General features: G+C 47.6%; 3 protein-coding genes across 3 annotated transcripts; all 3 read right to left on the bottom strand.

Annotated features, from left to right (window-relative positions):
• Window positions 1-87,791: 87,791 nt before the first annotated feature.
• Window positions 87,792-88,202, bottom strand: LOC141059335 (histone H3-like). The gene has a single exon (XM_073555662.1). It carries the CDS (start codon window positions 88,200-88,202, stop codon window positions 87,792-87,794), a length of 411 nt encoding a protein of 136 aa, XP_073411763.1.
• Window positions 88,203-103,567: 15,365 nt separating this feature from the next.
• LOC141059314 (uncharacterized) lies at window positions 103,568-254,447 on the bottom strand. Its single transcript, XM_073555641.1, has 9 exons — window positions 254,336-254,447; window positions 216,361-216,510; window positions 216,056-216,235; window positions 215,848-215,971; window positions 215,669-215,766; window positions 215,383-215,473; window positions 180,297-181,184; window positions 142,169-142,175; window positions 103,568-104,166 (listed from the first exon to the last, which is right to left on the bottom strand). The coding sequence occupies exons 1-9, from the start codon at window positions 254,360-254,362 to the stop codon at window positions 103,722-103,724; spliced, it is 2,010 nt and encodes a 669-aa protein (XP_073411742.1). The 5' UTR covers window positions 254,363-254,447; the 3' UTR covers window positions 103,568-103,721.
• Window positions 104,525-151,518, bottom strand: LOC141059311 (oocyte zinc finger protein XlCOF29-like). The gene is made up of 4 exons (XM_073555638.1): window positions 151,395-151,518; window positions 111,147-111,296; window positions 110,838-111,017; window positions 104,525-104,638 (listed from the first exon to the last, which is right to left on the bottom strand). Exons 2-4 carry the CDS (start codon window positions 111,222-111,224, stop codon window positions 104,606-104,608), a joined length of 291 nt encoding a protein of 96 aa, XP_073411739.1. The 5' UTR covers window positions 111,225-111,296; window positions 151,395-151,518; the 3' UTR covers window positions 104,525-104,605.
• Window positions 254,448-288,358: the final 33,911 nt, after the last annotated feature.

Genomic DNA, 288,358 nt, shown 5'->3' with positions numbered 1-288,358 from the left:
TGTACAGTGAGGCCTCATTATACCCCTGTATAAGGATCTAGTGACTCAGCGTAGACTGTTATTCAGCATTGCTGTTTCCTCAGATTGTCAGCTCTTTTGATCAGGTCCCTACTCCTCGCTCCGGTCTCTCCTGTACAGTGAGGCCTCATTATACCCCTGTATAAGGATCTAGTGACGCAGTGTAGACTGTTATTCAGCATTGCTGTTTCCTCAGATTGTCAGCTCTTGTGCTCAGGCCCCGGCTCCTCGCTCCGGTCTCTCCTGTACAGTGAGGCCTCATTATACCCCTGTATAAGGATCTAGTGACGCAGTGTAGACTGTTATTCAGCATTGCTGTTTCCTCAGATTGTCAGCTCTTGTGATCAGGCCCCTGCTCCTCGCTCCGTTCTCTCCTGTACAGTGAGGCCTCATTATACTCTTGTATAAGGATCTAGTGACGCAGTGTAGACTGTTATTCAGCATTGCTGTTTCCTCAGATTGTCAGCTCTTGTGATCAGGCCCCTGCTCCTCGCTCCGGTCTCTCCTGTACAGTGAGGCCTCATTATACCCCTGTATAAGGATCTAGTGACGCAGTGTAGACTGTTATTCAGCATTGCTGTTTCCTCAGATTGTCAGCTCTTGTGATCAGGCCCCGGCTCCTCGCTCCGGTCTCTCCTGTACAGTGAGGCCTCATTATACCCCTGTATAAGGATCTAGTGACTCAGCGTAGACTGTTATTCAGCATTGCTGTTTCCTCAGATTGTCAGCTCTTGTGATCAGTCCCCTACTCCTCGCTCCGGTCTCTCCTGTACAGTGAGGCCTCATTATACCCCTGTATAAGGATCTAGTGACGCAGTGTAGACTGTTATTCAGCATTGCTGTTTCCTCAGATTGTCAGCTCTTGTGATCAGGCCCCTGCTCCTCGCTCCAGTCTCTCCTGTACAGTGAGGCCTCATTATACCCCTGTATAAGGATCTAGTGACGCAGTGTAGACTGTTATTCAGCATTGCTGTTTCCTCAGATTGTCAGCTCTTGTGATCAGGCCCCGGCTCCTCGCTCCGGTCTCTCCTGTACAGTGCGGCCTCATTATACCCCTGTATAAGGATCTAGTGACGCAGTGTAGACTGTTATTCAGCATTGCTGTTTCCTCAGATTGTCAGCTCTTGTGATCAGGCCCCTGCTCCTCGCTCCGGTCTCTCCTGTACAGTGAGGCCTCATTATACTCCTGTATAAGGATCTAGTGACGCAGTGTAGACTGTTATTCAGCATTGCTGTTTCCTCAGATTGTCAGCTCTTGTGATCAGGCCACTGCTCCTCGCTCCGGTCTCTCCTGTACAGTGAGGCCTCATTATACCCCTGTATAAGGATCTAGTGACGCAGTGTAGACTGTTATTCAGCATTGCTGTTTCCTCAGATTGTCAGCTCTTGTGATCAGGCCCCGGCTCCTCGCTCCGGTCTCTCCTGTACAGTGAGGCCTCATTATACCCCTGTATAAGGATCTAGTGACTCAGCGTAGACTGTTATTCAGCATTGCTGTTTCCTCATATTGTCAGCTCTTGTGATCAGGCCCCTACTCCTCGCTCCGGTCTCTCCTGTACAGTGAGGCCTCATTATACCCCTGTATAAGGATCTAGTGACGCAGTGTAGACTGTTATTCAGCATTGCTGTTTCCTCAGATTGTCAGCTCTTGAGATCAGGCCCCTGCTCCTCGCTCCGGTCTCTCCTGTACAGTGAGGCCTCATTATACCCCTGTATAAGGATCTAGTGACGCAGTGTAGACTGTTATTCAGCATTGCTGTTTCCTCAGATTGTCAGCTCTTGTGATCAGGCCCCGGCTCCTCGCTCCGGTCTCTCCTGTACAGTGAGGCCTCATTATACCCCTGTATAAGGATCTAGTGACTCAGCGTAGACTGTTATTCAGCATTGCTGTTTCCTCAGATTGTCAGCTCTTGTGATCAGGCCCCTACTCCTCGCTCCGGTCTCTCCTGTACAGTGAGGCCTCATTATACCCCTGTATAAGGATCTAGTGACGCAGTGTAGACTGTTATTCAGCATTACTGTTTCCTCAGATTGTCAGCTCTTGTGATCAGGCCCCTGCTCCTCGCTCCGGTCTCTCCTGTACAGTGAGGCCTCATTATACCCCTGTATAAGGATCTAGTGACGCAGTGTAGACTGTTATTCAGCATTGCTGTTTCCTCAGATTGTCAGCTCTTGTGATCAGGCCCCTGCTCCTCGCTCCGGTCTCTCCTGTACAGTGAGGCCTCATTATACTCCTGTATAAGGATCTAGTGACGCAGTGTAGACTGTTATTCAGCATTGCTGTGTCCTCAGATTGTCAGCTCTTGTGATCAGGCCCCTGCTCCTCGCTCCGGTCTCTCCTGTACAGTGAGGCCTCATTATACCCCTGTATAAGGATCTAGTGACGCAGTGTAGACTGTTATTCAGCATTGCTGTTTCCTCAGATTGTCAGCTCTTGTGATCAGGCCCCTGCTCCTCGCTCCGGTCTCTCCTGTACAGTGAGGCCTCATTATACTCCTGTATAAGGATCTAGTGACGCAGTGTAGACTGTTATTCAGCATTGCTGTTTCCTCAGATTGTCAGCTCTTGTGATCAGGCCCCTGCTCCTCGCTCCGGTCTCTCCTGTACAGTGAGGCCTCATTATACTCCTGTATAAGGATCTAGTGACGCAGTGTAGACTGTTATTCAGCATTGCTGTTTCCTCAGATTGTCAGCTCTTGTGATCAGGCCCCTGCTCCTCGCTCCGGTCTATCCTGTACAGTGAGGCCTCATTATACTCCTGTATAAGGATCTAGTGACGCAGTGTAGACTGTTATTCTGCATTACTGTTTCCTCAGATTGTCAGCTCTTGTGATCAGGCCCCTGGTCCTCGCTCCGGTCTCTCCTGTACAGTGAGGCCTCATTATACTCCTGTATAAGGATCTAGTGACGCAGTGTAGACTGTTATTCAGCATTGCTGTTTCCTCAGATTGTCAGCTCTTGTGATCAGGCCCCTGCTCCTCGCTCCGGTCTCTCCTGTACAGTGAGGCCTCATTATACCCCTGTATAAGGATCTAGTGACGCAGTGTAGACTGTTATTCAGCATTGCTGTTTCCTCAGATTGTCAGCTCTTGTGATCAGGCCCCGGCTCCTCGCTCCGGTCTCTCCTGTACAGTGAGGCCTCATTATACCCCTGTATAAGGATCTAGTGACTCAGCGTAGACTGTTATTCAGCATTGCTGTTTCCTCAGATTGTCAGCTCTTGTGATCAGGCCCCTACTCCTCGCTCCGGTCTCTCCTGTACAGTGAGGCCTCATTATACCCCTGTATAAGGATCTAGTGACGCAGTGTAGACTGTTATTCAGCATTGCTGTTTCCTCAGATTGTCAGCTCTTGTGATCAGGCCCCGGCTCCTCGCTCCGGTCTCTCCTGTACAGTGAGGCCTCATTATACTCCTGTATAAGGATCTAGTGACGCAGTGTAGACTGTTATTCAGCATTGCTGTTTCCTCAGATTGTCAGCTCTTGTGATCAGGCCCCTGCTCCTCGCTCCGGTCTCTCCTGTACAGTGAGGCCTCATTATACTCCTGTATAAGGATCTAGTGACGCAGTGTAGACTGTTATTCAGCATTGCTGTTTCCTCAGATTGTCAGCTCTTGTGATCAGGCCCCTGCTCCTCGCTCCGGTCTCTCCTGTACAGTGAGGCCTCATTATACTCCTGTATAAGGATCTAGTGACGCAGTGTAGACTGTTATTCAGCATTGCTGTTTCCTCAGATTGTCAGCTCTTGTGATCAGGCCCCTGCTCCTCGCTCCGGTCTCTCCTGTACAGTGAGGCCTCATTATACCCCTGTATAAGGATCTAGTGACGCAGTGTAGACTGTTATTCAGCATTGCTGTTTCCTCAGATTGTCAGCTCTTGTGATCAGGCCCCGCCTCCACGCTCCGGTCTCTCCTGTACAGTGAGGCCTCATTATACCCCTGTATAAGGATCTAGTGACTCAGCGTAGACTGTTATTCAGCATTGCTGTTTCCTCAGATTGTCAGCTCTTGTGATCAGGCCCCTACTCCTCGCTCCGGTCTCTCCTGTACAGTGAGGCCTCATTATACCCCTGTATAAGGATCTAGTGACGCAGTGTAGACTGTTATTCAGCATTGCTGTTTCCTCAGATTGTCAGCTCTTGTGATCAGGCCCCTGCTCCTCGCTCCGGTCTCTCCTGTACAGTGAGGCCTCATTATACCCCTGTATAAGGATCTAGTGACGCAGTGTAGACTGTTATTCAGCATTGCTGTTTCCTCAGATTGTCAGCTCTTGTGATCAGGCCCCGGCTCCTCGCTCCGGTCTCTCCTGTACAGTGAGGCCTCATTATACTCCTGTATAAGGATCTAGTGACGCAGTGTAGACTGTTATTCAGCATTGCTGTTTCCTCAGATTGTCAGCTCTTGTGATCAGGCCCCTGCTCCTCGCTCCGGTCTCTCCTGTACAGTGAGGCCTCATTATACTCCTGTATAAGGATCTAGTGACGCAGTGTAGACTGTTATTCAGCATTGCTGTTTCCTCAGATTGTCAGCTCTTGTGATCAGGCCCCTGCTCCTCGCTCCGGTCTCTCCTGTACAGTGAGGCCTCATTATACTCCTGTATAAGGATCTAGTGACGCAGTGTAGACTGTTATTCAGCATTGCTGTTTCCTCAGATTGTCAGCTCTTGTGATCAGGCCCCTGCTCCTCGCTCCGGTCTCTCCTGTACAGTGAGGCCTCATTATACCCCTGTATAAGGATCTAGTGACGCAGTGTAGACTGTTATTCAGCATTGCTGTTTCCTCAGATTGTCAGCTCTTGTGATCAGGCCCCGGCTCCTTGCTCCGGTCTCTCCTGTACAGTGAGGCCTCATTATACCCCTGTATAAGGATCTAGTGACTCAGCGTAGACTGTTATTCAGCATTGCTGTTTCCACAGATTGTCAGCTCTTGTGATCAGGCCCCTACTCCTCGCTCCGGTCTCTCCTGTACAGTGAGGCCTCATTATACCCCTGTATAAGGATCTAGTGACGCAGTGTAGACTGTTATTCAGCATTGCTTTTTCCTCAGATTGTCAGCTCTTGTGATCAGGCCCCTGCTCCTCGCTCCGGTCTCTCCTGTACAGTGAGGCCTCATTATACCCCTATATAAGGATCTAGTGACGCAGTGTAGACTGTTATTCAGCATTGCTGTTTCCTCAGATTGTCAGCTCTTGTGATCAGGCCCCGGCTCCTCGCTCCGGTCTCTCCTGTACAGTGCGGCCTCATTATACCCCTGTATAAGGATCTAGTGACGCAGTGTAGACTGTTATTCAGCATTGCTGTTTCCTCAGATTGTCAGCTCTTGTGATCAGGCCCCTGCTCCTCGCTCCGGTCTCTCCTGTACAGTGAGGCCTCATTATACTCCTGTATAAGGATCTAGTGACGCAGTGTAGACTGTTATTCAGCATTGCTGTTTCCTCAGATTGTCAGCTCTTGTGATCAGGCCCCTGCTCCTCGCTCCGGTCTCTCCTGTACAGTGAGGCCTCATTATACCCCTGTATAAGGATCTAGTGACGCAGTGTAGACTGTTATTCAGCATTGCTGTTTCCTCAGATTGTCAGCTCTTGTGATCAGGCCCCGGCTCCTCGCTCCGGTCTCTCCTGTACAGTGAGGCCTCATTATACCCCTGTATAAGGATCTAGTGACTCAGCGTAGACTGTTATTCAGCATTGCTGTTTCCTCAGATTGTCAGCTCTTTTGATCAGGTCCCTACTCCTCGCTCCGGTCTCTCCTGTACAGTGACGCCTCATTATACCCCTGTATAAGGATCTAGTGACGCAGTGTAGACTGTTATTCAGCATTGCTGTTTCCTCAGATTGTCAGCTCTTGTGATCAGTCCCCTGCTCCTCGCTCCGGTCTCTCCTGTACAGTGAGCCCTCATTATACTCCTGTATAAGGATCTAGTGACGCAGTGTAGACTGTTATTCAGCATTGCTGTTTCCTCAGATTGTCAGCTCTTGTGATCAGGCCCCTGCTCCTCGCTCCGGTCTCTCCTGTACAGTGAGGCCTCATTATACCCCTGTATAAGGATCTAGTGACGCAGTGTAGACTGTTATTCAGCATTGCTGTTTCCTCAGATTGTCAGCTCTTGTGATCAGGCCCCTGCTCCTCGCTCCGGTCTCTCCTGTACAGTGAGGCCTCATTATACTCCTGTATAAGGATCTAGTGATGCAGTGTAGACTGTTATTCAGCATTGCTGTTTCCTCAGATTGTCAGCTCTTGTGATCAGGCCCCTGCTCCTCGCTCCGGTCTCTCCTGTACAGTGAGGCCTCATTATACTCCTGTATAAGGATCTAGTGACGCAGTGTAGACTGTTATTCAGCATTGCTGTTTCCTCAGATTGTCAGCTCTTGTGATCAGGCCCCTGCTCCTCGCTCCGGTCTCTCCTGTACAGTGAGGCCTCATTATACCCCTGTATAAGGATCTAGTGATGCAGTGTAGACTGTTTTTCAGCATTGCTGTTTCCTCAGATTGTCAGCTCTTGTGATCAGGCCCCGGCTCCTCGCTCCGGTCTCTCCTGTACAGTGAGGCCTCATTATACCCCTGTATAAGGATCTAGTGACTCAGCGTAGACTGTTATTCAGCATTGCTGTTTCCTCAGATTGTCAGCTCTTGTGATCAGGCCCCTACTCCTCGCTCCGGTCTCTCCTGTACAGTGCTGCCTCATTATACCCCTGTATAAGGATCTAGTGACGCAGTGTAGACTGTTATTCAGCATTGCTGTTTCCTCAGATTGTCAGCTCTTGTGATCAGACCCCTGCTCCTCGCTCCGGTCTCTCCTGTACAGTGAGGCCTCATTATACTCCTGTATAAGGATCTAGTGACGCAGTGTAGACTGTTATTCAGCATTGCTGTTTCCTCAGATTGTCAGCTCTTGTGATCAGGCCCCTGCTCCTCGCTCCGGTCTCTCCTGTACAGTGAGGCCTCATTATACCCCTGTATAAGGATCTAGTGACGCAGTGTAGACTGTTATTCAGCATTGCTGTTTCCTCAGATTGTCAGCTCTTGTGATCAGGCCCCTGCTCCTCGCTCCGGTCTCTCCTGTACAGTGAGGCCTCATTATACCCCTGTATAAGGATCTAGTGACGCAGCGTAGACTGTTATTCAGCATTGCTGTTTCCTCAGATTGTCAGCTCTTGTGATCAGGCCCCGGCTCCTCGCTCCGGTCTCTCCTGTTCAGTGAGGCCTCATTATACCCCTGTATAAGGATCTAGTGACTCAGCGTAGACTGTTATTCAGCATTGCTGTTTCCTCAGATTGTCAGCTCTTTTGATCAGTTCCCTACTCCTCGCTCCGGTCTCTCCTGTACAGTGAGGCCTCATTATACCCCTGTATAAGGATCTAGTGACGCAGTGTAGACTGTTATTCAGCATTGCTGTTTCCTCAGATTGTCAGCTCTTGTGATCAGGCCCCGGCTCCTCGCTCCGGTCTCTCCTGTACAGTGCGGCCTCATTATACCCCTGTATAAGGATCTAGTGACGCAGTGTAGACTGTTATTCAGCATTGCTGTTTCCTCAGATTGTCAGCTCTTGTGATCAGGCCCCTGCTCCTCGCTCCGGTCTCTCCTGTACAGTGAGGCCTCATTATACTCCTGTATAAGGATCTAGTGACGCAGTGTAGACTGTTATTCAGCATTGCTGTTTCCTCAGATTGTCAGCTCTTGTGATCAGGCCCCTGCTCCTCGCTCCGGTCTCTCCTGTACAGTGAGGCCTCATTATACCCCTGTATAAGGATCTAGTGACGCAGTGTAGACTGTTATTCAGCATTGCTGTTTCCTCAGATTGTCAGCTCTTGTGATCAGGCCCCGGCTCCTCGCTCCGGTCTCTCCTGTACAGTGAGGCCTCATTATACCCCTGTATAAGGATCTAGTGACTCAGCGTAGACTGTTATTCAGCATTGCTGTTTCCTCATATTGTCAGCTCTTGTGATCAGGCCCCTACTCCTCGCTCCGGTCTCTCCTGTACAGTGAGGCCTCATTATACCCCTGTATAAGGATCTAGTGACGCAGTGTAGACTGTTATTCAGCATTGCTATTTCCTCAGATTGTCAGCTCTTGAGATCAGGCCCCTGCTCCTCGCTCTGGTCTCTCCTGTACAGTGAGGCCTCATTATACCCCTGTATAAGGATCTAGTGACGCAGTGTAGACTGTTATTCAGCATTGCTGTTTCCTCAGATTGTCAGCTCTTGTGATCAGGCCCCGGCTCCTCGCTCCGGTCTCTCCTGTAAAGTGAGGCCTCATTTTACCCCTGTATAAGGATCTAGTGACTCAGCGTAGACAGTTATTCAGCATTGCTGTTTCCTCAGATTGCCAGCTCTTGTGATCAGGCCCCTACTCCTCGCTCCGGTCTCTCCTGTACAGTGAGGCCTCATTATACCCCTGTATAAGGATCTAGTGACGCAGTGTAGACTGTTATTCAGCATTGCTGTTTCCTCAGATTGTCAGCTCTTGTGATCAGGCCCCTGCTCCTCGCTCCGGTCTCTCCTGTACAGTGAGGCCTCATTATACCCCTGTATAAGGATCTAGTGACGCAGTGTAGACTGTTATTCAGCACTGCTGTTTCCTCAGATTGTCAGCTCTTGTGATCAGGCCCCGGCTCCTCGCTCCGGTCTCGCCTGTACAGTGAGGCCTCATTATACCCCTGTATAAGGATCTAGTGACTCAGCGTAGACTGTTATTCAGCATTGCTGTTTCCTCAGATTGTCAGCTCTTGTGATCAGGCCCCTACTCCTCGCTCCGGTCTCTCCTGTACAGTGAGGCCTCATTATAACCCTGTATAAGGATCTAGTGACGCAGTGTAGACTGTTATTCAGCATTGCTGTTTCCTCAGATTGTCAGCTCTTGTGATCAGGCCCCTGCTCCTCGCTCCGGTCTCTCCTGTACAGTGAGGCATCATTATACTCCTGTATAAGGATCTAGTGACGCAGTGTAGACTGTTATTCAGCATTGCTGTGTCCTCAGATTGTCAGCTCTTGTGATCAGGCCCCTGCTCCTCGGTCCGGTCTCTCCTGTACAGTGAGGCCTCATTATACCCCTGTATAAGGATCTAGTGACGCAGTGTAGACTGTTATTCAGCATTGCTGTTTCCTCAGATTGTCAGCTCTTGTGATCAGGCCCCTGCTCCTCGCTCTGGTCTCTCCTGTACAGTGAGGCCTCATTATACTCCTGTATAAGGATCTAGTGACGCAGCGTAGACTGTTATTCAGCATTGCTGTGTCCTCAGATTGTCAGCTCTTGTGATCAGGCCCCTGCTCCTCAGTCCGGTCTCTCCTGTACAGTGAGGCCTCATTATACCCCTGTATAAGGATCTAGTGACGCAGTGTAGACTGTTATTCAGCATTGCTGTTTCCTCAGATTGTCTCCTCCTGTGATCAGGCCCCTGCTCCTCACACCGGTCTCTCCTGTACAGTGAGGCCTCATTATACCCCTGTATAAGGATCTAGTGACGCAGAGTAGACTGTTATTCAGCATTGCTGTGTCCTCAGATTGTCAGCTCTTGTGATCAGGCCCCTGCTCCTCGCTCCGGTCTCTCCTGTACAGTGAGGCCTCATTATACCCCTGTATAAGGATCTAGTGACGGAGTGTAGACTGTTACTCAGCATTGCTGTTTCCTCAGATTGTCAGCTCTTGTGATCAGTCCCCGGCTCCTCGCTCCGGTCTCTCCTGTACAGTGAGGCCTCATTATACCCCTGTATAAGGATCTAGTAACGCAGTGTAGACTGTAATTCAGCATTGCTGTTTCCTCAGATTGTCAGCTCTTGTGATCAGGCCCCGGCTCCTCGCTCCGGTCTCTCCTGTACAGTGAGGCCTCATTATACTCCTGTATAAGGATCTAGTGACGCAGTGTAGACTGTTATTCAGCATTGGTGTTTCCTCAGATTGTCAGCTCTTGTGATCAGGCCCCTGCTCCTCGCTCCGGTCTCTCCTGTACAGTGAGGCCTCATTATACTCCTGTATAAGGATCTAGTGACGCAGTGTAGACTGTTATTCAGCATTGCTGTTTCCTCAGATTGTCAGCTCTTGTGATCAGGCCCCTGCTCCTCGCTCCGGTCTCTCCTGTACAGTGAGGCCTCATTATACTCCTGTATAAGGATCTAGTGACGCACTGTAGACTGTTATTCAGCATTGCTGTTTCCTCAGATTGTCAGCTCTTGTGATCAGGCCCCTGCTCCTCGCTCCGGTCTCTCCTGTACAGTGAGGCCTCATTATACCCCTGTATAAGGATCTAGTGACGCAGTGTAGACTGTTATTCAGCATTGCTGTTTCCTCAGATTGTCAGCTCTTGTGATCAGGCCCCGGCTCCTCGCTCCGGTCTCTCCTGTACAGTGAGGCCTCATTATACCCCTGTATAAGGATCTAGTGACTCAGCGTAGACTGTTATTCAGCATTGCTGTTTCCTCAGATTGTCAGCTCTTGTGATCAGGCCCCTACTCCTCGCTCCGGTCTCTCCTGTACAGTGAGGCCTCATTATACCCCTGTATAAGGATCTAGTGACGCAGTGTAGACTGTTATTCAGCATTGCTGTTTCCTCAGATTGTCAGCTCTTGTGATCAGGCCCCTGCTCCTCGCTCCGGTCTCTCCTGTACAGTGAGGCCTCATTATACCCCTGTATAAGGATCTAGTGACGCAGTGTAGACTGTTATTCAGCATTGCTGTTTCCTCAGATTGTCAGCTCTTGTGATCAGGCCCCGGCTCCTCGCTCCGGTCTCTCCTGTACAGTGCGGCCTCATTATACCCCTGTATAAGGATCTAGTGACGCAGTGTAGACTGTTATTCAGCATTGCTGTTTCCTCAGATTGTCAGCTCTTGTGATCAGGCCCCTGCTCCTCGCTCCGGTCTCTCCTGTACAGTGAGGCCTCATTATACGCCTGTATAAGGATCTAGTGACGCAGTGTAGACTGTTATTCAGCATTGCTGTTTCCTCAGATTGTCAGCTCTTGTGATCAGGCCCCTGCTCCTCGCTCCGGTCTCTCCTGTACAGTGAGGCCTCATTATATCCCTGTATAAGGATCTAGTGACGCAGTGTAGACTGTTATTCAGCATTGCTGTTTCCTCAGATTGTCAGCTCTTGTGATCAGGCCCCGGCTCCTCGCTCCGGTCTCTCCTGTACAGTGAGGCCTCATTATACCCCTGTATAAGGATCTAGTGACTCAGCGTAGACGGTTATTCAGCATTGCTGTTTCCTCAGATTGTCAGCTCTTGTGATCAGGCCCCTATTCCTCGCTCCGGTCTCTCCTGTACAGTGAGGCCTCATTATACCCCTGTATAAGGATCTAGTGACGCAGTGTAGACTGTTATTCAGCATTGCTGTTTCCTCAGATTGTCAGCTCTTGTGATCAGTCCCCTGCTCCTCGCTCCGCTCTCTCCTGTACAGTGAGGCCTCATTATACTCCTGTATAAGGATCTAGTGATGCAGTGTAGACTGTTATTCAGCATTGCTGTTTCCTCAGATTGTCAGCTCTTGTGATCAGGCCCCTGCTCCTCGCTCCGGTCTCTCCTGTACAGTGAGGCCTAATTATACCCCTGTATAAGGATCTAGTGACGCAGTGTAGACTGTTATTCAGCATTGCTGTGTCCTCAGATTGTCAGCTCTTGTGATCAGGCCCCCGCTCCGGTCTCTCCTGTAAAGTGAGGCCTCATTATACCCCTGTATAAGGATCTAGTGACGCAGTGTAGACTGTTATTCAGCACTGCTGTGTCCTCAGATTGTCAGCTCTTGTGATCAGACCCCGGATCCTCGCTCCGGTCTCTCCTGTATAGTGAGGCCTCATTATACCCCTGTATAAGGATCTAGTGACGCAGTGTAGACTGTTATTCAGCATTGCTGTTTCCTGAGATTGTCAGCTCTTGTGATCAGTCCCCTGCTCCTCGCTCCGGTCTCTCCTGTACAGTGAGGCCTCATTATACTCCTGTATAAGGATCTAGTGACGCAGTGTAGACTGTTATTCAGCATTGCTGTTTCCTCAGATTGTCAGCTCTTGTGATCAGGCCCCTGCTCCTCGGTCCGGTCTCTCCTGTACAGTGAGGCCTCATTATACCCCTGTATAAGGATCTAGTGACGCAGTGTAGACTGTTATTCAGCATTGCTGTTTCCTCAGATTGTCAGCTCTTGTGATCAGGCCCCTGCTCCTCGCTCCGGTCTCTCCTGTACTGTGAGGCCTCATTATACCCCTGTATAAGGATCTAGTGACGCAGTGTAGACTGTTATTCAGCATTGCTGTTTCCTCAGATTGTCAGCTCTTGTGATCAGGCCCCTGCTCCTCGCTCCGGTCTCTCCTGTACAGTGAGGCCTCATTATACCCCTGTATAAGGATCTAGTGACGCAGTGTAGACTGTTATTCAGCATTGCTGTTTCCTCAGATTGTCAGCTCTTGTGATCAGGCCTCTGCTCCTCGCTCCACTCTCTACTGTACAGTGAGGCCTCATTATACCCCTGTATAAGGATGTAGTGACGCAGTGTAGACTGTTATTCAGCATTGCTGTGTCCTCAGATTGTCAGCTCTTGTGATCAGGCCCCTGCTCCTCGCTCCGGTCTCTCCTGTACAGTGAGGCCTCATTATACCCCTGTATAAGGATCTAGTGACGCAGTGTAGACTGTTATTCAGCATTGCTGTGTCCTCAGATTGTCAGCTCTTGTGATCAGGCCCCTGCTCCTCGGTCCGGTCTCTCCTGTACAGTGAGGCCTCATTATACCCCTGTATAAGGATCTAGTGACGCAGTGTAGACTGTTATTCAGCATTGCTGTTTCCTCAGATTGTCAGCTCCTGTGATCAGGCCCCTGCTCCTCACTCCGGTCTCTCCTGTACAGTGAGGCCTCATTATACCCCTGTATAAGGATCTAGTGACGCAGAGTAGACTGTTATTCAGCATTGCTGTGTCCTCAGATTGTCAGCTCTTGTGATCAGGCCCCTGCTCCTCTCTCCGGTCTCTCCTGTACAGTGAGGCCTCATTATACCCCTGTATAAGGATCTAGTGACCCAGTGTAGACTGTTACTCAGCATTGCTGTTTCCTCAGATTGTCAGCTCTTGTGATCAGTCCCCGGCTCCTCGCTCCGGTCTCTCCTGTACAGTGAGGCCTCATTATACCCCTGTATAAGGATCTAGTAACGCAGTGTAGACTGTTATTCAGCATTGCTGTTTCCTCAGATTGTCAGCTCTTGTGGTCAGGCCCCTGCTCCTCGCTCCGGTCTCTCCTGTACAGTGAGGCCTCATTATACCCCTGTATAAGGATCTAGTGACGCAGTGTAGACTGTTATTCAGCATTGCTGTGTCCTCAGATTGTCAGCTCTTGTGATCAGGCCCCCGCTCCGGTCTCTCCTGTAAAGTGAGGCCTCATTATACCCCTGTATAAGGATCTAGTGACGCAGTGTAGACTGTTATTCAGCACTGCTGTGTCCTCAGATTGTCAGCTCTTGTGATCAGGCCCCTGCTTCTCGCTCCGGTCTCTCCTGTACAGTGAGGCCTCATTATACCCCTGTATAAGGATCTAGTGACGCAGTGTAGACTGTTACTCAGCATTGCTGTTTCCTCAGATTGTCAGCTCTTGTGATCAGGCCCCTGCTCCTCGCTCCGGTCTCTCCTGTACAGTGAGGCCTCATTATACCCCTGTATAAGGATCTAGTGACGCAGTGTAGACTGTTATTCAGCACTGCTGTGTCCTCAGATTGTCAGCTCTTGTGATCAGTCCCCGGCTCCTCGCTCCTGTCTCTCCTGTACAGTGAGGCCTCATTATACCCCTGTATAAGGATCTAGTAACGCAGTTTAGACTGTTATTCAGCATTGCTGTGTCCTCAGATTGTCAGCTCTTGTGATCAGGCCCCCGCTCCGGTCTCTTTTGTAAAGTGAGGCCTCATTATACTCCTGTATAAGGATCTAGTGACGCAGTGTAGACTGTTATTCAGCACTGCTGTGTCCTCAGATTGTCAGCTCTTGTGATCAGACCCCGGATCCTCGCTCCGGTCTCTCCTGTACAGTGAGGCCTCATTATACCCCTGTATAAGGATCTAGTGACGCAGTGTAGACTGTTACTCAGCATTGCTGTCTCCTCAGATTGTCAGCTCTTGTGATCAGACCCCTGCTCCTCGCTCCGGTCTCTCCTGTACAGTGAGGCCTCATTATACTCCTGTATAAGGATCTAGTAACGCAGTGTAGACTGTTATTCAGCATTGCTGTTTCCTCAGATTGTCAGCTCTTGTGATCAGTCCCCGGCTCCTCGCTCCGGTCTCTCCTGTACAGTGAGGCCTCATTATACCCCTGTATAAGGATCTAGTAACGCAGTGTAGACTGTTATTCAGCATTGCTGTTTCCTCAGATTGTCAGCTCTTGTGATCAGGCCCCTGCTCCTCGCTCCGGTCTCTCCTGTACAGTGAGGCCTCATTATACCCCTGTATAAGGATCTAGTGACGCAGTGTAGACTGTTATTCAGCATTTCTGTGTCCTCAGATTGTCAGCTCTTGTGATCAGGCCTCGGCTCCTCGCTCCGGTCTCTTCTGTACAGTGAGGCCTCATTATACCCCTGTATAAGGATCTAGTAACTCAGTGTAGACTGTTATTCAGCATTGCTGTTTCCTCAGATTGTCAGCTCTTGTGATCAGGCCCCTGCTCTTCGCTCCGGTCTCTCCTGTACAGTGAGTCCCCATTATACCCCTGTATAAGGATCTAGTAACGCAGTGTAGACTGTTATTCAGCATTGCTGTTTCCTCAGATTGTCAGCTCTTCTGATCAGGCCCCTGCTCCTCGCTTCGGTCTCTCCTGTACAGTGAGGCCTCATTATACCCCTGTATAAGGATCTAGTGATGCAGTGTAGACTGTTATTCAGCATTGCTGTTTCCTCAGATTGTCAGCTCTTGTGATCAGGCCTCTGCTCCTCGCTTCGGTCTCTCCTGTACAGTGAGGCCTCATTATACCCCTGTATAAGGATCTAGTGACGCAGTGTAGACTGTTATTCAGCATTGCTGTCTCCTCAGATTGTCAGCTCTTGTGATCAGGCCCCTGCTCCTCGCTCCGGTCTCCTGTACAGTGAGGCCTCATTATACCCCTGTATAAGGATCTAGTGATGCAGTGTAGACTGTTATTCAGCATTTCTGTGTCCTCAGATTGTCAGCTCTTGTGATCAGGCCCCAGCTCCTCGCTCCAGTCTCTTCTGTACAGTGAGGCCTCATTATACCCCTGTATAAGGATCTAGTGACTCAGCGTAGACTGTTATTCAGCATTGCTGTTTCCTCAGATTGTCAGCTCTTGTGATCAGGCCCCTGCTCCTCGCTCCGGTCCCTCCTGTAAAGTGAGGCCTCATTATACCCCTGTATAAGGATCTAGTGACGCAGTGTAGACTGTTATTCAGCATTGCTGTCTCCTCAGATTGTCAGCTCTTGTGATCAGACCCCTGCTCCTCGCTCCGGTCTCTCCTGTACAGTGAGGCCTCATTATACTCCTGTATAAGGATCTAGTGACGCAGTGTAGACTGTTATTCAGCATTGCTGTGTCCTCAGATTGTCAGCTCTTGTGATCAGACCCCTGCTCCTCGCTCCGCTCTCTCCTGTACAGTGAGGCCTCATTATACCCCTGTATAAGGATGTAGTGACGCAGTGTAGACTGTTATTCAGCATTGCTGTTTCCTCAGATTGTCAGCTCTTGTGATCAGGCCCCTGCTCCTCGCTCCGGTCTCTCCTGTACAGTGAGGCCTCATTATACCCCTGTATAAGGATCTAGTGATGCAGTGTAGACTGTTATTCAGCATTGCTGTTTCCTCAGATTGTCAGCTCTTGTGATCAGGCCCCTGCTCCTCGCTCCGGTCTCTCCTGTACAGTGAGGCCTCATTATACCCCTGTATAAGGATCTAGTGACGCAGTGTAGACTGTTATTCAGCATTGCTGTTTCCTCAGATTGTCAGCTCTTGTGATCAGGCCCCTGCTCCTCGCTCCGGTCTCTCCTGTACAGTGAGGCCTCATTATACCCCTGTATAAGGATCTAGTGATGCAGTGTAGACTGTTATTCAGCATTGCTTTTTCCTCAGATTGTCAGCTCTTGTGATCAGGCCTCTGCTCCTCGCTCCGGTCTCTCCTGTACAGTGAGGCCTCATTATACCCCTGTATAAGGATCTAGTGACGCAGTGTAGACTGTTATTCAGCATTGCTGTCTCCTCAGATTGTCAGCTCTTGTGATCAGGCCCCTGCTCTTCGCTCCGGTCTCTCCTGTACAGTGAGTCCCCATTATACCCCTGTATAAGGATCTAGTAACGCAGTGTAGACTGTTTTTCAGCATTGCTGTTTCCTCAGATTGTCAGCTCTTGTGATCAGGCCCCTGCTCCTCGCTCCGGTCTCTCCTGTACAGTGAGGCCTCATTATACTCCTGTATAAGGATCTAGTGACGCAGTGTAGACTGTTATTCAGCATTGCTGTTTCCTCAGATTGTCAGCTCTTGTGATCAGGCCCCTGCTCCTCGGTCCGGTCTCTCCTGTACAGTGAGGCCTCATTATACCCCTGTATAAGGATCTAGTGACGCAGTGTAGACTGTTATTCAGCATTGCTGTTTCCTCAGATTGTCAGCTCTTGTGATCAGGCCCCTGCTCCTCGCTCCGGTCTCTCCTGTACTGTGAGGCCTCATTATACCCCTGTATAAGGATCTAGTGACGCAGTGTAGACTGTTATTCAGCATTGCTGTTTCCTCAGATTGTCAGCTCTTGTGATCAGGCCCCTGCTCCTCGCTCCGGTCTCTCCTGTACAGTGAGGCCTCATTATACCCCTGTATAAGGATCTAGTGACGCAGTGTAGACTGTTATTCAGCATTGCTGTTTCCTCAGATTGTCAGCTCTTGTGATCAGGCCTCTGCTCCTCGCTCCACTCTCTACTGTACAGTGAGGCCTCATTATACCCCTGTATAAGGATGTAGTGACGCAGTGTAGACTGTTATTCAGCATTGCTGTGTCCTCAGATTGTCAGCTCTTGTGATCAGGCCCCTGCTCCTCGCTCCGGTCTCTCCTGTACAGTGAGGCCTCATTATACCCCTGTATAAGGATCTAGTGACGCAGTGTAGACTGTTATTCAGCATTGCTGTGTCCTCAGATTGTCAGCTCTTGTGATCAGGCCCCTGCTCCTCGGTCCGGTCTCTCCTGTACAGTGAGGCCTCATTATACCCCTGTATAAGGATCTAGTGACGCAGTGTAGACTGTTATTCAGCATTGCTGTTTCCTCAGATTGTCTGCTCCTGTGATCAGGCCCCTGCTCCTCACTCCGGTCTCTCCTGTACAGTGAGGCCTCATTATACCCCTGTATAAGGATCTAGTGACGCAGAGTAGACTGTTATTCAGCATTGCTGTGTCCTCAGATTGTCAGCTCTTGTGATCAGGCCCCTGCTCCTCGCTCCGGTCTCTCCTGTACAGTGAGGCCTCATTATACCCCTGTATAAGGATCTAGTGACCCAGTGTAGACTGTTACTCAGCATTGCTGTTTCCTCAGATTGTCAGCTCTTGTGATCAGTCCCCGGCTCCTCGCTCCGGTCTCTCCTGTACAGTGAGGCCTCATTATACCCCTGTATAAGGATCTAGTAACGCAGTGTAGACTGTTATTCAGCATTGCTGTTTCCTCAGATTGTCAGCTCTTGTGATCAGGCCCCTGCTCCTCGCTCCGGTCTCTCCTGTACAGTGAGGCCTCATTATACCCCTGTATAAGGATCTAGTGACGCAGTGTAGACTGTTATTCAGCACTGCTGTGTCCTCAGATTGTCAGCTCTTGTGATCAGTCCCCGGCTCCTCGCTCCTGTCTCTCCTGTACAGTGAGGCCTCATTATACCCCTGTATAAGGATCTAGTAACGCAGTTTAGACTGTTATTCAGCATTGCTGTGTCCTCAGATTGTCAGCTCTTGTGATCAGGCCCCCGCTCCGGTCTCTTTTGTAAAGTGAGGCCTCATTATACTCCTGTATAAGGATCTAGTGACGCAGTGTAGACTGTTATTCAGCACTGCTGTGTCCTCAGATTGTCAGCTCTTGTGATCAGACCCCGGATCCTCGCTCCGGTCTCTCCTGTACAGTGAGGCCTCATTATACCCCTGTATAAGGATCTAGTGACGCAGTGTAGACTGTTACTCAGCATTGCTGTCTCCTCAGATTGTCAGCTCTTGTGATCAGACCCCTGCTCCTCGCTCCAGTCTCTACTGTACAGTGAGGCCTCATTATACTCCTGTATAAGGATCTAGTAACGCAGTGTAGACTGTTATTCAGCATTGCTGTTTCCTCAGATTGTCAGCTCTTGTGATCAGTCCCCGGCTCCTCGCTCCGGTCTCTCCTGTACAGTGAGGCCTCATTATACCCCTGTATAAGGATCTAGTAACGCAGTGTAGACTGTTATTCAGCATTGCTGTTTCCTCAGATTGTCAGCTCTTGTGATCAGGCCCCTGCTCCTCGCTCCGGTCTCTCCTGTACAGTGAGGCCTCATTATACCCCTGTATAAGGATCTAGTGACGCAGTGTAGACTGTTATTCAGCATTTCTGTGTCCTCAGATTGTCAGCTCTTGTGATCAGGCCTCGGCTCCTCGCTCCGGTCTCTTCTGTACAGTGAGGCCTCATTATACCCCTGTATAAGGATCTAGTAACTCAGTGTAGACTGTTATTCAGCATTGCTGTTTCCTCAGATTGTCAGCTCTTGTGATCAGGCCCCTGCTCTTCGCTCCGGTCTCTCCTGTACAGTGAGTCCCCATTATACCCCTGTATAAGGATCTAGTAACGCAGTGTAGACTGTTATTCAGCATTGCTGTTTCCTCAGATTGTCAGCTCTTCTGATCAGGCCCCTGCTCCTCGCTTCGGTCTCTCCTGTACAGTGAGGCCTCATTATACCCCTGTATAAGGATCTAGTGATGCAGTGTAGACTGTTATTCAGCATTGCTGTTTCCTCAGATTGTCAGCTCTTGTGATCAGGCCTCTGCTCCTCGCTCCGGTCTCTCCTGTACAGTGAGGCCTCATTATACCCCTGTATAAGGATCTAGTGACGCAGTGTAGACTGTTATTCAGCATTGCTGTCTCCTCAGATTGTCAGCTCTTGTGATCAGGCCCCTGCTCCTCGCTCCGGTCTCCTGTACAGTGAGGCCTCATTATACCCCTGTATAAGGATCTAGTGATGCAGTGTAGACTGTTATTCAGCATTTCTGTGTCCTCAGATTGTCAGCTCTTGTGATCAGGCCCCAGCTCCTCGCTCCAGTCTCTTCTGTACAGTGAGGCCTCATTATACCCCTGTATAAGGATCTAGTGACTCAGCGTAGACTGTTATTCAGCATTGCTGTTTCCTCAGATTGTCAGCTCTTGTGATCAGGCCCCTGCTCCTCGCTCCGGTCCCTCCTGTAAAGTGAGGCCTCATTATACCCCTGTATAAGGATCTAGTGACGCAGTGTAGACTGTTATTCAGCATTGCTGTCTCCTCAGATTGTCAGCTCTTGTGATCAGACCCCTGCTCCTCGCTCCGGTCTCTCCTGTACAGTGAGGCCTCATTATACTCCTGTATAAGGATCTAGTGACGCAGTGTAGACTGTTATTCAGCATTGCTGTGTCCTCAGATTGTCAGCTCTTGTGATCAGACCCCTGCTCCTCGCTCCGCTCTCTCCTGTACAGTGAGGCCTCATTATACCCCTGTATAAGGATGTAGTGACGCAGTGTAGACTGTTATTCAGCATTGCTGTTTCCTCAGATTGTCAGCTCTTGTGATCAGGCCCCTGCTCCTCGCTCCGGTCTCTCCTGTACAGTGAGGCCTCATTATACCCCTGTATAAGGATCTAGTGATGCAGTGTAGACTGTTATTCAGCATTGCTGTTTCCTCAGATTGTCAGCTCTTGTGATCAGGCCCCTGCTCCTCGCTCCGGTCTCTCCTGTACAGTGAGGCCTCATTATACCCCTGTATAAGGATCTAGTGACGCAGTGTAGACTGTTATTCAGCATTGCTGTTTCCTCAGATTGTCAGCTCTTGTGATCAGGCCCCTGCTCCTCGCTCCGGTCTCTCCTGTACAGTGAGGCCTCATTATACCCCTGTATAAGGATCTAGTGATGCAGTGTAGACTGTTATTCAGCATTGCTTTTTCCTCAGATTGTCAGCTCTTGTGATCAGGCCTCTGCTCCTCGCTCCGGTCTCTCCTGTACAGTGAGGCCTCATTATACCCCTGTATAAGGATCTAGTGACGCAGTGTAGACTGTTATTCAGCATTGCTGTCTCCTCAGATTGTCAGCTCTTGTGATCAGGCCCCTGCTCTTCGCTCCGGTCTCTCCTGTACAGTGAGTCCCCATTATACCCCTGTATAAGGATCTAGTAACGCAGTGTAGACTGTTATTCAGCATTGCTGTTTCCTCAGATTGTCAGCTCTTGTGATCAGGCCCCTGCTCCTCGCTCCGGTCTCTCCTGTACAGTGAGGCCTCATTATACCCCTGTATAAGGATCTAGTAACGCAGTGTAGACTGTTATTCAGCATTGCTGTTTCCTCAGATTGTCAGCTCTTGTGATCAGGCCTCTGCTCCTCGCTCCGGTCTCTCCTGTACAGTGAGGCCTCATTATACCCCTGTATAAGGATCTAGTGACGCAGTGTAGACTGTTATTCAGCATTGCTGTCTCCTCAGCTTGTCAGCTCTTGTGATCAGGCCCCTGCTCCTCGCTCCGGTCTCCTGTACAGTGAGGCCTCATTATACCCCTGTATAAGGATCTAGTGACGCAGTGTAGACTGTTATTCAGCATTTCTGTGTCCTCAGATTGTCAGCTCTTGTGATCAGGCCCCGGCTCCTCGCTCCGGTCTCTTCTGTACAGTGAGGCCTCATTATACCCCTGTATAAGGATCTAGTGACTCAGCGTAGACTGTTATTCAGCATTGCTGTTTCCTCAGATTGTCAGCTCTTGTGATCAGGCCCCTGCTCCTCGCTCCGGTCTCTCCTGTACAGTGAGGCCTCATTATACTCCTGTATAAGGATCTAGTGACGCAGTGTAGACTGTTATTCAGCATTTCTGTGTCCTCAGATTGTCAGCTCTTGTGATCAGACCCCTGCTCCTCGCTCCGGTCTCTCCTGTACAGTGAGGCCTCATTATACCCCTGTATAAGGATCGAGTAACGCAGTGTAGACTGTTATTCAGCATTGCTGTTTCCTCAGATTGTCAGCTCTTGTGATCAGGCCCCTGCTCCTCGCTCCGGTCTCTCCTGTACAGTGAGGCCTCATTATACCCCTGTATAAGGATCTAGTGACGCAGTGTAGACTGTTATTCAGCATTGCTGTTTCCTCAGATTGTCAGCTCTTGTGATCAGACCCCTGCTCCTCGCTCCGGTCTCTCCTGTACAGTGAGGCCTCATTATACTCCTGTATAAGGATCTAGTGACGCAGTGTAGACTGTTATTCAGCATTTCTGTGTCCTCAGATTGTCAGCTCTTGTGATCAGGCCCCGGCTCCTCGCTCCGGTCTCTCCTGTACAGTGAGGCCTCATTCTCCCCCTGTATAAGGATCTAGTGACTCAGCGTAGACTGTTATTCAGCATTGCTGTTTCCTCAGATTGTCAGCTCTTGTGATCAGGCCCCTGCTCCTCGCTCCGGTCTCTCCTGTACAGTTAGGCCTCATTATACTCCTGTATAAGGATGTAGTGACGCAGTGTAGACTGTAATTCAGCATTTCTGTGTCCTCAGATTGTCAGCTCTTGTGATCAGGCCCCGGCTCCTCGCTCCGGTCTCTCCTGTACAGTGAGGCCTCATTATACCCCTGTATAAGGATCTAGTGACGCAGTGTAGACTGTTATTCAGCATTGCTGTTTCCTCAGATTGTCAGCTCTTGTGATCAGACCCCTGCTCCTCGCTCCGGTCTCTCCTGTACAGTGCGGCCTCATTATACCCCTGTATAAGGATCTAGTGACGCAGTGTAGACTGTTATTCAGCATTGCTGTTTCCTCAGATTGTCAGCTCTTGTGATCAGGCCCCGGCTCCTCGCTCCGGTCTCTCCTGCACAGTGAGGCCTCATTATACCCCTGTATAAGGATCTAGTGACGCAGTGTAGACTGTTATTCAGCATTGCTGTTTCCTCAGATTGTCAGCTCTTGTGATCAGGCCACAGCTCCTCGCTCCGGTCTCTCCTGTACAGTGAGGCCTCATTATACACCTGTATAAGGATCTAGTAACGCAGTGTAGACTGTTATTCAGCATTGCTCTTTCCTCAGATTGTCAGCTCTTGTGATCAGGCCACAGCTCCTCGCTCCGGTCTCTCCTGTACAGTGAGGCCTCATTATACACCTGTATAAGGATCTAGTAACGCAGTGTAGACTGTTATTCAGCATTGCTGTTTCCTCAGATTGTCAGCTCCTGTGATCAGGCCCCTGCTCCTCGCTCCGGTCTCTCCTGTACAGTGAGGCCTCATTATACCCCTGTATAAGGATCTAGTGATACAGTGTAGACTGTTGTTCAGCATTGCTGTTTCCTCAGATTGTCAGCTCTTGTGATCAGGCCCCTGCTCCTCGCTCCGGTCTCTCCTGTACAGTGAGGCCTCATTATACCCCTGTATAAGGATCTAGTGACGCAGTGTAGACTGTTATTCAGCATTGCTGTTTCCTCAGATTGTCAGCTCTTGTGATCAGGCCCCTGCTCCTCGCTCCGGTCTCTCCTGTACAGTGAGGCCTCATTATACCCCTGTATAAGGATGTAGTGATGCAGTGTAGACTGTTATTCAGCATTGCTGTTTCCTCAGTTTGTGAGCTCTTGTGATCAGGCCTCTGCTCCTCGCTCCGGTCTCTCCTGTACAGTGAGGCCTCATTATACCCCTGTATAAGGATCTAGTGACGCAGTGTAGACTGTTATTCAGCATTGCTGTCTCCTCAGATTGTCAGCTCTTGTGATCAGGCCCCTGCTCCTCGCTCCGGTCTCCTGTACAGTGAGACCTCATTATACCCCTGTATAAGGATCTAGTGACGCAGTGTAGACTGTTATTCAGCATTTCTGTGTTCTCAGATTGTCAGCTCTTGTGATCAGGCCCCGGCTCCTCGCTCCGGTCTCTTCTGTACAGTGAGGCCTCATTATACCCCTGTATAAGGATCTAGTGACTCAGCGTAGACTGTTATTCAGCATTGCTGTTTCCTCAGATTGTCAGCTCTTGTGATCAGGCCCCTGCTCCTCGCTCCGGTCTCTCCTGTAAAGTGAGGCCTCATTATACCCCTGTATAAGGATCTAGTAACGCAGTGTAGACTGTTATTCAGCATTGCTGTTTCCTCAGATTGTCAGCTCTTGTGATCAGGCCTCTGCTCCTCGCTCCGGTCTCTCCTGTACAGTGAGGCCTCATTATACCCCTGTATAAGGATCTAGTGACGCAGTGTAGACTGTTATTCAGCATTGCTGTCTCCTCAGATTGTCAGCTCTTGTGATCAGGCCCCTGCTCCTCGCTCCGGTCTCCTGTACAGTGAGGCCTCATTATACCCCTGTATAAGGATCTAGTGACGCAGTGTAGACTGTTATTCAGCATTTCTGTGTCCTCAGATTGTCAGCTCTTGTGATCAGGCCCCGGCTCCTCGCTCCGGTCTCTTCTGTACAGTGAGTCCTCATTATACCCCTGTATAAGGATCTAGTGACTCAGCATAGACTGTTATTCAGCATTGCTGTTTCCTCAGATTGTCAGCTCTTGTGATCAGGCCCCTGCTCCTCGCTCCGGTCTCTCCTGTACAGTGAGGCCTCATTATACTCCTGTATAAGGATCTAGTGACGCAGTGTAGACTGTTATTCAGCATTTCTGTGTCCTCAGATTGTCAGCTCTTGTGATCAGGCCCCGGCTCCTCGCTCCGGTCTCTCCTGTACAGTGAGTCCCCATTAAACCCCTGTATAAGGATCTAGCGATGCAGTGTAGACTGTTATTCAGCATTGCTGTTTCCTCAGATTGTCAGCTCTTGTGATCAGGCCCCTGCTCCTCGCTCCGGTCTCTCCTGTACAGTGAGGCCTCATTATACTCCTGTATAAGGATCTAATGACGCTGTGTAGACTGTTATTCAGCATTGCTGTTTCCTCAGATTGACAGCTCTTGTGATCAGGCCCCTGCTCCTCGCTCCGGTCTCTCCTGTACAGTGAGGCCTCATTATACCCCTGTATAAGGATCTAGTGACGCAGTGTAGACTGTTATTCAGCATTTCTGTGTCCTCAGATTGTCAGCTCTTGTGATCAGGCTCCTGCTCCTCGCTCTGGTCTCTCCTGTACAGTGAGGCCTCATTATACCCCTGTATAAGGATCTAGTGACGCAGTGTAGACTGTTATTCAGCATTGCTGTTTCCTCAGATTGTCAGCTCTTGTGATCAGGCCCCTGCTCTTCGCTCCGGTCTCTCCTGTACAGTGAGTCCCCATTATACCCCTGTATAAGGATCTAGTAACGCAGTGTAGACTGTTATTCAGCATTGCTGTTTCCTCAGATTGTCAGCTCTTGTGATCAGGCCCCTGCTCCTCGCTCCGGTCTCTCCTGTACAGTGAGGCCTCATTATACCCCTGTATAAGGATCTAGTGATGCAGTGTAGACTGTTATTCAGCATTGCTGTTTCCTCAGATTGTCAGCTCTTGTGATCAGGCCTCTGCTCCTCGCTCCGGTTTCTCCTGTACAGTGAGGCCTCATTATACCCCTGTATAAGGATCTAGTGACGCAGTGTAGACTGTTATTCAGCATTGCTGTTTCCTCAGATTGTTAGCTCTTGTGATCAGACCCCTGCTCCTCGCTCCGGTCTCTCCTGTACAGTGAGGCCTCATTATACCCCTGTATAAGGATCTAGTAACGCAGTGTAGACTGTTATTCAGCATTGCTGTTTCCTCAGATTGTCAGCACTTGTGATCAGGCCCCGGCTCCTCGCTCCGGTCTCTCCTGTACAGTGCGGCCTCATTATACCCCTGTATAAGGATCTAGTGACGCAGTGTAGACTGTTATTCAGCATTGCTGTTTCCTCAGATTGTCAGCTCTTGTGATCAGGCCCCGGCTCCTCGCTCCGGTCTCTCCTGTACAGTGAGGCCTCATTATACCCCTGTATAAGGATCTAGTAACGCAGTGTAGACTGTTATTCAGCATTGCTGTTTCCTCAGATTGTCAGCTCTTGTGATCAGGCCCCTGCTCCTCGCTCCGGTCTCTCCTGTACAGTGAGTCCTCATTATACCCCTGTATAAGGATCTAGTGACGCAGTGTAGACTGTTATTCAGCATTGCTGTTTCCTCAGATTGTCAGCTCTTGTGATCAGGCCCCTGCTCCTCGCTCCGGTCTCTCCTGTACAGTGAGGCCTCATTCTACACCTGTATCAGCATCTAGTGACGCAGTGTAGACTGTTATTCAGCATTGCTGTCTCCTCAGATTGTCAGCTCTTGTGATCAGGCCCCTGCTCCTCGCTCCGGTCTCCTGTACAGTGAGGCCTCATTATACCCCTGTATAAGGATCTAGTGACGCACTGTAGACTGTTATTCAGCATTTCTGTATCCTCAGATTGTCAGCTCTTGTGATCAGGCCCCGGCTCCTCGCTCCGGTCTCTTCTGTACAGTGCGGCCTCATTATACCCCTGTATAAGGATCTAGTGACTCAGCGTAGACTGTTATTCAGCATTGCTGTTTCCTCAGATTGTCAGCTCTTGTGATCAGGCCCCTGCTCCTCGCTCCGGTCTCTCCTGTACAGTGAGGCCTCATTATACCCCTGTATAAGGATGTAGTGATGCAGTGTAGACTGTTATTCAGCATTGCTGTTTCCTCAGTTTGTGAGCTCTTGTGATCAGGCCTCTGCTCCTCGCTCCGGTCTCTCCTGTACAGTGAGTCCCCATTATACCCCTGTATAAGGATCTAGTAACGCAGTGTAGACTGTTATTCAGCATTGCTGTTTCCTCAGATTGTCAGCTCTTGTGATCAGGCCCCTGCTCCTCGCTCCGGTCTCTCCTGTACAGTGAGGCCTCATTATACCCCTGTATAAGGATCTAGTAACGCAGTGTAGACTGTTATTCAGCATTGCTGTTTCCTCAGATTGTCAGCTCTTGTGATCAGGCCTCTGCTCCTCGCTCCGGTCTCTCCTGTACAGTGAGGCCTCATTATACCCCTGTATAAGGATCTAGTGACGCAGTGTAGACTGTTATTCAGCATTGCTGTCTCCTCAGATTGTCAGCTCTTGTGATCAGGCCCCTGCTCCTCGCTCCGGTCTCCTGTACAGTGAGGCCTCATTATACCCCTGTATAAGGATCTAGTGACGCACTGTAGACTGTTATTCAGCATTTCTGTATCCTCAGATTGTCAGCTCTTGTGATCAGGCCCCGGCTCCTCGCTCCGGTCTCTTCTGTACAGTGCGGCCTCATTATACCCCTGTATAAGGATCTAGTGACTCAGCATAGACTGCTATTCAGCATTGCTGTTTCCTCAGATTGTCAGCTCTTGTGATCAGGCCCCTGCTCCTCTCTCCGGTCTCTCCTGTAAAGTGAGGCCTCATTATACCCCTGTATAAGGATCTAGTAACGCAGTGTAGACTGTTATTCAGCATTGCTGTTTCCTCAGATTGTCAGCTCTTGTGATCAGGCCCCTGCTCCTCGCTCCGGTCTCTCCTGTACAGTGAGGCCTCATTATACCCCTGTATAAGGATCTAGTGACGCAGTGTAGACTGTTATTCAGCATTGCTGTCTCCTCAGATTGTCAGCTCTTGTGATCAGGCCCCTGCTCCTCGCTCCGGTCTCTCCTGTACAGTGAGGCCTCATTATACCCCTGTATAAGGATCTAGTGACTCAGCGTAGACTGTTATTCAGCATTGCTGTTTCCTCAGATTGTCAGCTCTTGTGATCAGGCCCCTGCTCTTCGCTCCGGTCTCTCCTGTACAGTGAGTCCCCATTATACCCCTGTATAAGGATCTAGTAACGCAGTGTAGACTGTTATTCAGCATTGCTGTTTCCTCAGATTGTCAGCTCTTGTGATCAGGCCCCTGCTCCTCGCTCCGGTCTCTCCTGTACAGTGAGGCCTCATTATACCCCTGTATAAGGATCTAGTAACGCAGTGTAGACTGTTATTCAGCATTGCTGTTTCCTCAGATTGTCAGCTCTTGTGATCAGGCCTCTGCTCCTCGCTCCGGTCTCTCCTGTACAGTGAGGCCTCATTATACCCCTGTATAAGGATCTAGTGACGCAGTGTAGACTGTTATTCTGCATTGCTGTCTCCTCAGATTGTCAGCTCTTGTGATCAGGCCCCTGCTCCTCGCTCCGGTCTCCTGTACAGTGAGGCCTCATTATACCCCTGTATAAGGATCTAGTGACGCAGTGTAGACTGTTATTCAGCATTTCTGTGTCCTCAGATTGTCAGCTCTTGTGATCAGGCCCCGGCTCCTCGCTCCGGTCTCTTCTGTACAGTGAGGCCTCATTATACCCCTGTATAAGGATCTAGTGACTCAGCGTAGACTGTTATTCAGCATTGCTGTTTCCTCAGATTGTCAGCTCTTGTGATCAGGCCCCTGCTCCTCGCTCCGGTCTCTCCTGTACAGTGAGGCCTCATTATACTCCTGTATAAGGATCTAGTGACGCAGTGTAGACTGTTATTCAGCATTTCTGTGTCCTCAGATTGTCAGCTCTCGTGATCAGACCCCTGCTCCTCGCTCCGGTCTCTCCTGTACAGTGAGGCCTCATTATACCCCTGTATAAGGATCGAGTAACGCAGTGTAGACTGTTATTCAGCATTGCTGTTTCCTCAGATTGTCAGCTCTTGTGATCAGGCCCCTGCTCCTCGCTCCGGTCTCTCCTGTACAGTGAGGCCTCATTATACCCCTGTATAAGGATCTAATGTCGCAGTGTAGACTGTTATTCAGGATTGCTGTTTCCTCAGATTGTCAGCTCTTGTGATCAGACCCCTGCTCCTCGCTCCGGTCTCTCCTGTACAGTGAGGCCTCATTATACTCCTGTATAAGGATTTAGTGACGCAGTGTAGACTGTTATTCAGCATTTCTGTGTCCTCAGATTGTCAGCTCTTGTGATCAGGCCCCGGCTCCTCGCTCCGGTCTCTCCTGTACAGTGAGGCCTCATTCTCCCCCTGTATAAGGATCTAGTGACTCAGCGTAGACTGTTATTCAGCATTGCTGTTTCCTCAGATTGTCAGCTCTTGTGATCAGGCCCCTGCTCCTCGCTCCGGTCTCTCCTGTACAGTTAGGCCTCATTATACTCCTGTATAAGGATGTAGTGACGCAGTGTAGACTGTTATTCAGCATTTCTGTGTCCTCAGATTGTCAGCTCTTGTGATCAGGCCCCGGCTCCTCGCTCCGGTCTCTCCTGTACAGTGAGGCCTCATTATACCCCTGTATAAGGATCTAGTGACGCAGTGTAGACTGTTATTCAGCATTGCTGTTTCCTCAGATTGTCAGCTCTTGGGTTCAGACCCCTGCTCCTCGCTCCGGTCTCTCCTGTACAGTGCGGCCTCATTATACCCCTGTATAAGGATCTAGTGACGCAGTGTAGACTGTTATTCAGCATTGCTGTTTCCTCAGATTGTCAGCTCTTGTGATCAGGCCACAGCTCCTCGCTCCGGTCTCTCCTGTACAGTGAGGCCTCATTATACACCTGTATAAGGATCTAGTAACGCAGTGTAGACTGTTATTCAGCATTGCTGCTTCCTCAGATTGTCAGCTCTTGTGATCAGGCCACAGCTCCTCGCTCCGGTCTCTCCTGTACAGTGAGGCCTCATTATACACCTGTATAAGGATCTAGTAACGCAGTGTAGACTGTTATTCAGCATTGCTGTTTCCTCAGATTGTCAGCTCCTGTGATCAGGCCCCTGCTCCTCGCTCCGGTCTCTCCTGTACAGTGAGGCCTCATTATACCCCTGTATAAGGATCTAGTGATACAGTGTAGACTGTTGTTCAGCATTGCTGTTTCCTGAGATTGTCAGCTCTTGTGATCAGGCCCCTGCTCCTCGCTCCGGTCTCTCCTGTACAGTGAGGCCTCATTATACCCCTGTATAAGGATCTAGTGACGCAGTGTAGACTGTTATTCAGCATTGCTGTTTCCTCAGATTGTCAGCTCTTGTGATCAGGCCCCTGCTCCTCGCTCCGGTCTCTCCTGTACAGTGAGGCCTCATTATACCCCTGTATAAGGATGTAGTGATGCAGTGTAGACTGTTATTCAGCATTGCTGTTTCCTCAGTTTGTGAGCTCTTGTGATCAGGCCTCTGCTCCTCGCTCCGGTCTCTCCTGTACAGTGAGGCCTCATTATACCCCTGTATAAGGATCTAGTGACGCAGTGTAGACTGTTATTCAGCATTGCTGTCTCCTCAGATTGTCAGCTCTTGTGATCAGGCCCCTGCTCCTCGCTCCGGTCTCCTGTACAGTGAGGCCTCATTATACCCCTGTATAAGGATCTAGTGACGCAGTGTAGACTGTTATTCAGCATTTCTGTGTTCTCAGATTGTCAGCTCTTGTGATCAGGCCCCGGCTCCTCGCTCCGGTCTCTTCTGTACAGTGAGGCCTCATTATACCCCTGTATAAGGATCTAGTGACTCAGCGTAGACTGTTATTCAGCATTGCTGTTTCCTCAGATTGTCAGCTCTTGTGATCAGGCCCCTGCTCCTCGCTCCGGTCTCTCCTGTAAAGTGAGGCCTCATTATACCCCTGTATAAGGATCTAGTAACGCAGTGTAGACTGTTATTCAGCATTGCTGTTTCCTCAGATTGTCAGCTCTTGTGATCAGGCCTCTGCTCCTCGCTCCGGTCTCTCCTGTACAGTGAGGCCTCATTATACCCCTGTATAAGGATCTAGTGACGCAGTGTAGACTGTTATTCAGCATTGCTGTCTCCTCAGATTGTCAGCTCTTGTGATCAGGCCCCTGCTCCTCGCTCCGGTCTCCTGTACAGTGAGGCCTCATTATACCCCTGTATAAGGATCTAGTGACGCAGTGTAGACTGTTATTCAGCATTTCTGTGTCCTCAGATTGTCAGCTCTTGTGATCAGGCCCCGGCTCCTCGCTCCGGTCTCTTCTGTACAGTGAGGCCTCATTATACCCCTGTATAAGGATCTAGTGACTCAGCGTAGACTGTTATTCAGCATTGCTGTTTCTTCAGATTGTCAGCTCTTGTGATCAGGCCCCTGCTCCTCGCTCCGGTCTCTCCTGTACAGTGAGCCCTCATTATACTCCTGTATAAGGATCTAGTGACGCAGTGTAGACTGTTATTCAGCATTTCTGTGTCCTCAGATTGTCAGCTCTTGTGATCAGGCCCCCGCTCCTCGCTCCGGTCTCTCCTGTACAGTGAGGCCTCATTCTCCCCCTGTATAAGGATCTAGTGACTCAGCGTAGACTGTTCTTCAGCATTGCTGTGTCCTCAGATTGTCAGCTCTTGTGATCAGGCCCCTGCTCCTCGCCCCGGTCTCTCCTGTACAGTGAGTCCCCATTAAACCCCTGTATAAGGATCTAGCGATGCAGTGTAGACTGTTATTCAGCATTGCTGTTTCCTCAGATTGTCAGCTCTTGTGATCAGGCCCCTGCTCCTCGCTCCGGTCTCTCCTGTACAGTGAGGCCTCATTATACTCCTGTATAAGGATCTAATGACGCTGTGTAGACTGTTATTCAGCATTGCTGTTTCCTCAGATTGACAGCTCTTGTGATCAGGCCCCTGCTCCTCGCTCCGGTCTCTCCTGTACAGTGAGGCCTCATTATACCCCTGTATAAGGATCTAGTGACGCAGTGTAGACTGTTATTCAGCATTTCTGTGTCCTCAGATTGTCAGCTCTTGTGATCAGGCTCCTGCTCCTCGCTCTGGTCTCTCCTGTACAGTGAGGCCTCATTATACCCCTGTATAAGGATCTAGTGACGCAGTGTAGACTGTTATTCAGCATTGCTGTTTCCTCAGATTGTCAGCTCTTGTGATCAGGCCCCTGCTCTTCGCTCCGGTCTCTCCTGTACAGTGAGTCCCCATTATACCCCTGTATAAGGATCTAGTGACGCAGTGTAGACTGTTATTCAGCATTGCTGTTTCCTCAGATTGTCAGCTCTTGTGATCAGGCCCCTGCTCCTCGCTCCGGTCTCTCCTGTACAGTGAGGCCTCATTATACCCCTGTATAAGGATCTAATGTCGCAGTGTAGACTGTTATTCAGCATTGCTGTTTCCTCAGATTGTCAGCTCTTGTGATCAGACCCCTGCTCCTCGCTCCGGTCTCTCCTGTACAGTGAGGCCTCATTATACTCCTGTATAAGGATTTAGTGACGCAGTGTAGACTGTTATTCAGCATTTCTGTGTCCTCAGATTGTCAGCTCTTGTGATCAGGCCCCGGCTCCTCGCTCCGGTCTCTCCTGTACAGTGAGGCCTCATTCTCCCCCTGTATAAGGATCTAGTGACTCAGCGTAGACTGTTATTCAGCATTGCTGTTTCCTCAGATTGTCAGCTCTTGTGATCAGGCCCCTGCTCCTCGCTCCGGTCTCTCCTGTACAGTTAGGCCTCATTATACTCCTGTATAAGGATGTAGTGACGCAGTGTAGACTGTTATTCAGCATTTCTGTGTCCTCAGATTGTCAGCTCTTGTGATCAGGCCCCGGCTCCTCGCTCCGGTCTCTCCTGTACAGTGAGGCCTCATTATACCCCTGTATAAGGATCTAGTGACGCAGTGTAGACTGTTATTCAGCATTGCTGTTTCCTCAGATTGTCAGCTCTTGGGTTCAGACCCCTGCTCCTCGCTCCGGTCTCTCCTGTACAGTGCGGCCTCATTATACCCCTGTATAAGGATCTAGTGACGCAGTGTAGACTGTTATTCAGCATTGCTGTTTCCTCAGATTGTCAGCTCTTGTGATCAGGCCACAGCTCCTCGCTCCGGTCTCTCCTGTACAGTGAGGCCTCATTATACACCTGTATAAGGATCTAGTAACGCAGTGTAGACTGTTATTCAGCATTGCTGTTTCCTCAGATTGTCAGCTCTTGTGATCAGGCCACAGCTCCTCGCTCCGGTCTCTCCTGTACAGTGAGGCCTCATTATACACCTGTATAAGGATCTAGTAACGCAGTGTAGACTGTTATTCAGCATTGCTGTTTCCTCAGATTGTCAGCTCCTGTGATCAGGCCCCTGCTCCTCGCTCCGGTCTCCTGTACAGTGAGGCCTCATTATACCCCTGTATAAGGATCTAGTGACGCAGTGTAGACTGTTATTCAGCATTTCTGTGTTCTCAGATTGTCAGCTCTTGTGATCAGGCCCCGGCTCCTCGCTCCGGTCTCTTCTGTACAGTGAGGCCTCATTATACCCCTGTATAAGGATCTAGTGACTCAGCGTAGACTGTTATTCAGCATTGCTGTTTCCTCAGATTGTCAGCTCTTGTGATCAGGCCCCTGCTCCTCGCTCCGGTCTCTCCTGTAAAGTGAGGCCTCATTATACCCCTGTATAAGGATCTAGTAACGCAGTGTAGACTGTTATTCAGCATTGCTGTTTCCTCAGATTGTCAGCTCTTGTGATCAGGCCTCTGCTCCTCGCTCCGGTCTCTCCTGTACAGTGAGGCCTCATTATACCCCTGTATAAGGATCTAGTGACGCAGTGTAGACTGTTATTCAGCATTGCTGTCTCCTCAGATTGTCAGCTCTTGTGATCAGGCCCCTGCTCCTCGCTCCGGTCTCCTGTACAGTGAGGCCTCATTATACCCCTGTATAAGGATCTAGTGACGCAGTGTAGACTGTTATTCAGCATTTCTGTGTCCTCAGATTGTCAGCTCTTGTGATCAGGCCCCGGCTCCTCGCTCCGGTCTCTTCTGTACAGTGAGGCCTCATTATACCCCTGTATAAGGATCTAGTGACTCAGCGTAGACTGTTATTCAGCATTGCTGTTTCTTCAGATTGTCAGCTCTTGTGATCAGGCCCCTGCTCCTCGCTCCGGTCTCTCCTGTACAGTGAGCCCTCATTATACTCCTGTATAAGGATCTAGTGACGCAGTGTAGACTGTTATTCAGCATTTCTGTGTCCTCAGATTGTCAGCTCTTGTGATCAGGCCCCCGCTCCTCGCTCCGGTCTCTCCTGTACAGTGAGGCCTCATTCTCCCCCTGTATAAGGATCTAGTGACTCAGCGTAGACTGTTCTTCAGCATTGCTGTGTCCTCAGATTGTCAGCTCTTGTGATCAGGCCCCTGCTCCTCGCCCCGGTCTCTCCTGTACAGTGAGTCCCCATTAAACCCCTGTATAAGGATCTAGCGATGCAGTGTAGACTGTTATTCAGCATTGCTGTTTCCTCAGATTGTCAGCTCTTGTGATCAGGCCCCTGCTCCTCGCTCCGGTCTCTCCTGTACAGTGAGGCCTCATTATACTCCTGTATAAGGATCTAATGACGCTGTGTAGACTGTTATTCAGCATTGCTGTTTCCTCAGATTGACAGCTCTTGTGATCAGGCCCCTGCTCCTCGCTCCGGTCTCTCCTGTACAGTGAGGCCTCATTATACCCCTGTATAAGGATCTAGTGACGCAGTGTAGACTGTTATTCAGCATTTCTGTGTCCTCAGATTGTCAGCTCTTGTGATCAGGCTCCTGCTCCTCGCTCTGGTCTCTCCTGTACAGTGAGGCCTCATTATACCCCTGTATAAGGATCTAGTGACGCAGTGTAGACTGTTATTCAGCATTGCTGTTTCCTCAGATTGTCAGCTCTTGTGATCAGGCCCCTGCTCTTCGCTCCGGTCTCTCCTGTACAGTGAGTCCCCATTATACCCCTGTATAAGGATCTAGTGACGCAGTGTAGACTGTTATTCAGCATTGCTGTTTCCTCAGATTGTCAGCTCTTGTGATCAGGCCCCTGCTCCTCGCTCCGGTCTCTCCTGTACAGTGAGGCCTCATTATACCCCTGTATAAGGATCTAATGTCGCAGTGTAGACTGTTATTCAGCATTGCTGTTTCCTCAGATTGTCAGCTCTTGTGATCAGACCCCTGCTCCTCGCTCCGGTCTCTCCTGTACAGTGAGGCCTCATTATACTCCTGTATAAGGATTTAGTGACGCAGTGTAGACTGTTATTCAGCATTTCTGTGTCCTCAGATTGTCAGCTCTTGTGATCAGGCCCCGGCTCCTCGCTCCGGTCTCTCCTGTACAGTGAGGCCTCATTCTCCCCCTGTATAAGGATCTAGTGACTCAGCGTAGACTGTTATTCAGCATTGCTGTTTCCTCAGATTGTCAGCTCTTGTGATCAGGCCCCTGCTCCTCGCTCCGGTCTCTCCTGTACAGTTAGGCCTCATTATACTCCTGTATAAGGATGTAGTGACGCAGTGTAGACTGTTATTCAGCATTTCTGTGTCCTCAGATTGTCAGCTCTTGTGATCAGGCCCCGGCTCCTCGCTCCGGTCTCTCCTGTACAGTGAGGCCTCATTATACCCCTGTATAAGGATCTAGTGACGCAGTGTAGACTGTTATTCAGCCTTGCTGTTTCCTCAGATTGTCAGCTCTTGGGTTCAGACCCCTGCTCCTCGCTCCGGTCTCTCCTGTACAGTGCGGCCTCATTATACCCCTGTATAAGGATCTAGTGACGCAGTGTAGACTGTTATTCAGCATTGCTGTTTCCTCAGATTGTCAGCTCTTGTGATCAGGCCACAGCTCCTCGCTCCGGTCTCTCCTGTACAGTGAGGCCTCATTATACACCTGTATAAGGATCTAGTAACGCAGTGTAGACTGTTATTCAGCATTGCTGTTTCCTCAGATTGTCAGCTCTTGTGATCAGGCCACAGCTCCTCGCTCCGGTCTCTCCTGTACAGTGAGGCCTCATTATACACCTGTATAAGGATCTAGTAACGCAGTGTAGACTGTTATTCAGCATTGCTGTTTCCTCAGATTGTCAGCTCCTGTGATCAGGCCCCTGCTCCTCGCTCCGGTCTCTCCTGTACAGTGAGGCCTCATTATACCCCTGTATAAGGATCTAGTGATACAGTGTAGACTGTTGTTCAGCATTGCTGTTTCCTGAGATTGTCAGCTCTTGTGATCAGGCCCCTGCTCCTCGCTCCGGTCTCTCCTGTACAGTGAGGCCTCATTATACCCCTGTATAAGGATCTAGTGACGCAGTGTAGACTGTTATTCAGCATTGCTGTTTCCTCAGATTGTCAGCTCTTGTGATCAGGCCCCTGCTCCTCGCTCCGGTCTCTCCTGTACAGTGAGGCCTCATTATACCCCTGTATAAGGATGTAGTGATGCAGTGTAGACTGTTATTCAGCATTGCTGTTTCCTCAGTTTGTGAGCTCTTGTGATCAGGCCTCTGCTCCTCGCTCCGGTCTCTCCTGTACAGTGAGGCCTCATTATACCCCTGTATAAGGATCTAGTGACGCAGTGTAGACTGTTATTCAGCATTGCTGTCTCCTCAGATTGTCAGCTCTTGTGATCAGGCCCCTGCTCCTCGCTCCGGTCTCCTGTACAGTGAGGCCTCATTATACCCCTGTATAAGGATCTAGTGACGCAGTGTAGACTGTTATTCAGCATTTCTGTGTTCTCAGATTGTCAGCTCTTGTGATCAGGCCCCGGCTCCTCGCTCCGGTCTCTTCTGTACAGTGAGGCCTCATTATACCCCTGTATAAGGATCTAGTGACTCAGCGTAGACTGTTATTCAGCATTGCTGTTTCCTCAGATTGTCAGCTCTTGTGATCAGGCCCCTGCTCCTCGCTCCGGTCTCTCCTGTAAAGTGAGGCCTCATTATACCCCTGTATAAGGATCTAGTAACGCAGTGTAGACTGTTATTCAGCATTGCTGTTTCCTCAGATTGTCAGCTCTTGTGGTCAGGCCTCTGCTCCTCGCTCCGGTCTCTCCTGTACAGTGAGGCCTCATTATACCCCTGTATAAGGATCTAGTGACGCAGTGTAGACTGTTATTCAGCATTGCTGTCTCCTCAGATTGTCAGCTCTTGTGATCAGGCCCCTGCTCCTCGCTCCGGTCTCCTGTACAGTGAGGCCTCATTATACCCCTGTATAAGGATCTAGTGACGCAGTGTAGACTGTTATTCAGCATTTCTGTGTCCTCAGATTGTCAGCTCTTGTGATCAGGCCCCGGCTCCTCGCTCCGGTCTCTTCTGTACAGTGAGGCCTCATTATACCACTGTATAAGGATCTAGTGACTCAGCGTAGACTGTTATTCAGCATTGCTGTTTCTTCAGATTGTCAGCTCTTGTGATCAGGCCCCTGCTCCTCGCTCCGGTCTCTCCTGTACAGTGAGGCCTCATTATACTCCTGTATAAGGATCTAGTGACGCAGTGTAGACTGTTATTCAGCATTTCTGTGTCCTCAGATTGTCAGCTCTTGTGATCAGGCCCCCGCTCCTCGCTCCGGTCTCTCCTGTACAGTGAGGCCTCATTCTCCCCCTGTATAAGGATCTAGTGACTCAGCGTAGACTGTTCTTCAGCATTGCTGTGTCCTCAGATTGTCAGCTCTTGTGATCAGGCCCCTGCTCCTCGCCCCGGTCTCTCCTGTACAGTGAGTCCCCATTAAACCCCTGTATAAGGATCTAGCGATGCAGTGTAGACTGTTATTCAGCATTGCTGTTTCCTCAGATTGTCAGCTCTTGTGATCAGGCCCCTGCTCCTCGCTCCGGTCTCTCCTGTACAGTGAGGCCTCATTATACTCCTGTATAAGGATCTAATGACGCTGTGTAGACTGTTATTCAGCATTGCTGTTTCCTCAGATTGACAGCTCTTGTGATCAGGCCCCTGCTCCTCGCTCCGGTCTCTCCTGTACAGTGAGGCCTCATTATACCCCTGTATAAGGATCTAGTGACGCAGTGTAGACTGTTATTCAGCATTTCTGTGTCCTCAGATTGTCAGCTCTTGTGATCAGGCTCCTGCTCCTCGCTCTGGTCTCTCCTGTACAGTGAGGCCTCATTATACCCCTGTATAAGGATCTAGTGACGCAGTGTAGACTGTTATTCAGCATTGCTGTTTCCTCAGATTGTCAGCTCTTGTGATCAGGCCCCTGCTCTTCGCTCCGGTCTCTCCTGTACAGTGAGTCCCCATTATACCCCTGTATAAGGATCTAGTGACGCAGTGTAGACTGTTATTCAGCATTGCTGTTTCCTCAGATTGTCAGCTCTTGTGATCAGGCCCCTGGTCCTCGCTCCGGTCTCTCCTGTACAGTGAGGCCTCATTATACCCCTGTATAAGGATCTAGTGATGCAGTGTAGACTGTTATTCAGCATTGCTGTTTCCTCAGATTGTCAGCTCTTGTGATCAGGCCTCTGCTCCTCGCTCCGGTTTCTCCTGTACAGTGAGGCCTCATTATACCCCTTTATAAGGATCTAGTGACGCAGTGTAGACTGTTATTCAGCATTGCTGTCTCCTCAGATTGTCAGCTCTTGTGATCAGGCCCCTGCTCCTCGCTCCGGTCTCCTGTACAGTGAGGCCTCATTATACCCCTGTATAAGGATCTAGTGACGCAGTGTAGACTGTTATTCAGCATTTCTGTGTCCTCAGATTGTCAGCTCTTGTGATCAGGCCCCTGCTCCTCGCTCCGGTCTCTCCTGTACAGTGAGGCCTCATTATACACCTGTATAAGGATCTAGTAACGCAGTGTAGACTGTTATTCAGCATTGCTGTTTCCTCAGATTGTCAGCTCTTGTGATCAGGCCCCTGCTCCTCGCTCCGGTCTCTCCTGTACAGTGAGGCCTCATTATACACCTGTATAAGGATCTAGTAACGCAATGTAGACTGTTATTCAGCATTGCTGTTTCCTCAGATTGTCAGCTCTTGTGATCAGGCCTCTGCTCCTCGCTCCGGTCTCTCCTGTACAGTGAGGCCTCATTATACCCCTGTATAAGGATCTAGTAACGCAGTGTAGACTGTTATTCATCATTGCTGTTTCCTCAGATTGTCAGCACTTGTGATCAGGCCCCGGCTCCTCGCTCCGGTCTCTCCTGTACAGTGCGGCCTCATTATACCCCTGTATAAGGATCTAGTGACGCAGTGTAGACTGTTATTCAGCATTGCTGTTTCCTCAGATTGTCAGCTCTTGTGATCAGGCCCCGGCTCCTCGCTCCGGTCTCTCCTGTACAGTGAGGCCTCATTATACCCCTGTATAAGGATCTAGTAACGCAGTGTAGACTGTTATTCAGCATTGCTGTTTCCTCAGATTGTCAGCTCTTGTGATCAGGCCCCTGCTCCTCGCTCCGGTCTCTCCTGTACAGTGAGGCCTCATTATACCCCTGTATAAGGATCTAGTGACGCAGTGTAGACTGTTATTCAGCATTGCTGTTTCCTCAGATTGTCAGCTCTTGTGATCAGGCCCCTGCTCCTCGCTCCGGTCTCTCCTGTACAGTGAGGCCTCATTCTACACCTGTATCAGCATCTAATGACGCAGTGTAGACTGTTATTCAGCATTGCTGTCTCCTCAGATTTTCAGCTCTTGTGATCAGGCCCCTGCTCCTCGCTCCGGTCTCCTGTACAGTGAGGCCTCATTATACCCCTGTATAAGGATCTAGTGACGCACTGTAGACTGTTATTCAGCATTTCTGTATCCTCAGATTGTCAGCTCTTGTGATCAGGCCCCGGCTCCTCGCTCCGGTCTCTTCTCTACAGTGCGGCCTCATTATACCCCTGTATAAGGATCTAGTGACTCAGCGTAGACTGTTATTCAGCATTGCTGTTTCCTCAGATTGTCAGCTCTTGTGATCAGGCCCCTGCTCCTCTCTCCGGTCTCTCCTGTAAAGTGAGGCCTCATTATACCCCTGTATAAGGATCTAGTAACGCAGTGTAGACTGTTATTCAGCATTGCTGTTTCCTCAGATTGTCAGCTCTTGTGATCAGGCCCCTGCTCCTCGCTCCGGTCTCTCCTGTACAGTGAGGCCTCATTATACCCCTGTATAAGGATCTAGTGACGCAGTGTAGACTGTTATTCAGCATTGCTGTCTCCTCAGATTGTCAGCTCTTGTGATCAGGCCCCTGCTCCTCGCTCCGGTCTCCTGTACAGTGAGGCCTCATTATACCCCTGTATAAGGATCTAGTGACGCAGTGTAGACTGTTATTCAGCATTTCTGTGTCCTCAGATTGTCAGCTCTTGTGATCAGGCCCCGACTCCTCGCTCCGGTCTCTTCTGTACAGTGAGGCCTCATTATACCCCTGTATAAGGATCTAGTGACTCAGCGTAGACTGTTATTCAGCATTGCTGTTTCCTCAGATTGTCAGCTCTTGTGATCAGGCCCCTGCTCCTCGCTCCGGTCTCTCCTGTACAGTGAGGCCTCATTATACCCCTGTATAAGGATCTAGTGACGCAGTGTAGACTGTTATTCAGCATTTCTGTGTCCTCAGATTGTCAGCTCTTGTGATCAGGCCTCTGTTCCTCGCTCCGGTCTCTCCTGTACAGTGAGGCCTCATTATACCCCTGTATAAGGATCTAGTGACGCAGTGTAGACTGTTATTCAGCATTGCTGTCTCCTCAGATTGTCAGCTCTTGTGATCAGGCCCCTGCTCCTCGCTCCTGTCTCCTGTACAGTGAGGCCTCATTATACCCCTGTATAAGGATCTAGTGACGCAGTGTAGACTGTTATTCAGCATTTCTGTGTCCTCAGATTGTCAGCTCTTGTGATCACGCCCCGGCTCCTCGCTCCGGTCTCTTCTGTACAGTGAGGCCTCATTATACCCCTGTATAAGGATCTAGTGACTCAGCGTAGACTGTTATTCAGCATTGCTGTTTCCTCAGATTGTCAGCTCTTGTGATCAGGCCCCTGCTCCTCGCTCCGGGCTCTCCTGTAAAGTGAGGCCTCATTATACCCCTGTATAAGGATCTAGTAACGCAGTGTAGACTGTTATTCAGCATTGCTGTTTACTCAGATTGTCAGCTCTTTTGTTCAGGCCCCTGCTCTTCGCTCCGGTCTCTCCTGTACAGTGAGTCCCCATTATACCCCTGTATAAGGATCTAGTAACGCAGTGTAGACTGTTATTCAGCATTGCTGTTTCCTCAGATTGTCAGCTCTTGTGATCAGGCCCCGTCTCCTCGCTCCGGTCTCTCCTGTACAGTGAGGCCTCATTCTCCCCCTGTATAAGGATCTAGTGACTCAGCGTAGACTGTTATTCAGCATTGCTGTTTCCTCAGATTGTCAGCTCTTGTGATCAGGCCCCTGCTCCTCGCTCCGGTCTCTCCTGTACAGTGAGGCCTCATTATACTCCTGTATAAGGATCTTGTGACGCAGTGTAGACTGTTATTCAGCATTGCTGTTTCCTCAGATTGTCAGCTCTTGTGATCAGGCCCCTGCTCCTCGCTCCGGTCTCTCCTGTACAGTGAGGCCTCATTATACCCCTGTATAAGGATCTAGTGACGCAGTGTAGACTGTTATTCAGCATTTCTGTGTCCTCAGATTGTCAGCTCTTGTGATCAGGCCCCTGCTCCTCGCTCCGGTCTCTCCTGTACAGTGAGGCCTCATTATACCCCTGTATAAGGATCTAGTGACGCAGTGTAGACTGTTATTCAGCATTTCTGTGTCCTCAGATTGTCAGCTCTTGTGATCAGGCCCCTGCTCCTCGCTCCGGTCTCTCCTGTACAGTGAGGCCTCATTATACCCCTGTATAAGGATCTAGTGACGCAGTGTAGACTGTTATTCAGCATTGCTGTTTCCTCAGATTGTCAGCTCTTGTGATCAGGCCCCGTCTCCTCGCTCCGGTCTCTCCTGTACAGTGAGGCCTCATTCTCCCCCTGTATAAGGATCTAGTGACTCAGCGTAGACTGTTATTCAGCATTGCTGTTTCCTCAGATTGTCAGCTCTTGTGATCAGGCCCCTGCTCCTCGCTCCGGTCTCTCCTGTACAGTGAGGCCTCATTATACTCCTGTATAAGGATCTAGTGACGCAGTGTAGACTGTTATTCAGCATTGCTGTTTCCTCAGATTGTCAGCTCTTGTGATCAGGCCCCTGCTCCTCGCTCCGGTCTCTCCTGTACAGTGAGGCCTCATTATACCCCTGTATAAGGATCTAGTGACGCAGTGTAGACTGTTATTCAGCATTTCTGTGTCCTCAGATTGTCAGCTCTTGTGATCAGGCCCCTGCTCCTCGCTCCGGTCTCTCCTGTACAGTGAGGCCTCATTATACCCCTGTATAAGGATCTAGTGACGCAGTGTAGACTGTTATTCAGCATTGCTGTTTCCTCAGATTGACAGCTCTTGTGATCAGGCCCCGGCTCCTCGCTCCGGTCTCTCCTGTACAGTGAGGCCTCATTATACCCCTGTATAAGGATCTAGTGACGCAGTGTAGACTGTTATTCAGCATTTCTGTGTCCTCAGATTGTCAGCTCTTGTGATCAGTCCCCTACTCCTCGCTCTGGTCTCTCCTGTACAGTGAGGCCTCATTATACCCCTGTATAAGGATCTAGTGACGCAGTGTAGACTGTTATTCAGCATTGCTGTTTCCTCAGATTGTCAGCTCTTGTGATCAGGCCCCTGCTCTTCCCTCCGGTCTCTCCTGTACAGTGAGGCCTCATTATACCCCTGTATAAGGATCTAGTAACGCAGTGTAGACTGTTATTCAGCATTGCTGTTTCCTCAGATTGTCAGCTCTTGTGATCAGGCCCCTGCTCCTCGCTCCGGTCTCTCCTGTACAGTGAGGCCTCATTATACCCCTGTATAAGGATCTAGTGATGTAGTGTAGACTGATATTCAGCATTGCTGTTTCCTCAGATTGTCAGCTCTTGTGATCAGGCCTCTGATCCTCGCTCCGGTCTCTCCTGTACAGTGAGGCCTCATTATACCCCTGTATAAGGATCTAGTGACGCAGTGTAGACTGTTATTCAGCATTGCTGTCTCCTCAGATTGTCAGCTCTTGTGATCAGGCCCCTGCTCCTCGCTCCGGTCTCCTGTACAGTGATGCCTCATTATACCCCTGTATAAGGATCTAGTGATGCAGTGTAGACTGTTATTCAGCATTGCTGTTTCCTCAGATTGTCAGCTCTTGTGATCAGGCCCCTGCTCCTCGCTCCGGTCTCTCCTGTACAGTGAGGCCTCATTATACCCCTGTATAAGGATCTAGTGACGCAGTGTAGACTGTTATTCAGCATTGCTGTTTCCTCAGATTGTCAGCTCTTGTGATCAGGCCCCTGCTCCTCGCTCCGGTCTCTCCTGTACAGTGAGGCCTCATTATACCCCTGTATAAGGATCTAGTGATGCAGTGTAGACTGTTATTCAGCATTGCTGTTTCCTCAGATTGTGAGCTCTTGTGATCAGGCCTCTGCTCCTCGCTCCGGTCTCTTCTGTACAGTGAGGCCTCATTATACCCCTGTATAAGGATCTAGTGACGCAGTGTAGACTGTTATTCAGCATTGCTGTCTCCTCAGATTGTCAGCTCTTGTGATCAGGCCCCTGCTCCTCGCTCCGGTCTCCTGTACAGTGAGGCCTCATTATACCCCTGTATAAGGATCTAGTGACGCAGTGTAGACTGTTATTCAGCATTTCTGTGTTCTCAGATTGTCAGCTCTTGTGATCAGGCCCCGGCTCCTCGCTCCGGTCTCTTCTGTACAGTGAGGCCTCATTATACCCCTGTATAAGGATCTAGTGACTCAGCGTAGACTGTTATTCAGCATTGCTGTTTCCTCAGATTGTCAGCTCTTGTGATCAGGCCCCTGCTCCTCGCTCCGGTCTCTCCTGTAAAGTGAGGCCTCATTATACCCCTGTATAAGGATCTAGTAACGCAGTGTAGACTGTTATTCAGCATTGCTGTTTCCTCAGATTGTCAGCTCTTGTGATCAGGCCTCTGCTCCTCGCTCCGGTCTCTCCTGTACAGTGAGGCCTCATTATACCCCTGTATAAGGATCTAGTGACGCAGTGTAGACTGTTATTCAGCATTTCTGTGTCCTCAGATTGTCAGCTCTTGTGATCAGGCCCCGGCTCCTCGCTCCGGTCTCTTCTGTACAGTGAGGCCTCATTATACCCCTGTATAAGGATCTAGTGACGCAGTGTAGACTGTTATTCAGCATTTCTGTGTCCTCAGATTGTCAGCTCTTGTGATCAGGCCCCGGCTCCTCGCTCCGGTCTCTCCTGTACAGTGAGGCCTCATTCTCCCCCTGTATAAGGATCTAGTGACTCAGCGTAGACTGTTATTCAGCATTGCTGTTTCCTCAGATTGTCAGCTCTTGTGATCAGGCCCCGGCTCCTCGCTCCGGTCTCTCCTGTACAGTGAGGCCTCATTATACTCCTGTATAAGGATCTAGTGACGCAGTGTAGACTGTTATTCAGCATTTCTGTGTCCTCAGATTGTCAGCTCTTGTGATCAGGCCCCTGCTCCTCGCTCCGGTCTCCTGTACAGTGAGGCCTCATTATACCCCTGTATAAGGATCTAGTGACGCAGTGTAGACTGTTATTCAGCATTTCTGTGTTCTCAGATTGTCAGCTCTTGTGATCAGGCCCCGGCTCCTCGCTCCGGTCTCTTCTGTACAGTGAGGCCTCATTATACCCCTGCATAAGGATCTAGTGACTCAGCGTAGACTGTTATTCAGCATTGCTGTTTCCTCAGATTGTCAGCTCTTGTGATCAGGCCCCTGCTCCTCGCTCCGGTCTCTCCTGTAAAGTGAGGCCTCATTATACCCCTGTATAAGGATCTAGTAACGCAGTGTAGACTGTTATTCAGCATTGCTGTTTCCTCAGATTGTCAGCTCTTGTGATCAGGCCTCTGCTCCTCGCTCCGGTCTCTCCTGTACAGTGAGGCCTCATTATACCCCTGTATAAGGATCTAGTGACGCAGTGTAGACTGTTATTCAGCATTGCTGTCTCCTCAGATTGTCAGCTCTTGTGATCAGGCCCCTGCTCCTCGCTCCGGTCTCCTGTACAGTGAGGCCTCATTATACCCCTGTATAAGGATCTAGTGACGCAGTGTAGACTGTTATTCAGCATTTCTGTGTCCTCAGATTGTCAGCTCTTGTGATCAGGCCCCGGCTCCTCGCTCCGGTCTCTTCTGTACAGTGATGCCTCATTATACCCCTGTATAAGGATCTAGTGACTCAGCGTAGACTGTTATTCAGCATTGCTGTTTCCTCAGATTGTCAGCTCTTGTGATCAGGCCCCTGCTCCTCGCTCCGGTCTCTCCTGTACAGTGAGGCCTCATTATACTCCTGTATAAGGATCTAGTGACGCAGTGTAGACTGTTATTCAGCATTTCTGTGTCCTCAGATTGTCAGCTCTTGTGATCAGGCCCCGGCTCCTCGCTCCGGTCTCTCCTGTACAGTGAGGCCTCATTCTCCCCCTGTATAAGGATCTAGTGACTCAGCGTAGACTGTTATTCAGCATTGCTGTGTCCTCAGATTGTCAGCTCTTGTGATCAGGCCCCTGCTCCTCGCCCCGGTCTCTCCTGTACAGTGAGTCCCCATTAAACCCCTGTATAAGGATCTAGCGATGCAGTGTAGACTGTTATTCAGCATTGCTGTTTCCTCAGATTGTCAGCTCTTGTGATCAGGCCCCTGCTCCTCGCTCCGGTCTCTCCTGTACAGTGAGGCCTCATTATACTCCTGTATAAGGATCTAATGACGCAGTGTAGACTGTTATTCAGCATTGCTGTTTCCTCAGATTGACAGCTCTTGTGATCAGGCCACTGCTCCTCGCTCCGGTCTCTCCTGTACAGTGAGGCCTCATTATACCCCTGTATAAGGATCTAGTGACGCAGTGTAGACTGTTATTCAGCATTTCTGTGTCCTCAGATTGTCAGCTCTTGTGATCAGGCTCCTGCTCCTCGCTCTGGTCTCTCCTGTACAGTGAGGCCTCATTATACCCCTGTATAAGGATCTAGTGACGCAGTGTAGACTGTTATTCAGCATTGCTGTTTCCTCAGATTGTCAGCTCTTGTGATCAGGCCCCTGCTCTTCGCTCCGGTCTCTCCTGTACAGTGAGTCCCCATTATACCCCTGTATAAGGATCTAGTAACGCAGTGTAGACTGTTATTCAGCATTGCTGTTTCCTCAGATTGTCAGCTCTTGTGATCAGGCCCCTGCTCCTCGCTCCGGTCTCTCCTGTACAGTGAGGCCTCATTATACCCCTGTATAAGGATCTAGTGATGCAGTGTAGACTGTTATTCAGCATTGCTGTTTCCTCAGATTGTCAGCTCTTGTGATCAGGCCTCTGCTCCTCGCTCCGGTCTCTCCTGTACAGTGAGGCCTCATTATACCCCTTTATAAGGATCTAGTGATGCAGTGTAGACTGTTATTCAGCATTGCTGTCTCCTCAGATTGTCAGCTCTTGTGATCAGGCCCCTGCTCCTCGCTCCGGTCTCCTGTACAGTGAGGCCTCATTATACCCCTGTATAAGGATCTAGTAACGCAATGTAGACTGTTATTCAGCATTGCTGTTTCCTCAGATTGTCAACTCTTGTGATCAGGCCTCTGCTCCTCGCTCCGGTCTCTCCTGTACAGTGAGGCCTCATTATACCCCTGTATAAGCATCTAGTGACGCAGTGTAGACTGTTATTCAGCATTGCTGTTTCCTCAGATTGTCAGCTCTTGTGATCAGACCCCTGCTCCTCGCTCCGGTCTCTCCTGTACAGTGAGGCCTCATTATACCCCTGTATAAGGATCTAGTAACGCAGTGTAGACTGTTATTCGGCATTGCTGTTTCCTCAGATTGTCAGCACTTGTGATCAGGCCCCGGCTCCTCGCTCCGGTCTCTCCTGTACAGTGCGGCCTCATTATACCCCTGTATAAGGATCTAGTAACGCAGTGTAGACTGTTATTCAGCATTGCTGTTTCCTCAGATTGTCAGCTCTTGTGATCAGGCCCCTGCTCCTCGCTCCAGTCTCTCCTGTACAGTGAGGCCTCATTATACCCCTGTATAAGGATCTAGTGACGCAGTGTAGACTGTTATTCAGCATTGCTGTTTCCTCAGATTGTCAGCTCTTGTGATCAGGCCCCTGCTCCTCGCTCCGGTCTCTCCTGTACAGTGAGGCCTCATTCTACACCTGTATCAGCATCTAGTGACGCAGTGTAGACTGTTATTCAGCATTGCTGTCTCCTCAGATTGTCAGCTCTTGTGATCAGGCCCCTGCTCCTCGCTCCGGTCTCCTGTACAGTGAGGCCTCATTATACCCCTGTATAAGGATCTAGTGACGCACTGTAGACTGTTATTCAGCATTTCTGTGTCCTCAGATTGTCAGCTCTTGTGATCAGGCCCCGGCTCCTCGCTCCGGTCTCTTCTGTACAGTGAGGCCTCATTATACCCCTGTATAAGGATCTAGTGACTCAGCGTAGACTGTTATTCAGCATTGCTGTTTCCTCAGATTGTCAGCTCTTGTGATCAGGCCCCTGCTCCTCTCTCCGGTCTCTCCTGTACAGTGAGGCCTCATTATACCCCTGTATAAGGATCTAGTGACGCAGTGTAGACTGTTATTCAGCATTGCTGTCTCCTCAGATTGTCAGCTCTTGTGATCAGGCCCCTGCTCCTCGCTCCGGTCTCCTGTACAGTGAGACCTCATTATACCCCTGTATAAGGATCTAGTGACGCAGTGTAGACTGTTATTCAGCATTTCTGTGTCCTCAGATTGTCAGCTCTTGTGATCAGGCCCCGACTCCTCGCTCCGGTCTCTTCTGTACAGTGAGGCCTCATTATACCCCTGTATAAGGATCTAGTGACTCAGCGTAGACTGTTATTCAGCATTGCTGTTTCCTCAGATTGTCAGCTCTTGTGATCAGGCCCCTGCTCCTCGCTCCGGTCTCTCCTGTACAGTGAGGCCTCATTATACTCCTGTATAAGGATCTAGTGACGCAGTGTAGACTGTTATTCAGCATTTCTGTGTCCTCAGATTGTCAGCTCTTGTGATCAGGCCTCTGTTCCTCGCTCCGGTCTCTCCTGTACAGTGAGGCCTCATTATACCCCTGTATAAGGATCTAGTGACGCAGTGTAGACTGTTATTCAGCATTGCTGTCTCCTCAGATTGTCAGCTCTTGTGATCAGGCCCCTGCTCCTCGCTCCGGTCTCTCCTGTACAGTGCGGCCTCATTATACCCCTGTATAAGGATCTAGTGACGCAGTGTAGACTGTTATTCAGCATTGCTGTCTCCTCAGATTGTCAGCTCTTGTGATCAGGCCCCTGCTCCTCGCTCCGGTCTCCTGTACAGTGAGGCCTCATTATACCCCTGTATAAGGATCTAGTGACGCAGTGTAGACTGTTATTCAGCATTTCTGTGTCCTCAGATTGTCAGCTCTTGTGATCAGGCCCCGACTCCTCGCTCCGGTCTCTTCTGTACAGTGAGGCCTCATTATACCCCTGTATAAGGATCTAGTGACGCAGTGTAGACTGTTATTCAGCATTTCTGTGTCCTCAGATTGTCAGCTCTTGTGATCAGGCCCCGGCTCCTCGCTCCGGTCTCTCCTGTACAGTGAGGCCTCATTCTCCCCCTGTATAAGGATCTAGTGACTCAGCGTAGACTGTTATTCAGCATTGCTGTTTCCTCAGATTGTCAGCTCTTGTGATCAGGCCCCGGCTCCTCGCTCCGGTCTCTCCTGTACAGTGAGGCCTCATTATACTCCTGTATAAGGATCTAGTGACGCAGTGTAGACTGTTATTCAGCATTTCTGTGTCCTCAGATTGTCAGCTCTTGTGATCAGGCCCCTGCTCCTCGCTCCGGTCTCCTGTACAGTGAGGCCTCATTATACCCCTGTATAAGGATCTAGTGACGCAGTGTAGACTGTTATTCAGCATTTCTGTGTTCTCAGATTGTCAGCTCTTGTGATCAGGCCCCGGCTCCTCGCTCCGGTCTCTTCTGTACAGTGAGGCCTCATTATACCCCTGCATAAGGATCTAGTGACTCAGCGTAGACTGTTATTCAGCATTGCTGTTTCCTCAGATTGTCAGCTCTTGTGATCAGGCCCCTGCTCCTCGCTCCGGTCTCTCCTGTAAAGTGAGGCCTCATTATACCCCTGTATAAGGATCTAGTGACGCAGTGTAGACTGTTATTCAGCATTTCTGTGTCCTCAGATTGTCAGCTCTTGTGATCAGGCCCCGGCTCCTCGCTCCGGTCTCTTCTGTACAGTGAGGCCTCATTATACCCCTGTATAAGGATCTAGTGACTCAGCGTAGACTGTTATTCAGCATTGCTGTTTCCTCAGATTGTCAGCTCTTGTGATCAGGCCCCTGCTCCTCGCTCCGGTCTCTCCTGTACAGTGAGGCCTCATTATACTCCTGTATAAGGATCTAGTGACGCAGTGTAGACTGTTATTCAGCATTTCTGTGTCCTCAGATTGTCAGCTCTTGTGATCAGGCCCCGGCTCCTCGCTCCGGTCTCTCCTGTACAGTGAGGCCTCATTCTCCCCCTGTATAAGGATCTAGTGACTCAGCGTAGACTGTTATTCAGCATTGCTGTGTCCTCAGATTGTCAGCTCTTGTGATCAGGCCCCTGCTCCTCGCCCCGGTCTCTCCTGTACAGTGAGTCCCCATTAAACCCCTGTATAAGGATCTAGCGATGCAGTGTAGACTGTTATTCAGCATTGCTGTTTCCTCAGATTGTCAGCTCTTGTGATCAGGCCCCTGCTCCTCGCTCCGGTCTCTCCTGTACAGTGAGGCCTCATTATACTCCTGTATAAGGATCTAATGACGCAGTGTAGACTGTTATTCAGCATTGCTGTTTCCTCAGATTGACAGCTCTTGTGATCAGGCCACTGCTCCTCGCTCCGGTCTCTCCTGTACAGTGAGGCCTCATTATACCCCTGTATAAGGATCTAGTGACGCAGTGTAGACTGTTATTCAGCATTTCTGTGTCCTCAGATTGTCAGCTCTTGTGATCAGGCCCCTGCTCCTCGCTCTGGTCTCTCCTGTACAGTGAGGCCTCATTATACCCCTGTATAAGGATCTAGTGACGCAGTGTAGACTGTTATTCAGCATTGCTGTTTCCTCAGATTGTCAGCTCTTGTGATCAGGCCCCTGCTCTTCGCTCCGGTCTCTCCTGTACAGTGAGTCCCCATTATACCCCTGTATAAGGATCTAGTAACGCAGTGTAGACTGTTATTCAGCATTGCTGTTTCCTCAGATTGTCAGCTCTTGTGATCAGGCCCCTGCTCCTCGCTCCGGTCTCTCCTGTACAGTGAGGCCTCATTATACCCCTGTATAAGGATCTAGTGATGCAGTGTAGACTGTTATTCAGCATTGCTGTTTCCTCAGATTGTCAGCTCTTGTGATCAGGCCTCTGCTCCTCGCTCCGGTCTCTCCTGTACAGTGAGGCCTCATTATACCCCTTTATAAGGATCTAGTGACGCAGTGTAGACTGTTATTCAGCATTGCTGTCTCCTCAGATTGTCAGCTCTTGTGATCAGGCCCCTGCTCCTCGCTCCGGTCTCCTGTACAGTGAGGCCTCATTATACCCCTGTATAAGGATCTAGTAACGCAATGTAGACTGTTATTCAGCATTGCTGTTTCCTCAGATTGTCAACTCTTGTGATCAGGCCTCTGCTCCTCGCTCCGGTCTCTCCTGTACAGTGAGGCCTCATTATACCCCTGTATAAGCATCTAGTGACGCAGTGTAGACTGTTATTCAGCATTGCTGTTTCCTCAGATTGTCAGCTCTTGTGATCAGACCCCTGCTCCTCGCTCCGGTCTCTCCTGTACAGTGAGGCCTCATTATACCCCTGTATAAGGATCTAGTAACGCAGTGTAGACTGTTATTCAGCATTGCTGTTTCCTCAGATTGTCAGCACTTGTGATCAGGCCCCGGCTCCTCGCTCCGGTCTCTCCTGTACAGTGCGGCCTCATTATACCCCTGTATAAGGATCTAGTAACGCAGTGTAGACTGTTATTCAGCATTGCTGTTTCCTCAGATTGTCAGCTCTTGTGATCAGGCCCCTGCTCCTCGCTCCAGTCTCTCCTGTACAGTGAGGCCTCATTATACCCCTGTATAAGGATCTAGTGACGCAGTGTAGACTGTTATTCAGCATTGCTGTTTCCTCAGATTGTCAGCTCTTGTGATCAGGCCCCTGCTCCTCGCTCCGGTCTCTCCTGTACAGTGAGGCCTCATTCTACACCTGTATCAGCATCTAGTGACGCAGTGTAGACTGTTATTCAGCATTGCTGTCTCCTCAGATTGTCAGCTCTTGTGATCAGGCCCCTGCTCCTCGCTCCGGTCTCCTGTACAGTGAGGCCTCATTATACCCCTGTATAAGGATCTAGTGACGCACTGTAGACTGTTATTCGGCATTTCTGTGTCCTCAGATTGTCAGCTCTTGTGATCAGGCCCCGGCTCCTCGCTCCGGTCTCTTCTGTACAGTGAGGCCTCATTATACCCCTGTATAAGGATCTAGTGACTCAGCGTAGACTGTTATTCAGCATTGCTGTTTCCTCAGATTGTCAGCTCTTGTGATCAGGCCCCTGCTCCTCTCTCCGGTCTCTCCTGTAAAGTGAGGCCTCATTATACCCCTGTATAAGGATCTAGTAACGCAGTGTAGACTGTTATTCAGCATTGCTGTTTCCTCAGATTGTCAGCTCTTGTGATCAGGCCCCTGCTCCTCGCTCCGGTCTCTCCTGTACAGTGAGGCCTCATTATACCCCTGTATAAGGATCTAGTGACGCAGTGTAGACTGTTATTCAGCATTGCTGTCTCCTCAGATTGTCAGCTCTTGTGATCAGGCCCCTGTTCCTCGCTCCGGTCTCCTGTACAGTGAGGCCTCATTATACCCCTGTATAAGGATCTAGTGACGCAGTGTAGACTGTTATTCAGCATTTCTGTGTCCTCAGATTGTCAGCTCATGTGATCAGGCCCCGACTCCTCGCTCCGGTCTCTTCTGTACAGTGAGGCCTCATTATACCCCTGTATAAGGATCTAGTGACTCAGCGTAGACTGTTATTCAGCATTGCTGTTTCCTCAGATTGTCAGCTCTTGTGATCAGGCCCCTGCTCCTCGCTCCGGTCTCTCCTGTACAGTGAGGCCTCATTATACTCCTGTATAAGGATCTAGTGACGCAGTGTAGACTGTTATTCAGCATTTCTGTGTCCTCAGATTGTCAGCTCTTGTGATCAGGCCTCTGTTCCTCGCTCCGGTCTCTCCTGTACAGTGAGGCCTCATTATACCCCTGTATAAGGATCTAGTGACGCAGTGTAGACTGTAATTCAGCATTGCTGTCTCCTCAGATTGTCAGCTCTTGTGATCAGGCCCCTGCTCCTCGCTCCGGTCTCCTGTACAGTGAGGCCTCATTATACCCCTGTATAAGGATCTAGTGACGCAGTGTAGACTGTTATTCAGCATTTCTGTGTCCTCAGATTGTCAGCTCTTGTGATCAGGCCCCGGCTCCTCGCTCCGGTCTCTTCTGTACAGTGAGGCCTCATTATACCCCTGTATAAGGATCTAGTGACTCAGCGTAGACTGTTATTCAGCATTGCTGTTTCCTCAGATTGTCAGCTCTTGTGATCAGGCCCCTGCTCCTCGCTCCGGTCTCTCCTGTAAAGTGAGGCCTCATTATACCCCTGTATAAGGATCTAGTAACGCAGTGTAGACTGTTATTCAGCATTGCTGTTTCCTCAGATTGTCAGCTCTTGTGTTCAGGCCCCTGCTCCTCGCTCCGGTCTCTCCTGTACAGTGAGTCCCCATTATACCCCTGTATAAGGATCTAGTAACGCAGTGTAGACTGTTATTCAGCATTGCTGTTTCCTCAGATTGTCAGCTCTTGTGATCAGGCCCCGTCTCCTCGCTCCGGTCTCTCCTGTACAGTGAGGCCTCATTCTCCGCCTGTATAAGGATCTAGTGACTCAGCGTAGACTGTTATTCAGCATTGCTGTTTCCTCAGATTGTCAGCTCTTGTGATCAGGCCCCTGCTCCTCGCTCCGGTCTCTCCTGTACAGTGAGGCCTCATTATACTCCTGTATAAGGATCTAGTGACGCAGTGTAGACTGTTATTCAGCATTGCTGTTTCCTCAGATTGTCAGCTCTTTTGATCAGGCCCCTGCTCCTCGCTCCGGTCTCTCCTGTACAGTGAGGCCTCATTATACCCCTGTATAAGGATCTAGTGACGCAGTGTAGACTGTTATTCAGCATTTCTGTGTCCTCAGATTGTCAGCTCTTGTGATCAGGCCCCTGCTCCTCGCTCCGGTCTCTCCTGTACAGTGAGGCCTCATTATACCCCTGTATAAGGATCTAGTGACGCAGTGTAGACTGTTATTCAGCATTGCGGTTTCCTCAGATTGACAGCTCTTGTGATCAGGCCCCTGCTCCTCGCTCCGGTCTCTCCTGTACAGTGAGGCCTCATTATACCCCTGTATAAGGATCTAGTGACGCAGTGTAGACTGTTATTCAGCATTTCTGTGTCCTCAGATTGTCAGCTCTTGTGATCAGGCCCCTACTCCTCGCTCTGGTCTCTCCTGTACAGTGAGGCCTCATTATACCCCTGTATAAGGATCTAGTGATGCAGTGTAGACTGTTATTCAGCATTGCTGTTTCCTCAGATTGTCAGCTCTTGTGATCAGGCCTGTGATCCTCGCTCCGGTCTCTCCTGTACAGTGAGGCCTCATTATACCCCTGTATAAGGATCTAGTGACGCAGTGTAGACTGTTATTCAGCATTGCTGTCTCCTCAGATTGTCAGCTCTTGTGATCAGGCCCCTGCTCCTCGCTCCGGTCTCTCCTGTACAGTGAGGCCTCATTATACCCCTGTATAAGGATCTAGTGACGCAGTGTAGACTGTTATTCAGCATTGCGGTTTCCTCAGATTGACAGCTCTTGTGATCAGGCCCCGGCTCCTCGCTCCGGTCTCTCCTGTACAGTGAGGCCTCATTATACCCCTGTATAAGGATCTAGTGACGCAGTGTAGACTGTTATTCAGCATTTCTGTGTCCTCAGATTGTCAGCTCTTGTGATCAGGCCCCTACTCCTCGCTCTGGTCTCTCCTGTACAGTGAGGCCTCATTATACCCCTGTATAAGGATCTAGTGATGCAGTGTAGACTGTTATTCAGCATTGCTGTTTCCTCAGATTGTCAGCTCTTGTGATCAGGCCTCTGATCCTCGCTCCGGTCTCTCCTGTACAGTGAGGCCTCATTATACCCCTGTATAAGGATCTAGTGACGCAGTGTAGACTGTTATTCAGCATTGCTGTCTCCTCAGATTGTCAGCTCTTGTGATCAGGCCCCTGCTCCTCGCTCCGGTCTCCTGTACAGTGAGGCCTCATTATACCCCTGTATAAGGATCTAGTGACGCAATGTAGACTGTTATTCAGCATTTCTGTGTCCTCAGATTGTCAGCTCTTGTAATCAGGCCCCGGCTCCTCGCTCCGGTCTCTTCTGTACAGTGAGGCCTCATTATACCCCTGTATAAGGATCTAGTGACTCAGCGTAGACTGTTATTCAGCTTTGCTGTTTCCTCATATTGTCAGCTCTTGTGATCAGGCCCCTGCTCCTCGCTCCGGTCTCTCCTGTAAAGTGAGACCTTATTATACCCCTGTATAAGGATCTAGTAACGCAGTGTAGACTGTTATTCAGCATTGCTGTTTCCTCAGATTGTCAGCTCTTGTGATCAGGCCCCTGCTCTTCGCTCCGGTCTCTCCTGTACAGTGCGGCCTCATTATACCCCTGTATAAGGATCTAGTGACGCAGTGTAGACTGTTATTCAGCATTGCTGTTTCCTCAGATTGTCAGCTCTTGTGATCAGGCCCCTGCTCCTCGCTCCGGTCTCTCCTGTACAGTGAGGCCTCATTATACCCCTGTATAAGGATCTAGTGATGAAGTGTAGACTGTTATTCAGCATTGCTGTTTCCTCAGATTGTCAGCTCTTGTGATCAGGCCTCTGCTCCTCGCTCCGGTCTCTCCTGTACAGTGAGGCCTCATTATACCCCTGTATAAGGATCTAGTGACGCAGTGTAGACTGTTATTCAGCATTGCTGTGTCCTCAGATTGTCAGCTCTTGTGATCAGGCCCCTGCTCCTCGCTCCGGTCTCTCCTGTACAATGAGGCCTCATTATACTCCTGTATAAGGATCTAGTGACGCAGTGTAGACTGTTATTCAGCATTTCTGTGTCCTCAGATTGTCAGCTCTTGTGATCAGGCCCCGGCTCCTCGCTCCGGTCTCTCCTGTACAGTGAGGCCTCATTCTTCCCCTGTATAAGGATCTAGTGACTCAGCGTAGACTGTTATTCAGCATTGCTGTTTCCTCAGATTGTCAGCTCTTGTGATCAGGCCCCTGCTCCTCGCTCCGGTCTCTCCTGTACAGTGAGGCCTCATTATACTCCTGTATAAGGATCTAGTGACGCAGTGTAGACTGTTATTCAGCATTTCTGTGTCCTCAGATTGTCAGCTCTTGTGATCAGGCCCCGGCTCCTCGCTCCGGTCTCTCCTGTACAGTGAGGCCTCATTCTCCCCCTGTATAAGGATCTAGTGACTCAGCGTAGACTGTTATTCAGCATTGCTGTTTCCTCAGATTGTCAGCTCTTGTGATCAGGCCCCTGCTCCTCGCTCCGGTCTCTCCTGTACAGTGAGGCCTCATTATACTCCTGTATAAGGATCTAGTGACGCAGTGTAGACTGTTATTCAGCATTGCTGTTTCCTCAGATTGTCAGCTCTTGTGATCAGGCCCCTGCTCTTCGCTCCGGTCTCTCCTGTACAGTGAGTCCCCATTATACCCCTGTATAAGGATCTAGTAACGCAGTGTAGACTGTTATTCAGCATTGCTGTTTCCTCAGATTGTCAGCTCTTGTGATCAGGCCCCTGCTCCTCGCTCCGGTCTCTCCTATACAGTGAGGCCTCATTATACCCCTGTATAAGGATCTAGTGACGCAGTGTAGTCTGTTATTCAGCATTGCTGCTTCCTCAGATTGTCAGCTCTTGTGATCAGGCCCCTGCTCTTCGCTCCGGTCTCTCCTGTACAGTGAGTCCCCATTATACCCCTGTATAAGGATCTAGTAACGCAGTGTAGACTGTTATTCAGCATTGCTGTTTCCTCAGATTGTCAGCTCTTGTGATCAGGCCTCTGCTCCTCGCTCCGGTCTCTCCTGTACAGTGAGGCCTCATTATACCCCTGTATAAGGATCTAGTGACGCAGTGTAGACTGTTATTCAGCATTGCTGTCTCCTCAGATTGTCAGCTCTTGTGATCAGGCCCCTGCTCCTCGCTCCGGTCTCCTGTACAGTGAGGCCTCATTATACCCCTGTATAAGGATCTAGTGACGCAGTGTAGACTGTTATTCAGCATTTCTGTGTCCTCAGATTGTCAGCTCTTGTGATCAGGCCCCGGCTCCTCGCTCCGGTCTCTTCTGTACAGTGAGGCCTCATTATACCCCTGTATAAGGATCTAGTGACGCAGTGTAGACTGTTATTCAGCATTTCTGTGTCCTCAGATTGTCAGCTCTTGTGATCAGGCCCCTGCTCCTCGCTCCGGTCTCTCCTGTACAGTGAGGCCTCATTATACCCCTGTATAAGGATCTAGTGACGCAGTGTAGACTGTTATTCAGCATTGCTGTATCCTCAGATTGACAGCTCTTGTGATCAGGCCCCTGCTCCTCGCTCCGGTCTCTCCTGTACAGTGAGGCCTCATTATACCCCTGTATAAGGATCTAGTGACGCAGTGTAGACTGTTATTCAGCATTGCTGTTTTTTCAGATTGTCAGCTCTTGTGATCAGGCCCCTGCTCCTCGCTCTGGTTTTTCCTGTAAAGTGAGGCCTCATTATACCCCTGTATAAGGATCTAGTAACGCAGTGTAGACTGTTATTCAGCATTGCTGTTTCTTCAGATTGTCAGCTCTTGTGATCAGGCCCCGGCTCCTCGCTCCGGTCTCTCCTGTACAGTGAGGCCTCATTCTCCCCCTGTATAAGGATCTAGTGACTCAGCGTAGACTGTTATTCAGCATTGCTGTTTCCTCAGATTGTCAGCTCTTGTGATCAGGCCACTGCTCCTCGCTCTGGTCTCTCCTGTACAGTGAGGCCTCATTATACCCCTGTATAAGGATCTAGTAACGCAGTGTAGACTGTTATTCAGCATTGCGGTATCCTCAGATTGTCAGCTCTTGTGATCAGGCCCCTGCTCCTCGCTCCGGTCTCTCCTGTACAGTGAGGCCTCATTATACCCCTGTATAAGGATCTAGTGATGCAGTGTAGACTGTTATTCAGCATTGCTGTTTCCTCAGATTGTCAGCTCTTGTGATCAGGCCTCTGCTCCTCGCTCCGGTCTCTCCTGTACAGTGAGGCCTCATTATACCCCTGTATAAGGATCTAGTGACGCAGTGTAGACTTATTCAGCATTGCTGTCTCCTCTGATTGTCAGCTCTTGTGATCAGGCCCCTGTTCCTCGCTCCTGTCTCCTGTACAGTGAGGCCTCATTATACCCCTGTATAAGGATCTAGTGACGCAGTGTAGACTGTTATTCAGCATTTCTGTGTCCTCAGATTGTGAGCTCTTGTGATCAGGCCCCTGCTCCTCGCTCCGGTCTCTCCTGTACAGTGAGGCCTCATTATACCCCTGTATAAGGATCTAGTGACGCAGTGTAGACTGTTATTCAGCATTGCTGTTTCCTCAGATTGTCAGCTCTTGTGATCAGGCTCCGGCTCCTCGCTCCGGTCTCTTCTGTACAGTGAGGCCTCATTATACCCCTGTATAAGGATCTAGTGACTCAGCGTAGACTGTTATTCAGCATTGCTGTTTCCTCAGATTGTCAGCTCTTGTGATCAGGCCCCTGCTCCTCGCTCCGGTCTCTCCTGTACAGTGAGGCCTCATTATACTCCTGTATAAGGATCTAGTGACGCAGTGTAGACTGTTATTCAGCATTTCTGTGTCCTCAGATTGTCAGCTCTTGTGATCAGGCCCCGGCTCCTCGCTCCGGTCTCTCCTGTACAGTGAGGCCTCATTCTCCCCCTGTATAAGGATCTAGTGACTCAGCGTAGACTGTTATTCAGCATTTCTGTGTCCTCAGATTGTGAGCTCTTGTGATCAGGCCCCTGCTCCTCGCTCCGGTCTCTCCTGTACAGTGAGGCCTCATTATACCCCTGTATAAGGATCTAGTGACGCAGTGTAGACTGTTATTCAGCATTGCTGTTTTTTCAGATTGTCAGCTCTTGTGATCAGGCCCCTGCTCCTCGCTCTGGTTTTTCCTGTAAAGTGAGGCCTCATTATACCCCTGTATAAGGATCTAGTAACGCAGTGTAGACTGTTATTCAGCATTGCTGTTTCTTCAGATTGTCAGCTCTTGTGATCAGGCCCCGGCTCCTCGCTCCGGTCTCTCCTGTACAGTGAGGCCTCATTCTCCCCCTGTATAAGGATCTAGTGACTCAGCGTAGACTGTTATTCAGCATTGCTGTTTCCTCAGATTGTCAGCTCTTGTGATCAGGCCTCTGCTCCTCGCTCCGGTCTCTCCTGTACAGTGAGGCCTCATTATACCCCTGTATAAGGATCTAGTAACGCAGTGTAGACTGTTATTCAGCATTGCGGTATCCTCAGATTGTCAGCTCTTGTGATCAGGCCCCTGCTCCTCGCTCCGGTCTCTCCTGTACAGTGAGGCCTCATTATACCCCTGTATAAGGATCTAGTGATGCAGTGTAGACTGTTATTCAGCATTGCTGTTTCCTCAGATTGTCAGCTCTTGTGATCAGGCCTCTGCTCCTCGCTCCGGTCTCTCCTGTACAGTGAGGCCTCATTATACCCCTGTATAAGGATCTAGTGACGCAGTGTAGACTTATTCAGCATTGCTGTCTCCTCTGATTGTCAGCTCTTGTGATCAGGCCCCTGTTCCTCGCTCCTGTCTCCTGTACAGTGAGGCCTCATTATACCCCTGTATAAGGATCTAGTGACGCAGTGTAGACTGTTATTCAGCATTTCTGTGTCCTCAGATTGTGAGCTCTTGTGATCAGGCCCCTGCTCCTCGCTCCGGTCTCTCCTGTACAGTGAGGCCTCATTATACCCCTGTATAAGGATCTAGTGACGCAGTGTAGACTGTTATTCAGCATTGCTGTTTCCTCAGATTGTCAGCTCTTGTGATCAGGCTCCGGCTCCTCGCTCCGGTCTCTTCTGTACAGTGAGGCCTCATTATACCCCTGTATAAGGATCTAGTGACTCAGCGTAGACTGTTATTCAGCATTGCTGTTTCCTCAGATTGTCAGCTCTTGTGATCAGGCCCCTGCTCCTCGCTCCGGTCTCTCCTGTACAGTGAGGCCTCATTATACTCCTGTATAAGGATCTAGTGACGCAGTGTAGACTGTTATTCAGCATTTCTGTGTCCTCAGATTGTCAGCTCTTGTGATCAGGCCCCGGCTCCTCGCTCCGGTCTCTCCTGTACAGTGAGGCCTCATTCTCCCCCTGTATAAGGATCTAGTGACTCAGCGTAGACTGTTATTCAGCATTTCTGTGTCCTCAGATTGTGAGCTCTTGTGATCAGGCCCCTGCTCCTCGCTCCGGTCTCTCCTGTACAGTGAGGCCTCATTATACCCCTGTATAAGGATCTAGTGACGCAGTGTAGACTGTTATTCAGCATTGCTGTTTCCTCAGATTGACAGCTCTTGTGATCAGGCCCCTGCTCCTCACTCCGGTCTCTCCTGTACAGTGAGGCCTCATTATACCCCTGTATAAGGATCTAGTGACGCAGTGTAGACTGTTATTCAGCATTGCTGTGTCCTCAGATTGTCAGCTCTTGTGATCAGGCCCCTGCTCCTCGCTCCGGTCTCTCCTGTACAGTGAGGCCTCATTATACCCCTGTATAAGGATCTAGTGACGCAGTGTAGACTGTTATTCAGCATTGCTGTGTCCTCAGATTGTCAGCTCTTGTGATCAGGCCCCTGCTCCTCGCTCTGGTCTCTCCTGTACAGTGAGGGCCTCATTATACCCCTGTATAAGGATCTAGTGACGCAGTGTAGACTGTTATTCAGCATTGCTGTTTCCTCAGATTGTCAGCTCATGTGATCAGGCCCCTGCTTTTCGCTCCGGTCTCTCCTGTACAGTGAGTCCCCATTATACCCCTGTATAAGGATCTAGTAACGCAGTGTAGACTGTTATTCAGCATTGCTGTTTCCTCAGATTGTCAGCTCTTGTGATCAGGCCCCTGCTCCTCGCTCCGGTCTCTCCTGTACAGTGAGGCCTCATTATACCCCTGTATAAGGATCTAGTGACGCAGTGTAGACTGTTATTCAGCATTTCTGTGTCCTCAGATTGTCAGCTCTTGTGATCAGGCCCCGGCTCCTTGCTCCGGTCTCTTCTGTACAGTGAGGCCTCATTATACCCCTGTATAAGGATCTAGTGACTCAGCGTAGACTGTTATTCAGCATTGCTGTTTTTTCAGATTGTCAGCTCTTGTGATCAGGCCCCTGCTCCTCGCTCTGGTTTTTCCTGTAAAGTGAGGCCTCATTATACCCCTGTATAAGGATCTAGTAACGCAGTGTAGACTGTTATTCAGCATTGCTGTTTCTTCAGATTGTCAGCTCTTGTGATCAGGCCCCTGCTCCTCGCTCCGGTCTCTCCTGTACAGTGAGGCCTCATTATACCCCTGTATAAGGATCTAGTGATGCAGTGTAGACTGTTATTCAGCATTGCTGTTTCCTCAGATTGTCAGCTCTTGTGATCAGGCCTCTGCTCCTCGCTCCGGTCTCTCCTGTACAGTGAGGCCTCATTATACCCCTGTATAAGGATCTAGTGACGCAGTGTAGACTGTTATTCAGCATTGCTGTCTCCTCAGATTGTCAGCTCTTGTGATCAGGCCCCTGCTCCTCGCTCCGGTCTCCTGTACAGTGAGGCCTCATTATACCCCTGTATAAGGATCTAGTGACGCAGTGTAGACTGTTATTCAGCATTTCTGTGTCCTCAGATTGTCAGCTCTTGTGATCAGGCCCCTGCTCCTCGCTCCGGTCTCTCCTGTACAGTGAGGCCTCATTATACCCCTGTATAAGGATCTAGTGACGCAGTGTAGACTGTTATTCAGCATTGCTGTTTCCTCAGATTATCAGCTCTTGTGATCAGGCCCCTGCTCTTCGCTCCGGTCTCTCCTGTACAGTGAGTCCCCATTATACCCCTGTATAAGGATCTAGTAACGCATTGTAGACTGTTATTCAGCATTGCTGTTTCCTCAGATTGTCAGCTCTTGTGATCAGGCCCCTGCTCCTCGCTCCGGTCTCTCCTGTACAGTGAGGCCTCATTATACCCCTGTATAAGGATCTAGTGACGCAGTGTAGACTGTTATTCAGCATTTCTGTGTCCTCAGATTGTCAGCTCTTGTGATCAGGCCCCTGCTCCTCGCTCCGGTCTCTCCTGTACAGTGAGGCCTCATTATACCCCTGTATAAGGATCTAGTGATGCAGTGTAGACTGTTATTCAGCATTGCTGTTTCCTCAGATTGTCAGCTCTTGTGATCAGGCCTCTGCTCCTCGCTCCGGTCTCTCCTGTACAGTGAGGCCTCATTATACCCCTGTATAAGGATCTAGTGACGCAGTGTAGACTGTTATTCAGCATTGCTGTCTCCTCAGATTGTCAGCTCTTGTGATCAGGCCCCTGCTCCTCGCTCCGGTCTCCTGTACAGTGAGGCCTCATTATACCCCTGTATAAGGATCTAGTGACGCAGTGTAGACTGTTATTCAGCATTTCTGTGTCCTCAGATTGTCAGCTCTTGTGATCAGGCCCCTGCTCCTCGCTCCGGTCTCTCCTGTACAGTGAGGCCTCATTATACCCCTGTATAAGGATCTAGTGACGCAGTGTAGACTGTTATTCAGCATTGCTGTTTCCTCAGATTATCAGCTCTTGTGATCAGGCCCCTGCTCTTCGCTCCGGTCTCTCCTGTACAGTGAGTCCCCATTATACCCCTGTATAAGGATCTAGTAACGCAGTGTAGACTGTTATTCAGCATTGCTGTTTCCTCAGATTGTCAGCTCTTGTGATCAGGCCCCTGCTCCTCGCTCCGGTCTCTCCTGTACAGTGAGGCCTCATTATACCCCTGTATAAGGATCTAGTGACGCAGTGTAGACTGTTATTCAGCATTTCTGTGTCCTCAGATTGTCAGCTCTTGTGATCAGGCCCCGGCTCCTCGCTCCGGTCTCTTCTGTACAGTGAGGCCTCATTATACCCCTGTATAAGGATCTAGTGATGCAGTGTAGACTGTTATTCAGCATTGCTGTTTCCTCAGATTGTCAGCTCTTGTGATCAGGCCCCTGCTCCTCGCTCCGGTCTCTCCTGTACAGTGAGGCCTCATTATACCCCTGTATAAGGATCTAGTGATGCAGTGTAGACTGTTATTCAGCATTTCTGTGTCCTCAGATTGTCAGCTCTTGTGATCAGGCCCCGGCTCCTCGCTCCGGTCTCTTCTGTACAGTGAGGCCTCATTATACCCCTGTATAAGCATCTAGTGATGCAGTGTAGACTGTTATTCAGCATTGCTGTTTCCTCAGATTGACAGCTCTTGTGATCAGGCCCCTGCTCCTCGCTCCGGTCTCTCCTGTACAGTGAGGCCTCATTATACCCCTGTATAAGGATCTAGTGACGCAGTGTAGACTGTTATTCAGCATTGCTGTTTCCTCAGATTGTCAACTCTTGTGATCAAGCCCCGGCTCCTCGCTCCGTCCTCTCCTGTACAGTTAGGCCTCATTATACCCCTGTATAAGGATCTTGTGACGCAGCATAGACTGTTATTCAGCATTGCTGTTTCCTCAGATTGTCAGCTCTTGTGATCAGGCCCCGGCTCCTCGCTCCGCTCTTTCCTGTACAGTGAGGCCTCATTCTCCCCCTGTATAAGGATCTAGTGACGCAGTGTAGACTGTTATTCAGCATTGCTGTGTCCTCAGATTGTCAGCTCTTGTGATCAGGCCCCCGCTCCTCGCTCCGGTCTCTCCTGTACAGTGAGGTCTCATTATACCCCTGTATAAGGATCTAGTGACGCAGTGTAGACTGTTATTCAGCATTGCTGTTTCCTCTGATTGTCAGCTCTTGTGATCAGGCCCCTGCTCCTCACTCCGGTCTCTCCTGTACAGTGAGGCCTCATTATACCCCTGTATAAGGATCTAGTGACGCAGTGTAGACTGTTATTCAGCATTGCTGTTTCCTCAGATTGTCAACTCTTGTGATCAGGCCCCGGCTCCTCGCTCCGTCCTCTCCTGTACAGTTAGGCCTCATTATACCCCTGTATAAGGATCTTGTGACGCAGCGTAGACTGTTATTCAGCATTGCTGTTTCCTCAGATTGTCAGCTCTTGTGATCAGGCCCCGGCTCCTCGCTCCGCTCTTTCCTGTACAGTGAGGCCTCATTCTCCCCCTGTATAAGGATCTAGTGACGCAGTGTAGACTGTTATTCAGCATTGCTGTGTCCTCAGATTGTCAGCTCTTGTGATCAGGCCCCTGCTCCTCGCTCCAGTCTCTCCTGTACAGTGAGGTCTCATTATACCCCTGTATAAGGATCTAGTGACGCAGTGTAGACTGTTATTCAGCATTGCTGTTTCCTCAGATTGTCAGCTCTTGTGATCAGGCCCCTGCTCCTCACTCCGGTCTCTCCTGTACAGTGAGGCCTCATTATACCCCTGTATAAGGATCTAGTGACGCAGTGTAGACTGTTATTCAGCATTGCTGTTTCCTCAGATTGTCAGCTCTTGTGATCAGGCCCCTGCTCCTCAGTTGTAGCCTTATCATGTATCGTGGTATTTTTTGTTCATGTCCTTTGTGAATTAGTAAAGGCTGTGATATGTGTCGGTGCACATGATGCATCCTGATGCAAACGCAGGTCCTTGCGTCCTTATGTTAAGTATAGGGATGTAATCTGGATCAGGATGCATCAGGATTGCTACGCATCACAACGCACCGTACTACAACGCTAGTATGAACGCAGCCCCTAATACATTTTATTATCATTACCACACTATAACACAGGGCACAAGCCCTTCTAGTGAGGCAGGAAATATCACTGTATGACAGAGCAGCATGCGGACATAGTCTACATTATGTCTGCATACTGGTCCCATACAGCACATCCCTCGCTTCCGAGCATGCTCAGTGCCACAAAACGGATTCCTGCACATGGATCCGTATTGTCCTGGATCCGTGCTCCAGACCTGTAGCCGCGGATCCGTGCGTCTCCCTGTGCCTGTGTGTTTTTCAGATGACACAAAACTGCAACAAGTTGCGTTTTTGTGCATCTGATAAAATATGCAGACATGCGGATCTGTGGGAAAACGGTGACAACCGGATGCACACGCAAGTCCCATCCGTGACCACTGAAAGTCAATGGAGACGAAAACGGATCCGTGTGCATCCAAAATATGCAAGTGTGAGACCAGCTTAACCCTATATAATGATTGGAGCTGGACCTAGATCTCTCCACAGGTTTTGCCTAAAATCACTTTACATTATATTACTTACGCTACCCTTAGGGCTCATACTCACTAGCGAGAGAGTCGGACGATTCTTGTGCGAGTCTCACGCATGAAAGCCTGGCACTGCCGCCGGCATCGGACCGGAGGGGGTGACTGCATAGAAGTACATGTAACCGCACGCTCCGGTCCGAGTGCCGGCGGCAGTGCCAGGTTTCCATGCGTGAGACTCGCACAAGAATCGTCCGACTCTCTTGCTAGTGAGTGTGAGCCCTTAGCAGCAACAAGTGATGTCATCTATCCTCTTCCCTGTAGTGCTGTCCTGAGTCTTCCTGGCCCTGCGTTCAACGGGATCCGTTACAGAGCGGCACTAACGCCATGTAGCAGATGCGTTAACGCACCCTTTGGCTGCAATGATACTAACACATCCAAAATCGGCATGATGCGTTACTTCATGACGTACCCTTGAACGCGGTCTGCAGCAGTCGGGGGTGCATCATGAAGTAACACATCATGCCGATTTTGGCATCCGTTTGGCCACAATGCTACTAATGCATCCAATGGGTGCTTTAATGCGTCCGTTACATAGCAAGCGGCACTACCGCATAACGTTGAACGCAGGGCCATTAACACAATGTGAACCTGGCCTAACACTATGAGAAGATGATATACCAAACAATGTGCTGAGTCTCTCCTCCTACACATACTATATACTGTATGTATACGCCATGGATGAGGGGACAGTGAAGTAGATCTTTATTCGGGACTAAAGGTAACGCACAGATCATTGCAGATGATGATGACAATGTGCTGAGTCCCTCCATGCCATATATGCCATGGAGGAACTGGCAGTGTATATTGGACTGAAGGGTTAACTCTCCTGCATTTATTCACAGTCCTCTCCTGACTGCTCCTCCCCCAGATGAGTCACAGTCAGGCTTCACTAAGCTGGGTCTGATAAGCTGCTGAGGCGCCAGGGAAAACAAAAACTGCTCGTTCACCCTGCAGAGCTGGCTCATTTCGTTCACCGAGGAGGATGGCAGGAACAGGCTAAGCCACCAGAAAACCAGAGAGGTTGGTAACTAAGCGGATTGCAGACCCCTGATCCTATCCACACAACTAGCAGTAGCCGTGGAGCGTACCTACGATGCCCTAGATGCCTCGGCACAGCCGGAGAGCTAACTAAGCCTAAAGCAAGAAAGGTGAAATCTAAACTGCCCCGGAGCAGACCCCAAAAGAAATAGATAGCCCCCAAGCATATATTGTCGGTGAGACAAGATGAAACACAAACGCAGGCAGAAAAATAGACTGAGCAAATGATGGGGCCCAAACTGACTAGATAGGATAGGAAAGGGAAGACACTGTCTGCAATCACACAAACAACCCTGAAAAATCCAACACGTCTGATGTACAAAAACACTGAAGTCACACGACTTCGTCCCTACTATATCAGCACTCCGGTATGAACTGGGAGCAAAAGAGACCAATATAACAGGGGACTGAACAAACTGACACAGGCTGTAACATATGGAGCGATGGTCGGTCCAGCACAGCCCCCAGAGGAGCAAGCTGAACCCGCACAACAAGCAGAGATTGACAAAAACAGATCAGATGCAAAGGATTAGCAAATAACCACTTAGCTGAACAATACAGGGCAGGAGACATCAGACCCCAGAATGCACAGGAAAGCAATCACCAGCAGGGATTGAAGGAAGTTTGCAGACTTAAATACTCAAATCAGTAACCCCAGATCTCCAAATGTCATCATCATCATCATCATCATCAGGTGGCAGACCTCTGTCAATCTGGCCAGCTCCACTACCTCCAGTAACCACTGGAGGGAGCAAGGGGAGCTTTGGCTCAGAAGTCTGAGCCAGGGAATTCACAACAGTACCCCCCCTTGAGGAGGGGGTCACTGAACCCTCATCCATGCCACCAGGCCGATCAGGATGAGCCCGGTGAAAGGCACGAATCAATCTCTTGGCATGGATGTCAGCAGCAGAGACCCAAGAATTATCCTCCTGGCCATAACCCTTCCACTTGACCAAGTACTGAAGTCTCCATCTAGCCAGACGTGAATCCAATATCTTCTCTACCTCATACTCCAAATTACCCTCAACCAGTACAGGATCACGGGGCGCCGCCATGGGAACTACTGGCTCCACAAACCTTTTCAACAAAGATTTATGAAAAACGTTATGAATCTTAAACGTAACTGGAAGAGCCAAACGGAAAGAAATGGGGTTAAGGATTTCCAAAATCTTATAAGGTCCAATAAACCTTTGCTTGAATTTTGGAGTGGCAACCTTCACGGAAATATTTTTTGAGGACAACCAAACCATATCACCCACTTTAAACCGGGAACCAATGGTCCTATGCCGGTTGAAAAACCGTTGGGCCTTTTCCTGAGAGTGGGACAACTTATCCACTACTTGGTCCCAAATCTGCTGCATTCTCCCTACCACAGAATCCACACGTGGGCAGGCAGAAGCTTCCACCTGCTACAAAGAAAATCGAGGATGAAACCCAAAGTTACAAAAGAAAGGAGACATCAAAGTGGCAGAACTAGCCCTATTGTTTAGTGTGAATTCGGCCAATGGCAAAAATGAGACCCAATCATCCTGATCAGCAGATATGAAACATCTCAAATAGGACTCCAAAGTCTGGTTTGTTCTCTCAGTCTGCCCATTGGTCTGAGGATGAAATGCAGAGGCGAAATACAACTGAATTCCCAGTTTGGAACAAAAAGCTCTCCAAAATCTAGAAACAAACTGGACTCCTCTGTCTGACACAATGTTCTCAGGAATCCCATGCAAACGAACCACTTGTTGTAAAAACACGGGCACCAACTCAGAAGAAGATGGCAACTTTGGGAGTGGTACAAGATGGACCATCTTAGAAAATCTATCACAGATCACCCAAATAACAGTCATTCTCTGAGAGACAGGGAGATCAGAGATAAAATCCATTGAGATATGGGTCCACGGCCTCTTGGGCACTGGCAGGGGCATCAACAAACCACTAGCACGAGAACAGGGCTTGGACCGAGAACAAGTCCCACAGGACTGCACAAAATTCCTGACATCACGAGATAAGGCAGGCCACCAAAAAGACCGACTCACCAAATCTATGGTACCAAAGATACCTGGATGACCAGCCAATGCTGATCAATGAATTTCAGACATTACTCTTTTCCTCCACTGGTTAGGGACATAAAATTTTCCCATAGGGCATCGTTCAGGTTTATCCTCCCGAAATTCTTACAGGGTACGTCTCAAGTCAGGAGAGATGGCGGAAAGAACTACACCCTCATTTAGAATGGTAGTAGGCTCGGTCACATCAAGAAAATCCACAAAGAAACTCCTGGAAAGGGCGTCCGCCTTAATATTCTTAGTGCCCGGAAGAAAGGAGACCACAAAATTAAAACGCGTGTAAAACAAGGCCCACCTAGCCTGTCTAGGATTCAAGCGTTTAGCTGATTCAAGATAAATCAAATTCTTGTGGTCGGTGAGGACCACAACTTGATGTCTAGCTCCCTCCAACCAATGTCTCCACTCTTCAAATGCCCATTTCATGGCCAACAACTCCCGATTCCCTACGTCATTGTTACGTTCAGATGGAGAAAATTTTCGAGAAAAGGCACAGGGATTCATCTTAGAAGTTACTGGATCTCTTTGGGACAAAATGGCTCCTTTACCAATCTGAGAAGCATCTATCTGAAGAAGAAACGGAGAGTGGTGGTCATGGGGGATTCCCTGCTGAGAGGAACAGAGGCCGCTATCTGCAGACCGGATATAACTACAAGAGAAATGTGCTGTCTTCCAGGTGCAAAAATTAAAGATGTGTCTGACAGGATATCAGGACTCTTCAGACCTACAGATGACTACCCATTCCTGCTACTACATGTGGGGACAAATGACACCGCAAGAAACGACCTGGAAATCATCTGCAGAGACTTTGAAGACTTAGGCAAGAAAGTGAAAGAACTGGGAGCGCAGGTGGTCTTCTCTTCCATCCTCCCAGTGGATGGCCATGGAACAAGGAGGTGGAATAAGATTCTGCAGGTGAACAACTGGCTACGTCGATGGTGCCGTCAGCAACGATTTGGATTTCTGGATCACGGAGTGAACTACTTATACGATGGACTACTTGCTAGAGATGGGGTGCACCTTACGAAGACTGGAAAGCATGTATTTGGAAGTCGCCTTGCTACACTTGTAAGGAGAGCTTTAAACTAGAACAACATGGGAAGGGAAGCAAAAGACCAGAAAAAGCCATACACCTGACAAATGCTATTGAGAACTCTGCTATTAGAAGTGGAAAGGAAGAACAAAGACGAAAGAATCTAATTAATAAAAATATTGGAGAAAGAGAAACCAATCACAAACTAAAATGTTTCTATACTAATGCACAAAGCATGGGCAACAAACAAGGAGAATTGGAACTACTAACACAGGAACAGAAATATGATGTAATTGGAATCACTGAAACTTGGTGGGACAATACACATGATTGGAATACAAGACTAGAAGGATACAACTTATTTGCAAGAAACAGACTTGATAAACGAGGAGGGGGTGTCGCATTGTATGTTCGAAACGCGTATATCTGCACAGAGATTGAAGCTTCAGAGACTGGGAGTTCTGTGGAAACTGTTTGGGTAAGAATACAAGGACAGAACAATGGAAAGGACACCATTGTAGGCATTTACTACAGGCCGCCTGTGCAAGCCGAAGATATAGATGAACTCTTTATGCATCAGATGGCCAAGTTCTCCAAAAAATATGACATAGTTGTCATGGGAGATTTCAACTATCCAGACATTTGTTGGGAATCTCTCTCAGGCAAAACTAACAGGTCAAGGAAATTCTTATCCTCTCTTGCTGACAACTTTATCTTCCAAAAGGTAAGGGAGAAAACAAGGGGAACTGCTACCTTGGATCTAATCCTTATAAACAGGGAGGAAATGGTTGAGGAGGTAAAAGTGGCTGGGACCCTAGGAGGTAGCGACCATGCTATTTTAGAATTTTGGATTACTAGAGGTGGAAGACCTGTGAAGACTCAGACGTCAAGGTTAGATTTCAGAAAGGCAGATTTTAAGGGATTCAGAAAGAGAATTGGAGGGATCCAATGGCTGGATATCCTTAAAGACAAAAATGTCCAGGAAGGATGGGAAATCTTGAAAAATGAAATTCTCAAAGCACAGTTGTTAACAATTCCGAAAAGAGGGAAGAATAGGAAGCATTTAAGGAAACCAGGATGGATGAACACAGAACTTAAGCACATGCTAAAAAGGAAGAAAAAAATGTTTATAAAATGGAAAGAGGGAGCCATATCTAAAGAAGAATATAATGCTGTCTGCAGAACCTGCAGGGCACAAATCAGATTATCTAAAGCTGAAAATGAACTGAGGCTTGCAAGAGATGTCAAAAGCAATAATAAAGGATTTTGGGGATATGTCAAAAGTAAAAGAAAAGTCAAAGATGCTATAGGATTTTTACAGGATGAAAATGATGAAATGGTAAGACAGGATGTTGAGAAGGCTGAACTTTTAAATTCCTATTTTGCATCTGTTTTCTCTCAGAAAGGAAATGCAACATCAACTGTTATTCACTGTCCTATTAAGGGAATAGAAGAATCCAGGATATCTATAAACAGAAAGATAGTGAGGAAACACTTAGCTAACCTAAATGAATTCAAGTCTCCAGGTCCAGATGAATTACACCCCAGAGTACTGAAGGAGATAGCAGAAGAAATTTTTGAACCCCTCTCCATAATCTTTGAAAATTCTTGGAGAACAGGAGAAGTGCCAGAAGACTGGAGAAGAGCAAATGTTGTTCCTATCTTCAAAAAGGGGAAGAAGGTGGACCCAGGCAACTATAGGCCGGTGAGTCTGACTTCTATACCAGGAAAGATCTTTGAACAAATTATTAAACAACATGTATGTCAATACCTGGATAAGAATGAAGTGATTAAACAGAGTCAGCATGGGTTTCTAACTAATAAGTCATGTCAGACTAACTTAATTTCCTTCTATGACGGTATCACTGATTGGGTGGATCAAGGAAATGCTGTAGATATAGTATATCTTGACTTCAGCAAAGCATTTGACAAAGTCTCTCATACAATCCTTATTGAAAAAATGACTAAGTATGGAATGGACAAGGCAACTGTTAGGTGGATTCATAACTGGCTTAGTGATCGGACCCAAAGAGTGGTCGTAAATGGCTGCACATCCAGTTGGAAGAATGTCTCAAGTGGGGTACCACAGGGCTCTGTCCTGGGCCCTGTATTGTTCAACATCTTTATCAACGATTTAGATGAAGGAATTGAGGGTAAACTGATTAAATTTGCTGATGACACAAAGCTAGGAGGGATAGCTAATACTAGAGAAGAGAGAGAGAGGATTCAAAAAGATTTAAATAAACTGGAGAAGTGGGCAGCAACTAACAGAATGGTTTTTAACAGGGAGAAATGCAAAGTACTACATCTGGGCAATAAAAATGAAAAAAGCATATATAGAATGGGAGGAATAGGGCTAAGTGACAGCACATGTGAAAAAGACTTGGGTATACTAATAGATCACAGATTGAATATGAGTCAACAGTGTGATGCAGCAGCAAAAAAGGCAAATGCAATTCTAGGATGTATTAACAGAAGCATACAGTCTAGATCACGTGAAGTCATTATTTCCCTCTACTCCTCTTTGGTCAGACCTCATCTGGAATATTGTGTCCAGTTTTGGGCACCACATTTTAAAAAAGACATCAACAAACTGGAGCAAGTTCAGAAAAGAGCGACCAGAATGGTGACCGGTCTGCAAACCCTGTCTTATGAGGAAAGGTTGCAGGATTTGGGAATGTTTAGTTTGCAAAAGAGAAGACTGAGAGGAGACTTAATAGCTGTCTACAAATATCTAAAGGGCTGTCACATTGTAGAAGGATCAACTTTATTCTCATTTGCACAAGGAAAGACTAGAAGCAATGGGATGAAACTGAATGGGAAGAGACACAGATTAGATATTAGAAAAAACTTTTTGACAGTTAGAGTGATCAATGAGTGGAACAGGCTGCCACGAGAAGTGGTGAGTTCTCCTTCAATGGAAGTCTTCAAACAGAGGCTGGACAGACATCTGACTGGGATGATTTAGCGAATCCTGCTTTGAGCAGGGGGTTGGACCAGATGGCCCAGGAGGTCCCTTCCAACTCTACGATTCTATGATTCTATCTCCACTTGAAATGAGAGTGAGACATCAGGTTGCCATAGTACCAGAGCAGAAGTGAATCTCCGCTTAAGCTCCTGAAATGCCGAGACTGCCTCTGGAGACCAATTCACCACATCGGCGCCTTTTTTGGTCAAATCAGTCAGTGGTTTAACAATACCAGAAAAATTACTTATAAATTTACAGTAGAAATTAGCAAAACCTAAAAACTTCTGGAGAGCCTTCAAAGAAGTGGGCTGAACCCAATTATAAATGGCCTGTACCTTGGCCGGGTCCATTTCGATAGCAGAGGGAGACAAAATGAATCCCAAAAACGAAATCCTCTGTACACCAAAGAGACACTTCAATCCCTTAACATACAGAGTATTTTCCCTCAAAATCCGGAACACAGTCCAGACATGTTCCACATGAGAATACCAATCACTGGAAAAGGTCAAAATATCATCCAGATAAATGATGAAAAACTTATCCACAAAGTCCTGGAAAATATAGTTCATAAAAGATTGGAAGACGGAAGAGGCATTAGAGAGCCCAAAAGGCATCACCAGGTACTCAAAATGTCTCTCCGGGGTATTAAACGCTGTCTTCCATTCTTCCCCGTGCTTGATGCGAATAAGATTATATGCCCCCCTGAGATCAAGTTTGGTAAACCAATAGGCACTTTTAACTCTGGAAAATAAATCAGAAATCATGGGTAACAGGTACTGATATTTAACAGTGACTTTGTTAAGGGAACGATATTCAATACATGGCCTTAATGAGCCATCTTTCTTGGCCACAAAAAAAACCAACACATAAAGGTGAAGAGGATGGTCGGATATGACCCTTCTCCAATGACTCCTTGATATAAGATGGCATAGCATCATGTTCAGGTACCGATAAGTTGAAAAGCTGACCCTTGGGAAATTTACACCCGGGCATTAACTCAATTGGACAGTCATAACTCCTATGAGGAGGCAAAGATGCAGACTTACTCTCACTAACTACATCAGAAAAATCAGCCAAATAGTCAGGAATATCATGAGACTGGGGAAAGGTGGAGAAAACAGGAGTGTCACTAAGAACACATTGACAACCCCAACTCACCACAGACACAGATTCCCAATCCAAAACAGGATTATGGGATTGCAATCAAGGAAAACCCAGAACAATAGTATCATGCAAATTGTGCAACACCAAAAATTTACAATTCTCTTGGTGGTCCGGGGCGACCCGCATTATCACCTGGGTCCAAAACTGGGGTTTATTCTCCGCCAAAGGAGTAGCATCAACACCCCTCAAAGGGATAGGATTCCGCAGGGGTATCATGGGAAAACCACAACGTTTGGCAAAGTCAAAATCTATCACATTCAAAGCTGCTCCTGAATCAACAAAAGCCTTAGCGGAAAATGTAGACAAGGAGCAGATCAAGGTAATCGCCAAAAGGAACTTAGGCTGTACACTGCCCACCGCAAATGTGTGAGCAAAACGCTTTTCTCATTTAGAGCAGACAGAAATAGCATGAGAGGCGTCCCCACAAAAAAAATTCAACTTATTACGCCTTCTAAACTCCGGACGTTGTTCCCTAGACAAAACCCTATCACATTGCATAGGTTCAGAAGTTCGTTCAAAAGGCGGCACTGCCTCTCATGTAGTTTTACGTTCACGTAAACGCCGATCAATTTGAATGGCCAATGACATAGAAACATCAAGACCAGAGGGGACAGGAAATCCCACCATAACATCTTTTACAGTTTCTGCCAGACCCTTCCAAAAGAGAACTGCTAGGGCATCATCATTCCATTTAGTAAGGACCGCACACTTTCTGAATTTTTGACAATATAACTCTGCAGAATCCTGACCCTGGTTCTATGCCAATAAGGTTTTCTCAGCTTGATCAATAGCATTAGGTTCATCATACAACAACCCCAGGGCTTGAAAAAACGCATCCACATTAGCCAGAATCGGATCTCCGGGTGTTAAAGAAAAAGCCCAATCCTGGGGATCGCCGCACAGAAGGGAGATGACAATTTTAACCTGCTGAACAGAGCTCCCCGATGAGTTAGGTTTACAATCATTCTTAAAATTCAAAAATTTAGACCGATCCCCAGAAAACACATCAGGAGTAGGGATTTTTGGTTCAACAGCAGATGATTGAGTGAGATAGGCAGAAATTCCCCGCACTTCAGCAGAGAGCTGCTCAACATGATCGGACAATTGCTTAGTCTCCATTTAGACAAAAAAATCCTCCTACAGCCCCAGAGAAAAAGAGGAAAAAATATAAAAAAAAAAAATTCTGACACTTTTTTTCTTACAATTCTTTCCTTCTTTGAGTACCCCAGAGTCTACAGTAAGGCTGGTGATTCTGTTATGAATGGGTCACCAAGGAGGATGGCAGGAACAGGCTAAGTCACCAGAAAACCAGAGAGGTTGGTAACTAAGCGGATTGCAAACCCCTGATCTTATCCACACAACTAGCAGTAGCCGTGGAGCGTACCTACAATGCTCTAGATGCCTCGGCACAGCCGGAGAGCTAACTTAGCCTAAAGCAAGAAAGGTGAAATCTAAACTGCCCCGGAGCAAACCCCAAAAGGAATAGATAGCCCCCAAACATATATTGACGGTGAGACAAGATGAAACACAAACACAGGCAGAAAAATAGACTGAGCAAATGATGGGGCAAAAACTGACTAGATAGGATAGGAAAGGAAAGGAAAGATACGATACTATCTGCAATCATGCAAAAAACCCTGAAGAATCCAACACGTCTGAAGTACAAAAACACTGAAGTCACACAACTTTGCCCCCACTATATCAGAACTCCGGTTTGAACTGGGAGCAAAGCAAAAGAGACCAATATAACAGGGGACTGAACAAACTGACACAGGCTGTAACATATGGAGCGATGGTCCAGCACAGCCCCCAGAGGAGCAAGCTGAACCCGCACAACAAGCAGAGAGAGACAAAAACAGATCAGATGCAAAGGATTAGCAAATAACCACTTAGCTGAACAATACAGGATCAGGGCAGGAGACATCAGACCTCAGAATGCACAGGAAAGCAATCACCAGCAGGGATTGAAGGAAGTCTGCAGACTTAAATACTCCAATCAGTAACCCCAGATCTCCAATAGTCATGTTCAACATCAGGTGGCAGACCTCTGTCAATATGGCCAGCTCCACTATCTCCAGTAACCACCGGAGGGAGCAAGGGGAGCTTCGGCTCAGAAGTCAGAGCCAGGGAATTCACAACAGTACTCCCCCTTGAGGAGGGTTCACCGAACCCTCATCCACGCCACCAGGCCGATCAGGATGGGCCTGGTGAAAGGCACAAATCAATCTCTTGGCATGGTTGTCAGCAGCAGAGACCTGTTGTTTGTGAGAGTATTATTTGTGAGTGGAATTTTCTTTTACCCTTGTCTCATTCCCCTGTCTTTTGGGTTGGTGTACTTCGGTACACAGTAGCGCCTCTTATCCCCAGGTGGGGGAAGGGGGCAGATGCAGGGCTAAAGCTAGGAGACAGGGCTAGGTCGGAGGCCCCAGCATCCTCGCCATCTGAGGTATCCTGGGGAACAGGGCGAGTTAGGGTGCTCCCTAGTGTCAGGGCCAGAAAAGCTGCCCCTGGTCCTAGTTTACTCACCAGTCAACCGTAACATTAACTCAGACCGAAAACCTTTTTCTGATCCATGATGGATCCTATCACAGCACTGACAGTTGCAGCAGCTCAGTTTGGAGGTGGCGGATTTACACACGGTGGTTTCACAGCACCCTGTTACATCTGGTGTGGGGATTGCGTCATCCAGTCAAATCATTGTTGAGCCCAAGGTCGCGCTGCCATACAGGTTCTCTGGTGGGCGGGACAAGTTTGTTGTGTTCCGTGAGGCCTATAAACTATATTTCCGGCTGCGTCCGGTATCCTCCGGTACGGAGTATCAACTGGTGGGGATTGTTATCTCGCTTCTGCAGGGGGACCACAAGCATGGGCATTTTCTCTCCCATCTGACTCACACTCCAGACAGTAGAGGGTTTCTTTCAGGCTTTGGGCTTGGTGTATGACGACCTTGATCGCGTATCCTTGGCTGAGTCATCTCTGCACCAACTTCAGCAAGGAGACCAACCAGTGGAGGAATACTGCTCAGAGTTCCGGCGGTGGGCCACTGACACTTGGTGGAATGACCCGGCCCTCCGTAGTCTGCTCTGTGAGGGTCTTTTGGAGAGGGTAAAAGATGCGTTAGCTCTCTATGAGACTCCTGACTCCCTTGAGGCGACCATGTCTCTGGCAATCTGGGATGATCGCCATTTTCGCCAGAGAAAAAAAGGAGTCACCTCTGGGGATGGGAGGTCCAAGTTTGAGCATGGTCTGTAGAGATCCCACTGTGGAACCCATGCAGGTGGGTGCGGCATCCCAACCTAGCAAGCGTACATTAGTTCGGCATAAGGGGGGAGTGTGTTTCTGTTGGGGCTAAAAGGGTCATTTTGTGAACACATGTCCTACCCATCATTTGTTTAGACAACTGCCGGAAAACTAGAGGGCCTGGGTTGCGGGGAGGTTGGCAACTCAGGTGTACTTGTAACCTCAGTGGGAAAGACTCAGTTTTTCCTTCCAGCTATTTTTTTATATGGGTGAAAATAAGGTAAGATGTCTGTCAATCCAAATATTTAAATTTTAAAGTATAATTTCTTTATGTTAAATTCTGAATTCTATTTTTAAGTAACTGGAGCCCCGATGGGATTGCGATTCTCATCATCCCTTGCAATTTTGTTTGTTGCTTGGTGGGAGGAGTTTTTTATTTTTTCTGAATCAAATGTTTTTGCAGGCTGCATTGAGTGGTACGGCCGCTATGTGGATGATCTCCTACTCATATGGAGGGGTGATGAGGCGACCATACCCCTCTTTGTGCAATATCTTATTAAAAACTCCATCAATTTGCGGTTCACCTTTTCATTTTCAAACAATAAAATGGAATTTTTTGATCTCACCCTTTTAGGTGATTGTGATAGGAAGTGCATACATAGCACTATTTTCCGTAAACCAGTTAGTGGTAACAATTTATTAAGAGCTGATAGTTGCCACCCTGTTCACACCACCAAAGCGATCCCATATGGGGAATTTATAAGAGCAAGGAGATCTTGCTCTGATGAAAAGTTTTTTTCACAGGAGTGTACTACTATTAGAAATAGACTTCATGTTAGGGGTTATAAGAAAAATAACCGACAGTTCGCTTGAAAAAGCCATGAGTGTCACAAGAGAAAAAACTTTGAAACAAAAAAAGCCGCGTGCTAAATCCACAAATAACACAGTAACATTTAGTACTTCCTTCAGCCCCCAGTTTAAAAAGATGAAAAACATTATCAAAAATCGTATTCCTATTTTATATCAGGATGACATGCTAAATCAGATTCTTGCAGGGGGTTTCAGGTGTGTTTCTAAAAGACGAAAATCCTTGGGAGATGTTCTGACACAAAGTGACTTCCAACAAGACTCTCATTGCAGTAATACAACATGGTTATCCACTAAGGGTTTTTTCAAATGCGCAAACACTAAATGTGAGGCTACTTTCACACTTGCTTTTTTTTGAAGCGCGTTTTTCACGCAAAAAAACTCATGGAAAAAAACATACAAATGCATGCAAACGCAGCGTTTTTATGCGTTTGTATGCGTTTTTACCGCGTTTGCGTTTTTTTCCAACATTGGTTGGCCTCACCAAAAAAATCAAGATAGGGTTAGGATTAACACTAACCCAAACCATGACTTTACTAACCCTAACCCTTAACCAAACCATACTAACCCTAACCCTTAACCAAACCCTACTAACCCTAACCCCTAACTAACCCTAAACCCTAACCCTTAACCAAACCATACTAACCCTAACCCTTAACCAAACCCTACTAACCCTAACCCCTAACCAAACCCTACTAACCCTAACCCTTAACCAAACCATACTAACCCAAACCCCCTTAACTAACCCTAACTCTAACCCAAACCCCTAATTTCCATTGTCTAACCAATGGTCAACAAAAAAACGCATGCGCAAAAAAACGCATACATGAGCATGCCAATGCGCACGTATGTGCACCCATAGACTTACAATGGGTGTCTTGCTGTAAAAAAACGCATTGCACGCGCATGCGTTTTTTTGAGGCAAGTCGGACGCCCAAAAAATGCAACAGGATGCATTTTGTGCACCCGAGCGCACACCACAAAAAAACGCATGCGCGTAAAAACGCATACAAAAGCATGTGTATGTGCACATAAGCGCATCCCATGCAAAATATAGGGGAAAAAAGCGCATGGGTTTTTTAGCGCTAAAATACAGCGCAAAAAAACGCAAGTGTGAAACCAGCCTAACATGTGTAAATACGCATTCAAAACGCATATGATTAATGAAAGGTTTTCCATTCAGTCTTTCATTAATTGCAACACACAACAAGTTATTTATTGCATTCATTGTGAATTTTATAATCTGAATTACATTGGCTGCGCAAAAAGAAAACTAAAAAAAGAGAATATCGGAACCTATTCCGAATATTAATAACAAAAATGCATCCTATTCAGGAGCTACCAAACATTTTGTTGAAACGCATGATGGAAATCTTGATAGTTTTCATTTTTTTGGTATTGAAAAAGTTTTTCATCCTAAAAGAGGAGGAAATATACAAAAAAAAATTGCTCTTTGGATTATTCAATTAGATACAAAGCAACCAAAGGGATTACATTATCGCAGAGACACCATGTATATTTATTAAGCATAAAAGGTGAATGAAGAGAAAGGAAGGGAAGGAAGGAAAAAAGAAAAAGAAAAAAAAGGGAAATTTTTTGAAGTTTTTTTTTATATTTGTAATTTTTTTGGAACAGCATATACCTCATTATATGAATGCAATAATTGTAATAGTGATTCACTTCATGCATACATTTATATATATGAAGGATAATAATAAATATACTGTCTGTTAATAAAAGAATATGTGCTATGGGATATGATATTGCATGAATATATAAACTATGTTTGTTTTTTTATGTGAAATTTATTCATGTTGAATTAGTTTCTGCAATGCGAGCTCTGTTGCGTGCATTCTGTTAGGTGTGACAAGATATAAAATAAACGGGCACCAACCACAATATCAATTTAGGTGGGATCACCTAGTGCATATAAATGGATTGATATGAAAACACATGAAAAGAAGAAAGTATATGCACACAAATAGGGATCACCACAAAGATATGAAAAAAGTATCAATTTTATTAATGGACACAACAAACAGACACTTTGTGGTTAAAAACAATTAAAAAGTCTGAGCAACCAGACATTAATAACAAAACAAAGACAATGGGTCATTTTGATAAATAGTTAAATGCTATGGGTCCCAAGACCAACCATACAGTATAATGCCAGGTATCTGCTAGTTACCATAACCTAGGGTCTATCAAATCAATTGTTATGACAATCATGACCTTAAATCAAAAAATACCATATTATCAATAACTACTATGGTTACATAGAAATTCTACATATACCATGGACAGAAAATTGAATGCTTATCATGTTGCCAACACAAATAAACATACATTAATAAGTCCCTTTCCCTAGCGTGATATCACCTGGTTTCTGAGGATGAACAAGCTACCGGGTAGGTTACATGGGACCCCCAAACCCACGCATATCAACACAGTGATGTGTCTTTCTCAAGGTCAGTGTGATGTTCTGTTGAAGTCCTTTATATACCTATCCAATTAGTAATCACTCTTACCAGCTGAGTTTCAGAGTGGGGGAGAAAGGTAGATCGGATCTGAGTTTAATGAAACAGCGTCCTGCTCCCATCCGTGTGCAGGAGCTTATATTAAGATCATATATCACATCAATACATTCAAGCACAAGCACCAAAACATAAGGTGACGCATAGTGTGAACAAGGCCACAATTTGATGTGTCAAAAAACAATCTGGACACTGGCACAACATAACAGTAATAATAAACTTAATCTGTGCACTTAATATAATGCGCTAAAAGCGCTACCATAAGATGACGCATAGTGTGCAAAAAATAATCTGGACACTGGCACAACTTAACAGTAATAATAAACTTAATCTGTGCACTTAATATAATGCGCTAGAAGCGCTACCATAAGATGACGCATAGTGTGAATAAGGCCACAATTTAATGTGTCAAAAAAATATAGTCTGGACACTGGCACAACATAACAGTAATAATAAACTTAATCTGTGCACTTAATATAATGCGCTAAAAGCGCTACCATAAGATGACGCATAGTGTGCAAAAAATAATCTGGACACTGGCACAACTTAACAGTAATAATAAACTTTATCTGTGCACTCAATATAATGCGCTAGAAGCGCTACCATAAGATGACGTATAGTGTGAATAAGGCCACAATTTAATGTGTCAAAAAAATATAGTCTGGACACTGGCACAACATAACAGTAATAATAAACTTTATCTGTGCACTCAATATCACGGCGCCCAGATTGAATCCTTGCTGGAAGCATCTTGGGGATATAGCAAAAATCATGTATCACATCAGTACATTCAAGCACGGGCACCAAAGCTTAATGCGCTAAAAGCGCTACCATAAGATGATGCATAGTGTGAATACAGCCACAATTTAATGTGTCAAAAAGTGGTCTAAATATTGGCACAGAATGACAGTAAAAATATATCTGTTCACTCAATATTACGACACCCAGATTTAATAGCACTTGCTAGCACCACGGCTTAATGCGCTAAAAGCGCTGCCATAAGATGACGCATAATAATAATCTTTATTTTTATATAGCGCTAACATATTCCGCAGCGCTTTACAGTTTGCACACATTTTCATCACTGTCCCCGATGGGGCTCACAATCTAAATTCCCTATCAGTATGTCTTTAGAATGTGGGAGGAAACCGGAGTGCCCGGAGGAAACCCACGCAAACACGGGGAGAACATACAAACTCCTTGCAGATGTTGTCCTTGGTGGGATTCGAACCCAGGACTCCAGCGCTGCAAGGCTGCAGCGCTAACCACTGAGCCACCGTGCTGCCCTAGTGTGAATGCAGCCGCAATATAATGTGTCAAGAAGTGGTCTATACACTGGCACAGCATGGCAGTAAAAATATATCTGTTCACTCAATATAACGATATCCAGATTTAGTAACCCTTGCTAGCACCACAGCTTAATGCGCAAAAAGCGCTACCATAAGATGACGCATAGTGTGAATACAGCCACAGTGTAATGTGTTCAAGAATGGTCTAGACACTGGCACAGCATGGCAGTAAAAATATATCTGTTCACTCATTATAATGACACCCAGATTTAATAGCCCTTGCTAGCACCACGGCTTAATGCGCTGAAAGCGCTACCATAAGATGACGCATAGTGTGAATACAACCATAATGTAATGTGTCAAAAAGTGGTCTAGACACTGGCACAACATGACAGTAAAAATATATCTGTTCACACAACATAACACCCAGACCCAGTAGCCCTTGCTAGAAGCTCCATGGAAATATAGGGAAAATCATATATAGTCACCAGGTTATTCAAATCAGATATAATTGTGAAGTCTACGTGTTTATATGTTCATAATTTATCTTGATGAAATCAAGCACCCTCCTATATTTTAAATCACTCAGAAACCAGGCTCTGATATCACCCCATATAGATATAGACTTAACAGGGTTACTTAGCTAATCCTGAAGAAGCTAACCATCTGCACGAAATTCTCCTGTAGATGTTGATGACCAACATATTAAGACACAGAGCATTTGAGTCAGACATGAACATGAGTTATTTTAGTATCAAAGGTACATCCATATGAAGTTCCAATATAATACAAGGACTAGACCACAACTTGTGTACCATCAATAAGAAACATAATCATCACAAGATAATTAGTCTTAAATGTCCAAATATTATCCAAGATGTAACGAATTGGTGGTTGTTCTATCCCAATCAACTTCATCATCACGTATCTTTCAGAAGGTATTCTCCCAGATTTGGATCCCAGTCCTAGAGCCCTACGGACAAAACAAAAGAAAAGAAAACGTCATGGGGCTGGGGGTTCACGGGAGGAATCAGTGTATCTAGATCAACTGTAAACTGGTCATCAAAGGAGATAAGAAGATAGTAAGTTAACTCTCTTTGTAGAACCCTGTATACAGCAGCTCTTCATTTAAACCCCCTGGAGCCAAGCTTTTGAGTTCAAAGATCCATCTGGCTTCACGCCTCAATAGCTCATTTGTAATTTTACCTCCCCTAATGTTTGTCTGAACTCCTTCCAGCCCCATGACTCGAAGGGACTTTGGATTACCACCATGACAGTCCAAAAAATGAGCTGCCACAGACGTGATCTGTTTTTCTTTAGTTTTATCAACTCTAGCCGTGGCTATATTAGAGAGATGTTGTTGAACTCTCCTGCGCAACTCTTGTGTGGTTTGACCCACATACACCTTATTACAACCACACACCAGTGCATAGACCAAATTGCGCGAACGACAATTGAAATATGCCCTAGACTGGACCTGTATAGGTATACCTGGTATTGAAAGCCCCCTAGTCGCAATCATCAGTGGGCATACTGTACAATTACCACAAGGGAATGATCCCTTGTTGGAATTACCGCATCTGATTTTAGTTTTGGAACGTCTGAAATGGCTATTCGTAAGGTAGTCCTTAAGGTTTGTTGCTCTCCTTGCTATCATCCTAGGCCTCTCAGAGATAAAATTCTTTAGTTTATTCTCACTACAAAGAATATCCCAATTGTTGTTCAAAATTCTATAAATATCACCCCATTGATTATTAAATTTGGTTATTAAATTTATTGTGCTTAGATTAGTTCTCACCCTAGGCCTCAGGGTGTCTTCTCTCGTGCAGTTCCTTGAATATTCATACGCTCTAGACACCGTATTTCGTGGATAACCACGTTCCAGGAAACGCTCCGTTAGAGCACGAGATTCTTTTTGGAAATCCTCCAGCCGACTACAGTTCCTCCTTAATCGTAAGAACTGTCCCTTCGGGATCCCATTACGCAAGTGGGCTGGGTGAAAACTCTTGTAATGAAGAAAGTTATTCGTCGCTGTACTCTTCCGATGAAGTGTTGTGTTTATCTTATTATCTTGAATCATAACTTTCAAGTCAAGGAAATTCACCGAGCTGTTGGAAACACAGGAGGTTAAAAGTATATTCCAGCTGTTATTAAGTTCCTCAACAAAAGAATCAAATTCTACCCTCGAGCCTGTCCATAGGATGAGGATATCGTCAATAAAGCGGTACCATCCACGCACATGGCACTGGAAGGCTGATTTTGTCCGCACTTGAGTATTTTCCCACCATCCCATGTACAGATTCGCATACGATGGTGCACATCTGGCACCCATAGCGGTACCCGAGACTTGCCTATAAAAAACTCTATCAAAAATGAAATAGTTTTTTTCAAGTACTTCCCTCAATAGATCCAAAACAAAGGTATCATGTCCCCTGTGCCCTGTTGAGAACAAATCCAAAATATACTCTACAGCCGAAATACCTATGTCATGCTTTATGCTTGTGTATAATGCCTCGACATCTAAAGTTGCCAGAAGGATGTGGTCCGGAAGTTCCAAGGGTTCCAGGCACTGGATAAGATGTGCCGAGTCACGAATATATGAGTCCAGTCCCTGTACTATAGGCTGCAAGAAAAAGTCAACATATACACATGACCTTTCGTATAATCCTCCTATACCCGACACAATTGGTCTCCCAGGTGGTTTTTGCAGGGATTTGTGAACTTTGGGCACCATGTAAAATGTTGGTACTACTGGATGTTTTACTGTTAGAAAGTCCTTCTCTTTTTTATCTATTATCCCATATTGATATGCCCTACAGAGTAGTCTATCTAGATGAGATTTGAAAATCTCTGTGGGATCAGAGGGAAGGGCTTGATAATGTTGAATATTAGTCAATTGTCGACTGGCCTCATCCATATACATATCCTTAGGCCATAGGACCAAATTTCCCCCTTTGTCAGCCTGCTTGATCTCAAATGTATGATTATTCCTTAAAGCAGATAGCGCCCTCCTCTCTCCCTTTGAAAAGTTATTATGACCATGTTTATTTAGTTTTAATTTTTGAATGTCTCTACTAGTCTTCTCAAAGAAGATTTGTATGGCTGGGAAGAGTGCAAATGAGGGAGTTGCCTGAGAAGGCAACCTACCTGTAAATTTTCGCCTCCCATCATTAGGTTCATTTTCTTCCAAGAGATCAAGGAGGTCCCGAAGTACTTGCCTATCATTATCGGATACATCATTAATTTTTGACGGATTTTGATATAGCATTTTAAAAGTCAGCTGCCTACAAAAGAGGAAAAGATCTTTAGTCAGTTCAAACTTATCCAGCATGTTCATGGGTGAAAATGAAAGACCCTTTAACAGTACTGACCTCTCCATGGTTGACAACACATATGAAGTAAGATTAATGATCCTCAACTCACCCAGTGCCATGTCTTGTTCTGGCCCCTGCTGATTATGCTCTCCCATCACCGTCGGTTGTTGTGTCGAGTCACTCGCTTGAAGCTCGGTGACCATTCTCTGTATCGTCCCATATTCTTCTTGCGTCTTGGTGTGTTTCCTTCTGCCCCGTCTGTGCCGCTTTCGCGGTCGCTCGTGTCTGAGGATAAAAAATCACTAGAGGCGTAGTTGGACTTGTCTACCAGTTCTCTTGGTCTGTTGTTTATAGCCACTTCTATTGCGTTTATTTCCATGATGTGTCCATCTATACGCCTTCTGATCCTCATAGTCCATTTTATCCCTATGGAATTTGGACTTTTTACCTCGTATGATGTCTTTTTCAAATTTATCTATGTTCACTTTTAATCGCTCCTTAAATGGATCAACCTTCTCTCTTTTATCATAGGTAGTAAGAGTATTTTCTTTAGTCCTAATTTCATCCTTTAACTGAGAAAGGAGAACCCGGTCATGCTCTATTAACATGTCCATTATTAAAAAAGAGCATTTTTGAAGGCCTTGCTCCCATGTTGTCCTAAAGTCTGGGGCTACTTCCCAAGCAGGGAAGATCTGCACCCTCAATCCTCGAGGTACTAAATTTAATTTCTTGTACTCCTCTAGCGTTTTGGCATTCCAAAATGTCTTAGTAAGATTTTTATGCAAATTGGTAATGTCCGAAGTTAAACCCAAAAAACCGTCATCATTTTTTGCACCAATCCCAGAAACAGTATCCACTGAATCAAATATATCCGTCACTTGCTTCCCCCAAGCTAACTCTCTGGTATTTAAATCCATAATCAATAATAATCCAAAATGTGCCTCCGTTTAAGAAAGACTAACCACTGCAGAAAGCCACAAAAACCAATGTCTGACAAGATATAAAATAAACGGGCACCAACCACAATATCAATTTAGGTGGGATCACCTAGTGCATATAAATGGATTGATATGAAAACACATGAAAAGAAGAAAGTATATGCACACAAATAGGGATCACCACAAAGATATGAAAAAAGTATCAATTTTATTAATGGACACAACAAACAGACACTTTGTGGTTAAAAACAATTAAAAAGTCTGAGCAACCAGACATTAATAACAAAACAAAGACAATGGGTCATTTTGATAAATAGTTAAATGCTATGGGTCCCAAGACCAACCATACAGTATAATGCCAGGTATCTGCTAGTTACCATAACCTAGGGTCTATCAAATCAATTGTTATGACAATCATGACCTTAAATCAAAAAATACCATATTATCAATAACTACTATGGTTACATAGAAATTCTACATATACCATGGACAGAAAATTGAATGCTTATCATGTTGCCAACACAAATAAACATACATTAACAAGTCCCTTTCCCTAGCATGATATCACCTGGTTTCTGAGGATGAACAAGCTACCGGGTAGGTTACATGGGACCCCCAAACCCACGCGTATCGACACAGTGATGTGTCTTTCTCAAGGTCAGTGTGATGTTCTGTTGAAGTCCTTTATATACCTATCCAATTAGTAATCACTCTTACCAGCTGAGTTTCAGAGTGGGGGAGAAAGGTAGATCGGATCTGAGTTTAATGAAACAGCGTCCTGCTCCCATCAGTGTGCAGGAGCTTATATTAAGATCATATATCACATCAATACATTCAAGCACAAGCACCAAAACATAAGGTGACGCATAGTGTGAACAAGGCCACAATTTGATGTGTCAAAAAACAATCTGGACACTGGCACAACATAACAGTAACAATAGACTTTATCTGTGCACTCTGTTAGGTGTGGCTGCTAATTAACTGTGAGGTCATAGAAACTCACACCTGTATAAATTACTTTTCTAGTTGTTATTTTGATCCATTCTATGACTATGGGCTGATAGCCAGAAACGCGTAAGAATGTGACTCTGTTTTTATCTATTTGTGGATATATCTACACGTTTTTATGATGGTGTGAAATAAAGAATTGTTTTTTACTACTCAGCTGTGTGATCCTGCAACCTTTTTTTTTTTCCTCTGATACCCATTATAGTCATCGATTCCGGCCCTCTAAGGCAGGGGCATTTCACGCACGTTGCCCATGACTTGCGACTACAGGTGGGAGACATACACTCTGAGGTGTTAAGCTGTTACGTGCTTGAGGGCCTGCCATCACCTGTAGTACTGGGACTTCCTTGGCTCGCCGAGCACAATCCGGTAATTGATTGGCAGACACGGGAAGTGGTAAAATGGAGTGCATACTGTCAAGGACACTGCTTGGGTATCCGGTTGGCAAGGGTGGATACTCAGTCAGTGCCCCATTACCTGTCAGACTTCGAGGATGTGTTTTCAGAGCAGGGGAGCCAAGAGCTTCCTCCTCATTGTCCTTGTGACTGTGCCATTAATCTGGTTCCTGGTGCCAAGCTGCCTAAGAGCAGACTTTATAGCATCTCAGGTCCAGAAAGGCAGGCCATGAAGGACTATATTAAGGAAAGTCTGGCTAAGGGTGATATCAGACCATCCTCTTCTCCCCTTGCTGTGAGGTTCTTTTTTGTCAAGAAGGATGGGGGGTTACGTCCTTGCCTGGATTTCCGAGAACTGAATGCTATCACTATCTGTGATCCATATCCGCTACCCCTGATCCATGACCTCTTTATTCAAATTGTGGGGGGCAAAATGGTTCTCTAAGATGGACCTCAGGGGGCATACAACCTTATCTGCGTTAAGGATGGGGATGAGTGGAAGACTGCGTTCAATACGCCAGAGGGTCACTACGAGTGTCTAGTGATGCCCTTTGGATTGACGAACGCGCCCGCCGTATTTCAGCACTTTATTAATGACATCTTCAGCCACCTAGTAGGCAGGTTTGTTGTTATTTACCTGGATGATATCCTTGTTTATTCACCTGACCTTGACACCAGCAACAAGTCAGGAAAGTCCTACACATTCTACGTGACAATAAGTTGTATGTCAAACCGGAGAAGTGTATGTTCTCAGTTGAAGAGATCCCTTTTCTTGGATATGTATTATCCTCCACCGGTTTTTGCATGGATCCAGCGAAGGTCCAGGAGGTATTGGAAAGGGATCGTCCTGAGGACTTGAAGACCTTACAAAGGTTTTTAGGTTTCGCCATCTACTACCAAAGATTCATAAAAATCTTTTCGGTAGTAGCCAAACTGCTCACTAATATGACCAAAAAGGGGACAGACTTCTCCAAGTGGTCCAGTCCTGCCAGGGAGGTGTTTGACACACTGAAGGTTGTGACGGAGTCAGCTTACGCTGAGTTGTTTTCTTTAGAGTGGACCCTCTGGGTCGTGGCACCCACCCACCTAGGGCGAGCTGACCTTGTGAGGAAATACCCCCTATACAGGGAGTGTCAGGGGCAAGACCAAGGGGGTGAGCCACCACGACAGCTGGGACCAGACGGCTGGCTCAGGTAGGCACTAAGTACGAGTGTCTGACGACAAAGGACGTGCAGGAAACAAGACAAGACATGAATTCAAGGTATCTTCATTAAGGCAAACTCAGGGTAACATCAGATGCAAAACGTGATAACAGGCAAAACACAGCAAGGTGCGTGCGTGGCATGCCAAGGTCCATGGCATGGTACATGCCAGGTGGCACGCCTGGGTACAGGCAAGGACTCAATGGCATTGGACGCCGGACAGCTGGCAACGATCGACATGATCAGGGCATCAGGCTGCGTACATCAGCTCCGGACATCAGGCCGCAGTCATCAGGCTTACGATCTCTGGCGATTGGCAGGTTCCGGGCATCCGGCAGGCAAACCAAGGTTCAGGCAAGGAGGCACGATAGATCTCCAGACATGGTGCGTGTTAGGGAACACGCCAAGGTCCAAGGCAAGGTTCCAGGCAGGATGCATGCTATGGGCACACCAGGGTCCAGGGCAAGGTGCGTGTGTAGGGGACACGCCAGGTTCAAAGTACAAAACACGGTGCGTGTGTAGGGGACACGCCAGGGTTCAAAGTTCAAAGTACAAGACATGGTGCGTGTGCAGGGACACGCCAGGGTTCAAGGTCCAAGGCAAGGTCCTGAGCGTGTCTCCATGGCGATGAGTCTTTCCCCCTCGCCGTACAATCAGAGGTGCTCAGAGGCGGAGTTACCTGGGATGGTGCGTGACGCTGTTTCCTGGATCTCACACGTGACACACCACCCGGGAGCGTCACAGATGAACTTACCCACGTGGGGTATACTCACTCCCTCTGAACTCTGATTGGCATTTGCCCCAGGCCATTCGGTTTACACCAATAAGCCATCAGGCGTATGTCCCAACCACTATTAGGTGTCACACCAATAACATGAACCTGGATAGGAAAGGGGTGGCCAGAGCCGGTTTTAGGCAAAGTGGCACCATAGGCAAATGTTTAAAATGGGGCCCCTATTGCACCATCACACAGAAGCATTTTGGTTGTATTTACATGCGCTGAGTTCAGGCTGCTAAACAAGTGTGATCGACAATATTGAGGTCGTTTAACACTTGTTTCCTGTCCTCTTTCCACTGGATCAGGAATAATGATGGGACAGAACAATCACTCTTAGATCAATCTGTCCTCATACAGCATCATGTTATCAGCAGCACATCAGCAGCTTATACCGGTTTAACAAGCCAGATTAACCCCCCGCCCAGAATATACCCAGAGTTAAAGTGGCCTAGGCCTGAGTATACCCCGGGTGTACTCTGGCCTAGGCCAAACTATACCCCGGGGAATAATGCAAGAGGGAGCGTCATCTGACATTCTCTCCTCCATCATTGCTTTCAACTGTATCGGCGTAATGATGCCGATATAGTTGAATGTGGCATGTGGGAGGAAATCGGTGCTGGTGCCGGGAAGGCCCCCCTGACTTACGGGCCCCATAGCGGCTGTGTGGTGTGCCACTATTAGCGGCACGCCACCTGCTGGAGGCCCCTGAGGGAGCGGGGGCCATGGGCAGCTGCCTAGTCTGCCTGCCACTAATGCCGGCCCTGGGGGTGGTATAAACAGTAGCCACCAGTATGATTGGTTTACATTGGCAGATTCAATCATGTGTTCCATAGATATGACCGGGGAAAATCTAAGCTCTCTCCCCACGGATCCGGCGGGCCAGCTGGATATCTTTGGGCATGATGGTGACCCTCTTAGCGTGGATCGCGCACAGATTTGTGTCCTCAAACAGCCCCACCAGATAAGCCTCGCTGGCCTCCTGTAGGGCCATGACGGCCGAGCTCTGGAAGCGGAGATCGGTCTTGAAGTCCTGGGCGATTTCTCTCACCAGGCGCTGGAAGGGAAGCTTATGGATCAGCAGCTCGGTGGACTTCTGGTAGCGGCGGATCTCACAGAGAGCGACTGTCCCTGGCCGGTATCTGTGCGGCTTCTTCACTCCCCCAGTGGCGGGAGCGCTTTTCCTGGCGGCTTTAGTGGCCAACTGCTTGCGGGGCGCTTTCCCTCCGGTGGATTTCCGAGCGGTCTGCTTAGTTCTAGCCATAGCTTTGTATAGAAGAGAACAGAAGAAGAAGAAGAATACATCCATGACGAAGTGGTTCCCTGCGTCAGCTGAAAAGATATGGTTTGTCTAAGAATCTGCTGATCTTATTCTTTAATGCGGTCATCAGATCTGTGATTTGTTCCTCTCTGATAGTCTGGTATGGGGGAGCCACTGCGCATGACAACCTCCGCTTACAAAGGACTTTCAGAACAGCAGAGAGAATTATAGGTTCCCCCTGCCTAAAATCCAGGATCTTTATGATAAGAGTATTCGATCCCACGCATTGAAAATTTCATCTGATCCCTCTCACCCGGGACACTCCTCATTCCAACTACTCCCTTCAGGACGTCGCTTCAGAGTCCCCAAATGCAGCACCAACCGCCATATGAACAGCTTCTATCCACTCTCTGTTCAACAATCAAATCGTCATGTGTAGACTATATACTGTATCTGTCTTGTTAGATGTTACTTCTTGTATCTGTTGTTATATATTATGTTGCCTCTTTGCCACAAAGAATTCCTTGTATATATGTAATATGTACTTGGCGATAATAAATTTGATTGATTGAATTCCTTTAGAAACACTCCCACTCTATCCCAGAGTTACTCTCCTTGCCTGGATTAGTGCAGGACCTTGGTTAGTTGGAAACCCATATAAATACACCTTTGGAAACACTGATCCATACCCTTTCTGAGGAAGCTGAGTGGCGAAACGTGTGTAAGAGGGAATAGTGGTAAATATGTCATCTCTATCTGTACACTACTGGCATGTCGTCTATAGGATGTGTAATCTCCATCTCTTGTTAGGAGGTTTCCTCCTATACACTATATGGGCTGTAATATGTTCCTGGAATATTCCATATGGCACTTGCTGCACTTTATATCTCCTGTTTGTATTCCAGGGATGTAATGCGCTGTTAGCTCTTTATTCTCTTACTATTTATACCCTTTGCTCTGTGTCCTCTCATTATATGAGCTATTCATTTATAAGTGCACAGTATCTATTCACCTTATAAACCAATATCAGGTGATATATCTACAATCCGTTTATATATTTATATATAGATTTATCTCATACTCAATGAATACGTTGCACTTAATCTCATTTCCACCTTGATAGTGACACTCTCTTAGGATACATGTTACTCTATGATGGCACTTTTGCACATAGCCACTAGATGGAGCTACAACATGTGACATTTGCCTGAATTTTTCATATCTACACAGGGTTTGCACAAATTATATTTTCTTGTCTTAACTCTATACTATTTCACATTATAAGCTGTGTATATTTGTAATTATTTGTATGTATACAGGATTACCACTTCTGTGTCTGTAAAAACAATCCCCTCAAAGCCCTTTCTGACATCGGGTGTAAATGTACGCTGATCTCGGACTCTCTCCCTTTGATTTGGGCTGCGGCGCTGAGCCCACATATTTTCCAGCACATGATGGGCCAGAAATCCCGCCTATTGGTGACCCTGTCACGTGATCGTGGGTCACCGATGGGTTGGCATAACAACCAGAGTTCTCCAGCAGACCTGTATGGTTGTCACTGCTGGATCCTATGGGCACTGCCCGGTGGTCGGCACTCATAGCAAGTGAGCAACTCTGCTACATACAGGTGATCTGATCATTGCCTGTATGTAGCAGAGTCGATCAGGTTATGGCAGCTACTAGTCTCCCATGGAGACTATTGAAGCGTGTCTGTGGAGACATGGGGGGGTCAGCAGGCGCCCCGGTCCGCTAGCCAAAACTGCATGGACCAGGGATCGTCCTGCCGAACTCCTGCTCTTCTTTTTACATGGGAAAAACGCTAGTCAGTCAACACAGGTTGAGGGAAAAACAGTGTGGCAATGCTTTATTGAACCAGAAAACAGGCAGATAACACATAGAACAGTCCCAGAAAAATACACAAGATGGTGCACATTAGAGTTTCACCCTTCCACTGACTTACCGGAATAGTAGCAGCTATGACTTCAGAGCTCTGAGGGTCGCTACCCCACCTGTGATACGCACATAGAGAAGAGGTAACGACAAGCATAGGAAGATGACAGTCCATTCAAGGTGCAAGGCCAATTGATCCGAGGATCACAACCTGGCTTCTCCAAATGTATCCATGGTTCAGCAATGATCAATGAGCAGATCTGTATTCTTCCAACCGAGGCTGAAAACCCCTAGGTTGTTTCCTATAGAATGATAGATCCGTGTCCCTCCTGATGGAGCCATGATGTAAAATTGCTGCTGTCCTGTCTCTGGTCCTTTGGATGTATGGATGTCTTGGCAGAATCTCTCTGGCTGTTTCTCTCTCTCAGTCTCTTTATACAGAGGCATGTAACCTATTTTTAGACTTAACAAGTATCTTTCAATCAGTAACTACATAAAGAGTACAACTCCCCACCTCTTCTTGCTGTCTGTCATCTGCTGCTTTACCATGTTGCAACATATTTTAACCCCTTTCTGACATCTGATGTACTATCCTGTCCACGGTATCTGGGCCCATATGACCGGGGATGGGATAGTACGTCATTGTGATCAGCAGTGCTCAAGGGGGGAGTGCCGCTGATCACTGCCAGGTGTCAGCTGATTATCACAGCTGACACCCAGCACTATGTGCCAGGGGTGGTCACGGACCTCCCCCGGCACATTAACCCCTAGCACACTGCGATCAAACATGATCACTGTGTACCGGGGCATAGGGAACAGTTAAACAGGGAGGGGGCTCCCTGCGTGTTTTCCTGAGACCCTCGGAGCGACGCGATGTGCTGCGTCGCTCCTAGGGTCTCCACCCTGCAGGCCCCCGGATCCAAGATGGCCACGGGGGCCTTCAGGGTCCTGCAGGGAGGCGGCTTCCTCAGTGCCTGCTAAGAGCGGGCACTGAGAAAGACTCTGCAGCGCCTGTCAGATGGCTGATCTGACACAGTGCTGTGCAAAGTATCAGATCAGCGATCTGACACTTTATAGTAACGTCCCACACTGGAACATTACTATAAAGTAAAAAAAAAAAAAATCATATGTAAAAATAATTTTTTTTAAAATTCCAGAAATAAATAAAAAAAAAAAAATATTCCCTAATAAATTATTTTTTTGTAAATAAAAAAACAATAAAAGTACACATATTTAGTATTGCCGCGTCCGTAATGACCCGCCCTATAAAACTGTCTCACTAGTTAACCCCTTTAGTGAACCCCTTTAAAAAAAAAAGCACAAAACAATGCTTTATCATCATACCGCCGAACAAAAAGTGTAATAACACACGATCAAAAAGACGTATATAAATAAACTTGGTACCGCTGAAAACGACATCTTGTCCCGCAAAAAACGAGCCATCATACAGCGTCATCATTGAAAAAATAAAAAATTTATAGCTCGTAGAATAAAGCGATGCAAAAATAATTATTTTTTATATAAAATTGTTTTTATTGTATAAAAGCGCCAAAACATAAAAAATGATATAAATGAGGCACTGCTGTAATCGTACTGACTCAAAGAATAAAACCGCTTTATCAATTTTACCACATGCGGAACGGTGTAAACCAGGGGTCCCCAACCGCCAGTCCGCGGCCCAGCACCGGGCCGTTGCAGTGCCCTTGCCGGTCCGCGGACACAAGGGGAGCCGGCGGCGGTGCAGCAGCTGATACTCACCCTGCATCCCGCGGCGGCTTCATCCAGCGGCTGCTTCATCCAGCGCTGAGCGGTCACGTGCTACCGCTCATTTAAGGTCATGAATATGGACGCCACTCATCTCCCATAGGCGTGGCGTCCATATTCATAGACCTTAATGAGCGGTAGCACGTGACCGCTCCGCACAGGAAGAAGCTGAAGCGCCGCGAGATGCAGGGACGTGCAGCGACGGGAAGGAAGTTCAGCGACGTGAGGGTAAGTATGAGGGGGAGGATGGGGGAGCCGAGCGGAGCCATAAATATAAGGGAGAGTGGGAGCGGAGCCATATATACTAGGGAGGGAGAGTGGGAGCGGAGCCATATACACAGGGGAGGGAGAATGGGAGCGGAGCCATATATACAAGGGAGGGAGAATGGGAGCGGAGCCATAAATATAAGGGAGAGTGGGAGCGGAGCCATAAATATAAGGGAGAGAGAGTGGGAGCGGAGCCATATATACAAGGGAGGGAGAGTGGGAGCGGAGCCATAAATATAAGGGAGAGAGAGTGGGAGCGGAGCCATATATACTAGGGAGGGAGAGTGGGAGCAGAGCCATATATACAGGGGAGGGAGACTGGGAGCAGAGCCATATATACAAGGGAGGCCGGGAGAGTGGAAGCAGAGCCATATATACAAGGGAGGGAGAGTGGGAGCGGAGCCATATATACAAGGGAGGGAGAGTGGAAGCAGAGCCATATATACAAGGGAGGGAGAGTGGGAGCGGAGCCATATATACAAGGGAGGCCGGGAGAGTGGGAGCGGAGCCATGTATACAAGGGAGGGAGAGTGGGAGCGGAGCCATGCATACAGGATGGGACAGGGGAGCCATGTATACAGGATAGAAGAGTGGGAGGAGAGCCATGCATACAGGATGGGAGGATGGGAGCGGAGCCATGTATACAGGATGGGAGAGTGGGAGCAGAGCCATGTATACAGGATGGGACAGGGGAGCCATGCATACAACAGGGGGAGCCACACAGAGCTGGACGGGGGGGACCACACATACATTTTCTGATGATTAGAAAATAATCAGCATGTACAGTACTCCAGTACAATTGTTCTTAAGTGTTCAATGCTCTATTTCCTTGTAGGTTCCAATAATCATTAGCAGTGACGGTCATCAGTAGAAGTAGCCCAGTGCTCCCACTGAAACAGAAACAAGCCAGGTGCTCCCACTCATTCAAAACCTATGGTGAGTTGAGTCACATTAAAAATGTTATAATTAAATGATAAATATGCACTGCTAAACTACAACCGCGTCCATAGCCCCGCCCCCTTATGACCAAAGCCCCGCCCCTGTCACACCTCCATCCCCGCCCTGCCGGGCCATGGAAGAATGGTCTTGTTTCAAGCCGGTCCCTGGTGCAAAAAAGGTTGGGGACCACTGGTGTAAACGACCCCCCAAAAAGAAATTCATGAAACGCTGGTTTTTGCTCATTCTGCGTCCCAAAAATTGGAATAAAAAGCGATCAAAAAATGTCACGTGCCCGAAAATGGTACCAATAAAAATGTCAACTCGTCTCGCAATAAATAAGACCTCACATGTCTCTGCTGGTCAAAATATGGAAAAATTATAGCTCTCAAAATGTGGTGATGCAAAAACTATTTTTACAATAAAAAGCGTCTTTTAGCGTGTGACAGCTGCCAAACATAAAAACCGCCATAAATAGTAAAACAAAATTGGCTGGAATTGAGATCGGATGCCATGTCTCCTTTGGAGAGCCGCTGATGTGCCTAAACTGTGGAAACCCCTCACAAATGACACCATTTTGGAAACTAGACCCCCCAAGGAAATTATCTAGATGTGTGGTGAGAAATTTGAAACCCCAAGGGCTTCACAGAAGTTTTTAACGTACAGCCGTAAAATTAAAAAAATCATATTTGTTCCACAAAAATTATCTTTTCACACCAAATTTTTATTTTTCCAAGGGTAACAGGACCCCAAAAGTTATTGTGCAATTTGTCCTAAGTACGCGGATACCCCATATGTGGGGATAAACAACTATTTGGGCGCAGGGCAGAGCTCGGAAGGGAAGGAGTGCCGTTTGACTTTTTCAACGAAAAATTGGAAATGATATCGGATGCCATCTCGCATTTGGAGAGCTCCTGATGTGCCTGAACAGTGAAAACCCCCTACAAGTGACCCAATTTTAGAAACTAGACCCTCCAAGGAACTTATCTAGATGTGTGGTGAGCACTTTGAACCCCCAAGTGCTTTGCAGAAGTTTATAATGCTTGAAAATGAAAAAATCGTATTTTTTCCTCAAACATGATCTTTTAGTCCCCAATTTTTTTATTTTCCCAAGGGTAACAGGAGATATTGGACCCCAAAAGTTGTCCAATTTGTCCTGAGTACGCTGATTCCCGATATGTGGGAGAAAACTACTGTATGGGCTCACGTCGGGGCTCGTAAGGGAAGTAGTGACATTTTGGAATGCAGACTTTGATGGAATGGTCTGCGGGTGACAGGTTGCCTTTGGAGAGCCCCTGATGTGCCTAAACTGTGGAAACCCCCACATGTGACCCCATTTTGGAAAATAGACCCCCCCTAGATGTTTGGTGAGCACTTTGAACCCTAAAGTGCTTCACATAAGTTTATAACGCCCGGGCGTGAAAATAAAAAAATCATATTTTTTCCACAAACATGATCTTTAGTCCCCAATTTTTTATTTTCCCAAGGGTAGCAGTAGAAATTGGACAACAAAAGTTGTTGTGCAATTTGTCCTGAGTAGGCTGATACCTCATATGTGGGGGTAAACCACTGATTGGGCGCATGGCAGAGCTTGGAAGGGAAGGAGCACCATTTGACTTTTTCAACGCAGAATTGGCTGGAATTGAGATCAGATGCCATGTTGCATTTGGAGAGCCTCTGATGTGCCCAAACAGTGGAAACCCCCCAATTCTAACTCCAACACACCCCTAACCCTAATCTCAGCCCTAACCCTAGCCCTAACCCTAATGGGAAAATGGAAATAAATAAACTTCTTTAATGTGGTTTGAGCACCTTGAGGGGTGCACTTTTTAGAATGGTGTCACTTTTGGGTATTTTCTATCATATAGTCCCCTCAAAGTGACTTCAAATGTGATGTGGTCTCTAAAAAAATGGTATTGTAAAAATGAGAAATCGCTGGTCAACTTTTAACCCTTATAACTTCCTTACAAAAAAAAAAATTTCTTCCAAAATTGTGCTGATGTAAAGTAAACATGTGGGAAATGTTACTTAAGTTTTTTGTGTGCCATATGTCTGTGATTTAAGGGCATAAAAATTCATAGTTAGAAAATTGTGACATTTTCAACATTTTTGCCAGATTTCTGATACAGGAAAGATGTATATGTTTGTACCGTGTTAGCCAGTAGATAGAAAAATATTCAGGATTGAGAGTCCTCAGTAGTTGATACCTTTTAATGGCTAACTGAAAAGATGGTAACACTTTGCAAGCTTTCGAGACTACTCAGGTCTCTTCATCAGGCTAGACTAATACAAAATCTGAAGTCACATATTTATGCACAATACAGCCTAGAAAAAATGCAATAGATGAGACAAGTGACGTGAAGCAGAACTATCAATATGGGAGAGGGAGAAACATAAATATAAACATTGGACCAGTTCAGTCCTTATCTATGAACTGGTCCAATGTTTATATTTATGTTTATATTTATGTTTCTCCCTCTCCCAATAGGCTGTATTGTGCATAAATATGTGACTTCAGATTTTATATTAGTCAAGCCTGATGAAGAGACCTGAGTAGTTTTGAAAGCTTGCAATGTGTTACCATCTTTTCAGTTAGCCATTAAAAGGTATCAACTACTGAGGACTCTATCCTGAATATTTTTCTGCCAGATTTCTGTTTTTTTCACAAATAAATGCAAGATATATGAATGAAATTTTATGACTAACATGAAGTACAATATGTCATGAGAAAAACACCGGGATCCATGGAAGCGTCCAGAGTTATGACCTCATAAAGGGACAGTGGTCAGAATTATAAAAATTGGCCCGGTCATTAACGTGCAAACCACCCTTATGGGTAAAGGGGTTTATGTGCCTGCTAAATCTTTAGTATAATTCATTTGTTGCATTGTATTTAATACTTACTGCTTTATATTCATGACTGGGATCACTAGATGATGTTACCTGGTGGAAGGTGCTAAAGCATATAGATGTAGCCAGGCCCAACGTCTTTGATCATCTAACCAACCCCTGGTGTGCTGGCTCCAGCTGCCAAATTATCCCAAACCAGCTCCCACAATCCCTTTCTCCTGACCTGTAGTGTGGCCTATATATTTAGTTACATTCTAAGGGGTGAGGTGCTTGAACGCGCATCCCCGTTACATGCACATCAGCCCCTCTATGAAAAATCTCAGCCCATCTTGCCCAAACGCATTGCACAAAAAAACTTCTTACAATTCCAATAGCTACTTGCCCTTTATCTTCCTCCCCCAACCTGGTCCACCATCCCTCAACCCCTACTCTACCTCATATCGAAACCTTACTAACCTTATTACTATTACTTGCACTCCCTCATCTCCTTTTAATTGTGTACTCTGGAATCCGTGGTCTCTATGTAACAAGCTTCCTTTCCTGCACAACTACTTTCTGAACAACTCCCTTAATCTGTTGGCCCTCACTGAAACCTGGATTCAGGATTCTGACACTGTCTCCCCTACTGCCATTTCCCATGGGGGCTTACAATTCTCCCATTCCCCGAGACCCACAAACAGACTTGGTGGTGGAGTCGGCATACTCCTGTCCCCACAATGCACTTTCCATGTCATCCTCCCAGTTCCATCACTCTCATTCCCTTCTTTTGAGGTCCATACCATCAGGCTCTTCCGTCCCTCTCCCTCAGAGTAGCGGTCATATACCAGCCCCCAGGCTCACCCTCCCAATTCTTTGACTTCTCAGCCTGGCTGCCGCACTTCATGTCCTCAGAACTCCCAACCCTTATCCTGGGAGACTTCAACATCCCCATTAACCCCTTCATGACCCAGCCTATTTTGACCTTAATGACCTGGCAATTTTTTGCAATTCTGACCAGTGTCCGTTTGAGGTAATAACTCAGGAACGCTTCAACGGATCCTAGCGATTCTGAGACTGTTTTTTCGTGACATATTGGGCTTCATGTTACTGGTAAATTTAGGTCGATAATTTTTGTGTTTAATTGTGAGAAAAATGGAAATTTGTTGAAAATTTTGAAAATTTCCCAATTTACACATTTTGAATTTTTATTCTGTTAAACCAGAGTTATGTGACACAAAGTAGTTAATAAATAACATTTCTCACATGTCTACTTTACATCACCACAATTTTGGAAACATTTCTCATTTTTACAACAAAATTTAAAAACCAATTTTTTAGGGACCACCTCACATTTGAAGTCACTTTGAGGGGCCTATATGGCAGAAAATACCCAAAAGTGACACCATTCTAAAAACTGCACCCCTCAAGCTACTCAAAACTACATTCAAGAAGATTATAAACCCTTCAGGTGCTTCACAGGAACTAAAGCAACGTGGGAAGGAAAAAATGGATATTTTAATTTTTCCAACAAAAATTTTTTTTACCATCAATTTTTTTCATTTTCACATGGGCAACAGGATAATATGGACCCTACAATTTGTTGGGCAATTTCTCCTGAGTACACCGATACCTCATATGTGGTCATAAACCACTGTTTGAGAGCACGGCAGGGCTCAGAAGGGAAGGAGTGCCATTTGACTTTTTGAATGGAAAATATGCTGGAATATGTAGCGGACACCATGTCGCGTTTGGAGAGCCCCTGTGTGCCTTAACATTGGAGCTCCCCCACAAGTGAACCCATTTTGGAAACTATACCCCCCAAGGAACTTATCTAGATGCATAGTGAGTACTCTGAACCTCCAAATGCTTCACAGAAGTTTATAACACAGCCGTGAAAATAAAAAATAATTTTTTTTCCTCAAAAAGATTTTTTAACCCGCAATTTTTTATTTTCACAAGGGCAACATGAGAAATTGGACCCCAAAAGTTGCTGTCCAGTTTGTCATGAGTACACTGGTACCCCATATATGGAGGGAACCACTGTCTGGGTACACCTCGGGGCTCGGAATGGAAGTGATGTTTTGAAATGCAGACTTTGATGGAATGGTCTGCGGGCATCATGTTACGTTCGCAGAGCCCCTGATGTGCCTAAAAACAGTAGAAGTCCCCCAAAAGTGACCCCATTTTGAAAACTAGACCCCCCAAGGAACTTATCTAGATGTGTGGTGAGCACTTTGAACCACCAAGTGCTTCACAGAAGTTTATAACGCAGAGCGGTGAAAATAAAAAATCATTTTTTCCACAAAAATAATTTTTTAGCCCCCAATTTCTTATTTTTCCAAGGGTAATAGGTGAAATTAGACCACCAAAGTTGTTGTGCAATTTTTCCTGAGTACGCTGATACCCCATATGTTGGGGTAAACCACTGTTTGGGCACGTGTCGGGGCTTGGAAGGGAGGGATCACTGTTTGACTTTTTGAAAGCAAAATTGGCTGGAATCAATGGTGGTGCCATGTCGCGTTTGGAGACCCCCTGATGTGCCTAAACAGTGGAAACCCCTGAATTCTAACTCCAACCCTAACCTCAACACACCCCTAAACCACAACCCTAACCCCAACACACCCCTAACCCTAATCCCAACCTTAACCATAACCCTAACCACAAGCCTAACTCTAATCTAATAATACATTTTTTTATTTTATTATTTGTCCCTACATATGGGGGTGATAAAGAGTGGGGTATTTACTACTTTTTTTATTTTGATCACTATGATAAGGTATATCACAGTGATCAAAAAGTCCCTGAATGAAAGAATGAATATGCACTGCGCTTGCGCCCGCCACTATGGAAGATGGCGGTGCCCATGATTGATGACGAAGGGACACCAGGACTCGGAAGGTACTGGAGGGGAGGGGGATTGGAAGGCGGCGGGAAGGGGAGGGGTGGTGATGCTGATGGAGGAGGCATATCGCTGCCATCAGTCGGTGGCAGATCACCCCCATCAGTCGTGGGGGGTCAGTTTACTGTCTCCAGCCATGGACGATGATATTTCAGCATCGGCCATGCTGTATTGTAATATTTCACCAAGTTTCATTGGTGAAATATTACTATCGCTCTGATTGGCTGTTTCACTTTCAACAGCCAATCAGAGCAATCGTAGCCATGGGGGGGCAAAACCACCCCCCCTGTGGAGAAGCACAACTCTTCCTGTGGGTCAGGTGACCTTTCAGTGCCCCCCGTCACATGACCCGTAGGAACGCAATTTATACCATGACGCCTACGTAGGCGTCATGGGTTGTAATGGCACAGGTTTTCATGACGCCTACGTAGGTGTCATGGGTCGGGAAGGGGTTAACAGCCCCACTTCCACAGCTGCATCCCAGCTTCTATCACTAACCACTTCTCTCGGCCTCTCACAGCTCTCAACCTCCGAGACACACAAAGACGGTAACACCCTTGACCTGATCTTTGTCTGGCTCTGTTCAATCTCCTACCTAGATAACTCACCACTTCCCCTCTCTGACTACAACATTCTTTCCTTCACAATCACAAATCCTCACCCACCCCAGCACACTCCTACCTACCACACATTCTGAAATCTACAAGCCATTAACCCTCATAAACTTGCAGACTCCCTACACTCATCATTGTCCCCAATCTCCTCTTTTTTATTCCTGATCTGGCTGTACATCACTACAATGACACTCTTAGAAGCACCCTTGACCAAGTAGCTCCCCTCACCCGCAAAACCTCCAAGCACAGAGTAAAACAGCCCTGGCTCACATCGCAAACTCAACTTCTCCATTGATGCTCTAGGAGTGCTGAACACTTATGAAGAAAAACTCGCACACCAGATAACTTCATCCACTTCAAATTCATGTTAAGAACCTTTAATTCTCCCCTTCACCTTGCAAAACAGACCTATTTCACGACCCTGATCTCCTCATTATCCAACAACCCCAAGAAACTTTTTGATACCTCTCACTCACTCCTCAGGCTGAAAGCACAAGTCCCTATCACAAACATTTGCGCCGATGACCTGGCCTCCCACTTTAGAGAGAAAATAGATAATATCCACCAGGAAATCTGCTCCCAGCCACCAAGTGAAATGACTCTCATCCCTCCCTGCATTTCCCCGGCTCACTCTCCACATTTGATCCCATCACAGAAGAAGTCTCCAAGCTCCTCTCTTCTTCTCGTCCAACTACATGCACTACTGACCCCATTCCCTCACATCTCCTCCAGTCTCTGTCTCCAGTTATCACAACTCGCCTAACTACAATCTTTAATCTCTCCTCGGGCATTTTCCCCTCCTCCTTCAAACACTATCATTACTCCATTATTAAAGAAACCCGCTCTAGACCCATCCTGCACAAACAACTACAGACCAGTCTCCAATCTCCCCTTCATCTCTTAACTCTTGGAGCGACTGGTTTACTCTTACCTTACCCATTACCTCTCCACTCACTCCCTCCTAGACCCATCATAGTCCGGTTTCCACCTCCTACATTCGACAGCAAAATGTAACGGTGACCACTCTCTGCTCATTCTCCTCAACCTTTCTGCAGCCTTCGACACTGTTGACCACCATCTTCTACTCTCTAGGCTCCAGTCACTAGGCATTAAGTACACTGCTCTCTCCTGGTTCTCTTCCTATCTTTCTGACCGCTCCTTCAGTGTTTTGTTCGCTGGCTCCACTTCATCTCCTCCTCCTCTCACTGTTGGGGTACCTCAGGGCTCAGTCCTTGGCCCCCTTCTCTTCTCTCTATATAGCCCCAATTGGACAGATCATCAGCAGATTTGGCTTTCGGTACCATCTTTATGCTGATGACACACAGCTATACACATCATCCCTTGACCTTACCCCTGCTGTACTACAGAATGCCAGTGACTGTCAGTCCGCAGTCTCCAACATCATGTCTGCTCTCTATCTGAAACTAAACCTTTCAAAAACCGAACTTCTACTCCCACAGTGTACCAACCTCCCTAAATCTGACATTTCCCTCTCTGTGGGTGGCACCCTAATAACACTCCGGCAGCAGGCATGCTGTCTGGGTGTTATGTTTGACCTCAGTATTGCCTTCATCTCCCATATACAATGTCTTGCCCGCTCTTGCCGCTTACAACTAAAGAACATCTCTAGAATCCGCCCTTTTCGCACCGTGGAAACAAAACCCCTCACTGTTGCCCTGATCCACTCCCACCGGGACTACTCTAATGCTCTATTAATTGGCTTCCCCATCACTCGACTTTCCCATCTCCAGTCCATCCTTAATGCTGCAGCCAGGGTCATCCATCTGGCTAATTGGTACTCTGACGCGTCCGCTCTTTGCCAGTCATTACATTGGCTGCCCATTCATTATAGGATCCAATTCAAAGTACTTGTTCTCACCCACATAGCTCTCCACGGTGCAGCACCCCATTACATCTCCTCCCTCATTTCTGTCTATTAATCTAACAGACTGCTGCGCTCTGCAAACGACTTTCGACTAACCTCTGCACTAAACCGTACCTCCCACTCCTGACTCCAAGACTTCTACCGTGCTGTGCCAATCCTCTGGAATGCTCTACCCCAAGAAATTAGGACCAGCCACAACTTGCACAGTTTTAGGCGCTCCCTCAAAATACATTTGTTCAGAGCAGCCTATCACATTCCCTAGTCAGTCATTTTATGTGTAAGTGGCATATGTAGCCCATTGACTATTCTCATCTATCCCCCACTCCCTCAAGATGGCTGGACCATCATTGTAAATACATCAATGTAAATACACACCTGTACTTTGTATCTCCCTCACTTCATTGTAGATTGTAAGCTCTCACGAGCAGGGTCGTCTTATTTTGCTGTAATCATTGAATTATTGCTAAAGTTGTTATTTTTGACTGTTCTGTTTGAAACTGTTAAATTGTAAAGCGCTGCGGAATATGTTGGTGCTATACAAATAAAGATTATTATTGTTATTATTAAGGGTAAGAATGGAGATGAGATCAAGCAGCCTTACTTGATTGTTTGAACTATTTGCATAGTTTTTCCATCTCTGCTTTTGAAGTCAACAAACTGGCTCTATACCACAATGCATAATTAGCATATCAGCAAACATCACAAGTGATAAAGGATAAGCACACAATAAAAGTTAATATTACCGGCTTACACAAACAAAAGTCTGTTTTATTGACCAACCAGAAATCAACACTTAAATTTGAAAGCCAACATACAGATAACATTCTATTATTCTCCGTCTGCTAAAAAATAGCCATCTGGTTAAATTAAGATACAATGCTGTATGTCTTCACTATGCCAAAAGTAAAAAAAAATGCTTTAAAGATGTTAAAAAATTTAAAAAAATATAAAAAGCTCAAATTACCCGCCTTTCGCCCCATTCAAAATAAAACAATAAAAAAATCAAACAAACACATATTTGGTATCACCGCATTCAGAATTGTTCGATCTATCAATATAAAAAAAGAATTAACCCGATCGCTAAACTTAGTAATGAGAAAAAAAAGTCAAAACAGCAGAATTATATTTTTTTGGTCGCCGCAACATTGCAATAAAATGCAATAATGGTCAATCAAAAGATGGTATCTGCAGCAAAATGGTATTCATTAAAGGGAACCTGTCACTTATTTTGGCTGCTATAAGCTGTGGCCACTGCCTTTCAGGGCTCATCTACAGCATTCTATAATGCTTTAGATAAGCCCCCAATCCGACCTGAAAGGTAAGAAAAATAAGTTTTATTATACTCACCCGGGGAGCGGTCATATATAATATTCCATAATTGCCTGCCCCTCGCATCACGTATTTGTACAATTTATCAATAAAAAAAAAAAAATATATATATATATATATATATATATATATATATATATATATATATATATATATATGTTCTCCGCGTCTGAGTTATTTTTGATGGTCAACATACTTTCCTGTAATTAATTTCTCACTCTACGTATGATAATTTCTTTTCTCTGTTGGATTTTTGATGTTTAAAAAGGTTGTCCACTAGTTGGACAACCCCTTCTCATTCCTCATGTTTGGTCCTGTTAAAATAAAAAAACACTTATATATGCCTCCCATGCTGACACCGCTTCAGTGGTGTTGGCACTTATGTTCTTGGGTCTCTTTTGAGGTTTTTACGTCATGTGAGCCCTGTGCCCAATCAGCGCTGGTGTCACTGTGCTCACCTTCGAACAAGTCGAACATCATGAAGCAGTCAGAGAGCAGCCGCGGCCCTGGCTTCCTGTTGATGTTCAATACTGTCCAAAGGTGGGGACAATGAAGCTGCCGCTGATTGGGCACACGGCTCGACAAACTAACATAATCCCAGGGACAGTGAGTTTCGACACCACTGAAGTGGAGCCGACATGCCAGCGGAGTATGAGTGTTTTTTTAATGAGGCTAAACATGAGGAATGAGTTCACTGAGAAAAAAAAAATATATAATTATCCCTTGATTAGAAGATTCACTGACAAAAGGATAAAACTAAACTTTATTAATTCCAAATGTAAAACTATACCCACAATTCACTGAGTTGGCTATAGTTTTACATTTGGAATTAAAAATGTTTAGTTTTATCCTGTTGTCACCAAACATGAGGAATGACAAGAGACAACCCCTTTAAGAAGATCCAGTTTTGGTTAAAAGGATTCCAACATTGTGAACATAAAAAAGGCTTCTCCCCTATGTGACATCTGATGTTTATTAACAGTTGATTTCCAAGTAAAATATTTCCCACATTAAGAAAATTAAAAAGATTTCTCCTCTGTGTGACTGCTCTGATGTCTAACAAGAAGCGATGTCTGGTTAAAATGTTTCCCACATTCTGAAACAGGCTTCTACCCTGTGTGAGTTCTTTGGTGCCGAACACAATCTGATTTCTGTGTAAAAAATTTCCCACATTCTGAACAGGAAAAAGGCTTCTCCCCTGTGTGAGTTCTCTGGTGTCTAACAAGCTGTGATTTCTGGTAAAAACATTTCCCACACTCTGAACAAGAAAAAGGCTTCTCCCCTGTGTGAGTTCTATGGTGATCAACAAATTGTGATTTATGTGCAAAACATTTCCCACATTCTGAACATAAAAAAGGCTTCTCCCCTGTATGAGCTCTGTGGTGTCTATAAAGACACTCTTTCCGGTTAAAACATTTCCCACATTCTGAACAGGAAAAAGGCTTATCCCCTGTGTGAGTTTTCTGGTGACTAACAAGATGTGATTTATGATAAAAACATTTCTCACATTCTGAACATGAAAAAGGCTTCTCCCCTGTGTGGATTCTCTGGTGCCTAACACAAGCTGATTTACTGTTAAAACATTTCCCACATTCTGAACAGAAAAAAGGTTTCTCTCCTGTGTGTGTTATTTTGTGTGCAACAAGATTCACTTTCTGAGTAAAACATTTCCCACATTCTGAACAGGAAAAAGGCTTCTCCCCTGTGTGAGTTCTTTGGTGGTTAACACAAGCTGATTTACTGTTAAAACGTTTCCCACATTCTGAACAGGGAAAAGGCTTCTTTGCTTTAGGAGCAGTTTGTTTTTTAATGCCTCTTTTGTGACTTTGATTTTCCTTAGTAGTCAGTAATGAATCAGAAGATGGGACCTGTGTCATAGGATCAAATGACAGATCTTTGCTGTGAATGTATGATGATAAATCAGGAGTAATAGCAATCACTTTAGTTGTGTCTTGTAGGATCTCAAGATCATCAGATTTAAAAATTGATGATGTCAGCTGTCCCTCTGATCTCCTGGTACAGTCATCTGCTAAGATAAAAAAACAATTACTTTTTAATAAAATATCCTTGAGTTTCATATTTTTGAACATTTCTACTTAAACTGTCCATAAAAATGGCAAGTTATGTAAAAAACTTTAATTATTTACCAAGACAATAACAGTTCACAGTCTAACAGAAAACCTTACTGGATGAACCAGTAGTGCTTGATGTTCAACTGTTTTTTCATTCTGCCTCCCAAATATCGAATAAAAAGAAACCAATCAATGTTATGTAGCTGAAAATACCAATGCCAATTCTCATCTCACAAAAAAAAGGCCCCACTAAGGTCCATCATCTGTCAATGGAAAAACAGAGGTTCCCACACTATTAGTGGTTCAAAGGCTGTTGAAAAGCAACAAGATTTTTTTTTTTACATTCAACACATTATCCGGATGATGGGACTACTACTGCCCCATCATTGGCTAATGTGTCACTCACTGTCAGTATAGCAGGCATAGCCCGATGGGACTTGTAGTCCCATTGGATGATGCCTGCATACAGACACACACACAGCCTCGCACAGACCGCGACCGAGGGCCCCCCGCACAGACCCGCAGCCCTCCCTAAACAGACCTGGAGCATCCCCACAGACCGCTGCCCCCCGCACACACACGCAGACAGCACACACAGACCCGTCACTCGGGATGGGAGAGGAGACATGCCGCAGAGCGACGGGGCTGTGTAGTGCTGTGCAGCACCGCCTACAGACTGCTGTCACTATTGATGAGTGACAGCAGTGTGCAGAGGCTGGGGTACGCCTGCTGATGACGTCACGTCAATTTTCAGAGTCAGGAAATTGACGTGACATCAGCGGATGCTAGCGGCTGCTGCAGCCTGGGGCTCACGTGACCTGGACTCAGCACCGCTCAGAGGCAGATTTGGCAGCCCACGGTAATTACAAACTTCATAAGGGGCCCCAGGGAGAAACATTGGGGGGGTTAATAAATGTAGTGGACAACCCCTTTAATTTCCGGAAAGTGGCCGTAGAGTCAAAATATTCACTCCTCCTATGGATTATAACCTTCAGTGAATTAATTTATAAAATGGAATCCCTTTATGGGGATTTTGACTATTCTGGTTTTCTATTATTTAGTTATATTAGGGCTTCTGCATATGGTATGTCCAATCTCATCTGGGATCTGTTCCTGCTGTCCAGCTGGAGTAATCTGCTCCCTACTTCAGCCAATTGGAAAGTACCACACCATGTTCTCTTCTTGTTCAGTCCTCTGTGCTCAGCTCACGGCTTGTTTATTTGTTTCCTGTTGTGACCGTGGCCCATTTACTGACTACTCTTGTGTCTTCTGATTCTGTACTTCTAGTTCTAACCCAGCTAACCGACTATTCTTCTTGCCATCTAACATAACAGAATAGCAGGTTACACCATGGTCCAAGCCTAGGGGTCCCAGTGTAGGTCCAGATCCATGTAAGGGTCTTAAAGGGCAATGTGCAAGGCAATCCTTGGGATATGGAAAGCAGAGAAGATAGTGTCAAGCATATTCATGGTGGACATCTTATGAGCTGCCAGGTGACCCAATACATTGTGTCTGCAAACTATTCCAGCTAGAGCTGCATTCAAATAGCTTAATGGCGTTCATACCCTTCTGAACACCGCCATGTGCTCAGAATTGGAGGAATCCTTAAGGACAAAAATGTCCAGGAAGGATGGGAAATCTTGAAAAATGAAATTCTCAAAGCACAATTGTTAACAATTCTGAAAAGAGGGAAGACTAGGAAACATTTAAGGAAACCAGGATGCATAAACACAGAACTTAAGCACATGCTAAAAAGGAAGAAAGAAATGTTTATAAAATGGAAAGAGGGAGGCATATCTAAAGAAGAATATAATGCTGTCTGCAGAACTTGCAGGGCACAAATCAGATTATTAAAGCTGACAATGAATTGAGGCTGGCAAGAGACGTCAAAAAGAATAATATAGGATTTTGGGAATATGTCAAAAGTAAAAGAAAAGTCAAAGATGCTATAGGATTTTTACAGGATGAAAATGATGAAATGGTAAGACAGGATGTTGAGAAGGCCGAACTTTTAAATTCCTATTTTGCATCTGTTTTCTCTCATAAAGAAAATGTAACATCAACTGTTCTTCACTGTCCTATTAAGGAAATAGAAGAATCCAGGATATCTATAAACAGAAAGATAGTGAGAAAACACTTAGCCAGAATGGTGACCGGTCTGCAAACCCTGTCTTATGAGGAAAGGTCGCAGGATTTGGGAATGTTTAGCTTGCAGAAGAGAAGACTGAGAGGAGACTTAATAGCTGTCTACAAATATCTCAAGGGCTGTCACATTGTAGAAGGATCATCTTTATTCTCATTTGCACAAGGACAGACCTCTGTCTGGGATGATTTAGCGAATCCTGCTTTGAGCAGGGGGTTGGACCAGATGGCCCAGGAGGTCCCTTCCAACTCTACGATTCTATGATTCTACAGTAGTGTACAACCATATATAGAGTACTGTGCGAAGTTGAAAAATAATTTGTAAGATCCATTTGTTTTCTATTATCCTTTGTGAATAATAAAAATAAAAGTTATCACCACATAAAGTGACACACGTCAGATTTAAAAAATAGGGCCTGATTAGGAACACAAAATTGGCTGTAGGAAGAATTTAAGTCAGAGTATTTTGGACACTACTGTAATCAAAAAACTGTGAGTATACTGTAGACTAGGGGTCCCCAACCTGTAGCTCGGGAGCCACATGTGGCTCGCGGTCCCATGATTTGTGGCTCGCGACTGTCTGCCAGCTTGGTGCATTAGCTCCAGGTCTAGCAAACAGGTATGAGGAGCACATCTCAAAATGGGCATCATGATTAAGAGTGCTTAGCCACTCGAAACGCGTAGATCGATCGCATGCCTTGTAACTCATGCTGGCTTTTAAACCTCATTTCTATTGAGTGAATAAAGAATATTTTTCACTACATCGTGGAGCTGGACAAAGTTTTTTCTCATTGCCTTGTATTGTGGGAACCCCTGGTTCTCAGTGTACTACTTTGGAGTGATTTCTGTGGAAAAGCTTCAGCTATCATTATACCCATAATGGGGGCTTTGATTGACACTACTTTAAGGGGGACAGGAGAAGGATGTTGCTTGTGACCCCCTATCAGAGCTGAATGTGGCTCACGACCCTCTCTCTAAGCTGAATGTAGCTCTCAAGGTCAAAAAAGTTGGGGACCGCTGCTGTAGACAATAACACATCTACTGAAATGATCAAACTCAACAGTCTTCATCAGTAATAAATGAGTAACTAGTGGTGAAACCTCTCTGGGGTAATTAGAGTATGGGGCTCGGTGACTTCACAATCTAAACTATCGTAAGGGCCAATATTTTCTGTCAGATGAGTTTCAAGAAGAAATATTACACATTTAAAGAGAACTGTTATACACTGATCCAGGCTCATTGTAACATCACAAGGGGATAGCCTACCATGTGGCAGCGCCAAAAGAATTCCCCTAGTCACTGCACTCACTTGCACATAATATAGAAAAGTAGGAGAAAAATGAAGTACCGAGTGCTTCTTCATATATAAATATATCCCAATTTTATAAATACATAATTAAATACACACATCACAAGAAAAATACATAAAAGAGAGGTGCCAGATGGTCGCTCTATGGGAACAGGGGTAAATTCTCCATAGTAACAGCATTAGAGAAGCCCCAAATGCAAGTAAAAGAGTCAACAGGTGTCGTCCAGTTACTACTATAAATCCACTTATGCGCCAGGCATATAGGTCTTCTAAGGGGTTTTCCTCCTTCTCTGTCTTCCTGGTAAGCCTGATTGATCTTATCCTTTACCTATATGCCTGGCACATAAGTGGATCTATGGTAGTAACCGGGCGACACCTGTTGACTCTTTTACCTGTATTTACCTGTAAGCCGCTGTTCCTCGGCGGCAGGTACTGAACGCGTCTGTCATTATTCTCCCCTGCTCTGCCAGCGAGCAGGGGAGAATGAATGAGTGAAAAACCAGATGTGGGGTCCCCCTTTTTATAATAATCCAACCAGACAAAACTTACAGGTGCGGGCTGCTATTCTCAGGCTGGTAAGGGGCCAAGGATTTTGGCCTCCCCAGCCTAAAACAGCAGCCCGCAGCTGTCCAGAAAAGGTGCATCTATTAGAAGCACCAATTCTGGAGCTTTGCCCAGTTCTTCCCACTTGCCCTTTAGCAGTGGCAAGTGGGGTAATGGGGGGTTAATGTCAACTTCCTATTGTAAGGGGACATTAAGCCCGGCTTAGTAATGGAGAGGTGTCAATAAGACACCTATTCATTAATAATCCTATAGTACTGAAAGAGTAAAATAAACACACACACCTAGAAAAAAAGTATTTTTTATATTTTTGAAATAATACCAAAAACACAGTTTCCCATCTTTATTATACTCCTAATCCAGGTGACACCCTCGATCTCCTGAAAGAATATTAAAAATAATAAAGCAACAATATACCATACCTGTCCAGCATTCAGTCCCTCGCCGTAATCTATATCTGGGGGGTTAATAAGTTTACAACCGGAGCTGTGCTAATGCGATCGCCCCGGCTGCAAACTATAAGGGAATGAATGAGAAGCAGCGGGTGCAGGCTCAGTAACTAGCGGTGACGTCACTGAGCCTGCTCTGGCTGCCGGCTTTAACTCCTTTGACCTCAGTACCGTGGGAAAATGCAAGTGATGAGGTCACGGCAGTACAAACTATGTCCCAGTGACCTCATCACTTCCATTCTCCCATGGTACAAAGGTCACAGAAGTTCAGTTTCAAATTCATTCATTCTCCTCTGCTCACGCAGATCGCAGTAGAGGAAGGAAAGCCGGCTTCAGAACCAGCAGCCGGGGAACAGTGCTTACTGTAGTGCTCTTCCCCAGCGGCCGTCCGTGTGGTCCTGATGCGGCACAAGGGTGGCACACGGATGCCGCACATACTACACATACGGACACTGCTATCTCCGGTACTGTCTTTTCCGGTACCGTAAATATCAGGACGTGTGAAACCATCCTAATGTTGTTGATCATAAAAGCAAAGTTTGGCCAGAAAGACTGGACCTGGTCTTGTAGGGACCATATGAGCACATTCAGCAGCACAGATGGGAGAGAAGGTAGATTCATCCAATAAGATATCGGGGATCTAGGAAGCCAAAAGCATCATTACCCTCCGCTTTCTCTTACAGACCAATCATAATACTTTTTTTCAAGTCATTTTCTAACTTTTCAGCACATTCTACATACGCTGTCTTCTGGCTTTGTAGTTTACACATCTGGGCAGGTAACCGTCAGAGTCTTCTAATCCCAGAGGGTAGGTGGATCTTCCAGGTGGTAAGTTTTATAGAAAAGGGGCTTTCAATACACAAAGTCATTTGAACAGTTTTGGGTGGAAGAGAATGTTGTAGTTAGGAGGCAAAATGGTGAACATGGTAATACAGCCGGCTACACCACCGATAAAGCAGTCACAGCTGGTGAGTGAGAAGAATCTTTGAATTTGCTTTTAGTGATTACTACTCACCTGGGTAGCCATATGTAGGAATCTCCTCTTTACACCACTCATCACCCCTCACATATGTCTCTGTAGTATTAATATGGGTCAGATCTTCACCCTGAAACAAATATTGGAAAAGTCACAGACAGATGGAGAAGTCACATCTATGATCAGCTCTAATCCTGCCATCTCCACAGCTCTCATTATACAAGTACAAAACATATAATACTGGTGGATAAAACAAGACTGAACACAAGACTTTCACAGCCGTCTACACATCATAGGGGAGAACTCATGACACCTTCTCTCCATCTACCTGATGATCCTGAGGAACATTGGGATCTTCTTGTTTATAATCCTGTGGAAGAAGAGGACGGGGACATCTCTCTGGTGTTGTCATCTTACTGGATAGATCTGAAGAAAACACATACAGGGACTGAATTCATTCTTTACATACAGATAATTATAGACCGTGTGTATTTAGTCCTGTCTATTACCTGCTGATGTGAGGGGCTGGGGAACCTCCATCATGACGTCCTTGTAGAGATCTTTATGTCCTTCTAAATACTCCCACTCCTCCATGGAGAAATAGACAGCAACATCCTGACACCTGATAGGAACCTGACACATACAATGATACAGTCATCCCCCCAATCCCCTCATAGTGTTACTGTATAATGTCCCAGCATTCCCAGCAGTGTCACCTCTCCAGTCAGCAGCTCAATCATCTTGTAGATGAGGTCTAGGATCTTCTGGTCATTGATGTCGTCATGTATCAGGGGGTGAAGTGGAGGCCCCGTGATTGGGCTCAGGGGTCTTCCACATCCCTCAGACACAGAGTCCTGACAGCGCTCACTAGAGGTCTTCTTCACCACTGTGTAATCCTGGTTATGGAGAGACACATTAATAAATCTCACTACAGACATTTCCAGAGTCCTCACCTCTCCAGTTCTGACCATCTGTTATTCCCATAGATAAGAATGATGTAATGTGACGTCATCAGAATCTCTCACCTCTCCAGTAAGCCGGAAGAGGATCTCTAGGGTGAGTTGTAATATTGTCTCTGCCATCTTGTCTCTGTCCATATCCATCCTTCAGGGGTAAATCAGGAAAATTTTCTTATGTTAAAGATCTTCACTGAGAGGATCCGATATTGTAGAAATCTGAATGAAAAGATGAGCTGATGTCACATCATAAAAATCCTGTGTAATAATACAGTTACTGGAGATAATAAGGAAAACATATGAGATTTATTATTTTACAGTATTTAGTTTCCTTCTTTACATCTACTAATAAAACCTATATATTTAGGCCACAGACAACAAGCAGTTTCCTCCTCGGAGTCGGCAGCTGAATACGTTTCTCATAGACTCATCTTCCATAACGCTAATTCTCGTCTCATTTACCGACACTGGAATCGGCATTAGCAATACTGCAGGAGATATTCATTACACGTGACAGGAGAAATAACTACTTCATGGTGAGGACGACATCTTCATCTTCTACTACGGCTCTAGAAACAGATTTGCCCAGAGTCCGTCACTGACTCCACCACCACCGGCCATCTATATGAATGCTTCCCGTCAGAGGCGTAGCTAGGGTTTTGGTTTGGGGGCGAAACTTCTGAGTGGGCCCCTAACCAGGTAACCTTGATTACAACTCAGTGACGCACCCTAATAGTGGATGTAGGAGAACCTCAGCAGATGACTGCGCTGTTACTGAAAATAATCTCCACAAGCCCATATACTAGGAGGCGCCTGTCTGTATCCTGTTCATTTAGACACTGTTCACATGTTCAGGTTTTAAATACATTAGATAGGGACTGCTTCGTGAAGGGTTACCGTGACGTGGTGAAGCGGCTTGGTATACATTTTTTGCAAAAAACGTATCGACTAAATACCCTGTGTTTGTTATACAGCACTTGCTGATTACTGTTATGTTTTTTACTGCAGAGTATTTTTGCAAATTTGTCATTTTGTGCTTTCTTGTTGTGTTTCAGCCATTGGGTGGTGTGAGCATTGTCTTACCGACTTGTTCACACTTGTGCATGTCACATATGTTTTTAACCATGTCGCGTTTGGAGAACCCCTGTGTGCCTAATCATTGGAGCTAGACCCTCCAAGGAACCTATCTAGATGCATAGTGAGCACTTTGAACCCCCAGGTGCTTCACAAATTGACCCGTAAAAAAAGTACTTTTTTTTCACAAAAATTTTATTTAGCCTCAGTTTTTTCATTTTCACATGGGCAACAGGATAAAATGGATCCTAAAACTTGTTAGGCAATTTCTCCTGAGTACACCGATACCTCATATGTGGTCATAAACCAGTTTGGGCGCAAGGCAGGGCCCGGAAGGGAAGGAGCGCCATTTGACTTTTTGATTGGAAAATTAGCTCCAATCGTCAGCGGACACCATGTCGCGTTTGGAGAACCCCTGTGTACCTAAACATTGGAGCTCCCCCACAAGTGACCCCATTTTGGAAACTAGATCCCCGAAGAAACTTATCTAGATGTATGGTGAGCACTTTGAACCCCAAAGTGCTTCACAGAAGTATATAACGCAGAGCCGTGAAAATAAAAAATATTTTTTTTTCCTCAAAAATGATTTTTTAGCCCGCTATTTTTTATTTTCACAAGGCTAACAGGATAAATTTGACCCCAAAAGTTGTTGTCCAGTTTGTCCTGAGTACGCTGGTACCCCATATGTGGGGGGGAACCACTGTTTGGGTGCATGGCAGGTCTCAGAAGGAAAGGAGCGTCATTTGACTTTTTGAATGGAAAATTAGCTCCAATCGTTAGCGGACACCATGTCGTGTTCGGAGAGCCCCTGTGTGCCTAAACTTTGGAGCTCCCCCACAAATAACCACATTTTGGAAACTAGACCTCTTAAGGAACTTATCTAGGTGCTTAGTGAGCACTTTGAATCCCCAGGTGCTTCACAGAAGTTTATAACGCAGAGCCGTGAAAATAAAAATATTTTTTTTCCCTCAAAAAATGATTTTTTAGCCCGCTATTTTTTATTTTAACAAGGCTAACAGGAGAAATTGGACCACAAAAGATGTTGTGCAATTTGTCCTGAGTACACTGATACCCCATATGTGGGGGGGAACCACTGTTTGGGAGCATGAGAGAGCTCAGAAGGGAAGGAGCGCTATTTTGAAATGCCGACTTGATGGAATGGCTGTGGGCGTCATGTTACGTTTGCAGGGACCTTGATGTACCTAAACAGTGGAAACCCCCCACAAATGACCCCATTTTGGAAACTAGACCATCCAAGGAACTAATCTAGATGGGAGGTGAGCACTTTGAACCCCCAAGTGCTTCACAGAAGTTTATAACGCAGATTCGTGAAAATGATAAATATTTTTTTTCCCTCAAAAAATTATTTTTAGCCCGCTATTTTTTATTTTCACAAGGGTAACAGGATAAATTGGACCCCAAAAGTGGTTGTCCAGTTTGTTCTGAGTACGCTGATACCCCATATGTGGGGGTAGACCACTGTTTGGGCACACGTCGGGGCTTGGAATGCAGGGAGCACTGTTTGACTTTTTGAACGCAAAATTGGCTGGAATAAATGGTGGTGCCATGTCGCATTTGGAGACCCTGTGATGTGCCTAAACAGTGGAAACCCCTCAATTCTATCTCCAATCCTAACCCCAGCACACCCCTAACCCTAATCCCAACCCTAATCATATACCTAACCATAACCCTAACCCCAACACACCCCTAACCCTAATCCCAACTCTAACCCTAAGACCAACCCACCCCTAACACTAATCCCAATCCTAATTACAACCCTAACCCTAATCCCAACCCTAACCCTAATTCCAACCCTAATTCCAACCGTAACCCTAATTCTAACCCTAACCCTATTTTTAACCATAACTCTAACCCTAATGGAAAAATAAAAATATTTTCTTTATCTTATTATTTGTCCCTACCTATGGGGGTGATTAGGGGGGCGATTTACTTTTTTTTTATTTTGATCACTGTGAGAGTTTATCACAGTCATCAAAATAAATGAATGAATCTGCAGCGTTGCCGATTCCGGCGGGCGCACTGAGCATGCGCCCGCCATTTTCCAAGATGGCAGCACCCATGATCTGGGACGACGGGACACCAGGACAGTCAGAGGGACTTGGGAGGCACATGCAGGGTGAGGGGGTGATCAGAAGGCGAGGGGAGCGGAGGGAAGGCAGGGGGAGCAGATCATGACAGCGGCGGCCGATCGGCGCTGTCAGTTGGTGGCAGCGGCCGATCAGCGCTGTCAGTCGTGGGGGGTGTCGCTTCGGTGTCTCCAGCCATGTTCGATGCTATTTATATTTTTTTATGATTCGCTTTCTAATGATAATTGTTCACAATGATGGAAATGAGAACAGGAATTATAATAATGGTTTAGTTACCTAAGAAAACCTCTAAAAAAATGTGTCGCTGCATATACTGAGATGTTCTATGGCTAGTGTTTGGTATTATTAATACCTGGCCATATTTAGACACTAAAGAGGATAATAATCCGCTCATATTTGGACAATAGGAGGCGTCTCATTATAATTTGTTTTTATGGGCACGTTTGCACAGGCACAATCACTATATGTTTTTTGGCACCTTAATTTGCAATATACAGTTTTTAATTTAAGATTAAAAGTTAAGTTTTAATACAAATATACAATTATTTCCATACCAATTTGCTATATACATTTTTGATCGGTATTGGTAAAGTAGACCCCCCGCTTATATTATTTGAATATTGGATATGGCAGGTTTCCTATCCACAGGGATAGACACAAATCAATGGATGAATGAGGCCAAGGACGTTTTTTCGGATGGTGTTTTCACGCAGAGAAAATATATTCCATCATTCAGTGCAGCTTTTAAGGAACTCACCAAAATTTATAAAGAGCAAATTACGTCTTGGTGGGAGGTACAAAGTTTGGAAAATTATATAAAAGCAGGCATAGTACCTAGACACCTTAGAATATCTATTAATTTTGGTTATAGATACAAAAGCGCAACGTTGTCAGCTAAGCTTGAAAAGGAAGCTACAGATAGCTCACTAAGATTAATGAGAATACTCCTAGATGAGGAAAAATCTATGCTAATTTCCATTAATGAACGTCTTAAAGAACAAATAGAGGTTACAAAAAAATTTTCAGCAGAAACGGAATTCTCTGTAAAAGAAAATAGTTTACAGAATACTATTGAAAAATTTCAATACCATCTTAAAGAATGAAAGCATAAGTATTTTATTAGAGACCTACAGGAGTTTCGGGATAATAAGGCATATACGGTTGCTAATATTAAACCAAATAGACAACCAGAAACGGATATTTCATCCTCTGAGGCCGAATATTCCGACTCCGAGGGTAGGTTCAAAAACAATAGGGGGAGAACTAGAGGCAGAGGGGGTATACGAGGAGGTAGAGGGGCAGGTCGGGGGTCACCACAGAGGGAACATTTTTTAGACTCAAATTACCCACTGAGAAGTCTATTCAATACCCGGAACCCCATTTGAATAACCAAATCGTTAATATCTCATCAAAACCCCTAAATAAGGAACAGATGGCGGTGTTAAGTAAGGGCATGTCATTTGTCCCAACCTCTGATTTTGTATGCTTTGAAGCTATTAAAGACCTTAATTTGTTCATACGTAAACTTAAATGGAAGAAATACTTTATAAACGCAGATAAAAAAAGCTGCACTGAATTAGGTATTGATGAGGATCTATTGGGTGATGTCAGGTTTCTGTATCATCTGGGGGATGTGGACCCCAATGAATATGGTGAAGGTCCTTTTACGGACTTTAAGAACAAAAGCAAACGTATGCCACCAATCAATAATGATATAAGTGCCATAGATGTTTTCTCTAATCTGGTATCTAGGGACCTGATAGATTTAGAAAAATCTCAAAAACGAAGACCCCGTAATCTTACCAAAATTGAGATGGATGGTCTGCTTGAATTAGAGAGGGATACCACCAGGATAATTAAACCATCGGATAAAGGTGGTAACACAGTAGTGATGGATGTTGCCCAATATAGAACTCTGTGTTACTTTCTATTGCAGAAATCCATGGGGTACGAGATACTTGAACGTAACCCTACAGAAATATATTTAAAGGAACTAAAAATTTTGGTTGATGGGGCCTTTCAATCAAAATTGATTGATAAAAATGAACGAGATTTTCTTATCCCTACACATCCGGTAGTGGCGACTTTTTATGCCCTGCCAAAGGTTCATAAGGGCCTGGTACCATTAAAAGGAAGACCTATAGTTTCTGGAATTGGGAGTCTAACCCAAAATTTAGGGTTATATGTTGATAAAATATTGAGACCGTTTGTGGTCTCTCTGAGTTCATACACACGGGACACCACTGATCTTTTATTGAAATTGGATAACATCGAGTTGGACACCAATATGATATTGGGTTCAATCGATGTGGAGGCTTTGTACTCATCGATTCCCCATGAGAAGGGATTAATGGCTACGGACTACTATCTAAGAACGAGAGGTTTACAATATATGGAACACAATTCATTTGTGATGAGGGCCCTTGAATTCTGTTTAACAAAGAACTTTTTTCTATTTGATGGCAAGTACTTCCACCAGCTCAGGGGCACCGCGATGGGTAGCCCTTGTGCACCATCTTATGCAAATTTGCTCCTGGGCTGGTGGGAGGAAAATGCCATCTTTGGAGAGCACTCAGAAGTGGCGGAGGAAAACATTGTCCTGTGGCTTCGCTACATGGACGATGTTTTTGTAATCTGGAAGGGGGATGAGAATGGTTTTTGTAACTTTGTAAAAGGCCTTAATAAGAATGATCTGGGCCTTAGCTTTACTTGTGAAGTCAATGCTTGTAGTTTACCGTTTTTGGATGTTCTGATTGAACGGGGTGAAAATGGACGCCTTTTTACTAAGACATATAGAAAACCTACATCTTCTAATTCACTTCTGAGATGGGAATCTAACCATCCAGTTCCCTTGAAAAAAAGGCATCCCTAAGGGGCAGTACCTTCGAATGAGAAGGAACTGTTCGGATCAGGTTACCTATAAGACGCAAGCCGATGATTTGAGATCCCGTTTCTTAGAACGGGGATACCCAGATGGGATCCTAAGGAATGCTTATTGGACATCCCTGGCTAGGGATAGGAAGGACCTACTCACTCCTGGGCAGAAATCTGAGGAGGATGGAACTATAAGATTCATCACAAAATATTGTAACGGAGCCAAGGATATTAAAGAAATAATAGACAGACATTGGCCGATTCTGTGTATGGATCAGGACCTCACAAGAGTTATTTCTAGTCACCCACAGATTACATACAAGAAGGGCCGTTCCTTAAAGGATAGGCTAGTCCGTAGCCATTTTACCCCAAAAAGTGCTGACAGCGCCACATGGCTGGGCACCCAACCAAAAGGATGCTTTAAATGTGGTTGCTGCAAATATTGCACTTCAATTGAAAAAAACAACGAATTCTGCAGTAACAATACAAGAAAAATATACCCCATACACCAATTTATTAACTGCAGATCCGTAGGGGTTATTTATAAGATGACGTGCAGATGCGGTTTAGAATATGTTGGCAAAACAAAGAGAGAGCTTAGGGTAAGGGTAGGAGAGCATCATAGGGATACTATCAATAAACGTGATACCCCGGTAGCCAATCATATTAATCAGTTTCATAAGGGAGATCTCAAGATGGCTAGCTTTATAGGTATTGAAAAGGTACCCAGAAATCAGAGAGGAGGTGATTGGGATAAATACATCCTCCAAAGAGAAACTTTCTGGATATTTACCCTACAGACAGTGCACCCTAAAGGATTAAACGATATACTCTCCTTTTCTTCCTTCTTGTAGGGAGGGAGTAATAGGGTGAGGTATATTAGGGAGAGCCGCCGTTGAGTGGGGGCGCCACTTGCACAGGATATTAGGGTGCCAACCTCCGCGTGAGGTAGGGAATAGGTAGAGAGGGTTTATCAGGGAGAGCCCTAGTGAGCACCCTCTCTATACTTCTAATAACAAGAAGATCCGTGGTGTCCCATGTTTAGCATTCAACATTTATCAGACTACTAATTGACCCCCATATTATGTAACAATATATCATTTGAATATATGACTCCCCGTATTTGATTTCCTCATATTATATTATTTGTCTCTGGGTTAGGGATACTGTAGATACGTCCTGTTTTTTCCCTTATCTATTTTAAATGTGAATGAAAAGATGGTTATGGAATCCATGCAAAGTGTCCATTAATAGGGTATTCAGCAAATTGAAAAAGTCTGAATAAATTATTATATATAATCTGGATGTAGCCACTTCTAATATGATTGATCAACAAGCTTATTAATACAATTGGGAGATAGCGGTAGAGAGCGCGACCAGATGAAGGATATGCAGCGTCGGGTTACCATGGACACTATGGGTCATGTGAACGGTGCTGTGATGACGCTGTACCTCCAAGACCGGATGTGATGTAAATGGCTGTAAGCCGAGCCCAGGAAGTGGGGCATGTAGATGGAGATGGGCCATTACATATGGTGGGACCGGAAATGAGGTACCCGGCGTCCGGAAATGGATAGGATACAATGTGGTGCTCAGTTATATAAAAGAAAGGCGATATTTGCACGCCATGTGTCTAATTGAACTCCATAAACTCCCCTGATGAGTCCTGATTAGATGAAATGCGTTGGGAGAACGGTGTTGGACTAAGGCTGTCCAGATAAATGCAGACATGAAGTTCTTTTAAGACTGGGGGCCTTTCTCACAAGAGCGCATATACAGGCATCAGTGTATAGGACTAATACACATGAGATGAGTATAAGGACATATTAATAACGCATCATGAGAGTATTTAATATTCAGTATTTTTGTGGAATATAGGCACTACACTATACTGGACTCCATAGGTGCTATATATTGTTCATTTTGACCTGTAAAATATGCCAATGTAATGGATATCTGATTTTGGAGAAATAGATATTTTTTTATGATTCGCTTTCTAATGATAATTGTTCACAATGATGGAAATGAGAACAGGAATTATAATAATGGTTTAGTTACCTAAGAAAACCTCTAAAAAAATGTGTCGCTGCATATACTGAGATGTTCTATGGCTAGTGTTTGGTATTATTAATACCTGGCCATATTTAGACACTAAAGAGGATAATAATCCGCTCATATTTGGACAATAGGAGGCGTCTCATTATAATTTGTTTTTATGGGCACGTTTGCACAGGCACAATCACTATATGTTTTTTGGCACCTTAATTTGCAATATACAGTTTTTAATTTAAGATTAAAAGTTAAGTTTTAATACAAATATACAATTATTTCCATACCAATTTGCTATATACATTTTTGATCGGTATTGGTAAAGTAGACCCCCGCTTATATTATTCGATGCTATTTCAGCATCGGCCATAGCTGGATTGTAATATTTCACCAAATTTCATTGGTGAAATATTACAATCGCTCTGATTGGCTGTTTCACTTTTAACAGCCAATCAGAGCGATCGTAGGCACGTGGGGGCTAAGCCACGCCCCCTGGGGTTAACTATGAAGTGTCCTCTGTGTGTGGGTCAGGTGACCTTTCAGTGCCCCCGGTCACCTGACCCGCAGGGGGGCAATCAATTCATGACACCATATATGCATTATGGGTCGTATTGGCACGACTTTTCATTATGCCTATGTGGCGTCATAGGTCAGGAAGGGGTTAAATTCTAAAGCATTCCTCTACAATATAGTGATGCTGGGTGCAAGTTCCCTAGAAAACAGTGCCCACATTGTGCCCCCTAGAAAGTAATAATGCCCTGTGTATGCCCCTTTGACAGTCACAGTTACCCGAGTTCCCCTATACAATAAGTGCTCACTTTACATTTAATAATGTCCAGAGTCCCCTCCTGTACAGCTCCCCTATACACAGTATGATGCTCTCTTATACACAGTATAATGCCCACTCTCTGTATATATACTGACCCCTTACTATCCCCCAAAATTTTGATGGCTCCAACACTGTAATCTCCACACTGCATGATGGCACCCTGGATAGCGTCAATATAGCATTATACACCAGATAGTCCTCAATATAGTATAATGCACTCCCCATAGGCAGACTCTATAGTATAATGCAGCCCCCCATAAGCAGACTGTAATGTAAGGCAGTACCCTCCCATAGGCAGACTGGAACATAAGGCAGCACCCCCCATAGGCAGACTGATAGGTAAGGCAGCACCCCTCATATAGGCAAACTGTAAGGTAAGGCAGCACCCCCCATATAGGCAGACTGTAAGGTAAGGCAGCATCCCGCCATAGTCAGACTGATAAGTAAGGCAGCACCCCCCATATAGGCAGACTATAGGCAGATAGGTAAGTGTCATGCCCGTCATGCCGGCCATGCTGCTTGCGCTGCATGATCTCCATTGTCATGCCTGTCATGCTTCATTGTCCCCAGGTCCGGGTCCCTGCGGGCGCCCCGCGGGTCTCGCTTGTGTGTACAGGCGCACCTCATGACTGTTATGCCGTAAGATCCCTGGAGCAGTGTGCACATGCACCTCATGACTGTTATGCTGCAAGATGCCTGGAGCAGTGTGCACACGCACCTCATGACTGTTATGCTGCACGATCCCTGGAACAGTGTGCACACGCACCTCATGACTGTTATGCCGCAAGAACCCTGAAGCAGTGTGCACACGCACCTCGTGACTGTTGTGCTGCAAGATGCCTGGAGCAGTGTGCACGCGCGCCTCATCTCATGGCTGCCTGCCACTTCCAGTGCGCATGTGCGTTTTACCTTATGGCTACACGCCGTTGCTCCTTTCCTGTGTTCCAGCACTGTCTGATCCAGCTATCCTCTCTGTGATCCTGGAGCCCTTGATCATGTGACCTTTGCTATGTTCCATCACTGTCTGATCCAGCAACCCTCTCTATGGTCTTGGAGGACTCGACCATGTGACCCCCTCTATGATCCTGGAGGATCTGAACCGGAAGTCCTCTCGTGGTCCTGACCCGGAAGTGCAGGTGCTAATGCCCTATATCAGTCTGCCCCTTCCTATGGTCGGGGCCTGAGTATCGTGTTGCTTCCTTGCATGGCTGCTTGGTCGCTCCCTGTATTCTGTGCCCCTGCACTCTGCCCTGTTGTGCCTCTCTGCACACACTCTGTGCTTGTATTCTTCCTCTTGTCTCATGCCATGTCTTGTGTTGTCTTTTGTGCCATGTGTTGTCTTGTTATTCTTAGACTTGTAGTCCTTCCTCTGTTCTTTGTCTTAGCCTGTTTCGCTATGTCTTGCCTAAGCTCCTCTTTGCCTTGTTGTTCGTCCTATGTTCCGCGTCTAGTCTCAAGGTTCTGCCTTGACCCGGCTCTGGGCTTCGGCCTACGCTCCGCTGCTAGACTCTGTCCTATGGTGCTCTCTAGCACATTTCCTGGCTAGTCTCAAGGCTCTGCCTTGACCCGGCTCTGGGCTTCAGCCTACACTCGGCTGCTAGCTCTGTACTCTGCTCTATGTCTCTGCTATGGTGCTCTCTATCACACTCCCTGGCTAGTCTCAAGGTACTCCCTTGACCCGGCTCTGGGCTTCGGCCTACGCTACCCTGCTAGCTCTGTACTCTACTCTATGTCTCTGCTGACTAGTCTCAAGGCACTGCCTTGACCCGGCTCTGGGCTTCGGCCTACGCTCCGCTGCTAGTTCTGTGTCTCTGTACCCTGCTCTGGGCTCTAGCATACGCTCCGCTTTTCTTATCTTGTACACGGCTCTGTGCTACTGCCTACGTTCCGCTCTCTGTCCTGAACCCTGACCCTGGCGTGCCCTCTGCACGCGCAGGAACTTGTCTTGAACTCTGCCCCTGGCATGCCCTCTGCATGCGCAGGACCATGTCTTGAACTCTGTGTCTAGTCTGTTTTTCGTGCGCTCTTGCACCTCTCTTGCCGTGCTGTAGCGCACGCGTCTCTGTCCTGTACCTTTGCCTAGCCCTGCCTTGTGGCTGCGTGCCCTCTTGCACACGCCTGGTCGTCCCGTGCCCGCCTGTTGTGCCTCAGCCATGCCGCCTCTAGTCGTGCCCGCCTGCCTGTGCCTCAACCGTGCTCGCTGGCCAGTGCTATTGTAGTTTCCACCTGTCTGTGCCTCAGCCATGCTGCCTCTAGTCATGCCCGCCTGCCTGTGCCTCCAGCCGGTACCGCCTGCCGGTGCCCCAGTCATGATTTCCGTGCTCTCTTGCACCCACGCTGTTTCTCGCACTGTGCATTTTTGTGCTACTCTTGCACAAGTCTTTCTCTTTCGCTGCTCTGAACCTTGTCTCTCTGTCGTGTTCTGAGTTCTATGACCTGTCTTGAATCTTTGTCTTGCTTGTACCTTGCTCTGTGCTCTTTTGTCTTGAACCCTGACCCTGGTGTGCACCTCTGCACGCGCAGGATATCTGTCCTGAACTTCAGAGCCCAACGTGTTCTCTAGCACGTGTGGGACCTGCCGCTAACCATGTACCCTGGCGTGCCTCCTAGCACGGCCAGGACCATTCTTTGTACCGTGTCCCTGGCGTGCCTCGAGCACGCGCAGGACCTTGAATCTTGAATCCTGGCGGCTTCTCTAAGCGTGCCTAGGACCTTAGACCTTGAACCCTGGCGTGTCCCCTCTACACGCACCATGCCTAGTGTGTTGAACCCTGCCTTGCACCTTGCCTTGGACCCTGGTGTGCTCCTAGCACGCACCCTGCCTTGAACTTTGCCTTGGACCCTGGCGTGTTCCCTAACACGCACCATGTTTTGAACACTTTCGTGCCTCCTCGCCTAAAGCCTGGTTTGCCTGCCGGATGCCCGGAACCTGCCGATCGCTGTCAGAGCTCCGGAACCTGATGACCTTGTTGATCGCTGCCTGCTGTCCGGAGTCCGACGTCATCGTGCCCTTGCCTGTACCCAGGCATGCCATCTAGCACGTACCATGCCATGGACCTTGGTGTGCCCTCGCACGCACCTTGCTGTGTTTTCCCTGTGTTATCACGTCTTGCACCTGATGTTACCCTGAGTTTGCCTTAATAAAGATACCTTGAACTCACGTCTTGTCTTGCTTCCTGCACGTCCCTTGTCGTCAGACACTCACATTGTGTCTTCCTTGAGCCAGCCGTCTGGTTCCAGCAGTCGTGGTGGCTCACCCCCTTGGTCTTGCCCCTGACGCTCCCTGTATAGGGGATGGTTCCTCACAAGGTCAGCTCACCCTCGGTGGGTGGGTGCCACGACCCAGAGGGTCCACTCTAAAGAAAAAATCGACTCAGCTGAAGCTGACTCGTCACAGTAAGACAGCACCCCCATAGGCAGACTGATAGGTAAGGCAGCACCCCCCATATAGCCAGACTTATAGGTAAGGCAGCACCCCCCCATAGGCAGACATAGGTAAGGCAGCACCCCCCCATCAGCATACTTATAGGTAAGGTAGCACCCCCCCATAGGCAGACTGATAGTAAAGCAGCACACCCCCATAGGCAGACTTATAGGTAAAGTAGCACCCCCCCATAAGCAGACTGATAGTAAGGCAGACCACACACACACATCCCCACAGGCAGACTGATAGTAAGACAGCACCCCCCCAATATGCAGACTTATAGGTAAGGTAGCACCTCCCATAGGCAGACTGATGGGTAAGGCAGCACCCCCCATCGGCAGACTTATAGGTAAGGCAGCACCCCCCCATAGGCAGACTGATAGTAAGGCAGCACCCCCCCCATAAGCAGACTGATAGTAAGGCAGCACCCCCCATAAGCAGACTGATAGTAAGGTAGTACACCCACCCTCATAGGCAGACAGATAGTAAGGCAGCACCCCCCCATAGCCAGACTTATAGATAAGGCAGCACCCTCCCCATAGGCAGACTTATAGTAAGGCAGCACCCCTCCATAGGCAGACTGATAGTAAGGCAGCACCCCCCATAGGCAGACTGATAGGTAAGGCAGCACCCTCCATATAGGCAGGCTGATAAGTAAGGCAGCACCCCCCATATAGGCAGACTTATAGGTAAGGCAGCACCCCCATAGGCAGACTGATTGGTAAGGCAGCATCCCCCATAGGCAGACTTATAGGTAAGGCAGCACCTCCCCCCCATAGTCAGACTGATTGGTAAGGCAGCACCCCCCATATAGGCAGACTTATAGGTAAGATAGCACCCCCCCATAGGCAGACTGATAGTAAGGCAGCACCCCCCATAGTCAGACTTATAGGTAAGTCAGCACCCCCCATAGGCAGACTTATAGATAAGGCAGCGCCCTCCCCATAGGCAGACTGATAGTAAGGCAGCACCCCTCCATAGGCAGACTGATAGTAAGGCAGCACACCCCCATAGGCAGACTTATAGGTAAGGTAGTACGCCCCATAGGCAGACTGATAGTAAGGCAGCACCCCCCCATAGTCAGACTGATTGGTAAGGCAGCACCCCCCATATAGGCAGACTTATAGATAAGATAGCACCCCCCATAGGCAAACTGATAGTAAGGCAGCACCCCCCATAGGCAGACTGATAGTAAGGCAACACCCCACCCAGGCAGACTGAAAGTAAGGCAGCACCCCACATAGGCAGACTCATAGTAAGGCAGCACCCCGCACAGGCAGACTGACAGTAAGGCAGCATCCCCCCATAGGCAGACTGATAGTAAGGCAACACTACCCCATAGGCAGACTTATAGGTAAAGTAGCACCCCCCTATAAGCAGACTGATAGTAAGGCAGACCACACACACCCCCCATAGGCAGACTGATAGTAAGGAAGCCCCCCCATATGCAGACTTATAGGTAATGTAGCACCCCCCATAGGCAGACTGAAAGGTAAGGCAGCATCCCCCCATAAGCAGACTGATAGTAAGGCAGCACCCCCCATAGGCAGACTGATAACAAGGCAGCACACCCCCCCATAGGCAGACTGATAGTAAGGAAGCACCCCCTATATGCAGACTTATAGGTAAGGTAGCACACCCCCATAGGCAGACTGATAGTAAGGCAGCACACCCCCATAGGCAGACTTATAGGTAAAGTAGCACGCCCCCATAGGCAGACTGATGGTAAGGCAGACCACCCCCCCATAGGCAAACTGATAGTAAGGCAGCACCCCCCCATATGCAGACATAGGTAAGGTAGCACCCCCCCATAGGCAGACTAATAGTAAGGCAGCACCCCCATAAGCAGACTGATAGTAAGGCAGCACCCTCCCATAGGCAGACTGATAGTAAGGTAGCACCCCCCCGCATAGGCAGACTGATAGTAAGGCAGCACCCCCCATAGGCAGACTGATGGTAAGGCAGCACACCCCCCATGTGCAGACTTATAGGTAAGGTAGCACCCCCAATAGGCAGACTTATAGGTAAGGCAGCATCCCCCCATCGGCAGACTTATAGATAAGGCAGTATCCCCCCATAGGCAGACTTATAGATAAGGCATCACCCCTCCCATAGGCAGACTTATAGTAAGGCAGCACCCCCCATAGGCAGACTGATAGTAAGGCAGCACGCCCCCACAGGCAGACTTATAGTAAGGTAGCACCCCCCCATAGACAGACTTAGTAATGCAGCACCCCCCCCATAGGCAGACTGATAGTAAGGCAGCATCCCCCCATAGGCAGACTGATAGTAAGGCAGCATCCCCCCCATAGGCAGACAGAGTAAGGCAGCACCCCTCCATAGGCAGACTTAGTAAGGCAGCACCCCACCCCCCCATAGGCAGACTGATAGTAAGGCAGCATCCCCCCCATAGGCAGACTGATAGTAAGGCAGCACCCCCCCAAAGACAGACTTAGTAAGGCAGCACCCCCCCCCATAGGCAGACTGATAGTAAGGCAGCATCCCCCCCATAGGCAGACTGATAGTAAGGCAGCATCCCCCCCATAGGCAGACTGAGAGTAAGGCAGCATCCCGCCCATAGGCAGACTTTGTAAGGCAGCACCCCACCCCCCCATAGGCAGACTGATAGTAAGGCAGCACCCCCATAGGCAGATTTAGTAAGGCAGCACCCCCCCATAGGCAGACTTAGTAAGGCAGCACCCCACCCCCCATAGGCAGGCTGATAGTAAGGCAGCACCCCTCCCCATAGGCAGACTGTAAAATAATGCACCCCATAAAAAATACTCACCTCTCTTCCTCCCGGCTTCTGCGCTGCTCCCTGCTCTCCCGCTGATCTCCTGACAGCAGGCACCGGGCAGTGACGTTAGCGCGCACGCTGTCAGAAGCTGAAAGGGGGATGATGAGAGAAGGCGCGCTCGCTCCTTCTCTCATCATTGTGGTCAGCTGTATAGCTGACCCTGCGATGACAGGCGGAGGGCTCACTGCTGGCACCGGGCCCTCCACCGCCTGCTCTGGGGCCCCGTAGCGGCCGGGCGGCAGAGCAGGGAGATCGATTCTCCCTGCTCTGACGTAGAAGGTAACTGTACAGTTACAGTAGCGTAGCTCTGGGTGGTCCCCCTCAGAGCGCGGGTCATCGCCCCCTCTGCCCCCCGGTAGCTACACTACTGCCAGGAGCAACAATCGAGCTCTCTGTCCAGAAAAGTGCAAAGCTGGGAACAACTAGGATCTTTCGCAGAGAGCTTGAGTAAGGTCAGAACCCTCAAACTTCCAGGCCTCTGGTAGAGAACCCGAGAATGAGAAGGGACAACAAAAAAGAACACCCCCATTGGGGATGAGAAGGAAGTTTTTTTTATACACTATTACATTAAATAGAACCAGATATATCTCAAGATATATAAAGAAAGGGTATGGCACCCATCACTGAATCTTTCAACAATTCGCCTTGACCCGTTTCCCCAACAGCTTCATCAGGTTTGATACAGGCATGTTAATTCATGTTAATTCATGATGTTCAGCATATTGTGCCCAATAATCATCTGCAAGGAGTTTGTATGTTCTCCCCGTGTTTGTGTGGGTTTCCTCCCACATTCCAAAGACATACTGATAGGGAATTTAGATTGTGAGCCCCATCAGGGACAGTGATGATAATGTGTGCAAACTGTAAAGCGCTGCAGAATATGTTAGCGCTATATAAAAATAAAGATTATTATTACTTTATCACTTCATAAAATATGGGATGATGGCCCACAGTATGTTCCTAAATGGTCAAATGTGACCCCTATTGCATAATTAGAGCTACACAAGGATCACCACACTTAATAATTACTAAATAGTATATGTGGGATATAACTGATAAGAAATAATTCTGATAAAGAGGCTCAAATATCTCCATGAAGTACAACAAAATGTGAACCCAATTCACAGGGAACTGAATAGTAATGAGTAGAGAATAAAATCCAAAAATGTAATCCAGGATGGGGCTGTATTCACACAAAACAGGCATAGGAAATTTGCTCATTGAGTCCCTTATGGGCTCGTGAATCCAGTCTAAAAATCCTCTCACTTTCCTTTTTGAGGACACATCTATTGTGATCACCTCCTCCCACATTGGGTTTAACCACCTCAATGATACAAAAGGAGGCGTGTACTGTTTCACCTAAGTGTACACACATGGTCAAAATTGTTGGTACCCCTCGTTTAATGACAGAAAAACTCACAATGGTCTCAGAAATAACTTGAATTTGACAAAAGTAATAATAAATAAAAAATCTATGAAAATGAACAAATGAAAGTCAGATATTGCTTTTCAACCATGCTTCCACAGAATTTTAAAAAAAATAAAATTCATGAAATAGGCCTGGACAGAAATGATGGTACCCTTAATATTTTGTTGCACAACCTTTTGTGGCAATCACTGCAATCAAACGATTCCTGTAACTGTCAATGAGAGTTCTGCACCTCTCGACAGGTATTTTGGCCCACTCCTCATGAGCAAACTGCTCCAGATGTCTTGTGTTTGAAGGACTTGAAGAAATCTGAGACCACAGTCTCAAACATTACCATTAGTAATACACCATACCATCATGGATTAAAATCCTGCATGGCACACAAGGTTCCCCTTTTCACGCCAGCAGACCACGTCCAGGCACATTTGAAGGACACCTATGACCATCTGGATGAACCAGAAGAGGCATGGGAGAAGGTCATGTGGTCAGATGAGACCAAAAGACAACTTTTTCTTATCAACTCCATACACTATGTGTGGAGGAACAAGAAGGATGAGTATAACCCCAAAAACACGATCCCAACTATGGAGCATAGTAGGTTAAACATTATACTTTGAGGGTGCTTTTCTGCAAAGGGGACAGGATGACCGCACCGTATTGAATAAAGGATGGATGAAGTTATGTATCTGGAGATTTTGGCCAACAGCCTCCTTCCCTCAGTAAGAGCATTAAAGATGAGTCGAGGCTGGGTCTTCGAGCAGAACAATGACCCGAAACACACAGACGTGGGAACTAAGGAGTGGCTACTTAAGAAGAATTTCAAGATCCTGGAGTGGCCTAGCCAGTGTCCAGACCTGAACCCAACAGAAAATCTTTGGATTGAGCTGAAACTCAATGTTGCCAAGCGACCACTCCAAAAACTGAAATATCTGGAGATCTGTATGAAGGAGTGGGCCAAAAATCCTGTTTTTCTATTGTATCAAATACTTATTTCATGCAATAAAATTCAATTTACCGTATATACTCGGGTATACGCAGACCCGAGTATAAGCCGACCCGCCCTAATTTTGCCGCAAAAAACTGGGAAAACTTATTGACTCGAGTATAAGCCTAGGGTGGAAAATGCAGCAGCTACTGGTGAACTTAAAAAATAAAAATAGATACCAATAAAAGTAAAATTAATTGAGACATCAGTAGGTTAAATGTTTTTGAATATCCATTTTCAATCAGGAGCCCCATATAATGCTCCATACAGTTCATGATAGCCCCATAAGATGCTCCATACAAAATACACCCCATATAATGCTGCACAAAGGTTAATAATGGCCCCATAAGATGCTCCACAGAATAATATGCCCCATATGCTGCTCCATAAAGGTTATGGCCCCATAAGGTGTTCCATAGATTATGCCCCCATATGCTGCCCCATAAGATGCTCCATAGATTATTCCCCCATATGCTGCCCCCATAAGATGCTCCATAGAGTATGCCCCTATATGCTGCCCCCATATGCTGCTCCTAAGATTATGCCCCATATGCTGCCCCATAAGATGCCCCATAGATTATGCCCCTATAAGCTGCCCCCATATGCTGCTCCTTAGATTATGCCCATATGCTGCCCCATAAGATGCCCCATAGATTATGCTTCATATGCTGTCCATAAAGGTTATGGCCCCATAAGATGTTCCATAGATTATGTCCCCATATGCTGCCCCCATAAGATGCTCCATAGATTATGCCCCCATATGCTGCCCCATAAGATGCTCCATAGATTATTCCCCCATATGCTGCCCCCATAAGATGCTCCATAGATTATTCCCCCATATTCTGCCCCCATATGATGATCCATAGATTATTCCCCCATATGCTGCCCCCATATGATGCTCCATATATTATTCCCCCATATGCTGCCCCCATAAGATGCTCCATAGATTATGCCCCTATATGCTGCCCCCATATGCTGCTCCTTAGATTATGCCGCATATGCTGCCCCATAAGATGCCCCATTGATTATGCCACTATATGCTGCCCCATAAGATGCCCCATAGATTATGCCCCATATGCTGCTCCATAAAGGTTATGGCCGCATAAGATGTTCCATAGATTATGCCCCCATAAGATTCTCCATAGATTATTCCCCCATATGCTGCCCCCATAGGATGCTCCATAGATTATGCCCCTATATGCTGCCCCCATAAGATGCTCCATAGATTATTCCCCAATATGCTGCCCCCATAAAATGCTCCATAGATTATGCCCCCATATGCTGCCCCCATATGATGCTCCATATATTATTCCCCCATATGCTGCCCCCATAACATGCTCCATAGATTATGCCCCTATATGCTGCCCCATATGCTGCTCCTTAGATTATGCCGCATATGCTGCCCCATAAGATGCCCCATAGATTATGCCACTATATGCTGCCCCCATATGCTGCCCAATAAGATGCCCCATAGATTATGCCCCATATGCTGCTCCATAAAGGTTATGGCCCCATAAGATGTTCCATAGATTATGCCCCCATATGCTGCCCCCATAAGATGCTCCATAGATTATTCCCCCATATGCTGCTCCATAGATTATGCCCCTATATGCTGCCCCCATAAAATGCTCCATAGATTATGGCCCCATATGCTGCCCCCATAAGATGCTCCATAGATTATTCCCCAATATGCTGCCCCCATAAAATGCTCCATAGATTATGCCCCCATATGCTGCCCCATATGATGCTCCATATATTATTCCCCCATATGCTGCCCTCATAACATGCTCCATAGATTATGCCCCTATATGCTGCCCCATATGCTGCTCCTTAGATTATGCCGCATATGCTGCCCCATAAGATGCCCCATAGATTATGCCACTATATGCTGCCCCCATATGCTGCCCAATAAGATGCCCCATAGATTATGCCCCATATGCTGCTCCATAAAGGTTATGGCCCCATAAGATGTTCCATAGATTATGCCCCCATATGCTGCCCCCATAAGATGCTCCATAGATTATTCCCCCATATGCTGCTCCATAGATTATGCCCCTATATGCTGCCCCCATAAGATGCTCCATAGATTATGGCCCCATATGCTGCCCCCATAAGATGCGCCATAGATTATTCCCCCATATGCTGCCCCCATAAGATGCTCCATAGATTATTCCCCAATATGCTGCCCCCATAAGATGCTCCATAGATTATGCCCCCATATGCTGCCCCCATAAGATGCTCCATAGATTATGCCCCTATACGCTGCCCCCATAAGATGCTCCATAGATTATGGCCCCATATGCTGCCCTCATAAGATGCTCCATAGATTATGGCCCCATATGCTGCCCCCATAAGATGTGCCATAGATTATGCCCCCATATGCTGCCCCCATGAGATGCTCCATAGATTATTCCCCCATAACATACCATAGATTATGGCCCCATGTGCTGCCGCTGCTGCATTTAAAAATAAAAAAAAGACATACTCACCTCTCCGTCGCTGGGGGCCAGGTGCCGGTGTCAATGCTGGCACCTGAGATATTCACCTGTCCCCCGGTCCATCGCTGCTTGCTGCTGTCTGGCACGTCATCTGTCAGTGGCATTCAGACTGCAGGGGGCGCGGAGCGCACTGACCACGTCACCGTGCCCTCTGCTGTCTGAACATCACTGACAGATGACGTGCCAGACAGTACAAGCAGCCATGGACGCCGGACAGGTGAGTATCGCAATACTTACCCGTCCTGGCGCTGTCTCTTCAGCCCCAAGATTCTCTGTGATCTCCCTTCCTGCCTTCAGCGGTCACGTGGTACCGCTCATTAAAACTCATGAATATGCACATATTCATGAGTTTAATGAGCGGTACCATGTGACCGCTGAAGGAAGGGAGATCGCGGAGAAGCTGGGGGCTGAAGAGACAGCGCCAGGATGGGGAAGTATGACCTAACACCCCCTGGTGTATATGACTCGAATATAAGCCGAGAGGGGGACTTTCAGCCCAAAAAAGATGGGCTGAAAATCTCGGCTTATATTCGAGTATATATGGAAATTATTTAAAAATCATACAATGTGATTTACTGTTTTTCATTGTTAGATTCTGTCTCACAGTTCAAGTATTCCTACAATAAAAATTACAGACCTCTCCATTCTTTGTAGGTGGGAAAACTTGCAAAATCTGCAGTGTGTCACATACTTATTTTCCCTACTGTAACCTAAGAAAATTTGGTCTCCAAGAATCAAATAGCGCTCTTTCCCTCCCAAGTGTCGCAGTGTGGGTATGAAGTACTGTACAGTCACATATGAGGCATTACCACTAGAGTTGAGCAAAACAGGTCGGTCAGATTCAAAAATCGCCTATTTTCGCCAAAGTCGGGTTTCGCCGATCGAAACCCGACCCTAGTGTGAGGTCAGTCATGAGGTCGCCGATCAGCGCGCCAAAGTCGCGTTTCAAATGATGCTTTCAGCGCCTTTTCTCACCCAATGATGGAGGACACACACTGTGGGCAATGTGATGACATGCGCAGCGTCCAGCACCATCTTAGAGAAGGGCATTGAAGTGATTGGCTGGCTTTGTGTGGCGTCACAGTGGGTATAAAAGGCTGTGAACGCCGACCGCCATCTTACTTCGGCCGATCTTACAATAGGGAGAGGTGCTGCTGCCGATTCTGAACAGGGAGAGTGTTAGGCAGGGAAGAAAAAAAAACCTGCTTCTGCTGTTAGCGCTTTTCACTGTACAGTTAGTGTGCAGTGAAAGGGGAGTATTTTTGTTGGGCAGCAGCACTGGTGGTGATTAGGCTGCCTTTTAAGGCAACCTGCTAGCTGCATTGCTGTGTGCACACTGCTTTTCAAACTGATTTTTCAAAGCACTCCAAATTTTATTATTTTGTCCTGGTGAGTTACTGAGCATTCATTTTTTCACACACCGTCTAGCGGTGTACGCTCCTAACACACACCCGTGTACCGGCTGGTATCACGGACAAATAGAAGCTATCTGGGTGTGACTCTGGAAGAAAAAGCCGAGGAGTTTGTCCATTTTTCCAGACCTACACTTTAGAGTTGTGTCCGTTTTTCAAACAGTTTCGTATATCTGTTGTTTGATTACGGTGAAAACTAGACAGAGAAAGCGTGTCAGTCCGTATACAAATACACGGAGCTTGACAATTTTACATACACACACCATACAGCATTGTACGCTCCTCACACACTACCGTGTACCAGCTGCTAGCACGGACAAATAGAAGCTACCTGTGTGTGACTCTGGAAAAAAAAACGAGGAGTTTTTCCAGACCTACACGTTAGAGTCGTGTCCGTTTTTCAGTTTCGTAGATCTGTTGTTTGATTACGGTCTAAACTAGACAGAGACAGCATGTGTCAGTCCGTATACAAATACACGGAGCTTGATAATTTCACATACATACACCGTCTAGCGGTGTACACTCCTCACACACTACCGTGTACCACCTTCTGTTGTGAGTTCATTTTCCCCTTCACTACTGAGGCCCGAGGAACTCCCTCTTCTGGTGAAGAAAGGTAGTGAGCCTGATTGTCAAACACCTGGGGCTGATGATGATGACTGGCTGAGTGGAGTTAGTGACTGGATCTAAGGCTGCCGACGCCCTTCTGGCCTGCGGGTGATTTCTCTGTGGACTTCTAGGAAACCAGTCTGATTCCTGCTCATCTAAAGCTAAGATTTCTGCTTTGCCTTTTTGAATTGTGTTTTGTTTTCCTTGCTTTTCTGGATTCTTCCATTCCCTGCTGGGGTGAGCTGAATCTCCTTTTGCCTGTTGCTCTGTCTTCAGAATATTCCTGAGTACTGACATAGCCTTTTTTGAAGCCTAGCGTCTTCAGGGCCTTTTTTACTGTCAGTTTGTTGGCTCTTATTTTCATAGGGTTTTGCACGGATTGCAGACAGCAGCCTTCCTGTCCTTTCCTATCTAAGCTAGCTTGGGCCCCATCTTTGCTCAGTCTATCTTTCTGTCTGTGTTTTGTTCTTTCTTCTTGCTTCACCGTCATTATATGTGGGGGGGCTGCCTTTTGCTTTGGGGTCTGCTCTGGGGCAGTTTAGATTTCCCTTTCTGTCTTTAGGCTATGTAGTCCTCCGGCTGTGATCGAGGGACCTAGGGCATCGTAGGAGCCCCCCACGGCTACTGCTAGTTGTGTTGATAGGTTCAGGGGTCTGCAATCCGATAGCTGCCAACTTCTCTGGTTTTCTGGACTTAGCTAGCATTTCTATTTTTGCCTCCTACTGTGACTCAATCATAACAGAATCACCCGCCATACCGCAGATCCTAGGGTACTCAATTGCAGGAAAGAATTGTATAAAAAAAAAAAAAAAAAAAGGTGTGTATATTTTTTCCTCTATATCTCTGAGGCCGTAGGGGGAATTTTTTTTTTCTCTCAATGGAGATAAAGCAATTGTCTGATCGTGTGGAGCAGCTCGCTGCGGAAGTGCGGGGAATTTCCGACTACCTTGCTCATTCACATGCTGCTGAACCAAAGATTCCTACACCTGATGTATTTTTTGGGGATCGGTCTAAATTTTTGAATTTCAAAAATAATTGTAAATTATTTTTTGCCTTGAAGCCTAACTCGTCAGGGAGCTCCACGCAGCAGGTTAAAATTGTCATCTCTTTGCTGCGTGGCGATCCCCAGGATTGGGCGTTTTCTTTGAAACCAGATGATCCTATTCTGACTAATGTGAATGCATTTTTTCAGGCCTTGGGGTTGTTGTATGACGAACCTAATGCCATTGATCAGGCTGAAAAGACCCTGCTGACATTGAACCAGGGTCGTGATTCTGCAGAATTGTACTGTCAAAAATTCCGAAAGTGGGCAGTACTTACTACCTGGAATGATAATGCCTTGGCTGCTCTCTTTCGGAAGGGGTTGTCAGAAGCCGTAAAAGATACTATGGTGGGATTTCCTGTTCCCTCTGGTCTTGACGATTCTATGTCTTTAGCCATTCAGGTTGATCGGCGTTTGCGCGAACGCAGAGCTGCACGAGAGGTGTTGCCACCTGTTGAACAGATGTCTGAACCTATGCAATGTGATAGAGTTTTTTCCAGAGAGCAGCGTCAGGAGTTCAGAAGGCGTAATAAGTTGTGTTTTTTCTGTGGAGATGCCTCGCATATTATTTCTGTCTGTCCTAAATGCGAGAAACACTTTGCACACACGTTTTCTGTTGGTGGTGTTCAACCTAAGTTTCTTCTGGCTATTACTCTGATCTGCTCCCTGTCCACATTTTCCGCCAAGGCTTTTGTGGATTCGGGAGCAGCTCTAAACCTAATGGACTTGGATTTTGCTAAACGTTGTGGATTTCCGATGACACCTCTGCAGACGCCTATCCCTTTGAGGGGGATTGATGCTACTCCTTTGGCTAAAAATAAACCTCAGTTTTGGACCCAGGTGGTAATGCGGGTCGCCCCAGACCATCAAGAAAATTGCAGGTTTTTGGTGTTACATAATCTGCATGATACTATTGTTCTGGGGTTTCCCTGGTTACAAATTCATAATCCAGTTTTGGATTGGAAATCTGTGTCTGTGGTGAGTTGGGGTTGTCGGTGTGCCTTTAGTGAGGCGCCGGTGTTTTCCACCTCTCCTCAGTCGCATGATGTTCCTGATTATTTGGCGGACTTTTATGATGTATTTAGTGAGAATGAGTCTGCGTCTCTGCCTCCTCATCGGAGTTATGACTGTGCAATTGAACTGAGCCCGGGGTGTAAATTTCCCAAGGGTCGGCTCTTCAATTTATCTGTACCCGAGCACGAGGCTATGCGATCCTTTAAGGAGGCGTTGGAGAAGGGTCATATTAGACCATCCTCGTCACCCTTAGGTGCCGTTTTTTTTTTTGTAGCCAAAAAGGATGGATCATTAAGACCTTGTATTGATTATCGTGCTCTCAACAAAATTACTGTTAAATATCAGTATCCGTTACCCCTGATTTCTGATCTATTCTCCAGAGTTAAAGGTGCTTGCTGGTTTACCAAGCTTGACCTCAGGGGGCGTATAATCTTATTCGCATTAAGCATGGGGATGAATGGAAGATGGCGTTTAATACTCCGGAGGGACATTTTGAGTACCTGGTGATGCCTTTTGGGCTCACTAATGCCCCTTCTGTCTTCCAGTGCTTCATGAACGATATTTTCCGAGATTTTGTCGATACATTTTTGATTATCTATCTGGATGATATTTTGATCTTCTCCAAGGATTGGGATTCTCATGTGGAATATATTCGGACTGTGTTCCGGATCTTGAGGGAGAATTCCCTGTATGTCAAAGGATCTAAATGCCTTTTTGGAGTACAGAGGATTTCTTTTTTGGGATTTATTTTGTCCCCGTCAACTATTGAAATGGACCCGGCCACGGTACAGGCCATTTACGATTGGGTTCAGCCCACTTCTTTGAAGGCCCTCCAGAAGTTTTTGGGTTTTGCTAATTTTTATCGGACATTTATAGCAAAATTTTCTAGTATTGCCAAGCCATTGACTGATTTGACTAAGAAGGGTGCTGATGTGTTAAATTGGTCTCCGGAGGCTGTTTCTTCCTTTCAGGAGCTGAAGCGAAGATTCACCTCCGCCCCGGTTTTGCGGCAACCTGATGTCTCACTTCCGTTCCAGGTAGAGGTGGATGCTTCTGAGATTGGTGCAGGAGCTGTTTTGTCCCAAAAGGATCCTGTAACATCTAAAATGAATCCCTGTGCTTTCTTTTCCCGATAGTTCTCTCCATCTGAACGTAACTATGATGTGGGGAATCGGGAACTGTTAGCCATGAAATGGGCATTTGAGGAGTGGAGACATTGGTTGGAGGGAGCTAAGCATCAAGTCGTGGTCCTCACTGACCACAAGAATTTGATTTACCTAGAGTCGGCTAAGCGCTTGAACCCTAGACAGGCTAGGTGGGCCTTGTTTTTTACACGTTTTGATTTTGTGGTTTCTTTTCTTCCTGGAACTAAGAATGTCAAGGCTGACGCCCTCTCTAGGAGCTTCTTTGCTGATTCTCCTGTGGTGACCAAGCCTGCTACCATCTTAGGCGAAGGGGTAGTTCTTTCTGCCATCTCGCCCGATTTGAGACGTGCTCTGGAAGAGTTCCAGGAGGACAAACCTGAGCGTTGTCCCAGTGGAAAGTTGTATGTTCCTGACCAGTGGAAGAAGAGAGTGATGTCTGAAGTTCATTGCTCTGCTTTGGCTGGTCATCCAGGTATTTTTGGTACTAGAGATCTGGTGAGTCGGTCTTTTTGGTGGCCCTCCTTGTCTCGTGATGTCAGGAATTTTGTGCAGTCCTGTGGGACGTGCTCCCGGTCTAAATCGTGTTCTCGCTCTAGTGGGTTGTTGATGCCTTTGCCTGTCCCCAAGAGGCCATGGACCCATATTTCAATGGATTTCATCTCTGATATGCCTGTCTCTCAAAGGATGACTGTTATTTGGGTGATTTGTGATAGGTTCTCTAAGATGGTTCATCTTGTACCACTCCCTAAGTTGCCGTCTTCCTCTGAATTGGTGCCCCTGTTTTTAGAACAGGTGGTTCGCTTGCACGGGATTCCTGAGAACATTGTATCTGACAGAGGCGTCCAGTTTGTGTCTAGATTTTGGAGAACTTTCTGTTCCAAGCTGGGAATTCAGTTGTCCTCCTCTGCTTTTCACCCTCAGACCAATGGGCAGACAGAGAGAACAAACCAGACCTTGGAGTCGTATTTGAGATGTTTTATTTCCGCTGATCAGGATGATTGGGTTTCATTTTTGCCCTTGGCCGAATTTGCTTTAAATAATAGAGCTAGTTCTGCCACTTTGATGTCACCTTTTTTTTGTAACTTTGGGTTTCATCCTCGATTTTCTTCAGGGCAGGTGGAGCCCTCTGCCTGCCCAGTGTCATGATCTCAGTGCGGGTTTGACTCGCACACGTGGGGTTAATGTTTGGAACCAGTGCTGATGACTGGCATTTCTGGGGTTAAAGGTTGTGATCCCGATCCAGGCTTTCCTGCACACCTGGGGCTATGATTGTAGCCTCTCCCTGGTTCTGGGGGAGGCTTCTTATAGCCTCAGGACGCTCCCATCCCTGTCAGTTATACTCTTGCCCTTGGCATTGTGTGGTGACCCCTGAGTGTGTTTGTGCTGTGTTTGGTTACTTGATTCTCTGTGTATGACTCGGTCTGTTCCCTGGATATTGCTTTGGATTCTGCCTGGTACCTCCTATGTCTGTTTGGTTTTGATCTCTGCTTGGCCCTGATTATCCGCTCTGTCTCCTCCCTGGTACTGTACTGTGATCCTGTGTATGACCTTTGGCTTTGTCTGACCTCCCGTCTGTTTGTCCCTCCTGTACTTCGTTTGCCCGTACTGTTGTGACCTCCGTTTTGCCTGACTCTGAGTTGTTGTATGGTGTCCTGTCATATCTGAAAGCAGGACGCGAAGCCCCGCCCCCTTGCAGTCACATGACCATAGGTCCCGTGCAAGCTTTTTTTTTCTCTAAGGCCCCGCTCCTCCGGGGATGAGTTCCAGAGGGTGGGGGTCATTATTTCCCTACTTCGGAGGGCTCCGCAAGCATGGGCTTTCTCACTGTCTTCCTCTGCTCCTGAACGTATGTCTGTGAACGCATTCTTTGAGGCCCTCGGGCACATTTATGATGAACCTGACCGAGTGCGATTGGCAGAGGACATGGTGATGAGTGTCTGTCAGGGGAAACACTCAGCTGAGTGGTTTTGTTCTGAGTTCCGCCGCTGGGCGGCAGAGGTCTCTTGGAGCGACGCCGCACTCCGAAGACTCTTTCGCAGAGGCTTGTCCGAGCGGCTGCAGGATGCCTTGGCGTTACATCCCCCACCTAACTCTCTCGAGAACACCATAACCCAGTTATTAACTGGAAAACGGGGGAGATTGTACAATGGGGGTTTAATGATTTTGAGTTATATGATAAATCCGCACTGCTGGTTGAACCTGTTAAATCTGTGTCTGTATCATCTGTCGAGCTGGAAGGTATTCCGGAATGCCTGAAGGACTTCGACGATGTATTCTCCGAAAGCGAGGCCGAGACGTTACCGCCACATAGACCCTTTGACTGCGCTATTGAGCTGGTCCCGGGGGCTAAATTACCCAAAGCCCGTCTGTTTAATTTGTCCGGTCCTGAGCGCTTGGCTATGAAGGAGTACATTACTGAAAGTCTGCGCAAAGGACACATACGTCCTTCAGTCTCACCTGTGGCGGCAGGTTTCTTTTTTGTAAAGAAAAAAGATGGCGGGTTACATCCCTGTCTCGACTTCCGGGAGCTTAATCAAATTACTGTACGGAATACGTACCCCCTTCCGTTGATTCCCGATTTATGTAACCAACTATCAGGGGCAAAGTGGTTTTCTAAATTGGACCTTCGGGGGGCATATAATTTGATAAGGGTCCGAGAGGGGGATGAATGGAAAACCGCGTTCCTCTCGACCGAGGGACTATTTGAAAATTTAGTCATGCCGTTTGGTCTTACCAGCGCCCCTGCCATATTTCAGAATTTCATCAACGTGGTATTCTCGGATCTCATTGGTCGTTTTGTCGTTATCTACTTAGATGATATTTTGATATATTCCCCCGACAAGTATTCTCATTTGGAACATGTACGAACTGTGCTCCAAAGGCTGAGAGAAAATCATTTGTATGCCAAATTGGAAAAATGTGTATTCTGTGTACAAGAGTTGTCCTTTTTGGGGTTAATTGTATCCGGTGAGGGTTTTCGCATGGACCCCAAGAAGGTGCAGGCCATTGCGGATTGGGTGCAACCCCGAGATCTTAAGGGTCTTCAGCGCTTCTTGGGGTTCGCCAATTGTTACCGCAAATTTATCCGGGGGTTTTCGCAAGTGGTCAAACCTCTCACGGATCTAACATGCAAAGGTGCGGATGTGAGAAATTGGTCCTCGCTCGCAAAAGAGGCCTTTGCGACGCTGAAAAAATGTTTTATGTCTGCTCCTGTGTTAGTGCAGCCAGATCCGTCCAAACCATTCGTCGTGGAAGTGGACGCCTCTGAGGTGGGGGTGGGGGCGGTGTTGTCCCAAGGGCCTGCCACTCTAACCAACCTCAGGCCATGTGCTTTCTTTTCCAAGAAGTTCTCTGCTGCGGAAAGAAATTACGACGTAGGCAATAGAGAGCTTCTTGCGGTCAAATTAGCGTTTGAAGAATGGAGGCACTTTTTGGAGGGGGCCAGTCACCCGGTTGCGGTGATCACGGATCACAAAAATTTGTCGTACATTGAGTCTGCTAAAAGACTAACGCCCAGACAAGCCCGTTGGTCACTTTTTTTTTTCCCGTTTTCAGTTTACAATTACATTTCATCCAGGGTCTAAGAATGTCAAGGCTGACGCCTTGTCACGCAGTTTTCAGCCGGTGTCGCCCCCTGAGCCACCGTCCTCCATTCTTCACCCTGGGGTTGTGATAGCAGAGGTCTCATCTGAATTGGAACGGGAGATTCAGGGGGCCCAGTCGCAGGCCTCGGCGGCCAAGCCGGAGGGGAAGTTGTTTGTCCCAGAGCAACTTCACCTGAAACTCTTGCAGGAGTTCCATGAATCCAAGCTGAGTGCTCACTCTGGTATTTCAGCCACACGTCTGGCGGTGGCTAGGATCTTTTGGTGGCCTACCCTTGGTTCGGACATAAAAAAATTCATTGCTGGTTGTGGGGTCTGCGCTCGTTCTAAAAGCTCTCATAGCCGGCCGGCAGGGGAGCTGATACCCTTGGCAGTGCCTGAAAGGCCATGGACTCACTTATCCATGGATTTTGTTACCAATCTCCCTCCATCTAAGGGTAATATAGTGGTATGGGTAGTGGTGGACAGGTTTTCTAAGCAGGCTCATTTTGTACCCCTGTCTGCACTACCGTCAGCTGAGACGTTGTCCAGGTTGTTTGTGCAGCATGTGATCCGGTTCCATGGGGTACCCCTGAATGTGGTGTCTGATCGTGGTGTGCAGTTTGTGGCTAAGTTTTGGCGTGCTTTCTACAAAAAATTAAGTATGTCTCTGTCCTTTTCGTCTGCATACCATCCTGAGAGCAATGGGCAGACGGAGCGCACTAACCAGTCCCTGGAACAGATCCTCAGGTGTCTAACCTCTGCTAGACAGAGTGACTGGTGCGATGCACTGCCGTTGGCTGAATTTGCCTTCAATAGTCGGGTGAGTCAATCCACTGGTAGGTCCCCTTTCTTGATTAACTATGGGTTCAGTCCTCATTTTGGTGAGTTTTCTCATCTGGATTCGGGGTGCCCCGGGGCTGAGGACTCTGTTCAGCGGTTAAAAGATACATGGGCAGAAGTCCAGCGGCGTATATCCAGGTCTCAAGGCAGGTATAAGTTTTTCGCGGACAGGAAACGAACACCTGGTCCCATGTTTTGGGTGGGAGAGAAAGTTTGGCTCTCCACGCGAAACATTAAGTTAAAGATTCCGTCAGCCAAGTTAGGACCCAAATTCATTGGCCCGTACAAGATTGTGGAAAAAATCAATCCAGTGGCGTATAGGCTGTGCCTTCCACCCTCTTTCAAGATCCCTAACGTCTTCCACAAATCTCTACTGAAACCTTTTGAAGCAGTCCGGGGAGACTCCGAGTCTGCTGCTTCTCCTGTTTTGGTCAAGGGGCAGGTGGAGTACGAGGTTGGTCATATCGTAGATTCCAGGTTGGTACGGCGGTCGGTACAGTACCTGGTTCATTGGAAGGGGTATGGACCGGAGGACAGGTCCTGGGTACCGGCCCGGTTGATGCATGCTGATCGCCTGGTACAGGCCTTCCATGCTAAGTACCCGGGCAAGCCTGGGGGTCCAGAGGCCCCCCGTTGAGAGGGGGGTACTGTCATGATCTCAGTGCGGGTTTGACTCGCACACGTGGGGTTAATGTTTGGAACCAGTGCTGATGACTGGCATTTCTGGGGTTAAAGGTTGTGATCCCGATGCAGGCTTACCTGCACACCTGGGGCTATGATTGTAGCCTCTCCCTGGTTCTGGGGGAGGCTTCTTATAGCCTCAGGACGCTCCCATCCCTGTCAGTTATACTCTTGCCCTTGGCATTGTGTGGTGACCCCTGAGTGTGTTTGTGCTGTGTTTGGTTACTTGATTCTCTGTGTATGACTCGGTCTGTTCCCTGGATATTGCTTTGGATTCTGCCTGGTACCTCCTATGTCTGTTTGGTTTTGATCTCTGCTTGGCCCTGATTATCCGCTCTGTCTCCTCCCTGGTACTGTACTGTGATCCTGTGTATGACCTTTGGCTTTGTCTGACCTCCCGTCTGTTTGTCCCTCCTGTACTTCGTTTGCCCGTACTGTTGTGACCTCCGTTTTGCCTGACTCTGAGTTGTTGTATGGTGTCCTGTCATATCTGAAAGCAGGACGCTAAGCCCCGCCCCCTTGCAGTCACATGACCATAGGTCCCGTGCAAGCTTGTTCATTTTTAGTGTCCGCAGGTCCCGTGCCTCTTTACTTTCCAGCGCTGACTGGACCCTGACACTAATAGTTGAAGCACGCCTGGTCACCTCTGCTGCCCTGCTCCCCAGGTAACTCTTAGCACTGCTTCTGTACTCAGGACACGCGCACTGGCTCTATGAGCAAGTGTAGTGCGGTGTCTCTGACACCCAGGTGTTGACACTATGGTGGAGAGAATGCACCAGATCTGGGACCAAGTGGTGGATAAGTTATCTCTCTCCCAGGAAAAGGCCCAGCGGTTTTCCAACCGACATAGGAACATTGGTCCCCAGTTTAAGGTTGGTGATATGGTGTGGTTATCATCAAAAAATATTGCTATGAAGGTGGCTTCTCCTAAGTTTAAGCCTAGATTTATTGGACCTTACAAGATTTTGGAGATTATTAATCCGGTCTCTTTTCGTTTGGCTCTTCCTGTCACATTTAAAATCCATAATGTGTTCCATAAATCTTTGTTGAAGAGGTTTGTTGAACCTGTTGTTCCAGGGGTTGCACCTCCAGACCCTGTATTGATTGAAGGTAACATGGAATATGAGGTAGAGAAAGTACTGGATTCCCATCTGGCTAGACGGAGACTCCAGTATTTGGTTAAGTGGAAGGGCTATGGTCAGGAGGATAATTCCTGGGTCTCTGCCTGATATTCATGCCAAAAGATTGGTGCGTGCCTTTCATCGGGCTCACCCTGATCGCCCTGGTGGCGTGGTTGAGGGTTCGGTGACCCCTCCTCAAGGGGGAGGTACTGTTGTGAGTTAATTTTCCCCTTCACTACTGAGGCCCGAGGAACTCCCTCTTCTGGTGAAGAAAGGTAGTGAGCCTGATTGTCAAACACCTGGGGCTGATGATGATGACTGGCTGAGTGGAGTTAGTGACTGGATATAAGGCTGCCGACGCCCTTCTGGCCTGCGGGTGATTTCTCTGTGGACTTCTAGGAAACCAGTCTGATTCCTGCTCATCTAAAGCTAAGATTTCTGCTTTGCCTTTTTGAATTGTGTTTTGTTTTCCTTGCTTTTCTGGATTCTGCCATTCCCTGCTGGGGTGAGCTGAATCTCCTTTTGCCTGTTGCTCTGTCTTCAGAATATTCCTGAGTACTGACATAGCCTTTTTTGAAGCCTAGCGTCTTCAGGGCCTTTTTTACTGTCAGTTTGTTGGCTCTTATTTTCATAGGGTTTTGCACGGATTGCAGACAGCAGCCTTCCTGTCCTTTCCTATCTAAGCTAGCTTGGGCCCCATCTTTGCTCAGTCTATCTTTCTGTCTGTGTTTTGTTCTTTCTTCTTGCTTCACCGTCATTATATGTGGGGGGCTGCCTTTTGCTTTGGGGTCTGCTCTGGGGCAGTTTAGATTTCCCTTTCTGTCTTTAGGCTATGTAGTCCTCCGGCTGTGATCGAGGGGCCTAGGGCATCGTAGGAGCCCCCCACGGCTACTGCTAGTTGTGTTGATAGGTTAAGTCGTCTGCAATCCGATAGCTGCCAACTTCTCTGGTTTTCTGGACTTAGCTAGCATTTCTATTTTTGCCTCCTACGGTGACTCAATCATAACAGCCTTCTAGCACGGACAAATAGAAGCTACCTGTGTGTGACTCTGGAAAAAAAAAGCCGAGGACTTCTTCAGTTTTTCCAGACCTACACCTTAGAGTCGTGTCCATCTTTCAAACAGTTTTGTATATCTGCTGTTTGATTACGGTCTAAACTAGACAGAGACAGCCCGTATACAAATACACAGAGCTTGACAATTTTACATACACACACCGTACAGCGGTGTACGCTCCTCACACACTACCGTGTACCGCCTTCTAGCACGGACAAATAGAAGCTACCTGTGTGTGACTCTGGAAAAAAAAAACGAGGATTTTTTCCAACCTACACCTTAGAGTCGTGTCCGTTTTTCAAACAGTTTCGTATATCTGCTGTTTGATTACCGTCAAAACTAGACAGAGACAGCGTGTGTCAGTCTGTATACAAATACACGGAGCTTGACAATTTTCCTTACACACATCGTATAGAGCTGTCTGATTCTCCAACAGTATTGTATATCTGCCGTTTGCATTACAGTCACTTTTATACCTAGTCAGCGTGTGTGTGTGACACTCCGTAAATACTGTGGTGTAGTTACCACTATGTCAGCTAGGGGGCGCTGTGTGGGTGTCCCAGGACGGGTGTACAGGCACATTCAGTGTGGTAACAGGAGCAGGGTCCTAAATGACCATTATGGGTCTCAAGGTGGGTGGCCTTGGGATGCAGGCTCCAGGGTGTATTGATCAGCAGAGGTACTGCTGATCTTTCTGTTACACTGTGTCAGGGAAGCCTGTGTGTGTCTATACAACCTTTAGTGATGTCATAGCCATGTGATCCCCTTTGGGTGTGGTTACAGGGCTATGTAATTGAGGTGTTTGGCACATGTGAGAGACTGTGAGGGAGTCTGTCTGAGTGTGGACAGACTTCCATGTGTCCAGGTGGGACACTACAGAGGTTGTATATGGGGAGGACTACACCTCCCAGCATGTGCTGAGACTCTCAGTCCGAGTCTGAAGCCACGGACGTTTATGTTCTTTTGTGCCTGAAGTGAAGGTTACATTTCAGTGTTATGCTGTCTATGGTTTATAGAGTAATAAACCTGGTGAAATTTTAAAGGAACGTGCCTCATGTTTGTCTCCCGCTGCACCTAAGCGAGTCGATTCCCTACAATACATATACGGAGATTGTTAGTCGCACAAAAATCGTATACAGCTGTACACTTCTGATACAGTTCCGTATATCTGCTTGTTGGATTACGGTCCAATACATACTGTGAGAGCGTCTGTGACTAGCATAATATATACATTGATTTAATTTGTTTAATACGCCTTACACAGCTGGACGCTCCTCATACGGTACCATCTCTTGGCGTTCCAAGGTCAGGGACAGTGTTTGTGCGTGACTGTAGGGATGTGGATTTGCCAGAAACTGCTCCTCCACCCACCACGGGCAGTGCATCATTGACACCTGGAACACTGGCCCACATGTGCGATTATGTCTTGCGGATCCTAAAAAGGGACCCCCGCATTGCCAAAATTATGAGGGATGATGACTACTGGCTGGCCAGCATCCTCGATTCACGCTACAAAGGCAAATTACACATCATGCCACAGGAGAACCTAGAGATAATATTGGCAAACAAACAAGCAACTCTGGTAAACCGTTTGCTTGAGGCTTTCCCAGCACACAGCAGCGGTGCTAGTGCTCACACGAGCCGTAGTGGGCACAATGGAAGAGGTGTTCGTGATGCACACAGAAGTGGCGTTGGAGACAGGGGTTTAATGACACGACTGCTAATACTGCATCGATTAAAAGTGACAGGAGGCAGCAGTTGTCAACTATGGTTACAAACTACTTTTCCTCCCATATCGATGTTCTCCCTCACCGGTCATTCCCCTTTGACTATTGGGCCTCTAAACTGGACGCCTGGCCTGAATTGGCACAATATGCCTTACAGGAGCTCGCTTGCCCTGCTGCTAGTGTGTTATCTGAAAAAGTCTTCAGTGCTGCAGGATCAATCCCGACAGAAAAAAGGACCCGTCTGTTGATGTTGATGATCTAACCTTCATTAAAATGAACCATGCATGGGTTTCAAAGGATTTTGTCCCACCTTCCCCTGATGACACATAGGTTACCAGAAAAGTGCCTCGGTTTTTTCCTCCTCTTCCTCGGACTTGCCCAATTACACCCTTTGCAGCAGCTGAATGTCCAGCCAACACATCTACATATGCCAATTTTTAAACCTCCCTAACTGGGCTGCCCACCCCTCCCCCAACGGCTGGGTTCAAGACCTGGCGCACCCGGGCAAGTGCCGTTGCTCTGAACAGGTGGATGGGTCCACTGATGACTGACGGCAATGTCACAGGGCCTCTCACAGTACAATACAGTGTCTCAGATGGTGGGAGGGCCCACTCGCCGTCAGACACACCAGCGTACTATGAGGGGCCCTGTGCCAGTACCATCGACCACGATTGTGCCCCCCCTGCTTGGTCATGGCCACAGCACTTGCAAGTTGCAATACTTACCTCTCCCTGCTCCACCGCTGTGTAGTCTGGGCAGTTAAATCCTTCACAGGGACGGCCACTAGAAATTTGGTGTATTGATCAATGATGGTTAAGATGTAGCTATGGCCTGTCCTGCTGGCCTCTACCTTAAGATAATCAATGGCTACCATTTGAAATGGATGTCAACTTACAAGCGGATGCAGTGGTGGTTTATGATCACCTTTCACAGTTGTTATAGTCACAGACGTGTGACATTCCTGCCACCATTTTTCAATGTCTCCTCTCATGCCAATCCAATAGAATCGCCTACGGCCTGAGGCTTCTGTCTTTTGCACTCCAAAATGACCAGACACATCATGGTAGGCAGTCAGGACCATGGGTACATCTCTCCCTGTGATCACAATTTGATGGAGACGAGTAACGGTGATGTGATAAATGCTACTGCGATAAAGCAATCCTTTCTTCACAAAGAACCTTTTTCGCTTTCTCCACAGACACAGTAATTGAGGGTCTGCTTCGCCTCTGCAACATCTACCGGGAGGTTTTCCCGCAATGAGTAATTCCAAAATTTCTGCTAACACTCGACTTTGCGTCTATACTTGTATCCATGTAGTTTCCAGTAGCGGAGATTCTTGACTTGCTTACTGAGATTGAAATATATGCGAAGATTTAAAACTACCACAACATTGTATACTGATGTACGCTATGAATACCTTTCCCTTTTTCTACTTTTGTAATTCTGGTGTAATACATAGTGAGCCTGTGAGTGTCTGTGTCTGACTCCGGAAATATAGACGGAAATTTAACTTTAGACTGGACACACCTGGTATGTGCTGATACAGTACCTTGTTTCAAAAATTTGTATTAAAGTATCATCTGTAGGATAACCAACTGTGGGGGGGGGACCCTCTTCTTGCCGCAGACAAAAACGAGACTAAGACAGAGTTTGTATTGAACAGGTCCGTTTTTAGTGCCCATCCTTCTGTCGACAACAGCAATTCACCACAGCCGTTTCACATTTCTCTGTACACAGGCCCCGGTACCTTCACTTCCTTTGTAACTATAATCATGGCGTCCTCTGTGGTTCTTCCACTGTGGCTGGCCTAGGTCCAACCACCACAGCGCTGCACCAGTCTGAGCACACCGTCCGTATGATAGCCCCAGGCCGTCTGCGGCTACCGTCCTCTGGGCCACCCCCCTGTCACTGCCTCAACTGTCAGTCCTCTCTGGAGCCTTTCCACTGTCTCTATTTCCTCAGCAGAACTTCCTCTTTACTGTGCTCCCTTTGCTGACTGACTCTTCCAGAACCTTCCCTCAGCCTTTTATATTTCCAGTTCTGGTAACTCCACCCACCATCACCTAACTGTTTCTCTGACCAATGGCAGTTATTCAGTCCCACTCCTACACTCTCCACTGCCCTCGAATGGGCAAGCTAAAAGACTGCACCCTTTCTCTTTATCTTAGCGGTTTCACACCTACACTGCGCTACACCTCTGCTTCTCACTACAGGCTGGTTTGTCTGTCAGTCCACCTTCCCTACATCATCCATAGTGAGTGAGCGTGTGTGGGTTACGCCTTCTATATAAACGGTGAATCAGAGAAACAAATTTTTACACTATACTCGATACAGCTTGTATCTTGTTACACAGTACCTTTGTTCGACATTTAGCATTACGGTCAAATCCATACTGAGTGAGCGCCTGAGAGTGACTACGGGACTATTTATCCGGAGATTTCAATTGTACCCTAAAATATATATACTTGCTATCTTGTTATCCAGGACCTTTTTTACAACATTTTTTATTATGGTCAAAACCAAACTGAGTGAGCGTCTGAGGGTGACTACGGAAATATATACCGATATTTTCAATTTGGCCAACACTGTGTACAGCAGAACGCTTCTGATACAGTAACCTTTTTAGCTATTTAGATTCTGGTGTAATCCATAATGAGCCTGTAAATGTCTGTCTGTTACTCCGGCAATATATTTGGAACTTTAAGATTACCCCAACACTGTATACAGCTGTACGCTTGTGTTACATAACCCATTTACAGCTTTTCCTATTCTTGTGTAATCCATACAGGGCCTGAGAGCGTTTGTGTCTGCCTCCTGAAATGTATACGGAGAATCAGAATGTTTACACTATACTATATATACCTTGTATCTGGTGATACTCTACCTTTTTTCAACTTGTTATTTTATTGGGTAATCCATACTGAGCCTGTGAGCGTCTGTGTATGCCTCATGCAATATACACGGAGATTTACTGTTATCCATAGACTGTATAGAGCTGTACGCTTCTGATACAGTACCATATATCTGCTGGTATTTTGGGTCCATTTTCAAAAACATGAGGAAGTATGGTGGAAGAGGACGCGGATGTGGGCGTGGAGGGCCACCTTTTAGTGATGGTGGTGGTGGTGCATCTGCTGGTAGTGCCAAAAACACAATAGCAGCTAAAGCAGGACGTGTTGAGCCAGCGTCATGGTGTAGCTCTGGAAGGCCTGTAAGGCTCCCTTTTCTGGGAGTAGGTAGACTGCTTTTAAAGCCGGAGTATCAGGAACTGTTTGTGGCTTACATTGCTGAAACAGCCTCCAGCTCTATTGCCTCCTCTTCTGAAGTTGTAAAAAATGCATGCACTGAGTCCTAACTGCAGGCTTCTGGTCAGGAGCAACCCCTTTCCTTATGTCTTTCACCCACACCAAAAGTGAAGGATGTGGAAGCACACACCTCAGATTACTCCATGGAGCTCTTTTCACATACCATGCCTGGGTTAATTAAAAATAGGGCCCATCATGTACTGGAGCAATGTAAATGGGGCAGATCAGACACTGGAGCAGCATCTAAGGGGCACATTATACACTGGAGCATTACAAATGGGGCCCATTATATATGGAGCATTATTAGAGCCCATCATACACTGGAGCATCATCCATGAGGCCCATCATGTACTGGAGCATTGTAAATGGGTCAGATCAGACACTGGAGCAGCATCTAAGGGGCACATTATACACTGGGGCATTACAAATGGGGCCCATTATATATGGAGCATTATTGGAGCCCATCATACACTGGTGCATCATCCATGAGGCCCATCATGTACTGGAGCATTGTAAATGGGGCAGATCAGACACTGGGGCAGCATCTAAGGGGCACATTATACACTGGAGCATTACAAATGGGGCCCATTATATATGGAGCATTATTGGAGCCCATCATACACTGGAGCATCATCCATGAGGCCCATCATGTACTGGAGCATTGTAAATGGGGCAGATCAGACACTGGAGCAGCATCTAAGAGGCCCATTATACACTGGAGCATTACAAATGGGGCCCATTATATATGGAGCATTATTAGGGCCCTTGATACACTGGAGCATCATCCATGAGGCCCATCATGTACTGGAGCATTGCAAATGGGACAGATCAGACACCGGAGCAGCATCTAAGGGGGCCCATTATACACTGGAGCATTACAAATGGGGCCCATTATATATGAAGCATTATTAGGGCCCATGATACACTGGAGCATCATCCATGAGGCCCATCATGTACTGGAGCATTGTAAATGGGACAGATCAGACACTGGAGCAGCATCTAAGGGGGCCCATTATACACTGGAGCATTACAAATGGGGCCCATTATATATGGAGCATTATTAGGGCCCATGATACACTGGAGCATCATCCATGAGGCCCATCATGTACTGGAGCATTGTAAATGGGACAGATCAGACACTGGAGCAGCATCTAAGGGGTACATTATATACTGGAGCATTACAAATGGGGCCCATTATATATGGAGCATTATGTGGCGCTCATCAGATACTGTATGGAACATTATATGTGACTAATTATTTGGTATGGAGAAATATATGGGGGTCATTATTCTGTATGGCGCACAATGTGGTGGCCATAACACTGTATGGAGTAATATACTGTCCTGTTTTTGAGCTATTATACAATTTAAAATAGATCAGTCATGTCATGTCATGTAAGCAGTGAAGTGTTTGTCATTGTACTACACCTATATTTCTGTGCCGTATCGGAGCATCATGAGTTGTGGTATATGTTAAAGGGGAGCACTGACACTCTTTGGCCCAGGGCACACGAAAACCTGGAGCCAGCCCTACCCCCCCCCACAACTTTAGCCAAATAACCCCCAGTTTTCAATGTGTAACTATTATTATGAAGTAAATTAAGGTTGACAAGCTTCAGTAATAAGAATTGATGTTTTTGGCATTGAAATGGGCACTGTAGGTGTGTTTACTGTCCTCCACTCCCTGCCGACTTTGCTTCCCCATTGACTTGCATTGGGTTTCGTGTTTCAGTCGGCCTTCGACTTTTCCCTATAGTCGATCGATTTCGTTCGACCCGACTTTTGAGAAAGTCGGGTTTCATGAAACCCGACTCGACCCGAAAAATGGCAAAGTCGCTCATCTCTAATTACCACATTCATCTGAAATTGTCTGACAAATTTTGGTGCCATTTTTACCTATTTCCCCTTGTAAAAAGGTAAAAATGGGGCTAAAACAATATTTTTGTGGTAAAATGTAATTATCATTTCTTCATCGCCCAGTGGTATAAAATTCTGGGACAAAGATGAACTAATTGTGAGGTGGAGTTTGTAGAATGGGGTCTCTTATTGGGGGATCCTGCTGTTCTGGGACTCTGATAATGTGACATGGCCCCCTCGGACCGTCGCTCCTTCTCTTCTGAGCCTTGCACTGAGCCTGTAAAGTAGTTTTCGCCCACTTATGGGGTATCGGCGCACTCAGGAGAAATTGTGGAACAAATTGTTTCTGTTTTCTCCTATTTTCCCTTTGATAATTCCAGACTTGGGGACAGAGCAACAATTTAGTGGAAACAATGGTCGTATCTCATGTACTCCGCTCAGTGTTATACCATTCTGTGACTCCCTGAGGGTTAGGAATCCTCACTGCCCCCGAGATGAGTCCCCCAGAGGTGGAGGGGGTAACATGGGGTCACTTGTGGGGTCTCTGCTGTTGGCTTGTCAGGGGCTCTTCACATGTGACATGGCGTCCGCAATCTATTCCAGCCACAATGGCGTCCCTTCCCTTCCGAGCCTATGGGGCAGCAGCGCACTCAGGAGACATTGCACAGCACAGTGTATGGGGTCATTGCTCCTCTTACCTTTATGGAAATGCAAAATTTGGGTCTAAAAGAACATTTATGTGAGGAAAAAAGTAAAATTGTCATTTTTCCTTCCACATTGCTTAAATTCCTGTCACACTATCCATATTGTCCTGTCAGGAAGGAGAATACAGGGAGCGAAAGGGTTAATAGGACTCACAGAAGGAACCGGCCCAGAAAGGAGAAGATCCAGCGAGTGTCTGCCACATATATGGCTGCTCTGTGCGCACAGGACCTGTGATGAGGTCACAGGAGGGGAGGAGTCAGTGGTCACATGATCAGGAGCCTCAGTGTGTGCAGGACTCTGCTGTGCTGGTTGTCATGGTGCTGGATGAGGGGAAGTCTATGGCCGGAGTCACACTGGCGAGGAATACGGCCGAGTGAGAGGCGCTAAAAGCACGCATTAGACACGGACCAATGATTCTTTATGGGGTCCCTCGCACCAGCCGTATATTTCTCCTCCGTATCCTATGCTCCGTGCCACTCGCAGCATGCTGCGATTGTCAGCGTACTACGGCTGTAATACGCCCATGCAAGTCTATGGGTGCGCAAACAATACGGATTACACACGGAGCACACGTGACCTGCGAGAAATACGCACCAGGTGTCTTTTACAAAAGCCGGCAATTCAGTGCTCTATACAGTAAAATCACATTGACAGGTTTAATAAAGAAACGAAAGAATAGATATAGACACATAGAATACATTGTGTGTGTATATATATATATATATATATATGCATTCTATGTGTCTATATCTATTCTTTGGTTTCTGTTATAAACCCTGTCATAGGGCTCCATTATATGTCCATTTTGCAAGCCTGCGAGAAAATCTCGCCATACGGATGCCATACGGATTCTGACATGCGCAAAATACGCGACCACACCTTGATTACGGATGACATACGGAGCACTGTTTAGGGGCCATTCATCCGTATTACTCATGTAAAATGCTGACCGTATTTTGCGCAGGTTAGTGTGACCCCAGCCTATGTGTGGGATCAGGAGGGGTTTACAGTGTGGATGTAGCAGAGCAGCGTGTGTACGAGGTGTACGGAGCGGAGCCGCGTGTGTACGAGGTGTACGGAGCGGAGCCGCGTGTGTACGAGGTGTACGGAGCGGAGCCGCGTGTGTACGAGGTGTACGGAGCAGAGCCGTGTGTACGAGGTGTACGGAGCGGAGCCCTGTGTGTACGAGGTGTACGGAGCGGAGCCCTGTGTGTACGAGGTGTACGGAGCGGAGCCGCGTGTGTACGAGGTGTACGGAGCGGAGCCGCGTGTGTACGAGGTGTACGGAGCGGAGCCGCGTGTGTACGAGGTGTACGGAGCAGAGCCGTGTGTACGAGGTGTACGGAGCGGAGCCCTGTGTGTACGAGGTGTACGGAGCGGAGCCGTGTGTGTACGAGGTGTACGGAGCGGAGCCCTGTGTGTACGAGGTGTACGGAGCGGAGCCGTGTGTGTACGAGGTGTACGGAGCGGAGCTGTGTGTGTACGAGGTGTACGGAGCGGAGCCGCGTTTGTACAAAGTGTATTGAGCAGAGCCCTGTGTGTAGAAAGTGTACAGAGCAGAGCCTTGTACGAGGTGTATTGAGCAGAGCCGCATGTGTACAAAGTGAGCGGACCCATATGTGTACAAGTGTGCGGAGCCGCGTGTGTACAAGGAGTACGGAGCTGAGTCATGTGTATACAAGGTGTACGGAGTGGAGCCGCCTGTGTATGAGGTGTGCGGAGCAGAGCCGCCTGTGTATGAGGTGTACGGAGCAGAGCCGCCTGTGTATGAGGTGTACGGAGCGGAGCCGCCTGTGTATGAGGTGTACGGAGCGGAGCCACTTGTGTATGAGGTGTACGGAGCGGAGCCGCCTGTATATGAGGTGTACAGAGCGGAGCCGCCTGTGTATGAGGTGTATGGAGCGGAGCCGCTTGTGTATGAGGTGTACAGAGCGGAGCGGCCTGTGTATGAGGTGTACGGAGCAGAGCCGCCTGTGTATGAGGTGTACAGGACCTGTGATGAGGTCACAGGAGGGGAGCAGAGGTGTGATGTGATGAGGTGTACGGAGCAGAGCCGCGTTTGTACGAAGTGTATTGAGCGGAGCCCTGTGTGTAGAAAGTGTACGGAGCTGAGCCGTGTGTGTACGGGGTGTACAGAGTGGAGCCGCGTGTGTACGGAGCGGAGCCGCGTGTGTACAGGGTGTACGGAGCAGAGCCGCGTGTGTACATGGCATACTGAACGGAGCCCTGCGTGTACGGAGCTGAGCCGTGTGTGTGCGGAGCGGAGCAGAGCCATGTGTGTATGGGGTGGAGCCACGTGTGTATGGAGCGGAGCCGCCTGTGTACGAGGTGTATGGAACAAAGCCGCATGTGTCCAAGGTTTACGGAGAGGAGCCATGTGTGTACAAAGTGTACAGAGCGTGGCCGCGTGTTTACAAGGTGTACGGAGCTGAGCCGCATGTCTATGAGGTTTATGGAGTGAAGCCATGTGTGTACTGAGTGGAGCCGTGTATGTGCGAGGTGTATGGAGCGGAGCCGTTTGTACAAGGCATAGAAAGCGGAACCATGTGTGTATGAGGTGTGCGGAGCCATGCGTGTACAAGGTGTGTGGTGGGGAGCATTTATACCTCCCATCCGTCCCGGATCCAGAGGGACAGTCCCGATTTTGAGAGAGAGTCTGCCCTGGCTGGGGCTTTTCCCACGGACACAGGAGTACACAGCGGAGCCCCGAGGAGCTCTTTAAAATTTGCACGTGACGTTCTACTGGAAATGAAGTGCTAGAAGCTGACCAGAAATGAGGTAATTTCTGGAGGAGATTGTGACGGATCCATGGAGGCACTTCAGGGAATGCTTCAGATCCATTACTGTGTCCTCCGACGACAGCGCGGATAGCGGGATCGCCTTGGACTCGGGGATGTCGGCCATGATATGTCCTGCAGTGAGAGGCTCAGGTGGGCATTACAATGGGAGCCGGGCTGCTATAGTATCCTTATAGAATCTTTCTTTTTCTCTCTGTTTCTTTCACTCTCTCTGTTCTTTCTTTCTTTCTTTCTCTCTCTGTTCTTTCTTTCTCCTCTTCCTTTCTCTCTCTCTGTTCTTTCCCCTCTTTCTCTTTTTCTAATCTTTCTCGCTCTAATCTTTTTCTCTCTCTCTGTTTCTTTCTTTCTCTCTCTCTAATCTTTCTTTATTCTTTCTCTCTCTGTTCTTTTTTTCTCTCTCTAATCTTTCTTTTTCTTTCTCTATCTCTGTTCTTTCTCTCTCTGTTCTATCTTTCTTTCTCCTCTTCCTTTCTCTCTCTCTCTGTTCTTTTTTTCACTCTGTTCTTTCTTTCTTTCCCCTCTTTCTTTCTCTCTAATCTTTCTTTCTCTCTCTCTGTTCTTTCTTTCCCCTCTTTTTTATTTCTCTCTGTTCTTTCTTTCTTTCCTCTCCTTCTCTGTTCTTTCTTTCTCTCTGTTCTTTCTCTCTCCACATTTTAGAGGGCAACATCCCCATTAGAGGGTCACATCCCCATTACACAGGGTCACATCCACATTTTAGAGGGTCATATCCACATTGTAGAGAGTCACATCCACATTTTAGAGGGTCACATCATGTGACCCTCTAAAATGTGGATGTGACTCTCTACAATGTGGATGTGACTCTCTATAATGTGGATGTGACCGTCTATGTTTGTGACTCTATATTGTGGATGTGACCCTCTATATTGTGGATGTGACCCTCTATAATGTGGCTGTGACCCTCTATAACAGGGGTGGGCAATTAATTTTCCTGAGTGGCCACATGAGAGACCTTGATTGTCGTGGAGGGCCGAACCCATAGGCCAAAATTAATTCTTCTCAATATTAATATTGATATTTTATAATTATTATATTATTGATAATTTTATTAATATTAATTTTATAAGAATTGTATATTGAGCAGAATTATTAATGCTGACATCCCCCTATATATCGTTTGAACCCGAGCACAGCCCCTTCAGTATATTGTATGAGCCCCCCTAACAGCCCCTTATATGCGGCATGAGACCCACACAGGCTCCCTATATATACAGCATGAGCCCCACACAGCCTCCCTATATACAGCATGAGCCCCACACAGCCTCCATATATACAGCATGAGCCTCACACAGCCTCCCTATATACTGCATGAGACCCACACAGCCTCCATATATACAGCATGAGCCCCACACAGCCTCCCTATATACTGCATGAGTCCCACACAGCCTCCCCATATACACTGCATAAGCCCCACACAGCCTCCCCATATAATAATAATTATAATATTTTTTATTTATATAGTGCCAACATATTCCGCAGCACTTTACAATTAAGCGGGGACATGTACAGACAATAAATTACAATCTACAAGGAAATGGGGGGACACAGTAGGTGAAAAGTGCTTGTTAATTCAGGCATACTGCATCAGCCCCACACAGCCTTCCTATATTCACTGCATGAGCCCCACACAGCCTCCCTATGTACAGCATGAGCCTCACACAGCCTCCCTATGTACAGCATGAGCTCCACACAGCCTCCCTATATACTGAATGAGCCCCACACAGCCTATCCAATATGCGGCATGAGCCCCACACAGCCTCCCTATATACAGTGCATGAGCCCCACACAGCCTCACTATATATACGGCATGAACCCCACAGCCTCCCTATATGCACCATGTGCAGCTGCAGCACCCCCCTCATGTCACCCCAGGTGTGCAGCACCATGTTGTCACCCACCCCAGGTGTGCAGCACCATGTCGTCACCCACCCCAGGTGTGCAGCACCATGTCGTCACCCACCACAGGTGTGCAGCACCTTGTCGTCACCCACCTCAGGTGTGCAGCACCTTGTCATCACCCACCCCAGGTGTGCAGCACCATGTTGTCACCCACCCCAGGTGTGCAGCACCATGTTGTCACCCACCCCATGTGTGCAGCGCCATGTCGTCACCCACCCCAGGCGTGCAGCGCCATGTCGTCACCCACCCCAGGTGTGCAGCACCATGTCGTCACCCACCCCAGCTGTGCAGGACCATGTCGTCACCCTCTATCCTCCCCATGCCCACCCAAATGGCCCATACACATAAGGAAATAAAACACCACATACTCGTCCCATTCCCTGTTGCTGTGCTTCTCTCCCTGCCTCCGGTGCGTGGACTCTCCAGAGTAAACAGCTGACGTGATGATGTCATTTCATCATGTCAACTGTTTCACACACTGGTGGAGGAAGTGGGCAGAGGCCCCTCCTCCACCAAAGGAGTCAGCAGCGCCGCGGCGCACATGGAAACAGCGAGAGGCCAGGCGGGCATCGTGCGGCCCGTGGACCTCTGATTTCCAGCCTCACAGCTGTCTCGTTCCAGATGTGACCTCCGGGTCGCACTTTGCCCAGGTCTGCTCTATAATGTGGATGTGATCCTCTATAATGTGGATGTGACCCTCTGTAATGTGGATGTGACCCTCTGTAATGTGGATTTCAACTTCTGTAATATGAATGTGACCCTCTATAATGTGGATGTGACCCTCTAGGTTACAGTGTGCCACAGCCCAACGGCCAATCTGAGTCCCACTCCTACTCCAGTCCCTGCTGCCCAGTGCCTGCGCCCTGCGGTAAGTGGTGTCCACGTCCAATATTATCCCTATTTGACAAATGGGTGCTATCCCTGAGGGTGTTTCAATACTGTAGCGCATAGCACACTAGTCAGTTGTGGCCAAAAGTACGACACCATGCAATTCTGTCAGATAATACTCAGTTTCTTCCAGAAAATTATTGCAAACACAAATTTTTTGGTAATATTATCCTCATTTAATTTGTCTTAAATGGAAAAACACAAAAAGAATTGTCCTAAAGCCAAATTGGATATAATTCCACACCAAACATAAAAAGGGTGGACAAAAGTATTGGCACTGTTCGAAAAATCATGTGATGCTTCTCTAATTTGTGTAATTAACAGCACCTGTAACTTACCTGTGGCACCTAACAGGTGTTGGCAATAACTAAATCACACTTGCAGCCAGTTGACATGGATTAAAGTTGACTCAACCTCTGTCCTGTGTCCTTGTGTGTACCAGATTGAGCATGGAGAAAAGAAAGAAGACCAAAGAACTGTCTGAGGACTTGAGAAACCAAATTGTGAGGAAGCATGAGCAATCTCAAGGCTACAAGTCCATCTCCGAAGACCTGAATGTTCCTGTGTCTACTGTGCGCAGTGTCATCAAGAAGTTTATAGCCCATGGCACTGTGGCTAACCTCCCTAGATGTGGACAGAAAAGAAAAATTGACAAGAGATTTCAACGCAAGACTGTGCGGATGTTGGATAAAGAACCTCGACTAACATCCAAACAAGTTCAAGCTGCCCTGCAGTCCGAGGGTACAACAGTGTCAACCCGTACTATCCGTCGGCGTCTGAATGAAAAGGGACTGTATAGTAGGAGACCCAGGAAGACCCCACTTCTTACCCCGAGACATAAAAAGCCAGGCTGGAGTTTGCCAAAACTTACCTGAAAAAGCCTAAAACGTTTTGGAAGAATGTTCTCTGGTCAGATGAGACAAAAGTAGAGCTTTTTGGGGAAAGGCATCAACATAGTTTACAGGAGAAAAAAAGAGGCATTCAAAGTAAAGAGCACGGTCCCTACAGTCAACCATGGCGGAGGTTCCCTGATGTTTTGGGGTTGCTTTGCTGCCTCTGGCACTCGACTGCTTGACCGTGTGCATGGCATTATGAAGTCAGAAGACTACCAACAAATTTTGCAGCATAATGTAGGGCCCAGTGTGAGAAAGCTGGGTCTCCCTCAGTGGTCATGGGTCTTCCAGCAGGACAATGACCCAAAACACACTTCAAAAAGCACTAGAAAATGGTTTGAGAGAAAGCACTGGAGTCTTCTAAGGTGGCCAGCAATGAGTCCAGGCCTGAATCCCATAGAACACCTGTGGAGAGATCTAAAAATAGCAGTTTGGAGAAGGCACCCTTCTAATATCAGGGACCTGGAGCAGTTTGCCAAAGAAGAATGGTCTAAAATTCCAGCAGAGCATTGTAAGAAACTCATTGATGGTTACCGGTTGGTCGCAGTTATTTTGGGTAAAGGTTGTGCAACCGAGTATTAGGCTGAGGGTGCCAATACTTTTGTCTGGCCCATTTTTGGAGTTTTGTGTGAAATGGTCAATGTTTTGCTTTTTGCTTCATTCTCTTTTGTGTTTTTTCATTTAAGACAAATTAAATGAAGACAATAATACCAAAGAATTTGTGATTGCAATCATTTTCAGGAAGAAACTGAGCATTATCTGTCAGAATTGCAGGGGTGTCAATACTTTTGGCCACAACTGTAGCTGATTGTAAAGAATATATATACAGTATATACAGCTCTGGCAAAAATCAAGAGACCACTTTCAAATTTTCAGTTTGTCTGATTTTTCTCTTTATATTTTGGAGTAAAATGTAAATTGCTCTTTTATTCTATAAACTACTGAAAACATGTCTCTGAATTTCCAAGCACTAAATTTTGTATTTTTTTTCTGAAAATGAGAAATGGTCAAAATTAGAAAAAAAATGCAGTGCTTGCAGACCTCGAATAATGCTAATAAACAAAGTTCATAATCATTTAGAAACAACAATACTAATATTTTAACTCAGAAATCAATATTTTGTGGAATGACCATGATTGTTAATCACAGCTTTCATGCGTCTTGGCTGCTTTCCACCAGTCTTTCACACTGCTTTTGGGTGACCTTATGCCACTCCTGGGACACATATGTAAGCAGTTCTTCTTTGTTTGATGGCTTGTGACTATCCATCTTCCTCTTGATTACTTTCCAGAGGTTTTCAATGGGGTTCAGGTCTGGAGATTGGGCTGGCCATGACAAGGATTTGATGTGGTGGTCTCTTAATTTAATTTTTTTAGAAATATATATATATATATATCACTGCGCTGAAAATATGGGGCTGAATTATTGGCTGGTTGTATAGGCACTACTACAACCACTACCAATAATTTAGTAAAATTACGGTAGTATTACCATGTACTGACGGTGATGGTATAGCGTGCCGAGGGTTCAGAGAGCTGGACCTGCAGCAAGGCAGGATTTGTGCTGATATCAATTTATGGTATGCTGTGGACCCCTGGCTGACACGCTTAACTGAGCACTTATGTTTTCGGTGGTGATGCACTAACAGAGCCTTTTTTCTATTGATAAGTATTTAGGGTGTGTGCACACGTTGTGGATTCTGCTGCATTGTACAGTACCATTTTAGTCTACGTAAAAAGAAAAATGCAGTGCGCACGTTGCAGATTTTTCTGCGTGGATTTGCTGTGGTTTCAAAACCGCAGCATGTCAGTCCTTTGTGCGGATTCCATGACAGGTGTCAAACCGCAGGCTAAACCGCACTAAATCCGCAGATAAACCTCAGGTCTTTTGACCTGCGGATTTGGAAAAATCTGCGCAGAAAAATCCGCAGCAGAATCCGCAACGTGTGCACACACCCTTATTGTTCCTCAACCATTTTTATGAAGTGGGTTGTTAGGAGGTGTACCTCTGTCGCACATGTGCTATACTCAAGTGCTACTACAGGAGACCAAACCTTAAGATGGGCCGCGACCCACGTCACAGTGGGCCACTGCATTGTGCTTGCCCCCCAGGCTAAAATTTGCCAGCCAGCCCCTGTATACAGCTGTGATGTCTGTGGAAAAGCTTTGGTTATCATTATACCCGTAATGGTAATGGGGGCTATGGTTGCCACTACTGTGAGGGGCTGGGAGCTCGATATGGCTTGTGACCCTCTCTGAGTTGAAGGTGGCTCTCTAGGTCAGAAAGGTTAGGGGCCACTGTCATAAAGGGCAGTGGTCAGAATAGTAATAATCGGCCTGGTCATTAACATGCAAACCACCCTTGGGGTAAAGGGGTTAAGCTGCTTTTATCTTTATAACTTTATCATATCACTTGTTATTCTGCATTTCTCAAATGTTGCACATTTGCGCTTTCACTGGTCACTTGGTGGTGTCACATTTGGCTCTTTTCACATGCATTGTTTTGTTTCCTGACCCCCCTCACTATCACTTTACCTGACTGATCACTACCAGATCGCTCTATGCAGCATTATTCATCTTGGTCTTACCTATAGGTTTTCATCCTGAACCTCCTGCTTCACTGGGGATGCTGAATGCTCGCGTTGTGTGGGCCCGTCTGGTCTCCATGGCGACGAGTCACTTCCCCTCGCCATCCAATCAGACGTGCCCAGATGTGGAGTTACCCGGGATGGCGTGTGACGCCGTTTCCTGGATCCCGCATGTTACACACCACCCGGGAACGTCACAGATGCATTTACCCACATGGGGTATACTCACTCCCTGTGAGGTCTGATCAGCATTTGACCCAGGTCGCTCGGTTTACACCAATAATCCATCAGGGGTATGTCCCAACCACTATTAGGCGTCACCAATAACATGAACCTGGATAGGAAAGGGGTGGTCAGGGCCGGTTTTAGGCACAGTGGGGCCATACGCAAAAGTTTAAAATGGGGCCCCTATTGCACCATCACACAGAAGCATTTCGGTTGTATTTACATGCGCTGAATTCAGGATGCTAAACAAGTGTGATTGACAATATTGAGGTCGTTTAACACTTGTTTCCCGGCCTCTTTCCACCGGCTCAGGAATAATGATGGGACAGAACAATCACTATTAGATCAATCTGTCCTCATACAGTATCATGGTGTCAGCAGCACATCTGCAACTTATGCCGGCGATGTGCTGCTTAGAACAGTGATTTTTGTTCCAGCATAAAGAATCCACTCACTTGATGAATATGCAGCATTTTGCTTGTTTAGGATAATGTGCGCCACAGTCCTCCGTATTGTATAATGCACACCCCATAGTCCTCCATATAATGTAATGTGCCCCATAGTTCTCCATAAAGTGTAATACACTCCCTATAGTCCTCCATATAGTAAAATACACTGCTCAGTCCTCCATATAGTATAATAAACTCCTCAGTCCAGTTCTTCATATAGTATTATATACTCCCCATAGTCCTCCAGATAGTATAATAGACCCCTCATAGTCCTCCATATATTAAAATACACTCAGTCCTCCATATAGTATAATAGACTACTCAGTCCTCCACATAGTATAATACACTCCTCATAGTGCTCCATATAGTATAATGCACCGCCATAGTCATATGTGTAGTACAATTCACTTCCCATAGTATAATGCACCCCATAGTTCTTCATATAGCATGTGTTCCCCATAGTCCTCGATACAGTATAGTGCAGCCCCCATATAGTATAATGCAGCCACCCCACAGAATATTATGTAGTTAATGTAGCCCCCTCAGAGTATAATGCAGCCCCCTAATATAGTATAATGCAACCCTTCCATAGATTATAATGCAGCCCCTCCTTAGAATATAATGCAGCCCCCTTTTATAGTGCAATGTAGACCCGCCATAGAATATAATGCAGTCTCCCCATATAGTATAATGCAGCCCCCCCATAGAATATAATGTAGCCATAAATGCAGCCCCCCTCATATAGTATGATGCAGCCCCCCATAGAATACAATGTAGCCCCCTCATTTAATATACTGTAGCCCCTCATAGAGTATAGTGAAGCCACACCTTACATTATAATGTAGCCCAATAGAATATAATGCTGCCCCCATAGAATACAATGTAGCTCTCTCATAGAATATCATACAACCCCCCCATAGAATATAATACAGCCCCCCACATAATATAATGTAGCCCCCATTGAATATAATACAGCCCATCTCACCATAAAAATAATGTAGCCCATTCACAGTGTATGATGCAACCCCCTCAGAATATAATACAGCCCCCATAGAATATAATGTAACACCCCATAGAATATAATGTAGCCCCCCACCCCAGAGAATATAATTCAGTCCCACAGTTCAGTTCTCACTCACTGATATATTTTAAAATTTACACAATCCTCATATCTCCTCATTCCCAGTGCTGCTCCCGGCTCGGCTCTGGTCTCAGCAGATGCACTGCTCGGCACACAGTGGGTGCACGATGAAGTTACATCATCGTTCACTCAAAGTGTCAAAGGCCGAGGGGAATGATGGGAGAGGGAGCGTCATCTGAAGCTCTCTCCTCCATCATTGCTTTCAACTGTATCGGCGTAATGATGCTGATATAGTTGAATGTGGAGCTTGGGGGGGTGAAATCTGCACTGGCGTCAGGCGGGCTCCCCTGACTTACGGGCCCCATAGCGGCTGCGTGGTTTGCCACTATTAGCGGCACACCACCTGCTGGAGGCCCCTGGGGCCTTAGGCAGCTGCCTAGCCTGCCTGCCACTAATGCTGGCCCTGGGGGTGGTATAAACAATAACAACCAGTATGATCGGTTTACATTGGCAGAATCAATCATGTATTCCATAGATATGACGGGGGAGCAGCCCCAATTCCTTTAGAAACACTCCCACTCTATCCCAGAGTTCCTCTCCTTGCCTGGATTAGTGCAGGACCTCGGTTTGTTGGAAGCCCATATAAATACACCTTTTGGAAACCCTTATCCATACTCTCTCTGAGGAAGCTGAGTGGTGAAACGCGTGTAAGAGGGAATAGTGGTGAATCTGCCATCTTTATCTGTACACTACTGGCATGTCGTCTATAGGATGTGTAATCTCCATCTCTTGTTAGGAGGTTTCCTCCTATACACTATATGGGCTGTAATATGTTCCTGGAATATTCCATATGGCACTTGCTGCACTTTATATCTCCTATTTGTATTCCAGGGATGTAATGCGCTGTTAGCTCTTTATTTTCTTACTATTTATACCCTTTGCTCTGTGTCCTCTCATTATATAAGCTATTCATTTATAAGTGCACAGTATCTATTCACCTTATAATCTGGTATCAAGTGATATATCTACAATTCCTTTATATATCTATGTATGTATGTATCTTATACTCAATGAATACGTTGCACTTAATCTCATTTCCACCTTGATAGTGGCACTCTCTTAGGGTACATTTTACTCTATGATGGCACTTTAACCCCTTTCTGACATTGGGTGTAAATGTACATGTACGCTGATGTCGGACTCTCTCCCTTTGATATGGGCTCTGGCGCTGAGCTCACATCTTTTCCGGCACGTGATGGGCCAGAAATCCCACCCATCGGTGACCCTGTCACATGATCGTGGGTCACCAATGGGTTGGCATGACAACCATAGGTCTCCAGCAGACCTGTATGGTTGTCACTGCTGGATCCTATGAGCGCTGCCCGGTGGACGGTGCTCAAAGCAAGTGAGCAACTCTTCGACATACAGGCGATTTGATCATTGCCTATGGAGACATGGGGGGGTCAGTAGGGCGCCCGATCTGCTAGCCGAAACTGCATGGACCAGGGATCGTCCCGCCGAACTCCCACTCACCTCCTTTTAACAACGCTACTCAGACAACACAGGGTGAGGGAAAACAGTGTGGGCAACGCTTTATTAAACCACAAAACAGCCAGATAACACATAGAACAGTCCCAGCAAAATACTCAAGATGATGCTCATTACAGAGTCTCACCCTTCCGCTGACTTGCCAGAATAGTAGCAGCTATGATTTCAGAGCTCCCAGGGTCGCTGCCCCACCTGTGGCACGCACATAGAGAAGAGGTAACAACAAGCGTAGGAAGATGACAGTCCATTCAGTCCACAAAAGGTACAAGGCCAGTTGATCCGAGGATCACAACCTGGCTTCTCCAAATGTATCCATGGTTCAGCGATGATCAATGAGCAGATCTGTATTCTTCAAAAGGAGGCTGAAAACCCCTAGAGATTGTTTCCTATAGAAAGATAGATCCGTGTCCTTCGTGATGGAGCCATGATGTAAAATTGCTGCTGTATTGTCTCTGGTCCTTTTGATGTATGGATGTCTTGGCAGAATCTCTCTGGCTGTTTCTCTCTCTCAGTCTCTTTATAGAGATGCATGTAACCTATTTTTAGACTTAACAAGTGTCCCTCATTCAATATTTACATAAAGGGTAAGAATGGAGATGAGATCAAGCAGCATTACTTGATTATTTAAACTATTTGCATAGTTTTTCCCTCTCTGCTTTTGAAGTCAACAAACTGGCTCAGTAACACAATGCATAATTAGCATATCAGCAAACATCACAAGTGATCAAGGATAAGTGCACAATAAAAGTCAATATTACCGGCTTAGGCTGGTTTCACATTCGCGCTTTTTAAGCGCACGCATGGCCGGGGGTAGCTCCGCCCCCGAGCCGGCTCTCTGCCCGGCGTGCCCGCCCCTTCCTTGTAGCGCCGCCTCCTAGCGCACAGCGGCGCCTGCGATCGGCGCACCCTATCTTTAGCATAGGGTGCGCAGATCGTGCGCAGGCCGTGCGCTAGTTGCGCTTTGACCTGCGCTGCGCACTTGTGACGGTGCGCCGTGCGCGCCAAAATCAAACTTTTCGGATTTTGGCGCGCACGGCGCACCGTCAAAAGTGCGCAGCGCAGGTCAAAGCGCAACTAGCGCACGGCCTGCGCACGATCTGCGCACCCTATGCTAAAGATAGGGTGCGCCGATCGCAGGCGCCGCTGTGCGCTAGGAGGCGGCGCTACAAGGAAGGGGCGGGCATGCCGGGCAGAGAGCCGGCTCGGGGGCGGAGCTACCCCCGGCCGTGCGTGCGCTTAAAAAGCGCGAATGTGAAACCAGCCTAACACAAACAAAAGTCTGTTTTCTTGTCCAACCAGAAATCAACACTTAAATTTGAAAGCCAACATACAGATAACATTTTATTATTCTTTGTTTGCTAAAATTAGTCATCTGGTTAATTAACCCCTTAACAACCGCCGATACGCCTTTTAACGGCGGTAATTAAGGGTACTAAAACCACAGCGCCGTTAATTCACGGCGCTGTGATTTAAGTGAATAGCGCCCCCCAGTGTCGGATTTTCTCCGGGGTCTCGGCTGCCAGGGGTAGCCGAGACCCCAGAGAACATGAATCGGTCAGTTTTTACCGACCCCCGCTTTTGCGATCGCCGTTATTAACCCTATAACGGCGACCACAAAGAAAAAAAAAAAGCCGCGATTTTACATTTAATTTCTCTCTCCTCTGATGTGATCACACATCAGAGGAGAGGGAAATAGGGTCCCCGATCCCCCCCGGTACCTCTCCGTGGCCCTCCGTCCCCTCCCGGTGGTCCCACGTCCCGCCGGCATCCTCCGATGGGCGCCGCCATCTTGAAAATGGTGGGCGCATGCGCAGTGCGCCCACCGGGAATCTGCCGGCTCCGGCTGGCAGATTCCATTCATTATTTTGATCACTATGATAAATGATCATAGTGATCAAAATAAAAAAAATAGTACATAACCCCCCCGTTTATCACTCCCTTATATAGGCCAATATAATGAAATAAAGAAAATATTTTTTTTTTCAGTTTTCCATTAGGGTTAGGGCTAGGGTTAGGGTAGGGTTAGGGCTAGGGTTAGGGTTGGGCTAGGGTTAGGGTTGGGCTAGGGTTAGGGTTGGGCTAGGGTTAGGGTTGGGTTAGGGTTGGGCTAGGGTTAGGGTTGGGCTAGGGTTAGGGCTAGGGTTAGGGTTAGGCTTGTGCTAGGGCTAGGGTTGGGCTAGGGTTAGGGCTCGGGTCACGACTAGGGTTAGAATTAGGGTTAGGGCGAACTAGAATTAGGGTTAGAATTAGGATTAGGGATTAGGGTTGGGATTAGGGTTAGGGTTGGGATTAGGGTTAGGGGTGTGTTGGGGTTAGGGTTGGAGCAAGAATTGAGGGGTTTCCACTATTTGCCAACTTTGGGGGTCTAAAAATTGGGGTCTAAAAAATCACTTTTGTGGAAATAAAAAAATACTTTTTATTTTCACGGCTCTGCGTTTATAAACTTTTGTGAAGCGCTTGGGGGTTCAAAGTGCTCACCACACATCTAGATAAGTTCCTTAGGGGGTCTAATTTCCAAAATGGGGTCACTTGTGGGGGGTTTCCACTGTTTAGGCCCATCAGGGGCTCTGCAAGCGCAACATGATGCCCGCAGACCATTCCATCAAAGTCTGCATTCCAAAATGGCACTCCTTCCCTTCCGACCTCTCCCATGAGCCCAAACAGTGGTTCCCCCCATATATAGGGTATCGGCGTACTCAGGACAAATCGCATAACAACTGTGCGCGTATGATTTCTCCTGTTACCCTTGTAAAAATAAAAATTTTGGGGCGAAAAGATCATTTTTGTGGAAAAAAAATGGATTTTTTATTTTCACGGCTCTACGTTATAAACTTCTGTGAAGCACTTGAAGGTTCAAAGTGCTCACCACACATCTAGATAAGTTCCTTAATGGGTCTAGTTTCCAATATGGGGTCACTTGTGGGGGGTTTCCACTGTTTAGGCCCATCAGGGGCTCTGCAAGCGCAACATGATGCCCGCAGACCATTCCATCAAAGTCTGCATTCCAAAATGGCACTCCTTCCATTCCGAGCTCTCCCATGCGCCCAAACAGTGGTTCCCCCCCACATATGGGGTATCGGCGTACTCAGGACAAATCGCATAACAACTGTGCGGGTATGATTTCTCCTGTTACCCTTGTAAAAATAAAAATTTGTGGGCGAAAAGATCATTTTTGTGGAAAAAAAATGGATTTTTTATTTTCACGGCTCTACGTTATAAACTTCTGTGAAGCACTTGAAGGTTCAAAGTGCTCACCACACATCTAGATAAGTTCCTTAATGGGTCTAGTTTCCAAAATGGGGTCACTTGTGGGGGGTTTCCACTGTTTAGGCCCATCAGGGGCTCTGCAAGCGCAACATGATGCCCGCAGACATTCCATCAAAGTCTGCATTCCAAAATGGCACTCCTTCCCTTCCGAGCTCTCCCATGCGCCCAAACAGTGGTTCCCCCCACATATGGGGTATCGGCGTACTCAGGACAAATTGCATAACAACTGTGCGGGTATGATTTCTCCTGTTACCCTTGTAAAAAATAAAAATTTGGGAGCGAAAAGATCATTTTTGTGGAAAAAAATAGATTTCTTATTTTCACAGCTCTACGTTATAAACTTCTGTGAAGCCCTTGGGGGTTCAAAGTGCTCACCACACATCTAGATAAGTTCCTTAATGGGTCTAGTTTCCAAAATGGGGTCACTTGTTGGAGGTTTCAACTGTTTAGGCACATTAAGGGCTCTCCGAACGCAACATGGCATCCGATCTCAATTCCAGCCAATTCTGCGTTGAAAAAGTCAAACGGCGCTCCATCCCTTGCGAGCTCTGCCGTGTGCTGAAAAAGTGGTTTACCCCCACATATAGGGTATCGGCGTATTCAGGAGAAATTGTACAACAAATTTTGTGGTTGATTTTCTCTTTTAACACTTGTGAAAATAAAAAAAATTGGTTCTGAAGTAAATTTTTTTCAAAAAAAAGTTAAATGTTAATTTTTTCCTTCCACATTGCTTTAGTTCCTGTGAAGCACTTAAAGGGTTAATAAACTTCTTGAATGTGGTTTTGAGCACCTTGAGGGGTCTAGTGTTTAGAATGGTGCCACTTTTGGGTATTTTCTGTCATGTACACCCCTCAAAATGACTTTAAATATGATGTGGTCCCTAAAAAAATGGTTTTGTAAATTTTGTTGTAAAAATGAGAAATCGCTGGTCAACTTTTAACCCTTATAACTTCCTAACAAAAAAAAATTTTGCTTCCAAAATTGTGCTGATGTAAAGTAGACATGTGGGAAATGTTATTTATTAAGAAATTTGTGTGACACATCTCTCTGATTTGAGGGCATAAAAATTTATGTCATGATCCAGGACGGGATTTCGCTTTGACCCGTCCTGGTTAGACTAGGGGTTAATTGTGCTGCCTCTCTCTGGCAGCAGGAGGCTATTTAGTGCTCACTGGACCTGGGTCCGGTGTCAGTTATACTCCTGCCCTCGGCTGAGTTAAGTGACCTCTTGTATACGTGTGCCTGATATCTTGCTTGCTTGTTCGGTTGTGATCTGGTTCTGTCCCTGTTACGAGTTCTGCCTGACCCTCTTGTACTGCGCTACCTCTCGTGTATGACTCTCTGCTTGTGACCCGACTTCTCTCTGCTCATCCCCTTGGTACTACGTCGCCCTCTTGTGTATGACCTTTGGCTCTGTCTGACTACCCATCTGTTTGTCCCTCCTGTACCTCGTTTGCCCGTACTGCTGTGACCTCTGTTTTGCCTGACTGAGTTGTTGTATGGTGCCCTGTCCTATCTGAATACAGGATGCTAAGCCCCGCCCCCTTGCAGTCACATGACCAGAGGTCCCGTGCACATTATTCAGTTTCAGTGTCCGCAGGTCCTATGCCTCTTTACTTTCCAGCGCTGACTGGAACCTGACACTATTAGCCTGAAGCACGCATGGTCACCTCTGCTGTCCTGCTCCACAGGTATCTTTTAGCACTGCTTCTGTACTCAGGACATGCGCACTGGCTCTATAAGCAAGTGCAGTGCGGTGTCTCTGACATTATAACTGACCCATACCATTTTTTTTTCTCTGCTCCCATTCACCTGTGTGTGTGATGGATCCTGTGCACGCTCTTTCTGAGCAGGTTAAGCATCTGACGCAGATGTCTCAGAAACTCTTTGGAGAACAAAGAGTCCTGCCTCAGTCTCAGCAGCTGATCGCTGACACTGTGCAGGGGGTTCTTTCATGGGGGGCTCGGGATGTTACATTAATTTCCCCTGAGTCTCCAGTGAAGTTACCCGATACCTTTTCTGGAGATAAAAATGACTTCAGAGTTTTCAAGGAGGGCTGTAAGCTTTTTTTTCCTTAAGACCACACTCTTCTGGGGATGAAAGTCAGAGAGTGGGGGTCATTATGTCTCTGTTAAGGGGAGCCCCCCAAGCTTGGGCTTTCTCCCTTCCTACCACGGCCCCTGAGCGCATGACTGTGGATGCATTTTTTGAGGCCCTGGGGCATATTTATGATGAGCCTGATCGGGTGCGTATGGCTGAGGACAGGCTGATGAATGTTTGCCAGGGGAAACACTCAGCCGAGTGGTTTTGCTCAGAGTTCAGACGCTGGGCTGCTGAGGTCTGCTGGAACGACGCCGCTCTCCGGGGGTTGTTCCGTAGAGGCCTGTCTGAGCATCTGAAAGACGCCTTGGCTCTCCACCCCCCACCTGATGCCCTGGAGGAAGCTATGACACAGGCCGTCCGAATGGATCGCAGGTTACGGGCAAGGGGAGTGATACAAACCGAGACATCATTATTCTCCCAAGGAAGGGGACCAGTTCTTCATTGAAAATCACGGAGATGGGAACCATCAACCTTAAGGAGGAAGAAAGGAGACAACGGCACTTGAGAAAATGCTGTGTTCACAGTGGCGAGTCTGGACATGGGAAAAAGGATTGCCCCTCCCGGCCACTAACCAACAAGCGACTGAGCCCGGGTGATTATCGTGGAGGTCACCCAGGCTCTCAGGTACCCTTTTCTGCATTTTCTAAAATGTCATTTCAAGTGGAACTTTGTTGTGGGGGTGTCTCCACATCCACTTCTGCCTTCGTGGATTGCGGTTCATCATTGAACTTTATTGACTCTGACTTGGTGGCCAGGTGTAAGTTAGGGACAGTTAGGTTGGAGACTCCGATTCACCTTGTTGCTATTGACAAAACACCACTGGTTAAGAATGACATTGTGTTTTGTACTGAAGAGTTTCTCCTTAAAGTGAGTTCCTTACACCAGGAACGTATTTCATGTTTTGTAATGAACAACCTGCCTGCGGGACTGGTGTTGGGGTTCCCCTGGTTACAGCTGCATAATCCTGTGATTAATTGGGAATCTCGGGATATTGTTAAATGGGGTCCCTATTGCTCTGAGAAATGTCTTGTTTCTGTGTCTGTGTCGTCCGTGGGTCTAGAAGGCATTCCGGAGTGCCTGATAGATTATACTGACGTTTTCTCTGAAAAAGAGGCTGAGGTTTTACCACCACACCGCCCATTTGATTGTGCCATTGACCTGGTTCCAGGTGCTAAATTGCCCAAAGCCCGCCTGTATAACCTCTCGGGTCCGGAACGGGCTGCGATGAAGGAATATATTTCCGAGAGCCTCCGTAAGGGACATATTCGTCCTTCTGTTTCTCCTGTGGTGGCAGGGTTCTTTTTTGTAAAAAAAAAAGACGGTGGTTTGCGCCCATGCCTCGATTTTCGTGAGTTAAATAAAATAACTGTGAGGAATACTTATCCCCTTCCACTTATTCCTGATTTATACAATCAGTTGTCCGGAGCTAAGTGGTTTTCGAAATTAGATCTACGGGGAGCGTATAACCTTATCCGAGTCTGGGATGGAGATGAATGGAAGACCGCTTTTCTCACTACTGAAGGGTTGTTTGAAAATTTGGTCATGCCCTTCGGCCTGACCAACGCTCCAGCGGTCTTCCAAAATTTCATAAATCATGTGTTCTCCGATTTGATTGGACGTTTTATGGTGGTGTATTTGGATGACATTTTAATCTACTCGCCTGATAAACAGACTCACATTGGTCATGTTCGGGCAGTTCTCCAAAGGCTCAGGGAGAACTGTCTGTTTGCTAAACTTGAAAAATGTTTATTTTTTGTTCAGGAACTGTCCTTTCTGGGGTTCATCGTGTCTGCTGAAGGGTATCGCATGGATCCTAATAAGGTGCAGGCCATTCTGGAGTGGGTTCAACCGTGTGATTTGAAGGGTCTGCAACGTTTCCTAGGGTTCGCTAATTATTATCGGAAATTTATAAGGGGGTTCTCACAGGTGGTTAAACCCCTGACAGACATGACTCAAAAGGGGGCCGATATCAAGAATTGGTCAACCGCAGCGGTAGCGGCATTTCAGTTTTTGAAAAAATGTTTCATGTCGGCCCCGGTTCTTATCCAACCGGACCCTCTGAACCATTTATTGTTGAGGTAGACGCCTCAGAGGTGGGGGTGGGGGCGGTATTGTCCCAGGGACCCGCCACTTTGACCAATTTAAGACCTTGCGCCTTTTTCTCAAAGAAGTTCTCCCCTGCGGAGAGAAACTATGATGTGGGGAATCGGGAACTTCTGGCCGTAAAATTGGCTTTTGCAGAATGGAGGCATTTTTTGGAGGGGGCTGTTCATCCTATAACGGTAATCACGGACCACAAAAACCTAGCTTACATTGAGTCAGCTAAAAGGTTGACTCCCAGACAGGCTAGATGGTCACTTTTTTTTTCCCGATTCAACTTCTCGATCACTTTTCGACCAGGATCCAAGAATATCAGAGCGGATGCGTTGTCACGCAGTCTTGATCCGGTGTCCCCCCCGGAACCTCCATCCTTCAGCCTGGGGTGGTGGTGGCAGAGGTTTCTAATGTGTTGGAATGGGAGATTCGAGAAGCCCAGGCTCTTGCACCTCCAGCTAAGCCGTTGGATAAACTTTTTGTGCCAGCTCAGTTTCGTCTCAAGGTCCTCCAGGAGTTCCATGACTCAGTTCTGGGTGGACATCCAGGGATCTCAGCGACCCGGAAGGCCATTGCTAGAATATTCTGGTGGTCTTCTTTAGCCTCTGATGTTGAGGAGTATGTGTCTGCGTGTGAGGTTTGTGCCTGTGCGAAAACTCCCCATAACCGGCCGGCCGGGGAATTGGTACCACTGCCAATTCCTGAGAGACCATGGACTCATCTGTCCATGGATTTCATCACCAACCTTCCCCCTTCCAAGGGTAATACCGTGGTCTGGGTCGTAGTGGACAGGTTTAGTAAGCAGGCACATTTTGTACCTTTGGCAGCTCTACCTAATGCGGAAACATTGTCCAGATTGTTTGTGGAGCATGTGGTGCGGTTGCATGGGGTACCCCTGAATGTGGTGTCTGATAGGGGAGTGCAATTTGTGTCCAGATTTTGGAGAGCTTTTTGTAGGAGGTTTGGTATTGGTCTGTCCTTTTCATCCGCCTACCATCCAGAGACTAATGGGCAGACTGAGCGGACCAATCAGTCTCTGGAGCAAATTTGACCTCAGCCCGACAGGATGATTGGTGTTCTGTGTTACCATTGGCTGAGTTTGCATTTAAAAACCGCACTAACCAGTCTACGGGTACATCTCCTTTTTTTTGCAATTATGGGTTTCATCCTCATTTTGGAGAATTTTCCCGCTTGAATTCTGGGTGTCCTGGGGCGGACGAGACGATCCAGCGGTTGGGGGAGGTATGGCGGGAGGTCCAGAATAACATTACGAAGGCCCAGGACAAATTTAAATTTTTTGCGGACAAAAAACGATCCGTGGGTCCAGTGTTTCAGGTCGGAGATAAGGTATGGTTATCCACCAAAAATATAAGGCTCAAGGTCCCCTCTGCGAAGCTTGGACCCAAGTTTATAGGTCCCTATGTAATTACCGAAGCAGTTAACCCGGTGGCTTTTCGGTTGAGTCTTCCGCCATCTCTAAGGATCCCTAATGTTTTCCATAAGGCCCTTTTGAAACCTGTGAGGTCCAGTGGGGAAGGATCATCATCTTCCCCGACACCGGTTCTGGTAGATGGGCAGGCTGAGTACGAGGTGGAACGAATTGTCGACTCCAGGTTGGTCCGTCGCGCCCTTCAGTATCTGATACATTGGAAGGGCTACGGTCCTGAGGAACGCTCGTGGGTTCCTGCTCGATCAGTTCATGCGGATCTGTTGATCCGAGCCTTTCACGCCAAGTACCCTGAGAGACCTGGGGGTCCGGTGGCCCCCCATTGAGAGAAGGGTACTGTCATGATCCAGGACGGGATTTCGCTTTGACCCGTCCTGGTTAGACTATGGGTTAATTGTGCTGCCTCTCTCTGGCAGCAGGAGGCTATTTAGTGCTCACTGGACCTGGGTCCGGTGTCAGTTATACTCCTGCCCTCGGCTGAGTTAAGTGACCTCTTGTATACGTGTGCCTGATATCTTGCTTGCTTGTTCGGTTGTGATCTGGTTCTGTCCCTGTTACGAGTTCTGCCTGACCCTCTTGTACTGCGCTACCTCTCGTGTATGACTCTCTGCTTGTGACCCGACTTCTCTCTGCTCGTCCCCTTGGTACCACGTCGCCCTCTTGTGTATGACCTTTGGCTCTGACTACCCATCTGTTTGTCCCTCCTGTACCTCGTTTGCCCGTACTGCTGTGACCTCTGTTTTGCCTGACTCTGAGTTGTTGTATGGTGCCCTGTCCTATCTGAATACAGGACGCTAAGCCCCGCCCCCTTGCAGTCACATGACCAGAGGTCCCGTGCACATTATTCAGTTTCAGTGTCCGCAGGTCCTATGCCTCTTTACTTTCCAGCGCTGACTGGACCCTGACACTATTAGCCTGAAGCATGCATGGTCACCTCTGCTGCCCTGCTCCACAGGTATCTTTTAGCACTGCTTCTGTACTCAGGACATGCGCACTGGCTCTATGAGCAAGTGCAGTGCGGTGTCTCTGACAATTTAAAGTTTTAAAATTGCAAAATTTTTGCCATATTTCCGTTTTTTTCATAAATAAACACAAGACTTATCGAAGAAATTTTACCACTAACATGAAGTACAATATGTCACGAAAAAACAATCTTAGAATCACCGGGATCCATTAAAGCGTTCCAGAGTTATAACCTCATAAAGGGACAGTGGTCAGAATTGTAAAAATTGGCCTGGTCATTAAGCTGCAAACTGGCTCTGTCGCTAAGGGGTTAAGATACAATGCTGTATGTCTTCACAATGCCAAAAGTAAAAAAAAAAGTTTTAAAAATGTTAAAAAAAATGTAAAAAAATTTAAAAGTTCAAATTACCCCCTCTCGCCCCATTCAAAATAAAACAATAAAAAAATCAAACAAACACATATTTGGTATCGCCGCATTCATAATCACCTGATCTATCAATATAAATAAAGAATTAACTCGATCGCTAAACAGCGTAACAAGAAAAAAGTCAAAACGCCAGAATTATGTTTTTTTTGGTCGCAGCAACAGTGCAATAAATTGCAATAATGGGCAATCAAAAGATGGTATCTGCACCAAAATGGTATCATTAAAGGGAACCTACAAACATTTGGCGGGAACCACTATACAATTAGATTAGAGAGGAAAGGGGGTTCCCAAAAGGCATGCTAAGAAAGGGCTGTAGAAAATGTAAAGAAAAAGCAACATGCCTACAGATTGGGAACACCACACTATATATATCAAAAATGACAAAATGTATTAGTGACACAGAGACACATACAAGAAAAACACAATGACCATAAAAACATTTAAAAACATGCAGTTGAAAATCTAGTCATGCCATGAAATAATGGAATAATGACTCTCCCCTTACTGAGAAGATCTTCTGTCATTATCTACCTGATGGGACGACTCCTTGCAGGATTTGAATCCTGTTTCTTTTGGATTGTTATTGCTATGGACTCTATTTGATTTGTCTACACATATATAGCACAAGAAGTGTTATGATTGGGTATATATATCTTTCTGCTATTTGCAGCACCAAATGCCATCATCATAGGACATTAATTTGCCCTTTGGTGCAGTTTGAGATTAGAACTTTCTCGGACACAATGCTTTTGATTGGCTTTTGGCATGTATTGTGAGGGTAGTTGCAGCACCATATTTCTTGTACCTCAACATATCTATGCCTGTTATGGGCTACTGATGAAATTCTGTGAAGAGACCGTTTACACGGTTTATGCCTCTCTGACAAGTTTATAGGGAATTCCGGAATGGTTTTTCATTTCCACTAGTCAATCGAACTGGGGTTTATTGGCCAATTTTGGCCTCCTTCAAATGCCCATGGCCAACATCCTCTGCACTATTGGTGCATACTTTACTCCTTCTGGAGTCTATATAACCATATCTATTGATGCTGGAATATACTATTGCTCCTGTGTTGTTTGGAAATCTTCGGAATGGGAGTGTGACTAATTTACTAATAACAATAATGAAAATAATAAAAAAAAATTTTGCCACCCCTGTTTGTCTTTTTGAAGAAAGAGATTGGTCTCCTGGTGATGTTTTCCCTCCCTTTTTTTACCATTTCTCACCATCTGTTTGGCTAAATACATTGGGTCATATAGATAATCACCACAACCCTTTTTTCCATAATGGACATTTATGGTCTGATACTATGAGTAAGTCATGAGACTACTAAGGCCATGTGCACACGATGCAGCGGATTTTACCGCGCAGAAACGTTGCATATCCGCATTGTGATGTACAGTACCTTTAAAATGAATGGAAAAAAAAAACGCTGTGCAGACGCTGCGAATTTTTCCGCGCGGTTTTCCTGCGGTACAAAATCCGCAGCATGTTACTTCTTTTGTGCGGTTTTCTATCTCCCCTGTCACCAAATCCGCAGGGGGAAAGCCGCAATGGAAAACCGCACAAAAACCGCGTGAAAAATGGAAGAAATCCGCAGGAAAAATGCAGGTCATTTGACCTGCGGTTTTCTTCCATTCTGCACGGAAAAATCCGCAGGGCTCAAAACTCCGTCTGCACTCAGCCTTAATGATTACAAGATATTGCTTGAGTAGTCTTTGATCTGTATATTATTTATGGTAAAAGAATTTCTCCCAGTGTTCCATTTCACGTGGTGTATTACTTTATGCAAACCCCCTTTTTTCCCGTCCCCCTCCCCTTTACCCTCCCTCTGTCATGTCCGCCATGTCTGTCATGCCGCAAGATGCCTGGAGCAGTGTGCACGCATGCCTTACCTCATGGCTGTACGCTGTTGCTGGGTAACCATCCGTCTCTGTCTGACTCTACAATCTGCTGTATTCTGGAACCCCTGATCATGTGACCTTTCCTATGTTCCAGCCCTGCTCTGGTTCTGCAATCCGCTGTATTCCTGGAACCCCTGATCATGTGACCTTTCCTATGTTCCAGCCCTGCTCTGGTTCTGCAGTCCGCTGTATTCCTGGAACCCCTGATCATGTGACCTTTCCTATGTTCCAGCCCTGCTCTGGTTCTGCAATCTGCTGTATTCCTGGAACCCCTGATCATGTGACCTTCTCTATGGTTCTACCCAGGCTGTTCTAGCAATGCTTGCTATGATCCTGGAGGATCTGAACCCAAAGTCCCTCCCTGGTCCTGACCCGGAAGTACTGGTGCTATGGTGCTATATCAGACCGCCCCTCCCTATGGTCAGTGCCTGAGTATTGTGTTGCTTCCCTGCATGGCTGCTTGGTCTGCTGGGTCGCTCCCTGTATTCTGTGCCCCTGCACTCTGCCCTGTCGTGCATCTCTGCACACGCTCCGTGCTTGTACTCCGTCTCTTGTCCCGTGCCTTGTCTTATATTTGTCCGTTGTGCCATGTTTCGTCCTTGTCCTGCTTGGACTTGTTGTCCTTCCAGTGTTCTCTGCCTTGCCTGTTTCTGCCATGTCTTGCCTTCGCTATGCTCTGCCTTGTGTTCCTTCCTATGTTCTCTGTCTTTGCTTGTTCTGCCTCGCTCTCTTCCTATGGTGCTCTGTAGTGCCTCCTGGCACACGCACCATTCCTCCTCTCTTACCTTTTGTGTTCTCGTCTGTAAAAGTACGTGCAGGTCTTGCCATGTACCCTGTCGTGCTCTCTTGCACGCACAGGCCCTAACCCTGTTCTCGATCCCTGACCCTGGCGTGCCCTCTGCACGTGCAGGACTCTGCCTTGAACTCTGACCCTGGCGTATTCCTCTGCACGCGCAGGACTCTGCCCTGAACCTGACCCTGGCATGTCCCTCGACATGCGCAGGACACTGCCTTGAACTCTGACCTTGGCGTGTCTGTATTCACGAACCTTGTTTGTATGTTGTACCTGTCCCTGGCGTGCCCTCTGCACGCGCAGGCCTCCGTCCTTGTACCTGTCCCTGGCGTGCCCACTGCACGCGCAGGCTTCCGTCCTTGAACCTGACCCTGGCGTGTCTCCTAGCACGCACCCTGCCTTGAACCCTGGCTTGCCTGCCGAATTCCCAAAACCTGCCGACCGCTGCCAGAGGTCCGGAACCAGATGACTGCGGCCTGATGTCCGGAGCTGATTTCCGCAGCCTGATGCTTGGATCCTGTCGGTCGTTGCCAGTAGTCCAGAGTCCGATGCCATTGCACCCTGCCTTGGACCCTGGCGTGTCTTCTAGCACGCACCCTGCCTTGGACTCTGGCGTGTCTCCTAGCATGCACCCTGTCTGGGACTCTGGCGTATCTCCAAGCATGCATCCTTCCTTGAAACCCTGTTGTGACTCCTAACACGTACCCTGCCCTGGACCCCGGTATGTTTTTTAGCACGTGTTATGTTTGGAACATTTGGCGTGCCCTTGCAAGCACCTTGCCGTGTTTCACTGTTTGTGCCCTGCACCTGATTCTCTGTTTATGCCTTGCACCTGATTAAATTGTGAAACCACGTTTGTTGAAGAGACCCTGTGACCTCGCTTTATGTTTCATATCCTGTTCGTCCTGTTGCCAGACACTCAATAGTGTCTCCATGAGTCGGCCGTCTGGTCCAGCTGCAGTGGTGGCTCACCCCCTTGGTCTTGCCCCTGACACTCCCTGTACAGGGGGTGGGTTCTCACTAGGTCAGCTCGCTCTAGGTGGGTGGGTGCCGCAGCCCAGAGGGTCCACTCTAAGAAGAAAAACGACTCAGCGTAAGCTGACGCTCATCACTCCCTCCTTTTCGTTTGTGGCATGCATAATTTATTTGTGCGATCAGTGTATGTTGTTGGTGTTCCACACATACTCTTTAACCTTTTTTATTTATTATGTTTTTGGTGGAAATATTTGTTAATTGTTTATACATTCACATTACTTAAATTATGCGTTTGGGGTGATATAACATCATCATAGATCTCATACACATCCTATCTTTTGATCATTGTCCATATGGCCTCATATCCTCTTGAATGCTCGCTGAATGTTTGTGCAACTTGTCCATCGCGCCTGGCGATAATATGTTGCGCACTATGCAAGCCCAAGCTAGATGCTCCTCTGGGCTCTCAAGCTCTTTTGCGCATGCGCTTACATCCATCTCTGAGTTAAACATTTGATGCAAATGCTGCGAGTCTGTCTAACGGTATACTATAAGTTGTTCAGTCTGATTAATTGGTCCACACTATGCATTAATGCTCTGCATTTTCAATTTGGGCCTACTGATTGATTTAGTGACATTGGCACTGATTACTATTATCTGCGCGTGCGCCGTATGCCTGGTCTCTGTGGCGCGTGCGCAATTTGACTGTGTGACTACTCTCACTGAAACTGGCAGATTTAATAACGTAGGCGTGGACTATTGCTCTGTTCGTGCCTCTTTGACGCGTGCGCACTTCAACTATATGATCAACTTTATTGAGATCACACATGCATTGACACTGACAAGATGACCGCGGCCATGTGCGTTCCTCCCTGGTCCCAATGGTGAGTTAATTTCTCTTGTGATTTATTGATCATCTCTCATATGTGAACTATATATAAATAGGCACCCAGCACATACACAGTTCAGCACTTTTTCTTCCCTTGAAGAAGCCACATTGGTTGTGGCGATACGCGTGGGGTTTGCACCCCTCCTCCATCTCCCCGCAGCCTCTATGATCTTTTAAGTATATCCCCCTGCATGAGCGCATATGTTTAGGACTGTACCTGTGGTTTCATTATATGCATACATTTGGTTTCCCACCTTAGTTTATTTGTAACCTCTCCACCTTTGTGTTTGTTGGGCTTTTTCTTCATATTTGGGTCCATTTTGTCTGCTCCTATCATTTATTTATGGTGCTGTAAAAAGCTACATATATTCTATGTCTTGGATTCCCCTGTATATGTCATGAACTTTATTGTTTAAACCACAAGACATATGTATTGCATTTGGGGGGTTGTCCTATATATTCTTGGCTGTGTGGGATTAGGTAGGGGAGAGTCATTGTTCCATTGTTTCATGGCACGACTAGATTTTCTACTGCATGTTTTTAAATGTTTTATGGTCATTGTGTTTTTCTTGTATGTGTCTGTGTCACTAATAAATGTCATTTTTGAGAGAGATATATATATATAGTGCTGTTCCCATTCTCTAGGCATGTTGCTTTTTCTTTACATTAAATGAAACCTGTCACCTCTGTTGGCCGCTATAAGCTGCGGCCACTGCCTTTCAGGGCTCATCTACAGCATTCTATAATTCTGTAGATAAGCCCCTGGTCCGACCTGAAAGATAAGAAAAATAAGTTTTCTTATACTCACCCAGCGAGCGGTCATATATAATATTACATCTTTGAATGCTGCCACTCGCATTTCATTTTTGTACAATTCGTCAATAATATATATATATATGTTCTCCCCGTCTGAGTTATTTTTGATGGTCAATATATGATATTCCTGTAATTACTCACTCTAGCTATGATAATTTCTTTTCTCTGTGTCCGATTTTTGACGTTTAAAAAGGTTGTCCATTAGTTGGACAACCCCTTCTCATTCCTCATGTTTGGTCCTGTTAAAATAAAAACACTTATATAAACTTCCCATGCTGGCGCCGTTTCAGCGGTGTTGGCACTTACCTTCTTCGGTCTCTTTTGACGTTTTTACATCATGTGAGCCCTGTGCCCAATCAGCGCTGGCATCACTGTTCTCACCTTCAGACAAATCGAGCATCATGAGGAAGTCAGAGAGCAGTCGCGGCCCTGGCTTCCTGTTGATGTTCAGTACAACTGAAGGCGGGGACAGTGAAGCTGCCGCTGATTGGGCGCAGGGCTCGTGTGATGTGACAAATTCACATAAGCCCCGAGACAGTGAGTCTCGACACCACTGAAGTGGAGCCCGTATGCCAGCGGAATAAGAGTTTATTTTAACGGAGGTCAAACATGAGGAATGAGTTCACTGAGAAAAAAAAATAGTTATCCCTTGATTAGAAGATTCACTGACAAAAAGGATAAACTAAACTTTATTAATTCCAAATGTAAAACTATACCCATAATTCACTGGGTTGGGTATAGTTTTACATTTGGAATTAAAAAAGTTTAGTTTTATCTTTTTGTCACCAAACATGAGGAATGACAAGAGACAACCCCTTTAAGAAGATCCAATTTTGGTTAAAACGATTCCAACATTGTGAACATAAAAAAGGCATCTCCCCTATGTGACATCTCTGATGTTTATTAACAGTTTATTTCCAAGTAAAATATTTCCCACATTAAGAAAATTAAAAAGGCTTCTCCCCTGCGTGAGTTCTCTGGTGCTTAACACAATCTGATTTCCATGTAAAACATTTCCCACATTCTGAACAGGAAAAAGGCTTCTCCCCTGTGTGAGTTCTGTGGTGCCTAACAAGATGTGATTTCTGGTAAAAACATTTCCCACATACTGAACAGGAAAAAGGCTTCTCCCCTGTGTGAGTTCTGTGGTGATCAACAAATTGTGATTTATGTGCAAAACATTTCCCACATTCTGAACATGAAAAAGGCTTCTCCCCTGTATGAGTTCTGTGGTGTCTAATAAGATACTCTTTCCGGTTAAAACATTTCCCACATTCTGAACAGGAAAAAGGCCTCTCCCCTGAGTGAGTTTTCTGGTGACTAACAAGATGTGATTTAAGGTAAAAACGTTTTTCACAATCTGAACAGGAAAAAGGCTTCTCCCCTGTGTGGATTCTCTGGTGCCTAACACAAGCTGATTTACTGTTAAAACATTTCCCACATTCTGAACAGAAAAAAGGTTTCTCTCCTGTGTGAGTTATTTGGTGTGTAACAAGATTCCCTTTCTGGTTAAAACATTTCCCACATTCTGTACAAGAAAAAGGCTTCTCCCCTGTGTGAGTTCTCTGGTGGATAACAATATGTGATTTCAGTGTAAAACATTTCCCACATTCTGAACAGGAAAAATGCTTCTTTGCTTTAGGAGCAGTTTGTTTTTTAATGCCTCTTTTGTGACTTTTGTTTTCCTTAGTAGTCGGTAATGAATCAGAAGATGCAACCTGTTTCATAGGATCAGATGATAGATCTTTGCTGTGAATGGATGATGGTATATTTTGAGTAACAGCAATCGCTTCAGTTGTAACGTGTAGGATCTCAAGATCATCAGATTTAAAAATTGAAGATGTCAGCTGTCCCTCTGATCTCCTGGTACAGTCGTCTGCTAAGATATAAAACAATTATTTTTTAATAAAATATCCTTGAGTTTTATATTTTTGAACATTTCTACTGAAACAGTCCATAAAAATGGCAAGCTATGTAAAACACTTTCATTATTTACCAAGGCAATGATAGTCTAATAGAAAAACTTACTGGATGAACCAGTAGTGTGTGGTGTTCAACCGTTTGTTCATTCTGCCTCCCAAATATCGAATAAAAAGAAACCAATCAATGTTATGTAGGTGAAAATACCAATACCAATTCTCATCTCACAAAAAACAAGTCCCCATTCAGGTGCATCATCTGTCAATTGGAAAACAGAGGTTCCCACACTATTAGTGGGTCAAAGCCTGTTGAAAAGAAACAAGGTTTCTATGAAGCAATCCAGCAAAATCCACTCTCACTTCTGAGTCTTGCAGTGTGCTCAAACATTTAGGATCCCTGTATTTAGCAATATTATAGTGAGAAGAATCCACTTAATTTACAATGTGTGTCTTCTGGAGAACAATCTTGGCACTATGTGTTGGGTAATAAAATGGCAAAATGTGTAATTTTCACTCTCCAACATCCACTGCTTGTTAATTTCCAGAAAGTGGCTGTAGAGTCAAAATATTCACTTCTATGGATTATAACCTTCAGTGAATTAATTTCTAAAATGGAATCACTTTATGGGGATTTTGACTAATCTGTTTTTCTGTCATTTAGTTATATTAGGGCTTCTGCATATCGTGTGTCCAATCTCATCTGGGATCTGTTCCTGCTGTCCAGCTGGAGTAATTTGTCCGTACTTCAGCCAATTGGAAAGTACCACACCCTACTAAAGCTCAACGCATATTGCCGGAATCTGCCAGATACACTGTTGTTCTCCTCTGGTTCAGCTCGCGACTTGTGTATTTGTTTTCTGTTGTGATCGTGGCCCGTTTACTGACTACTCTTGTGTGTTCTCATTCTGTATTCTGTCCTTCTGGTTCTGACCCAGCTACCCGATTATTCTTCTTGCCCTCTAACACCACAGAATAGTAGGTAACACTATGGTCCAAGCTTAGGGGTCCCAGTTTACGTCCAGATCCATGTAAGGGTGTTAAATGGCGATGAGCAAGGCAATCCTTGTGATATGGAAAGCAGAGAAGATAGTGCCAAGCATGTTCATGGTAGACATCTTTTGAGCTGCCAGGTGTTAGGGTTGTGGATTGCACTAAAGATAAAATATAAGAGAGTGCGATCGCAACCCGGGGTCCACCGTGCAGAGATGGTATACTGCTGCTAGGTAATGGTGGAGTTCTATCTGAACACCGGCGGGTAACCACTGACCCGGTGTGTATAGAAGCGAAATCTGTTACTTCACAGAGCGGCTGGAAGTAAAGCCAGAGACTGTTAACCTCACAGGACTCAGCTGGGGGAACTGTTGTGAGCTCATTTTCGGGTTTGCCTCTGGCTTCTGATGAGGGTTATGGAGCTGGCTGTGCTGACAGAGGAGTAGTGAGTTCTCTATCTGGACTTCCTCTGTTGGTGAAGGGAGGTAATGAAGCTGATCTAAATGGCAGAGACCGGCCACCTGAGGAAGAGGACTGCGATAGGACATCAGGAGTTTCTGATTGGTTTTAAGGCAGCCGACTCCCTAGTTTCTTGCTGGTGATTTTTCCTGACTGTGGCTTCTGGTCTCCAGTTTGGTTCCTGCCTTCCTAAAGCTAAGTTTTCTCTGCTATTGTTCATATGAGTTTTTGTCTGGTTTACTTAGTTTTTGTGTTCAGCCAGCCCTGGCTGGGACTGGGCTGAATCCCCATTTTGTCTCTGATCAGTTGATCTCTTTTGCTCTGACTTCAGAATATACCTGAGTGCTGATATAGTGATTTGAAGTCTAGCGACTTCAGGGCCTTTTTCTATCAGACGTGTTGGACATTCTTTTTGGCAGGGTTTTTTGCGTGATTGCAGACAGCAGCTTTTCTTTCTTGTCCTTTCTAGTTAGCGAGGGCCCCATCGTTTTCTCAGCCTTTCTACCTGTGTCTGTGTTTCACCGACAATACATGTTGGGGGCTGTCTATTGCTTTGGGGTCTGCTCTGGGGCAGTTTAGATTTTCCCTTTCTTTCTTTAGGCTTATTTAGTTCTCCGGCCGTGACGAGGCGTCTAGGACCACCGTAGGCACGCTCCACGGCTACTGCTAGTTGTTGTGGATAGGATCAGGGGTCTGCAATCCGCTAGTTACCAACCTCTCCGGTTTTCTGGGCTTAGCTTGCTTTTTGTTTTTTCCTCCTCAGTGACTCATACATATCAGGGAACGCTGCTATACGGTCACAAGACCCTGCCCCAGAGACAAGGGAAAGGGTCCGTCTAGACCAGCAATTGTGGTGAGAGAGAGACATGCAAGTGTGCACGGTGCCTCACTGACTTGCACTGCTAATCTCCCAAGGTTGGGCTAAACAGCGCACAACTTGCGCATGGCGCTGCACTGGTGGGTGCTGACTTGGCGCGATACGGTAGTGCCTTACACAGGATGACACCACCGGATGATAATGCTAGGAGCACAGTGGCGGAAACATAGCCACCCGTTGGCGCTGATTCAGATACCCCAACACATGCATATCAAAGGAGGGGGTAATGAGTCATTCACCAGTTTCATGCATCCATCATCACACATACCAATAACATAATGAGTCTATACTAGCGCATGGCCATGCGACCCTTTTATAGCAGCGTCCTTCCGGGACCTTCCTAATGGTTCAATCCGAGCATGTGACTTCCGACCTCCAATGAGAGGTCATCCCACGGGCATGCTCAGTGGGATGCAAAAGGGACTTAGACTCTGGAGCTGCTCGCTGCTGACTAGTGCAGGCTGCTATAGCTGAACCAGGGAAGGCAGCAGCAACCAACCCAACAGCACTAGCTTGAGCAAGACGCCAGGATCGCCGCCTTTGCTGAGCAGGCTCCACTGCAGCTGGGACTGAATGGGAGACCGCAGAAGGCAAGGCTTGAGATTCCTCCTGTGCAGAGGCAGGAATCCCATTCCTAACATTACCCCCGCTCCTAAGGCCCCCTCCCTCCTGCGCATCGCTATGCTCAAAGGCGGCAATGAGCAGGGGAGCACGAATATTCTCCAAAGGCTCCCAGGTCCTATCCTCTGGGCCATGACCCTTCCAGTCCACCAGGTAATACCTTTTGCCATGAACCATCTTACACCCCACGATGGCGTTCACCTCGTCCGAGGACAAGCCTGATGTCCCGGTAGATGACTCAGAAAATCGGGACAAGTGAACGGGCTTAAGGAGAGACACATGGAAGGTGTCCGTGATACCCAGGTGTGGAGGAAGGGCCAGACTGTAGACTACAGGGTTAACTTGCTCAAGGACCTTGAAGGGACCTATAAAGTGGGGCGCGAACTTAGTGGACTCAACTCACAGCCTGATGTTACGAGCGGAGAGCCACACCAAGTCGCCGTGAGCAAAGGTGGGAGGGGGAACCGGTGTGCTTCAGCGGAAGACCTCATTCTCTCGGAGGCCCGTATGGCATCCTGAGTGCAGTCCCAAATGTCACGTGCCTTCACCACCTAGTCTGCCACCCTAGAGTCGGTGAACGACACGGGCATGTGAACAGGAATGATCGGATGCTGGCCGTAATTAAGGAGGAATGAGGTCTGACTGGTGGAATTGGCCACAGCATTGTTCAAAGCGAACTCCGCTCACGGCAGCAAGGATGCCCAGTCATCCTGTCTGGCTGAGACAAAATGTCAAGGATATGTGATCAGGGTCTGGTTGGCCCTCTCTACCAACCCGTTCTTCTCAGGGTGATAGGCCAAGAGGACCTCCGGTCACAGACAGGCAGGGGCAAATGTCTTGCCCGGAGGTACAGACTCAAAAGCGACCGGAGCCACGGTCCTCAGGCTCTCGGAAGGGACAATCAGCCGAGACTCCTCCGATGACATCACAGAGCGGGAGAGAGCATCGGCTCGGATGTTCTTCTCCCCGGAGAGAAAATGTAGGGTAAAGTGGAACTGGGAGAACAGGGACCATTTGGCCTGGCGAGAGTTCAGCTGCTGGGCTGTCTGCAAATATACCAAGTTCTTATGGTCGGTGAACACCTGGAAAGGGTGGCGAGCCCCCTCCTGGAGGTGTCTCCACTCCAAAAAGGCCAACTTCATCGCTAACAACTCCCTGTCCCCGATGTAATAATTCCTCTCCGCCGGTGTGAAGGTCTTGGAGAAAAAGAAGCATGGGTGCTTCCGACCTTGCGTGTCCTTCTGGGAAAGGACCGTTCCAGCACTGACAGAAGAGGCATCCACCTCCAGAATGAAGGGTTTATCTACATCGGGGCGATGCAGAGTGGGAGCGCTAGCGAAATGGGACTTAATGGAGGAGAATGTCTTGGCACAGCTTCTGACCATAACTTGAGATTCGCTCCCTTCTTGGTGAGGGCCACCAAGGAAGCTACCAAAGTCGAGAAGTGGGGGATAAATTGTCAATATTAATTTAAGAACCCCATAAAGTGCTGCACCGCTTTAAGAGAATGGGGATCCTGCCAATCCATCACTGCCTGTAGTTTGGCAGGATCCATGGCCAATCCCTGGGCGGACATGATATAACCCAGGAGAGGCAAGGACTCCTGCTCAAACACACACTTCTCTAACTTTGCATAGAGGAAGTTTGCCTGCAGGAGATCAAAAACTTTGCAAACATCTCTCCGGTGGGAGTCAATATCTGGAGAGTAGATGAGTATATCATCCAGATAGACTACTACTGAGGTGGTAAGCATATCCTGGAAGATGTCATTCACAAAGTCTTGGAAGATGGCCTGAGCATTACAGAGCCCGAAGGGCATCACCAGGTATTCATAGTGCCCATCCCTGGTGTTAAATGCAGTCTTCCATTCGTCCCCCTCTCGGATGCGAATCAGGTTTTAAGCCCCCCGCAGATCAAGCTTGGTAAACATTCTCGCTCCAAGTAGTCTATCAAACAGCTCCGATATCAGGGGCAGAGGGTACATATTCTTAACGGTGATGGCGTTAAGACCCCTGTAATCGATGCAGGGATGTAGTTCTCCGTTCTTCTTCTGGATGAAGAAGAATCTCGCCCCTGCTGGTAATACCGACTTCCTAATGAATTCCATTGCCAGATTCTCCCTGATATACTGAGACATGGCCTCTGTCTCTGGGAGAGAAAGGGGATAGACTCGACCCCGAGGAAGCTCAGCACCAGGCAGGCGGTCAATAGGACAGTCGTAGGGGCGAAGAGGCGGAACAGTCTCCGCCGCCCACTTGGAGAATACATCTGCATACTGATGATAGTGTGTGGGGAGAGAGGAAAGATCTGCAGGGACTTTGGTGGAAGCAACCTGAACACACTCCCCCTGGCACCTACCCTCACAGGCTTTACCCCTATCCAAGAATCCTCCCCGAGGACCACTCTATATGGGGAAAGTGGAACCGCAACCAGGGAACCCCTGAAAGGACCTGATCGACACCCTTGGGCATGACAAGTAGATATCTTCTCCTGATGGGATGGAGACACAGAGTATCAAGGGGGCGGTCTGATGAATAATCTGTGAGGGTAGAGTTGCGTTGTTCACCACTCTCACGGTGACTGGTTTGGCCATCATAACCAGGGGTATTGCGTGCCGTTGAGCGAAGGCAGAGGACATGAAATTGCCCTCCGCTCCGGAGTCCACGCAAACCTCCACCGCCATAGTGGAAGAACCAACTTCAAGTGTTCCCTTAAAGGTCAGCTTGGAGGAAAATGACGCTGATTCTAGTGAGCCCCCTCCTATGACCACTAGGGGCGATTGTTTTCCCGGCCGTTGTGGGCACTGGTTGGCACGGTGACCAGACTGCCACAGAAGGTCGAGCCCGATCGGGAGATCCCAGAGGTTCTGCAAAACTGGGTGCCAACCTAAACCTCTGCCTACGCTGGGACCGCTCCAACCCTCGCTCGGTGAAGCGGAGGTCTATACGGGTGGAGACGGTGATAAGTTCCTCCAGTGTGACGGGAACCTCCATGTAGCCAGGGCGTCCTTCACGTGGTCAGCCAGCCCCCTCCAGAACACTGGGACGAGGACCTTGTCTGACCACTCCAGTTCAGAGGCCAGTGTCCGAAACTGGATGGCATAATGACTAACCAAAGAGGAGCCCTGTGTCAATGCCAGCAGCTGGAGCGCGGAGTCATGGGTGACCCGTGGTCCCAGAAAGACCTGCTTCAGAGTGACCAGGAACTGCATGGCACTCTGAACCATGGGATCTCCGCGTTCCCGGTGTGGCCCACTCCAAAGCCCTACTTGACAGGAGGGAGATAACAAATCCCACCTTAGCCCTCTCGGAGGGGAATGGTGCAGCCAGCAACTCTAGGTTTATAGTACACTGGCTCACGAAACCCTTACAAGACGCACTATCGCCCGAGAACTTCTCGGGCAGCGGGAGTCGGGATAAAGTCGGGGCAGGGATGGCAGTGGACACACGAGAGACAGCTTCCGTGGCTGCCTGAACAGCGACCGTGGTAAGATCCAAAGCTGAGGCTGAGCACTCGAGAACTGGCAACCTGCCCTCCAGCTGCTGGATATACTGTACCTGTGGAGTCGCTGCTCGTCCGCCATTACTAGTCAGATCATGGCGATAGTATAATGTTAGGGTTGCAGATCGCACTAAAGATAAAGTATGAGAGTGCGTTCGCAACCCGGGGTCCACCGTGCAGAGATCATATAGTGCTGCTAGGTAATGGTGGAGTTCTATCTGAACACCGGCGGGTAACCACTGACCTTGTGCATAGAAGCGAACTCTGTTACTTCATAGAGCCGCTAGAAGTAAAGCCAGAGCCTGTTAACCTCACAGGACTCGGCTGGGGGAGTGCTGCTATACGGTCACAAGACCCTGCCCCAGAGACAAAGGAAAGGGTCCCTCTAGACCAGCAGCGCTCGGCACCGCAATTGTGGTGAGAGACGCGCAAGTGTGCACGGCGCCTCACTGGCATGCGCCACCAATCACCCAAGGTTGGGCTAAACAGCGCACAACTTGCACATGGCGCTGCACTGGCAGGTGCTGACTTGGCGCGATACGGTAGTGCCTTACACAGCATGACACCACCGGACGCTAGTGTGTGATAATGCTAGGAGCACAGTGGCGGAAACATAGCCACCCGTTGGCGCTGATTCAGATACCCCAACACATGCATATCAAAGGAGGGGGTAATGAGTCATTCACCAGTTTCATGCATCCATCATCACACATACCAATAACATAATGAGTCTAAACTAGCGCATGGCCATGCGACCCTTTTATAGCAGCGTCCTTCCGGGACCTTCCTGATGGTCTAATCCGAGCTGCTTGAGGACCTGAGCACGTGACCGCCGACCTCCAATGAGGTCGTTCCACGGGCATGCTCAGTGGGCAGCAAAAGGGGCTTAGACTCTGGAGCTGCTTGCCGCTGAACCAGGGAGACAGCAATAGCTTGAGCAAGATGCTGGGATCAATGCCTTTGCTAAGCAGGCTCCACTGTGGCTGGGACTGAATGAGAGAACGCAGAAGGCAAGGCTCAAGATTCCTCCTGTGCAGAGGCAGGAACCTGACACCTAATACCAGGTGACCATGAACAGTGCTCCCAATACATTATGTCCAGAAACTACTCCAGCAAGATCTACAGATAAATGGCGCTCCTTCCCTTCTGAACACTGCCATGTGCCAGACAGTAGTGTACAATCGTGTGTAGGGTATTGTGCGAAGTTGGAAGATAATTTGTAAGATCCATTTGTTTACTATTGTCTTTTGTGAATAATTCCAAAAAGTTATCACTAGTGATAGGCGAGCACTAAAATGCTTGGGTGCTCATTGCTCGGGAGGAGGATTTATGTATGACGGGGGGGGGGGGGGGGTCTGTAATACCAAGACAGGTTATTACACTTGGGGTTATTTAGTTTGGAAAATCGAAGACTTAGGGGTGATCTTATTACAATGTATAAATATATGCAGGGACAGTACAATGATCTTTTTACTTTTAGACCTGTGACAGGGACAAGGGGGCATCCTCTACGTCTGGAGGAAAGGAGGTTTAAGCATACTCACAGATGCGGATTCTTTACTATAAGAGCAGTGAGACTATGGAACTCTCTGCCATATGATGTTGTAATGAGTGATTCCCTACTAAAATTTAAGAAGGGACTGGATGCCTTTCTTGAAAAGTATAATATTACAGGGTATATACACTAGTTTCCTTAATATTGCGTTGATCCAGGGAGCTAGTCTGATTGCTGTATGTGGAGTCGGGAAGGAATTTTTTTCCCCCAATGTGAAGCTTACTGTTTGCCACATGGGTTTTTTTGCCTTCCTCCGGATCAACATGTTAGGGCAAGTTAGGATAGGATATGGGTTGAACTAGATGGACTTAAAGTCTTCTTTCAACCTTAATAACTATGTTACTATGTAATACTCGGGTACTCGGACAGAACAACGAGCCCAATGTAAGTCTATGGGAGACCCGAGCATTTTTACCACAACCCCCCCCGGGGGTCCTTTTAAGGTCTAAAAACATCAGAAAATGATGGAAACACTGCTCAAATGACACAGGAACATCATGGGGATCGCCCCTGGAAGCATTTCTGACTCCTAGGTCACAGCTGTAAGCAATGTTGCCAGAGTTTCACGCCATTTTTATAGGGCACCAAAAAACATACAAAATCGAAACCAAAATGGATTTTGCTGGGAAATATGTTAAGGTACATCCTTTCCAGGTTAATGACTTGTAAATAAGGCAAAATAATTAACCCCAGACCAAAATGTTCCTCCACTACTTTTGCTATGTTCACACACAGCGTTTTTGATGCTTTTTCAACTTTAACATTGATTTCAACCAATACTAATGCGTTCACTGGGAAATGTCATTGTAACATTTAACAACCCTAGCTGGCCATGTGGTGTGTGACACATAAGCAGACACATCTTGTTTCATTTCTAAAGGAGGGACTCAAAGTCACAAAGCCTATTTTTAGAGGGGCATCAGACAGCATTAATATTCTTAAAGGACCATTATTAAACAGTGGGACTCCTATGTTGTTATTGCCTATGCATTGAGTGGATGGGCTGCCAAGAATTACAACGCACCCCAATACCCCTTTCATGAGAGGTATTAGAGGGACTCCTGAAAAACTGTTGTATTGAATGCAAGGCCTGAACCTGATACTGGAAGGCCACATGAAAACCCACTTCACAGTCTTCAGTTGGTCCTGTCATACAGTTTCCTTATGCATTGAATGCAAGGGTCACCTTGACCCAAATGTTTAGAAGCGAAAGACATAGCCCAATTTGAACTGCCAAGAGAAATTAAGTCAGTAATGTGTTCTGAAATTCTCACTTTCAATTTGCACGTAGTGCAGCCTACATAATTTAATTTACATTCTGTGCATATAATTAAATACACAACATTTTTAGTGTTGCAGTTAATAAAATGATGAATTTTAAATTGTTGCGCATTTTCACTATCCACAATCGAATGCGTTACTTTAGAATGTATGCAAGTTCTGCATCTGGCGCCACCGCAATGGTAAAAACCTGAGTGGTGTAACCAGGTGCGCTTTTCACTCTGAAAATCCAAAAAACTGGGAGAAATCATATTACCCCATGTAGCTGCTATTTTGGCAACAATATGACAACCTTCTGAAAGAACAGCTGACAGCGTGTCATTGTCATGTAAAATGTCAATATTCCTCCAAATTATTTGTTTAATGGCACTAAATTGAGGACTATAATTAATAGAACAAACTAATTTTTTGCTTTTCATACTATTGGTGTTATTGACAGTATAATTAGTTTTTGATGTCAATAAATTCTCTCGCTTTTTATTACGAACTATTTTTTTTAGCTTGTTCAAGTGACCAATGAGGATAGCCTCTCGTCCTAAGTCTTTCACAACATGAGTGAACTTCTTGCGCTAATATACCTTCATCACTGCAATTCCTAGTTATCGTAGCATGTAAAATATTGTTTCCAGCCAGAGGCTTACAATGGGTAGAGGTGACAATACAAGAACCTGCAAATCCTTGTAGCTTTAAATCCAAGAATGAAATACAGGTTGGATCAGTTTGATAGGTGAAACGCAAATTAAAATTATTATTATTCAAATACCCGACAACTTCTGGTATGGCAGATACATCCCCACTCCAAATAATGAGTGCGGCGTCATCAATGTATCTGCCATACCAGAAGATGTCAGGTATGAATCGGTTCTCAATAGTATACAAAAATTGTTCCTCCTAGGTATGCCATAACTAAATTGGCAATTGACGGGGAATGTTTTCCCCCATTGATACTCCTTTACACTGGAGGAAATATTGTTGATTGAACAAAAAATAATTGCGCTTCATGATGAAACAAAATTGCAAGAATTATATATTCACACAAATCCTTAGCGGAATCACTATATTTTATTAATTGCAACACTAAAAATGTTGTGTATTTAAGTATATGCACAGAATGTAAATTAAATTATGTAGACTGCACTACGTGCAAATTGAAAGTGAGAATTTCAGAACACATTACTCACATAATTTCTCTTGGCAGTTCAAATCGGGCTATGTCTTTCGCTTCTAAACATTTTATTTCCCAACACCAAAGGAATGTTTCTTCATTGCAAGTTGTGGGAATTGAGAAAGTTGGTATTTCGTCAAGAGGTGGAGATCTGAAAAGACGTCTGATGACCAAAGAAGCATATTGGATGTTTCGTCTGAAAACGTGTTCCCAATGGACTCAATGCATGCAAAGAAATTATGTTTCAATATTAAAGTGCATATTTTTACATTGGAATTAATTTGTAATTATCTGTTTCTGGATTAGATTGTTACATGTATATGTTGATTTTCTGTTTTTAATTTGTATTCTTTTGTATTTTGCTGGTTTCACAGTCATTATGCACCATATGTGCTCAGGTCTGTGATTGGTAGGAGGGGGTATATATCTTGCATGGTGTTCATTTGTAAGCAGCTTGGAAAAAGAACAAATTGTTCGAAACACGTTGCTACTGCTGCTTCGCACTGATGCGGCTTGTCCGTTGATCTCTGTTTTTATGCCCTAATAAACTTTTAGTACATTTGGAAGCTGGATTTTTTCTGTTCTTAGCATTGTCAGTTGACAGGCTGACGCGCTTATCTGTTATAATGCCACCAGCGGCACTAAAAACCCGCTCTGACAGAACGCTAGCAGCAGGGCAGGCCAGGACCCCCAAGTCGTAGAGAAGCCAGTTCATGCCTCATGTCCAGCTTGGATACCCAATAATTAAAAGGCAAAGAGGAATCCTGGAGGACTTTGTACGATCTGCATGGTAGTCCCTCAGCATTTTCCCAAACGTTGCACTTCTTGTGCCAGCACTGCTTGCCTCTGTGCCGGCACGATGGGAGGGTCTGAGAAAACTGTCCCAGAACTTTGCCATCGTTCCCCTACCTGAGCTGGATTGTACTTCTGTCTCTCTCGCTTGGACTCCTTGGTTGCAAACAAACTCTGACGTCTGCTGCCAGCATTCTCACATGGGAATTTTTTCAGTAATTCTGCTACAAGGGCCCTCTGGTACAGCAACATTTTTGTACACCTCTCTGCCTCTGGAAGAAGAGATTGAAAGTTCTCCTTGTAGCGTTGGTCTAGAAGTGTCACCAACCAGTAATGAGTGTCACTGAAAATTTTTATAATGCGAAGGTCACAGGAAATGCAGCGCAACATAAAGTCAGCCATGCGTGCCAGACTGCTAACAGGCAAGACTTCCGTGTCCTCACCAACAGGATGACTGACCATGCTGTCCTCATCCTCATGCTCCCTGTCCTCAGGCCATCCCTGCTGAACAGACAATATGACAGCTGTGCTTGTTGTGCCATCTATAGTACATGAAAGTAGCTCCTGTTCTTCCTCCTCCTCCTCATTGTCTACCAGTCCAAGTTGCGACGACATGAGGCTCGGCTGAGTGTAATCACCCTGTATGGTTCCTTGCTCCATGTCCTTGTGCTCTGCCTGCAATGCATCCTCTTTAATTGTGAGCAGAGAGGTTTTCAGAATGCTGAGAGGCGAGATGGTGATGCTAATTATGGCGTCATTGCCGCTCACCATCTTGGTGCAGTCCTCAAAGTTCTGGAGGATGGTACATATGTCTGACATCCATGTCCACTCCTGAGGTCTTATGTGTGGAGTCTGAACTGAATATCAACGGACTTGTTGATACTGGTAGTCAACAACTGCCCTCTTCTGCTCACAGATCCTTTCCAACATATGCAGTGTAGAGTTCCAACACGTGGGGACATCACACACTAGTCAGTGAGTTGGAAGCTGCAAACGCTGCTGAAGCATGGCAACGGCGGCTAAAGCTGCAGCTGACTCTATAAATGGGTGTACTTTCACTAGCACATCCGGCAGCTCCGGGTAGCTTTTGAGAAAACGTTGAACCAGAAGTTTAAGTACATGGGCCAGGCAAGGTACGTGTGTGATCTCACTTTGCCTCAGAGCCGCCACCAGGTTCCGGCCATTGTCACACACAACCACGCCTGGCTGTAGGTTCAGTGGTGTCATCCAAATATCTGACTGCTCTTTCAGCGCTGTCCACAACTCTTCTGCATTGTGCGGTTTGTCACCTATGCAGATTAGCTTCAGAACAGCCTGTTGTGTTGTGAGTTCATTTTCCCCTTCACCATTGAGGTCTGATGAACTCCCTCTTCTGGTGAAGGAAGGTAGTAAGGCTGATTACCAAGCACCTGGGCAGGATGATGATGACTGAGTGACGGGAATTACTGACTGGATATAAGTCAGCCGACGCCCTTCTGCCTTGCTGGTGATCTCTCTGAGGGATTCTAGGAGACCATTCTGATTCCTGCTCCTCAAAAGCTAAGTTTTCTGCTCTACTTTTTGCATTTGTGTTTTGGTTTTGTTTTCATAGAATCATAGAATCGTAGAGTTGGAAGGGACCTCCTGGGCCATCTGGTCCAACCCCCTGCTCAAAGCAGGATTCGCTAAATCATCCCAGTCAGATGTCTGCCCAGCCTCTGTTTGAAGACTTCCATTGAAGGAGAACTCACCACTTCTCGTGGCAGCCTGTTCCACTCATTGATCACTCTAACTGTCAAAAAGTTTTTTATAATATCTAATCTGTGTCTCCTCCCATTCAGTTTCATCCCATTGCTTCTAGTCTTTCCTTGTGCAAATGAGAATAAAGTTGATCCTTCTACAATGTGACAGCCCTTTAGATATTTGTAGACAGCTATTAAGTCTCCTCTCAGTCTTCTCTTTTGCAAACTAAACATTCCCAAATCCTGCAACCTTTCCTCATAAGACAGGGTTTGCAGACCGGTCACCATTCTGGTCGCTCTTCTCTGAACTTGCTCCAGTTTGTTGATGTCTTTTTTAAAATGTGGTGCCCAAAACTGGACACAATATTCCAGATGAGGTCTGACCAAAGAGGAGTAGAGGGCAATAATGACTTCACGTGATCTAGACTGTATGCTTCTGTTAATACATCCTAGAATTGCATTTGCCTTTTTTGCTGCTGCATCACACTGTTGACTCAGATTCAGTCTGTGATCTATTAGTATACCCAAGTCTTTTTCACATGTGCTGTCACTTAGCCCTATTCCTCCCATTCTATATATGATTTTTTCATTTTTATTGCCCAGATGTAGTACTTTGCATTTCTCCCTGTTAAAAACCATTCTGTTAGTTGCTGCCCACTTCTTCAGTTTATTTAAATCTTTTTGAATCCTCTCTCTCTCTTCTCTAGTATTAGCTATCCCTCCTAGCTTTGTGTCATCAGCAAATTTAATCAGTTTACCCTCAATTCCTTCATCTAAATCGTTAATAAAGATGTTGAACAATACAGGGCCCAGGACAGAGCCCTGTGGTACCCCACTTGAGACATTCTTCCAACTGGATGTGCAGCCATTTACGACCACTCTTTGGGTCCGATCACTAAGCCAGTTATGAATCCACCTAACAGTTGCCTTGTCCATTCCATACTTAGTCATTTTTTCAATAAGGATTGTATGAGAGACTTTGTCAAATGCTTTGCTGAAGTCAAGATATACTATATCTACAGCATTTCCTTGATCCACCCAATCAGTGATACCGTCATAGAAGGAAATTAAGTTAGTCTGACATGACTTATTAGTTACAAACCCATGATGACTCTGTTTAATCACTTCATTCTTATCCAGGTATTGACATACATGTTGTTTAATAATTTGTTCAAAGATCTTTCCTGGTATAGAAGTCAGACTCACCGGCCTATAGTTGCCTGGGTCCACCTTCTTCCCCTTTTTGAAGATAGGAACAACATTTGCTCTTCTCCAGTCTTCTGGCACTTCTCCTGTTCTCCAAGAATTTTCAAAGATTATGGAGAGGGGTTCAAAAATTTCTTCTGCTATCTCCTTCAGTACTCTGGGGTGTAATTCATCTGGACCTGGAGACTTGAATTCATTTAGGTTAGCTAAGTGTTTCCTCACTATCTTTCTGTTTATAGATATCCTGGATTCTTCTATTCCCTTAATAGGACAGTGGATAACAGTTGATGTTGCATTTCCTTTCTGAGAGAAAACAGATGCAAAATAGGAATTTAAAAGTTCAGCCTTCTCAACATCCTGTCTTACCATTTCATCATTTTCATCCTGTAAAAATCCTATAGCATCTTTGACTTTTCTTTTACTTTTGACATATCCCCAAAATCCTTTATTATTGCTTTTGACATCTCTTGCAAGCCTCAATTCATTTTCAGCTTTCGCTAATCTGATTTGTGCCCTGCAGGTTCTGCAGACAGCATTATATTCTTCTTTAGATATGCCTCCCTCTTTCCATTTTATAAACATTTTTTTCTTCCTTTTTAGCATGTGCTTAAGTTCTGTGTTCATCCATCCTGGTTTCCTTAAATGCTTCCTATTCTTCCCTCTTTTCGGAATTGTTAACAACTGTGCTTTGAGAATTTCATTTTTCAAGATTTCCCATCCTTCCTGGACATTTTTGTCTTTAAGGATATCAAGCCATTGGATCCCTCCAATTCTCTTTCTGAATCCCTTAAAATCTGCCTTTCTGAAATCTAACCTTGACGTCTGAGTCTTCACAGGTCTTCCGCCTCTAGTTATCCAAAATTCTAAAATAGCATGGTCGCTACCTCCTAGAGTCCCAGCCACTTTTACCTCCTCAACCATTTCCTCCCTGTTTATAAGGATTAGATCCAAGGTAGCAGTTCCCCTTGTTTTCTCCCTTACCTTTTGGAAGATAAAGTTGTCAGCAAGAGAGGATAAGAATTTCCTTGACCTGTTAGTTTTGCCTGAGAGAGATTCCCAACAAATGTCTGGATAGTTGAAATCTCCCATGACAACTATGTCATATTTTTTGGAGAACTTGGCCATTTGATGCATAAAGAGTTCATCCATATCTTCAGCTTGCATAGGCGGCCTGTAGTAAATGCCTACAATGGTGTCCTTTCCATTGTTCTGTCCTTGTATTCTTACCCAAACAGTTTCCACAGAACTCCCAGTCTCTGAAGCTTCAATCTCTGTGCAGATATATGCGTTTCTAACATACAATGCGACACCCCCTCCTCGTTTATCAAGTCTGTTTCTTGCAAATAAGTTGTATCCTTCTAGTCTTGTATTCCAATCATGTGTATTGTCCCACCAAGTTTCAGTGATTCCAATGACATCATATTTCTTTTCCTGTGTTAGTAGTTCCAATTCTCCTTGTTTGTTGCCCATGCTTTGTGCATTAGTATAGAAACATTTTAGTTTGTGATTGGTTTCTCTTTCTCCAATATTTTTATTAATTAGATTCTTTCGTCTTTGTTCTTCCTTTCCACTTCTAATAGCAGAGTTCTCAATAGCATTTGTCAGGTGTATGGCTTTTTCTGGTCTTTTGCTTCCCTTCCCATGTTGTTCTAGTTTAAAGCTCTCCTTACAAGTGTAGCAAGGCGACTTCCAAATACATGCTTTCCAGTCTTCGTAAGGTGCACCCCATCTCTAGCAAGTAGTCCATCGTATAAGTAGTTCACTCCGTGATCCAGAAATCCAAATCGTTGCTGACGGCACCATCGACGTAGCCAGTTGTTCACCTGCAGAATCTTATTCCACCTCTTTGTTCCATGGCCATCCACTGGGAGGATGGAAGAGAAGACCACCTGCGCTCCCAGTTCTTTCACTTTCTTGCCTAAGTCTTCAAAGTCTCTGCAGATGGTTTCCAGGTCGTTCCTTGCGGTGTCATTTGTCCCCACATGTAGTAGCAGGAATGGGTAGTCATCTGTAGGTCTGAAGAGTCCTGATATGCTGTCAGACACATCTTTAATTTTTGCACCTGGAAGACAGCACATTTCTCTTGGTTATATCCGGTCTGCAGATAGCGACCTCTGTTCCTCTCAACAGTGAATCCCCCATGACCACCACTCTCCGTTTCTTTTTCACAACATTTTTCTTTCTCCATCCAGGAGGACTCTGAAGGCGTACAAGGTTGCTGTTTGTGGGCAAAGTCTTATCCTGATGTATTTCTTCATCGTTTTCCTGCGTGAGAGCCTGGTACTGGTTCCTGAGCAGTATGGGTGCTGACTGCCTCCTGATCCTCCTGCTTCTCTGGGTCACATGTCTCCATTCCTCTGTTTCTTCAGGTGCAGTTCGAATTTCTTCTCTTTCTGTAACATGAAGAGATAATTCTGCTCTGTCCAAGAACTCTTCACCTTCCTTAATGATCTTCAACGTAGCTAACCTTTCTTCGAGATTTTGCAACTTTTCCTCCAACAGGGACACAAGCTTGCATTTGTGGCATGTGAAGTTTGGCTTTTCCACTGGTAAATCTGTGAACATGTAGCAAGAAATGCAGCTCACCAAATGGCTCCTGGCCTCTTCCATCTTGAGATTTCTTAAAAACGATGAAAGATGAGCCAAATTTCCGATTTCCTCTTTTCAGCTGCAACGGCCAAAACCCAGTGATCGTTGAGCTCGCGGAGACTCTTCACTTATCCCAGAAGGCACTGGGAATATGCAAATGATCTCCTCAAGACTCTTCCCCTGGTTTTCCGATTTCCTCTTTTCAGCTGCAACGGCCAAAACCCAGGGATCGTTGAGCTCGCGGAGACTCTTCACTTATCCCAGAAGGCACTGGGAATATGCAAATGATCTCCTCAAGACTCTTCCCCTGGTTTTGCATTGTTTTCCTTGATTTCTGCCATTCCCTGCTGGGGTGAGCTGAATTCCTTTTTGCTCTGTCTTCAGAAAATACCTGAGTACTGATATAGTCTTTTTGAAGCCTAGCGTCTTCAGGGCTTTTTTCCCTATCAGCTGTTGGCTCTTGTTTTGACAGGATTTTGGCGGATTACCGACAGCAGCTTTTCTATCCTGTCCTATCTAGTTAGCTTGGGCCCCATCATTTGCTCAGCCTATCTGTGTGAGTGTTTTTTCATCTTGCTTCACCGTCATTATATGTTGGGGGCTGCCTATTGCTTTGGGGTCTGCTCTGGGGCAGTTTAGATTTCCCTTTCTGTCTTTAGGCTATGTAGTTCTCCGGCTGTGATCGAGGGGTCTAGGGCACCGTAGGAACCCCCCACGGCTACCGCTAGTTGTTGTTGATAGGTTCAGGGGTCTGCAATCCGATAGCTGTCAACTTCTCTGGTTTTCTGGACTTAGCTAGTATTTCTGTTTTTGCCTCCTACGGTGACTCATTCATAACACTGTTGCCACTTGGCTGAAGCAGTGCTGCAGTGCTTCCAGCTTCTGACTGATGTGTTCATTTCAGAGATGGAGGCTGAAGAAGAGGAGGAGGTGCAGGAGCTGTAGACTGTGGGGGCAACTCTGATTGACGAAGGGCCAGCAATCCTCGGTGTGGGGAGGATGTGTTCCATCACAGGGTCCGACTGGGTCCCGGCTTCCACTATGTAAACCCAGAGTGCCATCAGTGAGATGTACCGTCCCTGCCCACAGGCACTTGTCCATGTGTATGTGGTTTGGTGGACTTTCCTAACAGCATTGTTGAGGGCACGGGTAATGTTGTGGGACACATACTGGTGTAATGCCGGTATGGCACAATGGGAGAAATATTGGCGACTGGGAACCAAGTTCCTTAGGACAGCCGCTGCCATCAGGTTGCGGAAAGCTTCTGTCTCAACAAGTCTAAAAGGCAACATTTTGAGCGCAAGCAGACGAGAAATGTTTGAATTAAGTACTGCGGCCTGTAGGGCATTGGCTGGGTATTTCTGCTTGCATTCCAATGACTGGGGTATAGACAACTGAAGGCTGGGCTGGGACAAGGACATTGACGGGCTTGATGCTGCTGGTTGACTGTGGGCAACAACATGTGCAGGGCCTGAGGCATCTTCACAGGCACGGTGAACTGTGAATTGGCTTGTGTGCAAAACAGTGGAAAAAGCAATGTTGTCACCTGCAGACAGTGTTAATGGAGCCTGGGGTTTGGCCCACAAAGTCAGGTGCTTTGCTGCCATGTGCGTAATCATGCTGCTGGTGGTCAGGCTAGTAGTTTTGCTACCCCTGCTGATGCGGGCTTGGCAAGTGCTGTAAATGGCCTGTTTGGGGTTATCTGCAGAGTCTTTAAAAAATAACCAGACTCGGGAAGATCTAACAGAATGGTAACTTCCATCATGTTGGTGTTACGGGGAACGGATGCACGCATTCTGTCTGCGGCCATCACACTGCTTTTTCCTGCCTGTTGGGGTGATATGCCTCCTTCCCCATGTGTGCTGCTGTCCTCGCTCTCCATGTCCTCCTGCCAGGTTGGGTCAGTCACTATGTCATCCACCACCTCGTCTTCAACATCCACACCCTGCTCCTCCTCCTGACTTTCTGGCAATTGTGTCTCATCATCGTCCAGCTCGTGTCTATGGCTGCTCAAAGATTTGTGCTTCGCTACATGGAATATCATGTTGCCCCACTTCAAGTGGACCCGGCGAGAGACACGAATCTCCAAATGGAAAACTGAACAGCTCTTTGGAGTGTCCGAGTGTGGGATCAGTTGTCTCAGGGCACTCGGCATGGTGGGAGGAAGGAGGATCAGGGTGAGTAATATCCAGGTCCTCACTCACGGCTACTCAGACTTGACCATGTGGAAGACATGGTGGTGGTGGCTAAGTGACTAGAAGCATTATCCGCTATCCAACCAACAACTGTTTCACACTGCTCTGGCTTCAATAGTGGTGTGCTCAGTCCCCTAGAAACTGGGTGAGAAGTCGAGCGAGAAGATGTGGGTCTTTGCTGTGGCCCACTTTCAGCTTGGCCACGGCATCGTCCTCTGCATGCACCATCAGCATCACGTCCACTTCCCCGTCCCTTGCCCTGCCCATTTTAAATGGACTCCTGAAATATTTGAAAAGCTCAATACAAATGGATTTATTTGGAGAAAAATGATCAGTAAGCCTGCGAAGCAAAGATTTTTCCACCACAGATACACCAGGCCTCAGCCTGAGATAACAGACTGTTAATTTTTCTTTATTTTTTGGATAAAGACTGCTGGTTAAAACGAGAGTGACAGACTGCCCAAAAAAGGGAAGTTAGGCCGAAAATGCCTCAATTTTTGGCACACGGATGTATTAGGCATGTCACAGACCCCACTGTAAAATGTGGCCTGTGTTTTAACATAATGCAACAAAGTGCTGTATATAAGTACTGTGACACCTAGGACAAAAAAAAAAGAAAACTGCAGTAAACTGGCCAAACAAGGGGAGAACTCCAACAGTAAACCAGAGTTGCACTCATTTATGGTGGACCATTGGAGCTACTATGAGTCCTGACCAGAAGATTAGAGAAAATAATATTGCTCCCCATTTCAGACATTGTGCAGTAATCTGAATTTCTTAGGATTGAAAACGTCATTTATGACATGGAGTGACTCTATGAAACCAGGGCTCGAGCCATGGGAATACATCTCCTGCAGGCGTGAATAAATGTATATTACAGCCATCAGCCACACACAGCTTAGAGATATATGATGGCACAGGTGTAATGTTTTTCCTTTAGTTTATCACAGTCCTCCTTGAAATTAGTTACTTTTAATACAAATTGAAAAGTCAGGAAAAAGGGAAACTCGGCTATTGTACAGAAATTTACACTTGGTCTCACTGCACATTTATTGTTGTTGATAATAAAAGCAAAATTTTCATTCTAAGTACACTGTCTTGACTTTCTCGTTTACAGTCCTGGGCAGGTAACGGTCAGCATTTCCTAATCCCAGTGGGTAGGTGCATCTGTGGTGCCCCCAGGAGTATGGTCACCACAGTGGCATTACCTTCCTCCTAGGGAGTGTGATGTCATGCTTGGAAGCAATGAAGGGTCTCTCTGTCAGTTAATCACAACACAGTTCTAATTCCAGGCCATCAGAGGGAGCTCTGAACCAAAACTGGGGGAAGAGCTACTCTCTGGGGGCCAGGAAGGGGAAAGGAGTTTGTGTGAGGAGGGCAACGTGTGTGGACGTGGAGAGGAGCTGGAAGATTGAGCAGAGTTGAGTGCTCACTTCTAGCTATAGCGCATGATCTGGAGCCCGGTCTCTAAGGTTGTATGGATACTGATGTTCCTGCAGCAGAAATCGGAAGAATAGGAAGCTGTAAATGCTCTGTTCCCATATAAGACTCGGAGGCACAACAGCAACGGGTGAGCCAGAAGAAGAAGGCTACAGCTGTCTGCCATACGAGGGAGTTCTAAATGAGAACAAGCAAGTGGAACTTCAGTGTAACAGAGTACTGCAAGTACCTAAGATAAGCACTAGAAAGGAGACTACACAACCCATCTGATAGAGAGATTCCTAAGTTGCTTCCAGGCTGGCCAGCCTCTGTTCCATCTGTAATCTGGAATTCTGGACTGCATTTACCAAGCAAAGTAAAGGTAAAAGAAACTGCACCCTATTGTGTCCTTGCCTTCTTCCTGCAAACTCTCCAGCACTGCTACATCTCTGTGCCAGACACTACACCCTCTTCCTCAACACCTATCCTCTTCATCTACTCTGCCCTGGGACTGCAGCCTTACCTGTGGAGGGCTACAACATCATTGCTGCACCACACCATCTGTCCCAGAGGATCTGTTTGCAGCGTCGGCTTAACCCCTTTATTGCCGAGCACCACAGGTGGCGTCACGTATCATCCACTCAAACTTTAACCAGCCATGCTTTAACCCCTTTTTACATGGAGGCCCAGGGCCACGGACCGGGTCACCGCTACTATGACACTTCCCTCTGAGATACCGGCCCGGTACCAAGTACCCCACTGTGCTGGCGGGCAGGATTTATGGAGCCCGGTGTCCCCGGGTCCTGTGTTGTGGGCCATAGACTATTTGCGCAATTGCCGCCTTTACCCCGCCGCTTGGCGCACGGGAAACCAAAGGGGTGGGCCGTCATGGGCGGAGCCAGCCGAAGAGCGCGAAAAAGTGAAGCGCTGCGCGGGAAGAGACCAGCGCGCAGGAAGTGAGAAGCAGAGGCCTGCAGCACCGGCATCCCCCCGATCATCTAACCTGCAAAACGGCAACAGGTAAGCCAGCGCAAACCAGGGCCTGGCCAACTTTAACTAGGGGGGGAGGAGGATGTCTGAGGCAAGAGTAGATGCTGCGGTGGACGCCACCGCACCTCCCACAGCGCCACAAGATGCAGGGGCCAGCGCAGCTGCGGCTCTAATGGCGCCACAGAACCCAGCAGCCAGCGCCACCGCCAGAGCGCAGCAGGAACAAGCGCCCACTGCAACAGTCCCCATAATGCCGCTGTCTATGCCCTATATACTGGGAGTGGCCTGGCTACCGCAGTATTCAGGGGAGTCACATACCCTGAATGAATTTAAAGAGAGACTGTGCAGTCTGCTTGAGGTGTATCCTCTGTCTGAAAGCCAGAAAGTGAACATCCTTATTGGGCAGCTAACTGGTGCAGCACAGAGGGAAGTAAAAGCCTGGTAGGACACTGATAATGAGACTGTTAAAAGATTCTGGCTAAGCTAAGAAGCACCTTTGACACCGGCACTGCAGCTGAAATAAAAATGAGATTCTTTGGGTGTAAGCAGAGAGTGCAGGACAGTATGCGGGACTATGCTCTTAACCTACAGGAGGCGCTGCAAGCCATAAAGCAGATTGACCCAGACAGTGTGAAAGATGGAGATAAACTGCTAAAGGAGCAATTTATTGAGGGACTCCTATCCAGTACCCACAGAGCACAGCTGCACATCATAGCCCTAAAAAACCCTGACCTAGACTTTGCAGACTTCAAAGACAGGGCTATTCGGGGACTGCATGAACCAAATGTCAGCCATCCAGCACCCCCTAGGCGCCCAGCGATCACATACCACCAAGAAGCAGCATCTTTCCCTCCCAGCCCTGTGGAGGCTGATGCACAGACTCTGGATAATGATCCATATACAGAACTCCAGCTTCAGGCCCAAGAGCAGACCAAAAATATGGCTGCACTTGCCAAAACTGTGCAGTCCCTGCAGGTGTAATCAAAGGAGAAGATCCAGCTGGCCTCCAGTCCAGAGGATGTCCCGTGGCTACGGAAGAAGAGAATTCCGCCACACCGAGGGAGAGACAACGATTGCTATGACCAGAACGGACGTCCCATCTGTCGTCATTGCCACAAGGCAGGCCACATTGCAAGGTTCTGTTATTTAAATGAGCAACCCCTGGGGCAGAGGGCCAACCCCCAGGAGTAGGACCACAAGGCCCAAAGAACTGGCGAGCAAAGTATGTTGGAGGGCGACCCCTCCTCCCAGTGGTGATTGATGGCATCCCCATGAACGCTTTGCTGGATATGGGCTCTCAGGTCACAACTATGCCATATATCCTTTACAAGCGGTATTGGGCTGACTCTGAACTTACCCGTGGCCCAAGTGATGAACTGACAGTAGTTGCCAGCAATGGTCAGTCTTTACCGCAAGTAGGATGTAAAGAGATTACCATTAAAGTGGGGTGAGTAGAGTTAAAATCTCAAGGTCTGATAGTTGTAGACATTGATCGATGAGAATGTAACCCAATGATGACCCTAGGTACTAATGTGATTGAAAATTGTCTTGTCGAGGTTATTGTTTTGTTGCAACAGGTAGCCGAGACTGCTGGTTCCAGTGAACAACGAGTCCTGCAGAAGGAGAACAAGGCCCTGATGCAAAGACAGCAGGTAGAACTGTCTGGCGGAGAAATTGGCAGTGTCAGAGTGAGTGATTCTTTCCCCATTGCGATACCCCCCAAATGTGAAATGTTAATTTGGTGTCGGGCAGCCATCAGCCTCAGAGGAAAAGATTACCAAGCATTGGTAGAGCCAGTGTACTCTGATAGCCGACCCACTGTCCTGACAGCCAGAGGGGTAGTTGATGTTCGCAAAGGGAGAGTACCTGTACGCCTCTTGAATTGTGGGGGAGGAGGAGGCCACAATACCTCGGTATGCCACAGTTGCTAAGCTGCTTACTGTCAGTAACAATGCAATACTGGCAGCAGAGCCCTTGGTCTCATTCCACCAGGTGGAGGACAATGGCTCTATAAAGCAGCTGGAGGAGTGGTGTCAGCAGCTGCAGGTGGGAACTGACTCCACCCCTTCATACCAAAAGAGTGGGGTTTACCGAGTGACTCACTGTAACGGCGCCGGTCATAACCGCCGCCGTTACCCCCCTAGCTCCGGGTCCCCCGCGGCTAGTTCTTACCTGGTCCGTTGCGCGCCGCCGCTTCCTCCCTCCTCCGGTCCGCGCAGGCCTCCTTCCTCCTCCTGCTCATGCGCGCCCCGCCTTCCTGGTCTCCCAACAGCAGCTACCCCGCACATGCGCATTAGGGCGCGGGCGTGCGGCCGTCGGGTGGTTTAACCCTGCGGTGGGCGGCGGCCGATTAGTGGCCAGCCTATCGCCTACCGGCAGGGGATATATCAGGCGTCTCCCACAAGGGGAGGATGCCTGATTATTGTGTGTCCCTACCTGCTCTAATTTGGCCGCCTATAGGTTCCTATAGGTCTCTTTGTGTCTCGTACGTTCCCTAGTCCTAGTCTTGCTGTCCCTACCTCTGGTGTCTGCCCTGTCTTCCTGCCCGTCCTCTGTCCTGCCTACTCCTAGTGTCACTACCTCCGTCTCCTCGGTTCCCTGTCTCTGTTCCGCCCTCCAGTGTCCGTTCTGTTCCCTGCCCAGCATCCAGTCCTCTGTCTACCGGTCCTCCGTTTGTTCACTATCCTCCTGCACGGAGTTCCGGGCCGTGGTAAGCCTCTCCAGCCGGTTGCCTTCTCCAGTCCCTCGAGCCGCCCCTCTCGATTCCAGCAGTCGCGGTTCTGCCCCCTGCGGTCCTGCCCCTAACGATCCATGTACAGGGGTCGGTCATCACCTGGTGCGCTCGACCCAGGGGCTCCGGATCCGCGACCCAGAGGGTCCACTCTCGGACGTTATTTCTCCCTGAACGTCACAATATAATCAGGCCATGGACCCCGCTGGAGCCGCGGCCGCTACGCAAAAAGAATTACTTTTTTTACGGGAAAACCAGACCCAGATAATGTCCTTCATGAAGTCCATGGACACCCGACTTTCCGCCCTTCAAACCGCCGACCCCGGGCACGCTCCCATGTTAGCAGGTCTCCAGCAGGAACTAGCGCAGCAGCGTGACGCCCAGTCCCATGTCTTAAACTACATGGCGTCCGTCGATGACCACCTACTGTCCCTACAGTCCGCGGCGGCTGTCCCGATCCAACCCCGGGACTCAGTATCTCACCCTCCACCACGCCTGGGAAAGCCCCCCAGGTACAGCGGGGATCCCAAGCTATGTCCGGGCTTCTTGAACCAGTGCAGACTGCACTTTGAGCTGTTACCACAGCAATACCCCTCTGACCGCGCCAAGGTGGCATTTATCGTGTCCCACCTGGAGGGAGAGGCTTTGGCCTGGGTGAATCCTTTGTGGGAGAGGGACGATCCCGTGGTCTCTAGTATTCAAAATTTCCTTGACACGTTCCGCAAGGTGTTTGACAAGCCTGGACGGTTGGCTTCTACTACTGAGGCTTTGTTCAACCTCCGTCAGGGTTCGCTCACCGTGGGACAATATGCCATCTGCTTCCGGACGTTGTCGTCGGAACTTGGGTGGAATAATGAGGCTCTAGTGGGAGCCTTCTGGAGGGGTCTTTCTAGCAAAATAAAGGACGAGCTTGCCGGTCGGGATACCCCTACCACTCTAGAGGACCTCATATCCCTGGCCACCCGTATAGATCTCCGGTTCCTAGAGCGTTCGCGTGAAGCAGCCAGGGAGAGGAGACCCTTTAGGCTCTATCAAGCCCCCATTCCGCGTTCCTCTGCACCCTCTACCAGTGCCGCCCCTGAGCCCATGCAGATTGACTGTGTAAGATTGTCTGAGCAACGGCGCAGGGAGAGGATGACGGAGGGCCTATGTCTGTATTGTGGCGGAGCCAATCATTTTTTGCGGACCTGTCCTGTGAGGCCAGGAAACGCCTCCACCTAGGCCAGGTAAGAGGCCTCCCTAGGTGACCCTAATTTCTCTCTTCCCCTTACCGTTTCTGCTTTGATTATGATAGGTCGGGAGCGTAGATCTGTGGAGGCGTATGTGGACTCGGGTGCGGCTGGCAATTTTATTCGGCTAGAGGTGGTGGACAAGTTCCAGATCCCAGTGGTTACCTTGGAAAGCCCGCGTGCGATTTCCTCTGTGGATGGCAGACCACTTCCGGAACTTATCACCATGGTTACTGCCGAAGTGGAATTCCAAATAGGAGCTCTTCATCGGGAGAAAATAGCTTTCTATGTCCTACCCAATTTGTCCCACGCCATTCTACTGGGATTACCCTGGCTCAGGTTGCATGGACCGGTGCTGGACTGGCGCTCTGGAGAGATTCTGCACTGGGGTCATTCTTGCCAAGAAAGCTGTCTGTTGTCGGTGCTCCGTCCTCACCCGCCTCAGGAGCCAGTCGACTTTTCAGGACTCCCGGCTCCCTATCACGCGTACGCCGACGTCTTTAGTAAGAAGGAAGCAGATTCCTTGCCGCCACACCGCTTCTTTGACTGTCCCATTGAGTTGATTCCAGGAGCTACCCCCCCCCAGGGGGAGAACGTATCCCCTGTCTCCAGCAGAAACCTCGGCCATGACAGAGTACATTCAAGAAAACTTGGCCAAGGGTTTCATTCGAAAATCTTCTTCTCCTGCTGGCGCGGGTTTTTTCTTTGTCCGGAAGAAAGATGGATCCCTCAGGCCATGCATTGACTATCGAGGGCTGAACAATATCACTGTTAAAAATCGGTATCCTCTCCCACTGATCCCAGAGCTCTTTGACCGGTTGAGGGGGACCCGGCTCTTTACCAAACTGGATCTGCGAGGAGCCTATAATTTGATCCAAATCCGCGCTGGGGACGAGTGGAAGACGGCTTTCAATACTCGTGATGGCCATTATGAATATTTGGTCATGCCGTTTGGACTCTGTAATGCCCCGGCAGTGTTCCAGGAATTCGTCAACGAGGTTTTTCGAGATTTACTGTACTCCTGTGTTGTGGTGTACTTAGATGACATTCTCATCTTCTCACCTGATCTATCCTCGCATCGAAGAAGTGTTCGCCTGGTCTTGCAACGTCTTCGGGAGAATCAGCTCTATGCGAAATTGGAGAAATGACTGTTTGAGCGAACCTCGTTGCCCTTCTTGGGCTACATTATCACTGTCTCCGGCCTGGAGATGGATCCCGAGAAGCTCTCTGCTGTACTCAAATGGCCCCGTCCTCTCGGGGTGAAAGCCATTCAGCGCTTCTTGGGATTCGCAAATTACAGACAGTTTATTCCCCACTTTTCCTCCGTGACCAAGCCCATCACGGCCCTGACCCGAAAAGGAACTAAACCAAACTCCTGGTCTCCTGAAGCAGAAGATGCCTTCCTTGCTTTGAAACGCTCCTTTGCGTCTGCACCAATATTACATCGCACTGTAACCAGCAGGCTCTTCATCCTAGAGGTGGATGCCTCCTCCACCAGGGCCGGGGCGGTACTTTCCCAGCGGGCATCATCTGGACACCTGGTTCCCTGTGGGTATTTTTCCAAATCCTTCTCCTCTGCTGAGTGTAACTACTCAATCGGAGATCGGGAGCTGCTCGCTATAAAGATGGCTCTGGAGCAATGGCGATATCTGCTCGAGGGGGCGGTCCACCCCTTTACTATTTTCACTGACCACAAAAACCTAGCCTATCTTCAGTCCGCTCAGAGACTCAACGCCAGGCAAGCCAGGTGGTCTCTGTACTTTTCCCGCTTCGACTTCCAGCTCCATTTTCGTCCCGGGAATAGGAACACCAAGGCTGATGCTCTCTCCAGATCTCAGCAGTCACCGGAGTTAGAGGAAGATCCATCATATGTCATTGAACCCACGAAGATCATCACTGTGGCTCCTGTGAGCCTCTCTACCCTTCCGCCCGGCAGAACCTTCGTTCCACAGAGCAAGAGACTGGAGGTGCTACGTTGGGGGCATTCGTCCAAGATTGCAGGACACGTCGGGATCAAAAAGACCCGCTTGCTTCTCTCCCGCTACTATTGGTGGCCCACTCTTCACCAGGACGTGAAGGATTTTGTAGCATCCTGTACCACTTGTGCGCAGAACAAGGTGCCTAGGAATCTGCCCGCTGGTCTTCTTCACCCGCTACCTGTTCCAGAGGCGCCTTGGCGGCAAATTGCCATGGATTTCGTGACAGACCTGCCTTCCTCTGCGAGGTGTACTACTATCCTTGTGGTGATAGACCGCTTCTCCAAGATGGCCCATTTCATCCCGTTACCCGGCTTGCCTTCGGCTCCTAAGTTGGCCGAGGTCTTCATCCATCAAATCTTTAAGCTGCATGGCCTCCCCCAACGGATCGTGTTTGATCGAGGTGTGCAGTTCACCTCTCGTTTCTGGAGAGCCCTCTGTTGGCTCATGGGTACATCTTTGGATTTCTCCTCCGCCTACCATCCTCAGACCAATGGGCAAGTGGAACGAGTCAATCAAGTTCTGACGTCCTTCCTGCGTCATTTTTCCAACGCCCACCAGGACAACTGGGTCTCACTTCATCTCTGGGCAGAATTTCCCACAATAATCATCCTAATGAGTCGTCCTCCAAGTCACTGTTTTCTGTGGTTACAGGTCAGAACCCTGGCGTCCCGCTGCCCATCTCCATGTCTTCAGAGGTGCCTGCGGCAGATGCTCTCGCCGCTGACTTTTCTCAAGTCTGGAAGGAGACCAGGGAGGCCCTAGTGAACTCCAGCGCCGCGTGAAAAAGCATGCCGACAAAAGACGGAGGGACCTTCCACCATATCATCCAGGTGACAAAGTCTGGCTTTCGACCAAGCACATCCGTCTGAAAGTCCCCTCGTACAAATTAAGCCCTCGGTACATCGGGCCATTCGAAATACTCGGATGCATTAATGACGCTGCTTACAAATTGAAGTTGCCGACTTCACTCCGGGTTCCTAACGCCTTCCATGTTTCGCTCCTTAAACCTGTCATTCTCAATCGGTTCCATCCTGCACCAGTCTCTTCCCCTCAGCCAATTGGGGATGGTAACACCTTTGAAATTAAGGACATTTTGGCCATGAAAAGAGTCAGGGGAAGAACCTTCTTCTTTATCGATTGGAAGGGACTTGGCCCCGAGGAGAGGTCCTGGGAACCCCGGGAGAATGTAAATGCCCCACAAATTCTGAAAAAGTTTTTTGCCAATCTCAGAAGGGGGAGATGTAAGGAGGGGGGTACTGTAACGGCGCCGGTCGTAACCGCCGCCGTTACCCCCCTAGCTCCGGGTCCCCCCGCGGCTAGTTCTTACTGGGTCTGTTGCGCGCCGCCGCTTCCTCCCTCCTCCGGTCCGCGCACGCCTCCTTCCTGCTCACGCGCGCCCCGCCTTCCTGGTCTCCCAACAGCAGCTACCCCGCACATGCGCATTAGGGCGTGGGCGTGCGGCCGTCGGGTGGTTTAACCCTGCGGTGGGCGGCGGCCGATTAGTGGCCAGCCTATCGCCTACCGGCAGGGGATATATCAGGCGTCTCCCACAAGGGGAGGACGCCTGATTATTGTGTGTCCCTACCTGCTCTAATTTGGCCGCCTATAGGTTCCTATAGGTCTCTTTGCGTCTCGTACGTTCCCTAGTCCTAGTCTTGCTGTCCCTACCTTTGGTGTCTGCCCTGTCTTCCTGCCCGTCCTCTGTCCTGCCTACTCCTAGTGTCACTACCTCCGTCTCCTCGGTTCCCTGTCTCTGTTCCGTCCTCCAGTGTCCGTTCTGTTCCCTGCCCAGCATCCAGTCCTCTGTCTACCGGTCCTCCGTTTGTTCACTATCCTCCTGCATGGAGTTCCGGGCCGTGGTAAGCCTCTCCAGCCGGTTGCCTTCTCCATTCCCTCGAGCCGCCCCCCTCGGTTCCAGCAGTCGCGGTTCTGCCCCCTGCGGTCCTGCCCCTAACGATCCCTGTACAGGGGTCGGTCATCACCTGGTGCGCTCAACCCAGGGGCTCCGGATCCGCGACCCAGAGGGTCCACTCTCGGACGTTATTCCTTCCTGAACGTCACACTCAGGAGTATGAGCGGGTATTCAGTAAATACCCTCTAGACTTTGGGAATGCAAAAGGGGTTCAACACCATATCCCCACTGGAGATCATCCACCCATTAAAGAAAGGTACCGGCCTATACCCCCAACACAATATCAATGTGCCAAAAGTATGTTGCGGGAAATGAAGGAGGCTGGGGTGATCAAAGACAGTTCTAGCCCCTGGGCAGCTCCAATAGTCTTTGTGAAAAAGAAAGATGGTACCATGAGAATGTGTGTTGATTACAGAAAAATTAACAGCATTACACATAAGGATGCCTACCCATTACCCAGAATTGAGGAGTCATTAGCCGCACTTAAAACTGCTAACTATTTTTCCACCTTGAATGTCACTAGAGGGTATTGGCAGGTTCCCGTGGCAGAGGCAGACAAGGACAAAACAGCGTTTACTACACCAATGGGTCTCTGCGAGTTCAACTACATGCCATTCGGGCTCTGCACCGCCCCTGGGACATTTCAACGGTTAATGGAGTGCTGTCTTGGACACAAGAACTTCGAGACAGTCCTGTTATACCTTGACGATGTCATTGTTTTCTCCAAGACTTATGAAGACCATCTGAAGCACCTGGCTGAGGTGTTTGAAGCCTTGTCCAACTTTGGCCTGAAAGTGAAGCCATCCAAATGCCACCTCCTGAAGCCCAAGGTACAGAACCTCGGTCATGTAGTGAGTGCAGAAGGTGTGGCACCAGATCCTGACAAAGTCACTGTCATCCGGGACTGGCAGAAGCCCAGCAACCTCCATGAGGTACGTCAATTCCTCGGGTTGGTAGGCTACTACCGAAGGTTCATCAAAGGCTTCACTGAGATAGCCACCCCTATGCAAAATCTTCTGGTGGGCCAGCCCAAGAAAGCCAGGAAGAAGAGTCCTACATTTGAATGGAATGAACTGGAGAGGTCCTTCACTCGACTGAAGATGGCTCTCACAGGAGATGAAGTTCTGGCCTACCCAGATTATGACCAACCATTTGTGTTGTATACTGATGCCAGAAACGTGGGACTGGGAGCAGTACTGTCACAGGTACAGAATGGCAAAGAAATAGAGATCTCCTACGCCAGCAGGAAGCTTCGTCCCACTGAAAGGAACCCTGACAACTACAGTTCCTTCAAACTGGAGTTCCTCGCCATAGTCTGGGCTGCGACTGAATGATTCAAGCATTACCTAGTTTCAGCCAAGTTTACCATCTTCACGGACAACAACCAGTTGACTCACTTGGAAACTGCCAAACTAGGTGCATTGGAGCAGCGATGGATGGCCAGGCAGTCTAACTACGAATTCACCATCAAGTACCGAGCAGGGCACAAGAATGCCAATGCTGATGCGCTGTCCAGAATGCCTAATCTGCCAGATGCAGGAGAAGACCCTGAGGCACTCGAAGAAATAGCTGCCTTCCACCGGCCAATTGCGGCCCAACGTGCCCAAGGAGTGAGAAACAGGATGGTCAATCGTGAAAGAGGCCACCCTAAATCCATTGCCTCATCATGCCTGGGCTGAAACGCAGAATAGTGATCCCGCAGTCTGCCTGGTAAAGGAGCTACTGTCACAAGCTGACTCACACCCGGATCCAGATGCTCCTGAAGAAACCCAGCAGTTGTGGAAGGAAAGAGGCCGGCTGTTCCTCTATGAGGGAAAGCTGTGTTGGAGGATTATCAATGCCCGCACTCATGAGCTGGTCTGGCAGGTGGTAGTCCCAAAGAGGGAGGCATCAATGGTTCTGGAAGCATACCACAATGGAGCTGGACACTTCGGATGGAAGAAGTTAGAGGCCTTGCTCCGGGAGAGATTCTACTGGGCTGGAATGAGGAAGGCCATTGAAAATTGGTGCCGGGAGTGTGGACAATGCAATCTGCGCAGAAAGGACCGTAACAGCCAGCGAGCTCCTTTGCAGCCAATAATAACCAAACAACCACTCGAGTTGGTAGCCCTGGACCATGTGAAGCTGGTTCCAAGCCGTTCAGGCTACATTTATGCTCTTACCATCGTTGACCACTACTCGAGATTCCTGGTAGGCGTGCCTGTCAAGGATCAAACAGCCAGGACAGCAGCCAGAGCATTCCAACAACACTTTTGTAGACCACACGGATATCCCGAGCGAGTGCTTACAGATCAAGGTCCAGACTTTGAGGCAGAAGTGTTTCACGAATTCTGTAACTTGTACGGTTGCAAGAAAATCAGGACAACACCGCACCATCCACAGACCAAAGGCATGTGTGAAAAGATGAATCAGGTGGTGATCGACCTACTGAAGACCTTGCCTTTGGAAGAGAGAAATCTGTGGCCAGAGAAGTTGCCAGATCTGGTTGATCTCTACAATCACATACCTGTGAATTCCACCAACTGCACTCCAGCCTACCTAATGAGAGCGAGGCCTGGCAAGTTGCCTATTGATTTGGATATGAGAGTCCTTACACCTGAGGTAACATCACCAGATGCTGACTGGGATATGGAGAGGCAGCAACAATACCGAAGAGTACAAGAGTGTATAGAAAAGAGTCTAGCGCAGGCAAGACAAAAACAAGAAAAGAACTACAATCAACATGCACCTGCAGTTCCCTTGTCACCAGGAGAACAAGTCCTAAAGAGGAAAAGAAGGATGCATATATTGGATGACCAATGGGAAGCTGAACCCTACACTGTCTTACCATCAAACTTCGACAACACCAAAGTGTGCCTTATCAGTAAGGATGGAGGAGAAACAACATCAGCAGTATTGAGGGATCATCTGAAACTGTGCCCTGACCAGCTAAAGGAAAAGATGGGAGAACAAAACAACCTTCAACCCCTAGAAGAAGAAGAAAAGGTCAGCACTGTACTCGGAGAATTTCCTGCAAACTGGACAAGAATGGATCAAGCCATCGTAGTTCCTGTCCTAATCTTTCCCCAGCCTACTGCAACTGAAGTAGCAGAGACTCAAGACAACTCTGAAAATCAGGAAGTTCAGGCATCGGATGCTACACCAGCAGTGGAGTCAGAGAATCTTCGCCCTGCCAGTGGTGAATCTGTCATGCCCACAGTGAGTCTAAGAGTTCGTAGACGGATACTACCCAGTTTGCCAACAGCAATAACAGGCCCACTAAACCTAAATAGGCCATTAGAAGTACCCATGCTACGTAGGTCTGTCCGTAGTACCCAAGGTATACCACCCCTAAGGTTTCGTATCTAAATAAGTTATGCAAATGGTAAAATGTAAATATGCAACTGTTTAAGTGTATGTGCCTACAGAGACTATGTAAGAACTTTTGAACATCTTATTTTGTTTTTGATGGATAATTGGACCACAGGACTATGTGTGGTCAAAACTCTACTTGTACATAGTTTACCAACTGCTCAGGAAATGTACCATGGACATTAACGCATGGACTAATCGTCATCAGGACTATTTTTGAGCTTTGTTTTTTGTATTTTTCACTTTTTGGAAATCTTGTTACATTTACAATTGTTCATTTGTTTATATGTTTGCATGTTTTTCTTCAGTCCGGGAGTAATGAATTGCACTAGGGGGGAATGTGGCTCCCCCAGGAGTATGGTCGCCACAGTGGCATTACCTTCCTCCTAGGGAGTGTGATATCAAGCTTGGAAGCAAAAAAGGGTCTCTCTGTCAGTTAATCACAACACACAACACAGTTCTCATTCCAGGCCAGCAGAGGGAGCACTGAACCAAAACTGGGGGAAGAGCTACTCTCTGGGGGCCAGGAAGGGGAAAGGAGGAGATCGTGTGAGGAGGGCAACGTGTGTGGACGTGGAGGAAAGGAGCTGGAAGATTGAGCAGAGTTGAGTGCTCACTTCTAGCTATAGCGCATGATCTGGAGCCCGGTCTCCAAGGTTGTATGGATACAGATGTTCCTGCAGCAGAAATCGGAAGAATAGGAAGCTGTAAATGCTCTGTTCCCATATAAGACTCGGAGGCACAACAGCAACGGGTGAGCCAGAAGAAGAAGAAGGCTACAGCTGTCTGCCATACGAGGGAGTTCTAAATGAGAACAAGCAAGTGGAACTTCAGTGTAACACAGTACTGCAAGTACCTAAGATAAGCGCTAGAAAGGAGACTACACAACCCATCTGATAGAGAGATTCCTAAGTTGCTTCCAGGCTGGCCAGCCTCTGTTCCATCTGTAATCTGGAATTCTGGACTGCATTTACCAAGCAAAGTAAAGGTAAAAGAAACTGCACCCTATTGTGTCCTTGCCTTCTTCCTGCAAACTCTCCAGCACTGCTACATCTCTGTGCCAGACACTACACCCTTTTCCTCAACACCTATCCTCTTCATCTACTCAACCCTGGGACTGCAGCCCTACCTGTGGAGTGCTACAACATCATTGCTACACCACACCATCTGTCCCAGAGGATCTGTTTGCAGCGTCGGCTTAACCCCTTTATTGCCGAGCACCACAGGTGGCGTCACGTATCATCCACTCATAAACTTAAACCAGCCACGCTTTAACCCCTTTTTACATGGAGGCCCAGGGCCACGGACTGGGTCACCGCTACTGTGACACTTCCCTCTGAGATACCGGCCCGGTACCAAGTACCCCACTGCCCTGGCGGGCAATCCAGATCCTCCAGGTGGTATGTTCTATAGAAAAGGGCTTTCAATACCCAAAGTCATTAGAACAGTTTTGGGAGAAGTAGAATGTTGTGGTCGGGAGGCAAAATGGTGATCACATGATTGTGATACGACCAGACTAGACCACCGATAAAGCAGCCCCAGCCGGTGACGGAGAAGAATCTGTGACTTCTCTGCATTTAGTGGTTACTACTCACCTGGGTAGTCATATGTGGGAATCTCCTCTTTACACTGCTCATCACCCCTTACATATGTCTCTGTAGGATTAATATGGGTCAGTTCTTCACCCTGAAACAAATATTGTAAAAGTCACAGACAGATGGAGAAGTCACATCTATGATCAGCTCTAATCCTGCCATCACCGTTCTCATTACACAAATATAAAACATATAATACTCGTGGATAAAACAAGACTGAGCACAAGACCTTCACAGCTGTCTACACATCACAGGTGAGATCTCATGATACCTTCTCTCCATCTACCTGATTATCCCGAGGAGCATTGGGATCTTCTTGTTTACAGTCCTGTGGAAGAAGAGGACGTGGACATCTCTCTGCTGTTGTCATCTTACTGGACAGAACTGGAGGAAACGCATACAGGGACTGAATTCATTCTTTACATACAGATAATTATGGGCTGTGTGTATTGTCCTGTCTATTACCTGGTGATGTGAGGGGCTGGGGAATCTCCATCATGACATTCTTGTACAGAGTTTTGTGTCCTTCTAAATACCCCCACTCCTCCATGGAGAAATAGACAGCGACATCCTGACACCTTATAGGAACCTGATACATACAATGATACCGTCATCTCCCACGATCCCTTCATAGTGTTACTGTATAATGTCCCAGCATTCCCAGCAGTGTCACCTCTCCAGTCAGCAGCTCAATCATTTTGTAGGTGAGTTCTAGGACCTTCTGGTCATTGATGTCCTCATGTATCAGGGGGTGAGGTGGAGACCCCGTGATTGGGCTCAGAGGTCTTCCCCATCCCTCAGACACAGGGTCCTGACAGCGCTCACTAGAGGTCTTCTTCACTACTGTGTAATCCTGGTTATGGAGAGACACATTAATAAATCTCACTACAGACATTTCCAGAGTCCTCACCTCTCCAGTTCTATCTGTTACTTCCATAGATCAGAATGATGTAATGTGACGTCATCAGAATCTCTCACCTCTCCAGTAAGCCGGAAGAGGATCTCTAGGGTGAGGTGTAATATCCTCTCCGCCATCTTGTTTCTGTCCATATCCATCTTTGATGGGTAAATCAGGAAAATTCTTTTATATAGAAGATTTCCACTGAGAGGATCTGATATTGTAGAGACCTGAAAGAGAAGAAGATGAGCCGATGTAACATCATAAAAACCCTGTGTAATAATACAATTACTGGAGGTAATAAGGAAACATATGAGGAGATTTATTATTTTACAGTATTTAGTTTCCTTCTTTACATCTACTTATAAAACCTATATATTTTAAGCCACAGAAAACAGTTTCTTCCTCGGAGTCAACAGCTGTATACGTTTCTCATAGACTCATCTTCCTTAACGCTAATTCTTGTCTCATTTACCGACACTGGAATCGGCATTAGCAGTACTGCAGGAGATATTCATTACACGTGACAGGAGAAATAACTACTTCATGATGAGGATGACATCTTCATCTTCTACTACGGCTCTAGAAACATATTTGGCCAGAGTCCGTCACTGACTATCACCACCGGCAGTCTATATGAATGTTTCCCGTCTTGCCCTTACTGTAATTGTTACACCCGGTCTCCGTTCTGGCTCTGAGCCCCAGTCTGCCGCTGCCTCCCGTTCAGGCTACTCACCTCATTATGGACTCTGCTATTGTTTCTGTTATCCTTTTTGGTCCCGCTGGGACAGCTGCCACGTGTCCGGGGTCTAACTGGAGGTAGCACCTGTGTCCTCCGGGTATTCCATTCTGGTCCTTTCTGAGGGACTTTACTATGGGTACCCGGGGCTCACTAGTTACGCCCCCTTCAGAGCCCCCCCGGACCGTGATCTCAAGGTTCCACTTTAAAAATGAAAAACGAATGTAAACTTCATCATCTCTGCCTCCGCTTCCATTCGTTATCGATTGCTCCGGCCAAGGAATCCACTGGACCCCAGAGGCCTCCGACTATGGAACTGTGCCAAGAGGTGACCCGTTTAAGAGATCAACAAGACAAGATCACGACTTATCTACGTAACCTGTCCACCCGCATGGATTCTCTGCTGAACCCAGCTGCTCCTGATTCATCTACCAGCACCCAGGTACCTGCCGTCAAGGTAAGCAAGGGCCCTCGCCTGGCGGCTCCTACCCGCTTCCATGGTGATCCCACTCAGTGTCGGGGTTTTCTCAATCAGTGTATCCTACACTTTGAAATCTTGGGGCATATGTTTGCTTCTGATCGTGTCAAAGTGGGCTTCATTATGTCACATGTAGCAGGAGAGGTTCTCACCTGGCTAAACCTGTTATGGGAGAGAGGAGACCCGCTGGTTAATGATCTTCAATCTTTCCTAGAGACTTTTTGCAGGACATTCGATGAACTTGGCCGTGTCACGTCGATCGCTCCTGCCTTGCTTTGCTTACGCCAGGGAACGCTCACGGTGGCTCAGTATGCTGTTAAGTTCCGCACTCTCTCATCTGAGTTATCCTGGAACAATGAGGCCTTGGTGGCTACCTTCTGGGAGGGTCTATCTGGAAAAATCGAGGATGAGCTGGTGGGACGGGACAGGCCTACCACCTTGGATGATCCGATATCCTTGGCAACTCGGATTGACCTGCGTTTTCAGGAGCGTTCCATGGAGATCAAGCGAGACAGGAGGTCCTACCACCCGGACTCTAGTTCTTCCAAAATGGCTACCTCACCTCCTTCTCCTGAAGCTATGGAGGTTGATGGAGTAAGTTTGGTCAGCTGCCGCCAGGAGGCGCGTTGCAAAGAGGGAAGCTGTCTATATTGTGGTAGTTCTGAACACCTGATCCGCTCCTGTCCAAAGAAGTCGGGAAACTCCAATGCCTAGGCTCGGTAGGAGAGGCCACCCTAGGTAGAGAATATTCCTCTCCTTCGTTGCAGATCTTGGTCTCCATGTCCTACGGAGAAATAAAATTTTCTCGACTCTGTCTGTTGGATTCCAGAGCCGCTGGGAATTTTATCCAGCAGACGCTTGTGGATCATTACCGCTTACCAGTCCAGTCTCTTCCCAATCCATTGCGGGTGACCGCTGTCGATGGCAAGCCACTGACCAAACCTGTCCAGTTCCAGACTGAGCCAGTGGAACTCCGGGTAGGTCTAATGCATTCTGAAAGAATACGTTTTTATGTGTACCCTGGTTTGTCTCACCCCTTGCTTTTAGGTTTGCCATGGTTCCAGAAACACGAACCAGTCCTTAATTGGAGAACAGGCGAGATTCTGCGTTGGGGAGATTCCTGCACAGACCGATGCTTAACCCGGATTGAACCAGTTTCAACCCCTGTCCAACCTGCTACCCTGCCTGGGTTACCTTCCTCATACTGGGCCTTCTCGGATGTCTTCAGGAAAAAGGAGGCTGAGAGACTTCCCCCTCACAGGTCGTATGACTGTCCAAATGATCTTCCTGGAACATCTCCTCCCCGTGGGAGTTTACCCTCTTTCCCTAGCAGAGACTCAAGCTATGTCGGCCTACATCCAGGAGAATTTGGCCAGAGGATTTATCTGAAAATCGTCACCAACAGGAGCAGGATTCTTCTTCGTGAACACTGCCACTTGCGGATTATTTTTTCTGCACTGGTGTACCACACGGCCAATCCCTGATTGTAGGCTGGCTGTTTCATTTGGTATTTATGCACCTGTGCAGCTGCCATTTTACTTGGGTCCGCTGCACCCTCGATTAGTGCAGATGCATTTGGGCCTGTCTGGTTTGTAACTGAATTTTTTGGAGGATTTTTTTTCCTCTTTTTGAGGTTTTCGTGAAGAAAAAGGACAGATCCTTGCAGCCCTGTATTGATTACCGGGGACTAAACCAGATCACAGTAGAAAACAGGTACCCTTTGCCACTCATTTCAGAACTGTTCGACCGTCTTCGAGGGGCCAAGATCTTCACCAAACTGGATCTCAGAGGTGCCTACAATTTGATCCGAATCCGAGAAGGAGATGAATGGAAAACAGCTTTCAACACCTGTGATGGGCACTATGAGTACCTGGTAATGCCGTTTGGCCTAAGCAATGCACCCGCTGTTTTTCAGTAGTTCGTCAATGACATCTTCAGGGATCTGCTCTATACCTGTGTTGTTGTCTACCTGGACGACATTCTGATTTTTTCAACTAACTTGGCCTCGCACGGACGCAAGTACGACTAGTCTTACAGAGGCTCAGAGAAAACAGACTGTATGCCAAGTTTGAGAAATGCCTCTTTGAACAATCTTCTTTGCCTTTCCTTGGTTACATTGTTTCCTCCACAGGATTGAAAATGGATCCAGAGAAGTTGTCGGCCATACTCAGGTGGCCTTGTCCATTTGGGCTGAAGGCCATACAGCGATTCCTGGGTTTTGCTAACTACTACAGACAATTCATTCCTAAATTTTCCACCACAGTGGCACCCATCTCAGCTCTGACCTGGAAAGGCACAAATCCCAAGGATTGGCCTCCTGATGCAGAGGAGGCTTTTGTTTCTCTCAAAAAGGCCTTTGCTGTCGCACCTGTCCTCCATCGTCCTAACTCTAATGAACAATTTTTTCTTGAGGTGGATGCCTCCTCCGTAGGTGCGGGAGCAGTACTTACCCAGAAATCATCCACTTGTCGAATGAACTCGTGTTTTTTTTTCCAAGGTTTTTTCTTCTGCAGAGGGGAATTATTCCGTTGGAGATCGGGAATTGTTGGCTATCAAATTGGCTCTGCAGGAGTGGAGGCATCTTCTTGAAGGAGCTCTTCATAAGGTAGTCATATAAACCAATCACAAAAAACCTTGCTTACCTCCAAACCACGCAGAGGCTGAATCCCCATCAAGCCCGCTGGGCTTTGTTTTTTGCTTGATTTAATTTTGTTCTTCATTTTCGTCCAGCTGACAAAAATGTCAAGGCAGACGCACTTTCTAGAGCCATTTTGCCTCCTGATCAAGAAGAAGAACCTCAGCATATCATTGAACCCTCAAGGTTAGTCGCTGTCGCTTCTGCTGATCTTTCCTGGCTTCCCCCTGTGAAAACTCTCGTGTCTTTTCCTGAACGTAGACGTGTCCTTCGGTGGGGTCACTCTTCCAAGTTGGCAGGTCACGCCGGTCAAAGGAAGACTCTGCAACTCATCTCCTGTTACTACTGGTGGCCTATTATGGATAAGGATATCCAGGAGTACGTCGCAGCCTGTCCTTTCTGTGCCCGTAACAAGACTGTAAAACGCCTACCCGCTGGTAGGCTTCAGCCTCTTCCGATTCTGTCCACTTTTTGGCAGCACATCATGATGGACTTCATCACAGATATTCCAATCTCATCTGGCTGTTCAGTGGTGTGGGTAGTGGTGGACCGCTTCTCTAAGATGCCTCACTTCATTCCGCTACCCGGTCTCCCGACTGCTCCAGAACTGGCGGATCTATTCATCCGGCACATCTTCCGTCTCCATGGTTTTCCTCTCCACATCGTGTCTAACAGAGGAGTCCAGTTCACCTCAAAATTCTGGAAAGCAGCTTGTAAGCTGGTAAAAATAGAACTGGATTTTTCCTCAGCATACCATCCTCAATCTAATGGACAAGTGGAGAGGACTAATCAGATCCTGGCTTGATTTCTGCATCACTTTGTCAATGCTCATCATGATGACTGGGTAGACTTACTGTCCTGGGGAATTTTCCTACAACAATCAAGTAAGTGATTCTTCTGAAAAGTCACCCTTTCAAATTATCTTTTACTGCAACCCGGAATACCTCTTCCCATCTCTGGTTCATCTGGTGTTCCAGCTGCCGATACTTTCTCTGAGGATTTTTCGAGGGTTTGGAAGGATACCAAGACTGCCCTGGAGAAAGTCTCCCAACGTATGAAAAGGCATGCGGACAAGAGACGTTTGGATGCGCCTACTTTTCGCCCCGGAGACATGGTATGGCTCTCTTCCAAGTATATCCGCCTGAAGTTGCCATCCTACAAATTGGGTCCCAGGTTCATTGGACCATTTGAAGTCTTGGGACAAATCAATCCAGTCTTTTATAGGCTGAAGTTGCCTATTTCTTTACGTGTGCCTAACTCCTTTCATGTTTCTCTCCTCAAAACAGTAGTTTTGAGCCCCTTCTTTAAGGACCCAGGTACCACTCCTGATCCTGTCTCAGAGGATGATGTTTTTGAGGTAAAACATATCCTGGATGTTAAGAAAGTAAGGGGTAAGACCTATTACCTGGCGTACTGGAGGGGCTTTGGTCCTGAGGAGAGACATTGGGAGCCTAGAGAGAACATCCAGGCTCCTCTTTTTCTTAAAGGTTTCACGCAGGCTTGAAAAAGAGGGGGCATAAAGAAGGGGATACACCCGGTCCCCATTCTGGCTCTGCGCCCTGGTCTGCCGCTGCCTCCCATTCAGGCTACTCACCTCGTGCCTTGCACACTGTCACTGTGCATCAGCAGGCTCCCTGTGAGTCCCATGCTGCTTCTCAGTGTTCTGCTCCCTCCCCCTCCTCCAGCTCCTGGCGTCCAGCCAGCAGGTCTCTAAGTCAAGCTATTAAAGCAAGCGCGCGTTCCCCTGGCTTCTTAAAGGGACAGGGTGCATTTTTCAAAATCTGGCATTTATCCACTGGCAGCGCACTGGCTGCTATTTCTGGCCTCTCCTCCATAGGGAGAGCGCCGGAGCAACGAGTATCAACGATTGCTACATCCGGTTCTGTTGCTAACCTGTCTGCACTGCGTTTGCAGTCTCTGTGCATTCTCTCATGCTGTCTCCACAGATCATCTGTATCCTGATAACCCTGGCTATCTCTGCAATCATCGGTGCAAAAGCCATCCCGTTCCGCCAACAGTCATCCGAGTCCGAGGACTGTGACAAGGTTACTGGAGCCTGCTATCTACCAACCACCCGGATCCAAGACCCGCCTCATTACGGACTCTGCTATTGTTTTGGTTATCTCTGCCACATGTCTGGGGTCTAACTGGAGGTAGCATCTGTGTCCTCCGGGTATTCCATTCTGGTCCTGTCTGAGGGACTTTACTATGGGTACCCGGGGCTCACTAGTTACGCCCCCTTCAGAGCCCCCTGGACCGTGGTCCTGAGGTTCCACTTTAAAATTAACAAATGAATGTGAACTTTACCATCTCTGCCTCCACTTCCATTTGTTTCCATAATCATCTCTCACGTTAGATCTCATGCCTGATTCACACACAGAAGTTTGAGGCTTTTATAAAATCTTTTTTGTTTCCACAAACATCACGGACAGAAATGAACTGATCTTAAAATCTCCATGTACAGTGTTTTATGGGGTTTATTTCTTGCCTTAGGCTTTCCTATATTTCAAGAAAAACACCAGAAAATAAAACAAATATTAAAATGTTTCTAAAGAAAATTGGCTCCAAAACTGCCTCAGGTGTTTTTAATTGCAGCAGGATCCTACCCCTCCATAGAGATATAGACTTCAGTCTAAGAGACGATTGGCATTAGGTCCTGGCAACGAGAATCGCCTTATCGTGGCTGCCGGGTACACATAATTGGCCAATTTATGTGCTAAGCATTCTCAATTTTTCATATCTCTAGTGCAGTAATGCAATTCAATTTTCAGATTTCATATTTTAGCCTTACAGAGTGCTGCTTTTTGTTTGAATGTATATATGAGATGGCGACTCTAGGAAAGCACCTGTTCTGACCTATTTTATGTTTGGATGTGATGGTCAGTCTTTATTTATTACTAATATATGGGAGCACATAGGTGACATTACTAATATATGGGGGCACATAGGTGACATTACTAATATATGGGGCACATAGGTGACATTACTTATATATGGGGGCACATTAGCCTACAACCTGCAGTAACCATCGATCGACCAAGCCACTGCACGACCAGCTCTGCCCACGCTTACTGTATCCTCACCCATCCCTTGTAGATTGTGAGCACTTGCAGGCAGGGTCCTCTCTCTTCCTGTACTAGTTGACTTGTACTGTTTAAAATTACTGTACTTGTATTTATTATGTATACCCCTCCTCACATGTAAAGCGCCATGAAATAAATGGCGCTATAATAATAATAAGCGACATTAGTAATATATGGGGGCACATAGGTGGCATTACAAATATATGGGGTAACATAGGTGACATTTCTAATATATGGGGTCACTTAGCGGACATTACTAATATATGAGGCACCTAGGTGACTTTACTAATATATGGGGGCACATAGGTGGCATTACTACTATATGGGGGTCACATAAGGGACATTACTAATATATGGGGCACCTAGGTGACTTTACTAATATATGGGGGCACATAGGTGGCATTAGTAATATATGGGGGCACATAGGTGGCATTACTAATATATTGGGGCACATAGGTGACATTAGTAATATATGGGGCACACAAGTGACATTACTATTATAGGGAGGCACATATGTGACATTACTATTATAGAGAGGCACATTGGTGACATTACAATTATATAGAATCGTAGAGTTGGAAGGGACCTCCTGGGCCATCTGGTCCAACCCCCTGCTCAAAGCAGGATTCGCTAAATCATCCCAGTCAGATGTCTGCCCAGCCTCTGTTTGAAGACTTCCATTGAAGGAGAACTCACCACTTCTCGTGGCAGCCTGTTCCACTCATTGATCACTCTGTCAAAAAGTTTTTTCTAATATCTAATCTGTGTCTCCTCCCATTCAGTTTCATCCCATTGCTTCTAGTCTTTCCTTGTGCAAATGAGAATAAAGATGATCCTTCTACAATGTGACAGCCCTTTAGATATTTGTAGACAGCTATTACGTCTCCTCTCAGTCTTCTCTTTTGCAAACTAAACATTCCCAAATCCTGCAACCTTTTCTCATAAGACAGGGTTTGCAGACCGGTCACCATTCTGGTCGCTCTTTTCTGAACTTCCTCCAGTTTGTTGATGTCTTTTTTAAAATGTGGTGCCCAAAACTGGACACAATATTCCAGATGAGGTCTGACCAAAGAGGATTAGAGGGCAATAATGACTTCACGTGATCGAGACTGTAAGCTTCTGTTAATACATCCTAGAATTGCATTTGCCTTTTTTGCTGCTGCATCACACTGTTGACTCATATTCAGTCTGTGATCTATTAGTATACCCAAGTCTTTTTCACATGTGCTGTTGCTTAGCCCTATTCCTCCCATTCTGTATATGCTTTTTTCATTTTTATTGCCCAGATGTAGTAATTTGCATTTTTCCTGTTAAAAACCATTCTGTTAGCTGCTGCCCAATGCTCCAGTTTATTTATATCTTTTTGAATCCTCTCTCTCTCTTCTCTAGTATTAGCTATCCCTCCAAGCTTTGTGTCATCAGCAAATGTAATCAGTTTACCCTCAATTCCTTCATCTAAATCGTTGATAAAGATGTTGAACAATACAGGGCCCAGGACAGAGCCCTGTGGTACCCCACTTGAGACATTCATCCAACTGGATGTGCAGCCATTTACGACCACTCTTTGGGTCCGATCACTAAGCCAGTTACGAATCCACCTAACAGTTGCCTTGTCCATTCCATACTTAGTCATTTTTTTAATAAAGATTGTATGAGATACTTTGTCAAATGCTTTGCTGAAGTCAAGATATACTATACCTACAGCATTTTGTCATGTCCGCCATGTCTGCTATGTTTATTTTGTCTCAAGAACTCCTGGAGCGATGTGAATGCGCATATCTTGTCTGCTATCCTGCTCGTTCCCTAGAGCAGTGTGCACACTCACCTCATGTCTGAGCTGCAGGATGCCTGCGTTTCTGCTCTGTCTTCTGTGATCTTCTCGTCATGTCTAGAACTCTGATCATGTGACCTGTCTAGGCTTCAGCACTGATTCTGCAGTTGTCTCGTCATGTGTGGAACTGATCATGTGACTACGCTCTGTTATCCTGTGGATCTGAACCTGGAAGTGCTCCCCTGGTCCTGACCTGGAAGAGGAGGTGCTATGCCCTATATCAGGCCGCCCCTTGCTTTGCTCAGGGCCCGAGTATTGTGTTGTGTCCCTGCATGGCTGCTTGGTCTGTGGGGCGCTCCCTCTATTCTGTGCCCTTGCACTCTGCTCTGTCGTGCATCTCTGCACACGCTCCATGCTCGTATTCTGTCTCTGGTCTTGTGTCTTGTCTAGTGTTTGTCCTTCGTGCCATGTTTTGTCCCTGCTCTGCTTTGCCTTGTAGTCTTTGTTTGCTCTGATTCTGTTCCGTGTTTCTGTCCATGTGTCATGTCTTGCTCTGCTTTGTGGCTTCAGGTACCCTGCCTCTGTCTCTGTCCCTGGCGTGTCCTTACACGTGCAGGTCTCCTTCTCTGTACCCTGCCCTGACGTGTCCTTACACGTGCAGGCCTCCGCCTCTGTACCCTGCCCTGACGTGTCCTTACACGTGCAGGCCTCCGCCTCTGTACCCTGCCCTGACGTGTCCTTACACGTGCAGGCCTCCGCCTCTGTACCCTGCCCTGACGTGTCCTTACACGTGCAGGCCTCCGCCTCTGTACCCTGCCCTGACGTGTCCTTACACGTGCAGGCCTCCGCCTCTGTACCCTGCCCTGACGTGTCCTTACACGTGCAGGCCTCCGCCTCTGTACCCTGCCCTGACGTGTCCTTACACGTGCAGGCCTCCGCCTCTGTACCCTGCCCTGACGTGTCCTTACACGTGCAGGCCTCCGCCTCTGTACCCTGCCCTGACGTGTCCTTACACGTGCAGGCCTCCGCCTCTGTACCCTGCCCTGACGTGTCCTTACACGTGCAGGCCTCCGCCTCTGTACCCTGCCCTGACGTGTCCTTACACGTGCAGGCCTCCGCCTCTGTACCCTGCCCTGACGTGTCCTTACACGTGCAGGCCTCCGCCTCTGTACCCTGCCCTGACGTGTCCTTACACGTGCAGGCCTCCGCCTCTGTACCCTGCCCTGACGTGTCCTTACACGTGCAGGCCTCCGCCTCTGTACCCTGCCCTGACGTGTCCTTACACGTGCAGGCCTCCGCCTCTGTACCCTGCCCTGACGTGTCCTTACACGTGCAGGCCTCCGTCTCTGTACCCTGCCCTGACGTGTCCTTACACGTGCAGGCCTCCGTCTCTGTACCCTGCCCTGACGTGTCCTTACACGTGCAGGCCTCCGTCTCTGTACCCTGCCCTGACGTGTCCTTACACGTGCAGGCCTCCGTCTCTGTACCCTGCCCTGACGTGTCCTTACACGTGCAGGCCTCCGTCTCTGTACCCTGCCCTGACGTGTCCTTACACGTGCAGGCCTCCGCCTCTGTACCCTGCCCTGACGTGTCCTTACACGTGCAGGCCTCCGTCTCTGTACCCTGCCCTGACGTGTCCTTACACGTGCAGGCCTCCGTCTCTGTACCCTGCCCTGACGTGTCCTTACACGTGCAGGCCTCCGTCTCTGTACCCTGCCCTGACGTGTCCTTACACGTGCAGGCCTCCGCTCTGAACCTCTCTCTGGCGTGTCTCTACACATGCAGGCCTCGCTGTGTACCCTGTCTAATCCCAAGGTCCTTCCTTGGCCCTGCTCTGGGCTTCGGCCTACGCTTTGCTGCTAGACTGTCCCTGTCCCTGGCATGCTCTCCGCATGCGCAGGTCTCTGCCTCGTTCTTTGTCTTGTCCCTGTTGTTTCGTGCGCTCTTGCAACATTTCGTACTAGGCTTTGCCATGCTGTCTCGCATGTGGCTCTGTCCTGTACCCTTTGCCTAGCCCTGCCTTGTGGCTCCGTGCCTCCGTGCACGTGCCTGGTCGTCTGCGCCCGCCTGGTGTGCTTCAGCCGTGCCGCCTCTAGCCGTGCTTGCCTGTGAGCCCCAGCCGTGCCCCGTCCAGTGCTATAGTGGTCTGGCTGCGTGGCCCCGCAGCGGTGCCGCCTCTAGTGCCCGCTTGCAACTGCCATCGTCGGTACCACCTGCCGGTGCTCCCAGCCGTGGTCTCTGTGCTTCCTTGCACTCACGCTGGTTCTCGCACTGTGCCTTTTCGTGCTACTCTTGCACAAAGCCTTTGCCTCTTTTGCTCTTCTCTGTTCCCTAGTTCGCCTGCCGGATTCCATAACCTGCCGACCGCTGCCAGAGGTCCGGACCTAGATGACTGCGGCCTGATGTCCAGAGCTGATGTCCGTAGCCAGATACCTGGACCCTGTCAGTCGATGCCAGCATTTGGATTCCGATGCCACCGTACTCTGTACCTCTCCCTGGCATGCCCCTTGGCATGCGCAGGCCACCGTCCTGTGAACCTGACCTGTCCCTGGCATGCCCCTTGGCATGTGCAGGCCACCGTCCTGTGAACCTGACCCGTCCCTGGCATGCCCCTTGGAATGCGCAGGTCTCTGTTCTGTGAACCTGATCCTGGCGTGTCCGTTGACACGCACCATGTCACTAACTCTATCTTGTTTCCTTGCATGGAACCCTGGCTGACATCTGGATGTCTGGATCCTGCCGATCATCCTCTGAGCTACAGACCCTGATGCCCTGGTTGATCGTGGACTGTTGTTCGGAGTCCGATGTCTGCGTACCATCTGCACGTTCCATGCTTGGACCTCGGCGTGCCATTGCACGCACCCTGTTCCACGAACTCTGTGTGTTCACTTTTGCTCCTGTTGCACCCTGAAGAGTTCCTCAAGTCTAGGACCTCGGCGTGCTCTAGCACGCACCTTGCATTATGTTCTGTGTGTCCACGTTTTGCACCTGTTGTACCTGAAGTCTTCCTTAATGAAGTTTCTTTGAATTAACAACTCATCTTGCCTTGTCTTGTTTCCCTGAGCCGGCCGTCTGGTCCAGCTACCGTGGTGGCTCACCCCCTTGGTCTTGCCCCTGACACTCCTTGTATAGGGGGTGGTTCTCATTAGGTCAGCTCGCCCTAGGTGGGTGGGTGCCACGGCCCAGAGAGTCCATTCTTTCTAAGAAGAACGACTCAGCGTAGGCTAACACTTGTCACACATTTCCTTGATCCACCCAATCAGTGATTCCGTCATAAAAGGAAATTAAGTTAGTCTGACATGACTTATTAGTTATAAACCCATGCTGACTCTGTTTAATCACTTCATTCTTATCCAGGTACTGACATACATGTTTAATAATTTGTTCAAAGATCTTTCCTGGTATAGACGTCAGACTCACCGGCCTATAGTTGCCTGGGTCCACCTTCTTCCCCTTTTTGAAGGTAGGAACAACATTTGCTCTTCTCCAGTCTTCTGGGACTTCTCCTGTTCTCCAAGAATTTTCAAAGATTATGGAGAGGGGTTCAAAAATTTCTTCTGCTATCTCCTTCAGTACTCTGGGGTGTAATTCATCTGGACCTGGAGACTTGAATTAATTTAGGTTAGCTAAGTGTTTCCTCACTATCTTTCTGTTTATAGATATCCTGGTTTCTTCTATTCCCTTAATAGGACAGTGAAGTACAGTTGATGTTACATTTCCTTTCTGAGAGAAAACAGATGCAAAATAGGAATCTAAAAGTTCGGCCTTCTCAACATCCTGTCTTACCATTTCATCATTTTCATCCTGTAAAAATCCTATAGCATCTTTGACTTTTCTTTTGCTTTTGACATATCCCCAAAAATCCTTTATTATTGCTTTTGACATCTCTTGCAAGCCTCAATTCATTGTCAGCTTTATGTTAATCTGATTTGTGCCATGCAGGTTCTGCAGACATCATTATATTCTTCTTTAGATATGCCTCCCCTCTTTCCATTTTATAAACTTTTGTTTCTTCCTTTTTAGCATGTGCTTAAGTTCTGTGTTCATCCATCTTGGTTTCCTTAAATGCTTAATATTCTTCCCTCTTTTTGGAATTGTTAACAATTGTGCTTTGAGAATTTCATTTTCAAGATTTCGCATCCTTCATGGACATTTTTGTCTTTAAGGATATCCAGCCATTGGATCCCTCCAATTCTCTTTCTGAATCCCTTAAAATCTGCCTTTCTGAAATCTAACCTTGAAGTCTGAGTCTTCACAGGTCTTCCTCCTCTAGTTATCCAAAATTCTAAAATAGCATGGTCGCTACCTCCTAGGGTCCCAGCCACTTTTACCTCCTCAACCATTTCCTCCCTGTTTAAAAGGATTAGATCTAAGGTAGCAGTTCCCCTTGTTTTCTCCCCTACCTTTTGGAAGATTAAAGTTGTCAGCAAGAGAGGATAAGAATTTCCTTGACCTGTTGGTTTTGCCTGAGAGAGATTCCCAACAAATGTCTGGATAGTTGAAATCTCCCATGACAACTATGTCATATTTTTTGGAGAACTTGGCCATTTGATGCATAAAGAGTTCATCCATATCTTCAGCTTGCACAGGCGGCCTGTAGTAAATGCCTACAATGGTGTCCTTTCCATTGTTCTGTCCTTGTATTCTTACCCAAACAGTTTCCACAGAACTCCCAGTCTCTGAAGCTTCAATCTCTGTGCAGATATACGCGTTTCTAACATACAATGCGACACCTCCTCCTCGTTTATCAAGTCTGTTTCTTGCAAATAAGTTGTATCCTTCTAGTCTAGTATTCCAATCATGTGAATCTTCCCACCAAGTTTCAGTGATTCCAATGACATCATATTTCTTTTCCTGCGTTAGTAGTTCCAATTCTCCTTGTTTGTTGCCCATGCTTTGTGCATTAGTATAGAAACATTTTAGTTTGTGATTGTTTTCTCTTTCTCCAATATTTGTATTATTTAGATTCTTTCGTCTTTGTTCTTCCTTTCCACTTCTAATAGCATAGTTCTCAATAGCATTTGTCAGGTGTATGGCTTTTTCTGGTCTTTTGCTTCCCTTCCCACGTTGTTCTAGTTTAAAGCTCTCCTTACAAGTGTAGCAAGGCAACTTCCAAATACTTGTTTTCCAGTCTTCGCAAGGTGCACCCCATCTCTAGCAAGTAGTCCATCATATAGGTAATTCACTCCGTGATCCAGAAATCCAAATCCTTGCTGACGGCACGATCGACGTAGCCAGTTGTTCACCTGCAGAATCTTATTCCACCTTCTATTTCCATGGCCATCCACCGGGAGGAGGAAGAGAAGACCACCTGCGCTCCCAGTTCTTTCACTTTCTTACCTAAGTTTTCAAAGTCACTGCAGATGGTTTCCAGGTCGTTTCTTGCTGTGTCATTTGTCCCCACATGTAGTAGCAGGAATGGGTAGTCATCTGTAGGTCTGAAGAGTCCTGATATCCTGTCAGACACATCTTTAATTTTTGCACCTGGAAGACAGCACATTTCTCTTGAAGTTATATCCAGTCTGCAGATTGCGGCCTCTGTTCCTCTCAACAGGGAATCCCCCATGACTACCAATCTCCGTTTCTTCTTCACAACATTTTTCTTTCTCCATCCAGGAGGATTCTGAAGGCGTACAAGGTTGCTGTTTGTGGGCAAAGTCTTATCCTGATGTATTTCTTCATCGTTTTCCTGCGTGAGAGCCTGGTACTGGTTCCTGAGAAGTATGGGTGTTGACTGCCTCCTGATCCTCCTGCTTCTCTGGGTCACATGTTTCCATTCCTCTGTTTCTTCAGGTGCACTTCGAATGTCTTCTCTTTCTGTAACATGAAGAGATAATTCTGCTCTGTCTAAGAACTCTTCACCTTCCTTAATGATCTTCAACGTAGCTAACCTCTCTTCGAGATTTTGCAACTTTTCCTCCAACAGGGACACAAGCTTGCATTTGTGGCATGTGAAGTTTGGCTTTTCCACTGTTAAGTCTGTGAACATGTAGCAAGAAATGCAGCTCACCAAATGGCTCCTGGCCTCTTCCATATTGAGATTTCTTAAAAATGATGAAAGATGAGCCAATGACGATGAACGATGAAAGATGAGCCAATTTTCCGATTTCCTCTTTTCAGCTGCAACGGCCAAAACCCAGTGATCGTTGAGCTCGCGGAGACTCTTCACTTATCCCAGAAGGCACTGGGAATATGCAAATGATCTCCTCAGGACTCTTCCCCTAGTTTTCCGATTTCCTCTTTTCAGCTGCAAAGGCACATAGGTGGGGGCACATAGGTGATATTACTAATATATGGAGCACACAGGGGACATTACTACATTACTAATATGTGGGGGCACAAAGGTGGCATTAATAATATATATGGAAACACAGGTGACATTACTAATATATGGGGGCACGTAGGTGACATTACTAATATATAGGGGTACATAGGTGATATTACTAATATATAGGGGTACACAAGGGGCATTAATACTATGTAGGGGCACATAGAAGGAATCATGGCTGCCTGTAGGCAAAGGTGCCACTAGGAATTTGGGGGCCCCATACTGGCAACATTTTCAGGCCCCCTTGAGACTCCGCTCAGGCTCCACCCCAGTTCCATCTCCACACCTCGAACCTTCCACAGTCCCACCGCTCGCTTTTGGAAAAAATTTCTCTTCTGCACCATGTCCTCACCAATCTGATATTAACAATTCCCAGCAGACACCAGATCACATACATAGCCAGCAGCTTTTGTTTTGGCCAAGAGAATATTTAAGGGTGCAGCACATGATGGAGGGGGTTTCCAGCCCCTTTATCATTTGCAGCACCGTCCCCATCATCTGCAGCCCCCTTTATCATTTGCAGCACCCCCTCCATCATGTGCAGCACCCCCTCCATCATGTGCAGCACCCCCTCCATCATGTGTCGCCCCCTCACCCATTTAATTTTTCATACTTACCTCATAAGCGATCCCCAGCAAGAGCAGCTCCTCTTTTGGTCACAGTATCCTCGTACATGGGAGTTGGAGCTGCACAGCCATCAAGGTAAGACGGCCATGCAAAGCTCCGAGAAAGCTCCCGGGCCCCAGGGCCAACGTGTGCATCGCAGGCCCACAGCGCACTAGAGCATGATGGGGCCTGATGAGCAGAAGCACAAAAGAAGGGCCCTGCGCCCCCCCCTGTGTGCCCCTCATCATCGGGTCCCATATAGCAGTAAGGGCAGTAATGATCTGAAGGCGGCCCTGCCTGCAGGTGAATAGGGGAATATTATCATGTGAGGGAAGAAGGTAGAATTAGTACAGTGGCCGGGACAAACGGGAGGACATTACTGTCTAGAGGCAGAGAGGAAAACGCAATCATTACACAGACAGAGACAGGAATCCCAGGTGTGAATAAGGACTATAGTGAGTGTGATAACACTGTGTGTACAGCGCTGCAGAGTATGGAGGTGATATAGGAGGAGGAGGGAGAAATAACCCACATAGAGGATGACGAGGACTCTGTACAGACCACCACCTGCAGAGTCGCAACCGGGACACAAGGAATCCACGGGAGATAAAGGAACTTCTAGCTCTGAAGTTCCTGTGAGATGACGTCACCAGAAGGGGTGGGGCCTGAGTCCTCTGCTGGCCCGATGGCAGGGTTGTGTCTGGATCAGAGTTGATTCCTTGAGCTCCTCATACAGACTCCATTCTTGCCTCCTCTTCCAACTTTTTAATGCGTTTTTTATGGAATTTCTCCATGTAATAATGGCACAGACATCACCAGTCAGACAGGATGGTTCATTACACTGTTCTATATTTTATGGATTTGGGTAAAAATCTTTTTTTGTTCCTGATTTATAAATCTTGCATTTTTGTCACCTGCTGTAATATAAATAATTCCGCTCAGCGCTGATCGTTCAGTGTCACCAGAATGTGACGTCTCCCATCTTTCACCGGTCCTGTCTGCAGCCGCGACATTGTGAGGAGTGGGCGGAGCTTCACGGGGAGAGGCGGAAAAGAGCGCCACCAACAGTCATCATAACAAGAGCGCCACCGACAGTCGTCATCATAACAGAGCGCAACCGACAGTCATCATAACAGAGCGCAACCGACAGTCACCATAATAGAGCGCAACCGACAGTCATCACAACAGAGCGCAACCGACAGTCATCACAACAGAGCGCAACCGACAGTCACCACAACAGAGCGCCACCGACAGTCACCACAACAGAGCGCCACCGACAGTCACCACAACAGAGCGCCACCGACAGTCACCACAACAGAGCGCCACCGACAGTCATAACAGAGCGCCACCGACAGTCATCATAACAAAACGCCACCGACAGTCCTCATAACAGAGCGCCACCGACAGTCCTCATAACAGAGCGCCACCGACAGTCCTCATAACAGAGCGCCACCGACAGTCCTCATAACAGAGCGCCACCGACAGTCCTCATAACAGAGCGCCACCGACAGTCCTCATAACAGAGCGCCACCGACAGTCCTCATAACAGAGCGCCACCGACAGTCCTCATAACAGAGCGCCACCGACAGTCCTCATAACAGAGCGCCACCGACAGTCCTCATAACAGAGCGCCACCGACAGTCCTCATAACAGAGCGCCACCGACAGTCCTCATAACAGAGCGCCACCGACAGTCCTCATAACAGAGCGCCACCGACAGTCCTCATAACAGAGCGCCACCGACAGTCATCATAACAAAACGCCACCGACAGTCCTCATAACAGAGCGCCACCGACAGACCTCATAACAGAGCGCCACCGACAGTCCTCATAACAGAGCGCCACCGACAGTCCTCATAACAGAGCGCCACCGACAGTCCTCATAACAGAGCGCCACCGACAGTCCTCATAACAGAGCGCCACCGACAGTCCTCATAACAGAGCGCCACCGACAGTCCTCATAACAGAGCGCCACCGACAGTCCTCATAACAGAGCGCCACCGACAGTCCTCATAACAGAGCGCCACCGACAGTCCTCATAACAGAGCGCCACCGACAGTCCTCATAACAGAGCGCCACCGACAGTCCTCATAACAGAGCGCCACCGACAGTCCTCATAACAGAGCGCCACCGACAGTCCTCATAACAGAGCGCCACCGACAGTCCTCATAACAGAGCGCCACCGACAGTCCTCATAACAGAGCGCCACCGACAGTCCTCATAACAGAGCGCCACCGACAGTCCTCATAACAGAGCGCCACCGACAGTCCTCATAACAGAGCGCCACCGACAGTCCTCATAACAGAGCGCCACCGACAGTCCTCATAACAGAGCGCCACCGACAGTCCTCATAACAGAGCGCCACCGACAGTCCTCATAACAGAGCGCCACCGACAGTCCTCATAACAGAGCGCCACCGACAGTCCTCATAACAGAGCGCCACCGACAGTCCTCATAACAGAGCGCCACCGACAGTCCTCATAACAGAGCGCCACCGACAGTCCTCATAACAGAGCGCCACCGACAGTCCTCATAACAGAGCGCCACCGACAGTCCTCATAACAGAGCGCCACCGACAGTCCTCATAACAGAGCGCCACCGACAGTCCTCATAACAGAGCGCCACCGACAGTCCTCATAACAGAGCGCCACCGACAGTCCTCATAACAGAGCGCCACCGACAGTCCTCATAACAGAGCGCCACCGACAGTCCTCATAACAGAGCGCCACCGACAGTCCTCATAACAGAGCGCCACCGACAGTCCTCATAACAGAGCGCCACCGACAGTCCTCATAACAGAGCGCCACCGACAGTCCTCATAACAGAGCGCCACCGACAGTCCTCATAACAGAGCGCCACCGACAGTCCTCATAACAGAGCGCCACCGACAGTCCTCATAACAGAGCGCCACCGACAGTCCTCATAACAGAGCGCCACCGACAGTCCTCATAACAGAGCGCCACCGACAGTCCTCATAACAGAGCGCCACCGACAGTCCTCATAACAGAGCGCCACCGACAGTCCTCATAACAGAGCGCCACCGACAGTCCTCATAACAGAGCGCCACCGACAGTCCTCATAACAGAGCGCCACCGACAGTCCTCATAACAGAGCGCCACCGACAGTCCTCATAACAGAGCGCCACCGACAGTCCTCATAACAGAGCGCCACCGACAGTCCTCATAACAGAGCGCCACCGACAGTCCTCATAACAGAGCGCCACCGACAGTCCTCATAACAGAGCGCCACCGACAGTCCTCATAACAGAGCGCCACCGACAGTCCTCATAACAGAGCGCCACCGACAGTCATCATAACAGTGCACAACCACAGTCGTCATAACAGAGCGCAGCCAACAGTCGTCATAACAGAGCGCCACCGACAGTCCTCATAACAGTGCACAACCACAGTCATCATAACAGAGTGCAACCAACAGTCATCATAACAGAGCGCTACCGACAGTCACCATAACAGAGCACAACCGACAGTCATCATAACAGAGAGCAGCTTACAGTCATCATAATAGAGCATAACCGAGTCATCATACAAGAGCACAACCGACAGTCATCATAATAGAGCGCAACCGACAGTCATCATAACAGAGCACAACCGACAGTCATCATAACAGAGCACAACCGACAGTCATCATAACAGAGCACAACCGACAGTCATCATAACAGAGCACAACCGACAGTCCTCATAACAGAGCGCAACCGACAGTCCTCATAACAGAGCATAACCGACAGTCATCATAACAGAGCGCAACCGACAGTCATCATAACAGAGCACAACCGACAGTCATCATAACAGAGCATAACCGACAGTCATCATAACAGAGCATAACCGACAGTCACCATAACAGAGCGCAACCGACAGTCATCATAACAGAGCGCAACCGACAGTCATCATAACAGAGCGCAACCGACAGTCATCATAACATAGCGCAACTGACAGTTCTCATAACAGAGCGCAACCGACAGTCCTCATAACAGAGCATAACCGACAGTCATCATAATAGAGCGCAACCGACAGTCATCATAACAGAGCACAACCGACAGTCATCATAACAGAGCATAACCGACAGTCACCATAACAGAGCGCAACCGTCAGTAACCATAATAGAGCGCCACCGACTGTCCTCATAACAGAACGCAGCCGACAGACCTCATAACAGAAAGCAGCCGACAGTCCTCATAACAGAGCGCAACCGGCAGTCATCATAATAGAGTGCAACCGACAGTTACCATAAAAGAGCACCACTGACAGTCACCATAATAGAGTACATCTGACAGTCCTCATAACAGAGCGCAGCCAACAGTTATAACAGAGCACCACTGACAGTCATCATAACAGTGCCACCGACAGTTATAACAGAGCGCAACCGACAGTCAACATAACAGTGCACAACCACAGTCATCATAACAGAGCGCCGCCGACAGTCCTCATAACAGAGCGCAGCCAACAGTCGTCATAACAGAGTGCCACCGACAGTCATAACAGAGCGCCACCGACAGTCATAACAGAGCGCCACCGACAGTCATCATAACAAAGCACAACCGACAGTCCTCATAACAGAGCATAACCAACAGTCATCATAATAGAGTGCAACCAACGGTCATCATAACAGAGCGCAACTGACAGTCTACATAACAAAGCGCAACCGACAGTCATCATAACAGAGTGCACCTGACAGTCTACATAATAGAGCGACACTGACAGTCTTCATAACAGAAAGCCACCGACAGTCCTCATAATAGAGTGCAACCAACAGGCACCATAATAGAGCGCCATCAAGAGTCACATTAAAAGAGTGCAACCAACTGTCATCATAACAGAGCACAACCGGCAGTTCCCCTAATAGAGCGCAACCGACAGTCATCATATAAAAGAGCAACCAGGGTTGGCTTGGCCCACAGAGACACCTGTGAAATGCCCGTTACACCCCAGAGAGAAGGAGGAAGGGAAAAAAAAGGAACGTGGGCCCTTTAAAAATGCAGGAGGCAGAGGTGCGCTCGGGCGCGTGTAAGCAGTCCTGACCCACCCCAATGACTAGGACCGGCGGCACCACCCAACAAACCCAGGTAAGCGCTGGGGGCCCTGGGTGAATGGGGGGGACACACGCTATGGGGTCCATGAGTCGGGGGAGCCCAGTGCCAGTGCTGGCACAGGCCCCCTTTAACCCCTCTCTACCATTAGACGTACTATTCCGTCATGTGACCTGGGCTTTACTTCCCATGGACGGAATAGTTCGTCATCGCCGATTGACCACGCACATGGGTGGTGTGCGGCCGATCGTGGCCGGGTGTCAACTGATTCTCACAGCTAATCCCCAGCACTAAGTGCCAGGAGTGGTCACAGACCGCTCCCGGCACTTTAACCCCCGAAATGCTGCAATCGAACACGATCACAGCATTCCGGGAGCAGGCAGAGGGCTGACAGCCCCTCTTCCTTTGGATCGGAGCCCCCGCGGCGTGACATAGGGTCCCGATCACTGCCATGGAGACCCGTTGTCATCATGATGACATCCAGGTCTCCATAGCTGAGAAACTTCCTGCCATGCGCAGTGCATATCAGGAAGTCTCAGGGCAGTGTACAGAAACTGCAGCGCTGACAGCTTCTATAGCATGCAGAGCTATTATTCTCCCCTGCTCTGCTGGCGGCGATCAGCACAAGCAGGAGAGATTCATTCTCCCCTGCTTGTGCCGATTGTTGGCAGAGCAGGATAGAATGGTGAGAGCCGTGTTCAGCACCCGGCGCCGGGAAACAGCACTTACTGTAACGCTTCTTCCCCAGTGCCGATGCGTGTCACATGGATGACATCCACGTGGGTTATGCCTATGCACATGTGCTGGATGTTTTGTGGTCCATGCGGACATTAAAAAACAGATGTGTCAGCATATTTTGCCAACGGACACACGGTCCATGGAAACACACTGACATGTGCACAGACCCATTCACTTGAATAGGCAAATAGCGTTCCGCTCCTCCCGAGTCTCTCCGCATGGCTGCCCAATGGTATAAAATTCTCTGACACACCCATGGTGTCAGTATGATCACTGCACCCCTAGATTAATTTATTGAGAGGTGTAGTTTGTAAAATGGGGTCACTTATGGGGGATTCTGCTGTTTTGGCACCTCATGGGCACTCCCAGTGGGTCATGACACCTGCAGACCATAACAGTAAAATCTGGCGCTCCTTCCCTTCCAAGCTCTGCCATGTGTCCAAACAGTGGTTTACCCTCACATATGGGGTATTAGCGTACTCCGGACAAATTGCACAATAACTTTTGGGGTCCAAATTCTTTTGTTACCCTTGGGAAAATAAAAAATTGGGGTGAAAATATAATTTTTGAGGAAAAAATATGATTTTTTATTTTTACGGCTCTACATTATAAATTTGTGTGCAGCACTTGGGAGTTCAAAGTGCCCACCACACATCTACATAAGTTTATTGGGGGGTCTAGTTTCCAAAATGGGTCAATTGTGGGGGGGTTTCCACTGTTTAGGCACATCAGGGGCTCTGCAAATGTAACATGAAGCCTGCAGACCATTCCATCAAGTCTGCATTCTAAAACGTCACTACTTCCCTTCTGAGCCCCAACGTTTCCATATACAATAATTTTGTCCCACATATGGGGTATCAAGTATAAAGACATGGCACTCAAGAGTCAGTATTTGGTGCACAAGTAGGGCGTCAAGCCCTACGTAACAATGGCGGAGCCTATACCAGGTAATTCACCGGGGGTTCCACTAACCACCATCGCATGACATGGGCACTACTAACTAATTATCCCCTATTTTGTGTTTTTACAATTTTACCCAGTGCACAGCCACAAGCAATGATCTCAGGTGTACTATTACTTTATATAAGTGGACGGACATCATCCAGATGATTTTATGAGGAACTGTTTAATACCACGATTTCACTGTAATATGTATTTAGTTTGATATGCCAAAATTTATCTTTATGATATTTGATACAATTATATGGACATATAAAAGAATCAATAGAAGACCACAATGACTCTGTAATTGGACCAAGGTTCACCAAGCACCATCACTGCTTTTCCAGGTTTGTGTTGGGCATGAGAGCAGTCAACTTTTTGTTATAAGTTTTGTAAATCATATACATCACATAGGAGACGCTGGGGCTACTGTATATACATCACATAGGAGACTCTGAGACTGCTGTATCTATATCACATAGAGGATGCTGAGACAGCTGTATATACATCACACAGGAGACACTGGGACAGCTGAATATACATCACATAGGAGACGCTGGAACTGCTGTACATACAGTACATAACATAGGAAACATTGAGACTGCTATATATGCATCACAGGAGACTCTGGGGTCATATAAATTACAGGAGGGACTGGGGGGGCATAGACATCAAAGGAGATGCTGGGACACATTCATCACCAGGGAGGCTGGAGGGAATAGACATCACTGAAGGGCTATATACATCACTAGGAAGCACAGACAACACTGGGGGTACATATGTCCCTGGGGGGGATATACATCACTGGTGGAGTCACATACATCACTGGGGGCTATATATATATCACAGTTGGGGGCATATACAGTACACGGGTGGATATACTGCAGCTTTGAGGTTAATGCAGCACTGGGAATATACAACTCAATTGGGGGCACATGCAGACATAGGGGGGATATACAGCACTGAGGGGACAGGCATCACCAGGGAGGCATATAGATCATCGGGGTGACATGAAGATCACAGGGGTGGAGCACAGAGGTCACAGTGGTGCACATAGCTGGGGGGCACAGATGATGGAGGGGCACATAGCTGGAGGGGACAGATCACAGGGGGCACAGAGATCACATGGGAGCACAAATATCACAGGGGGTACATAGCAGGGGGGCACACAGATCACAGGGGGCACAAAGCTGGGAGCCACAGATATCACTGGGGGCATATAGCTGGAGGGCACAGATCACAGGGGGCATATAGCTGCATAGCTAGGAGGGCACAGATCACAGGGGTGCATATAGCTGGGGGAGCACAGATCAGAGGGGGGCATATTGCTGGAGGGGACAGATCACAGGGGGCATATAGCTGAGGGGCACAGATCACATGGGTAAACATAACTGAGTGGCCCAGAGCTCATGGGGGGCACATAGCTGCATAGCTGGGGGGGACATAGCTGGAGGGCACAGATCACATGGGGCATATGGCTGCATAGCTGGGTGGCAAATAGATCACAGGGGGGCATATAGCTAGGGGGCACAGATCACCAGTAGAAAAGCACACTGCCTGCACAGAGATTGCTCTGGACTCTCTGGCAGCAGCTCCTCTTCCAGGACAGGAGAGCATTGGGCACTAACCCCACCCACCCAGTCAACATCATCATTCATGTGCATGCCATGCTCTTTGGGGTTAAAGGGCTTCGGTCATTAACGTGCAAGCCACCCTTGGGGGTAAAGGGGTTATGCATGTAGGGGGAAGTTTTGTGAGATCAATAGAAAGTGGGGGGAAGGCAGTACTGTGGGGACATTATACTGTGTGTGAGGGGGGATGGCATTCCTGAGGAAACATTATCCTGTGTGTAGGAAGCCGCTATTGTGAGAACAAAATACTTTGTGAGGTGGGATGGTGGTACTGTGGAAACATTATACTGTGTGGAGGGAATTGCGGTACTGTGAAAATATCATACTGTATGTGGGGGTATGGCGGTAGCGTGGAAATATCTTTTGTATGAGAGATGCCAATACAGTGGAAATATAATACCGTGTGAGGGGCATCCTATATACTGTGTAAGGAGTGTAAAAAGGTGTGTCATAAAAAGAAGGCATCCTCAGGGCTGTGCAGCATTTGTACAAAAAGACTGCCATCTGCCGTCCAGACGGGACCCTAAAGAATCAATGGGAAGAGGGAGCGTTTCAGGCAGGAAGAGTCTAGAGGGTACACCAGGTCGGGTGACCTTGATGACGCAGCTTCCTGATATTATAAAGGCCATAGTCCCAAAGCCTGAACAGATTTGGGGCCAAGCATAGGAACGGGGTGCCGGGGAAGAATGTGAGGTTCTGGCCCATGGTAAAGTGCCCTAGGCAGCTGGTTGTGAGGGCAGAACCCTGTTTTCATGGGCATAATGGGGGCATTACACTGTGTGGGGCCAAAAAAGAGGCCCTGTACTATGAGAACAATCTGCTTCCTCACTTCCTGTCTTCTATAGTTGGGTCATAGGTATCTATTACAGGAAACAGAACAAAAACAATGATATTTATAAAGTGACAACAAAAACCCAAAGAGTCTCAGTGCTGAAGGGGTTAATGTCCCCTGCGCTCAGTAAGGCTGGAGTCAGACACAACGTATACAAATACGGACCATATTTTACGGTCGTAATACGCAGACATCTTCCCTGAACAGTGATCCGTATGTTATCCGTTGTCAAGGTGTGGCTGCGTTTTTTGCGCATATACACTACCGTTCAAAGGTTTAGGGTCACTTAGAAATTTCCTTATTTTTGAAAGAAAAGCAGTTTTTTTTCCAATGAAGCTAACATTAAATGATTCAGAAATACACTCTATACATTGTTAATGTGGTGAATGACTATTCTAGCTGCAAAACGTCTGGTTTGTAATGCAGTATCTTCATAGGTGTATAGAGGCCCATTTCCAACAACCATCACTCCAGTGTTCTTATGGTACATTGTGTTTGCTAACTGTATAAGAAGGCTAATGGATGGCTAGAATACCCTTGAAAACCCTTGTACAAGTTTAAAAGCACAGCTGAAAACAGTTTGGCTTATTAGAGAAGCTATAAACCTGACCTTCCTTTGAGCTAGTTGAGAATCTGGAGCATTACATTTGTTGATTCCATTATACTCTCAAAATGGCCAGAAAAGAAGAACTTTCATGTGAAACTCGACAGTCTATTCTTGTTCTTAGAAATGAAGGCTATTCCATGCGAGAAATTGCCAAGAAACTGAAGATTTCCTACAATGGTGTGTACCACTCCCTTCAGAGGAGAACACAAATAGACTCTAACCAGAGTAGAAAGAGAAGTGGGAGGCCCCACTGCAGAACCGAGCAACAAGACAATTACATTAGAATCTGCAGTTTAAGAAATTGACGCCTCACAGGTCCTCAACTGGCAGTTTAATTAACCCTCTGTCAGGAACAATGGATCTGACAGGCGCAGCTCTTCTACTTTCATTTCTCCCTTCTCACCAGATTTTCAGGAAACCCCCTCCCTCTAGATAGTCTCCTGGCTCTAGCTGATGTGTGAAACCTGATACCACAGTTGGTCTGCAGAGCTTCAGGAAGGAAGATATAGCTGTGCTGGCTTCTCAGGCTCATTGGTCCCGAACACATCACACTTTATAAGGTTGGCATGTAATGTTTTTAGTCATTACTATTGTTTATTTATCTTGTTTTATGAATGTATAGAGAAAGGTTTGTGTATATTTCATATAAATAAGGCAGATTTTCTTACAAATGAAAGTGTACGTCTCAGGAGTTTTGAAATTTGTGTATATCAAAGTTATTACTTTTATGTTGAGTAAATGGGTTTGTTTTGCACCTGATAATGTGTAGTCTCTTTTATTACATCCCTATGAAGGTCTCTGATCACTTTTAGATCACTGAAATTGAGAAAATTAGATATTCTAGGCATTTTTCTAGCCTGCGCTTGACAAGTACATTGTTCCATTACGAGTTAGTGCGAATATTGTTCCTGACGGAGGGTTAAATAGTACACACAAAACGCCAGTGTCAACGTCTACAGTGAAGAGGCGACTCCGGGATGCTGGCCTTCAGGGCTGAGTGGCAAAGAAAAAGCGATATCTGAGACTGGCTAATAAAAGGAAAAGATTTATATGGGCAAAAGAACACAGACATTGAACAGAGGAAGATTGGAAAAAAGTGGTATGGACAGACTAATCCAAGTTTGAGGTGTTTGGATCACACAGAAGAACATTTATGAGATGCAGAACAACTGAAAAGATGCTGGAAGTGCCTAACGCCAACTGGCAAGCATGGTGGAGGTAATGTGATGGTCTGGGGTTGCTTTGGTGCAGGTAAAGTGGGAGATTTGTACAAGGTAAAAGGGATTTTGAATAAGGAAGGCTATCACTCCATTTTGCAACGCTGTGGACAGCGCTTGATTGAAGCCAATTTCAACCTACAACAGGACAATGACCCAAAGCACACCTCCAAATAATGCAATAACTATTTAGGGAAGAACCAGGCAGCTGGTATTTTATTTGTAATGGCATGGCCAGTGCAGTCACCAGATCTCAACCCCATTGAGCTGTTGTGGAAGCAGCTTGACCGTATAGTATGCAAAAAGTGCCCATCAAGCCAAATCAACTTGTGGGAGGGACTTCTGGAAGCATGGGGTGAAATTTCTCCAGATTACTTCAGCAAATTAACTGCTGGAATGCCAAAGGTCTGCAATGCTGTAATTGCTGCAAAGGGAGCATTCTGTGACGAAAGCAAAGTTTGAAGGAGAAAATTATTATTTCAAATAAAAATCTTTTTTTCGAACCTTGTCAATGTCTGTACTATATTTTAAATTCATTTGGCAACTCATTTGATTAATACAAGTATGAGTTTTCATGAAAAACACAAAATTGTCTGGGTGACCTCAAACTTTTGAACGGTAGTGTAAGCATCCGTATGCCGAGATTTTCTTACGGGCTTGCAAAATGGACATATCACGGAGCCCAATGACACACCTTCTCATTCAAAGAGTTTTCTTTATTTTCATGACTATGAAAATTGTAGATTCACTCTGAAGGCATCAAAACTATGAATTAACACATGTGGAATTATATAATTAACAAAAAAGTGTGAAAACAACTGAAAATATGTCTTATATTCTAGGTTCTTCAAAGTAGTCACCTTTTGCTTTGAATACTGCGTTGCACTCTCTTGGCATTCTCTTGATGAGCTTCAAGAGGTAGTCACTGGAAATGGTCTTCCAACAGTCTTGAAGGAGTTCCCAGAGATGCTTAGCACTTGTTGGCCCTTTTGCCTTCACTCTGCGGTCCAGCTTACCCCAAACTCGATTGGGTTAAGGTCTGGTGACTGTGGAGGCCAGGTCATCTGGCGTAGCACCCCATCACTCTCCTTCTTGGTCAAATAGACCTTACACAGCCTGGAGGTGTGTTTGGGGTCATTGTCCTGTTGAAAAATAAATGATGGTCCAACTAAACGCAAATCGGATGGAATAGCATGCCGCTGCAAGATGCTGTGGTAGCCATGCTGGTTCAGTATGCCTTCAATTTGGAATAAATCCCCAACAGTGTCACCAGCAAAGCACCCCCACACCATCACACCTCCTCTCCATGCTTCACGGTGGGAACCAGGCATGTAGAGTCCATCCTTTCACCTTTTCTGCGTCGCACAAAGACACGGTGGTTGGAACCAAAGATCTCAAATTTGGACTCATCAGACCAAAGCACAGATTTCCACTGGTCTAATGTCCATTCCTTGTGTTCTTTAGCCCAAACAAGTCTCTTCTGCTTGTTGCCTGTCCTTAGCAGTGGGTTCCTAGCAGCTATTTTACCATGAAGGCCTGCTGCACAAAGTCTCCTCTTAACAGTTGTTGTAGAGATGTGTCTGCTGTTAGAACTTTGTGTGGCATTGACCTGGTCTCTAATCTGAGCTGCTGTTAACCTGCGATTTATGAGGCTGGTGACTCGGATGAACTTATCCTCCGCAGCAGAGGTGACTCTTGGTCTTCCTTTCCTGGGGCGGTCTTCATGTGAGTCAGTTTCTTTGTAGCGCTTGATGGTTTTTGCCACTGCACTTGGGGACACTTTCAAAGTTTTCCCAATTTTTCAGATTGACTGACCTTCATTTCTTAAAGTAATGATGGCCACTCATTTTTCTTTACTCAGCTGCTTTTTTCTTGCCATAATACAAATTCTAACAGTCTATTCAGTAGGACTATCAGCTGTGTATCCACCAGACTTCTACACAACACAACTGATGGTCCCAACCCCATTTATAAGGCAAAAAATCCCACTTATTAAACCTGACAGGGCACACGTGTGAAGTGAAAACCATTTATGGTGACTACCTCTTGAAGCTCATCAAGAGAATGCCAAGAGTGTGCAAAGCAGTAATCAAAGCAAAAGGTGGCTACTTTGAAGAACCTAGAATATAAGACATATTTTCAGTTGTTTCACACTTTTTTGTTAATTATATAATACCACATTTGTTAATTCATAGTTTTGATATATATGTACATACATACATGTAATTGAGACACATATATATACACTCACTGGCCACTTTATTAGGTACACCAGGCTAGTAACGGGTTGGACCCCCTTTTGCCTTCAGAACTGCCTCAATTCTTCGTGGCAGAGATTCAACAAGGTGCTGGAAGCATTCCTCAGAGATTTTGGACCATATTGACATGATGGCATCACACAGTTGGCGCAGATTTGTCGGCTGCACATCCCTGATGCGAATCTCCCGTTCCACCACATCCCAAAGATGCTCTATTGGATTGAGATCTGGTGACTGAGGAGGCCATTTGAGTACAGTGAACTCATTGTCATGTTCAAGAAACCAATCTGAGATGATTCGAGCTTTATGACATGGCGCATTATCCTGCTGAAATTAGCCATCAGATGCCTGTTCTTAGCTGAGAGGAGTGGTACCCAGTGTGGTCTTCTGCTGCTGTAGCCCATCTGCCTCAAAGTTCGACGCACTGTGCGTTCAGAGATGCTCTTCTGCCTACCTTGGTTGTAACGGGTGGCAATTTGAGTCACTGTTGCCTTTCTATCAGCTCGAACCAGTATGCCCATTCTCCTCTGACCTCTGGCATCAACAAGGCATTTCCGGCCACAGAACTGCCGCTCACTGGATTTTTTTTCTTTTTCGGACCATTCTCTGTAAACCCTAGAGATGGTTGTGCGTGAAAATCCCAGTAGATCAGCAGTTTCTGAAATACTCAGACCAGCCCTTCTGGCACCAACAATCATGCCACGTTCAAAGGCACTCAAATCACCTTTCTTCCCCATACTGATGCTCGGTTTGAACTGCAGGAGATTGTCTTGACCATGTCTACATGCCTAAATGCACTGAGTTGCCGCCATGTGATTGGCTGATTAGAAATTAAGTCTTAACACACAGTTGGACAGGTGTACCTAATAAAGTGGCCAGTGAGTGTATATTTATAGTTCATATAGTTCTACATAACCTAATAGCCGCTAAATCAATTGCCGGCTTCTGTAAAATTATTACAAAACCCGAAATGAAATGACATATGGTTTACATACAGTAAACCATTTTATTTCATTTAGTTTTTCATATGCCCTCAATCACTGGCTTTCCCTCTCTGGTTGAGAAATTACCACGGGAGCCCAAACAAATTTTTTCAACGAATTAACTCCTTAATTTAACACCTACATGTCCCAAATTTTACACACATACCCTAATATAATTATTAGGCAAAGACATAAAAACTTAAATGAAATGAAATTGTTTACTGTATGTAAAACATGTGTCATTTCATGTTGGGTTTTGTATTGATTTTACAGAAGCCAGCAATTGATTTAGCGCAGGGGTGGGGAACGTCTGGCCCACGGGCCATATACTGCCCGCCATATCATCTTGTGCGGCCCGCAGTCACTTTCCCCATTTTTTGGCCGCGGGTCCTTTAAGAGGTGCGCGCGGTACTGTGCCGCGCTTTTCCCATCAGTGCTCAGCAGGGCCATATTTGCCATTTGCCCCCTCCATACCTCCTCCAGCGGTGCCTGCACTGCAGCTCTGATGGTCCTGTGTGAGTGTGCGGTCACACGTGGTACCGCTCATTAAGATCATGAATATGGACTCAACTCCACTCTCATAGGCCCATATTCATGACCTTAATGAGCGGTACCATGTTACTGGTGATTGCTTGCTCACACACACACACAAACAGGAAGTACTTATACCCGCAGCAGAAGGGAACGGACCAAGCCACGGCATGGGTGAGCCGTATGGAATGAGCGACGGCGGCGACGCGGCGGGGGACAGAATGAGCCCGGGGGGATAATGAGTGTTGAGGGGGTAGAATGAGCCAGGTGGAGATTGGGGGCTGGGGGGGATGAGCGCTGGGGGGGGGACAATGAGCGCCGGGGGGGTAATGAGTGGAGCCTGCACTGGGGAGACGGCTGCACTGGGGAAACGGGTGCACTGGGAAGATGGCTTAAAGTTCAGCGGGGTTCAATCTGCAGGCGCCAAGCAGGATTCAAACGCTATTAACCTATATCTGCAGGGTAATAGCGTTTTTACAGGTGACAGGTTCCCTTGAAATTATTTTGCTCAGTCATGATTTTTATTTTTCAAATAGGTTCAGGTAGTGGTGAGACAAAATGGCCAGTGTAAAGAAAAGAAAAGTTGATGCAGAGTGTCGTGGTTTTCAAGATAAATGGACAAATGGTTATTTTTTTGTTGAAGTCAAAGGCAAACCTGTGTGCCTGGTTTGTGCTGATGCATTAGCAGTAATGAAAAAAGCCAATCTGGAGCGTCATTACAGCACAAAACATGCAAAGCTCAATGAATTGAAAGGCCAACTGCGTCTGGATAAAATCAATGCACTTCGACGGAGTTTGGAAACGCAACATCATCAATACCTCCCAATATCAAACGCCTCAACAAAGAGAAGTCATTCCAGCCATCACATTAGGTAGGAGTTATTTAAATGTTTGACTAAAAATAGTTGGCTAATGTTTAAGTTATTAATTAGTGATGAGCGAGTATACTCGTTGCACTGGCTTTCCTGAGCATGCTCAGGTGTCCTCTGAGTATTTTGGCGTGCTTGGAGATTTACGTTTCGTCGTCTCAGCTGCATGATTAATGGCTTCTGGACAGGCTGAATACATGTGAGGAATGCCTGTTTGGTAAGGAATCCCCACATCTATTCAGGCTGTCCAGCAGCCGCAAACCATGCAAATGCGTCGACAGAAACTACCGTATTTTCCGCTTTGTAAGACGCACTTTTTTTCCCCCAAAATTTGGGGGGAAAACAGGGGTGCGTCTTACAAAGCGGACATGCCTTACCTAGGCTGTGATCGGGGGCGTCTGGCGGTTGCTGGCCGCTGCTGCGGGTGTGTCCGGTGCCGCGTTGTGTGCCCGTCGATGCCCGGGGCTCTGCCAACATTGTGCGACAGGCCAGAGCCCCGGCATTTCCTCAGTTCCCTGTGTGCCGGTAAAAAGATGGCCGCCGGCGCGTGCGCAGATGGGATCTCGGGACCCAGTTCTCGAGAGATGAGATTTGAAATCTCATCTCTCGAGAGGTGGGTCCCAAGATCCCATCTGCGCACGCGCCGGCGGCCATTTTCCCTGGGTTCCCTGTGTGCGCGCGGTGGTGCCTGCAAAAAAATGGCCGCCGCGCGTGCGCAGATGGGATCTCGGGATCCAGCTCTCGAGAGATGAGATTTCAGATCTCATCTCTCGAGAACTGGTCCCGAGATCCCATCTGCGCACGCGCCGGCGGCCATTTTTTTTTTACCGGCACTTCAGCGCACATATACAGGGAACCGAGGAAATGCTGGGGCTCTGGTCTGTCGAACAATGTCGGCAGAGCCCCGGGCATCGATGGGCACACAACGCCGCACTGGAGCACCCGCAGCACCGGCTTCCAACCGCCGGACAAGTGGAGAAACCTGACACCAGCACAAGACTCTGCAGCAGCAACAGCACACATCGGAGCCCCCCCTCATCCCTGAATGCGGCCTGCAGCATCACTCCATGCCTGCCTCCTCCAGCAGCAAGCCTGGGACCCCTCTACACCGCAGCCACCAACCCCGGTAAGCAATAAGATGCAAGGATTATAAGAGGCACCACCATTTTATTAAAAAATATTTTTTTCTTATTTTTCTCCTCAAAAATTGTGGTGCGTCTTATAATCCGGAGCGTCTTATAAAGCGAAAAATACGGTAAATCTCTGAGCACGCCAAAATACTCGGAGGACACCCGAGCAACGAGTATACTCGCTCATCATTATTAATAATTTTATACGGCCCCCGAACGCTATTATAAAATTCCAAATGGCCCTCGGCAGAAAAAAGGTTCCCCACCCCTGATTTAGCGGCTATTTTGCTATGTAAAACTCTATGAAATATAAATATATATATATATTCTATGTGTCTATATCTCTTCTTTCTTAAACCCGTCAGTGTGATTTTACTATATCGCAAAATGAATTGACGGCTTTCGTTAAAAGGCACCGGATGCGTGTTTCTCGCAAGTCACACATCTGGTCCGTGTGTAATCCGTATATTTCTCGCCCCCATAGACTTACATTGGCATATTTTTAGAGGAAGATGCCGACAATTGCAGCATGCTGTGATGTTTTCAGCCCCTAAAGGACGACCGAGAAATATATAGCTAATGGGAGCTGCCCCAAACATTGGTCTGAGTGCAATGCGTGGTTTTTGCGCCTCTCACTCGTCCGTATTTATCTCTAGTGTGACTCCGGCCTAATGGGGAATCTCCAGCACTTACCTCCACCCGCAGAGCCGCACTCCACATAGAGAATAATGGAGCCTCCAGCACCGACCTCCAACCGCAGAGCCGCACTCCACATAGAGAATAATGGAGCCTCCAGCACTGACCTCCACCCACAGAGCCGCACTCCACATAGAGAATAATGGAGCCTCCAGCACCGACCTCCACCCGTAGAGCCGCACTACACATAGAGAATAATGGAGCCTCCAGCACCGACCTCCACCCGCAGAGCCACACTCCACATAGAGAATAATGGAGCCTCCAGCACCGACCTCCACCCGCAGAGCCGCACTCCACATAGAGAATAATGGAGCCTCCAGCACCGACCTCCACCCGCAGAGCCGCACTCCACATAGAGAATAATGGAGCCTCCAGCACCGACCTCCACCCGCAGAGCCGCACTCCACATAGAGAATAATGGAGCCTCCAGCACCGACCTCCACCCGCAGAGCCGCACTCCACATAGAGAATAATGGAGCCTCCAGCACCGACCTCCACCCTCAGAGCCACACTCCACATAGAGAATAATGGAGCCTCCAGCACCGACCTCCACCCTCAGAGCCGCACTCCACAGAGAATAAAGGAGCCTCCAGCACCGACCTCCACCCGCAGAGCCGCACTCCACATAAAGAAAAATGGAGCCTCCAGCACCGACCTCCACCCGCAGAGCCGCACTCCACATAGAGAATAATGGAGCCTCCGACACCGACCTCCACCCGCAGAGCCGCACTCCACATAGAGAATAATGGAGCCTCCAGCACCGACCTCCACCCGCAGAGCCGCACTCCACATAGAGAATAATGGAGCCTCCATCACCGACCTCCACCCGCAGAGCCGCACTCCACATAGAGAATAATGGAGCCTCCAGCACCGACCTCCACCCGCACTCCACACAGAGAATAATGGAGCCTCCAGCACCGACCTCCACCCGCACTCCACATAGAGAATAATGGAGCCTCCAGCACCGACCTCCACCCGCAGAGCCGCACTCCACATAGAGAATAATGGAGCCTACAGCACTTACCTCCACCTGCAGAGCCGCACTCCACATAGAGAATAATGGAGCCTCCAGCACCGACCTCCACCCGCAGAGCCACACTCCACATAGAGAATAATGGAGCCTCCAGCACCGACCTCCACCTGCAGAGCCGCACTCCACATAGAGAATAATGGAGCCTCCGGCACCGACCTCCACCCGCAGAGCCACACTCCACATAGAGAATAATGGAGCCTCCAGCACCGACCTCCACCCGCAGAGCCGCACTCCACATAGAGAATAATGGAGCCTCCGGCACCGACCTCCACCCGCACTCCACATAGAGAATAATGGATCCTCCAGCACCGACCTCCACCCGCAGAGCCGCACTCCACATAGAGAATAATGGAGCCTCCGGCACCGACCTCCACCCGCACTCCACATAGAGAATAATGGAGCCTCCAGCACCAACCTCCACCCGCAGAGCCACACTCCACACAGAGAATAATGGAGCCTCCAGCACCGACCTCCACCCGCAGAGCCGCACTCCACATAGAGAATAATGGAGCCTCCGGCACCGACCTCCACCCGCACTCCACATAGAGAATAATGGATCCTCCAGCACCGACCTCCACCCGCAGAGCCGCACTCCACATAGAGAATAATGGAGCCTCCGGCACCGACCTCCACTCCACATAGAGAATAATGGAGCCTCCAGCACCGACCTCCACCCGCAGAGCCACACTCCACATAGAGAATAATGGAGCCTCCAGCACCGACCTCCACCCGCAGAGCCGCACTCCACATAGAGAATAATGGAGCCTCCAGCACCGACCTCCACCCGCAGAGCCACACTCCACATAGAGAATAATGGAGCCTCCAGCACCGACCTCCACCCGCAGAGCCGCACTCCACATAGAGAATAATGGAGCCTCCAGCACCGACCTCCACCCGCAGAGCCGCACTCCACATAGAGAATAATGGAGCCTCCAGCACCGACCTCCACCCTCAGAGCCACACTCCACATAGAGAATAATGGAGCCTCCAGCACCGACCTCCACCCTCAGAGCCGCACTCCACAGAGAATAATGGAGCCTCCAGCACCGACCTCCACCCGCAGAGCCGCACTCCACATAGAGAATAATGGAGCCTCCGGCACCGACCTCCACCCGCAGAGCCGCACTCCACATAGAGAATAATGGAGCCTCCAGCTCCGACCTCCACCCGCAGAGCCGCACTCCACATAGAGAATAATGGAGCCTCCAGCACCGACCTCCACCCTCAGAGCCGCACTCCACAGAGAATAATGGAGCCTCCAGCACCGACCTCCACCCGCAGAGCCGCACTCCACATAGAGAATAATGGAGCCTCCGGCACCGACCTCCACCCGCAGAGCCGCACTCCACATAGAGAATAATGGAGCCTCCAGCACCGACCTCCACCCGCACTCCACATAGAGAATAATGGAGCCTCCAGCACCGACCTCCACCCGCACTCCACATAGAGAATAATGGATCCTCCAGCACCGACCTCCACCCGCAGAGCCGCACTCCACATAGAGAATAATGGAGCCTCCGGCACCGACCTCCACCCGCACTCCACATAGAGAATAATGGAGCCTCCAGCACCGACCTCCACCCGCAGAGCCACACTCCACATAGAGAATAATGGAGCCTCCAGCACCGACCTCCACCCGCAGAGCCGCACTCCACATAGAGAATAATGGAGCCTCCAGCACCGACCTCCACCCGCAGAGCCACACTCCACATAGAGAATAATGGAGCCTCCAGCACCGACCTCCACCCGCAGAGCTGCACTCCACATAGAGAATAATGGAGCCTCCAGCACCGACCTCCACCCGCAGAGCCGCACTCCACATAGAGAATAATGGAGCCTCCAGCACCGACCTCCACCCGCAGAGCCGCACTCCACAGAGAATAATGGAGCCTCCAGCACCGACCTCCACCCTCAGAGCCGCACTCCACAGAGAATAATGGAGCCTCCAGCACCGACCTACACCCTCAGAGCCGCACTCCACAGAGAATAATGGAGCCTCCAGCACCGACCTCCACCCGCAGAGCCACACTCCACATAGAGAATAATGGAGCCTCCAGCACCGACCTCCACCTGCAGAGCCACACTCCACATAGAGAATAATGGAGCCTCCGCCACCGACCTCCACCCGCAGAGCCACACTCCACATAGAGAATAATGGAGCCTCCAGCACCGACCTCCACCCGCACTCCACATAGAGAATAATGGAGCCTCCGGCACCGACCTCCACCCGCAGAGCCCCACTCCACATAGAGAATAATGGATCCTCCGGCACCGACCTCCACCCGCACTCCACATAGAGAATAATGGAGCCTCCGGCACCGACCTCCACCCGCACTCCACATAGAGAATAATGGAGCCTCCGGCACCGACCTCCACCCGCACTCCACATAGAGAATAATGGAGCCTCCGGCACCGACCTCCACCCGCACTCCACATAGAGAATAATGGAGCCTCCGGCACCGACCTCCACCCGCACTCCACATAGAGAATAATGGAGCCTCCAGCACCGACCTCCACCCGCACTCCACATAGAGAATAATGGAGCCTCCGGCACCGACCTCCACCCGCAGAGCCACACTCCACATAGAGAATAATGGAGCCTCCAGCACCGACCTCCACCCGCACTCCACATAGAGAATAATGGCGCCTCCGGCACCGACCTCCACCCGCAGAGCCGCACTCCACATAGAGAATAATGGCGCCTCCAGCACCAACCTCCACCCGCAGAGCCGCACTCCACATAGAGAATAATGGCGCCTCCAGCACTTACCTCCACCCGCAGAGCCACACTCCACATAGAGAATAATGGAGCCTCCGGCACCGACCTCCACCCGCACTCCACATAGAGAATAATGGATCCTCCAGCACCGACCTCCACCCGCAGAGCCGCACTCCACATAGAGAATAATGGAGCCTCCGGCACCGACCTCCACCCGCACTCCACATAGAGAATAATGGAGCCTCCAGCACCGACCTCCACCCGCAGAGCCACACTCCACATAGAGAATAACGGAGCCTCCAGCACCGACCTCCACCCGCAGAGCCGCACTCCACATAGAGAATAATGGAGCCTCCAGCACCGACCTCCACCCTCAGAGCCGCACTCCACAGAGAATAATGGAGCCTCCAGCACCGACCTCCACCCGCAGAGCCACACTCCACATAGAGAATAATGGAGCCTCCAGCACCGACCTCCACCTGCAGAGCCACACTCCACATAGAGAATAATGGAGCCTCCGCCACCGACCTCCACCCGCAGAGCCACACTCCACATAGAGAATAATGGAGCCTCCAGCACCGACCTCCACCCGCACTCCACATAGAGAATAATGGAGCCTCCGGCACCGACCTCCACCCGCAGAGCCCCACTCCACATAGAGAATAATGGAGCCTCCAGCACCGACCTCCACCCGCACTCCACATAGAGAATAATGGAGCCTCCGGCACCGACCTCCACCCGCACTCCACATAGAGAATAATGGAGCCTCCGGCACCGACCTCCACCCGCACTCCACATAGAGAATAATGGAGCCTCCGGCACCGACCTCCACCCGCACTCCACATAGAGAATAATGGAGCCTCCGGCACCGACCTCCACCCGCAGAGCCGCACTCCACATAGAGAATAATGGAGCCTCCAGCACCGACCTCCACCCGCACTCCACATAGAGAATAATGGAGCCTCCGGCACCGACCTCCACCCGCAGAGCCACACTCCACATAGAGAATAATGGAGCCTCCAGCACCGACCTCCACCCGCACTCCACATAGAGAATAATGGCGCCTCCGGCACCGACCTCCACCCGCAGAGCCGCACTCCACATAGAGAATAATGGAGCCACCAGCACCGACCTCCACCCGCAGAGCCGCACTCCACATAGAGAATAATGGCGCCTCCCGCACTTACCTCCACCCGCAGAGCCGCACTCCACATATATGGCTGCTCTGTGCGCACAGGACCTGTGATGAGGTCACAGGAGGGGAGGAGTCAGGGGTCACATGATCTCCGGAGTGCAGACTTGGAGCCTTCTCCTCAGTCAGTGACCTTCCCGCCATTATTCCCCCTCACTACTGGCACAATTCCCCCGCGCCGCCTTTTCTACACAGTGTTGTGTGTGGAATGTAACGTGTGATTTCTCTGGAGACAAATAGACCCCACACATGAGGGAATTATCACCAGTTACCGGATGGCTACTATATGGCGGCATATGATTGTGTTATCGACTCCATACCAGGAGCCAAAATGCCGAAATCTCACTTGTTTAACCGTTTCCAGAGTCCGGCTGAAGCCGGCGTCATACTAGCAAGGAATACAGAACCCAACAGGATAGGAGACATGGTTTACATACAGTAAACCACCATTGCATATCAGTAATATTGATATATATCCCTATTAATGTTAGTAGTGTGTGTGTGTTACATTTTGGAGCTGTAGGTGTATTTTAACGCCTTTACTCCCAAGGGTGGTTTGCACGTTCATGACCAGGCCAATTTTTACAATTCTGACCACTGTCCCTTTATGAGGTAATAACTCTGGAACGCTTCCATGGATCCCGGTGATTCTGACATTGTTTTCTCGTGACATATTGTACTTCATGTTAGTGGTAAAATTTCATTCAAATAACTTGTGTTTATTTGTGGAAAAAATGGAAATTTGGCTTAAATTTTGAAAATTTTCTAACCTTGAATTTTTATGCCCTTAAATCACAAAAAACTTAGTAAGTAGCATTTCCCACATTTACTTTTACTTTACATCAGCACAATTTTGGAACCAAATTTTTTTTTGTTAGGAAGTTATAAGGGTTAAAAGTTGACCAGCGATTTCTCATTTTTACAACACCATGCACAGTGACACCATCTGCAGCAAGATGATGCTGCCGGTCTTTGGAGGTGGTCTGTGGATTGTCCTTGACTGTTCTCACCATTCTTCTTCTCTGCCTTTCTGATATTTTTCTTGGCCTGCCACTTCTGGGCTTAACAAGAACTGTACCTGTGTTCTTCCATTTCCTTACTATGTTCCTCACAGTGGAAACTGACAGGTTAAATCTCTGAGACAACTTTTTGTATCCTTCCCCTGAAAAGCTATGTTGAATAATCTTTGTTTTCAGATCATTTGAGAGTTGTTTTGAGGAGCCCATGATGCCACTCTTCATAGGAGAATCACATAGGAGAACTACTTGCAAGTGGCCACCTTAAATACCTTTTCTCATGATTTGATACACCTGGCTATGAAGTTCAAAGCTCAATGAGGTTACAAAACCAATTTAGTGCTTCAGGAAGTCAGTAAAAAGTAGTTAGGAGTGTTCAAATCAAGAAAATGATAAGGGTGCCCATACTTTTGCATCGGTCAAAATTTGTTTAAATGCAGATTGCACATTTTCTGTTAGTACAATAAACCTCATTTGAATCCAGAAATATAACTGAGCCCATCAGTTATTAGATATATGAAACTGAAATAGCTGTTGCAAAAACCAAAATTGTTATAAAGAAAAAAGGTTAACATTAATAGGGGTGCCCAAACTTTTACATATGACTGTATATGGGCACACGTTGGGGCTCAGAAGGGAAGTAATGACGTTTTGGAATGCAGACTTTGATGGAATGGTCTGTGGGTGTCATGTCACGTTTGGAGAGCCCCTAATGTGCCTAAACTGTGGAAACCCCCCACAAGTGACACCATTTTGGAAACTAGAACCCCCAAGTAACATATCTAGATGTGTCGTGAGCACTTTGAGCCCCCAAGTGCTTCACAGAAGTTTATAGCGTAGAGCCATAAAAATAAAAAAAATCATAATTTTTTCCACAAAAATAATATTTTTGCCCCCAATTTTTTATTTTTCCAAGGGTAACAGGAGAAATTGGAACCCAAAAGTTGTTGTGTAATTTTTCCTGAGTAGGCTGATACCCCATATGTAGGGGTAAACCATTGTTTGGGCGCATGGCAGAGCTTGGAAGGGAAGGAGCACCGTTTGACTTTTTCAACACAGAATTGGCTGGAATTGAGATCAGACAACATGTTGCGTTTGGAGAGCCCCTGATGTGCCTAAACAGTGAAAAAACCCCAATTCTAACTCCAACCCTAACCCCACCAAAGGTGACATTAACCTCTTATTAAATCACAAAACTCAAGATAAAAAGCGGACGGCACCGCTGTTACCGTGTGACTTCAAATGATGTGCGGCATGCAGAAGTCCAGCAGCTGGGAATCTCGGGTACCAGACCTGGAAACAGTCAATCATAGGAATCCATGCAAAGAGAAGAGGTCGCACTCATCGAGATTAAAGTTTCACTGATTTATTGACATATCATGAACATGTCAAGTCGGGGGAGTGACATAAGGAGTGCAAGGAAGGCTGACAACGGCCGTTTCGCGCTGCTCAAGCACTTCAACGGGTCGAGCAGCGCGAAACGGCCGTTGTCAGCCTTCTTTGCACTCCTTATGTCACTCCCCCGACTTGACATGTTCATGATATGTCAATAAATAAGTGAAACTTTAATCTCGATGAGTTAACCTCTTATTACCCCATATGCTACATGGCAGTGGTATGAGAGAGGCTAAGTGCCAGAATTGGCCCATCTTACAGATGCGCCTTTTCTGGGGTGGCTGGGTGATGGTATTTTTAGTCGGGGGGTCAAAATCCATGGCCCCATCCTAGGCTATTAATATCAGTCTGCAGCTGTCTGGGTAGCTTTTCTGGCTATTAATTATAGGGGGACCCCCACATCAACATTGTTTGGGCGCATGGCAGAGCTTGGAAGGGAAGGCGCACCGTTTGACTTTTTCAATGCAGAATTGGCTGGAATTGAGATCAGATGCCATGTTGCGTTTGGAGAGCCCCTGATGTGCCTAAACCGTGGAAACCCCCCAATTCTAACTCCAACCCTAACCCCACCACACCCCTAACCCTAATCTCGGCCCTAACCCTAGCCCTAACCCTAATGGGAAAATGGAAATAAATATATATTTTTAATTTTATTATTTTTCCCTAACTAAGGGAGTGATAAAGGGGGGTTTGATTTACTATTTATGGCGGTTTTTATGTTTGGCAGCTGTCACACGCTAAAAGACGCTTTTTATTGTAAAAATAGTTTTTGCAACACCACATTTTGAGAGCTATAATTTTTCCATATTTTGACTCACTTAGTCATTTGAGGTCTTATTTTTTGCGAGACGAGTTGACGTTTTTATTGGTACCATTTTGGGGCACGTGACATTTTTGATCGCTTTTTTTTCTGATTTTTGGGACGCAGAATTAACAAAAACCAGCATTTCATTGATTTCTTTTGGGGTGGGGGGGGCATTGACACCGTTCCTCGTGTGGTAAAATTGATAAAGCGGTTTTCTTCTCAGGGTCAATACGATTACAACGATAGCTCATTTATATCATTTTTTTATGTTTTGGCGTTTTTATACAATAAAAACAATTTTATATATAAAAAAAATATTTTTGCATCGCTTTATTCTGCGAGCTATAACTTCCTTATTTTTTTGCTGATGATGCTGTATGGCAGCTCGTTTTTTGCTGGACAAGATGACGTTTTTAGCGGTTCCATGTTTATTTATATACATCTTTTTTATCGTGCGTTATTGCACTTTTTTTCGGCGGTATGACGATAAAGCATTGTTTTTTGCTTTGTTTTTTATTTTTTTTAAGGGGTTCACTAAAGGGGTTAACTAGTGAGACAGTTTTATAGGGCGGGTCGTTACGGATGCGGCGATACTAAATATGTGTACTTTTGCTTTTTTTTAATTTACAAAAAAAAGAATTTATTAGGGAATTTTTTTTAATTTATTTAGGAATTTTTTTAAAATTATTTTTACACTTGTTTTTTTTTTTTTACATTATTATATTGTCCCAGTATAGGACAATATAATAAAGTGTCAGATCGCTGATCTGAAACTTAGCAGTGCACTGTGTCAGATCAGCAATCTGACAGGCACTGCAGGAGGCTTTCTCAGCGCCTGCTCTCAGGGGTTAATGTGCCAGAGGCGGTCCGTGACCACCCTTGGCACATAGTGCCAGGTGTCAGCTGTGGTAATTAACTGACACCCAGCCGCGATCAGCAGCGCTCTCCCCATGAGCGCCGCTGATTGCAGTGACGTACTATCCCATCCCCGGTCATACGGGCCCAGGTACCGTGGACGGGATAGTACGTCAGATGTCAAAAAGGGGTTAAAAGCATTTTTTTTTGCGGAAAAAACTGGCGTGGGCTCCCGCACAATTTCCTCTGCCACAGAGGGAATGCCAGTGACTGAGGGCAGATATTAATAGCCTAGAAAGGGACCATTGTTATTGCCCTCCCCGGATAAAAAAAAATCTGCCCCCAGCCACCCCAGAAAATGCGCATCTGTTAGATGCGCCAATTCTTACACTTAGCCTCTCTCATCCCACTGCCATGTAGGGGTGCCATATGGAATTATAAGGGGTTAATGTCACCTTTGATTGAAAGGTGAGATTAGACCCAGTTAATAATGGAGAGGTGTCAATTAGACACCTCTCCATTATTAATCAAATAGTCTGAAAGAGTTAAAAGACACACACATTAAGAATAAAGCATGAGGCTGCACAGACTCCCAGCTTGACATGAGGTGATCTCGGCAGCGTGGGAAAATGTTCAGAAACTTTCCCACACTAATGAGTTCATCTCCGGTCAGGCAGGGGGGCTGTGCAGGCAGCTTCACCTTCATTCCCCAGTGGTTTACAGCCAGGCTGGTCGCATTAATGCTGCTCCCGGTTGTAAACTATTTAACCCCTTGATTTGGATTGCAGACTTGACTGTATGGAGGACAGGTATGGGATATTGTTGCTTTTTTATTTTTTTCAGAACTATGGCTTTGCTTGGATTGGGAGTGTAATAAAGATGGAAAACCTGTGTGTTTAATTATTTCATTAAAAGACTTTATTCCTAATGTGTATGTTTTATTAACCCTTTCAGACTATTGGATTAATAATGGCTAGGTGTGTAATTGACACCTCTCCATTATTAACAGGGCTTAATGTCACCTTACAAACAAAGGTATTTTTAGCCGGGGGGGGTCAATATCCATGGCCCCTTCCTAGGCTATTATTATCACTCTGCAGCTGTCTGCGTAAATATACAGCTGCGGGCTGATATTCATAGCCTGGGAAGATCCATGGGTATTAACTCTTGCCCAGGCTAGAAATATTGGCCCCTGGCCATCGGTTTTCCTTCTCTAGCGAAGAAAATTGCGTGGGCTTTTGCTTAGAGGAAGGTGCTTGTGGAGCCAATAAATAGGCTTCCTCATTAATTATTCTTGGCGGGATCCATATTATGTCCATTTTGCAAGGCTGCGAGAAAATCTCACCATACAGATGTCACACGGATGCTTATATGCGAGAAAAACACATCTTTGTATTGCACACAGATGACATAGCAGATGACAGGGAGCATTTCTGCTATTCTAGGCCATGAAATACGGACCGATTTTTTTATACGGTATGTGTGACTCCGGCCTACGGCTCATATACGACCAGCCACCTCTCCAGTCACCGTGAGGGTTTTTTGTTAAAAGGATGGAGGGCTGCATCCATGCCTGGATTTTAGAGAGACTAATAAAATCACGATTCACAATCCCTACCCTTTACCCCTTATACCTGACCTGTTTAACCAATTATCTGGAGATAAATGATTTTACAAACTCAATGTCAGAGGGGCATATAACCTTATACATATACACCATGGTGACGAATGGAAGACCGCATTCAATACACCTGAGGGTCATATTTTAGTACTGTCCTCAGGGCTGCCCCTCACCTCCTGTCACCGCCAGATGCGCTGCCCAGTATGGTGCCTGTTAGGATGGGAAATCACGAACACTGCCACTACAGCCCCAGGATAGGTCTCTCAAAGTCTCAACCCCAGTGGTAAGCGACGGGGAGAGTAGGGAGTGAGCTCTGCGTTTCACAGCAATGGACAGACACAGTGAGCCTCCTGCCGGCAGGGGCTCTTCTGCCCAAGCAGGGGAGCAGGAGAGAGAAAAGTGGCACGGGAGGCAGGCCCAAGGAGCCCCGCAGCTTTCAGCCCAGAGGAAATCTGCCAGAGGTAATGCGGCCCGCCGACCTTCATTGGTTTTAACCAAGTAACCAAGTAACGTGAAAGCGTTACAGAGATTTCTTGTAGTTGAGATACTGGGGAACAAACAAGCGCAAAATAGGTTCTTAACAGATAACAAGATATAATGAAAATAGGGGAGTATTGCGCTCACCTGATGGAGTGGCACCTTTGCAACATGTTCAACACATAAATCAGCTGATGCAGGACATGGGTCCAAAGACCGAGCAGAATAGTTGATCCAGGTATAATGTGTCTGTACGTGTTCTGCTGATGAAGACTACCGGATATGGAGACTTTCCTTACAAACGTTTATTTAAATAGGTTTTCAAAGTCAACGCGTTTGAAAGTTACGAAGGACCTCTACCTCAGGACAAAACCTGACAACAGATAGATAAACATGTCAAGCTTGAAACTTTTATATGCAGTCTTTTTGAAAAAAAAAAATAATGGCAACAAAGCACAATATGTCAAAGTTCATGAGAAAGTTCGTCAAACAAAGATAAATTATGGTTCATGAAAAGACAAAACACACATACATTATATTAAAAAGTACCTATGAATTAAGTGAGGTCACCTAAAAGAATGAATTAAATGTATCGTATTTTTCAGACTATAAGACGCACTCAAATTTTTAGAAGGAAAATAGGAAAAAAATTAATGCGTCAAATTGGGGTCCTTCTTACCTGGGGGGGATCTGCCCCACTGGTGGAGCCAGGTCACAGGAGGTGTTCAGTGGTCTGGCGATGATCTCTCATTCCTGGCTAGTGCAGTAGGTTTGATGCTACTTGGTGGTGTGGGGGCTCCACCAACAATTTGGAAAAGCCCGGGGCACCTGCACATCTATTGCAGCAATGCGATGGCCATTTTCCTGGAGGCCACCACATTGCAGCAGTGGAAGTGCGGGGGCTCAGGGCGTTCACGAAATGTTGGGGGAGCCCTCACAGCACTGAGCACCTGCAAACCTGTCATGCCAACCTAGGATGGGAATCAGATCATCGCCTTGCAGCATCGGACCCCTAAACACCCCCTTCTTCCCAGCCCAGAGCCGGCAGAATCGCCTGACTCCTGCTGGTGCGCCACACTCCAGGTAAGTACATCTGGACTATAAGACGCACCACCTTATGCCCCAAAAAAATTTGAGGAAAAAAGTGTGTTTTATAGTCCGAAAAATACTGTATGTGAAATGAATGAAAAAGTTCTTGCCACTAAATAAATAATTTATAAATGGTTTTATTTAGTTATGTTAGTAGTTTCCTATATTAGATGTGAACTGGTGATCATTAAGTTTCTAAAGTCATAGGTATAGTGGTGTAAAGCTGTGCGCCACTAGAGAACTTGATGGATCAGCATCGGACTGAAAAAAGAGGAATATTGAAAAAGAATTAATTGAACCAGAAGGTGAATATGTAACCCAATAGTTAATAAGTAATAAGAATGAACGTTAGCCTGGGGTGTTACATAGTGAAAAATGGAAGTGCTGATAAAACAAGAATGTGATTTATTTTACTCATTTATATAGCGCTATTAAAGGGAACTTGTCACCTCGTATTTCCGCAATAAGTTGCAGCTACTGCCTTTCGGGGCTTATCTACAGCATTCTGTAATGCTGTAGATAAGCCCCTGGTCTAACCTGAAAGATAAGAAAAACAAGTTTTATTATACTCACCTGGGGGCGGTTCGGGTCCGATGGGTGTTGCAGGTCGGGGTCCGGCGCCTCCCATCTTCATGCGATGTCGTCCTCCCGCTTGCTTCATGTCGCGGCTCCTGTGTAAGGGGGTGGCATTGTTATGGACAGCAGAGACACGCTGCCACTGTAAGAGACAACACCCCCTAGGGTGGAGCAATGGTACAGTCTGTCTCCTTTGCAAAAAACTGTGTGTGTTGTTCTGCCAGCACTGGAGAGGGGAGGGGCCATTTCCTGTGTGTGTGTGTGTGTGTGTGTGTGTGTGTGTGTGTGTGTGTGTGCTGAGCTGAAGATGCTGCTGGATGCTGGCGTGCCTGGATCTGTGAGGAGAAGATGCACAGCCGGTGACTGACTGAACTTATGAGATTGTGTAGACTCTTCTGGGGAAAACCAAAGGTGGCTGTCATGTGTTATTGTGAGGGGCCACGATGAAATACAAGAAAGAAATCTGCCGTTTTCAAGGAGCATCTCCAGGACCCTCAAGTGAGTAGAAGACCACGTTTCACAGAGCTTCCAGAAACACATACTCACCATCTTATAGGACTCCAACGCTACTGTGAGTTTTAACCCCTTGTGTGCACATGTTAGGGCCTAGGATAGGTGTTATGATTAGGTCACCGAGGAGGATAGCCAGGAAATAAGGTAGGCAACCAGAACACCAGAAAGGTTGGTAACTTAGCGGATTGCAGACCCCTAAGCCTAACAACACAACTAGAATTAGCCGTGGGACGTACCTATGATGCCCTAGATGCCTTGGCACAGCCAAAGAGTTAACTAAGCCTAAAGCAAGAAAGTGGAAAGCTAAACTGCCCCAGAGCAGGACCCCAAAGGAATAGATAGCCCCCAAACATATATTGCCGGTGAGATAAGATGAGGCACAAACACAGGCAGAAAATAGAGTGTAGCGTTCCACCATGTGAGTGGACAGGGATTACCCACTTTGCAGGTCTTGGAGGTAAACACTGGCACATTCAGAGTTAAAACGAGTCCTTTCGGTTTATTTGCTCCATAAACCTCACGGTAACAAAACACAGTTTTCAGCCATCACAGCAGTCAAAAGCAACATAAACAGTCCTTAGCTGGGCTGTGTTCCCTCAGGCCCTGTTCACATACAGGCCAAGGCAATGTCCATAGCAGAGCTCTATCTGCAGCCAGACACAGGAATAGCCTTTAGCTCAGGCGAAAGCAAGCATACAAAATGTCCATTACTTCAAGCTCAGTCCTGGAGCCTCAGCAAAACACAGGAGGCTTATCCCTCCACACATACAGTCAGCATACATAGGCCTCACCGGGCCAGCAGCCTCAGCATGTGGTCTTCAGGAAGGTAACCCATCTTCCTCCACCTAGGCCTGCCGGGACCTTCCACATGGCCCAATCAGATCCATGCGCTCTCTCTCATGTGACCTACTCTGGTTACCTTATATGGAACGTAGCCACTCCCACCGGGTCACATGGCTATGACCTCATCACAGGTCCTACAAGCATTCATACACTCTATTAAGGCATTCTAGACACCGCCCCCTAGGTGGGTTTGTAGATAGCTCTCGCTGACACAGTGTAACAACAGCTCAGCAGTGCCTCTGCTGATCAATACACATATTTAAGCTTCCATCCCAAGGCCACCTACCTTGGGTTACATAACGGTCATTCAGCATCCTATACCCATTACCACAACGGATATGCCTGTAGGTCCGTCCTGGGACACCCACTCAGTGCCCCCTAGCGGACATAGTGGTCACTACACCACAAGAGTAAGCAAATGATGGGGCCCAAACTGTCTAGCTAGCATAGGATAGGAAAGATACTGTCTTCAATCATGCAAAAACCCTAAAAAAATCCAACACGTCTGATATGCAAAAATACTGAGGCCACACGACCTCTCCCCCACTAGATCAGCATTCTGGTGTGAACTGGAAGCAAAACCAAAGATACTGCTATAACAGGGGATTAGCAATTCTGAACAGACTGACATAGGCTGTGACATATGGAACTGGGTCCAGCACCTGTCCCAGCAGGGCAAAATGCTGAACCCATACAGCAAAGCAGAAAGCAGAGAAAGGCAAAACTGGATCAAATGCAAAAGATTCCAGCAAACAAATAACTTATCTGAACAATGCAGGACCAAGCAGGGGACAAGCGGACTTCAAGATGCACAGGAAGAAAACCAAATCACCAGCAGCAACTGAGGGAAGCTTGTTCACTTAAATCTTCCCAGTCTGTAACACCTGACTTCCACTCATTGTCTTCAGGTGATGGACTTCTGTCAACCTGACCAGCTCCACTACCCACAGCAACCACCAGAGGGAGCCCAAACTCAGAAGTCAGATCAAGAGTGTTCACAACAGATAGGCTGCAATAGACAGAGTACGACAGCCGTGTGGCCTGCGCAGTAGAGGCCAGTTAGGCTATAGTTGGAGTAGCATCATATTGCGTTTATTGTGCTGTTTTGCTTGTTGAAAGTATATTGATCTGTGATAGTTGAAGCACCGTGCTATTTGACGGCCCAACTAAAGACTATCACTCCTGTAAATTGTCTTTTGTCATTGCATACCCCTGTTTACACCTTCCTATCACTGCATTCCTTGCCTGTCAATAAATTAACCCTTTGTTGTTTGCACCTCATCATGTGTACCGTAGTCTCCCTGCACAGTGGTGGCTTCCCCAGCCATCGCTTCAAGTGGCGCTGCGAGCAGGGTGACTGTCACCAAGATGGAGGCAGCAGGCAGCAACAACGAGAATGCTAGTGGTAGTGGGGATGCTGTGGGCATTGGTGTGAACCCCTGCAAGGACACTCCCTATGGGCACCATATTTAGTATGCTACCAAAGTTTGATGGCAATAATATGCCCCTGTCTGATTGGGTGTCCCGGCTACAAAGCACCCTGAAGATTTATAACATCAGCACAGACCTTGAAGTGGACATTGCTTTGACTGCCTTGGAGGGAGAGGCCTGTAAAAACGTCTGTCTACAGCCGGAACTCACCCGTAGTACCCTGAAGGAGTTAGTGAAATTCCTAGAAGAGATCTATGGCGAGACTACTAGCGCGGGACACCTTCAAATTTTTCTCTAGACTGCAGCAGGAAGAAGAAGGGATCTCTCAGTATGCGACAGCACTGCAGGAAGTGTTAGCAGAAGTGCAGAGAAAGGAGTCGGATGGGCTTGGTGGCATGGGCTCTAAAGACCGGATACTTTGGAAACAATTCATTCTCGGACTGCACAGCACGTCCTTGAGGAGAGCACTGTCAGAACGGATCCGTGCAAATCCCGCTCTTTCATTTCGTCAAATCCTGGCAGATGCGGTGGCCCGAATCAAAAAAGATAGCTATGCGTCTGGGGTGATGGGTCGCCCTCCCAGGGCTGTGAGGTACTTGGTACCGGGCCGGTGTCAGCGGGATCTGTGACAGCAGCGGTGACCCGGTCCGTGGCCCTGGGCGCCCAAGTAGTGGGGGAATTGAAATGGTGGAATGTAGTTAATGGAATAGTTCGTGACGCCACCCGTGGTGTTTGGCAAGTGAGATGTTAAGCCGACGCTGCATGCAGATCCACTGGGACTGATGGTATGGTGCAGCCAAGATGTGAAAGTTCCCCACAGGTGAAGCTGTAGTCCCAGGGCAGTGTAGATGTGGTTGGCACGGGGATGTAGCAGTGCCGGAAGGGAAGGAAGCAGACAAAGACACAGCGGGGTGCAATTTCTGTACCTTTACTTGATAAATGCAGTTCAGGGTCCTGATTACAGATGGTACTGGAGCAGGCTAGCCTGGAAGCAGCTCAGGGATTCTCTCTCAGCAGATGGGCTGTGCAGTCTCCTTCTTAGCGCTTATTTAAGTGAAGTACTCCTAGTACTGAGTTACGCTGAAGTTCTTCCTACTTCTCTTATTGTCTCTTAGAACTACCTCATATGGCAGACAGCTGTAGCCGTATTCCTCTCTTGGCTCACTCCGTGCTGTTGTGCTTCCGAGTCTTAGATGGGAGTCGGGCATTTACAGCCTCCTACTCCTCTGGTATCTGTTACAGGACCGTTAGTATCCGTACAACCGTGGAGACCAGGCTCCAGTTCATGCGCTCTCACTGTGAGGGAGCTCTCCTTCCTCAGCTCAACCTCCAGCTTCTCTCCACATGTCTGCACACGTGGACCTCCTCACACTAACTTTACACTCCTTCCTCTTGGTCCTCAGAGAGCACTCCTCCATTCAATTCCGGTTCAGAGTCCCCCCTGCTGGCCTGGAGTGGAACTGTGCTGCATGTATAGGTTAACTGTGAGAGAGACCCTTCACTGCTTCCAAGCCTGGCATTACCCTCCCTGGAGGAAGACAAAGCCACTGTGGAGGCCATACTCCTGGGGGCGCCACATTCCTCCCTAGTGCAAGTCAGCACTCCTGGGCTGAACAAAACATAAAAAAACATATAAACATATAACAAATATAGCTGTACAAGATTTTGAAAAATGAAAAATGTACAAAAACCACAAGCTCCAAAAATAGTCCTATGGTGACAAGTTCAAGCATCAATGTCCATGGTCCATTCCTGGGCAAATGGGGAACTATATACAAGTTGGTGACCACACAAGTCCTGTGGTACAATGTCCATAAAACAAAACTGGCAAATTCAAAAGGCAACTCTTACAGATTACCTGTAGGCACAAAACTTGAAAACAGTTACATATATACACAATTTCAACATTCACATAAACTTTAGCTATATACAATATCTGATGGGTGGTATACCTTGTGTAGTACGGGTAGACCTGCGTAATACTGGTGTAGTGTGTAATGTACTGGATACACTACTGGTGGTTCTGCATAGCACAGAGATAATAGACGGTCTGTGGACTCTTAGACTCACCATGGGCGCAACAGGTTCACCACTGGCAGGGCGAGGGTTCTCTGGCTCCACTGCTGGTGTGGCATTTGCTGCTTGATTTTCCTGATCTTCAGGATTTCCTTGGGTCACGTCTTCCTGTGCTACCAATTGGGGAAATGTCAACACTGGCACCACTATAGCATCATTTACTTTAGTCCAATTGGCAGGGAATTCTCCAAGTACAGTGTTGACTTTTTCTTCTTCTATGGGTTGGATGTTATTTGGTTCTTCTATTCTTTCTTTTAACTGGTCAGGGCATAATTTCAAATGATCCCTCGATACCGCTGCTGAGGTTTCTCCTCCATCTTTACTAACAAGGCACACCTTGGTATTCTCAAAATTTGAGGGCAGAATGGTGTAGGGTTTAGCTTCCCATTGATCATCCAGCTTATGCAATCTTCTTTTCCTCTTGAGAACTTGTCCTCCTGGTGACAAGGGAACTGCAGGTGCATTCTGATTGTAGTGCCTTTCTTGCTTTTGTCTTGCCTGAGCTAGACTCTTTTCCACGCATTCTTGTACTCTTCGGTACTGTTGCTGCCTCTCTGTGTCCCAGTCAGCATCTGGTGATGTTACTTCAGGTGTCAGGACTCCCATGTCCAAATCAATAGGCAGCTTACCAGGTCTTGCTCTCATTAGATAGGCTGGGGTACAGTTGGTGGAATTCTCAGGAATGTGGTTGTAGAGGTCCACCAGATCTGGCAACTTTTCTGGCCACAGATTCCTCTCCTCCAAAGGCAAGGTCTTCAGTAGGTCAATCACTACCTGGTTCATCTTCTCACATATGCCATTGGTCTGTGGGTGATACGATGTTGTCCGGATCTTCTTACAACCATACAAGTTACAGAATTCCTGGAACACTTCTGCCTCAAAGGCGGGACCTTGATCTGTAAGCACTTGCTCAGGATATCCATGTGGTCTACAGAAGTGCTGTTGGAATGCTCTGGTTGCTGTCCTGGCTGTTTGATCTTTAACAGGCACAACTACCAGGAATCTTGAGTAGTGGTCCACAATGGTAAGAGCATAGATGTAGCCTGACCGGCTTGGAACCAGCTTCACATGGTCCAGGGCTACCAACTCAAGTGGCTGTTTGGTGATGATTGGCTGTAGAGGAGCTCTATGGCTGTCTCGATCCTTTCTGTGCAGGTTACATTGTCCACACTCCCGGCACCACCTCTCAATGGCTTTCCTCATACCAGCCCAGTAGAACCTCTCCCGCAGCAATGCTTCCAACTTCTTCCACCCTAAGTGTCCAGCTCCATTGTGGTATGCTTCCAGGACCATTGATGCCTCTCTCTTTGGGACTTTCCCCTGCCAAACCAGCTCATGAGTGCGGGCACTGATACTCCTCCGACACAGCTTTCCTTCATAAATGAACAGCCAACCTCTTTCCTTCCACAACTGCTGGGATTCTTCAGGAGCATTCGACTCTGGGCGTGAGTCACCTTGTGACAGTAGCTCCTTCACCAGGCGGACTGCGGGGTCATTATCCTGAGTTTCTGCCCAGTCATGATGGGGCAATGGGTTTAGGGTGACCTCTTTCAAGCCAGACCGTCCGTTTCTCACTCCTTAAGCACATTGGGCCGTAAGTGGCTGGTGGAAGGGAGGTAACTATTTCTTCAAGAGCCTCAGGGTCTTCTCCTGCATCTGGCAGATTAGGCATCCTGGACAGCGCATCAGCATTCTTGTGCCCTGCTCAGTACTTGATGGTAAACTCATAGTTAGACAGCCGAGCCATCCATCGCTGCTCCAGTGCACCTAGTTTTGCAGTGTCCAAGTGAGTCAACGGGTTGTTGTCCGTGAAGATGGTAAATCTTTCAGTCACAGCCCAGACTATGGCGTGGAACTCCAGCTTGAAGGAACTGTAGTTGTCAGGGTTCCTTTCAGTGGGACGCACTTCCTGCTGGCGTAGGAGATCACTCTTTCCTTGCCATTCTGTACCTGTGACAGTACTGCTCCCAGTCCACGTTGCTGGCATCAGTATACAACACAAAGGGTTTGTCATAATCTGGATAGGTCAGAACTTCATCTCCTGTGAGAGCCATCTTCAGTCTGGTGAAGGACCGCCTCAGTCCATTCAAATGTGGAACTTTTCTGTTTGGCTTTCTTGGACTGCCCCACCAGAAGATTTTGCATAGGAGTGGCTATTTCAGTGAAGCCTTTGATGAACCTTCGGTAGTAGCCTACCAACCCGAGGAATTGGCATACTTCATGGAGGTTGCTAGGCTTTGGCCAGTCCCGGATGACTGTGACTTTGTCAGGATCTGGTGCCACACCTTCTGCACTCACTACATGACCGAGGTACTGTACCTTGGGCTTCAGGAGGCATTTGGAAGGCTTCACCTTTAGGCCAAAATTGGACAAGGCTTCAAACACCTCAGCCAGGTGCTCCAGATGGTCTTCATAAGTCTTGGAGAAAACAATGACATCATCAAGGTACAACAGGACTGTCTCAAAGTTCATGTGTCCCAAGCAGCACTCCATCAGCCGTTGAAATGTTCCTGGGGCAGTACAGAGCCCAAATGGCAAATAATTGAACTCATAGAGACCCAATGGAGTGGTAAATGCTGTTTTCTCCTTGTCTGCCTCTGCCACGGGAACCTGCCAATACCCACTGGTGAGATCCAAGGTGGAAAAGTAGTTAGCAGTTTTAAGTGCTGCTAATGACTCTTCAATTCTGGGTAATGGGTAAGCATCTTTATGTGTAATGCTGTTAATTTTCCTGTAATCAACACACATTCTCATGGTACCATCCTTTTTCTTTACAAAAACTAATGAAGCTGCCCAGGGGCTACAACTGTCTCTGATAACCCCTGCTTCCTTCATCTCTCTCAACATCCCTTTTGCACATTGGTATTGTGTTGGGGGTATAGGCCAGTACCTTTCTTTAATGGGTGGATGATCTCCAGTGGGGATATGATGTTGAACCCCTTTTGCCTGCCCAAAATCTAGTGGGTGTTTACTGAATTTACTGAATACCCGCTCATATTCTTGTGTCACTCTGTAAACCCCATTTTTCTGGTATGAAGGTGTAGAGTCAGTCCCCACCTGCAGTTGCTGGCACCACTCCTCCATCTGTTTCACAGAGCCATTGTCCTCCACCTGATCGGATGAGACCAAGGGCTCTGCTGCCTGCAAAGAGTTGTTATTAACAGTGAGCAGCTTAGCAACTGTGGAGTACCGAGGTATTGTGGCCTCCTCCTCCCCACAATTCAAAAGGAGTACAGGTGCTCTCCCTTTACGTACATCAACCACCCCTCTGGCTGTCAGGACAGTGGGCCTGCTATCAGAATATACTGGGTCTACCAATGCCTGGTAATCCTTCCCTCTGAGGCCTATGGCTGCCCGACACCAAATCAACATTTCACATCTGGGGGGTACTGCAATGGGGAAAGCATCAATCACTCTGACACTACCAATTTCTCCGCCAGAGAGTTCTACCTGTTGTCTTTGCATCAGGGCCTTGATCTCCTTCTGCAGGACTCGTTGTTCACTGGAACCAGCAGTCTCAGCCACCTGTTGGAACAAGACAATAACCTTGGAAAGACAATTTTCAATTACATTTGTACCAAGAGTCATCATGGGATTACATTCACGTCGATCAATATCCACAACTATCAGACCTTGAGATTTTAACTCCACCCTCCCCACTTTAACAGTAATTTCTTTACATCCCACTTGTGGTAAAGACTGACCATTACTGGCAACTACTGTTAGTTCATCAGTTGGGCCACGGGTGAGTTCAGAGTCAGCCCAATACCGCTTGTAGAGGATATAGGGCATAGTGGTCACCTGGGAGCCAGTGTCCAGCAAAGCCGTCAATCACCACAGGAAGGATTGGTCTCCCTCCAACATACTTGGCTCATCAGTACCTTGGGGCTTGTGGTCCTACTCCTGGGGGCTGGCCCTCTGCCCAAGGGGTTGCTCCCTTAACGACCAGGGGTAGTTTTGGTTTTGCATTTTCATTTTTCCCTCCCCTGCTTTCCAGAGCCATAACTTTTTTATTTTTCCATCTATATGGCCATGTGAGGGCTTATTTTTTGTGGGATGAGTTGTACTTTTAAATGACACCATTGGTTTTACCATGTCGTGTACTCGAAAACGGGAAACAAATTCCAAGTGCGGTGAAATTGCAAAACAAGTGCAATCCCACACTTGTTTTTTGCTTGGCTTTTTTGCTAGGTTCACTAGATGCTAAATCTGACCTGCTATTATGATTCTCCAGGTCATTATGAGTTCATAGACACCTAACATGTCTATGTCCTTTTTATCTAAGTGGTGAAAAAAAATTCCAAAGTTTGCTAAAAAAAAAAAAATTTGCGCAATTTTCCGAGACCCGTAGCGTCTCCATTTTTCATGATCTGGGGTCGGGTGAGGGCTTATTTTTTCCGTGCTGGGCTGACGTTTTTAATGATATGACTTTTGTGCAGATACGTTCTTTTGATCGCCCGTTATTACATTTTAATGCAATGTCTTGGCAACCAAAAACGTAATTCTGGCGTTTTGAATTTTTTTCTCGCTGCGCTGTTTAGCGATCGGGTTAATGTTTTTTTATTGATAGATCAGGCGATTCTGAACGCGGCGATACCTACTATGTCTATGTGGGATTTTTTTTTTACTGTTTTATTTTGATAGGGGTGAAAGGGGGGTGATTTGAACTTTTAGGTTTTTTAAATTTTTTTATTTTTAAACATTTTTTTTTTTTACTTTTGGCATGCTTCAATAGCCTCCATAGGAGGCTAGAAGCATGTGCAACCCGATCGGCTCTGCTACATATGTAGCAGATCGCCCATATGTAGCAGATTTACTGCTGTGCTTTCAGCGCCGACCACCGAGTGGCGCTGAAAGCCATATGCCTGGAGCAACCATAGAGGTCTCATAGAGACCTCTGGTTGTCCAGGCAACATGACGCCGACCCCCGATCACGTGATGGGGGTCGGCGATGAGGTCATCTCCGGCCCGGCGGCCAGAAATGCTATTTAAATGCCCGCTGTCAGCGTTGACAGCGGGATTTAACTAGTTAATAGGCGCGGGCAGACGGCGATTCCGCTCGCGCCTATTGTGGCTATTGTCCCGGCTTTGATGCGGGCTCAGCGCCGGAGCCCTCATCAAAGCAGGGGAGATGAGGGCTCCGGCTTCAATGAACTGCTCCTTTAACAGTTTATCTTCCTCCTTCACACTGTCAGGATCAACTTGTTTAACTGCTCGCAGCGCCTCCTGCAGGTTAAGAGCATAGTCCCTTATACTGTCCTGCATCTTGATTTCAGCTGCAGTGCGGGTGTCAAGGGTGCTTCTCAGTTTGGCTAGAATCTTTTTAACAGTCTCTTTGTCAGTGTCCTGCCAGGCTTTCACCTCTCTCTGTGCTGCACCCGTTAGCTGTCCAATGAGAATGTTCACTTTCTGGCTTTCAGACAGGGGGTAAACTTTAAACAAACTGCACAGTCTCTCTTTAAATTCACTCAGGGTATGTGACTCACCCGAGTACTGCGGTAGCCAGGCCGCTCCCGGTATATAGGGCATAGACAGCGGCATTATGGGGACCGCTGCGGCGGGCGCTACTCCTTGCGGCGCTGCAGGCTGGGCGACAGCATCCGCCGCTGCATTGTTGCTCGGCACAGACATTCTCTTCCCCCCCTAGCTAACGTTAGCCAGGGCCGGGGGGTTGTGTGAGCTCACCGGCGGCCGCTTCGCAGGCCCGACGCTCCGGGCTGTAGGCCTCAGCTCCTCTCCTCGCGCGCTGTCCTCTCTTCCCGCGCGGCACTTCACTTCTTCGCGCTCTGTGGCAGGCTCCACCCACGATGACCTGCCCTTTTCTTCCAGGGCGCGCCAAGCAGCGCGGCAATGGCAGCAATTGACGCCAATTTCACACAGTCTTTTACACAAACACAGTCTATGGCACACAGGACCCAGGGGTACCGGGCTCCGTAATCCTGTTCGTGATGCCAAGTTGGGTCGCCCTTCCAGGGCTGTGGGGTACTCGGTACCGGGCCGGTGTCAGCGGGATGTGTCACAGCAGCGGTGACCCGGTCCGTGGCCCTGGGCGCCCAAGTAATGGGGGAATTGAAATGGTGGAATGTAGTAACCCTCCGTCAGGTGCAATAGATCTGACAGGCACACAGTAATTAGTTTCACTTCTCTCTCCTTGCCCACTTATCAGAAAACCCCACCCCTCCTAGTTATCTCCTGACTCTACAGGCTCTGTGAAACCTGATATCACAGTGACTCAGCAGACCTTCTAGTGAGCAGATATCAACACTTTGGCTTCTCAGGCACATTGCGCCTGATTTCAACACAAATTGAAAGGTTAGTATTTTCTTTTTTTATTCATCACGATTGTGTATTTAGCTTGTTTTATGAAGGATTAATGCTAAGTTAGTGTACATAAGTACTGTTTTCTTAGACAAAAGGAGGGTGGCTTCTAAGGCACATTGCGCCCTAACACATACTCTTTCTCTCTTGCTTCAGATTTTCTGCTGCAATGGCCAGAAAACAGTATGATTCATCTAAACCCCTTCATTTAGAAGAAATGAAGATTTTTTTGTTAGAAGATGATGAGGAAGAACCAGCAGTAACTGAGGATTTAGAGGAATCTAGTGACATTTCATCTGAAGATGAGGTAGCAGAATGTAACACTGATTCTGGAACAGAGCAGGATGGTGATGACACTGATACAGAGGAAACAGACACAGATCTAGCTTATTATTTGGGCAAAGATAAAAATACAAAGTGGAACAAAAAGGCACCCAAGAACAAACAGCGTAGAGAATCCCACAATATTATTACACACCTTCCTGGAGTTATTGGAAGTGCTAGAAAAGCTAAAACTGCAGTGGAATGTTGGAGTAATCTAATTACAGATAGCATGCTGGAAACTATTGTTCGGTTCACTAACCAGTATATTGACACAATCAAAGAGCAATTCTCCAGAGAGAGGGACATCAAAAACAATGATGTGATTGAACTCAAGGCATTTATTGGCTTGTTATACCTAGCTGGTGCTTTCAGAGCAAATGGAGCTGTGGGGGACAGACGGTGATGGCATCGAAAAATTCAGCCTTGTGATGAATCTGAAACGATTCAAAGTCCTGATCCGTTGCCTCCGTTTCGATGATCGAAGTACCCGGACAGAACGAAAAGGTTATGACCGGCTTCTTTACAATGCTGAATGTGGGTGGCATCAACTCACAAGTAATTTACCTCGGTAATGAACTTAAACAAATGCGCAGGAGAATGTACCTAAAACATTTGGCTAATGAACTGGTGAGTGGAGAGCTAAGCCTAAGAAGTACAAAGACGGTTGGAATGCCCCTTGCCCTGCAACACCGGTTGAAGAGATATCGTCCCAAGGACGTTCCAGAACAAACACCGACTCTACCTCCTTCTAAAAGACGCAGTTGTACTACCTGCTCATTTGTATCTGGTTTCAGAAGGCTTTCTAAATATGACTGCAAAATATGTAAAGAATCAATCTGCCTTTCCCATGCAACTTTCGTCTGCCAGCCTTGCTTTTCTAAGTGTACCTGTGCTGCTTCTGCTGCAATTGAAACCACTGAAGATGAGTAGAAAATAATTAAGTAACATCTAAGTGCAATATCCTTTAAGTTTTTTTCCATAATTTTATATTTAAGCAATAGTTAAGTAAAGATAACTGGAGCCTATTTGGCGGTACTACCGAAAAGTGGTACTTTTAGTTTTAATAAGTTTATGGTTAATAAATGTTTTTTTTTGCATCTGATTTGGTGTAATCTCTTTTAATACATTCCTATGAAGGTCACTGACTACTTCTATAGTCCTGAAATTGAAATATGTAGCTACTATAGGTGGTTTTCTGACCTGTGCTTGTCAGGCACATTGCGCATGAACTGAGGAGAATCTATATTGCGCCTGACGGAGGGTTAATGGAATAGTTCGTGACGCCACCCGTGGTGTTCGGCAAGTGAGATTTTAAGCCGATGCTGCATGCAGATCCACTGGGACTGATGGTATGGTGCAGCCAAGATGTGAAAGTTCCCTACAGGTGAAGCTGTAGTCCCAGGGCAGTGTAGATGTGGTTGGCACGGGGATGTTGCAGTGCCGGAATGGTAGGAAGCAGACAAAGACACAGCGGGGTGCAATTTCTGTACCTTTACTTGATAAATGCAGTCCAGGGTCCTGATTACAGATGGTACTGGAGCAGGCTAGCCTGGAAGCAGCTCAGGGATTCTCTCTCAGCAGATGGGCTGTGCAGTCTCCTTCTTAGCGCTTATTTGAGTGAAGTACTCCTAGTACTGAGTTACGCTGAAGTTCTTCCTACTTCTCTTATTGTCTCTTAGAACTACCTCGTATGGCAGACAGCTGTAGCCGTATTCCTCTCTTGGCTCACTCCGTGCTGTTGTGCTTCCGAGTCTTAGATGGGAGTCGGGCATTTACAGCCTCCTACTCCTCTGGTGTCTGTTGCAGGACCGTTAGTATCCATACAACCGTGGAGACCAGGCTCCAGTTCATGCGCTCTCGATGGAGATGAGACTTTCCTCCTTGCTCGATCTCCACACTTCCCCCTCCTCACACTAACTACTCACTCCTTCCTCTTGGCCCTCAGAGAGCACTCCTCCCTTCAATTCCGGTTCAGAGTCCCCCCTGCTGGCCTGGAGTGGAACTGTGTTGCAGGTATAGGTTAACTGCGAGAGAGACCCTTCACTGCTTCCAAGCCTGGCATTACCCTCCCTGGAGGAAGGTAAAGCCCCTGTGGCGGCCATATTCCTGGGCACGCCACATTGATGCGTGTCCAGGACGCCAATACCAGAGGGGACCCAAATCATCAGGAGGTGCTGGTCCAGGTGGTGCAAGACTTGCAGCGGTCTCTTGTCAGTATGCAAGACAAATTAACCTGGATGGAGCAAAGAATGGGAGAACAACAGTCTGACCCATCGTACTCATACAACCATTCTTCGGCCCGACCTATAAGGGATCTGTGGGTGTTATTTGATTACTTAAGTCCTGCATACCCTGTCTGAAATGGGCCTCCCAGTAAGCAACCTTGTTTTGCAGAGCCTCCATATACTCTTGTAAAGAGTTAATCATGGAGAACAACTGATCCAACCTTGCCTCAGTCATCATTATCCCAGCAGATTTCACTTTAATTTCAGGAATTACTCTGTTAGTTTGTGTTATACTCTTTGCTTTGTTAATACAGTTTATTTGTCTCAACTACCGCGGTCGCAGCCTGGAGTGGTTAGGGGCCCGATCACGAGTTTGCACTGTGCTGCTGTGTAGCTCCGTGCTTTGGCTGCCAGGCTGCAATTGGCCTGACACATGGCTGTTCTGTGCACACAGGAGGGGAGGAGTCAGGGGTCACATGATCAGGGGCCTCAGTGTGTGCAGGACTCTGCTGTGCTGGTTGTCATGGTGCTGGATGAGGGGAAGTTTATGTGTGGGGTCAGGAGGGGTTTTACAGTGTGGATGTACTGTAGCAGAGCCGTGTGTGTACGAGGTGTATGGAGCAGAGCTGTGTGTGTATGAGGTGTGCGGAGCGGAGCCGTGTGTGTACAAGGTGTATGGAGCGGAGCCGCATAGGTATGAGGTGGACGGAGAGGAGCCGTGTGTGTATGAGGTGTACGGAGTGGAGCCATGTGTGTACGAGGTGTACGGAGCGGAGCCGTGTGTGTATGAGGTGTATGGAGCAGAGCCGCATGTGTACAAGATGTACAGAGCGGAGCCGCATGTGTATGAGGTGGACGGAGTGGAGCCGTGTGTGTACGAAGTGTACAGAGCAGAGCCGCATGTGTATGAGGCGGCCGGAGAGGAGCCGCGTGTGTACGTAGCCGCGGCTACGCGCACGCCGGTTTCCAAGGTAAACAGCGGGTATCCAGGAGCCGCGGCTCCTGGATACCTGACGTTTACATTAGCAGCCAGCGTCGCTCATCGCTGGTCTCTCGCTGCCACACGCAGCGATGTGCGCTGGGCAGCGGGAGACCAGCAATCGAAAAACGGCCCAGGCCGCTCGAGCACGATCAGCGATAACCGGCAGGGGGGCCAGTCGCTGATCCCCATCTTACACAGCGATCTCACTGGCGAGATCGCTGATGTGTCAGCGAGATCGCTTAGTGTGATGGGGCCTTTAGGCTACGGCCACACTATCAGTATTTGTTCAGTATTTCTTCTCAGCATTTGAAAGCCAAAACCAGGTGAGGAACAATCAGAGGACAAGGTATAATAGAAATAAGTGCACCAATTCTGCATGTTTGACCCAGTCCGGGTTTTGGCTTACACATGAAATACTGAAATACTGGCTAAATACTGATAGCGTGACCGTAGCAATACGGCAGCTTTTGAGGATGAACTTTTGTTACTAGACTAATGGAACTCTTTTTGCAATTTGGTGAATTATCCAACTTTAAGATAAATTTAGACAAATCCAAAGCACTAAATATATCTGCCCCCCCAAAGTGATATCTCCATTGTTAAAGATATAACACCCTTTAAGTGGACCTCTGGACAAATCAAATATCTAGGAGTGCACATCTCTAATAAACCTTAAACTTTATTCCACAAAAACTTTTCACTTCTGATCGAGAATATCAAAAACGTATGACCTACCAAGTATCTCGTGGATGGGGAGAGTGAATATAATCAAGTCATACATACTACCAAAATGTATCTATGTAATGAATATGATTCCAATAAATCTTCCAAACTCCTTTCTTTTTTATAAACAAACTAGATGGTGGCCCAATTCTAACGCATCGGGTATTCTAGAATATGTATGTATGCATGCTGGCCAGCGGGAGACTGACGTTCAAAAAATGGTCCAGGACGATCCACCACGATCGGCGATCTCACAGCGGGGCCTTGGTCGCTGCTGTGTGTCACACTGAGCGAGATCGCTAGCGCCGGTCGAGATACTTCCGCAGCCGGGAGATGACCGGATGCAGCCGGGAGATGACCGGCTGCAACCGGCAGATGACCCACGGCAACCATCGGGAGATCAGCGGCTAGTGCCACAGATCTCCTGACGGTAGCCCTATCCTGGTATGCAATGGTCCCCTCACCCCCCCCAATCCTGGTATGCATGGTCCTCTCACCCCTCTATCCTGGTATGCATGGTCCCCTCACCCCCTATCCTGGTATGCATGGTCCTCTCACCCCATATCCTGGTATGCATGGTCCTCTCACACCCCAAACCTGGTATGCATGGTCCCCGAACCCCCCTATCCTGGTATGCATGGCCCTCTCACCCCCCTATCCTGGTATGTAAGCTACCCCTCACCCCCCTATCTTGATATGCATGGTCATCTCACCCCCAATCTTGATATGCATGGTCCTCTCACCCCCCAATCCTGAGATGCATGGTTCTCTCACCCCCCTTTCCTGATATGCATGGTCCTCTCACCCCCCAATTCTGATATGCATGGCCCCCTCACCCCCTATCCTGGTATGCATGCTACCTCTCACCCCCCCTATCCTGATATGTAGGGTCCTCTCACCACTATTAAACTGCACACATACAAAAAAAACCCAAAACATTTATACTTACCTTTCTTCACTGTGCTCCAGTGCTGTCACGTTCTGCTGGAGGCCGGGGGAGGAGTGTGGCGACGGAGTACGCGCATGCCCATACCGCGCTGTCCGGCGCCATATTGCTGAAGGCACACTGCAAATGTGGCTTCAGTAAAATGGAGCCGGATAGCGCTATGTGCATGCGCGATTCCGACACCGCACTCCTGCCCCGGTCTCCGTTGAGAAGAGAAGCGCCGCGGCAACGCTCCTCCCAGTCACGTAAGTGTGTAAGTATGTAATCCCCTGCCTCGCTGGCTGAGAAAATGAACTGTGCCCCACGGGATTTGAATCCCCCACCAAGCCTCAGATGACGGGCGGCTCAGCCAATGAGCGGAGGCACGCGGCTTGGCGGGGGATTCAAATCCCGTGCGGCAACACTCATTGGCTCAGCCAGCGGGGCGGGGGATTTGATTCCCACGCCGCTCATTGAATGCCGGCCACCATATCTAACGCATTGGCTATCTTCTATATAATAGTCTAATTCTGTCTCTGATTGGTCGCGGCCGGCCAGGCGCGACCAATCAGCGACGCGGGATTTCCGTTACAAACAGAGAGACAGACAGACAGAATTAGGCGATTATATAGTAGATTATTTCAAACTACATATGGAAACACAAAAAAGCTAGACTTGCTCACAAAATACTCACCCTCTCCCAAAAATTAGGAGGCTTAGAACTTCCAGACCTCACGTATTACCACAAGGTGATCCATATGGCTAGATGGCTGAAACTAATACACTTTCATAGGATTGGTGAGAACAGAATTCTGGAACTAGTTCTATTGGGCAGAGACGCTAGTAGAGCACCAAGCCTAACCAACTTGGATGAAACAACACAACTCTAAAAATTAAAAGAGACATAATCCAGAAATTATCACCATCTTCCTCTTTCACTGAGATGGCTCCCATAAGCTCTATTCCTTATCTACTAAATCCTAACTACATAGACATATATGATCTATGGTCGTCTCTACCAAATCTTCCTATCTCCTACCCAAGAGCTAACAAAATACTGTGTATTATCCTTTGGCCAAAAGAGGCCAAGAAACACCCCACAAACTTCTTGCAATACCAACATGTAAAGTATATTTTAGACCAATTCCATCTAAAAGCTGAAATCGCAGAAAAATGAACATGGCTGTCATGATCCAGGACGGGGTTTCGCTTTGGCCCGTCCTGGTCAGACAGGGGTTTAATTGTTTCTGCCTCTCTCTGGCAGAGGGTGGCTATTTAATGCTCCCTGGACCTAGGTCCGGTGTTAGTTATACTCCTGCCCTCGGCTGAGTTGACCTCTTGTGTACGTGTGCCTGATAACTTGTTGCTTGTTTGGTTTTGATCCGGTTCTGTCCCTGTTACGAGTTCTGCCTGTCCCTGTTGTACCGCACCGCCCTCTCGTGTATGACTCTCTGCTTGTGACTTGACTATTCTCTGCTCATCCCTTTTGTACCGCACCGCCCTCTCGTGTATGACCTCTGCTTGTCTGACCTGCGTTTTCCTCTCCTCTACTACAGTATTCCTGCAGTAGGTACATTACATCATCTGCAGTAGTAGGACGCTAAGCCCCGCCCCCTGCAGTCACATGATGCTCATGATGCTCCTGTAGAGTACGTGAGCAACTCAATATATCATCCAGGTAAACTACTGCAAATCTACCCACCAGTGAGAAAAACATAATTTATGAAATGTTCATAGACTGCCGAAACATTGGTTATCGGAATGACAGCACCAAATTTTCAATATGACCCTCAGGTGTATTGAATGCGGTCTTCCATTCGTCACCATAGCGTATACATATAAGGTTATATGACCCTTGTAACAACCCTGCTGGCATCGCTGCATGGCCTCCCATTTCCCACTAACCAACTTGCTGTGATTTCTGTCTGCTGCCAGCTCCATGCTTTGTGCTCTGTTCCTCTTCTCTCCTGCATGCTTCCTGGCTGTGTGTGTATAGGGGGGCGGTGCCAGAACTTTCTGGTTCTTGAGGAGTCAGGGTGCACCTGTCTAATCTGTCCCTGACCAATTACCATGAACCCTCTAGTATTTAGGGCAGCTCCATCCAATCAACTCTGCCTGAGCAATGTATTAACACAGTTAGTATCATGCTACTGAGCCTGCCAGGGCCTCTTCTGTGTATCTCCTTCTTTGCAGGTTTTTCTCCTAGCCTTGCTTGGTTCTCTCTGCCCTCCATGAGGCTGAATATCCTGGGCTCTGTCTTGTTTTAGTTTTGTCTCGTACCTGTCTTGCTGCCTCCAGGAGGCAGTATTTCCTGGTCCCTGTGCCATTATGGCTTGTCTTGGTCTAAGCCCAGCTTTGTATCTGTGTATACTTCGGTCCCTGTACCTTGTCTCGTTCTGTTTCCCTGTCTGAACTCTACCCTACCTCTGTCTGTCAGTCTCCTTGTCTGTGGTTCCTTTCCCTGCTGTGTCTTTCCTGGTGTCCTCCCTGTCTGCTTGTTCTCCGTACTCTAGCGGTTCTGCTCTGTTCTGCAGCTTCTCTCTGCATACCTTGTGGTTCTGCTTTGCTCTGCTGCTGCGGAACCTCTTGCTGCAGCTTCTCTCCGCATACCTTGCGGTTCCGCTTTGCTTCATTCTTGCTGCTGCAGTATGCCTTGCTGCAGCTCCTCTCTGCATACCTGCGGTTCCGCTCTGCTCTCCTTTTCTGTGGCACCTGCTGCTGCAGAACCTCTTGCTACAACCCTGCGATTTTGCTCCGTTTCCATACCATATCCTGTGGATCCTTGTCCTACCCATCTACACTGGTTCCTAAACCAGTTTCCGCATCTTCTGTCTGAACAGCTCTCTACCTGTCCCGTCATATTCCACTTGCTCCTATCAGTACCCGTACCTTCACATGCTGTGTAAACAGGACCCTACCTGTTCCTCCATATTCCATTCCTTCCGGCCAGTACCCGTACCTGCTGTGTCAACAGGTCCCTACCTGTTACTTTGTTCATCACACCAGCCTGCCCTGTGTCTCAAGCCATGCCCGCCTGCCCTGTATCTCTGCCGTGCAACCGTCTCCCCAAGTGGGATCAGCAGACACAGCCAGACACCACCCTGGAGTGGCACCTGGCAGCTGCCTGCCGCACAAGCCTGACCTCACCATTAGAGGCTCCAGTGAAGACCAAGGCAGCTTTCATAGTCACGCCCCTTCCAGGGTAGTCTGGTTTGTGGCACAATGGGGCCACAACCGCCCGGCTCACACCCACCAGTCAGGGCGTGAGCGTGACACCCCTCTCACACTGAGTTTGTAAAATCATTTCTCTCCAGATAATTGGTTATACCGGTCAGGTATAAGGGGTAAAGGACAGGGATTGTGCACCGTGATTTTACTACTCTCTCTAAGATCCAAGCACGGACACACGGTGACTGGAGAGGTGGACGCCGGATATGAGCCTCAGCCGCACTCTGGAAGGGGTTAAATAAAGATTTCTGCATTTTCGCTCCTGGTTTGGAGTCGATAGCACAATCATATGCCGCCATATAGTAGCCGTCCGGTAACTGGTGATAATTCCCTCATGTGTGGGGTCTATTTGTCTCCAGAGAAATCACACGTTACATTCCACACACAACACTGTGTAGAAAAGGCGGCGTGGGGGAATTGTGCCAGTAGTGAGGGGGAATAATGGCGGGAAGGTCACTGACTGAGGAGAAGTCTCCATGTAGCGTCAGCACTCCGGAGATCATGTGACCCCTGACTCCTCCCCTCCTGTGACCTCATCACAGGTCCTGTGCGCACAGAGCAGCCATATATGTGGAGTGCGGCTCTGCGGGTGGAGGTAAGTGCTGGAGGCTCCATTATTCTCTATGTGGAGTGCGGCTCTGCGGGTGGAGGTCGGTGCTGGAGGCTCCATTATTCTCTATGTGGAGTACGGCTCTGCGGGTGGAGGTCGGTGCCGGAGGCTCCATTATTCTCTATGTGGTGTGCGGCTCTGCGGGTGGAGGTCGGTGCCGGAGGCTCCATTATTCTCTATGTGGAGTACGGCTCTGCGGGTGGAGGTTGGTGCTGGAGGCTCCATTATTCTCTATGTGGAGTACGGCTCTGCGGGTGGAGGTCGGTGCTGGAGGATCCATTATTCTCTATGTGGAGTGCGGCTCTGCGGGTGGAGGTCGGTGCTGGAGGATCCATTATTCTCTATGTGGAGGGCGGCTCTGCGGGTGGAGGTCGGTGCTGGAGGCTCCATTATTCTCTATGTGGTGTGCGGCTCTGCGGGTGGAGGTCGGTGCCGGAGGCTCCATTATTCTCTATGTGGAGTACGGCTCTGCGGGTGGAGGTTGGTGCTGGAGGCTCCATTATTCTCTATGTGGAGTACGGCTCTGCGGGTGGAGGTCGGTGCTGGAGGATCCATTATTCTCTATGTGGAGTGCGGCTCTGCAGGTGGAGGTCGGTGCTGGAGGATCCATTATTCTCTATGTGGAGTGCGGCTCTGCGGGTGGAGGTCGGTGCTGGAGGCTCCATTATTCTCTATGTGGAGTGCGGCTCTGCGGGTGGAGGTCGGTGCTGGAGGCTCCATTATTCTCTATGTGGAGTGCGGCTCTGCGGGTGGAGGTCGGTGCCGGAGGCTCCATTATTCTCTATGTGGAGTGTGGCTCTGCGGGTGGAGGTAAGTGCTGGAGGCTCCATTATTCTCTATGTGGAGAGCGGCTCTGCGGGTGGAGGTCGGTGCTGGAGGCTCCATTATTCTCTATGTGGAGGTCGGTGCCGGAGGCTCCATTATTCTCTATGTGGAGTGCGGCTCTGCGGGTGGAGGTCAGTGCTGGAGGCTCCATTATTCTCTATGTGGAGGTCGGTGCTGGATGCTCCATTATTCTCTATGTGAAGTGCGGCTCTGCGGGTGGAGGTAAGTGCTGGAGGCTCCATTATTCTCTATGTGGAGTACGGCTCTGCGGGTGGAGGTCGGTGCTGGAGGATCCATTATTCTCTATGTGGAGTGCGGCTCTGCAGGTGGAGGTCGGTGCTGGAGGATCCATTATTCTCTATGTGGAGTGCGGCTCTGCGGGTGGAGGTCGGTGCTGGAGGCTCCATTATTCTCTATGTGGAGTGCGGCTCTGCGGGTGGAGGTCGGTGCTGGAGGCTCCATTATTCTCTATGTGGAGTGCGGCTCTGCGGGTGGAGGTCGGTGCCGGAGGCTCCATTATTCTCTATGTGGAGTGTGGCTCTGCGGGTGGAGGTAAGTGCTGGAGGCTCCATTATTCTCTATGTGGAGAGCGGCTCTGCGGGTGGAGGTCGGTGCTGGAGGCTCCATTATTCTCTATGTGGAGGTCGGTGCCGGAGGCTCCATTATTCTCTATGTGGAGTGCGGCTCTGCGGGTGGAGGTCAGTGCTGGAGGCTCCATTATTCTCTATGTGGAGGTCGGTGCTGGATGCTCCATTATTCTCTATGTGAAGTGCGGCTCTGCGGGTGGAGGTAAGTGCTGGAGGCTCCATTATTCTCTATGTGGAGTACGGCTCTGCGGGTGGAGGTCGGTGCTGGAGGATCCATTATTCTCTATGTGGAGTGCGGCTCTGCAGGTGGAGGTCGGTGCTGGAGGATCCATTATTCTCTATGTGGAGTGCGGCTCTGCGGGTGGAGGTCGGTGCTGGAGGCTCCATTATTCTCTATGTGGAGTGCGGCTCTGCGGGTGGAGGTCAGTGCTGGAGGCTCCATTATTCTCTATGTGGAGGTCGGTGCTGGATGCTCCATTATTCTCTATGTGAAGTGCGGCTCTGCGGGTGGAGGTAAGTGCTGGAGGCTCCATTATTCTCTATGTGGAGTACGGCTCTGCGGGTGGAGGTCGGTGCTGGAGGATCCATTATTCTCTATGTGGAGTGCGGCTCTGCAGGTGGAGGTCGGTGCTGGAGGATCCATTATTCTCTATGTGGAGTGCGGCTCTGCGGGTGGAGGTCGGTGCTGGAGGCTCCATTATTCTCTATGTGGAGGTCGGTGCCGGAGGCTCCATTATTCTCTATGTGGAGTGCGGCTCTGCGGGTGGAGGTCAGTGCTGGAGGCTCCATTATTCTCTATGTGGAGGTCGGTGCTGGATGCTCCATTATTCTCTATGTGAAGTGCGGCTCTGCGGGTGGAGGTAAGTGCTGGAGGCTCCATTATTCTCTATGTGGAGTGCGGCTCTGCGGGTGGAGGTCGGTGCCGGAGGCTCCATTATTCTCTATGTGGAGTGCGGCTCTGCGGGTGGAGGTCGGTGCTGGAGGCTCCATTATTCTCTATGTGGAGTACGGCTCTGCGGGTGGAGGTCGGTGCTGGAGGATCCATTATTCTCTATGTGGAGTACGGCTCTGCGGGTGGAGGTTGGTGCTGGAGGATCCATTATTCTCTATGTGGAGTGCGGCTCTGCGGGTGGAGGTCGGTGCTGGAGGCTCCATTATTCTCTATGTGGAGGTCGGTGCCGGAGGCTCCATTATTCTCTATGTGGAGTGTGGCTCTGCGGGTGGAGGTAAGTGCTGGAGGCTCCATTATTCTCTATGTGGAGTGCGGCTCTGCGGGTGGAGGTCAGTGCTGGACGCTCCATTATTCTCTATGTGGAGGTCGGTGCTGGATGCTCTATTATTCTCTATGTGAAGTGCGGCTCTGCGGGTGGAGGTAAGTGCTGGAGGCTCCATTATTCTCTATGTAGAGTGCGGCTCTGCGGGTGGAGGTCAGTGCTGGAGGCTCCATTATTCTCTATGTGGAGTGCGGCTCTGCGGGTGGAGGTAAGTTCTGGAGGCCCCGTTATTCTCTATGTGGAGTGCGGCTCTGCGGGTGGAGGTCGGTGCTGGAGGCTCCATTATTCTCTATGTGGAGAGCGGCTCTGCGGGTGGAGGTAGGTGCTGGAGGCTCCATTATTCTCTATGTGGAGTGCGGCTCTGCGGGTGGAGGTCTGTGCTGGAGGCTCCATTATTCTCTATGTGGAGTGCGGCTCTGCGGGTGGAGGTCGGTGCTGGAGGCTCCATTATTCTCTATGTGGAGTGTGGCTCTGCGGGTGGAGGTCTGTGCTGGAGGCTCCATTATTCTCTATGTGGAGTGCGGGTGGAGGTCGGTGCCGGAGGCTCCATTATTCTCTATGTGGAGTGCGGCTCTGCGGGTGGAGGTAGGTGCTGGAGGCTTAATTATTCTCTATGTGGAGTGCGGCTCTGCGGGTGGAGGTAGGTGCTGGAGGCTTCATTATTCTCTATGTGGAGTGCGGCTCTGCGGGTGGAGGTCGGTGCTGGAGGCTCCATTATTCTCTATGTGGAGTGCGGCTCTGCGGGTGGAGGTCGGTGCTGGAGGCTCCATTATTCTCTATGTGGAGTGTGGCTCTGCGGGTGGAGGTCGGTGCTGGATGCTCCATTATTCTCTATGTGAAGTGCGGCTCTGCGGGTGGAGGTAAGTGCTGGAGGCTCCATTATTCTCTATGTGGAGTGTGGCTCTGCGGGTGGAGGTCAGTGCTGGAGGCTCCATTCTCTATGTGGAGTGCGGCTCTGCGGGTGGAGGTCGGTGCTGGAGGCTCCATTATTCTCTATGTGGAGTGCGGCTCTGCGGGTGGAGGTCGGTGCTGGAGGCTCCATTATTCTCTATGTGGAGTGCGGCTCTGCGGGTGGAGGTAAGTGCTGGAGGCTCCATTATTCTCTATGTGGAGTGCGGCTCTGCGGGTGGAGGTCAGTGCTGGAGGCTCCATTATTCTCTATGTGGAGTGCGGCTCTGCGGGTGGAGGTCGGTGCTGGAGGCTCCATTATTCTCTATGTGGAGTGCGGCTCTGCGGGTGGAGGTCAGTGCTGGAGGCTCCATTATTCTCTATGTGGAGTGCGGGTGGAGGTCGGTGCTGGAGGCTCCATTATTCTCTATGTGTAGTGCGGCTCTGCGGGTGGAGGTCGGTGCCGGAGGCTCCATTATTCTCTATGTGGAGTGCGGCTCTGCGGGTGGAGGTCAGTGCTGAAGGTTCCATTATTCTCTATGTGGAGTGCGGGTGGAGGTCGGTGCCGGAAGCTCCATTATTCTCTATGTGTAGTGCGGCTCTGCGGGTGGAGGTCGGTGCCGGAGGCTCCATTATTCTCTATGTGGAGTGCGGCTCTGCGGGTGGAGGTTGGTGCTGGAGGCTCCATTATTCTCTATGTGGAGTGCGGCTCTGCATGTGGAGGTTGGTGCTGGAGGCTCTATTATTCTCTATGTGGAGTGTGGCTCTGCGGGTGGAGGTCGGTGCCGGAGGCTCCATTATTCTCTATGTGGAGTGCGGCTCTGCGGGTGGAGGTCGGTGCCGGAGGCTCCATTATTCTCTATGTGGAGGGCGGCTCTGCGGGTGGAGGTCGGTGCTGGAGGCTCCATTATTCTCTATGTGGTGTGCGGCTCTGCGGGTGGAGGTCGGTGCTGGAGGCTCCATTATTCTCTATGTGGAGTGCGGCTCTGCGGGTGGAGGTAGGTGCTGGAGGCTCCATTATTCTCTATGTGGAGGGCGGCTCTGCGGGTGGAGGTCGGTGCTGGAGGCTCCATTATTCTCTATGTGGTGTGCGGCTCTGCGGGTGGAGGTCGGTGCTGGAGGCTCCATTATTCTCTATGTGGAGTACGGCTCTGCGGGTGGAGGTTGGTGCTGGAGGATCCATTATTCTCTATGTGGAGTGCGGCTCTGCGGGTGGAGGTCAGTGCTGGAGGCTCCATTATTCTCTATGTGGAGTGCGGCTCTGCGGGTGGAGGTAAGTTCTGGAGGCCCCATTATTCTCTATGTGGAGTGCGGCTCTGCGGGTGGAGGTCGGTGCTGGAGGCTCCATTATTCTCTATGTGGAGAGCGGCTCTGCGGGTGGAGGTAGGTGCTGGAGGCTCCATTATTCTCTATGTGGAGTGCGGCTCTGCGGGTGGAGGTCTGTGCTGGAGGCTCCATTATTCTCTATGTGGAGTGCGGCTCTGCGGGTGGAGGTAGGTGCTGGAGGCTTCATTATTCTCTATGTGGAGTGCGGCTCTGCGGGTGGAGGTCGGTGCTGGAGGCTCCATTATTCTCTATGTGGAGTGCGGCTCTGCGGGTGGCGGTCGGTGCCGGAGGATCCATTATTCTCTATGTGGAGGTCGGTGCCGGAGGCTCCATTATTCTCTATGTGGAGTGTGGCTCTGCGGGTGGAGGTCAGTGCTGGAGGCTCCATTATTCTCTATGTGGAGTGCGGCTCTGCGGGTGGAGGTCGGTGCTGGAGGCTCCATTATTCTCTATGTGGAGTGTGGCTCTGCGGGTGGAGGTCGGTGCTGGAGGCTCCATTATTCTCTATGTGGAGTGCGGCTCTGCGGGTGGAGGTCGGTGCTGGAGGCCCCATTATTCTCTATGTGGAGTGCGGCTCTGCGGGTGGAGGTCGGTGCTGGAGGCTCCATTATTCTCTATGTGGAGTGCTGCTCTGCGGGTGGAGGTAAGTGCTGGAGGCTCCATTATTCTCTATGTGGAGTGCGGCTCTGCGGGTGGAGGTCGGTGCTGGAGGCTCCATTATTCTCTATGTGGAGTGCGGCTCTGCGGGTGGAGGTCGGTGCTGGAGGCTCCATTATTCTCTATGTGGAGTGCGGCTCTGCGGGTGGAGGTCGGTGCTGGAGGCTCCATTATTCTCTATGTGGAGTGCGGGTGGAGGTCGGTGCTGGAGGCTCCATTATTCTCTGTGTAGTGCGGCTCTGCGGGTGGAGGTCGGTGCCGGAGGCTCCATTATTCTCTGTGGAGTGCGGCTCTGCGGGTGGAGGTAGGTGCTGGAGGCTCCATTATTCTCTGTGTAGTGCGGCTCTGCGGGTGGAGGTAGGTGCTGGAGGCTCCATTATTCTCTGTGTAGTGCGGCTCTGCGGGTGGAGGTCGGTGCCGGAGGCTCCA

The sequence above is a fragment of the Dendrobates tinctorius genome, unplaced genomic scaffold, assembly GCF_039654945.1.
Source record: "Dendrobates tinctorius isolate UK_male_01 unplaced genomic scaffold, ASM3965494v1 ptg000226l, whole genome shotgun sequence".
Classification (NCBI taxonomy): domain Eukaryota; kingdom Metazoa; phylum Chordata; class Amphibia; order Anura; family Dendrobatidae; genus Dendrobates; species Dendrobates tinctorius.
The sequence above is the reverse complement of the archived record's forward strand: the minus strand, read 5'-3'. Positions and strand labels throughout refer to the sequence as shown.

What these genes read in the sequence shown, in the direction of transcription:
- LOC141059314 (XM_073555641.1), bottom strand. Translation starts at nt 254,362, where the DNA reads ATGTGGAGTGCGGCTCTGCGGGTGGAG. An exon ending in TTGAGCTGCTGACTGGAGAG is followed by an intron (nt 215,972 to 216,055) that starts GTGACACTGCTG and finishes TGTATGTATCAG; the next exon opens with GTTCCTATAAGGTGTCAGGA. An exon ending in ATGCTCCTCGGGATAATCAG is followed by an intron (nt 215,474 to 215,668) that starts GTAGATGGAGAG and finishes TATTTGTTTCAG; the next exon opens with GGTGAAGAACTGACCCATAT.
- LOC141059311 (XM_073555638.1), bottom strand. Translation starts at nt 111,224, where the DNA reads ATGGATATGGACAGAGACAAGATGGCAGAGACAATATTACAACTCACC. An exon ending in TCTTCCGGCTTACTGGAGAG is followed by an intron (nt 111,018 to 111,146) that starts GTGAGAGATTCT and finishes CTCCATAACCAG; the next exon opens with GATTACACAGTGGTGAAGAA. An exon ending in TTGAGCTGCTGACTGGAGAG is followed by an intron (nt 104,639 to 110,837) that starts GTGACACTGCTG and finishes TTATCTTAGCAG; the next exon opens with ATGACTGTACCAGGAGATCA.
- LOC141059335 (XM_073555662.1), bottom strand. Translation starts at nt 88,202, where the DNA reads ATGGCTAGAACTAAGCAGACCGCTCGGAAATCCACCGGAGGGAAAGCG.